Genomic DNA, 288358 nt, shown 5'->3' with positions numbered 1-288358 from the left:
AAAGAAGTGTTTTAAACCTAATCTTAAAGTAAAAGTAGAGAAGGTGTCTGTCTCCCAAATCCAAACTGGGAGCTGGTTCCACAGAAGAGGGGCCTGAAACCTCAAGGCTCTGCCTCCCATTCTACTTTCAAGTATCGTAGGAACCAAAGATTTTCCAGGATGAATAGTAAAACTGATTATTTCGCATAAACTGGCCCTAAAGTAACCAGTGCACAAGTGACTGAGTTAAGAGTCAGCACAAAACAAAGTGAAAAGAAAATAAATACAATATTTATTGTATTTGTATAGCGCTTTTATTAGAACCACTTCTCACAGCCGCAGTAACAGGAGTCTGGAGCCACGCAGCTGTGTGGGGCTATACTTAGGGCAGAGCGTTGCACTGCGAGAGACGCCAAAAAAAAAAGCACAAGCAGCCTGCTGATAATGACCAGTACTAACAAGGTTAAGTTTTACACAAAGTGAAGCCAATGCTGACGTGAGCACAGTTTGTAAGGTATTGCCCTGATGCCGATGTGTGGCCATGGATTTCCGTCATAAAATGATGAGCATGATGAAAGATGATTGCAAGCAGATGTTATTTCCCTACAAGCAGGTATCCCGACACGCAAACTTAACAACTGCATGTGTAAAAATAAGCAAACAAAGCAGCCACCATATGCTGTTAGGCCCTCTCAAGTGCTAGGGGAAGTACTACCTGCTCTTGCAAGCAGCTGCTTGTGAATTTAAAAGTCTACATGTGGGAATCAACCTGATTTTTGACAGGCTGGAGATGGAAACTAAGAGTTTACACCACGTGTGACAGAAATCTAAAGCCAGAGCTTTGGATTAGGTGTCACCATTTCTCAAAACCAAAACATGTATAATACTGCAAAAAAAGAACAGTGTTAGTCTCTGTTTCTTCTTAAGGATATATGGAACATGGAAAGTTGGAGCAGTGATGAAGGGAACCAAACCCCACTCTAATAATCTGAGGTTACAAGAAATGCTTCTCACACGCCGGCCATTTGTTTAAAATGGCCCCAGATGGGGAAAATCCCAGCTTCACGTGAGGCAAAATATGACTTGTTTTCATTTGAGGTACAAATCTTCAACATCCACAAACCCACTGCTCCAGAGAGAGATCGTGTTTTAAGTGTAAAGTTAGCTGCAAGCTGAAGCAGAAGCAGCTCAGAGACTCACCTCAAAGCCCAGACGGTCTTTCTCCTTCCAGAAGCAGAAGTGTGTCACCTTCTTATCCCAGAATTCATCTGGCTTCACCACGCAGACCAGCGACACTTCAGGTGGGATCACATTCTGAAACAGCATCAACGCCATCATTAGCCCGCTGCTTTTTAAAGAACACCCATAGCAGCCAATGCATTAATGCAGCTTAAGCCTGCGTTGTGCCTGCGGGGACTCCAAATGTGTTTCTACCTGCAACATGAGCACCACAGTCTTCACAGTGTTCCACTGAGACTTCCGTCCATCCACGATAACAGTGAAACCCCGAGCCTTACACTTCTCACTGGCACAGACAAAGAGAGGGAGTGTGTTACCAACACCGCACGCACACCCCATCATTTACATACACAGTTTCCTGTTTGAGCATCATTTGGGTAGCCAGCTCACCAAGCTGCTGCTACCGAGGCTACTTTATGTTTTCTTCACCAGTACAAATGGTAACAAAAATAAAGCCTGAGACTATTTTTTATTTGTTTTATATGCTTTTCACACATTCCCAGCATCGGGTATATTTCTGCTCCTCTTTCAAGTCCATCTATATACCAGTTTGTCAGCTATAAACAACCTACAGGAGCTTAAACAGCTCATCCAGCATGTGTTGGAAGAAACGAAGCGTGAGCTGAAGAGGCCAGATATGGAAAATGGGACTGAATCACCTGTGGAGCTGCCAAGAATTACAGCTGTCAGATCATGCTGGGGACGCTCAAAAAGGACGAGCTGAAAAATAGTAACACTTAATAAACTAGAATCATCCTTTAAGCTGGATTTCTACACTCGAGCCACAGGGTTCAGATCCAGCAGCTCCTCGCTGACAAGCCAAAACCCAAACATGTCTAAAAGCATTAAAAGTGAAATCCAACAGTCTCCGGGTGACACAACTGCTCTGGGACACACACCAGACTGTCCTCAGTCGTGTCTCTGTGTGTACCTTGGGATGCTAAGCAGGTAGTCCAGCGTGGCGCTAAGCTCCTCCATGCTGGTCTGATCTGAACTGAGAGGGATGTTCAGAATCAGACCACTGCGCCGGTCTTTGCCCCCTAAAGAGTGACAGGCAGACGGGTGGGAGAGAGGAGGAATCAGATTACAGCTCAAACTGGGATGACCACAGGATTGAGGAAACAGGTGTCGATATTTCATTTTCTTTTATTTTAAATCCAAGTGTTTTACCTGACAAGAAGGCCAGTTTCTTCTTGAGAATGGGGAGGATGGTGGTCGCTTCCATTGTGACAGCAGACATCTGTAAACACACATGCAGACAGTTTTTCCTCCTTAAGTCTAAGGTATCCTTTCTAAAGCTAAAAGCAGTGTGAGTCAGTGGAAAAGAGGCCCACTGTTACACGAGATAGTCAATAAACTCCAACACTAGACCACAGTTTTCAAACCTGCACGATCAGATGTTGGCCCACAGGCTCAAACTTTAACAGCTCTGAGGTGCTTGACCAGAATGTGAATGTGCATTAACTACACAGAAATCCCGCAGCTAACGAGTTTACAGCGTCCTTGCAAGTCAGTGCAGGAGCACAGCAGCCATAGGTGATAAAAAACAGCTCTGGGGGTCGCTGCTAAAAAGCTGCGTCCAGCTCCGAAGTGTCAGAGCAATATCAGCAAAGCAGCACTGTGATTTTCGTGTGCGGATTTTCTCTCAGCTGGCGCTTCTCCCGGCCGATTCAGATTCTTGGCTCCGGCCTCGGCCTGCGATTTACTGCCCGCCTCATCGGCATGTCAGCGCGGTTCAAGCAGTCAGCCAGTAAATCAGTCAGTTTGCATTTCTGTCAGCTTATCGGCCAACTTAACATCTGTGGTGATTTTTTTTTAACCCCCGCCCTTTCTACAGTTGTTGCATTGTTTCTCACACTCTCCTATTAAAGGCTGTGCTCCTTTAAAGAACAGTCTGGGCTTTTCAGTTAATTACAGCAGTGCTGGAGGACTTAATGTAGGCTCTACAGAAGAATGTCAAACTATTCCTTTTTTATTCCATCTCAGTGTTTTTGTAGATTTAGCTCCTTACCATCTAAGCTGCTTTCTGTTGCTTGTAATTTGAGACACAGCAATCACCCCCATGCAAGCCATAACACAGGATTGCAACTCCTTTAATTTTAGTGTAGTGTTCGGATTTATTCAGTTACAGGCATGCTGAGTGCAATCATGCAGTTCACATAGTGACCTTGACGTGATGTGGCACACAGACACTCAGCACTTTATCGAGCTTCTAACTTGGAGTTATATTAAAGCTTTGTGTTTGCAGTATTCTTGTTTTTGGCCTTACAGTGAGTCATGTCGATCTGGTGTCTGGAGAGCTGTGGGGTCCTTGCTTTATTACATCTGATGATCACACAGTTCTGACTAGTTGAAGATTTTGAAAAACAAAATTCTTTCAGTCATGACATATTTTATAATCTTTACCTCTTTTTTTAAAAGTATAAACTCATGCTCCACCATCTTCTGTTACTGTTTGTGTTCTACTCCTCTGCTAAACTTTGCGTCACATTTATGATTTGGCACAAAGGTGTTCATTGTGCTATTTGCAGCAGATGTAGTATTAGTTAGATTAAATGATTTGGTCCCTGCAGCACCAGTCTGTGTCTATCTCCTCCTGGTGCTGCTGCTGATGGGGCTTCACCTTCGTCCTCCTGCAGCTTATCCGGCCCAGCTCGGTGTGTCTCGGCTTGGTTCGGCTCGGCCCACAGACACAATGACCTACATTCACAGCTGCAGACTGCGGCTGCTGCAGCCGTAACCTCCCCTTCACCGCAAACCTCGACCCGCCCAGCCTCGGCAGCTCCGGGATCCACAACAGCAGATATCGATCCCGCACGTTTTCTTACCTTTTCAGTCAAATCTGCGGCATTTTTCCCTGTCCCGATTTTTTTCCTCCTCCTAGTGCCCCCTCCTCTTCTCCTCTGTCGCTTCTTCTCCTCTGCAGTTTTTCCCTTCTTCCTCTCTCTTCCCTACTCCTCCTCTTCTGTGTTCTCTCGGGCGGATTTATCAGCAGATAGTGAATCTGTTCTCCATGAAAAACACCAAGGAGCTCAGCGACCTCACAGTACGCTTTCAACACCGCTGCAGTCCTACTCCAAACACACACTCACAAGGCAGGCGTTGGAGCTGGCTGTTGTGCGCAGCCTCAGTGTAGCCAAATCGAAGAACGCGACTTCCGGTGAAAACGACTTTCCAAATAAATGCCTGGAGGAACAATTTCTCACCACATTTTATAAAGGAGCCAATGTTTACTTATGCATTACTTATCAGCATTTATTTACAACCACGATTTGCACACTTTTGCCCTCTTGTTTTTTTCGTTTGGTTTTTTCAGAAACATTGGAAATATGTTGTGTGTGTGTGTGTGTGTGTGTGTGTGTGTGTGTGTGTGTGTGTGTGTGTGTGTGTGTGTGTAAAGTTTTATTTTCCCCATTTCCTCAGTATTCATTTTACATCAGGGCACACACGTGGCCACTTTGCTAAATAAATAAATATAAATACAAATATAAATATCGTGGTACATGATAAATGTGTAAAAGTACAGAAAAAGTTCCGGTAGTTCAGTGCAAAGAATACCATGTCATGTAATTATAAAATATCAACTTTTTCTTAATTGACAGAAAAAATCCTTGAAAAACAAACAAACAAAACTATGGACCCACTGTAATAGTGGGAAAAAAGAAAGTTTAATTTAACTGTTTATCTGTGAATTATTACATTGGTGTAGTAGAAATTCTAGTCTGGCACCCATCCTCTATGGGAGGTTTCGTTTTGTATTTTATTATCATTATTATAATAATTATTATTTACTTCATTTTGATTTTTTTTTATTTACCTTTTATTGGTTTCAGTGTTAGTTTTAGTCTTTGTAATTATTATTGTATGGACGGCATAGAGAAAGAGAAAATACACACAACAAGTCACATTTTTTTCTTATTAGGATTATTAGGATTTTATTATTAATATTACTGTTCTTATCATCATCTCTATTATTATTATTGTTATTTCTATTATGTAACCAACAACAATCCAAAGCATCAGTAACCAATGCAAGCACCCCACCCTCACGTCTTATATGGTAACTCCTCAATCAAAGTCTTTTTATTTCATCAAAATGATATAAAAAAATTTGTAAGTTTTAAACACAAATTTTAAATCGTATAATCCAAGCATGGCAACTGCTCACACAACTTAAATTCAAGTTGATTTAAAAATTTAATTTTTTTCTTTTTTTTGTTTCACTTCCATATTCCTGCTCAGGCTGAATAAGTGTTTTTGTGGTGATTTCCGCTGCGGCCTCACAACAAGAAGGTTCCTGGTCTTCCTGGTCTCATGACTGGGGCCTTTCTACATGATGAGGTAGACACTGTATAGTTTATCGGGTTGGGGAAATGTATTAAAAAAAGTTTAGAGAATAAAAAGAACATACACATGGTTAAAAATGTGGCTAACAATTGCTAACACAAGACTAGAAAAGCAAATTCAATTCATTTGTTCATTTCTGCATCACGAGTCACAAGTCTCGCTGACAGCTGGCTCCTGGACCTCAGCTGAATTCCCATCATCCTTTTGGCAACAGAGCCCTTTAAATTTGAACCTGGAAGCCAAATGAGGAGAGCTGCATCAGTTAGGCAATATTAAACAATAGATATTTGATATATATTTGCATTATTTGTTTTGTTTTTTCATTTCAGGTTTTTTTTTCACATTGTACCCACCTTTATTTTTGATATTTCATAATGTACTGTATATTTCTTATTCTGGTCTCATGACACAGACCTACCCACATAACACTTTAAGACCGCAGTGCAGTAAACAATCAAACCAGATTTCCCTATTTATATATTTTTATTACAATCCATTCATAGGATATCTATTATATAGAGTGCAGACATGAACGCACCTGAATATACAACCTGCAAAAGCAGCGTTACTAGCATAATCAATAGACAAGCTTACTTCTTAATGACTTGCATCTGATCGATGGTATCAGGAAGCGGTTTTCCAAATGACTCCGGAAGGAAAAGGGAGACAAAGACACCGATGACTGACAGGAGACCCACAGTCAACCATGGCAGGAACTCGTAGAATACAGCTGCAGACAAAATCAGAGCCCATTATTCAGATTCTTTCTCTGCTACAGACTTCTGTCATCACTGAGCTGCAGGTCAGTTTGTTAGATTTAGAGATGAGAAGCTGAGCATTAAGGATGCTTTTGTCATTAAAGTGAACTAAAACTTCATCTCTACACAATGACACCTGTCTCATAAAAAACGCATAAAGTTTCTGTGTACACTACAAAGTGCTCTATCGCAGAATAATTATCCTAGTATGATGTTTACACAAAAGAAGGGATGCTTTGAAAACATGTAAATTAAAAACAGACTGCTATTAAGATCATTAGAAGCCTACAGGGCACTGAATAGAGCACAAGGACATCGTAACAAAAACATATTGAAACAGAATTAGTTGTTCAATTTTCCATCTGCTGTTTTTTGATGCGCTGCACAACTTTCTCAATCATTTCTCGCTCTTGCCTCAAAACGAAGTTTAGCAAAGTTTTTAAAATTTACTTAATTTCAACATTTACTGTCTTGGATTATTTGATTAAAGAGATTTTTTTTCATCATAGCCCACTCCATAGCTTTATTCTTTTCTCAGACTCAAGACCAGTAGAAAGTGTTGGAGAGTAAGCTTAGGACATTTTTAATACGAGTATCGTCAGTTGTAACAGTTGTCCCAAATTTAACGTTTTTCTTCTTCTTTTTTTTTTTCTTTTGTTGGGGGGGAAATGGGGTGATTGTGATGCCAAATATCTCACCCAGCTGCAATATGTATGGGGTGATAGAGGACCCCACTCTGGAGAATAAGCCAGCAGACGACAACATCGTATTCCTGATGACTGTGGGAGACAGCTCTCCAGTGAGCAGGTGCAGGATTCCTTCAGAAGCCAGGACTCCAAATTTACCTATCAGCACCAGGGTGAGGGTGATGTTGTGATACTCTGAAGGGAGGAGAAGGACTTTAAGCTTATGAGGAGTGAAACAAGTTATTTTCAAACATTTGGTGAGCAGGTTTACCTTCCTTCAAATAATCTTGTTTTGTCGATTTTGTCTATAAATCTCATTTAGGGCAGCACCTCTAACATAGTGGCTGTGTGTGAGGCCTTGTTGAAAAGGCTTATTGTGTTGATATTTTTCAACACAATGACAGTTATATTCACAAAGAGAGCAAGAAAAGGACAGTGGTCTCACTTACTGTGCAAAGTGATCTGGATGAGGAAGAGTGCCAGCGCCCCCAGCAGGGAGAAGACAATAAAGGACACGCGGCGAGGAAAATATTTTGCGCTAAACCAGCTGACCAAGTGTGCCGGGATATCCATTAGTGACAGCAAGGCGTAGTTCAGAAAGGGGTTGCCATAGAGAGTAGTCATATTGAATGATAATCCAAAGTAGCTCACATTCAAAGAAAACCTGCAAACAACAAGAGAACAAAAAATAAATAAATAAAATGAATCCTGTTAGGATCGCTCAGTCAATTATATCAATAGGCAGTTGTAAAACATGTCAGAGTCACTGATGCCCAAAACCAGCATTCTGAGTTTTCTTTATATTTCTATTCTCTAGTTTTAGTTTTACGTGTACTTCTGTGTGTGGTTTTAGTCTGGTTTATATTCAGTTCGTTGAGTTCATAGATTCATGGGGAAGGCTTTAACTCACCAGAGAAACCACACTACGAGTGTGATACTTCGAGTGGTTGTGTTCCTCAGCAGACCCAGGTAACCAGAAACCTCAGGTTGCTCAGGTTGTTCAGGTTGCTGAGATTGTTCAGATTGCTGAGATTGTTCAGGTTGTGCTGGTTGTTCAGATTGCTGAGGTTGTTCAGGCTGTTGAGGTTGTTCGGGTTGCTGCGACTGTTCAGACTGTTGAGACTGATCAATGTGCCACATAGAAAATTCATTACATTAGCCAATGTAGTTTAGTGTGGTACACGTTGGACAAGGATAAGGTCAGAGGCTCTTACTTTTGCTGAGCGAAAGAGGTCAGATGGAAATTCCACTCCGTTCTCCAGAGCAGCAAACCTTAGCAGGAGTTCTGCTTCTTTAAAACGGCCTTTGGACACTAGCCAGCGAGGAGATTCTGGAACCAGCCTGGTGGACAGACAGACACAAATGTGTAGTTCATTAGTCAAGTCAGCACAGGTGGAAAATGAAGAAAAATACAAGAGCCTCCTGCTCCATCTATCTGTGTTTGAGAGAGTATTATTTATTCATCAAGCTGATGCTGGAAAAGTTAGAAATTATCTGGATGTGATGAGTTAGAAATTATCTGGATGCCACGAACGTCTTCTTTTGGCTGTCCCTGTACGGGTAGCCACAGTGGATCATCTGAGCGCCATAATGATAACTGTAAAAATCTGTGAAAAATGTACTTTGCCAGAAGCCAAAGATTTTTTTATTTAACACTTTATGCTTAGCTGTGACTGAAAGAAATGAGACTGCAGATACAACCTTGGGACTTTGATCATCAAATCAAAACAGGTTTAGCAGAAATGAGCCTTTAACAACGTTCAGTTGGGAGGAGATCTATGGGGAGAACGGGAACTGGAATAAAAAATTATAAATCCCTTTCTTTTGTCTCAAGATCCCCCAAATGGAAGGAAAAGGGCATCTGAGGAAGTGGAACAAAGTGATGGATGGATGCATGGATGGAAGACTGGATGACTGGATGGATGGATGGCAGCACACATTTAGTTTACATTAGCTTAACACATTCCACAGTTCAACAAATTCCTCAACAACCTTTTATATACTGAACAAAAAAAATCTGCTGAAAAAATCAGCAAATACTCAAGAAACAAAAATCCTAGTAGTGTACTGAGGTCAATTTACCACCAAAGGGGGAAACAGGCCAGACCAGGCAAAGCCATTAACACTGATAGATATTTCCAGTTCCTGACTATGTAGGCAGTGCCAGGGAATGCCACCATACCAGCTGCATAGAAAAATCTCAAAGCAAGGCTGCTGAAGAGAACTCTTGGAACATCAACTAGGAGCTCAGAACCTGTGACGAAAAGGCAAAGTTTAAAAGAAATCAGGAAGTTGTACTTAATGTTATATTACAACTAATGTCCAATAAAATATTTTGTTTTCTGTTATCTGTTTACTGCACATGTGTAAATCAGAAAGGTCAGTCAAAGGTTGTGACTAGTTGACAATACAAGACAAGTGGTTTCCTTTTTGTTTCATTTTAGGTGTTGGCCGAAGGCTTATTACATTAAAAACAGCAGCAGTTGAGCAGACTATCCTAGAAATAAAGAAACACACTTACCAAGTACAAGAAGAACTATGTAAATGCTGAGCTGACCCATGCCCACCATGAAGAAAAGCACATTGAAGACGGCCCAGGACTGAGCAAAACTCAAAGCGATGTTGAAGACACTTAGTATGAAAATGGAACTGAACAGAACAGGTTTCCTGCCAAACCTACAGTAAAAATACAGCAAGACAGCAATCAGCCACAACATGGGCACATACAGTTTTCTATTTAGATGTTAATGCTTAAAAAATAGGCCCATTAGCCTCAACAGCCTCAAAATAGGCCCATTAGCCTCAACAGGGCATTAGCAGCTAGCATGACAGCTACCCTGAGGTACCCCTGAGCAAGGTACAGTCCCTACACACTGCTCCCCGGGCGCCTGCTTAGTGGCTGCCCACTGCTTCACTGAGTGAATGGGTCAAATGCAGAGAAAAAACAAGTAATTTCCCCACGGGGATCAATAAAGTATACATTATCATTATTATTATTATTATTATTATTATTATTAACCAAGAGCAAAAGAGTCATGTGCTCAGTGCACCTACATTAGGATTTATCAACAACAAAATGGAGTTCATTTAGCTCAAACTTAAAGGTAACTGAGATTTGGGAAGATAGATCCTTTATTTTATTTAGTCCTGCATGAGTTAGCTCACAGCTAACTAGCAGACATATTTTAGTGAAAAACATTGCAGGTTTGCTAACTTTAGAGACTGGTTGAGCTGAAACTGTGAATTTACCGGTCAGAGATCTGTCCAGAGAGGAAACAGCCACAAAGTGATCCCAGGAAGTAGATGAGAGACGACATTGGCTGTTTCCACTTGTTGTCGCACACCAGGTTAAACTAGAAGACAGGGTACACATACGGGTGGTCTAAAGCAGGCATAAGAACATAGAAGGAAATACTTGGGCACTAATCTCTGTCTTCCAGCAGTCCCTGTGCAGACTGTTTGCTTCATTAGCCTCCATGTTGCTTTGTTTTGATGGATGTGTAACATGAGTTTGTCTCTGTCCATATTTTACTCCTCAGGCTGTTTGACTTCTTATTCCTGTCACTGTTTGTATGACCACAAGTGGCATAAGGCTAAGGTAAACTTTAGAGGATATCCTTAAGCAATAGCTTCTCATAAATTACTGTGTGATGGAGGGATTCAATGTTGCCTTTACTGACTCATCATCTGTAATGAGGTATATATATATTATACACACACACACACACACACATATATATATATATATATACATACATATATATATTAGGGGTGCAACAATACTCATATCGATATTGAACCGTTCGATAAAGTGCTTTCGGTTCGGTACGCATATGTATCGAACAATACAAAATTATTTATTTATTTTATCAACTTTTCTTCTGACGATGCTGTCTGTGTTGAGCGCTCAGTGGATCTGCATTCGACTACACCGCCTAGGCTGCACTGTCGAGTGCAGATCCACTGAGCGCAGCGCAAGCTAGCAAGACAGAAGCTAAGCTCGTTGCAACATGGCAACTGCCTTAACGCTACCCAAAACTGAAACTCCCCCACCCTCTTTCAGATCTGGCATTTGGAACTATCTTGGTTTTCATGTGAAGCATGACCCTGATGGTAAGTGCGTCATGGACAAAAGTAAAACAGTATGTCGGATGTGCCACGCAATGCTCAATTGGTGGGAACTAGTGTGTTAGCGCAGTTAGCTTGTTAACGTGTTGACGCCGTCTAGCCCCACGCACGGGGCGATCCGTGGTAACTTGTTAACGGAGATTTGCCGCGGTATGGCGTTAACGTCATTTTAACGAGATTAACACTGACAGCACTAGTGGGAACACAACGAATATGACTGTACATTTACGCCGACACCATCCTAGTGCAAAGACAAGTGGAAGCAGACAAAAACAACAAGCACGCATGCTACAAACTTTACCCGAGTCATTTAGACAGCCGTTAGCACATGATTCTACTTATGGGGACCTGATACGTTTAATATGCTGCTGAGAATATAGCCCAGAAGAAGCATATAGTATAGCTTTTATTTTGGAAAGAGCCATTTCTCTGTAATAAACTCTCTTTTCCAAAGATGAGTGATTTCTCGATCAGATAGATGTTGTTTTTTTTTTATTATTTTGTTGTTTCAGCAACATTAAATTTAAAAACTGTACTTTTGAGTTAAAAATATATATTTATAATTTTAATAAATGACAAATTAAAAAGGCATGAACATTTTTTTGTATCGAAAAAGTATCGAACCGTGACACCAAAGTATCGAACCGAACCGAACCGAACCGTGATTTTTGTGTATTGTTGCACCCCTAATATATATTTTGTCCATGACAAAATATAGTCATGGACAAAATATGGAAATATAGTCATGTTAATCTCCATTAACGAGTTACCACGGATCGCCCCGTGCGTGGGGCTGGACAGCGTCAACACGTTAACAAGCTAACTGCGCTAACGCACTAGTTCCCACCAATTGAGCATTGCGTGGCACATCCGACATACTGTTTTACTTTTGTCCATGACGCGCTTACCATCAGGGTCATGCTTCACATTAGGGCTGCCACGATTAGTCGACTAGTCACGATTATGTCGACTATCAAAATCGTCGACGACTGATTTAATAGTCGACAAGTTGTTTGAAGCTTTGTAAGATCCCAAAAGACGCAGGAATAAGTAGTAGGATTTAAGAGTGTAATAACGGACTGAAACAGAAGATGGCAGCACTGCATGTACAAGGATGCCAGCTGCCGTTAAACCCCGAAGAAGTAGCTCTGTCCCAGAATTCATAGCGCAGCCCAGCTCAGTTTCCAACAATGGCGGCAACTAGATAGTTTTAATATTACTCTTATTATTCTTTCTGGGTCACAAAATAAACGTTTAATATATTTTCAGGCGAGAATGTAGCTGTGTAAACCTCAAATATCTGCTCAGTTTATCAAGACACCACATATTTTCAAAAGCGCTCCGACATTTTCGGAGACGTCTGTTACCCACTAGCTCGATAGTTAGCCGGGAGCAAGGCTCACTAGAGCCGTGAGAACACCGGACTCCCGGCAAATCGTTTTCAAACCCACCGCCGTCTTTCGCTACTCAGGTTAAACATATATGAGTCACTTAGATAACTTCAAAATGTTATTGTTTGGCTTTTTTTTAGTATTTTATTTGTTCCTGAGTAAATCGGTTTGGCTGAGATTAAAGTTATAGTTTTTACACAGCTGAATAAACGTCAAGCAGACAGCTGATTATCAGAAGTGTGAGATGCTGGAGAATTTACTCCGGTGTCCTGTTATATTTTAGATAGCAAGGAGTTTATTAAACTTCACCGAAACAATCTGCAGATTTCATTAAAATTTAATAAACTATCATCTTGCCTTTATTTTTAGTTAGCACAAACCTTAAACACTTACAGCTGTAAGCTAATGATAGTTATATAAGAGCAGATGCTGCTGGTGCAATAAGCTGTACGTTTTACGTACAATGGATGATGATCTGATTAGTCGACTAATCGCAAAAATAATCGGTGACTAGTCGACTATCAAAATAATCGTTTGTGGCAGCCCTACTTCACATGAAAACCAAGATAGTTCCAAAGGCCAGATCTGAAAGAGGGTGGGGGAGGTTCAATTTTGGGTAGCGTTGAGGCAGTTGCCATGTTGCAACAAGCTTAGCTTCTGTCTTGCTAGCTTGCGCTGCACTCAGTGGATCTGCACTCGACAGTGCAGCCTAGGCGGAGTAGTCGAAAGCAGATCCACAACAAAAAAAAACCCACTACACATGAGCTCCATTTTCCTCTAAACCAGGGGGCACCAGGTCGCCCGCAAGGACCACATGAGTCGCCCGGGGGCCTGTTCTAAAAATAGCTCACCGTAACAACTTACCAGTAAGCTGCATCTATTTTTATTTTTTCTTGCTATTTTTTTTTTATCACAATTGCATTGGTGTTAATTTGTTAGAGATAATATATTAAAAAAAAAGTTTATTATTAAATATTAGATCATGATCTAATATTTAGTGCTAGCTGGTCTCCACGGAAACAGTTGCAGTGAAGACCAGCAAAGGCAAAGGTGAGGAGATGAGGAAAACATGGCGAAAAAAACGAAGAAAACATATAATTTTCACAGTGAATGGGAGGAAGAGTTCTTTTTTACCACTGTGAAAGATTCATGTGTGTGTCTCATTTGCGGGGCAACTGTGGCAACGGCAAAGCGGCACAACGTGGAGAGACATTTCCGAACGTGTCACACAAGCTACCATGCTAACTACCCAAAGGGCAGCACACTGCGAGCTGAAAAGGCCCGCGAATTAAAGGCAGGTTTGAGCAAACAGCAGTCTTTTTTCACGAGACCGGTGAAAAACTCTCAAAAAGCAACCGAAGCCTCATTTAGAGCTACACATTTCATGATTAAGAAAAAGAAGGCATTTTTAGACGGGGAGGTTTTCAAAGAAGCAATGATGATAATTGCAAAAACTGTGCTTAAAGACGAGAAATATGGAAACGATGTAATCTCCACTCTCTCCGATGTCCAGCTGGGGGCAACTACAATTGTTAGAAGAGTGTCGGCTATGTCCGGGAACTTGGCCGATCAGTTGGATCAGGATCTGGCAAAGTGCAGTTGGTTTAGCATCCAGTGTGACGAGTCCGTGGACAGCAGCAGTACAGCACAACTGATGGTCTTTATCTGGATGGTATTTGATGGTTTCTCCACAAAAGAAGAACTTCTGACACTACTGCCGCTAAAGACAACTACGAAGGGAGTTGACATCTATAACGCGGTGAAGGAGTTTTTCGCGAAGAAAAAGGTACCGTTGGAAAAGCTGGTATCAGTGACTACCGACGGGGCTCCTGCTATGATCGGCCGACATACGGGATTCATCGCTCACTGTAAAGGTGACACAGAGTTCCCAAACTTCATGCATTACCACTGCATCATTCACCAGCAGGCGTTATGCGCAAAGGTGATCGGCTTTGCGCACGTCATGACTCCCGTCGTGAAGATCATAAACAGCATCCGCTCCAGAGCTAAACAGCACAGAACATTCAAGGTGCTATTGGAGGAGCTGTCAGCTGAATATGGTGACCTGCTACTACATACGGAAATCCGATGGCTCAGCAGGGGACGGATTTTGCTTCGTTTTTTGTCACTTTTGGGTGAAATCAAGGAGTTCATGCAATCCAAAGGGGAAGACACATCTCTGCTGGAGGACACTGAGTGGACACTTGACCTTGCGTTTTTAACAGACATTACTGGGAAACTGAACCATTTGAACTGTGAGCTGCAAGGCAAAGGTAAGACTGTCGCTGACATGATAAGTGCTTTAAATGGATTTAAAGAGAAAAAAGGTGCTGCACATTCCCTCTGTGCAGATGGTGCTGAAAGACAATGCTTCTGCATCTGAGACTTTTGACAAAGTTGCAGAAAAGTACACTCAAGTCATAAACCGACTTGGTCAAGAGTTTGAGAACAGGTTTTGTGACCTTGATCAGCCTGAGCCATGTGTCTCATTTGTTTCCAATCCTTTCATGAATGTGGACACAACATGCATTGCTGAGCAACTAAGTTCAATGTTCAGCTTGGATGCTGGACAGGTGGAAATTGAAATTGTAACATTGCAAAATGACGTCCACCTCAAAGCCTATCAGGGTGCACCAAACTTTTGGTGCCTTGTTGACACAGAAAAGTACAGTGGTGTATGCACAGCAGCTATGAAGGTTGCCAGCCTGTTTGGTTCAACCTATCTTTGTGAATCAGCCTTTTCTGACATGAACTTCATCAAGAACAAACACAGAACACGCCTCTCTGATGCACATCTGCAAGACTCACTCAGAGTTGCAGTGTCAAGTTATACCCCAGATTACAACACACTGGTGAACAGCATGCAATGCCAGGTTTCCCACTAACAGACAAAGAAAGCCATATTAGATGTTCTCAGTGGCAACATTACAGTGTCATGTCAAAGTTGAATTTAATTATTGAAAAACAAATGTGTTTGTTAAGTGTAACGTGACAATTTGCTTTAAAATGCTGCCAATTTGGTGAAAAGTTCTGTAAAATTTGGAAGTTGATTTTTTGTATGTTACATACATACAAAAATAATGTATGTAACAGTGCATGATTTGTTAAAATTTGTTAGTGGCAAGTGAAAATGTTGTAGAAGTGATCACTTCAAAATGTAAATACTTGCAGAGATTTATAGAAATAAAGCGTTGCATATTGATATTTATGTTTCCTACCTTGTTTCCTACTTGCATTCTTTATAATTATGGTGAAAAATAATTAACATAATTAGATGAATATCATTAATTATTAATGATAACACATAATTAAGTTAAATTGAGGAAATTTGTTATTTGAGAAGTGTGTGTCAAACTGGTAGCCCTTCACATTAATCAGTACCCAAGAAGTAGCTCTCACTTTCAAAAAGGTTGGTGACCCCTGCTCTAAACTGATGTCCCGGTTCTTGGAAGGCATACTTGATCTGTGCTGGTCAACCCACATTCATCAAGCTCAGGCACAACACTGTTTTTGTTCAGCGGGGAGTGGTTTTGCCTGTAGGCAAACAGAGTGCCAGGTGGAGACTTGAACTGGGTGTGCTTGTGAGGAATGTAGATTAAATAAATTAAATAAATAATTTTGTATTGTTCGATACTAGGGATGGGTATCGTTTAGGTTTTATCCGATACCGGTGCCAAACCGGTACTTTTGAAACGGTGCCGGTGCTTAAACGGTGCTCAAACCGGTGCTTAAAGAATGGAGAACACAAAATCTCATGTTCAGCTGTTTTTTTGTAAAAAGATAACAATGTTAGCCTTTTCTGCAGCTATGGGGCATATATGGTATTGCTCTTGGCTGGAAGCAGTGCTTAAACAATGGAAAAAACACAAACTTTGTCCAAAAACCTCTCATGTTTAACTGTTTTCCACTTTTTCTTTGGTCATTTTAGCCTTTTTGGCCAGGGTGAAGGGAGTATCTGCCATCAAACAAGAAGACAGCCGCATGTAGCTATGATGATGTTTGCTAGTTCACCTTACATGCATTAATGTAATAACGTGGTTAGCCTACTAAACGTAAATTACACACGAACAACATTAAGCTACTCACGCAGAGAAGAACGGCTGCTGCTGCCATCAAATACGGTGCATTTCTCGGCTTTTAAAAAAAACACTATGCGTCGCCAGGTGTTTCATCAGATTCGAGGTGTTTGCTCCTTTGCACAGTATCACCTTAAAGCACTTGTTGCAGGCTGCTGAGTTTGCATCTTTTGCTGTGAAGTACAGCCAGACTTTTGACCGCTTCGCCTTGGGCATTTTTAATCTGTTGCTCTGCTCTAAAAGAACGTACGTACCTGGACCCGCCTACTATCCTCGGAAACATAAAATGATTGGCTAGAATCTAAAGTGTATCACAGCTCAGGAAAAAAAAGCACCGAAATAAAGCACCGAAATGTGCGCTGCTTTTCGATCTGGTTACTACCATTTATGTCAGATACCGGTACCATCCCTATTCGATACAATAGCACTGTATCGAACGGTTCAATATCGATACGAGTATTGTTGCACCCCTAATATATATATATATATCTATATATATAGAGATAGATATAGATATATATATCTATATATAGATATATATATGTATGTGTATATATATATATATATATATATATATATATATAATTGAACCAGGAAGTCCTTTGTGATCCAGGGAGACTTGGATCTGAACAATATCATCAAGACAGTAACAGTACCTCAGTGACTACAGTCAACTCGTAGTGCTCTGTGCTGTAGATCCATCCATCTTTGCACTCCTCCTGCTTCAGGTTGGACAGCATGACCCCTGCACTTGCTCCGAATTCAGAATCGTTGTGGATCTGGGCAAGGTTGGGTTTTATTCCGAGTGCAGACAAGTTCTGCATCATGTGCATCTCGTAGCGGCTACAACTGCTTCTCTCCAGATTTGGACCCTGTACAGCAGCAGAGATATTATAAGAGACAGACAAGACAGTGAAAGAGTCCTGAATTGAAATTTATGCGAGAATTCTATAACGTCGAAGTCAACAGTAGACTTCGACTGCCAGAGGAAAAAAGCCTTTAAAATCTTATTTGTGAGCTGTATAATCAGCAAGCTTTTACCAGATGTGGGTCAATATTCTGTACAGACCATTTCCATGACAGCTGATTTAACATCCGCTTTTTAAATCTACAAAGAGCAGTAAAACTCATAGAAGCACACTTCAGGTAACCGCAGCTTGTCCACAAAGAAAATCGACTGGAGTTGGCGATACAAATTATTATGTGACTTATTCCTATGTGAATCGTCCCCCAAATCCAACCCACCACCCACTGTACACTCCACTGCACCCACCACACTGGAACTTCACAAGACGTTAATGACAAATAACTGTCGTGATGACATGAATCTCTGCGGCGCAAGAATGCTTTAGGGGAAAGTGACTTGCTGCCGATTTAGGTAAACTAAGCGTTTCAGTGTAAGGTTCTCTCACACTGGCTTTACAAACATATAATTTAACTACAGCTGCAAACACCCTAGGAACAGCCGAGTCGTTAAACCCTTGATTATACTCTGCGGCGCACACGCACACCTAGAGTCACCAAGGTCAAGCACGTCTGCATGGATCCTTACACCAACTTGCATCACTCAAACTCAATTGTATCCTAGCGGACTCACGGGAGTAGAAAGTCTAATGAAGGTTTAAACATAACCATCACCACCGAGAATATTTAGCAAAGACAGTTAAAAGACATTAAGAAGAAAATATATATTTTTTATATTAATGACAAGAAGACACTGTAGCTGACAGTGTTTGGAACCACCTCCCCATGGAAAATCAAGCTTAGTCCTTCATTATGTTTGCCAGCTAGCTGCTGAGTGGATCTTTCAAATGTTTGGTCCTGCACTGGATGTGTTTTTCTTTTCGAGGTGTTTTACTTGAAGCAGGCGTCTGCTGGAACAGAGAGGCAAGCTTTTATTAAATCTACTGCTAAAGTGATCAAAATGTATCACTGCTTTCTCATGTGTGTAATAGAAAGGCAGAAGAAATGATAGAAACTTAAGGTTGAGGAGTTAGTTAACAAAATAATGTTAAATAACAGAAAAATAAAATAATACTTACGGAATCTGAGTTTTCTTAGCCGCTGTCCGTCACTCAAACAATCATTCAAAATCATTTAGCTTGATCACGCCTGCCTCTGGTTCTCACCTGTATTGGGATACTAGCCTGGATCCAGTCCTGACTCAGGTTGCTGTGTGCTGGGATGTAGCACTGGTGTGGGGGAATGGCCAGCAGAAAGATGATAGACAGGATGTTGTACCCAGCAGGAAAGCTGAGGATACAGAGGAAGAAGATGACCTTCACCTGGTACCAGCCCCAGATCCCCAGGAACGCAATGGACCCCTCGTAGTCCCTCATTTTAGTATTCTACTGTATTCTTCTTTTCAGCTGTCACTGAAAAAAATGACAAGGTCAGCTCTCTCTTCAAACTGCAAAATCGTATCAAAAAGTAGAATACGGGTCGTGCCAGTCGCAGCTTCTCTCTCAACAAGTGCTCCGCAGCTTCAGATCTTTTATCCCAGACAAGACAGAAGGACTCCACCTCTCATCCTACTAATTCTAAAACCCTCGGTGCATATTAACTCCTCCATAATATTAACTCCTCCATACCATAATGTGCTTTCTCACGTGGCAAGGCGTTTCACCACATGTGTGAATGAGAGGGGAAGGGGGCAGGACACAAAAGGACAAACTACTCACTGCCCCTGAGCTCCAGGACATTTATATTCAGAAAAAAAGGGGAAAAAACTTACTACATTATGGACTGATACTGTATATGAAGTAAAGAAATGTCTAAAGATCTCAAGATCCAGTCTATATGTCAGTCTTCTGTAAAACAATATGTTGCTACTCTTCACAAGAGTTTGTGACCAGCAAAGGTTGTCAGAAGAATCGCTCCAGCTTGCTCAAATCTTGGTTCAAACGTCCACTACAAGACAAAAAAAATGAACTAAAGGGCAAAAGCACCCAAAAGAAACCAGTGGGGGATGTTTTGTTACCTCGGGACACTGGATGCCTTGTAGTCATAATGGTAATAATTTTACTGGAAGGTGTAAGGACATCACCTGAAGGTTAGAAGTCCGTGGGTGATTCAACAAGACAAATGAAGCAAAGCACACAAGTTAATCAACAGTTGGTAAATGAAAAAGGGGCATTTTTATAGAGTCTCAAACTTGAAAAACATCTCCTGATATTCCTTCTATCAGAGTCTGAAAAAGTAATGCCCCACAGCCCACGATTACAATCACTTATCACTTTCACTGCAGTAAAAGCAAGAACTATAGCACCAGAAAACTCTTGTTGGTTTAATTTCATCCAAAACAAACAAATTCAGTTTCTCTTCACTCCTTATTCCATCCACCCCACCTGAAGTGAGAACTGCTGCCATGAATCAAATGAGATGCTGCGGCTGACCTAATAAGAGCTGACTGGACAGACTGTTTTTCAGTTATTTGGAAGGAAAACTCGATAAACACTTTTTAAAATACTTTCCTGAATAGTCTTCCAGCTTTAGCTGAAGGGCTAAAACATCGGGTCTTTTCCAGTGTCAGAAGATTAATAAAGTAATAGAATAAGAATAAAAGTAAATCTCTTTAATAGTTATTATTACTATACGGGTTATTTTAAGAGGCCATTTCAGCTCTTTTTCTGATTTTCTTTGTTCATTCGGCTCAGATTCAAAGCTTTTCTCTTTCTTTAACTGCCTTTGACCTTCTGTAGTGGCACCAAGAACAAAAACCAACAGCACGATCTACACCTTGACACTGGTGTTTGGAAGTCGTCTGCAGATTTTGAATTACTAGGAGAGGGAGGAGGACGAGAGTGAGCGATTTGTCATCAGAGGTTATACAATGTTAGACAAAGAAGTTAGCCAAGTTGTTCAACGTGTGTTGAATATAACACTGGATTACTGGAAGAATGATTCTGTTTACTATGAACATTTCATTAAACAGCTTCGCTCATAATGTGACTCCCAAGCAAAGCTTTAAAGGCTGCCCTCATCGGTCTTTCAATGAATATTTTTAAGATTATACAAAATTTGAGCTCATACGATAATCTGTGAAAGAAAGAATAAGAGTCTTACAATCCTATCTTCCATAACGTAACTACTGATTTTATGCTATAATCAACTGTCACAGTCAAAATTACTAGAATCTCATCCAATCTATGTCACATATGGCTGAATGATATCATGAATCCATTATAATATACAGTTCGTACTAACCTGATTATATAGAGCGCAGAATAACTGCGCTCGATTTCTGTCACATCCAAATCTGTTAGTTGAGAATTTTTTAAAACTGTTTTAATATATTTGATCTGTTATAATAGCCAGTTATCTTCTTCTTCTTCTTATGTTCCCGCTACAGCATGTGAACGGGTAGATATTGTTGCTTGAAGCGTCCATGCATGCACGGTTATTTAGTGTGGCTACACAGATGTTAAACAGTTACTGTTGGAATTTGGGATGTTTGCCTTCGGGTGAAAATTAAAAAGAAAACACTCAGCCCTTCAAAGGAAAAATGCAAATTGGTTGATGGCCATACTGAGGCAAGGACTATGAAGCTTAGACCAGCGGTCCCCAACCTTTTTTGCGCCATGGACTGGTTAATGGTTGACAATATTTTCACAGACCTACGTTTAATGTGTCGTGGATAAATACAACAAAATAAAACCACAAAAAAAAAGAATTATTAATAACACATGGGAAAAGACCCAGGGAAACCAAGTTAATGGTTAATAAAAACGATTAAAAATAAATAAATAATGATAAAAACCAATAAAAACCCTGAAAACCATAAATTTCACACCCGAACCTCAACTCTCGCGGCCCAGTACCAAACATTCACAGACTGGTACCGGTCCATGGCCTGGGGGTTGGGGACCGCTGGCTTAGACCAAAGGTCTATCAGTGCATAAGATTATGCAGGCAATCCTCAGCCTTTTAATACTTTTTAATACTTTTAAAAATCAGTTTGTGAGTAGCCAGTGGAAAGTGTTTATAGACTTTGGGAGAGGCTTTATATTGCAGATCTCTTATAGTTTCTGATATGCTTTAACCCACCATGAAACCAAAAACAAGGGATATTTAAGACTGAATTACCCTTTTTTCCACATGAAGACCTCAAAACATTTGGGTCTGGCAGGCAGTCAGACCAATTTCACAGTGATTTAAAGTATTAAAACTGCTATAAATGACTTGTTACTTTCTTTTTGTAGTTAGTCTCAAGTTTAAAAAATTCTTTATAAAGAGACCTGACAAGAGTGGAGCAAGAGTGCAGCACAAATTGCAACAAATATAAGAGATCTATAAAGATATTTCCAGTGGCCCAAGATGACTGACAGATTATAATGCAGCAAACAGAGTAATAATGCAGAGGCTATAGGACGCTTGCAAAATAGGGCTTTTTGTAATGTTATCTATTACTACAACTTATTTAGCAATATAAGCCAAAACTACTGCACATAAAAACACACATAAAAATATTATTTTTTTGGCACGATGCTAGGATGCAAATACCAGTGAGAATTTCTTATGTCAAGTACTTCTGATGTATGATGAATAATACAATGCCAAAACTTAATCTATGTCTTTACTGCAATCACAATTACACTCCCCTAGCAGGCTACATATCATTAGGAGTGAGTGCACTACTTGAGTACAAGAGACAAATAACACAGGCCATCCCACAAAGCTATCATCAGGTAACCTTATCTGATATTTGATTACCTGTGCTGTGATATTTTGATGTTTCTTTTATGTCTGATACCTTTACTAATATTTGTAAATAGACTGTAGTGATCAGGACTTATGAATGGGTTATATATAAAATAAAGAAATGGCCAGTTTTGCAAGTTATGAATCTGGCCTATTGAATGTAGTTCTTTTCACTTAAAAGTGTGTTTACAGAATTGTGATGTTATATTTGTTACAATTTCCGTTGCCCTCTCTTGGCCAGATCTCTCTTGAAAAATACATTTTTGATGTCACTGACACTTTTTAAAAAGAACAAAAAAACAACAGTAACTTTGCAAAAAGTTACTGCAGATTCTACTTTGTGATAGGAATATTCTTTCTGGCTCAAAATGACCTGATATTATTCGTGAGAGACATGTTTCAGATATTTTTGACAGATTATAGGCCAACAAGTCATTTATAACACTTTAAATTCTAGCAGTCATTTTTTGGCAAGTACCGAAAATCGCTTTTTGACATAAGATGAGTTTTTGGCACAATACCTGTCCATAAATATTTCCATTAAAACTACAATAACAAAATCCAAGAACAACCAAACAGAAGCAACAACAACAGGAAAGTAGCTGCCAATATTAATAAAAGGTTAATAACAGACCCAGGCTTACTTTATTTGAAGAGTAAGTCCAAGCAGGTATCCTCCTTGATAAAGATGTTGATGGCGTTCAGTTATATCCCTCTCTCATTCTTGCTGATATCCCAGATAGAAATAAAAGCTCGTTTCTTGAACCCTCTGGCTGGTGCAAGTGCAGGGCTTCTTTTCCTGATGCTCCCATAGGTCAGTCGCTGGTCTCCCTTCACTTGAAAGCTGATGGCTTTCTTCAAAAGGAAGCCGTGAAAATTAATGTGGGTCCATCTGCCTGCTTCAGACATAGCTGCTTTATCGTCATGTAAAGTCTCCACAGAGGAGCAGAGCAGTAAAATACAGGCAGGCAGACTGCAGGACCTAGCTATAGGCTAACCTCTGATGACGATATTTACGTCACTGCCTAGGCTAGCACTACCAGACAGGCTATAGCACTGTTCACATATATAAGTACCTAAAAACTGCATAAACACACATCCCTGATATTTAATAGGGCAGGGCTGATATCTGTTCAGTGATGGCATTTGTCTACAGCAGCAGTCAGTATTTTGAAGTCTTAACAAGCATTTCTTTTAAATAATAATAATAGCTACACTCAAGAATTTGACTTGAAGTTACCAAAAAACACATGGGTTAGCAAAGTGGAGGCAAACACTGCAGAGAGGTCTGTTGAGCAAGTTAGCTCTCAGCAGCTCTATTTTATGCAGTCGTGCATTAAAACCCATGAACGATGACTGAAATGTTTTCACATCTATCAATTAAATCATTTCATAAGATGTTTGAGCAACAAAATAGTTTTTTTCAACTTCAAGAAGTGGCTAAATTATATTTAGCTAATGCTAAGAGCTAGCATAAGCTAGCTCAACTGATTTTGTTTTTATGATAATTTTTATTTGTTTTCTAGGTAAACAAGTAGTTTTATAGAAATATATTACAATATTAAGTTCATAACTTAATTTTGGCTGGCTAGTTTTGTTTTTGTTCTGTATCAAGGAATTTCTTTATCAAATAGAAAGTAAAATGGTGGATGTATGACATATATCAGTTTAAAAGAAATTAACAGAAATAAAATAAGAAAAATGTTGCATGATATTTGATTAACATACACAATCTTCGTTTTTTAATGATTAGTTAGTGGAATTTACTAACTCTGGACAGTTTATCTTCCAGCTTCAAAACCTGAATGCATTTTAAAAGATATTTGGCAAAATACGGCTTAAAATGTTTAAAGATAAAATCCACAAGTAACACTTAATTAGCCAACATTTATTCCAAACAAGCACACATGCTCATATATGAATATATTCATTGTTCAGATAGTGTCTCCAAAATTCACAAAAATTAAATGTATGAAATATGATACATGAGGCATTAAGGGGTTAAACATAGTGAACATGTGTGACAGTATATCTAAGGTTTTTGTGAATATAAAGTTCAGGGTGGCTGTAGCTCAGGAAGTCGAGCAGGTCATCTACTAATCACGAAGGTTGGTGGTTTGATCCCTGGCTGCTCCAGTCTGCTTGCCATGATGATTCTTGGGCGAGAAGAGTTGTTCCCAATGTGTTCATTCATATGTTAGACAGGAAGCACTCAGGCTTTAGAAAGGTGTGCCATATAATGAACCAGTCCATTTCCCATATTGTTGATGGATTTTGGGAAGCATTTTAATAATAAATGTAAAAAAAATAAACCTTTAGAGGCTGAGTTATCTGTTTTCAAACATCCAGACTTGAACTTTGACAACGGCATGGGCAATGCCGTTGTCGCAGTTCAAGTCTGGATGCTTAAAAATAGATAATCCAGTCTCTAAAGGTTTATTTTTTAAATTTAATTTTATTATTAAAACAACTCCCAAAATCCATCAACAACATGGAGAGAGTGGGAAATTTGGTAAATGGACAGGTTTATTATATGGCACTCTTTTCTAAAGCCTGAATGCTTTCTGTCTAACATTCACTCTCCAATGAACAATGAATATATTTATATATGAGCCTTGTTTGGAATAAACGCTAGCTAACTAAGTGTTGCTTGTGGATTTTATCTTCAAACATTTTAAGCTGTATTCTGCCAAATATCTTTTAAAAGACATTTTGTTTGTGCTGCTCAGTTCCTGGACAAACAAGGTGGACAAACAAATCCCCTTCAGCCTGACCTGAGCTGGGTCTGGCCTCTACACAAAATGCAGTTCAAAGACTCCAAAGAAAAGTTTTTTGTTTTGAGTTTGGGAACAGGATCGGTTGTGTTTAGATTCAGTTTCTTGTCACCTCAAGTAAATCAGAATCTCAACAGAATCTCAAAAACTCAACTTTCCTGGAGGTGGTCCCTCTTTTGTTGTGGATCTGATAATTGTTCCCCAAACAATGGCGGAAGGAGTGAGGTGTGTGTAAGGTGGGTGGAGAAGGATGGAGAGGAGGGATGGAGAGAGACTGAAGGGCTGGAGGAGAGGAAAGTGGAGCCAAGGAGGTGGAGCGAGATTAGGGTGAGAGGCAAGACTTTAGCCAGCTTCCTCTGTGGAAAGAAGGAAACAAGAAGAGCTCAGAGGAACAACACAAGAAAGACAACTCTGGAATGAATCAACATGTTAAAATTGACTAATAACAATGAAAAATAATTTATATACGATTAAATTAGTGGACAGTCTGTTACATTTTGAAAATGAGCACTTGGAATGGCTTAATACTGATTTATTAAATCATACAGCATATAAACAGCATATATTAAATATATACACAGCCCTCTGAATTCATTCAGCAAACATGAAACAATATGTTACAATGTAATTGGTGAGGGTTCTGTCCTGGTCTTAATGGACCTGGTGAAACCCATCTTTGCTATTTGGTATCAAAATAAAAAATACAAATCATAAATGAATAAAACAGCAAACAGTCTAAGTGTAGTTGTCTGTCTTCAGTGGGAAACAAAGGATTTAGAGCTGCAAGACAGAAAGACTAGCTTCTTTAGAGATGGAAAAATGTTGTTGGTTTCAGTGTTTTGATGCAATTTGTTGACAATAAGTGCAAAATGCTGTCTGTTCCATCCTTTAATTTCCCTTTCTGCAGAAATCCTGCATCTTTAAAGCATACAAGGGCTTGCGACTTCTGAGTGAAGGCATGCTGGCAGCTGCAATAATGTTAGGTCATGGCCAGTCATGCCTACTGAGTTTTCTGGCATCCTCGTTCTGATAGGTAACCTGCCAACATGAGTCATGAGTCATGAGCCAGCGTACTCCGAGTGCCAGTCCCACGCCCAACTGGGAAGGTTGTATTAAAAAAAAAAATCAAATTCTTTCCCTGATCAAATACGAGGATAATCAGGAAGAGTATAAGAGAAGGATAGTTGAAGTTGAACGGTTTTGAAAAGAGGCAAGGTTGCCGTGGTTTGGACATGGGGGAAGAGTGGATATATTGGACAAGATTCATGCAAGAGAAGTGAAGTGGATGGTGCGACAGAAGAGGATGATAGGAACAGGGGGAGGTACATGATCTGCTGTGGGGACTCCTAAAGCGAGCAGCTGAAAGAAGAAGAGCTTGAAGGTCCTTGAGCAGATGGGAGAATAGCTCCTCCAAACATTTTCAAACTCTGAGCACTCTGAACGGAGCTGAGTTCTTAGTTCTTCAGCAAAAACCCAACAACATCACTTTTCCTTTATTTTTAAGCTGCTTTGTTTGACTGCCAAAGCAAGTCATCCTAACTTCATCTAACCTCGACCTTTGTGTTGTCTCAAAACTATGCATTGATGTGTGCTTTAGGACTAAACATCTCCACTTTGGTCTCGTCAGTCCACAGAACATTATTCCAGAGGTCTAAGAAGTAGCTTTCTAATGGAAACCCTTCCAAACAAGTCATACTCTGTCATTTTCTACTTTGAATCTCATGACTTTAATATTTCAAATTCTTACTGAGGACTATAAAGTATTGCAACAATGTTTTGGCAGCAAACTGCCAAAACTTCTGTTGTTACAGGGGTTTTTACATTTGCTTATGATCAGTTAATCAAGTGTGTTTTGTTAGCTGCACTTGGCTTCTGCTTACACTCTTAACTCCTTTGGAACAGTTTTGCTTGGTTTTTCACAGAACTGCAAAGAGTCCTGTGAAAACAGTTGCAGCGTTAAGATGGATCAGCTCAGCCTGGCAATAGAAAACTTAAGATATGGGTACGATAATAGAGTGGCATCTGCTTTTGCTGACTTTTTTGCAGGGTGTTGTCACTTCCTCTGTGCTCATGTCAAAAATCTTGTGACATTATTTGGCTGGGGGTAAAAGGTAGGGCTTAACAGAGTTGAAAGCAAATTGGAGGTATGTAAATACTGGAATTTTATAGTGGAGTTAAACAATATGAATAATAATACAGTAGCACTAAAATTTCAGTGGTTATTAAATTTCGTATAGATCTGATGTTCAGTTAAATTAAATTTCTTTAATTTCTTTCCAAATTAAAGAAATTTATTGAATTTATTTTTATATTTATCTTACAGTGAGAAAGCGCTTGTTTTTACTGATTGATGGCTTTAAAATGCATTTTGAGGTTTCCTGTAACTGAGAATCTTTGAAGTATGTTTGGAGGATTTGAAGGGCACCGCATTCAGAGAATCATCCATGTATAGAGTGGTAGCCTTTGGAGGTGGAAAATGGAGCCACCATATACGAGCCCACAAGTGCGCTTCCTTGAAATTTGGGAAGGTTTTATCCAGTTTGAGGCTAGATTTCTTTTTTTAAAGTCAATGTTTTTTTTTGCCAGGTAGCCCAGAAATTCAGCTCTTACTGTGGTGATTGCAAAGGCAGGAGAGGACTCTTGTTACTCATTATAAAAAACATGTAAAGCATGTTAAAGGACAACATAAAAACAGCTGGCTTTATGATTTACATATTAAATGTCAAACTTATTTATCCAAAAACATTTTGGATAAATAAACATAAGATCATTTTGCTCTTATGTTTTGAAGGACATTAGTTAAAAAGTTTCAAATACACAGAAACCCGGATAAACTGATGTGGAACTCCTAAATTAATCATTATGTGAAACTGTATAAAACGGTCATTGATCTGAGTTGTCATGGAGTCTTTATTTGTTGGTTAAACATTATTTAAGAGGAACAAGTTTCCACACAAAGTTTGATAAAGAACCTTGAAACTGAATAAGTTAAAAAAAATAGAAAAACATGTAGAACAAGTTAAAACCAAAGAAAACAGGTGAATTTATGTTTCACATATTGAAAGAGGAAGGATAAAGTCCTGTTTTGTAGTCAAAACAATTTGAATCCTTAATTTTCTCTTTGTCCCTTATGTTTTAAAAGACAATACAAAGTTTCAAACACACAGAAACATGTGAGAACAATGAAGAACAAACTTCTGAATTAACCATTATGTGAAATTGTGTGAAAGTTCATTGATTTGAGTTGCTGCGGAGTCGTTAAATAAGAAGCTGAAGTGACTGCTGTTACTCATTAAAACTGAACAAAACACGTACAGCAGGTGCATTCACATTTCACTTATTACATATTAAAAGAGGAAGGGTAAAGTCTCGAGTCTCTGTGTAAATGTTTGTTGATTTGTGGTGTTGTGGAGTTGCTATGATACCAGGAACATGTTTCTATTAAAGAATACATGCCGGGTTATTTCAATTTGGTGGCTGTGGCTGCCACAGAGGACAGATGGAGCTGTGCTGTAGTACAGTTCATGTCATCAGTTACAGATATGTTATAGTTTAGAAGCTGATGCTGAACAGTTTGGCCTTACAGTTGACTTGAATGACAGTTCTGATCTATGCAGAGCCTAAAGTAATGTAATTAAACACCTGTGTTTAATATGAAGTGTCAAAACTGCTGTGCAAAAGCTCTATTCTTTGTACTTTGTTTTGCCAAAACATAAGAAAGAGGAGTGAAGATGATTCATTTAAATTACTGCACAAATGTTACAGTTTAAAATTCCCATTTGAACCCACTTATTTGAAATTACCAAGCCTGAACCATTCAGATAAGACAGGATGGGTCTTTGCTGTCACGCTGTTTACTCCAAATTCTAGCCCAATCTTCTAAATGTTTTGGAATTCAGAAGATACGTTTTCCAACCTTCTGATGTCCAATTTTAAATCCGTGCAAACTGTTGCCTCCGATTCCTGTTCAGCTCACAGGAATGGAACTTGTTCAGGTTTTCTGCTGCTGTAGTCCATCTGCTTCAAGGTTCAATGTGATTTTTGTGCACACCCCTGTTGTAACAAGTGATTTACTGTTGCCTTCCTATCAGCCCAAAGCAGCCTGGTTATTCTTCTCTGACTTCTGGCAGCAACACGGTATTTTAACCCTGAGAACTGCTGCTGACTGGATATTTTCTCTCTTTTGGACCATTTTCTAGAAGCCCAAGAGATGGTGGTGCAGGAAAATCCCAGTAAATCAGCAATTACTGTTCAATTCAGTTTAATTTAAATAGCAGCCAACTCAAAGGCCTTTATGTTGTAAGGCAGAGAACCTACAATAGAAATTTCTGAAATACTCAGACCAGCTAGTCAACACACCAGATTCAAAGTCACTTTAATCACCTTTCTTCCCCGTTCTGAAGCTCAGTCTGAATGTCAGAAGACCGTCTTGACCATGTATACATGCTTAAATGCACTGAGTTGGTGTCTTATCACTGGATGATTAGATATTTGCATTAACGCACAATTGAACAGGTGTACCTAACAAAGTGGCCGGTGACTGCATACCCAGTGGCTAATTGCTATTTGTGTCTGAGCAGTTTTAATGTCATTTTCTGATAATATGTCATGCTGGACTGAACCAAGGACTGAACCAAAAAATTGCAATCTAGCAACAAAAATCTTCATCTGAAATGTATATTTTCTGATCTTTATTTCTTAAACACATTCACATTCATATGACTGACAATAATGTTTATCTCAAAGGCACGGGTGTTTCAAACGATGGAGGGAAAAACGCTAAACTAGACCTTCATCGTGGTAAACTTTTCCCCCCTTTGCTTTTAAAAGGTAAAAAAAATTACACTCATTGTGTATTAGCTCCCCTTGTTCTGTAATGTGGAGAGAGAAGCTGCTATATTGCTGGAGATTCTACGGTTTCTCTCACAGTCTTTGAAGATGATGGAGACAGAAAACAGTACAACCATCCTGTCAGAGTGGACTAAGGTCTTTTGTTTCACATTCTGGTGTTGGTGGTAGCGTTGGTGAAGGCAGCTTCATTCATTTCTGTGTCCGAGTCTTAAAAGCGCGTTGAACAGATGATCTCAGGCAGAGACGTTTGGTCTTTAGCTGATTTCATGTCATCCTTCTGGGGTGGCTTGAAGGCACATGGCCACCTGAATCTGGAAGCCAGATGAAAAGAGCTGCGTCAGTACGGCTGATTCTTTGTGGCTTTTTTTTTTTTTTTTGCCTTTTTTTGTTTTATATGGAAAACACCAATATTTTCTACATATTGCTAGGTCCATATATATTTGGACACTGACAAGTTCTATTTTTTTACTGTTTTCTGAAACATGTTCCAAATATAGTTATATAATAGACATGGACATAATGTATAAACTCTCAGCTTTCATTTACGGGTATCCACATTCAAATTGGGTGAAGGGTTTAAGGGTTTCAGCTACTTAACATGTGCTACCCTCTTTTTAAAGGGACGAAAAGTAATTGGAGCCTTTGCTCAAAGGCTATTTCATTATGTCATTATCAATTAAGTAGATAAAACGCCCATCTGAGAAATTGCTAGAAAGACAGAAAGTGGTAAACAGTGGTGGATGATCGCAGGATTATGTTAAAATGCTTTCGTTCCTCACATTTGCAATGCTTTGTTCAGCCCATTGAATTAAAAATGAAAGTCTGCACTTCATCTGCATCTGAGTTGTTTCATTTACAAACCTATTGTGGTAATGTACAGAACATTAGCGCTTCAAATATGCCCCTGAAAACAGAACACAACCCTCAGTAAGAGCAGTCATAAGGTTGGACAGACTTACCTCTGAATTGCTTGCATCTGATCGATGGTGTCGGGAAGCGGCTCTCTAAAGGTCTCCGGAAGAAAAAAGCAGAGCACGACACTGACAAGTGAGAGAGAACCCACAAGCATCCACGGCAGGAACTCGTAGAACACAGCTGCAGACAAGACCAGAGCAGATTATACAAGATTAGTGAAGTCAGTCTTTGTCTGCTACAGACTGCATCACTAACCTGCAGGTCAGTTTACCAAATTTAGAGACAGGTAGCTAAGCATTAAGGTGTTTTTTTTAAACTTATTTTCAACACACCAAGACTTCCCTTAAAGATAATCTGAACCCAAATATCTCACCCAGCTGCAGTAGGTATGGGGAAACAGAGGATCCCACTCTGGAGAGCATGGCACAGGATGACATCACTGTATTTCTGATGACTGTGGGAGAGAGCTCTCCAGTGAACATGTACAAAATGCCTGTGCCAACCAGAATGCCAAATTTACCCAGCAGCACCAGGAACAGGGTGAGAGGTGGATGGCCTGGAGGGAGGGGAAAGAGCGTAAGCTTTTGAGGATGGAAACAAATTATTTAGAAACACTAACCAATAGTCAAAGAGCCTTCCCTCTCTTAAATGCCAGGCCAGAATTTCTATATATGTTATTTTCCAACAGCAGCATGCAGGTTGCAAACATTTAAGGCATATTTTACACATATTTTATAAATGCCCATGCTATACTATTGTTTGATCTGTGATTTTTGTCTGTTTTTTTGGGGTTTCTATATTGTTGCAATATATCATGCATAATAAAGGTTTTGAAGCTATAAACGACATGTTATTGTCGTGAAGTGAAAATCGTAGTACACACACTTTTAGAAGGAGTACTAGGAGTATAAATGCACTATAACTTGGTCATTTTAGCCAGGTAGTTGGTGGTTGCTAGGCAAAATGTTGATGTCATAATATCTGATATAGATAAGAACCTTTAAAGGCTTGCAGTGTACCTGTGTGTCAGTTTTGTGTATTATCTGATGAAGAGTGTTTTCGGCAGCACTACTGGCATATTGGCCCAGAGATGAACTTGTGACCTGTCCAGTCCTGCTTCTCACCAAAAAAGGCTCTTAAGAAAATCAAAGTTACTCTGGGGCTTGGCCAGACAAACAATTATGGGTTCAAAATATTTATTGTTTAGATCAGGGGTGCCCAATCCCAGCCCTCGAGAGCTACCGTCCTGCAGCTTTTAGATGCATCCCTACTCCAACACAGCTGAATCAAATAGTTTGATTACCTCTTCAGCATGCCATCAAGTTTGGCAAAGGCCTGATAACAGGCCATTCATTTGATTCAGGTTTGTTGGAACAAGGATGCATCTAAAAGCTGCAGGACGGTAGCTCTCGAGGACTGGGATTGGGCACCCCTGGTTTAGATGAATTAATGATTATGTTCACAAAGAGAGTGAGAAAAGTGCAGTGGGGGAGTACTAGATTATAGTGGTCTCACTCACTGTGCAGAGTGACCTGGATGAGGAAGAGTGCTAGTGCCCCCAGCAGGGAGAAGCTGATAAAAGACAGGCAGCGGGAAAGCCTGCATGCACTTAGCCAGCTGACAGTGTATGCTGGTAGCTCAACGGCTGACAGCAAGAAGTAATTCAGGAAGGGGTTGCCATAGAGTGTAGACATATTGAATGACAACCCAGAGTAGGTCACATGTGTAGAAAGCCTGCAAACAACAAGAGAACAAATTTTAAAAAAAGAGAGAAATCGTGTTAGCATCACTGAGACGCTGTAATGTCGAATATATCAATAAACCAAAACGTCAGTGACGTAGAAACTTGTCCAGCTCACAATCTATCGCAATTCACAGGTTATGATTATTAAAACAGCAAATGTGATGTGAACCTTGACAACAATTTGCAAGAAGACCCATTAGATCAGGGACGGCAACATACAGCCACATTGATCTGAACTGGGATGAACCAGGGAAGCACCTCTTTCGGTCAGTTCTGTACTAGTTCTGAAAAAACAGGAATTTTTCTATGTTTTGATTATTATTGTTTACCTATTACTTAATTACTTGGGTGTTGTATGAATGACAACAGGGGGTGTCTCTTATCAGTAGAGAAAAATTGTAAAACTTAAAATACAGTTAAAAGTCCAAAATGTCTGCCATCATTCACATTTTATAAAGTCATCCAATGGGCCACATTGTAGTCTTTGCAGTGCCAATTCTGGCTCCGAGGCCTTATGTTTGACACCCCAGAATTAGATGTTCATTATATGTAAGTTTAGTTAAATTCTGAACAATTCTGTAGGAGGAGGAGTGAGTCTTGTGAATTCTTGAGGGGCAACTGGATGGAGGATGGATGCTTCATTACAGGATGAGCAATAGCAGGGTCCGTCGGCTGGAATAGCTAAAACTGCAAAAAAGGTCACTGACTGTTCAAAGGGTTCAAAATACATTCTGATGATGTCAGCATGTCCAAAGAGATGTTGGCGGCCACAGAAGTCACTAGTAATGTCCTCCCTAGTAACCTTTAAAACATGGATTACTTCCTTTTAATGTTCTTGCTCCGGAATAATGAAACTATCAATTATGCTATACTGTAGTTAGCAAGAAATCAGTTCCTGAGAGCACCTGCAGAGGAGAAGGTTCAACTCACCAGAGAAACCAAAGTATGAGTGTGACACTTCGAATGCTTTTGGTCTTTAGGAGGTCCAGGAAATTGAGGGTCTCAGCCTTCTTGCTATCAGACTGTTGAACCTACAGTGACAGAGAAACGTCTTTGCAGTGGCCACAATAGTTTACAGTGTGGAACAAAGTTGATGTCAGAAGCCCTTACATTTGCAGAGAGGAAGATAACAGGAGGAGCTTCCACTCCGTTCTCCAGAGCCGCTGACCTTAACAAGCATTCTGCTTCTTGCAAACGGCCTTTAGACACTAGCCAGCGAGGAGACTCTGGAATCAGCCTGGTGGACAGATAGACACAAATCTAGATTGTCTGCAGTTCATCAGTCAAGTCATCACTTAGGTGGAAACACATCTACCTGAGTAGACGGAGACAGTGTTAATTATTCATTAAGTTGCTGTTGAAATATATAAGTTCAGAATTTATCTCAGAACAATAAGAACACCTGTAAAATTAGTGAAAATCTACTCCAAATAGGTGTAGATGGCATAGTCACACTAAAGAAAGGTATAAAGTTTCACTTCAAACACGCATTTAGTGTTTGCTTAGTTGATCCACAGTAGAAATACAACATCCATGCTGAAAATAAATGAGCAGGAATGTGTGCTAGATGTCAGCGGGTTTGTCTTGAGTCTACAGTCCTGTTTGCAGTATTCATGATCAGGATCTGAGCTGGGGCAATGAGGGTCCACTCCTTTGGTAGATAATGTGATCAGAAGGTCACAGTCATTATAATATTTGCAGCCGAGTGTGAAGTGGCTGGGATGACAATGAGCAACTTCGCCTGAGACCATGCTTCAGTTCCATTTTGGTGGTTGTTTGTCTTCAAAGTAACTATTGCTTTCTTTGGGTATTTCTCAATCTAGAATACAAGTGAATGCTATGAGATGGACAGGTGCATTTGTGTGGGCTCACTTGTAAAATGTGTGTTATGTCAGGTCTTTGTAGTGAACAGAGAGTGGAGCCAGAAGACTTTGGTTTACCAGTTTGTCTATGTTTGCACCTTCACCTATGGAAACAAGTGTGACTAAAAGAATGGGTAAGAATGCAAACACACCAAACCCATTTTCTGAACTTTAAAGGGTTTGCCCCCTTTAATGATCTCATACAGCAAAATCCAGTTTTGCAGAAATGAGCATCTAACATGGCCTTCTAGGCATGCCCAGCATGAAGGAGACCTAGAGAGATTACATATCTCTTTTGTCTCAGGTTCCCCCAACAAGGAAGCAAAAGGACATCTGGATAAGTGGAAGAAAGTGATGGATGGATGGATGGATGACGAACAGACACTAAGGTACACATTTAGCTTAATGTTGGTGTTAAGCATCAGTGTTGGACAATCGTACATGTTTTCGGTCAGAAAGAAAAATCTCATGATAGGCAATGAAAATGACCTAAAATACTTTTTACACTGAAGCGCATTTACACAAATTCCTCAACATTCTGTCTATCGCACACTCTCCATTAAGTCTAACTCTGAAATCTTGATAGTGTAGTGAGGTCATTTTACCACCAAAGGGGGAGGCTGGCCAGCCCAGGCACGGCCATTAACAGCGACAGGTGTCTCCAGTTTCTGAGCAAGTAGGCAGTAGCAGGAAGCAGCATCATACCAAATACATACATGAAAGGTAAACACATGCTGGCGTAGAGAACTCTAGATGAGCCAACGAGGATCTCTGAACCTGTGGAGAAATTTCACAAGAGAGCAGAAGTTGCTTTTTTTTTTTTGTTGTTGTTGTTTTTTTTGCCTGTCCTGTTTGGCTCTTTTGCCATCAGAATTATTGTCTAAAGGCAAAGAAAGATGTCCAATGGATTTACTTTACCAAATGAACCATCCCAGCCTTGCCGTAATGGTCTATTTGATTCACCTTTTATTGTTTATTTTATTTTATTTTCACTTGCTAAATATGGGACAGACTTGACTGGGGAAAAGAAAGGGGAGAAAGAAAGAGGGAAAGAAAAACAGCGGGGAAGACGGACGGGGATAAAGGGAAAAAAACAAAAACTAACAAAATAAGCAGACAAAAAATACATATGTCAATCACCTGGATCACCTGTTGAGAAAGAAAAAAGAGAAAACAAGCAGAAGAAAAAAAAAGAGCAACATAATAAACAACATCACGATGATCTATGTGAATATAAAAGTAAATGCTAAATATTAAACATTATTGTGCAGCACGTAAGATCGACAGCGCACAGTGTGCTTTGAGGTAGGAGCCAAAAAGGGTGTAGGCCCTCAGAACACAAGAGACCAAGGAAGACCAACAGAGGGGCAGCCGCGCCACTATCCAAGAAAGAACTGAGGACAGTCCCAGATGAGGGGTCACTCAGCAGCCGCGGAGCAGAAGCCAGGGGGGGTCGCAGTGACGTGCCCGTGAGCTCCGCCGGCAGCCAGCTGTGCCAGAGTGACCGAGCCCCAGGCCGAGAGGCTGAGGGCACCTCACCCCCGAAGGGGGCAGAAGTTGTTGATTAAAAGGTTTACTTTATTTTTCAATGAGATTTGATTAAGAAAGCAGCAGTACAGCATGCAGCCAGTGGAAAGTAGTATCCTGAAAACAAGAGAACACACTTACCCAATACAAAGAGAACTATGTAGCTGGTGAGCTGACCCATGCCAACCATGAAGAAAAGCACAGTGAAGACGGTCCAGGACTGAGCAAATTTCAAAGCAAGGCTGAAGATACTAAGTGTGGCAATCGCACCGAAGAGAACAGGCTTCCTGCCAAACCTTTAGCACAAATACAACAAAAGCACAATCAGCCACAACATGAGCACATATGTTCTTCTTTTTATATATTTATCTTTTTGGTTTTTTAAAAGGAATAAAGCATTAGCAGCTAGCATGACCACTATCCAAGAACGCAACATATTTTATTTGGTACAGTGTGAGCTAGCTCACAGCTAACTAGCAGACATGTTTTAATGAAAAACATTGCATTTATGCTAACTTTAGAGACTTTAGAGACTATAACTTTAGAGAATTGTTGAACTGTAAATTTACCGGTCAGATAGATGTCCAGAGAGGAAACAGCCACAAAGTCCTCCCAGAAAGTAGATGAGAGAGGTCAGTGGCTGTTTCCACTGGTTGCCACACACAAGGTTAAACTAGAAGACAAGGAAAACATATGGATATTCTGAAGCAGGCATAAAAACATAAAATATCGCACGCGTACACTGGAATATAAAGCAAACAGGCGAATGTAACCTGCAACTGGAAGGGGACTCAGCAAGCTCGCAGGCCACTGCTCTGTCTCGCAGTTATACAGAGCACTACTTTCTGTCTTCCAGCTGGCCCTGTGCAGACTGTTAGCTTCATTAGCGTCCATGTTGCTTTATTTAGATGGGTTTGTAACATCAGTTTTTCTCTGTCCTGATTTTACTCCTCCGGCCTTTTGATTTCTTATTCCTGTCACTGTTTGTATGACCACAAGTGGCATAAAGCTAAGATAAACTTTAGAGGGTTTCCTCAAGCAAAAGCTTCTCATAAATCACTGTGTGGTAAAGGATTCGATGTTGCCTTTACTGACTCATCATCTACATCGCCTAGTTGCCCTGATCTATGTCTCCTGCCTGTTTTCTTGGCTGACTGTTTGCCCGATGTTTTGCTTTCAGGTAACTCCTTTTATTGGCTGAAACTGTCTGTTTGAAGTCGTCTCTTTGGAACCATTATTTGTATCCTGGCTTTGTTCAAATCACTGTGTGGGCTTAACACACCACAAAAATAAAATTCAAATATTGTAATTGACACGTAAATTTACTAAGCCATCCTATTTATTTATGTATGTTTGCCTTTATTTATTTATTCTATGTTCCATCGATGGAGTTGCTCCTCCTATCTTAGTGCAGTCATTTGAGGCAAGCCACCAACTGGCAGCTATTGTAACAAGCTCCAGCTGGTTTTACAAACAGAAGCTGACCAAATCATTAAATCCAGTTATTATAGTTCTATATTTTCTAGTTCGTTTTCATGTTGATTTCATTTAGACTTTTCAAAATTGTTTTTATTGTTCGAGCATTTTTAGTTTTAGGTAGTTTTTTTTCTTGGTTTCTGTCTCAGTTTTAGTCTTTTTAGTTATTATTGTATAGAGGGCATATGTAAAGGGAAAGATTTAGAAAAAGTATTACAAATGTTTCAATGAAAACAGAGAACTGTTTGAAAACAGTCTTGAAGACATCCAGAGTCTCAATAAACATGTCCATGAGTACTGCATCAGGCAAGTTTTACATAACAAACTAAGATAAAACTAAGATTTTTTTTATTTTAGTTCATTTTCCAAATTCACAAAATCGTTTCAGTTTTAATCGTTTTGTTTAAATTGCTATTTTTATTTTTATTTTAGTTAACTAAAATGTTTGTTTTTTTTACCTTTCCAGTTTTAGTTTGTTGTTACATTTTAGTTAACTGTTATAACCTCGGCCAGATTGCATCCCAGCTAAATGTGCTCCAATCTAAACACTAATATAAAATAGTGAGAGGGACACTTGACTTTAACAGTGAAAATGGGGGGGGGGAAACGATTCTAAGTATGTGTTATATATATATATATATATATATATATATATATATATTATTTAACCAGGAAGTCCTTTGTGATCCAGGGAGATTTGGATCTGGACAATATCATTTAGATAGTAACAGTACCTCAGTGACTACAGTCGACTCGTAGTGCTCTGTGCTGTAGATCCATCCATCTTTGCACTCCTCCTGCTTCAGGCTGGACAGCATGACCCCTGCGCTTGCTCCGAGTGCAGAATAGTTGTAGATCTGGCCTAGGTTGGGTCTGATTCCCAGCTCAGACAAGTTTTGCACCAGGTCCAGCTCATACCGGCTACAACTGCTTCTTTCCAGCCGCCCGGCCACCTGTTGAGCAGGAAACAATATATTTGTTATTGCCAACTTGCACTGCAGCAGCAGGGAGGTGACATGTGCCAGAGCAGGCTACATCAGTTCAGGTTAGACCAGTTCTGACAAAAGTGAGGATCACAGCTGGATCCAGAGCACCGATATAAAGTAAAGTTTCACATTGCCTTCACATTGTATATGTATATGTGTATATATATATATATATATATATACATATATATATATATATGTTTAAACTTTTATTGTTAAATTGTTATTATTTTCTTTCCTCTACATTTATGCATCAGCACAATTGAAATTATTGTCTGGTGTGACATAACAGCAACAGCAGACGCACGCCTCGGCTGTAGTTTTTCATTGTTTTACTGTGAGAGATCTGAGCGCTCCGTCCGCCCTTGTCTCATTGCTGATAACAGTTTTCATTGAGAACAGCTGAGAACGAAATCTTGCACGTGTAGCTTCTTAAATATCAGTTTCACTGCTTTGCGAACAATAGTTACTTTACCTCCTCTGTGCTGATATGTGTGTGGGAGTAGAAGAAAAATGAACAAACGTGAGGACAACATGTTACTGACAAAGTAACTGTCATGAGCTTGTGCAGTGCAAGAGACCAGCAGGGGTAAATGACTTGGATATCTTGTTGCAGATTTAGGTGAGCTGACTGTTTTAGTGCGAGGCTCTCTCACGCTTATATTACAACAAAGTAATTCAACTACAGCTGCAAACAGCAGAGGAGCAGTGGGCGGAATAAAGGGCTTTTGTCATGTTTTTTAGCAGCAACCATCAGACCCACAACAACTGTGTAAACAGGTCAAATTCATCTGCACTGACAGAAATGACACAGATGACTATAAAGATTGTGCGTGAATGAGTGATTGTTTTTGACTACTCTGTGAATTACATCCAGAATCATTCAGTTCTTACCTGCAGTGGGATGCTGGCCTGCATCCAGTCCTGGCTCAGGTTCCTGTGTGCTGGGATGTAACACTGGTGTGGGGGGCTAGCCAGCAGAAAGATGACAGACAGGATGTTGTACCCGGCAGGAAGACAGGTGACACACAGCAAAAAGAAGACTTTCATCTGAAACCGGCCCCACGTCCCCAGAAATGAGATGGATGCCTCATAATCCTGCATTTTACTGGCCTCTGTTGTGTTCCAGTTCACTCTGCTTGTTACTTCTCAGCCTTTAGTGTGAAGAAATTCAGTCACAAATGAATAAAAAAACATTAATACTGTCACGATAATGTGCATACAAGTGGTAAAAAAAAATACCAATAAGGAGGCCAAATTAAAATATGTGCAAATCACTTGTGTTGCGTCAAAGAGAAAAAAACTTCAGCTACTGTTGCATTGAGTGCAATATATCGTGGCTGACTGGATAGAGTTATTGTCAGTGTAGTATCAGTGTCAGCTTCCCTCTGGAGGAGCTCGCTGCTGCTTCAAAACTTTTATCCCTGGCAAGAAAAAAGAACTCCACCTCTAACTCCTCTCATTCTCCTCCTTAAAAATCTGACTTCACATTGAAGCTACTCATGACAACTCATCATATCAGAGAGAGAGAGAGAGAGAGAGAGAGAAAGCAGGCAGCTGAGGAAGAGACAAAGTGCCTGTTTTACAGGGGAAAGGTCTAAGCAGAGCGAGTGCAGCATTTAGACAGTTGCAATTTATTCATTTATTATTTTTTTTTTTTATCAGGTTCTTTGGTTCAGGACATTCAATTTGAAATAATAAAAAAAACACACTACATTAACTCTCTGAGCACTAGGTTATTATCAGTGATGATCCTGACTCTAACCATGTTTTATCAAATTTGTAATTTGTTGTTGCTACTTTTTGTGTGTCCCCAAATACAGGGTTAGGGTTTCGCCTATTGTCATCAAACCAGATGACTTACAGTGCCAGATGGTCCCTTTAAGTACGTTGTTTTTAAGATTAACTGTAAATATTACGTTAAAAAAAAGAGAGAGGTTGAACGATTTAATGACTCTGGTGTTTGTCAGTCCACAGTAAAGCTGCTGATTGCTGTTCTTCATAGATGCCCTGCAATGTTACCAAACAGTAACATTAATGAACCTCAGAAACATGTGGCACAGTTTGAATTTGCAACAGAACATCTGTTCTCTTCAACATGTTTTCTTCAACACTTCTGGGATTCATTGTTCTAAAGCAAGATGCCCACACATCCCAACACAACAAAGGGACTATCAGGTCCTGAGGACCATCGCTGGAGCAATCAGAAAACACAAGTAGTCCAATCAGTGACAAATGACCATCTGCAGGCATCCTGACCTCAGCAAGAGCCTGGCAGGTATCGGTCAACCTCGAACAGCAGCTGAAGTTCCCTGATCACCCTGCAACCAGACGTTTTTGTCTGGTTTCATCTGTCTGAATCAGATGAGCAAACCGTGTTTCTGGAGCTTGTGCAAAGCTGCTGAAAGAAAGCTCTCCAAGGACACTGGACTGATCACCAGCTGTGAGTAGACAGGATGGTGAGCCAGGTGTCTGCTGGTGGAAGCTGGGTGCAGGGGTTTTATGGTCCATTCTCATGGCCTTCAGAAGTTTGGGCATTAAAGTAGAGAGGAAGGAGAGAGCCATCTGTAGCATCTGTAAAGAGAAAAAAAAGAGGGCCAAGGGCACAGAGTAGCTAGCTGCTCAGAAACACACTGAGGTGTGAATTCCTGATCAGCCCCAGTGGGATCACCTTGAGGTAAAGCTGGACCCCCAAAACACCCCATAATCCCAGGAACATCACTGAAGATGTCTCCAGACAGATGTTTGGACACAAACCCAAGTTTGGATGAAAGAAGTCACTGTGTCCCAACACCATATTATGGAACAAGTGCATTATATGAGGGTTGGGTGAACGACATAAAATCAGGTTGGGTGATTCAACAGGATACAGGAGAACCTCAAGAACCAAACATGTTAATCAACAAAATTGTTAAATTAAAAAAAAGAAGAGGAAGATAAGATGTTCAGCAAGCACTAGGACGCTTCATGCAGAATGTCTGTTTCACACACTAGCTCCACTACCAGGATCTGAATTGGCAGTTCTTCTAGGCTAAACACCTTGCTGTCATGTAGACAAACCAAGCTCAGAAAACAGACACTAAAGCCTCTTCATGATTTTATATTTATATTTTTTGTATATTTGTACATATCTGTACAAACATTTTTGTCAGTTTCCATATTCCTCCTTACATTTAGTTTTATTTGGTTTATTTTATTAGATTTATTTTTCCTTTCCACTGAGCAGGACATGCATCGTGTGCATTTAAACGCTTCGAGGCCACTTCACTTCTTTGTCTGATTTCCTTGTTAGGTGAGGTCAGATTCCACACTGTTCTTGCTCTCCAGCTGCTTTTGACCACTCAGGTTTTTAATGTTCTGCGCTGACACTGAGCACAAAACCAACAGCACAATTTACTCCTTGACATTTGTCTTTGGAAGCCGTCTGCAGAGTTTGAGTAACTAAAAGAGAGAGGAAAATAAGAGAGAGTGATTTTCCATCATCGTTGACGCTGTTATCCAACCGTGTTAAACATAACACTGGTTTAGTGAAAGAGTTACTCTGTTAATCTTTGTTAGAAAGTAACAGGTGTTTGTGCAACTCATCTACACATCTTGTCCTCTATTTGTCTGCTTTTGGGTGAGTAGAAACAGAGTAACACTTTAAAGCTTGATTTCATATCGATAAATGTGGCGCTCTTAACAATCTTTTATTAGCTACTGACTCAGGTGACTCAGCTGTGCTTTTGCTTTTGGATTTGACCGCTTTGACACATTTGTTTTAAAAGAATCTTTGCTGTTCATAATTTGTTGTATTTGTTCATAAATGTCTGTGACATGTATTTATCTACTTGGGGTTTTTTTTTTTTTGCCTCTCTTCATTAGCTCCCTGTTCGTTTTAGAATTAATTATAAAATTTTATTGGTGACATGCAAAGCACTGAATGAACAGGCCCCAGGGTATCTGTCAGACCTACTGCAGCCTTATATAAACCCGAGAGCTCTTAGATCTGGTGATTTTTGCACTTGGCCACACCAAAGTTGAGGCTGGTTAATAGAGGTGATCATGCGTTTCAGTCGCGGCACCTAAATTGTGGAATGATTTACCTCTCCACATCCCATATGGAAAAGAAATAGTAAAAACTTATATGATTTACTCATGAAAGTGGCCACTTTCTCATTACTTTCATATATTGTTTTAGTAAGTATCCAAAACATACAAGTTTCATTATATGATTTTTCAAGGGCTCTTATATCTGTTTTCACTCTTGTATGCTTTTCATACAAGTTTCACACAAGACAGATACAAACTTTATAAGATTTATATATATCTTTTCCATATGGGATTAGACAGGCTCCTACAGTCAATCTTTTTAAATCCTATTTGAAAACACATCTCTACTCATTGGCTTTTAAAACAGCATGAGAGTTTTGTTTTTTTGCTATCTGCTATTTGGCATTGATGTTATTTCACACTTGTTATTTGCCAGCAGTATTTTAAGTCATTTTACTGTGTAATTTGTATCTTTGTACAGCACTTTGGCCAACACTACTGTTGTAATTAAATGTGCTAAAATAAATAAAATAAACATAAACAGTGGACATCACTGGTGAATATCAGCACCTGTGTGAGAATCACCAAGGTATCAGACAGTAAGCCTTTAGATTTTGAGCTGTTTTATATTCAAGTTGTGGTCACTGGTACGACATTAGTATCATAAGATGAGATTTCACGAAAGCGCTTAAATTCAAAAATGATTTTCTTTGGTCTTTTATGACAATTTTTTAGGATTATATGAAACTCGATGTCACATTGTTATGGAACGGCTGTGTGCAGGCAGGAAAAGGATCCAAAGTGCAGACTCCAGAGACAAACGTGAACTTAAACAGCTTTAAAGCTGAACTCAAAAGGGTAACAAAACTGAGAATACAAAATACAGCTACACAGACAGACCACACAGCAAGATAAGGGTAGATCGCGACACGGACACAGAGAAACACAGGGCTTAAATACACAGACGGAGCAATCAGGGAATGAGTAACAGGAGGGAAACACAGCTGGGGCAAATCAGGCCTAACGAAACAGGGGAAGCAAAACCAGATACATTAACATCAGACATGGACCTTCAAAATAAAACAATGAAACAACACAGACTGAACTAAAGACACAGACTCACACGCAGGCACTGCAACAGAGGGAACCGAGACGTAAACCATAAGACAGAACACAGACAAAGAAACCAAAGACTAGAAATGATAAATAATATAACAAACTCAAACCTCTGGGTCAACGACCCAGGCATCCTAACACACATGAGAATCTGATGATTTCCTGTTCTCACTGAGGCAGGTGCCGTACCAGGGGGGTAAATGGTCTGCATTTGTATAGCGCTTTACTCAGTCCCTAAGGACCCCAAAGCGCTTTACACTACATTCAGTCATTCACCCATTGGCAATGGCAAGCTACATTGTAGCCACAGCCGCCCTGGGGCGCACTGACAGAGGCGAGGCTGCCGGACACTGGCGCCACCGGGCCCTCTGACCACCACCAGTAAGCAAACATGGGGTTAGTATCTTGCCCAAGGATATTTGGCATGCAGCCAGGAGCCTGGGATCAAACCACCAACCTTCTGATTAGTGGCTGACCTGCTCTGCCACCTGAGCTACAGCCACCCCAAAAGCAGCCTGTCAGAGCAAAGTCCCCAAGCGTGCAAAGCTTCTTGAAGGTTCGAAGATGTTGAACCTTGAGTTGCTCCCGATGTGTTCATCAGACAGTGAATGTTAGAAAGAAAGCACTCAGGTTTTGTCAATGGATTTTGGGAGGTGTTTTAATAATAAAATTTAAAAAATAAACCTTTAGAGGCTGAATTATCTGTTTTCAAACATCCAGACCTGAACTTTGACAACGGCATTGCCCAATGGATGAGTGTATGAAAATTCAAACGAACAGGTGCATTCGGATGGAAAAGTCTTTAACCCATCCCATTTAAGTCCATCCATTTGCATTTGAGCTAGTCTGCCTCCTACGTGCTGTACCCAGCAGCACCCTGACATAAACCAAACAGAGTGTACTCTCTGCTGTGTGAGAAAGGGCAACTTCAGGATGATGTCCTGACTTCATTCACCTGACGCTGAGTTTACGTGCCAAAACAACTTATGTTTGATCAGCGACGAGAGCAGGAAATTAAAGTGCCTACAAGCACATATTGCTGATCATTTGATCATGCCTATGTCAAAATGTTTTTTAAATAGCTTCATTCAAGTATCTGATTTGATGTTGCACAAATCAAAAGAAAACAGATGGACTCTACTGTTGGAAAAAACTGCAGGGAGAGTAAAACCACTCTGCTGACCCACGTGAGTTAGCTTTCAGCAGGACTGTTTTACACAGTGCTGCTTTAAACCATCATGACTAACATAGGTATATATAACAAAAACATTTGGTCATAATTCAGTGTTGTGTAGGGTCTGTGTGACAGCGTTTCTTCATCGAAGTCTTCTTTTACTTCAAAAAGAATAAACACAGCTGATGTAGGACATACAGCAGTTTTTAATGAAAACAATTTTTTTTACAGGAATAAAATAAGAGAAATGTTGCATAATATAATTTGCATATTCACATCATAATAAACAATTTTCGTTAAAAAAAGAAGCTGACAAGGGTTCTCTAAAGGAGGAAGACTGGAATATAAAGGGAGACATCTTTCACATTCATCTCTAAGCTGATTTTAACGCACTTCAAACATTTCCATTAAAGGTCAACCGTAAAGGATTTGAATGAAGATTGCTGGCTAAATGTATCGAAGCTGAACCGTGTGTGTCACCAGTTTTTCCTTCCCACTTTCAAACCTGAATGCGCTTTTAAAATATATTTGGCGAAAATTGACAAATAACACATATAACACTACACCAAACTATGTTTTGTAGTTATCTCAAATATATGAGATGCTTAAAAAGAAAAAGAAGAAGCCCTGTGTGTAGTAATTTGGGTGAACCGCTCCTTTAAACATTTAATTTACTTCACTGTTTGCATGACATTGATGTTCATGGAAATGAGCTCTTTTGTTGAAAGCAAATAGTCAACATTTATTCCAAGAGTGCACACACACTCAAACACAAACACACTCACCATTTAAACAGTGCATCCCTGTTTATTTAATACCAGTGTTGCAACTACAGGCCCCCGAATATAAAGTCTACCAAGCCTTAAGTGCTGAGAAAAGCAGCATCGGATCTGTACAATATTGCACCCTGATGACATCATGGGACAGGAAGTTGAGAACAGCTGATTCGATGTAGAAGAGTCAGACAGCCATCATTAACACAGATTTGACACACAAGAACTGAAGTAAGTTACTGAGCTGTGAGATCAGTTACTGCATAGAAAACACACACACACACACACACACACACACACACGCACACACAAACACACGCACACATAAACAGTTTGTTTGTTACTGGAAGACTGAGAGGCTTCAAGTTCTTCAGGAAGAGGCAGGAAGACATTTAAAATACTGACCACTTGAAAACACAGAAAATTCAATATTGACGATGACGTTTTCCAAATGTGAGGGTTACTGACTTTTTCTGCTCGTGTTTCTTTCTGATACAGTCTTTTAGCTGTGAGGCCTGGTGTGCTTTTTTCTTGCCATGGCAACAAAAGTATTTACATAAAAACAGCACATTTACACCAATGCTGTAAATGTGCTCGTGTTAGCTATTGATCATTTCTAAATGTGCTAAATTTCGAATTAAGTATATGAAACCAGAGATAACCTCCAAAAACCAAAGAGAAAGAAACCATCCTTTAATAATCACTAATATTTCAAGCAGTGAGGGAGGCAGAAGAATATTTGAAACACTAGAAAATCATTGGTCAGGTCTAACAAAGCCAAAGTCAAGAGGCAACTCATGCTGCTGAGAGTTTAAAAAGAAGACTAACACATAGAATCAGTAGGTGTTAACACCCAATGCAATATGAGGATAGGTTTGAAGCAGTAGAGCCATTGCGGTCCTGGAAGGAGCTCTGGGGCTGTGAGCAGGGCATGCTGGACTTCCTTATGTGTGCTGTGACTAACCTCTTTCCAATCCCAAGCAGCTTTATTGCCTGAGACAAGGAAGAGGATGCATCCTGCAAGCGGTGTCAGCCAGGCTCATGCAGCCTGAGCAACATCTTAACTGGATGTCAAAAAGCGCCGCAGGTGGTGGGATGATAAGATCCTCACAGACACCACAAAAAGACTTCTAGAGGGTCAAAGCTAGTTTTCCACTGTCCTCCACTTCTGACTTCAAGCTTCTGACTGACAGACAAGAATTCAGACCTCATAAAGAAGCTTAAAGAGGTAGTAGGGATCACACTCTAACCTATCTAGATGTACAAAAACTTCCCATGAACTGCAACAAGCCAGGTTCCAGTGTCTGGTTGTTGAGGCCATTTCCAAAGTATAGTGTACGTCCTCATTTCTAGACTAAAGTCAGCTGCTGTGGGCAACATCCATGTGGAATTTCCTACAAAAGACTAACTTGAAGGTCAAAGGACTAAAGAAAGCCAATGAGGAGCTACAGCAGCCAAGACTAGCTCAAGAAGATGAAGCTATGGAAGAGTTCCCAACAAAGCATAGAGGACACAGACAATGCTGCCACCAGGCTATCATGTGAATTCCACCACATGCTGTGCTTCTGATGTTTACATCACCCACTAACCCTGTAGAAGAAATTAATGTAAAGTTTTAAGAAAATGAGCACATTTATCCAGTAGTAGACCACTTTTACCATTAAAGGATAGGTTCACATTTCCTCAAGTCTACTGTAACACAGCACTCACATGTCTGTGAGTCATTGCTCAGTGTCGTTAATAATGTTGTCCGTACTGGCTGTAAATAAAATATGAACCCATCCTTTAACTCCAAAGTCATTAAGACTGACACCAGTGTTAATCTGACCAATCACATGCTGCCTTTTACCTGAGCGGGCACGTGTTCCTCAGGTAGAGCTGTCTACACAGTATCTGACTGCTTTCCTGTGACATCGCGTTACATCAGAGTATTTGTTATACAGTTTGATGAGGAGACACCATGACATCATTAGTAACATTAACATTTTCTCTGGTTTCCAGTGCAACTGTGAAAACAATAACCTGAAGGTTAAAAGTGCTAAAAGAAGCTATCTGCTAGCAGTACATCAGACTGACAGCCAAAAGTCCTGCTACTGCCCTCTAGAGGCTCCAGTGCTCAGTGTGTTGGACAGAAAAACAAACATATTAAAGCATTAAAAGTTCATCTGGGACCCTGTGAACAATTTGTTTGATAATGCTTGCTCAAAGGCCCTCTAAAATGTTTTTTTCCACATCCTTCAACTACATCTCCTTAAAGCTTCATCACATGACCCGAATGACCGAAACGGAAAATTGAATTAAATTAAACAAAAAAAAAAAATCGATTAATGCTTACATAAATCAGCAAATGCACCGTAGCACCCAGACATTACAACAACATAATGTAAATGTAGGAAACATACACAAGATGAAAAGTGTACTTTAAATTGATCATTCTTTCATCGAGCCTCAAAGCTTTGCACCAAAGCAAGATAAATAACCACCCCGTCAACAAAGAAAAAAGAAAACAAACGAACGTCATTCTGAATGTTGTTCTTCTTTGTTTACCAGGCAGCACAGAAATTCAGCAACGGTTCATTTAAAGACAGGATTTGACTATTATTACTCATTAAAACTGAATAAGTAACGAAGCACGTAGAACAAGTTAAAAGCCAAGAAAACAGGCCCCTCTGTGTATCACATATTAAGCGAGCCGGGGTAAAGTCGTGTTTTTACTCAAGGTTTTGTGGCCAAAAAATTTTGAGCTCTTCTGGATGGCATAATTTTCACTTTCCTGTTGTTCTTGGAAGACTGGATAAATATCCTGCGATGCTGGCGTGTATTCACACACTCAGCGGGTTTGACAACACAGATTTTTCTCTGCTCCTAGATCAAGTCTATTTTTATTATCCTGGGTAACAGAGCTGGACTATAAAGAACAAGTGAAAAACACACCTCAATTCACCCAAAGCTCTGAGATGTAGCTGAAGGTTCAGAAAACAGCCAAGAAGTGGACCTTTGAGTGATGATGAAAAAAGGTAATATGAAGGCCAAAGAAAGCTTTAAAAGCTAATGGGTTCATCGCGCACCTTGAGATAACCATCCCTGGACCAGAGTGCTAAATGGACCAAAAGTCTTAATTTAAGCAGTTATTGAAAAATCAAGAAAAAGCTTTAGGTAAATATATACAACACACAATGTAAAATAAATAATTAGAGCACAAAAATAACCAGAGAAGCATTAATTAAAGCTGTAGGTAAACGTTTGTTTTATCGATTGAGAGTCCGTGAGCTTAGTTGCAGGTTGTGGAAAGTTCTAGTAATGTTTTAAAACGTCCCTCCAACTCTTCAGCTTTCAGAAAAGTTCTGCTCAGATGCTTCAAACTCCAGAAAGTTCAGTGACAGCAGGAAGGTTCAATAAAACAAAAGAATCAGACAGAAGGCCCTTTTCTCCATCCAGAGTCCAAAATCATTTTTCAACAGGCAGCGGAGACAGGTGGACAGGACACGGGGACACTAGTCACACATTAGTCACACAGAAAGCAGAAAACACAGTCGGAGACAATGATGAGCAAACCTTTGGATAACCATTAACGGTTATGTGACAATGTTGATCCGAGAGGCTGTCTGGTTTAAACTGCTTTTCATGTTTCCACTAAAGAATATATCTGCTTTAGTGCAACTTGGTGAAGCTGTAGCCGCCACTGAGGACACAGAGCAGGATGTGCTGTAGTGCTGTGTCAGGTCATGTCACCAGTTGCAGATGTTTTACACTTTTTAAGGATTTTAAAGCTGATTTTAGTATTTACGTAGCTCACGTGTATCAAAATGTAATTGTTTTGGGGCAAAAAACAGAAACATTTTACAAATTGAATTGCATACTTGCCTGGCAGTTTGGATGCAGGGAGATATTAGAACTGAAAAACAGGCGAATAAAAAGCTATTTTATTTATTTCTGCTCTTTTTTTAAGGAGAAAAGTGAAATTTTTGGTCAAGTTTTTATACATCAGTAACCAAATAATAAGGTTTTAATGACATCACCAAACAGATCAGTAGGTCAAAAAAATCGCAGAGGCTGAAAACAGGCCGCCTGTTCAACCAAACAGTTCACACCACCGTGTCCCCACTAATAAATAAAACCATATAGGTTTTATTGTAAACTATGTAGGTTTCGGAGCTGCACGACAGGACGTCTAACTGTTTTTAGAGATGAACAAACATGGCTGGTTTTAGTATTTTCATGTGATTTGTTGACAATACGTACAAAATGCTGTGTACTCCATCCTTCAACTTTTTTTTTACTTTCTTCAGGAATTATGTATATGAGTAGCGTCTGAGTGAGGGCACGCTGACAGCTGCAGTAGTGTTAGGTCACGATAAACGACGTCTGCTGAGTTTCTGACGTTTTATTTGTGCTGCTAAGCCCCTCGAGCAGGTGATAGAACAGCTCCTCCAATCCTCTTCAACCTCTGAGGGAGAACCCGAGCTGGGATCTCGAGCAAAATGTTCCCATCAGCTTTAGTGTCTGGCCTCATCAAAACGTCCAAACTTCCTCAAAACCTACTCCCCAAAAAATCAGTAACAGCACTGTTACCTGTGTTGGTAAGAGTTTGGGAGCAGGTTCTGGGTTGTCTTTAGATTCAGTGTCTTGTCAGCTCTGACAAATCAAAATACATTAAAAGCCTATTTTCTTGGCCAATGCAGGCTGCTAAAAACGGATATTTGTTCTAGACTTGGCTTTCTCTAAGGTGGGCCCTCTGTTTTAGATTTTGCAAGTCTCTACGGTCACTTAGTGCTTTCTAAACAATGTTGAACAACTTCTGTGTTTTTTGGTTTCCAGGAACTTCACATGTCTCAATGAAAGAACTCTTTTGTTATTTTTTATTCTGTTTTTTCGTTCATCCAGGTTCAGGATTATTTAAATGTACATCTCCTCTTCTGGTCGGCAAGAGGCAGTTCACAACTTTCTTAGTGGGGAGGTTGCAGGTTTGAATCCCTGCAGTCTTAATGCGATGTCTCCCATGTCACCGTAGTGGCAACAAAAAGCATGTCAGAGGTCAAAGTTCGCTGGTATGACTTCCCGCTTCTGCTGGCATCAGTACGGCGTGAAGAGAATCGATCCTTGGCTCGCTCTGATTGGTCCAGGTGCTGGACGGAGGAAGGAGGCTGTGAAAAGGGGGGAAGAGGCCGGAGGGCGAGGGTGGATAGAGATCGCAGGTGTGAGGGGGGAGGACGTGGGTGTGAGGAGGGGGGAAGAGGACAGAGAGGATGGAGGGAGTGATAGAGAGGGGGTGAGCGGAGAAGATGGTGGAGCAAAAGGAGTGGAGAGGAATGAAGGTGAGAGCGCAGGCTTCACCAGCTCCTTCTGAGCAAACATCGAGAAGAGAGGAGGAGAGGAAACAAAGAGACATCGATGAAAAAAAACAGAATGAAGACAAAAGTAAATAATAATACTTAATTAGAGGAAGGGAGGTAAAGAGACACTCACAGTGAGTGAGCCGCGCTGCTGTTTGTTGTAAGGACTGTACTTGGGTTTGCTGGGTTTTCCTGCCACTCTGTCCTTGTGCCTCCTGCTGGAGATGTGCTGCAACAACAACAAACACTGTCACAGTGAAAGCAAATCTGAGGGCAGACAAGACCAACAGCAACCGAAACTATAAACTGCGCAAGAACAGAAGAACCTGAATGAAATTAAGGATCAAGATTTCACAATGATTCACAAACTAAAAGCAACCAAGTATGTAGTTCACTAGTGTAAGTTCATTTGTCATTTCAGGTAAAGAGTTGTTAAACACATTAGTCGGATAATGTACAGCAAAAGGCCTTTCCAGGGGTTAAAAACCTAAATAAAATGAATAAACATTAATTTTCGAGTTGTAACTGTGAGAAGACTGTTTTTACTTTAAACTTTAAACATAAACTGATACTACATTAAAGGTACAGTATGTGAAATCTCACCACTAGGGTGTGCAGCTTAGAGTCAGTTGAGTTCGATTTTCTTATCCCTCACAATTTAAGTGCATTATCCTAGCTACGGTGGCCACTGCATGACAAAACTCTGGCCACAGTTCATCTGTAGTGAGTGTAGGCTGTCAGTCCACTGTTTACCTCAGATGTCAATATGTGTCTATTTACTCTGCAGGACACTGTAAAACCTTGTGAAAGGAGTCCAATATGACGACGATCACTTCTGTTCAGTGACAGCAATACTGAGGTGAATTGCTGGTTTTACTTAACCTTAGTATTGTGAAGCAAATATTTGAGTGTATATGAACAGTCTGACAATCCTGTAGCTGCCTTCCTTTAGACATTTGTGAACCTGCTGCAAGTTTCTACCTGTTTAAGCTGGATCTCAGAGTTGACATGGACATCGCAGATCTGGCAGTGGAAGGTTTTGTTCTGCAGGCCGGAGCCCTTCAGTCCCGAGCTGCTGCCGTTCTTCAGCTTTGCTCCAGGTCGAGGGTAGGCTTTGATCGGCCCAGCGCCACTACGAGCCTCCAGCATTGTTTTATGTTTTGATCCTGAAAGCAAAGGAAAACAAACTCAGGAAACATGAAAGGTAGTTATAAAAATATCTTTAAATATGGGTCTGTTTTTTTAATTTCATCAAAATAAAACCTGTACACATCGTCTGCTTTTACACTGATCTTTATCTTCATGGTTACAAAAGCTTTCTATAAAAATCAACCAAAAAAGACTTGCTGAGGATAAATATTCATGTGTGATTATCATAATGTGGAAACAGAAGTGCAGAAACTGTGCTGAAAGCTCTCCCTGTTGATGTATTCCAGGATTTCCACAAATCCTTTTGGCCATATTGGATTAATAAGTTTAATGCTTGTGTGTGTTTCATGCATGAAGCACAGCATTTGTTTTTTGAATATCTTTTTATGTCACAGGAGTAAAAGTAGATACCAAAGATCTCCAAGCAGGGGCAGCACAGAGCTGCTGAGGGAGATTAAGGGACACCTTCCTTCCACCTTTCAGTGTCATTAATCCAAATTCTCCTCTTTCTAAATGTGTTTATAGCTACATAGCTAAATGTGAAACTGTGTATATACCCTGGTATGTTTCTGTGAGGAAGTAAAATAACTACCAGCAATTGAACTGTCCACCTAATTTATAGATTCAGAGATATGAAGAGTGAAAAAAACAGCATATGTTTGAGTGAGCTTCCCGCAGCTTTCAAAAGAAAACTTGGTTTTATGTGAATCTCTTTTAGGGTTTTTTGGGTCTGACTTAAAGTAAACACAGGACAAGGCCTCGTGGGAACTGCATTTGTAATCTCCATCCAGGAAAATTCTCCGGTTGACTTAATCACTTGATTGCTGGTATTTACAGATGGTAACATTAGTTGAAGCGCTATGCTGAGATGCACAACAGACATATTTTGTATTATTTTAGTTTAATCACCTGATGCTTACTCTATTTTAGCACTGTGAATAATAAGCAGAACCGCTCAGCCGATATTGTAGTTGGACCTGTCTCACTGATTTACAGCCATGGTAAAAAGACACTCTGTCAATTCAAGGGTTTCACATATCAGGAGATAATAAACATGAGCTGACACTTGGCAGGTCTTGAAATTAGGTAAATAAAACCACAGATGAGCTACAACATGTCACATGTTACACAATATCAACATTTATTTAACAAAAGCGAAGCCAAAATGCAAACAAAGTCAAAAATATGTGCATCTTTAATACTTTCACAGGAATTAAGACGATGAGTAACAAAATGCTCAGGAGGAAAGAGATTACCATCAGGGATTATCAGCCCATCAATCCGGGAAGAATTATAAGGATATTTACCAAACAATGTGAAATCCCCCATCGTACACTGAGAGATTTTATTTAGGATTGGGCATTCCAGCAAATCCAGCCCAAGGTCAGACTGTGCAATGCTCAAAGAAACCAAGAGCCAAGAGACTCTACAGGGCACTTTTGTACATATTTCCTGTACTGTGCTAAAGATGAATAATCCTTCTGTCCTTTAACTTCAATTTAAATTACAGCAACTTAACATTCTCCAGAACCGACAATTTTCATACATTCAATATTTTGTAAATGAAGGTGTAACAAAGCTCCCGCAGGCCCACCACCCGCAGGAGGCGCCATAGGGGTCGGGTGCATTGTGTGCCGGGTGGCGGCCAGGAGCAGAGGCCCTGGCGGACTGAACCCCGGCTGCCAAGACTGGCAATAGGGACATGGAATGTCACCTCTCTGGTGGGGAAGGAACCTGAGTTAGTGCGTGAGGTTGAGAGGTACCGGCTAGATATAGTCGGGCTCACCTCTACGCATGGCTTGGGCTCTGGAACCAGTCTCCTGGAGAGGGGCTGGACTCTGTCTCAGTCTGGAGTTGCCCCTGGTGAGAGGCGGCGGGCTCCTCCTCGGCTTTCTGCCGGTACGTTGGGGTTTTTCCCGGTGGATGAGAGGGTTTGTTCCCTGCGCCTTAGGGTCGGGGAACGGGTCCTGACTGTCATCTGCGCTTATGCGCTGAGTGGCAGTTCGGAGTACCCAGCCTTCTTAGAGTCCCTGGGGGGGGGGGGGGGGGGGGGGGTGCTGGAAGGTGCTCCACCTGGAGACTCTGTTGTCCTGCTGGGAGACTTCAATGCTCACGTGGGTAACGACAGCGAGACCTGGAGGGGCGTGATTGGGAGGAACGGCCTCCCTGATCTGAACCCGAGCGGTGCTTTGTTATTGGACTTCTGTGCTAATCACAGTTTGGCCATAACGAACACCTTGTTCAAACATAAGAGTGTCCATAAGTGCACGTGGCACCAGGATGCTCTAGGCCGTAGGTCGATGATTGATTTTGTAATCGTATCACCAGACCTGCGACCATATGTTCTGGACACTTGGGTAAAGAGAGGGGCTGAGCTGTCAACTGATCACCACCTGGTGGTGAGTTGGATCAGGTGGCGGGGGAGGACGCTGGACAGACCTGGTGCACCTAAACGCGTAGTGAGGGTGTGCTGGGAATGTCTAGCAGAGGCCCCAGTCCGCGAGATCTTCAACGCACACCTCCGGCAGAGCTTCAACAGCATTCCGAGGGAGACTGGGGACATTGAGTCCGAATGGACCATGTTCAACGTCTCCATTGCCGAAGCTGCTGCATTAGGCTGCGGCCGCAAGGTGGTTGGTGCCTGCCGTGGTGGTAATCCCTGAACCAAATGGTGGACACCAGAGGTGAAGGGAGCCACCAGGCTGAAGAAAGAGTCCTATCGGGCTTGGATAGCCTGTGGGACTCCGGAGGCAGCCGACAGGTATCGACAGGCCAAGCGGGCAGTGGCTGAAGCAAAAACTCGGGTGTGGGAGGAGTTCGGAGAGGCCACGGAAAAAGACTTTCGGACTGCCTCGAAGAGATTGTGGCAAACCGTCAGGCATCTCAGAAGGGGAAAGCGGTGCTCTACCTGCACTGTGTATAGTGCTGGCGGAGCGCTGCTGACGTCGACTGAGAAAATTGTCAGGCGGTGGAAGGAATACTTCGAGGACCTCCTTAATCCCACTGACACGTCTTCCGAGGAGGAAGCAGAGTCTGGGGATGAGGGGAATGACCCGCCAATTTCCGGGGGCGAGGTCACTGAGGCAGTTAAACAACTCCTTGGTGGCAGAGCCCCTGGTGTTGATGAGGTCCGCCCCGAGTTCCTGAAGGCTCTGGACGTTGTAGGGCTGTCCTGGTTGACACGCCTCTGCAATGTTGCGTGGAGATCAGGGGCAGTACCCGTGGACTGGCAGACCGGGGTGGTGGTCCCCATCTTTAAGAAGGGGGACCGGAGGGTGTGTTCCAACTACAGGGGGATCACACTCCTCAGCCTCCCTGGGAAAGTCTATGCCAGGGTGCTGGAAAGGAGAGTTCGTCCGCTAGTCGAACCTCGGATACAGGAGGAACAATGCGGTTTTTGTCCTGGTCGCGGAACACTGGACCAGCTCTTTATCCTCTCGAGAATACTTGAGGGTGCATGGGAGTTTTCCCAACCAGTCTACATGTGTTTTGTGGACTTGGAGAAGGCATTCGACCGTGTCCCTCGGGGTGTCCTGTGGGAGGTGTTGCGGGAGTATGGGGTGTCTGGCCCATTGCTACGGGCCATTCGATCCCTATACAGCCGTTGCAAGAGCTTGGTTCGCATTGCCGGCAATAAGTCGGACTCGTTCCCGGTGGGTGATGGGCTCCGCCAGGGCTGCCCTTTGTCTCCGGTTCTGTTCATAATTTTTATGGACAGGATTTCAAGGTGCAGCCAAGTGGCGGAGGGCTTTCGCTTTGGTGGCCACAGAATCTCATCTCTGATTTTTGCGGATGATGTGGTTCTGTTGGCTTCATCGGGTGAGGGCCTCCAGCTCGCACTGGAACGGTTCGCAGCCGAGTGTGAAGCAGCGGGAATGAGGATCAGCACCTCCAAATCTGAGGCCATGGTTCTCAGCCGGAAAAGGGTGGAGTGCCCACTCCGGGTCGGGGATGAGTTCCTGCCCCAAGTGGAGGAGTTCAAGTATCTCGGGGTCTTGTTCGGGAGTGATGGGAGAAGGGAGCCGGAGATCGACAGACGGATTGGGGCTGCAGCTGCAGTAATGCAGACGCTGCACCGGTCTGTCGTGGTGAAGAGGGAGCTGAGTGTAAAAGCGAAGCTCGCAATTTACCGGTCGATCTACGTCCCTACCCTCACCTATGGCCACGAGCTGTGAGTAGTGACCGAAAGAACGAGATCACGGATACAAGCGGCAGAAATGAGCTTCCTCCGAAGGGTGGCTGGCCTCTCCCTTAGAGATAGGGTGAGAAGTTCGGCCATCCGGGAGGGGCTCAGAGTAGAGCCGCTGCTGCTCCACATCGAAAGGAGCCAGCTGAGGTGGTTCGGGCATCTGACAAGGATGCCCCCTGGGCGCCTCCTGGGTGAGGTGTTCCAGGCATGTCCCACCGGAGAGATTATATCTCTCGGCTGGCCTGGGAACGCCTTGGTGTTCCCCCGGATAAGCTGGAGGAGATGGCTGGGGAGAGGGAGGTCTGGGCCTCTTTGCTTAGGCTGCTGCCCCCGCGACCCGGCCCCGGATAAGCGGAAGAAAATGGATGGATGGAGGTGTAACAAAGAACTAGATGCCACAGAAGCTTTTGTTTTTGCATGCTAATGCTAATGCAGATCATATAAAATCAAAGGTGCATATCTCTCCTCACCTGCATTATGCGCCTCCAGCTGAGAGAGCGAGTTGACCGCGACTTTACAAAGAGAACAATACAGCAGCTTTTTCGCCTTCTCCTCTTCTGACTCCACTGAAGGTGAAGCATCCTGGGAGGGTGCAGGTGGAAGGGGAGCAGGGCAAGACAAGGTGGTGACAGGAGCGGGAGCAGGAGTGGAAGACACTTTGGAAGAAGAGGATGACGAAGAGGAAGAGAGGCCTGGAGCTGGGAGTCCCGATGGGGGGCTGGATGGAGGAGGCTCACTGCCTGCTCTACTAGAAGAGGGGGAGGAGGAAGAGAGAGGGGAGGTAGAGGGGAGGAGGAAAGATTTGACAGGAGACGGAGTGTCTGCGGTTCTGGATAAGAAATCTGAAGGGAGAAGAGTAGAAGGAAAATGAACAAAAATGAAACAATATCTGAAAAAAACATCAGCAGTAACATAATTCACATCAGTGTTATTACTGGATAAAAATGAACCTGTGTGTTGATTAGTGCTGCTGTTAGCTGAGACAAGAGGGACGGGGACAGCTGAGACAAGAGGGGCGGGGCCAGCAGGATTACAGACGCTCCCATTGGTTTCTGCAGAATTTGACAGCTTAGCCTTGGCTTTGTTCTCCTGAGACTTGAGCTTCTTTGCGTGACGACTTCCTCTGTAATGAGCCTCAGCCTGAGACTGAGATGTAGAAATAGAAAAGTTTAAGTTTTGTATTTGAGCCATTCAGCATCCTCCAAAATAAAACCAATGTGAAAGGGCCAGAGACTGCAGTCAGTGACTGGAAAAGCCACTTCAGAGCAGCTATAACAATGAACCCTGTACATTGCGTTATAAGGTGCTCACCTTACAGAAGACATAAACATGTTTACAGCATACAAAAAGTTTGGTCTCTATGGCTAATCTCCCTTTAGTAATTCAGGGTAGTTGTTGAACCATAGAAGGCATAGAAAAGCATGCTAGCAAAGCAGCAGCAGCACAGCAGCTCTGGAGCTGCAGGCATTCATGCACGCTATAGGACACCTGTGTTTTGGAAAAGCTCAGAGCACAATTGCTGGAATTACACACATCAAAACAAGGACAATAGGCTTGAAGCATGAAAATACATTTATGTTTTATTTACAGACCTACATATAGCACACATTAAATCCAGGCCTCTGGGTCACCTGTGTACACAGCTGGACTGATTAAAACAGGACTTTACATATAATGTTAAATGCACAGGAGATGGACCTGAGGCCACTTTTGGGCTGGCGATGCGTGAAAAATGTGCAGCCCCCTCGTTCTCTGAATAAAGCCGGAGCATCTGTGCAGCAGGAAGGTTAACAAAAAATTGCCATAGCTATTTTTTTCATCATGCTCAGCTTTTCCCAACAGTGAAACATCATCCAGTAACGTGGCGTTTTGGCCAATCAGATGAATGCGAGTCCTCGTTTTCTGGGTATTCACACTGCAACAGGAAGGGTAATGTTTCCATAGTGTGGAAAACTTTAGTAAGTCATAACCAAAGTACGGAACATATTAAATTATGGCAAAAGGTGTAAAATATGAAGTAGAAAGCTTGCATGAGAGGAGCGTGAGAGTCCGTGTGTTGGGATGTGAGCGCTCTTGAACGAGTCCAGGTAAACAGATGATCTCTGCACTGTAAATATTGTTTATGTTGTGTGTCACCACACAGAGTAAGAGTGTGTGAGCACTCTGTAACAAACCCCTGGATGAACGGTGTTCCCATGTGACCGTCTAGATGACTCAATTTTTACACAGCCCATTAGACTGAGCTCACGCTCCTCTCTTACTTCTCTGAGCCGTGATTCCTGTTTTCATGTTCACTCATGAATAATTTCACCAGCTCATGAATAAGTGATGTTTGACTGGCATGTTCCTAATGAGGCAGCTCGTTACCGCACAGCAGTTGTCTGTGAATGGGCAGAGTGTCATTTACGCAGATCTGTGTCATTAGGGTGTGGAAGGGGAGGTGTTACACCTGAGCATACGCACCTGTTCTTTTCCAGGAGCACCTCACAAAATTATACAAAAAAAAAAAAAGAAAAGACTTCATCTCTCTAGTGGTAGGACCCTCCTTTTCAGCAAGACTAACTATAAACTGCTTGAGAATAAACTTCCATCCACAGTAACGCCAGTGAAAATTTAAAAGTCAGACAATAAACAGCAGTTTTTTGTTATTGTTCATTTTCAGGATCAGATCCCATAAAAACGCAGGACTGAAATGCGGTCGTTAACAGCAAGCTCAGATTAGCTTGCATGGCAAATGTTAATTTTAGATGTGCTGAATTATATTTATGATTGCAAAACTAATTCAGTTTCACAGGCTTTAGGTGCTAATGAGCAAAGATTTCTAAGATACAGTGCTAACTTTTTCTAGCAAACTTGTAAATGTATTAATAAGCAAACACTTCATTTATATTTATATCTTGTATATCGACCAGAAACAAAACACGCATACACACACACACACACACACACACACTTACATCAGAGTTGAACCTCAGCTGGCAGACAGTACAGGAGATGACCTGTTTCTTTTTAGGTACCATGGTAACGCCAAAGGTGTGGTTGATGACAGCCTTCTGCACCGGGTCCATCTGAGTGAGACACACAGAGGTCAGAGGTCACGAGCTTGTTTCAACCCAAGTACTGATGACACCATGAAAGATTTTTTTGTTCAATCTATTTGACCTGCAGCTATGACACACGCTCACCTGTCGCTAACACACACACCTACCGTGTTGAAGTTTGGGAAAAGTCCAACTGGTGACGTTGTCTCAACAGGAAACGGCAGAAAGGGTTTCATCATGACTGAGGGACCAGTGGCACCTATGAGACCTGGCAACGCTCCGCCCACTGCACCACTCCCACTTCCTGGGAACAGACACGGAGTTTAAATAATTGATTTCTAATACCCTTGTTTTCACACACTTCAAACAAACATAGCAAACATAGCAACAACACAAAGGTTTGCAGGGCAGAGTTTCTGCTTTAAGGATGAAGCTGAAACTTATATTGACCCAAATTTCACTTCACAGAGTTGCTACAGTCACACCACAATGCGAAAATAAGGATATACTTATATTTTTCCATACTGAAAACATCTAGAAATGAATCCAGAAAAAAACCCTGGTTGACTCGTATTCACGCTACATAAAACGGGTGAGCCATTTTATGATGTTATGGATTTAGTTTGGTCCCTTTTGGCTAAAAAATACTGGCCAATATTGAGTTTTAATAATGATTCCTCAGCTGTTTTGTCATTAGTCTGTTGACACTTTATGAAGGTGAAATTAAATTACATTTATTAATACATTTAAGAACTTTTATCCAAAAATTTGTTGAATAATGATTTCATAAATAGCCTTTTGTCAAATTAACCATCTGTAAGGATCAGGAAATATATCTAAAGCTGTGCCTGTTAAAGAGAAAGACACACTTCTTGGCATATTCTCTGAAGAGCAAACAAAGGGAGCCCATCTTTGATATCTCTGGAGTTACGACCTGGAAACCTGAGCAGCAGATCTGCTTAACAGTACCTAACATATGGATACAGAACATATGGAGCTGCAGCTGCTCGGGGCAGAGAGAGGCAATAATACAGAAAGACAAAGCGAAGAGAGGGTGAACGATTGGCTCACATAATGAGTCCACGTGTCCAGCTGCCAATCAGCCAGAAAGACATGTAAACTTTCAAAAGGCAGGAAGTACACTAACCGAGCTCACGCAGAATCCAAGCTGACCACATCACACTATACACAACTATTACAAAACATTTCTTCAACAAACAAAACTTGAGTACTCTAAATCTGCCATGAATTATTAGCAGTGGATTATTTGGAGGGTGGTTACATGTGAGCAATTTTAGGAAAACAGTTGAAGATGTTTGAATCCACCTGCTGCTGCTAGTTCATGCTAGTTACCTGATGCAGAGAAGCATATTATTCTGTGTATGTTTAAAGTTACAGCATGTCAAAGCACTGCAGTGAAATCTTTTGTAACAACAGTGTGTGGGTGGAAACGCTGATGCCATCTGAATCAGGCCTGATGAAGGAGGGGGAGGCGGTGGAAGAAGAGGAGTAGGAGGTGGTTTCTGGTCATGTTGGTTTAGTGCATATGTCCAGTGTAATGTAATGAAGGTAAACCTGATTATATCCCATTTTAAATAACAGTCTGGCCAACTCTTTATGACTTCTAATGCATCCATGTGAGCACTATAACCCATTTACATCCACTCTACATGAACTCTAATTGTACCATTATAAAAGATTAGAAATAAAATATAGAAATACAACTCTACTTTAAGACCTATTATAATCTATTCTGATGAGCTGTAACTGACTGTGATCCACAACACATTAAACCAGTCACAATGTATTAATCTTATTCAGAACAAACCAACAAAAAATTCACTATAGCTCCACCCAGACTTTAAATACTGTGTGTGTGTGTGTGTGTGTGTGTGTGTGTGTGTGTGTGTGTGTGTGTGTGTTTGTGTGTGTGTGTGTGTGTGTGTGTGTGTGTGTGTGTAACATTAGGCTAGCTGTAGAAGAGCTGTGTGCCAGGCTGCTGACTCTCTAAGTTTATCCTCATATAGCAGCACTGTGAGTCAGTGTCTGTATTTATAACTACAGCTGATTATTAAGTTCAGAACAACATGAGACGGTGTTGTAATCGAATGTGAAGGTGGGCAGATACGGCTCAGATCACGATCTGGATCCGGGGGGTTATTTATGATAGTAAATACACATTAGTGTCTATTTTTAAATGTGGCCTATTGTGTCAGCTTGGTGGATCGGTTACAAAAAAGAAGTCCTGCAGACCGTCATTACTACAACAACCAAAATATTTGTTAACTTACTGCGTCATACTGGAGCTCCTTCAGATGCGCCGCTATAATGCCTTCAGAGCTTGTTTAAGCACCACTGAGACCACCTTGATGATAAGTTCAGCCAATTTAAAAAGCCTATTAACATGTAATAAAGCCACGATGTTAAGGTTACCTAAAAAACACTCAGGAGAACCACTGGAGCCTCTTCAAACACCACCGATGCCACGTGAAAAAATGCTTGAGAAACTTTCTTTTTAAAAAAAACATTAAAAACAAGCTGAACCACAGAAACCACTTCAAGAAAGCCTAAGCATTCTTCCTCCTCAACCTCAACCAGCACCTTTCTTTTTTCAGTGATCGCATTAGCATTAAACTCTATTTTTACTTGATTTTTTGTTTTTTTGAGGTGTGACATCTCCTGAATTCTGGGACAATAGAGATCTTGCAGTCCTCTAGTCATATTAAAGAAATGGTGAAACTCCCTAAAGGACAACAGAAACCTCTTTATGACCTCCCTGAAACTACTCAAGGATGGCTTAACCTTCTTCAAGGACCCTTTTGACATCCTGGAGGACTTTTTGAGGACCCTTTAAGCCTTTACAAATCCTGTATCTTAAGCTGGCTGACTATTTTTCTAGCCTTAATGTTTCCTGATGCAAATATATGTTGGCTTTATGTTGTGACTGTACCTGCTGAATTCAGTTACTTGTTAGCCTCTGGTGTAGACCACTCATGATTGGTATGAATTGAAGATATTTTTCAGTATGTGTGAGTATGATGAACAGGGTGTTGAGAGAGTGGTCTTAATTCTGTCCTTCTGTCCTCTGAGATCTGGTTACAACACACACACAGTAACCCTTCTCCCTTACACTAAGTTGCTGTTCTAAGAAGCTGCTAAAAATACTGATCTAAACATCTGCTACTGCACTCCCATGGAAACACTTCATAAACCAGCATGAAAACTGGCCAACAGCAAACTAATGAGCCAGTCAGCTTTATTTCAGGCTGTTGGTGATTTGTCAAAAGATCCCCGAGATGCGGTACTAGCTGTAAACAAACACGCAAAAAGTTTTCTTACAAGATTCTTTAAATAAACTATTTCCATTCGCAGTGTGCAACTTTGCAAAGTGGGACAAGCAACAAAAAGCTGACAAGTTGAGACGCTTCAAACTGGAGCTGGCAGGTTTGCACCTGTCTCATAATAACACTGACCAATTTAGACTGGCGCCTAATATAAAAGTGACTGACGGAAAGTCACTTAGTCTGACACTGAAATTGTAACCAGAGAAATCATGAGATAAAGAGAAATAGAAATCTATGAGGGAATTTTGTAACATTTCTGCCCCGGTCACCAAAACGTCCAATCAACAGTTGAACTGGGGAACATTGGAGCCAATCGTGTTGCTACACTGATGCATGTGCACAGCAACGGTTCAGAACTGTTTAAACTCTGTGGTGGCAGGATAGATATGCTCCCTGTGGTGGTTAGATATGCTTGCCATTTGCAGCAAAGACATTGTTTTTCTTGGCTGACCATATTCAGAATTTAAATTAGCACGGCATTTGTTGAACGCTTCAGCCATAAAGATGGACCGCGTTGGCACTGAGAATTGAGCTTCAAATTAAGTCATAATGTCTTGTAGCTGTGTATATGATATCTTGCAATGTTTTCTAACCTGATTTGGCTGGCGTCTCAGTAGATGCAACTTTTATGTCCCAGTAAATACGAAAATTAAAGATATGATTCTCTGGCCTTTACCCAAATAACGCCCCAGAGGTGTGACCAAAATGGCTGTCAAATGGCAAATACTCTTAATTGCCAAGACTTACACCGAAGACTTACCACCTACCACTTTGGAATGACCTAAAACTGGAACCTAACTAACTAAGCAAATTAGAGTAGTCTAACACTAGAACTGGATCTGAGTGGATTAAACCAGTAAAAGTGGAACTGCCCAGTTTGGTTGGATACTTGAAGCTACCAGCTAAATCCACTCCAGAAAGCACCAAAGTCATCTGCGCTTCTTGGTGAAATAGACTGTGATTTCTTGTAGGTATAGATGGAGAGCTAATTAATAACACTCAAGTCAGCATTGAGAGTGGGTCTCAATCACAAACAGCGTATATGCATATGTGTGTGTTCATGTATATAAACTTTTGATGAAAACTACTTGGTCTTATAAAATGTAAACACACCTCTTCAAACTTCTACGACTACTACAAATAATAATAATGATGGGAGGAAGAAAAAGAAGAAAACGTGAGCAATCTGAGAAAAAAAGTATCCACTTGAGACACAATGAATGTCTCAGGTTAAACAATAATTGACAGTTATTTATTAATTTTATTCACAGTCTTGAGAAAACAGAAGGCGTGCAGCTCATTATCTGTTGCTACTGTTTCGTTTTCTTGAGCTGCTTTATCAGCTTTGAACTTCCCTCTTTTCTTCTCTACACCTTCAGCTACATGCCAGCTAGCTAGGTAGCAATTCTAGTGTCAAACTCTGCAAAGTGAGGGACAAAAGGAAGAAACAGCTCCAGTAAATCCATACTTACAGAGTATTATTGGCTTGAGGCCAAAGGACTCTGTGAATAATAAAATTGTAACTAAGCTAACAGGAAAGTCAGGAAGCTGAAACCACCCACACACTTCTGAAAGAAGCTGTTGTCATCAAAAATAAATCAAATATTCTGTGTGGGTACACTATGATTGGAGGGTGCTAGTGAGCTATGGTAGCTTCCTCTGTTCCACTCAAAGGTTAGAAATGTGCAGATCGCTCGTTATAGGTCAAAGGTGTACATTCAGGAATTCTCTTATCTTCTAATTAGAGCAATAGCACTGAAGTTACAAAATTCCTGTCTTAAATTTCTGTAGAAATCACACCATGTCAGAGCTCCAAACATTTTAAATGATCAAAGCGTCTCTCCTGGCGTGTCCTTTGCTGACATCAGCAGCTGCTGAGATTAAGCTGCCTATAAACTGATTCTGATCCTTTATTCATTTGTAGCATCCAGCTTCCTGCTGGTCAGCCGAGTTTCCCCGTACAGCAATGAGATTTATGGCTCTGGCTGCAGTCAAGGTCATCTCTGGCATTCACACCTCTCACACACACATCCAAACACATATTTACGCTCGCAGTTAGTTCTGCTTGGAGGCTCATATGATAAAGACATGAGAAACGAAAACCTTGCACGGTGCTCTGCTGCACAGAGAGCTGCAGACTGCGGCTCCTGTAAGTGATCTGACCCGGGCAGCTCTGTGCCCAGTGGGTGTGGTTACTGAAAAATGTGGCTGATATTTAATCAGTCACATGCCCCTGGTGTATAAATCCAAATGGAGCGGCTGAGCTGCACACAACCTTTTGCTTACAGTAGCAGCATAAATTGATACACAGAGCATTTCTGGTGTTTGTAGCAGGTTAAAGACTGATTTATAGTGAACGAGAGTCTGATGTATAGTGATTGAGAGTGTGGAAAGGAGCACTGCTGAGCCACTAATACGGAAGGATTTCTGTTTACAATTCTTTTCTTGTCAAAAAGATTTTTTTTCCCAATTACTAAACATATATTTCAAAAGGATCTGTGCTTTTTTGTAGGACAAGTCAATCCCATTGTCACGTCCATTCAATTCCTGATGAATACTGGAATGTAAATACCAATACCAAATACCAATCAGCCAGCCGAAGACATCTGTGCTCTAGTTTTGGCCAGTAAAGTTTTAGCAGTTTATTAGGATCTTAGCATTAAATAGCAGGTATCGGTGTCTGCGTGATGACAGCATACAGACAGTATACGGATGTAGTCTGCTAACCAAGATAGCGACAGTCAGACCAATCTGTGATATCACGGTGGCTATGTCTATCTTTTATATACAGTCTAAGATTTGTATGACGATCACTGGCATTTAGTTAGTTAGTCATTCTTAATGCAAACTTAGATGTCTTAGCTGTGACAACTTGACATTAGCGTGATAAAGACGTGATAAACCTATTATAAATGTGACAGAAGGATTACAGAGCAGCAGCATGAATGTTGGCTGTGTGATTACTTACCTGTTCCTTAGTTCCTTACTTGTTTTTATTATAATTATTATACTAATAATAATAATAATTATTATTGTTATTATATTAACTGATGTAACAAAAGAACTTATCAAATCTGAGCTAAATAAAGAACGTTTTCTCTTACCTTATTTTAAACTGTGGTTGGTCTTCACATTAGCATTATCAAGGTTTATCAAGGTCTCAAAACTGCATTAGAAATAGTATCTGACAATAGTGGTATTGTTGAGACTAGACTAAGTAAAGCTTGGCTAATTTGACTTCATTATAAAGACAGCTCAGTGTTATCTTTGCAGTAAAGATTCCCCTTGTGTCCATCATAGGTGTGTAATATCCATAGCCATAAACAGACGCAAAGCCACTGTTAAAAAGACAAAAAAAAAGTCCTAGATGCATTCGTCAGAGACAGAAGACAAACGGAAAAGGAATATAACATCGGAGAATGTTATTCTCCGATGTTATAAGCTCGTGCCATCTTCATCACTAATCTGGTGTTCCAGAAAATTCCTCGTCAACATCCATGAGGCTCTGTTCCTCGTGGATGTTGACGGGGAACAGTGATGTAATCTTCAGTATGTCTTTATCCACACTGTTAATGCAGCTTCACTCTACATATGATCATCCAGCTCAGAAGACTAAAGAGAAACATCTGGTGCTGTTAATCAGACCCTAAAGTTATTAGAATGGACGGAGCTAAAGTAACTCCACACTGCAGGATGTGATGAAGATGAAAGAGGAGGAGAGGATGTCGATGGAGATGGCAGTGAAGACCGAGATATTTATTTGAGATTTAAACCAACTGACGGGTCCTACCTGAGCCAGATGTCGTTTTTGGGGGTGGGTTTTTTTTAATCTCAGTCCTGATGTTTTAGTTCCCACTTTTCTTCCTCTTCCTTCTGCATTTATTCAGTTTGACTCTACTTATCCGTGTTACACTGCTGTAGTCTTTTAACAAACATGCAAACAGCCAAACACACCCACCATGTACTCTGTGTGTGTGTGTGTGTGTGTGTGTGTGTGTGTGTGTGTGTGTGTGTGTGTGTGTGTGTGTGTGTGTGTGTGTGTTAGGGAGAGAGAGAGCGAGAAAGACAGAGAGAGGGAACGTATCAGGTGACTGGAACAAGAGTGGCATGTGTCATCGCTATCTGGACCCCCGAGCCTCAACGTCAGGTGTGTGTTTCTCTATGTGTGTGTGTTACTTCCTAATCCCTTGCTGCTATTTCCTCTAGAGACAAGTAACTCTATCCCTGGGGATGAGAGCGAGAGAGCGAGAGCGAGGGAGAGAGAGAAAGAAAAGACGACCACACACACTACTTACAGATTATACCGGAGGATTAAAGATTACATTACCCCGCTGCAGTCACTGCTGTGTGTGCATGTGTGTGTGTGTGTGAGATAAGATCAGAGCAGTTGCCGGTTCACACGTCTACGGTTACCACGGGTATGTGTGTGTGTGTCTGCGTGAGTGTATATTACTCATGTTGTGTGGACATAAATCTTTTTACACAGTCACACTGAAATCACCCGCCTCCCCATCTGGTGACAAAAAGCAAGTCCCTTTGCTAACTTAAAATGGAATAAGGGCTTATGGCGTTTTTAGAAACTCAAATATTTTAGCTGCAGTAGCGCAAAAGAAACTGGGAATCTGCTGCCAGGCTATCGGCTACCTGTGCAGACGCAGCGAAAGCTCATGTGACGACATCAAAATAACGACAGTAGCAGAAGCAATGAGTAAAAGTAACCATGTGTTTGATATGTTGTTATTTAGATAAAAGAAATGCTGGCTCATTCAAGTTTGGAGTGGGAAAGTTTTAGCGACGTTCCCAACAGAAATGGAAAATTCTGGGGGGAAAAAGCATTGCAGTTAAAGGATACCCCACCAGTGCAAAAATGTGCTCTCAATTACAGCTCAGGAGGCACAGCAGGTCCTCTACTTAGCAGAAGGTCAGTGGTTCGATCCTCCAGTCTGCACGTCAAAGTGTCGTTGGACAAGACGCTGAACTCCAAATTGCTCCCAAAGCATCCATCAGAGTTTGAGTATGTTTGTGATAATTAGTAGGTGCTTAAAGGCATAGAATAAAGCAGCGCATTGATGCAGCTAGTAGGGCCTTAGGTGCTCAGTTACAGTAGAAAACCACTGAATACAGTTAGATCTGTAACTTCTTAGACAATAACACGACTTCTGCAATTTTGTTTCTGTGCACCAGTGAAGTGGCTTTATTTGTCTGATTACTTTTTTAGCCTTTGAAAACATGTCTACGTCTAAAAGTGGCTGTGATTCCTTAACAGTTACTGCAGTATTTTTGTTCAATTTACTAAATTAAAGCTGAAAGTAGCTGTCTGCTTTAAAATCCACTGTGGTGGTATACAGATGTAAAATTACAGAAATGTGTTTTTGTCTAAAAAGTTAGCAACGTAACTGTAAATACCAGCCCATTAATTCAAAACTCCATCATGGGCGTTGTGTCGCACCAGTCCCAACTGTTTATCATGTATATCTTATGTATATATGTTGGTGACAGCCTGCACTGGAACAAATGATGTCCTGTTGAACAAACAATTTATTGCGCTCATCTAACACAGGCATTCAACATAACAGACATTTTCATCTGAGGCAGTAGGCAAATACAGATTACTGATATTAAAGGATTTTATATTGTCTGTGTAATTAGAGCAGGGCGATATGACCAAAAATATTTATCACGATATACATTTGAAAATTTGCGATAACGATATAACTGACGATATAATTGACACTAGACAAAATATTTACAACTCCACAACTTTATTAGAGCAAAAAACAAACCATCAATGTATTTTCACTTAAACAAGCAGCTGTTTTTTATGTGCATTAAAGTTATATAAAAATGTAACAGTGCAAATACAAATTCCTTGCTGACAGTTTAACCAAAAGGCATTTCCAGTGGAAATTGGCCGACACATCCTCAGCATAACCATGTATAATATCCACAAAACTTAAAAAGAGGTTATACACACACAATACGGTAATATTATGTTGAAGCACAGTACGTATCACTCCGCGAGACTCCTCCCTACGATAGCCGTAATGCTCCGACAATCCATCAAGCGGTGCGGGTTCGTAGCTTAGCAAAGTCGTACTAAAGCATTTGACAGATTTTCGAGCGCCGTCTACCACATAAAATCGTTTCAGGTCAGTAAACACAACCAGAATTCATATATAAGGCACACAGGATTATAAGGGGCACTGTCGACTTTCAGAAAAATCAAAGGATTGATTTTAAGTGTGCCGTATTTTCCAAAAAACACGGTAATAACGACGGCCCGCTAGCATGCTCTACCAAAAATAGTGCTTTGTTGTATATCTGACGGACGAAAGCTAAATCAGTTCCACACCACTGAAGTTGCAGCATTTTTACAAACCAATTCTGGTTCATCCGTTTCATTCAACGATCCACTTTCGCCCTTCTCATTCTCCGCCATGCTTTTTCCGCCATGTGCGTATGAAAACAAAGGCACTGCACATGTGCGTTTTACCCATATTTCGTTTTCTTATTGTTGCCCAACATTATACCGGTATTACAGTGAACGGTATGATATGGCCCAGCCCTATGTGCAATCAGTATCTATTGGTTTGTTTGCAGCAGTTGTGACTTAATTTTGAAGCTGTTGGTAATTATGAAAACAATGAAGTCATAATGTTTTATGTTATGTTATGGTATGTATGTACCAACCATGACACACGACTTCTATATTTGCTTAGCAGCTATGAATGTCATCATTAGTAGCAGCCAGGGTTTCTGTCTCTGTGTTTGTTGGTTTTCTATCTTATTTTGATAGTCTCTCATCCCGTGTGTGTTACGTTCAGTTTTTCTTCCCTTGACTCATTAGTTGGATTCTGTTCAGCTGTGTTCCCCAGGCGTCTCCACTCTGCTCTTACCTCATGTGGATATTTAAGTCCTTAGTTTGCTTCTTTTGGTTGTTTTGGTTGTATTCTATGAAGGTATACATTTCCTATTTTCTGGGATGTTTTTTTCTCCCTGGTTCTGTTTCTTGTTGGATTACTTAGGAATTTTTTATTAAAGATCAGCCCGCAATAAAGGTTTTCTTTCAGTTCTACTCAGAAGTCCCGTATCCTGCATCCTTAGGTCCTAAACCTGCCTGCCCTGCTCCCCCACTTTCTACTCATGTGTCACTAAAGAGGTTCAGGTGAGCAGCCTACGAGTGGAGCCCCTATGTGCGGAGTTCCGCCTCAGGACATCCTTTACAGTACAGTATCCGTCACCTGCTTCCCACTGCAGAAAACCCTGCAGCTGAAACCACTGCAGCTGCACATGAAGCCTGAAAGTATCAGGATATTAATACACCACTGATCCTTTTGGGAGGAGAACTCGTCTCACTACCTTCATCTGCATCTTAGACATTCCTTATCCACAGAGAACGAGCTGTGGAGGGACATAGGCAGAGTGTGGATCTGCTGACGGCAGCATTAGACATCACACTGCATTATTATTATGCAGAGAAACACAAACATTAGCATAACAAGCTTGTGTGTGTGTGTGTGTGTGTGTGTGTGTCTGTGTGTCTGTGTGTGTGTGTAAGTAGGTCATGTTCAGAACCTTCTTCATCCAAAAAGAAGACAAACACACCCAGAGCAGACCAATCAAGAATATGAAAGCAGACAGGAGAGCTCCCGTCTGAGACTCGAGAGAAAACAGTAGAAACAGACAGAAACATAACAGCACAATCACCTGCAGGAGAAAATTCCTTAGACTCTATAGTGGGGGCTGAAAATGTAAAGCTTATCCTGAGGGCAGTGCTAGGGAAAGGTCACTTTTATTAAAATCTTAAAAGGTTAAGAATTATCATTTTCTGCAACCCTAAAAAGAAACACCACGAGACAAAAGACTTTTACTTTGAAATTAGCTGCGAGACGAGCCGCAACAGTATTTCTTTATATGATCTGTAGCCCTCTCAAAAATATTTTTCTAGTATATTTTTTACTGCTGGCGACAAGATTGTGAAACTTTAATATCTACATCATGAATGAAATCTAAAGCAACAAAAGCTACCCTATAACACAGCTTAAAAAACAGACTCCTCAGACTCTTCACTTTATCTCCATTTCATCACCCACCTGTTAGTGCAGCCACCAGAGATCAAGGGTGTCAGATATCAATGTGAAGTTAAGTCGATGATGTACTCTTGTATTACTTCCCAAATGACACCTTTTCACTTCAGCTAGAGGCTAGAAAGCAATAAAAACACTACAGTAGGACAGTCGATGCAGCTAACTAAATAAAACAAAAGCAGTAAACCTCAGAGTCCTCGCCAGAGCACATCTATATATACCATTACCTGCTAAATCTAGTTGCCATAGGGCAAGAGGTGGGGTTTACCATGGACAGGTCACCAGTCTACTGCATGCATGGAGATGGAGACAAAATGCAAAACGCAAAAACATTCACAACTGCAGTCAATTTAGAATCAGCAGTTAACCTAGCATGCATGTATTTGGACTGTGGGAGGATACCCACCAAGGGAGAACATCCACACGCCACAGAGAAAGGCCTCAGATAACTTAGAAACCATTATGGTGTCAGATTTAATATTTATTCAGGTGGAACTATCTCATTTGAATGAGAACAGACTTAAATCTATGAACCTAAGCCTTTAAGGACATCACTTTCAGATACTGTTCATTTGCTGTAGATAGTTTTTTAGGAATGCTGCATCTTCTTTCATCCTCCACTTTTCTAGCCTCCTCACATTTTTAAAGGACACACTGCATACCATGATGAGACATGCCAAGGTTTTGGCTATAGCTCTTTGGAAATCATCTTGTTGGTGCAAAAATGCTATTTCATGCTTGTCAAACTGGATAAATTCTAGTTTTTTTGCAACAGGCTGCTAGTAACAAAGTGCTTAAAGATATAATTTAAATTTGGTTCTTTGCTAAGATGAACCAGCACAAAAGTGGTTCGTCCCTTGATTTAGGCGTCTTTTCCATGCTTGAATGATTTGTAAGTCATTGTTTCTCTGAAAATGGTCAGGTTCAAAGACTGGACTGGAAATAAGAGGGGAAAGCAGCTAATGTCCAAAGAAAAACACAAAAAACTTGAAGAACTATTACTTGAGATCATTAAAAAAAATTTACAAGCAAGTCTGGCTTCTTGGAAGCAACATATAAAAGAATGAGGGGTGAGTCAAGACGTTTGCACAGTACTGCAGTCCACAGATTGTGGACACTGCCAAGAAAGGTTGATCTGCATAAATCAAACCAGACATGTTTGCAGTGGTAAAGGGAATCTACTGTGTGTGTTTTTGTCTCCTAAGCACACGATGCTCTATGGTGATGAGCAGCAGCGTGCATGTAATCACAGCAGTCACGCTATCTATTATAAGAGGAATGTCAGAACAGCCAGGAAGCAGTCACAGAGTCAGTGGGCTTTACTCTCTTCTTATGTGATACACAGTTATGTCTATGAACCTTCATGTACTATATGGAACCCAAATGTTCATCTATACACTGAAATTTCTGAAACATATCTGAGCGAGCAATGGTAGTCAGTACAAGTCAGGCGTACAGTCCACTTTCATATGTTTGTGTGCATTCCCTTTTTTTGCACGTAGTATAAATCCTGAGTGGAAATTCCGCCAATTAGAAATTAAAAAGTCAGTTTATCTGCCTGCTTTATGTAGGTACCAATTTTGAACACACTGTAGTGCTACCTGTAGTGAAGTTGTTGAAAACTGTGAGATGAAGCTATGCGAATTTCACACATTAATATCCCTCTTGTAGTTACCTGTAATAACTTTATTCGTGTCTTAAAATGATAAAAAAAAAAATCCAAATACAGTAAAACAATTGAATAAAAATGTGCACTTATGTGTACTGAAATAGCAATGCTAGAAACCAGCTCCAGACAATGACTTGTGTACATAACCCTTCTTAAATATGTATAATAATCCTCTGATGAACAGCTGAGTCTTTCTCTTGGACAGTAACAGTTTTCAACCTTTTTTAGACAAAACTCAGCCTCAGTTGAAAGTGTGAATCCAGGTCACAACCTCCAGGTTCCCCCATAAACACCTAAGTGCCCACATAAACAACATTTCAGACAGAACTTAAAAAAAAAAAATATATATAGCATCAAAGAACAAAGCGTCTGAATGTGGCGCTAAAACAGAAATAAACAGAATAAGAATTTCCTACCTCGACTCATGAAACTACTCCACATTACGGACAGGAAGACAGCTGTCTCACCTCCTCAGCCTCCTCCTCCTCTCCCTCTTTCCTATCATCTGCTCCCCTGATAACATAAAAAACTAACCAAGAGAAATCCCACACCAAACAGCGCAGACTCGCTGCCTGACTGTTTGTGTGAACGTGGAGAGACACGTGTGTGAGGGTAGAGGAGGGCGATCGACACACAGCGAGAAAGAGACGGAGTGCACAGTGTATGTGAATCACTGAGGTGATGATATTCATGGTGAACGGTGATGACAGCCCCTGTGTCTCAGTGGAAATCCCTCTTTCTCTCTCTCTGTCTGTCTCTCTCTGTGTCACCGGGGTGCTCGCTCGCTCGCAGTTTGTGGCATCATGACAAAAAAAGAAAAGGAAAGGAATAAACCAACAAATTATTTATCTACTGACCAACAGCAGGGTTTGTCCTCTACTGTTTTCAAAAATATCATGTCCACGCAAACAGTTTTCAAAAAAAAAAAGTGTCCGCATAAGCAATTGTCTCTGTCCACGTGCACGTACAAAACTACAACTGAACGCCATCATGACCAGTGTTGGGCAAGTTACTTTAAAAAAGTAATTAATTAAAGTTACTAGTTACTTCTTCAAAAAAGTAACTGAGTTAGTAACTGAGTTACAAGATTCTAAAAGTAATTAATTACTTGAAAAGTAACTATTGTGTTACTTTAAAAAAAAACAAAAAAAAAAACATTTAACCATGGGGCCAGGGTGTAATTGGCAATTTTTAACTACTTTGCTTTTACTTCTATATTTCACCTTTTAAAAACTATTTACTTTGCCTTGTTTGGTATCATCCTTTTCAGCACAACCTCACATGTCTGAATTTACAGGTATGTTTTCATTTTGACATACTGTATTAACACAATTTATCTAAAATCAGAGAAAAAACATAAAATCCGAGTAGAAAAAAGTTATATTTTTTACTGTAACAACCACAAACATGTTTATTGAATCATATTTCATAACTTTACATGCAAATATAAATTGTCAATTCTAAAATCATATGCACAAGTTTTGCAAACAACAAAGTTACTTGCACCCATTTACCTTTTACTCTTTTTTATAACCATTTCAAACTATTTACAGAACAATCAGCTGTTCTGCATTCAATAAGATGGCACACTAATTATTTGTGCCACTCCAAAAAATAATTTCTGTCCACTATAAAGGTGAACATCACAGCCTGATACCTGACGGCAGCAGGTGGATCACTCCTCCTGTTTTCATTCAGCAATCGCCTCATTGTTCTGACACACAACACAAAACGATCCACATCATTACACACTATTCTACCTTTCTACCACTGATAGAAAGCGCGACACAGGTTTGGTACATTGTAGATCGGGCGAAGCCAAAACTGACAGCAGTCAATAAACTAATCAGCTTTTAAGCTGTGTAGCCCAGCCATACTGCATGCATCCGCTTTATACTGGTCATACTAGTCTTTTACCAGTGTCTTAGCACCAACATGGGCATGAATTATTTTGGGTTAGTGGTCAAGGATATAGTCAGGGAGGCACAGATCATTGGTTCATAGCTGATCGTACCCGGTCGCTACCGCTGAGCCTGTTGTCATCACCATACAGCACTATGAGTGTGTGAATCCATCAGCAGGATCTATTCATACACTGCTGAATACATCAACACAAGACCACACATCAACAGTTGCTCTACCCCTTTGCTGTCTAACAGACATGTGCACACTGTTTCAATATGTGCCTATTAATAACTCTTTATTTCCCTGCTTATTATGAATGGGGTTTGAGCAACACAACACTGTGACCTTTATTAGCCCAGGAGAGCTAATTAGAGCTAGCTTATTCGTGTCCAAATTCATGGGCTGCATCCTCCTGAGGCCGCATTTGTAGACCGATTACGTCACAGCGACGCGCCGAAGGCTGTCCAAATTCGTAGACTCCTCCGAATGCAGCCGACAAATGCGTCCTCCTTTTCCCCGAATTTGAAGGATGGGTCGGGTGTGTCCTTTGTGGCCTACCATATCCCAGAATTCATAGTGCGGCCCAGCCAAACTCCAGTTTCCAACAATGGCGACCGCTACTAAGTTTTAAAATTACTCATACTAATCTTTCTGGGTCACAAAATAAACTTTTAACATATTTTCAGGCGAGAAAGTAGCTGTGTAAACATCAAATATCTGCTCGGTTTATCAAGATATCGCATATTTGCAAAAGTGCTTCGACGTTTTCGGAGACGTCTGCTACCCACCAGCTCGATAGCTAGCCGGGAGCTCGAGGGTTACTGATGCGGCCGAGAACGGCACAACTAGAGCCACATCATTTTCAGATCACCGCGGACTTTCGCTGCTCGGGTTAAACGTAATATATAAGTCACTTAGACAACCTAAAAATGTTATTGTTGGGCTTTTTTCAGTGTTTTGTTTGTTAGTGAGTAAATCGGTTTGGCTGAGATTAAAGTTATTAGATTAGATAAAATAAAACTTTATTAATCCCCCATGGGTTCCTCCTTGGTTTTTACACAGCTGACTAAACGTCAAACAGAAAACTGATTAAACAGAAGTATGAGACAGTCGAGAATTTACGCCAGTGTCCTGTTATATTTTACATAGCAAGGAGCAGACGGCTAAGTTTATTAAACTCCACCGAGACAGCGGTGACGCTAATCAGAAGGCTAGACCGTCCAATTTCACGGCCGTTTACTTCCGGCCTACCCAACCTTCTGAGGACACGGCCCACGTAGACCGCGAAGGCCGGGTCCTCAGGAGGATGCAGCCCATGAATTTGGACACGACCACCAGTCAGATGACAAAAGGAAAAACTACGGAGCCCCGCAGGAAGTCTCGCAAAACTAACTCGGGATCTCGCAAAACTTTAGCGAGATCTCGCAAAACAAACTCGGGATCTCGCAAAACTTTTGCGAGATCTCGCAAAAGTTTCATACATCTCCGAAAACGTCGGAGCACTTTTGCAAATATGTGATGTCTTGTAAATCGAGCAGATATCTGACGTTTATACAACTACATTCACGCCTCAAAATATCTTAAAAGTGTATTTTGTGACCCAGAAAGAGTAATATTACAACTAAGTAGCTGCCACCATTGTTGGAATTCAACTTTTGCGAGATCTCGCAAAAGTTTTGCGAGATCTCGTAAAAGTGCGTCTTACTTTTTTTTTCTCCCATGTCCCCTGCGGGGCTCCGTAAAAAACAAAGGGTTGATTTTGACATTTTCACTGTACGTAAGAAGCATTCAATCAGAAACTCAGTTTTTACAATTACCAGGACTCTTTCCCTTTCACCCTTTTCTATAAACTCCAAACACAAAACCCACTTTTCAAAGTACATTCACATGACTTCTGACTCCAAATAATCCCTATAAAATAGCTTTATCTTCTCTTAAAATCCAACATTCATTAAAAACAAACTGTACGGAGTATTCATAACCGCACCTCTTCGAGAAATGGAAAACGCAGTGCTTCCTTCACCCTTTCAGAACATCACCAAAATACATTTAGTTAAAGCAGTAAACACATTCGAAACTTTTAAAAAAAGCACACGCACAGTGCTGCAGTTGTTTTCAGCAGCAACACTGCAGACATAGAGAAGAAAGAGGGAAGAGAAGAAAAGAATACCTTCTACAGGAAGAGAAGAGAAAAGACGTAAAGAATATGGAGGAGGCAAAGAGATCTGAAGAAAACAAGAAAGAAAGAGAGTGGAAGTAAAGGAAAGAAATGAAGGAGAGGAGTAAGGAGGAAAGGAGAGGAGCTGTAATATTGTAAATGTAATTAGTCTCATGTGAGTTAATCTCTTCATTTGTACTGAGAAAGTGGATCATGGGAATTCACTCATTTAATTAGCGAATTTGTGGGTGTATAAATGTGTCTTTGTGCGGGTACAAGTGTGTATGCTGCCTCCTGGTGGTCACTAATTGCCACTGAGGCAAAAAAAAAATACTGTAAGTACACTGAGTACAGCACATCCACACTTCATGGTCTAAAAAGTCACGGCTCTCTTTCCCTTTAAGCTAAAAACACATTTTTCCCATTTGTGGTTTTGTTTTTCCTGAGCTTAACTGATGGGTTCAGTTTAAAATGTACACTTGCCACTTAATTAGGTACACCTTGCTTGTCCTGGGCGCTTGCGTGGGAAAATCCCAGCAGATCAGCAGTTTCTGAGAAACTCAGACCAGCCCATCTGGCACCAAGGACTGTGTCACATTCAAAGTCAGTTAAAGCGGCTTTATCGTCCATTTTGATGCTCCGGGTGAACTGCAGCAGGTCGTCTCAACCATGTATATATGCCTACATGACCTGAATGGCTGCCAAGTGATTGGCTGATTATATTTACGTTAAGGAGCAGAAGTGGCCATAGAGTGTATTTGTTTGCACACTGGTCACATACAGAGGGACTGACAATTTAAGTACTTTACACAGGAAAAGAGACAGACACTAGTGTATGTAGATGTAGATATACTAAAATCATTTTGTTGAGAAATAGGTGGATGAGGGTGTGACGTTTATCTTCTTTATCCAACAAGATCAAACTCTTCCTTAAGGAGGCAGGATAGACAACAATGCAGTTTTGGCAGTGGAGGACTCCCCACAGCTGGTTCAATAAACATTAATGTAAACCATACAGGAATATAAAGCTGAGTGTGTGTTTAAGTTTGTTATTGAACATGCTCCAAATTGGAATTAGTATTGCACTTTGTCACTGCCTTGAAAGTGCAGACTTGTTGATCCAGAAAATGATTTGCCACAGGAGAAGTTAAAACCTGAGGGCTATTTTTTAATATTCCCTCTCTTCTGCTGACATAATGAGCCACGTTGGCACAACAGCTCATAAACAGTCTCATTACTCTTTTTTTTAGTTTGAGATATTTGACTCTGTTTTCTGTAATTTTTATTAGAAATCTGCAATGTGGAAATGTTTTTAAATTAGTAGACTTAATTTCACCTGACGAAGCTGAAAAGCAGCAGGTGACACACCCATGACTTCCATTTGGCTTCCTAGCTAATTTTATTAATATCAGGATCATGAATTTCCAATTATCCATGCATTATTCATGGCTGATTCACCATCTTATGCAGTCCTCCTCCTCCTGTTATGTAATTCATATTTTGAATTTTTACCCACATAGATTCTGTGCACATATTTACTAGATTCTCTTCATTTTGTTGCAGTTTCTGTGGGTATTTCTTATTTTTTTGGCAGAAGTTATGATGTAAGCTTTTACTGTACTCATGTATTATTACATGTCTTTGACAGAAAATGTTAATTGTCCAAATGTCCTTACCAAGTTTTACCTGCATCATTACATACAGGCTTCTCTCCAGGCAGAACTGGAATCACTTAGCACTACAACATTTTACTATATTTATTCATTTAATTTCATTTCCATAACTTGATAGACATGAGTCAGTAATAGCAACCCAGTAAATAGACAGAACCGATAGAGTCCGTCAGACTCAGTACTTATTTCTTGAGTAAAGTGTCTGGGTAATTCTCAGATTGGTGAGTAATAACTTTGTCCTTCAGTTACTGACAGTTTGTAACTTTGGAGCACTTCTGAGGTCTACTCTTTGTGCAAGGAGAAGAAAAACAGAAAAGAAAATGACAAACTTGACTCTATGGACCTTCGGACAACCAGCCGAATGATGATCTAGAAACAAAATAATCTGCTCTTCTGATTTACAGCAGTTTTATATGGAAGCCATCCTCTCTGGAGCTCACTGATAGCAGCAAATGCCCTCCTGCAGCACAATGATTGTGATGTCATCCGACCTGACTGCTGATAGGCTGCTCAGCCAGGTCACTGTCACACACCACATACACACACAAATACACACTTAGCCTGGCCTGGAGAAGCACTGAGTTCAGGCCAAAGAGCTTTTCATCGTCGAGTGAGAATCACGTAATGGAGAGAGAGAAAGAGAGCACGACATGATCATTCAGGCTGAGTGTGTGTGTGTGTGTGTGTGTGTCCAATAGAGAGAGATTTAATCTTTAATCAGCGTTATTGTACCCAGCACACTGATATGGACACACAGTATATAATTACATCTGCTGCACTTGCACATACACAGGTGTCAGTGGGTGTATGTTTCTCGCTCCACTCGACACTACGGCACACTTTTACAAGTGTCCTGCGTCTTTGTGTTTTCAGCAACAAACTGGAACAGTCCGACAGGAAGAGTCACACAAAGATGCCGTGACAGCAGCTCTGCGTGGAGACTAATACATTTAGGGCCTAACACCAAACGTTCACAATGCATTTGAGAGATGTCGGGGTGGATTCGAAGCGGTGCCATGTCCCAGTTTAATGACCTGCTGCTGGCTGCTCCACTTTAACTCCTTTACATCTTACAACACGTTCTCACTCTGCTGACTAGCAGCTTGACTTTAAGGAAGCGGGGCTTAACCTCTGAGGAAGCTCCGAAGCTGTTCCAGTCTCCTCTGATCAAACAGCTAAATGGAGTCGAGGCATGTGAGCGGTAACTTCACCAGCAGAAGGCGCTGCGAGAAATGCTGCTGTTGCTCTGTTATAAAGAATTCAAATGCTTTAGGGCTGTTAAAACAGACTCGACATATAATAGCACATCTAAAATTAAAGACTTGACCTGATGATGCTGGTGTAGTTTATTAAGAGGGAAACAAACTTAATTTGATAGCACTTGTGGAGCAGTTGTGGAAGAGCATCATTTCAGACCCCAAACATCAGTCTCAGGAAAATAACCAAATTACTGAAGTCAGTAGGAAACTGTAAAGGTCTACACGGTTGGGTTTTAGGACACGGATAGAAATTATGAAATTATGTACCAAGTGTTATGCTTGATTTGATATATTTACTGGAATTAATATGTTAAGGATTTGATCTTTATATTCAGGCTAACAATTTAGGATCCTGTACATCAGGGGTAGGCAACCTTTCTGGTGATGAGTGCCATCTAAAATTTCCTTAGAAGTCAGTGTGCCATATGATTGCATTAGCAATAAATTTAATAACGCTCTATATTAACAGTTACACACTACATAGAAGAACTTTATAGAATTATATTTGTTTGCAGATGTTGGCAGCTATCAGCGAATAGTTATCAGCTATTTTGAAACAAAAAAAATACACTTTTTATCCATAACAAGAACTCCATAACAGCAAATGGACTGTACAACAGAAAATGCAAATGCTATTTATGGTCTCCTCACAACAATGATAAGAAAAATAAACTGGGCCAATATGGCATTTTTGTTAATACAGGGATACACATGTTAATGTGATCTCTGGTCTCCCACTCAGAGACACAGGTCTCCGAGTGTCCAGCATTCAGACGGTTACCTGAGGGCACTCATGTGAGAGAAAATCTGCTCACACAGATATGTAGAGCCAAATACTGTCAATAAGGCCTCTGCAATGTTCAGAAGACAGTTAAACTTGTCAGGTAGTGATGTCCAGCAGGTGAAAATGCAAGCTCCATGAACACGCACAGATATGGATTCCAGCTGCTTCGATGTTGCATTAACTGGCATTAACTCAGCCAGTTAATGCGAGACAAACCCAGCTGCTCATTAAAGATTTCTGGTTTGATCAGAAAAGAAAACATTGGTCCACACACCTGAAAGTCCCAAAAATGCATTGTGAATTCTGTCTCGAGTCTACAGATGTATCCGTGTATTTCCGTGGTGCTGATGCTGCGCTGAGCAGAAAGCTCCTGAAGCATTTGAAGTGTCGGAATGTGGAAAGCTAACAACGTCCCTCTCACCAGTAGGCTAAGTTATTTTTAGCCAATTACAAGTTGAATCTGGTAGTTGGGGTTGTTAGCTAAGATACCGTCATTAAGAAGCAGCACAACTAATACTGTGTCTGTGCGAGCTGATTTGCGATGTGCACCGCTGGCCCGGCCATTTATTTTTTGATGCACCTTCTCAGATTAACTCACTGCGTGTCGTGCCCAGGGCTGGACTGGGATAAAAAATCAGCCCGGGCATTTTGACTAGAGACCGGCCCACCAGGTATTAAAGCCATAAAGCCTTTGAATGAAAACAAACACTGTTGTGACAGTGATGTACAGTCTTGTTGGTATATGTATGATTTCTATACATTTTACATCAGATACAGATAAAAACTTTGGTTGTAAGAGTCAGATAATTACTTATTAAAGCGAGACATTTTAAATGAAAATAAGAAAGTATTTCTTTGTGCCCCCCTCTCCCTGTTAATGCCCTACCTGCCCCCCTGGCAAAACTTTGCTAGACCCGCCCCTCCACAGTTACCAGCTGTCAGCTACTTAGAAAAGGATCCTGGTGTTATTTGTCTCTCAGAAACAGTTCATAACTTCAACTCATTCATGTCACCAAAAAGGTAAACCTGTTTCTCCATCACCTGTTCAGCTCTGATGATTCAGTAAGGACATCTCCTGGTTTCATCTTCATGTTTCTCACCAGATAACCAAACCGACATCATGACCAGCAGCTTTTACAGCTGTGGCTCCAGCAAACATCAGCTGGTACTAGAAATTAATATTAAATAAATTCTAACAACAGCTGATCAAGCTTAAACATGCTGCTGTTGGTTAGCGCGACATCCGCTGGTTTCCTCTTTCTGGCGCAAAGTGGGCGATAAATAAACAAGAGAGAAAAGCCGATCAGCTGATCATTGATCAGTTTCATGACTGAAGTAGCAACAGGAGAGGGAGGGGGGAGAATGAGAGAAGAAGAGGCAGCTGACAGCGTAAATACAGAATAAATCCAGCTTTGTGTCTTTTTCCATTCTAGCTGAAGTATGGGACAAACTGTGTTCCTTTTCAGCTCAATACGAAACGCGTAATATTTTCTCTGAATGCGGGACGACTCCGTCCGTTTTACGGGACGGTTGGCAACTCTATTAACTTATGAATAAAATAACGTTCATGTTAGCTAGTACGCAGTACGAGTTATTGTAACTGACTGTAAAAAGTCAGCACAACAAAAATAAACTCCACCTAAACTTGGTTTATATCTGACCCAGATAGACTGCAGGTCATAACTTCTTACCTGAAGTTCAGTTCACCTGACACTCGGACCGGCGGCCACCTCGAGTCTCTCCTCTTGCCTCCCCTTTCTCTCATCCACCTGCTGGCCTCCACCACTTGCTAATGTTACTGAATCTGTGGAAGCTACGCCATAGCCACCACCAAACAACTGGGTTATTTTTATACACCGGCCAGCATCTGGCCAATCCACCACCTTTGATTGTTTATACCGTTATAAAAAAATAAATAAAAAATCATCTGCCCACAGAGCAAATGCCCGGTATGCCCGATGGCCAGTCCAGCTATGGTCGTGCCATTAGTTATCCCTTCGCGTGCCAGCTGTGGCACGCATGCCTAGGGTTGCCGACCCCTGCTGTACATTATCCACATTCTGTATCATATTCCATCAATACTTTACACAGAACACTTACACTGTATTGTATGACCTCATAATTTGTATTAATAGTTGACTTAGACATTCTTAAACCTCTTACAGATTTTTTAATGTTGTGGTTTTAATAAGGATTTTAAAATTCTGAATTTACATCTTTTCAGTCTAAAGACGATTAACAAACGCTTTAAATTTGGGACCCGGCAATACTAAAACTAAACCAAACCATTAAACCATTTTATTTTATTTAAAAATGTTGAGGTATTCATATATATTAATTTGTATTTTAACTATAAGACAAGTCGGGCGATTACAAAAGTCACTGAGAGCTACTGGGAACCGTCACGAACTGCATATAATCAATTTAACAGAGATATTTTAGAGTGAATGGACTCACAGCCTATACAACAGCAGCCACAGCATAGCTCACAATGCTGACATAACTAGCAGATGCTGAGGCGGAGCTAAACATACAGAGGCTGCGTAAAAAACTGCAGTGATGATGTCACTTGATGCGGGTTCAGTTTATCCTGTCAGACCTCAATCTCCAATCTAGCATTCACACACAAACACACACACACACACACACACACACACACACACACACACACACACACACACACACACACACACACACACACACACACGTGTAACCTCTCCCAGGGGGCAGCAGCTGTTGATGATGATGAGCCAAAGTCACGCTTGCTCAGCAGACAGCAGTCAGACTTTACAAATTAATGTCCTGTTTAGCTCTTAATGCCCCTCTGGGTATCCTGACAACTGGCATGATGGTGCAAAGTACAGACTAGTTATTTCCTCTCACGCAGGACACGAATCACCTGCCTGTCAGTTTATGACTGAAAATGTGAGGCAAAACAAGATGTAGCCCTGGTCCTACCTGCAGTCGTGCTGGAAGGAGCGCTGAGGCCTGAACTTAAGCCGGGAGTCGGAGTTAGTCCTGCAGGCTGAGAACTGAGCCCTGTGACCTGGGGAAGAGACCTGGACTGGGCCCCTACTCATATCAAAGACATCAAAGACCCATTAGAACATATAAAGAGCTGACAAGAAGAAGAAGAATCTCTGCTGCTGCTGCTACACTTGATTATTATTTAGTTTCCTTTCCATTCAAATCTTTGTTTGGATCTCGGGGAACACAATTATTTAACTAATCTTACGTTAGCAGATTTTTACATGCGCTCATGCAGACGCTGCTGTGATACAACAGTCACATTACAGAAGGGAATTACCTGCTGCCTGCTGCCTGTTGTCTCCAGCCTGCAGCTGTCTCACTCTCCGGAGGTGAGACCTGCCATTGTAGTGCAGCTGGGCCTGAGCAGCAGAGGTCAGCTGCAGGTTACACACCTCACACAGCGAGTATGTCCCACTCTGACCTGAAAAGAAAAGCAGGGACGAGAGGAGAAAACTACATCGTTTGCCTTGAGTTGCAGAGGTATACTGTGCTGCCGGTCACTTAACAAGTCAGTCACCTGAGGATGTAGCGTGTGGGACAGAGAGACTGATGGACGTAGGTGTGGGCGTGTCCATCAGCTCTTGACACATCCCGCCAAAGCCAAAGATGTGCCCACTGTCCAGGAACTGAGAGGGGCTGAGAGGAGTCTTCATCCCTGCAGAAGAGAAGAGAGAGAAACACAAATTATTTAATTATTAGGAGATAATTCTCCCAAAAGTTGGATTAAGGTTTAAAATAACTAAACACCAAAGACATCTACTTTTTCATTTTAACTTGAATGAGCTTTGACACTTTGAATTGAAGAGCTGACCATCAGAAAAACCCTTATGATACAGGTTTTGTTGACCTGAACATGAGCTAAGTATGTGCTATAAAATAATATATAAAACTATAAAACAGCGGTGCAAAAAGGTTAGGGTTATTTTAATTTGCCTACATCAGGAGTCAGTGTGCCAGCTCCAAAGGTTTACCAGCTCTGTAAGGAGTCACTCTCTCAACAATTAAATAAGTTGCAAATCCACTCAGATGACCTTCAAAGAAACTGAAACTTGAATTTCCTAATCACACCAGTTAATATGTGTTACTAGAAGAGATTATCTTAAAGACACTAGCGAAGAAATCCAGAGAAACGTCACAAAATAACACTGAAGTGATTCAACATAGCAGCTCTGCCTGCAGCGCCAGCGTGAAGGTGACACCAAACATCGGGATGTCTTAAACAGGAAGACTCACTGAGGGACGGACGGGTGGACGGACAGACACGAGTGAGGCCTGAATGACACTGGAAACAAAGCGCGAAGCATCAAACGCTCACAGGGAAAGTGATGAAGTAATGACTAAGAGGAGAGAGAGGAAGCATGACATATGTGTGTGTGTAGGTCAAACCATGACTGTGTCCATCTGCTGTCCTGGCAGCGCTGCCAAGTCACATGACATCCAATAAAACACACACACCCTCTCATTTAGTTTGGTTTACTGCCACAATGTACATTACTCATATAAATACAGGGACACGATCATTACGGCACTAACTCAAGGTCTACTTCCCTCTACTATCGATACTCGATTTCGCTCGTGTGCACAGCGGCACAAAATAACTCATTATGAGTGAAACTATAGTTTCTGCACATAAAAAACATAAAATTTTTACAAAAAAATGTGTAAAACAGTGCTGACAATCCTTCTTTCATGTGAGTTTGTGACAGGTTACATTACACTCATATAGTCTGAGCCATTGTGAAGTTTAAATTACTGAAATCTGACTTAAATAATGTTAGGAAAGGTATTTGGTGTTTGCAGCTCGAGGAATAAAAGTAAAGGCCCTGCTCATCCCATTCCATTTTATTTATGTAGCGTGAAATCACAACAGAAAGGGCCTCAAGTGGCTTTATATTTTAAGGTAAAAACCATACAATAACACAGAGAAAACTCTACCAATCAAACAACCTCCTTTGAGCAAGCACTTGGTGAAAGTGGCAGGGAAAAACTCCCTTTCAACAGGAAGAAACCTCTGTCAGAATCAAGCTGTTCTACTTCTTCTTCTTTTTTCTCTAGTTTCAGTCACCTGCTGCGTTGCTCATCTGCCTCTCCTGTGACTAGAAGGCTTGTTCTTGAACCCCCTCCTCAACTTTTCAACTGCCTGCTTGTTGACTGTTCTGCATCCCAAAGTGAGGAGCTGGGTATGCTGCTCTGCCTTGGCTGATAAGTCTGTCTATTTGAGCCTTTTGGGTTCTTTTGCTTTGCCCACTTCAGCCTGCCGTACTGCCGTTAGCTCCATGGGATTTCTGTGAGGTTGGCCACTAGAACAGGTGTGGCCTGAGACTAGCTGGAGTGATCTCTGGTGGAAGACAGTTTTAGATCTAGCTCAGTCTGCATCGGCCAGGAGCGTAGCTTGAAACATCTCCCTTAGTTTTACTTTCCAGATTTTTCTTTGTTAATTCGTCATGCACAGTTTCCCTGTGTCTTGTTAGACACAGATACTGAGGCTCACTGGTAATGCAGAATTTAGCGCTGTAAAGGTAAATAGAGACTAACACTCTAATGTGTAAGGCAGAGACACAAAACAACCCATGTCACGGTTCAGTTATCAGGAGACACTTCCTGTCTCGCTCCCTCTTCCAGCTGGTTGTTAGTGGTGGACTTTATGTTCTGCAGACAGCTGGTTAATCTGCCACTGTGATGAATTAGCTTCAAAAATGTACGTGCGCGCGCACACACACACATACACACACACAGAGCGAGAGAGCCAGCTCATGCTGACATCAGCTTCAGCAAGGGAAGGATTAAATATATCTGCTCTATTGAGCTGGGAATTACACACACACTCTCACACACAGGTAACTACATGCACACATCTTCACTCTCACACACACAAACGCACAAAGTAAGACGCAGACAGAGAAAGACTAAGTCAGTGAACTGAGAGTTCAAGATCCAAATGAAATGTGTGTTTAGCTTCTCTGTTGTAGTGTGTGTGTGTGTGTGTGTGTGTGTGTGTGTGTGTGTCTGTATGAGTCTAATCCAGGCTGACCAGGCAGTCAGTAATCAGAGAGGCCAGCTGTGAGTTATAATCTCATACATACATAAGCACACACACACACACACACAGACACACACACACACACTGACACCGGTCAAGCAACAATGTAATTGTGACTGATGAGGAAAAGTAGAAATATGTTCAGGTAGAGCTTCTCACCAACCTGGAAAAGACTTCAAAGAAACACCTGACTGAGTTTCAGCCTCATCTGCATGTCCTTAATGTTGCGGTGAAATGCAGTCCATCATCTCTGTCAGTGTGTGAATCTCAGACTGTGACTGCTAAATCCAGAAGTGCAAGACCATAATGAATGTCGAGAACTGAATACTAAACTCAAAGATGGCACCTACTCATTTGAATTAAAAGTGTTCAGCTGATGGCAACCCCCCGCCTGCCCCCCTCGCTTCCATACTGTGCAGCCCACTGAGCATCACTGACCTAACAGACATCATAACACTCAGCCTTTAACTTTACATTGGGATGAAGCAGACCAAATAAAGCTCCAGTTAGAGCTATAATACCGCTATGGATTAAAAAGATAGATACAAAAACATAATAATCAGCCTTCTTTGCAGTTGGAGGTGTCAACAGTTTTACACACCCTTTTTATAACAGTGCTCTATGGGAATAACGCCATTAGGGCCGCTGGGGCTTCTTCTATTTTACCAGTGGTCACACTTTTAACATGAGTGGTCACTGTTAGAAACATGAACAACTACCCCAAGTGACATTAATGAGAGCAAGTAGGTGTCTGTCTACACTAGTCATGCCAAGAAGCTAAATCCAGTCGGCCCTTCATAGCTTTTTAAAACACCCCTTTATGTTTAAATCTGGTTACAAGTAAAAGGTGACAAGTTACATTCTCAGGACGTGGAAAGATTCCTAGAAAAGTCTAAAACTGGTTTGAATTGGAACGCTTCACCTCATCGATGTTTAAAAAAATGCAAATAAATGGTGTTGGTGTTGGGTTTTTTGTTTCATTTGGTTGGGTATTTTTAATCAGTTTACTTCATGTAAACTGTCTTCTTTTTGTCCTGTGAAAAAATCAGTGCATCCCTCTCTAAAAAGAACATGACAGCACAGCTTAGGTTTGCAAAGTTGCATCTGAACAAACTAGAAACCTGAGGAACCAACTATCAAGTACGGTGGGGGAGGGGTGATGATTTGGTCTTGGACATCTTGCATACACTGAATCAGCTATGAACTCCTCTGGACACCAAAGTATTTGCAGTCAAATGTGACGCCATCTGTCCGACAACTAGAACTCAAACAGGACAATGAATTCAAGAACACCAGCAAACAAAAGAATGGCTGAAAAGGAAAATAATCGAGGTGCTGCAATGGCCTGGTTAAAGTCCTGAAATCCTGTGGAAGGCCCTTAACAGAGCTGTGCATAAATAAAAGGCAGCAAACCTCAATGAAGTGAAGCAACCTTATAAAGAAGAGTGGAATAAAAGTGCTCCACATAAATGTAAGAGACTAATAAAATAATACAGAAAACAATTACTTCAAGTTATTGCTGCTAATGTTGGTTCCACAAGCTACTAAATCAAGGACTTAGTTTTTCAGACAACTGCAACGAGTCTTCTGAAAACTTTTATTTTTGAATAACTGTATGTCTCGTTCTGTGATGCATGCTGACCTTATTTGTGCAAGCCTGACTGAGAAGACAAATTTCAAGCTATCATTTTTTTCAAAAAATCTCTTCTCTGTTTATAACTAATGTCTTCTATAACCTTCAGCATCCTCTCAACAATGTTTGGTGGGCTCACATAATAAGGTAAAGATTGTACAGAAAAAGACTCAACAAACTACTCAGAGCATGAACTTACTGGCGACAATGGGAAGGGAAAACATCCCTTTCTCAAAATGCTTTTTCCCCCATCAGGGCATTTGATAAATCCCCCATGACAGAATAACTAAGCTGGCCTAGACTGCTCCATCCATGGACGTGTGAAGCTTGGTAAAAAAAAGTCCTTGTTACTTTTTAGCTTAGCTAGCAAAGGTTTAGATGTCGATTCCTACTCTGCGTCAGCCATTCTTGCATCTTTCCCCTCATTCAAACTGTAACTCTTAAATTCTTCCCATCAATCCGATCCACAAACTAACGTGTAATATTAATGGATAATGGATTGGATTTATATAGCGCTTTTCAAGGCACCCAAAGCGCTTTACAATTCCATTATTCATTCACTCTCACATTCACACACTGGTGGAGGCAAGCTACAGTTGTAGCCACAGCTGCCCTGGGACAGACTGACAGAAGCGAGGCTGCCATATCGCGCCATCGGCCCCTCTGGCCAACACCAGTAATATTCAGTACAATGGTGCCAAATGTAACATTACATCTAGTACAAAACGGTAAAATATTCAATAACACCCACATTCCATGGCTGCTGCTACCTACCAACAAGTGCAATAACCTTTTTAGCAGATCTGTATGTGTTTTTATGAGTATTTATACTTTCATATTTGCTATTTTAATGTTATTATACTCACTATTTTGCTCACTATTTAAATTAGCTATCTTATTATGTTACGTGTTTATTGTATTATTTAATTCTGTGGAATTTAATTTAATTTCTGTGGAATTAAATAATACAGTAAGCAGTAAGAATGTATGGATGCTAATCTGCTGAGACATAAGCTCTGCTCCAATTTCACTGTACAATGCCCATGTACCTGTATCTGTATCTTTAACATGACGTCGCCTGCATGCAAGTACCTAAATAAACTTTGAAAAACAGCAGTCACCATTAAAATCATTTCCCACAAATTAAAAAAAAAAAAAAAAGTAATTCATTCCCTGATGGAGCTTATGAAGGAGTGTTTGGATGTTGAAATGGGAAAACCGCATGCTGTCTATTTTTCATTTCAATTTTCCTCATGTGGGCCAGTCAGGGGTAACCAAAGGACCGGATGTGGCCCGGAGGCCGTACAATGCCCAGGTCCTGCTCAAGCCACTGCCAGCTTCACTCAACATGTGCACTACTATTAATGTTAACTGACTATTGTTAGTTAAAAACCATTTATGTACAAAATGTATGTCAACCACCAGGCGTGTGTTATTGTTCAGTGGTGTATGAAATCTTTTATGAACCATTATTCTGGTCTGAAGAGTTTTTTTCAAACCAGAGATGCTTTTCAGCTTATGTGACAACATAATTGACGATACCAGTTCTCCCCATGTTAAATCTTATATAATCTGATCTTGTCTTGCTCCCACAGTGTTTTTATTTCTGCGAGTGGACAAATGAGGAGCTCGTCTGAGTAGTGGAAAGCTCTGAATCCTGCTGGGGTTAAAGATAAAGAGGCGAGGGGCACCAATGTATGTCACTGTTCCCTGAAAGAGACACCGCATAGACACACGTGCGTGCACGCACACAGCGTAACCTCAGGGGAGGACAGGGAAAAGAAACTAATGGAGATCTGAAAAGACAGAGAGACATCGGAGAGTGGCTGTCTCTCACCCCGAGGCTTGGAACTGGTAATAACAGTGGTCAAAGACACACACAGTATACGAAGCGGTAGCCAGCAGCAGAAATGTTGAAACAAAGTACTAGATATAGTGTGATGTTTGTCCCTGAATTAATCTGAGATCCAACATCAGAACAAACTCGTTACAAATTTTGCATTTGTGAATATATAAATTGTATATTCTCACTGCAAAACAGTGTCACATTGTTTAAAAGTAAAACACATTCTTAATCACACGAGTAATTGCGTGCAGGCCGTATCTTCTTCTGCTGTAAGGTCTTGAAAAATGTCACTGTGACAAACTGTTGCCTCACTGCAGTTTCTGAGGCGATGCACACTGATACGTTACACATATTTTCACAGCTGTCTTTTGAAAGAGGTCAAATCAGAAAAAAATCTTTCCATTGCTATTTTTCACATATATTCTTGTTTTGTTGTGTTGAGGGGAGGAGGGGTCAGAACTGGACGAATCAGTCTAACCAAACAGTTTCCATATAAATGTTTTAATATCTGCTTAGTCTTTCTTTCTTTCTTTCTTTCATTTGCACACAGAGAGCTTTCTTGAAGGCTGCGATTTCCCTCCAGCAGAATGTACAAGGTCAACTCTCAGCAAACTAATTCATGTCTAACCTCAAAACCAAAAGTGGAATAGCTCTGACCTGAAACTACAAGCTAAACACTGCCTTTATGGAGGTTATTGTGGGGAAGAGCTACCAGAAAGGCTCAATTCAGGCCTAATTTTTCTGTTCGAAGCAGTAACACAGCTAGGGACCAACTCACAAAACCACTGTAACAATGTTTAATGATTCCAGTTGTCAACACGTAAAATACAAAAGCCGGTTATACTGCAACTGGTTTGTGTTAAATCTATTTTTAAAGGTTTAAAAGTTCAGTTCATTCATGTGTAAAACCACGACAGTTCCAAACCTAATCAACCAAGCATAATAATAAAACACTGTAATGCACGAAAGATCAATCTGACTGAAAGCATCATCACAAGTCAGTTCTGTAACAGTATTACATTATAATTAAAAAAACATTATAATGTTACGTCATGTTAGCTTCTAAAGGGATTAAACAGGCAAAAGTTTCTATATCATCCAAAAAATAACTGAAATAAACAGATTTTCAGCCTCATCTTTCATGAGTAAGACAAGCGTTATCATGACACTAGAATTTTAGAAGGAGTGAAAACAACTACTAAATTAAATACCATGCAAATGAGAATCTAATCCACTAATAATGTCAGCATTTTGGCATACTGATGTTTTTTTACATGCTCTCACTGAGACTCACTGTGCTTTCATTGTATCTGCTTATTTTGTCGCATTTTTTAGAATCTTGCTGTTCTGAACATGCATTGTTTCTGTTTTTATTATACACTGTACAATCCTTTCATTCACAAAGATAGTGATCTGCTCCCAAAAATAAGCCTTAAAATTCATAAACATCAAGCGATAATTTTGAGTAAAATGCAGCAGAAATATAGAAAATCAAAGGTTTGCTTATTGAAATAATGAATCATCAAATAAAATACGCTTAGTACAAAGTGAATTTATACCAACCAAGTATATTTCATTTGACCAGATTCGGTTGCATTGTACTTATGTAATAAATTTATGTGCAAAACTTACATGTAATCAAATTACTTAAAGTCGGGATTTTGTCATTAATTTTTTTAGGGAGGGGATTTATTTTTCGATATGTCCAGCCAAATACTCCCCTAAAAGTCTTGTTTTAAGGTCGACACAAGAAGTGCAATAGTGCTACATGTTTGCTAAAATGCTACAAGTTATGCAGAAGTGACTTATGTCAGCCTCACACCTTCAGTTTCCAAACAATTCCAGTCTCACAGGCAGTTACTGAGAGTCACAGTAAACTCGTGGAACTGGCATGCTCTTTTCAATTTAATCATTTAGTGTACGGTGGCCAGAAAACTTCGAACTTACAAGAAAATCCAGAATGTTTAACTGCTTAAGACCAATCACATACAGGTAGTCATCAGTCAAATGTTGCACCAAGCCCCTGCTTCCACTTCAGTCTTCAATATTTGTTCTTGTAAATTTATATCTGGGACATGATGGAAAATAGTCTCAAAAGAAATCTAGTTCCTGTTTTGCAAATCAAAAGCCTCAAAGTTCTCCAGTATTTGAATAAAAGGTGGTGCACTGCCAGATTGGCTCTCTTTAAGTGTTTTCATTGTCTTCTAGTTTATGTTGAGCATCAGCCTTACCCCTTCTTCAGACTAGCTCCAAGATTTATGGCTTACTGTAGCAAGAAGAAAGCTTAAGCCTGGATGCTGGAGCTGGCATTCAGTGCAGGAATTAGCCAAATACCACATCCATATCTGTATATGAACAGCATTTCACATAAAGCCACACACAGCACTACCAGTGGGATGAGATCACATTCGTGTTCAGGCTAAAGTGAATCTGAAGAGCTGCAGGGGGCCGAAACCTGAACGCACCGTGAGGACACACGAGGTGATTCCCACTCTCGTGCTTTCTCCTGTCTCTGGAGATGTATAACAAGGAATCGGTTGAGGTTTACCATCACTTTGGATATTAATCTTGTGAGCATCTCCAAGGAGACGAAGAGTGAGATGTAAAAACATGAGGAAGCTTTTATATTATTGCTTGACTTGAAAATAACTCAAAAATTAAAGCTTCGAATCCATACACCCCGTAAAAAAGTGCATAGAAACTCCTGCTTATGGAGCTACATGTCTCACCAGTTGTTCTTAATCATCCACTGGAAAATGTTGTTATGAGTAATTCTTACCTGAGTTTAATCACAGACTGTTTTTGCACTGTAGCCTCTTACTTTAACATATTCTGCTGAGCTCGGCTTGTTATTTAAGGTCTGTGAAGGATTATTATAAAATAAAATCCCTCTGTGGACATTAGTGAAAATATAATAATTGTTATTTCTCAAAATCGTTTTTCATGAGGCCACAACAGACCTGTAATATAATAAGTGTTGGAAGAGCAGAAATCACATGAAATGCACTCTTATTTAAACAAAACGGCTGCTCTTTTTGTTTTTACACATCATTATAGGAAAGTTAAGTTGTTGCCCAAAGCGAAAGCCCATTGCTCATTAGGAAAATGAAGTTCTTCCATCCTTAGAGTTGTGAGGAAGAGACACAAACAAGGGAATTAAGGAGTCACGGCAGCCCAATGAAAAGCTCCAACAGGTGGAATGACACGTTTGCAGACAGTGCAGACTTCTGTGTGACTGTTTTGCGGTTGTCAGAGAAACGCTGTGCTGTAAAAACACTGCCGGTGATGTCACTGTGGTCAGTCCTCACACACACAGAGTTGTTTTTCCATCACATTAGAAGACATCATGCAGACTGACATTCATTTCCTGTAGACTTTCCCTAATCCTTAACTTAAGTCTTCCCCTATGAAATGTAATGATTTATGTAGACTTGTTTTCTGCCCACAGTGTGACTGTGCAAACAGATTTAGGTCCTCACTTCATGAGTGATACAAGCACTCACATGAATGACTGCCTGCAGGCACACTGTCCTCTGCCCAAATGCTCAATTTTCTGTCCGTGTTGTCTCTAAAACCTCTCTCTTTCTCCTACATTAAAAAAAAGAGATAAAATCTTCTTTATTCACTTCACTGTCAAAAGGGGAGCTACTGTTTGCCTCTCAGCAGGTTTAGATTAATAAACACACAGTTTTAAAACTATTTATGCCATTGCTATTTTCTGGCAATCTCCAAAGCACACTAAACGCCTCGCAATGTAAGTATTCAAACTTTTTTTTTACCACAAAAGTTCATTTTTTCCAGTGGATAAGCATTTGAATGAATACACAGCAACCTCCTGAAGCAAACCGCATTTGCAAACTGCTTGACTAATCTAAACATCATGAAGTACATATGGAGCACAAAGCTAGTGTCCGGTTTGCTTTTGAAGCTCGAGCACAGTCGGTGCGCACGGCGTCAGATTTTGCATGTGGGCATCTGCAGAGATCAAATAAACAACGTGCAGACATCTTCAGATGTGAAAATCATGGATTGGTGGAAAAAATCACAGACACATTTTTGAGTCATTATTTTTGATGGAGGTCCAGATAACCCAACCACATAGAAACCAACACACACAAAAATAATTTTAAAATTTTGATTTTAATATGAAACACCAGCAGTCGTGATGTGACAGAAACTAAGGCCTGAGTCACACAAGCCTGCAACAGGTGAGTGAGTGGTAGCAAAGACGTATGAAGTGCTGCACTGAAAACCTCCATGTAACTGCTTTGGTCACAAGCAGATTGCCACAGTTGCCAGTACTTTGCATGTAAGTTACTGACTAGTTTGCAAACACTCTGAAAGTACATGCCAAGAGCAAAAAAAAGGTCAACTGAGGGTTATTTTAATGGACAATCGTCCATTTAAGCATATTTATGTTGACAGCTGATATGTCATCAGATATCACCAGGTCTCTTTTGATAAGTTAAGAGACAGCCCCAATAGAAGTATTGTTTTATACTGGCAGCGTTGTGGCTGAGGCTGAGACCATTCTTTGGTAATGAATATTTTTTCTTAAGGTGAACAATCTCCGTTTTGGGTTTGTGGAGCTCTTTTTCTAGTAAATGGTGAGTATTTCCAGTCAGCATCTTCCATGCAAACTGCTGGTGATCAGAGCTGATTGCTCTGATCACCAGCTGGTCAGGGAATTCACATTTTTGCCTATTGAACGGAGATTTTCCAGGCCAGCCACTCTCCAGTGAAAAAAGACTAAAGCAGCTCACAGTAGCAGGCAAGAGTCTTGCACTGCAGGACCGCTGTCACTGATGTGAGAGTGTGTGTGAAAGGGTGAATGAGCAGAAAAGTGCTTGAGTAAAAACACAACCTGTGCATGTGTAGGTCACATCTGTTAATCTATTTTATCACATCCCCTTTTCAGATTAATAAGGGAGACCACATTAAAAGGTCATTATGATAACTGCCTTAATTAATCTGATTATTTCTTATAGTTATTATTGATTTATTAACTGTTTCTCTCATTGTGAACTCAGACTGTTTTCAGGGATTTTATTTGGCTCATGTTTAGATTCAGGGTGTGTTTGTATGAATTTTAATCCTCTCATGTTTATGCCTGAGATGATATTGTACAGATTAAACACATACGTATTTATAACAGGAGGCGCAGCGAGATTGTTTTATACGTCCAACCTTCACTTCAGGACAATGTGACTTCAGCTCTGTCTTTAAATAGCTGCTCTGCTCCATCAGGACCTGACACTAACTGCTCAAGGTGAACCTCCAGTTCCACACTAAAATCCAGGACTGCACTGCTAGCACTGACTGCTACTGCTAACAAAGGCACCCGAGACCCCAGGGGCCCCGACACTAATGAACCGCCTTCCTGTTCCCTTCAGCCACAGGCAGACTTAGAGGAAGAAATATACTGTGAAATCATTAGACCCATCAACACAGTTATGAACATTAATCAGTTGGAATTAAATGTTTTATGTTGTAAAGCTCACATTCTGAGGTGAAAAAAGAAAAACAGCACCACCGTAGACTAGTTTCTCTTAAAGGTGTTGTTCTTGTTTTTCTGTCTCAAAAACTCCCCACTAGGCTAATTTTAGGATATGATACTCATTTAGTTGAGGTCTTTTTAATGACATGTACATTAATTATTTACAGATAAAAGTATCTGTAAATGTTATTTTTTTCATATTCTGTTTTTCACCTCCCAAAAAAAGGAAACCTCAGGGTCAATGAGATAAACCAGATGTTCCTCTATTACAGACTGTTGGGGATTACCACCAACAATCACACACAAACACACACACAAACACCCACGCAGACACACACACACAGATAAACACACTATTGAATGTAGGTTACCCAGCAGGCTGTGCAGGATTTGGTGGGACATGATTGGTTGAGCCAGATGGAGATTGTGGGCCTGGGATTATAATCCAAAGATAAGTGTGTGTATGTGTGCGTGTGTGCATGTCTGCAGTTGTAGCTCATTTAGTATAATCTATAGTCTAATAATAGAGATTACCACTTGCACTCTTCTGAGCATCTACTGACAGTCGTCTCACTCGACTGGCTGTTCCTCACAAAAAAAACTCCTCTGACCTCTCTGTGAGTGTGTGTGAGCACTTCAGAATATCATTGCTGTCCACTGATGGTAGTATACACCAATTATATACCACTGATGGTAGATTACACCAATTATATACCACTGATGGTAGATTACACCAATTATATACCACTGTTGGTAGAATACACCAATTATATACTACTGATGGTAGAATACACCAATTATATACCACTGTTGGTAGAATACACCAATTATATACCACTGATGGTGGTGTACACCAATTATATACCACTGATGGTAGTACACACCAATTATATACCACTGTTGGTAATGTACACCAATTATCTACCACTGATGGTAGTGTACACCAATTATCTACCACTGATGGTAGTGTACACCAATTATATACCACTGATGGTAGAATACACCAATTATATACCACTGATGGTAGAATACACCAATTATATACCACTGTTGGTAATGTACACCAATTATCTACCACTGATGGTAGTACACACCAATTATATACCACTGTTGGTAATGTACACCAATTATATACTACTGTTGGTAGTGTACACCAATTATCTACCACTGATGGTAGAATACACCAATTATATACCACTGACGGTAGAATACACCAATTATATACCACTGATGGTAGAATACACCAATTATATACCACTGTTGGTAATGTACACCAATTATCTACCACTGATGGTAGTACACACCAATTATATACCACTGTTGGTAATGTACACCAATTATATACCACTGATGGTAGATTACACCAATTATATACCACTGATGGTAGAATACACCAATTATATACCACTGTTGGTAGAATACACCAATTATATACCACTGTTGGTAGAATACACCAATTATATACCACTGATGGTGGTGTACACCAATTATATACCACTGATGGTAGTACACACCAATTATATACCACTGTTGGTAATGTACACCAATTATCTACCACTGATGGTAGTGTACACCAATTATCTACCACTGATGGTAGTGTACACCAATTATATACCACTGATGGTAGTGTACACCAATTATATACCACTGATGGTAGTGTACACCAATTATATACCACTGATGGTAGAATACACCAATTATCTACCACTGATGGTAGAATACACCAATTATATACCACTGATGGTAGAATACACCAATTATATACCACTGTTGGTAATGTACACCAATTATCTACCACTGATGGTAGTACACACCAATTATATACCACTGTTGGTAGTGTACACCAATTATATACTACTGTTGGTAGTGTACACCAATTATCTACCACTGATGGTAGAATACACCAATTATATACCCCTGATGGTAGTACATACCAATTATTAGTCCTCCACAGTCTGGACTCTCTGCTCAGTTTAGCTACAGTTCCCCCGCTGTTCTGCACGGCCACCAACGCGCCCAGCTCTCCAAATCTCATGGCTCAATATTCTATCTGCATCCCCTTCAGTCTAGAGTAATCATCCCCTTTATTGAACCACAGTCCGCTAGTTAGTTAATGATAACAGGCTAATGTTATGTTAGCATTAACTAATATTAGTGTAATGTGGCTATTAGGTAATTGCTAATGATTAAACGGTTAATGGTAACATGTGCACTGGCCAGGTTCATGTTTATAACTGCTTAATACTTCAGTGTTGTTGAAACTGGATCAACTCTGATCTTTAATCAACTCTGAAATTCCTCCTAAAGTGTTGTTCAGCATTATGAACATTAACTACTTCAGCTGTTAGTGAGGGGAAGAGCCGTCTGTCTGACTGTTTGCGGTGGTGCTTTGTGAATTTGTGAGTCAGCTGGAGGAAGCATAGATGGCTTCCTCCTGTCAATACTGTCGGAAATGTCTGTCTTATGTAATGTGAAATGTGCATCTTAAATTAACATTAATTTCAGCATCAATTAATATCTGAGTATGAATTTTCTTTATAACCCATGTATCTACAGAACTTCAACAAAAATGGGGCACCCAATGTGGAGACAGCTGCAACTGTCCAAGCTTACACAGGTTGTAACTTCTGCTACTAGAAAAGAGAGAAGAGAGCTAGCAGAGAGAGACTGTATTAGCAGTCCTACAGCCTACTGTACCTCAGCTTATTGGATTTCAGAAAATAATTCTGATAGTTTTGATATCAAAGTTAAGGTTACACGTTCTTTATTTGTCGTTGTCAATCATCATGAAGAAACACGACAGAATGAAATAACGCAAAACGTGAAACAGCCTCTTCCCCTGGAATAACATGTGAACTGTGATGGCTCTTAAACCAGATGAGCTACTATGTCTGGTTGTCATTTTACTCTGTTAATCAGTGTTGTGCCTCCTTGCAAATTCAGCCTAGTAAATAATTAATTTGCAAAGCACACCAAAGTGGGGCCTCCCTCCACAGGTTACACCGCCAATCTTCAGTCACCGGACTCCCAGTGGAAATGTCTAAGATATCAACCGGCCAAAATGTGCATCAGTTTTATTCACAGTAACAGAAGCTAAGGACTCAAAGTTGAGGCCAGAAAAAAGCATCTACTTTGCCCAATAGATGAGAAGATGACTATGGCATCATTTCTTTCTCAACATGCTGACTCATCAAACATTCAACAGTTGTTCCACTTAACTAATGGAGGAAGAAACACGAGACAAAAGCAGAAACACACACCTTGGCAGACAGTTTAAGTTTCTCCTCTTCTAAAGGTATTTTAGACAGCGCGTTGAAGTTTAGAGCAGACTGAATGACATCACAGAGGAGAGGATGTTAAGTGTGAAAATGTGCCACCTTTTCTATAAACGGAACACCCGTCACCTTCATGTTGAGGACATTGTGACTTTGTGTTTTATGGTGTTAACTTTACTGATGTTTTCCTGTTGACATACACAGTCATCCTGACTGAGTGGCAGGTATTTCAACACAGGGCCAGTCAAGTCACTAAACAAATCTTTGCTCTTTTGTTTTTGGTGCATGTTACTTGCTAAACATGCAACTTTAATGGCCAAAAAGGAGCAATGAATCTCCTTTACCATAGTCAAAAATGAACTGATAACAGGCACTGTGTGCGTAAAGCTTGGTATAGCTCATGTCTTTGTGCCAAGGAGCTTAACACACGTCCAGAAACCTCTACTGCCATACTACTGCACTGGGTGACATGCTCTTTCATTAGACTGAACAAACACAGCTTCACTCAGTACACACCATCCCTCTGTCTTGGGGGTCAGAGGATTAAACAGTCTCTACAGTATAAAATGTGAATTATTCTATTGCTGAAGAGGGTTTCCAGCAAATGCAATAATTAGCTCTGTGTCATTACTGAGCCTCCTCAGAAAAATGTGTATTCTATAAAGGAAACATTGGACTTGAAGCAGAGGTCCAGGGGTTTTACTAGATTTTTTAAATTTATAGTAGTGAAATAACAGAGTAGGTTAAACCTGTTTAAAATATGTGATTAACAGCAGACTACCATTATTTCTACACACACACAAAAGCAGGGGCAGAATTCAAAAAGGAAAGAAGTTCGAATCTACTGTTTCCTCCCGGTCCGCTGATAAATGTATAAACAGAGTTTGAATGGTGGATCAGATTGGGGAAGTTGCAGAAACAGTGTAACACACTGTCTCTTGAGTGTCAGAAGCATTGCTTTTGGATTTTAAGAGTTGTTGACAGTAATAATAAAGCAGAATAACATATTTATCCTTCACCACGCCAGCTTCCTGAACACATTCTCCATAATTGCTTGTTTAAAATGTGAAGGTATCAAACCACAGACCATAGTTTTCATCAACATGTACAGTAGTGTGCAAAAGTCTTAGGCTAACCTTCTTTTCTTTATATTATTTGGTATGACCACGTTTTCTTCATTACAGTCTGAACTCTTTTAGCCAATCTTTCTTTTAATTTCTTCCTGAAGGACTTGTTGGATGTTGGCTGCCTTTTGTTCTGTTCTCTGTCAAGAAAATCCCACACTGCTTTAATAGTGTTGAGGTCCAGGCTCTGGGGAGGCCAGTCCATTACTGACAGTGGTCCATTGTGTGTTTTCCGATCCAGGTATGCTTTTACTACATTTTCAGTGTGTTTGGGATCATCGTCATGCTGAAAAATTAATCTAGATGTTCCCCAGATGGTCCTGTATGGTGAATCAAAATCAGTACTTACAGATTGATTGCTACCACTTTTGTCAAGATCCACAGCACTGACTGAAATGCAGCTCCAAACCAGAGATCTGTATTCTGCGTTTTTCTATCCAGGTATATTCTTACTGGATTTTCAGTGTGTTTATAATCATTGTCAAGCTGAAAAATGAAGTTGTTACCAATACGAATTTTTTCTGTATTCAAAATTTCATTAATTTTGACACAGCTCCCGCTCCCCTCTACATATTAATGACAATTTGAACAAACAATTTCAAATTTGGATTTATCACTGTATAATACTTTTTTCAGTCCAGTTCTTGTGTAATTTGGCCTATCTCAGCCGTTTCTCCCTGTTTCCCTTCCGTAAGAATGGCTTCCTTCCATTGAGACCATTTGTAATGAGGCTTCAGTGAACACCTGATGGATTAATTGCTAGTTTTTAGGCCCGCACATGTTCATTTGTCCTCCACTTGTCCAGTTTCCTCAAATCCTTTGAGAACACACTGCACAGCATATTGGGATACACCAAGGTTTCAGCTAATTGTGCTTTCAAAATCATCATACAATTTTATGCCAGTTACTTGTGTTATCTTTGGAATTACTCATAAATACTGCTATAGAAATGGGAACAAACTCTGAGTTTTAGTGACAGGCTGCTAGCAACAGAGTGCCTCATGATAAGATTTCTGATTGGTTCTTTGCTTAGTTGTCTGTGTAGTGTAGACACGACACTGGCTTATCTCTTGGGTTAGGTGCCCTTTTCACGCTTGAATGACTCATAGATCAATGTAAAGTTGCTTGTTAAAAATCATCTTAAAATATTGGAATAAAAACTTTGAAAGACCCTCAGAAAACCTGGAGAAGTATTGCTCAAGACTACTTTAAAAATCACAACAAAATCTGGCTGCTGGGAACCTAAATATAAAGACATCCAGGGTCACTCAATACTTTTGCACAATACTGTAGCTATACTGATTCTCTCACATGGCCTTATGATCAGCAAAACAGCAATTTCAAGTCTGAGTGCAGCAGAACAGAAGTTACTATCTGTACGTTAACAAGAAGAACTTGTGGGATCAATTCAATAGTTTCTGCTCTTTTAATTATATGGTGATAAAAAATATAAGAACATGTCAATGACAAGTATTAAATTGTGAGATCAGCTATATATTAAAAAATGATTTCTGAGATGAGCATGAGAGAAGGCAAGCTTTAAAGAGATGACATATGAGTATCCATCACTATCTTTTCACCACCTGCAATTTGCCATTTTACAAAACATTATATGCCCGACCGCCTCAAGGACAGTGACTTCCTGAAGTGTCCTCTGGTTGTCTCTGAGCTTATAAGCAGTTCAATGAATAATCCTTCCATAAAAGGATTGTCAGAATTGCACAGGAAACAATGATACAATATGTTACCCTATTTTAGAGGACTATACATTAGATTTTATGATTTTGTGTATGCGAAAGGCATTATTGCAGTCTTTTCCCCTGAATGCTAATCACATGATATTCAGCATACAAACAAGGTCTTCCGTCCTGCACATTGCCCCTGACCAACCCAGACCAAAAGATAATATGTTTTTCTTATTGTTTCAGCTGTTTCAGAGCACAAAAATCCCGAACATGGACGATAATTTCAGAACCAGCTGGATTAGTGCGGACGTGGTCCGAGTGTCTGTCTGACAGGTGGAACTCCTGACAACTTTCCACAGTCTCTCAACTGATGACACAGCGTGTGAGAATGTATTGTGCAGTGTGACCTTCAAAATCTCAGTGTGTTTGTGTGTGTTTGTGTGTGTGCGTTTGTGATACCTCAGAGACATGAGTCGCACGGAAACACTTCATCACTGCCATCCTATTTACATGCACACACTTTTTCCTTTCAAACACGCACCCACATATACAGCCAACTTTTCCTTCATACGCTTCCGTTCTTTTTACACAGTGACACATATACACAATTGTGTATGTGTCAATTGTGTTTCTGATAATAATCACCCAATCACATTTCATTACTGTCAACATTTACTTTTTGTCACATGACAGAAATTTAATTAAAACTTCCTGAAACAACCTGGAAGCAGCTGCAAACACACACATACACAGGTAACGCCATAAATCACAGCAGACAGAATGGGAGTAATGGGGTGGCTAGCTGTTAGTGCTATGCACTGTAGGAAGCATGTAGCTAACTACTCCACATACCCTCGTAGTCACTGCTAAAGTCACAGAACACCGCATGCGAGGGTGAACACAGTAGGACTGTTTCACACTCTTGTCAGGGCGAACAATGTGTATGTGCTTCAGCATTATCTGAAACATTCGCTTATCAAAACTACCAAGCAAACACTACTTACTCTGAGTCTTATTTCAGATGTATCAGCAGTAATGTCATGACTGCACTGATGCAGCTACATTTATTTAAAGGAATAATCTGACATTTTGGAAGTGCCTTTCTTGCTGTGAGTTGAGAGACTGCTACTCTGGTGTGTTTCTGTTACAAGATTAGCTACAAAATATAGCTTCTCTGTCTAAAAAAAAAAGGAAACTCAGCAAATCTGGAAGAATGGGCCAGCAGGGGACAACTAATGTGATTATGAAAAAACTTCCAGCTCTATCAAAGGGAAAACAGCCCTCAGCTCCCTTCTTCTGTGACCTCATTAAATATTTTCCTGATGACTTTATGGTCTCAATTACTAATTTCAGATCATTCTGAATTAAGGCTAAAATTAAATAATTCAATTTAATTTTATTATACAGTGTATTATTCAATTCACAACAGTTACATAAAGGTGCTTTATATTGTACGGTAAAGACTCAATAACTTAGAAAGAAACCCCCAAAAAATCAAGGAGCTAGCTCTTGGTAACAGCGGTGAGCAAAAACTAAATTTTAACAGGAAGATACCTGCAGCCGAACCAAGCTTAGGGAAGGACAGCCATCTGCCATAACCAAATGGGTGTGAGGGGAAAGATTAGAATGATCACGTCTGAACTGAGCACTAAATCAGAGAAAAAGTCTGTGAAATCATAAAGAGTTTCTAAGCAAGGGTCAGTTAGATGATAAATAACAACAGCTAAAACAGTTTTTTGACTTTTCCAATTAGGGTGGATACGGCTAAGAGAAAGGCTTTCAAATTAATTGGAACTCTGTTTGTGCCTATAGTTGATTATTAAGCTAAAAGGAAAGAATGCTGCCACTCCTCCTCCTCAGCCTATGCTTCTGACAGTAAATATGACCAAGTGGTGCTGATTCCTTTAAACTAATATCTTATATTTTTCTTTCTTCATGATTTTTTATACTTACATTTTTTTTTTTTTATTGCTGAACATGATGTATATAGGAATGAGGTTTGTGGGGGAAGAAGGCGGAAAATACAGAGAGACATGTGAGACTGCAATTCCCCATCCTGGTTCCAACTCTGGATACTGACATGTTGGGTTGTTTAATATACTTGGGCAAATATCTAGAAAGGAAACCTGTCATTTTTTGTAACAAAGCTCATTAGAGTCAGAAAGTAAGATTATCCAGGGTGTGCTCATCTCTCAGCCTCTGAGAGACATAACGTCCGTATATTAAAGACAAGGCTTTTAAGGCGGATGCGCATTAAACCTGTAATGTTTTTAATAATCACAGGGGCGATAACTGTGGTTGTAAAAAACTCTTATAGTTCTATAGAAGACAGCGGAGAAACAGCCCTCCAACTGATCTCTGTAAAACATTTTCTATTGGCTCAGTCACTCATTTTAGGTCATACTAAGAAAAAGATTAAAGTCCCCTAACAACTGAATCAAGAAGAACATCTGGCATTAAATTAAATCAAACACACAAAGCTATACGCTGTAGTGACCCCTTGTGACAAATGACCAGTTTTATTGTACTCAAAAATAATACAAAAGTCCATTGTGTAAGTTTCGGTCCCACCATATTTCAGAAGTTGGGTTATTTATGATGAATTGTGATTTCACACTCTTGTCCGTTCTTTTCTCATCAAATGTGGTTTCAAAACATCAAGATGGCAACGGTAAAAAAAACTCATCTCGAGACTTTGAAATGGGACGTTACAAACAAGTGGATGACTTCATGGTAGCTACTTCCACTTTGTATACCGCCTGTACAACACTAAACTAATTTTTAAGTTTTAAATATTTAGAGTTGAGGCTTAATATTTGATTTCACAAATCACTGGGTGGCCATTTATACTGTCTATGGTTGCAAAATGGTTAGCTTAGCTTGTCATAAACACTGCAATCTCCAGCTACTCTGACATGTGACATTATGTCATGTTGTTTTTGCTGCTGTATAGAATAAAGACAGAATTACATGTTCACAAGCTTTCAGATGTTGGTTAGTGGATTTAGGATGTTAGGCCAGCTGTTTTTATCTATTAAGGTAAGTTGGCTGGCTGCAGGCTTAGATTTAATATGATATAGAGGGGGATACTGACATTCTCAGCAACAGTTTCATCCCCACCTCATATTAAATAATTAATCCACACGTAATGTGATCTTAATTAAATATTGATGTCAAATCTCTGCTCTAACTGAAAAAAGAATACGTTGTTACAGTGAGGACATTACACCTGTCTGCTGCCAATCAACACACACACACACACATATACACACACATAGAATAAAACTACAATAGATTTTGTACAGAAAGAACAGTTTGTGCTTACATCACTATGTGCGTGCGTGTGTGTGCGCTCTCTGCAGGTTTCTAAACTAATCTGTCCTGACGTAACAACATGCTGCTTCTCAATCTGCCCACTGCTGGAGTCCTGGCAGACGGACACACAAACGCAGTGTTTAGTAATGTAGTCATGCTCTATAAATAGGTAAAATTGATTTGTGTGGAGGAGAAGTGTGTGTCTTACAGTAGGATAAATCTACATTTACTGTACAACTGGACAAAAGAAACCAACAATCCAGGCAGTCTAATGGTTAACAGCCCATCCTGATGACCCTTCAGCAGCTTAATACAGTCTACATTTTTTTAAAGATATATGCCTCTTCATCTGTTTGAGAGTATCTTGGGTTTAGTCCCAAGGATAAAGGTCAGACAGCCAACATGAACATTTTGCCAGTTTGTCTGTCCACCGCCACCTGAACATCGTACCTATTAACTCAATATTCTGCATGGTGTTGTCAGCCACAGAAACAGCTCTCATCATTGCCTATCAGACAGAACTGTCATCTCATTAACTTTGGAAATGGACTCTATACAATCCTGTAGAAGACTAAGCACACCTTATGACTCATATAACACCATTAGCAACAATAACTTGAACTTGATTCTTTTCTTTTTCAGCCATTTTGTTGTGGATTTGGGATGTGCCAGGGATCATTGTTGTGTTGCGTGACCCAGTTTTGGCCAAGCTTTAGCTGTCGGACACATGGCCACACATTTGACTCTTTGTTATGTAGTGGAGTTCATGGTCGATGAAATGGCTGCACGGTGCCCCATCTTCTGGCAGCCCTCTGGCAAAATGCTAACTCTTGGGCTTTTTGCAATTTCTCTGAACATTGTACAATCTTTACTTGGGCGGAATTTGCTGGGATGTCACTTCTGGTAGGACCAGAAACTCTCTGACTGCTACTTCCTCTCAAGGCGTATGGGATCAGTAAGGATGTACTTAGTTTTTCCCAGGACTGCCCAGAGTATTGAGAAAACGTTCTGTTTCACATGACTGTATTTTAAGATGTTTATAGCAGCTAGTCTTTTAGCTAATTAAACTTTAAACTTTTAAAATATACCAAACAACGTCTTGATGCATGCTCAATCATCCAGGTAAGTAAATCTCTAAAAGTTGATTCTGTTCATCTGGACGTAGCGTTTTGTGGGAGAAACATTTCGTCACTCATCCAAGTGACTTCTTCAGTCTCAGCTGACTGCAGGTTTCCCCAATCTTATTGTAAGATGGTGACAGATGTACCCTTAGGCCCCCTCCTCGATTCAGAGATGGTCTTTCCCTTTTCACGTAAATGGCCTCCTTGACTCCGCGCTCAAACCAGCGTTCCTCCCTGTCCAAGATGTGTACATCCTCATCATTGAAAGAGTGTCCACTGGCCTGTAGGTGTAAATAGACTGCAGAGTCCTGGCCAGACGAGGTGGCTCTTCTGTGTTGTGCCATCTGCTTCGCCAGAGGTTGTTTGGTTTCCCCGATGTATAAATCCTGGCAATCCTCCTGGCACTTAACAGCATACACTATGTTACTCTGTTTGTGTCGGGGGACCCGATCCTTGGGGTGGACCAATTTTTGGCGCAGCGTGTTTTGGGGTTTAAAAGCCACAGAGACTCAGTGTTTAGAAAAAATGCGTCTCAACTGCTCCAATACTCCTGACACGTACGGGATCACTACAGGTTTTCGCTTGAGCAGCGGTTGTCCTTCTCTCCTGGATCGGCTGGAGCTTTCTTTAGGTGCCTTTCCTGCTTTGACAAAAGTCCAGCTGGGATAACCACATTTACTCAGGGCCTTCTTGATGTGCTGTTCTTCTGCCTCCCTGGCCGCTGCGTCAGTGGGGATGGTGTTCGCTCTGTGTTGTAGCGTCCTGATGACACCCAGTTTGTGCTCCAGTGGATGATGAGAGTCAAACTTTAAATACTGATCCGTATGCGTAGGTTTACGGTACACGTCAGCTTTTAGATGTCCCCCATTACTGATGGAAACCTCACAGTCTAAGAAGGCTAACCTGCCACTTTGCATATCCTACCTGGTGAATTTGATGTGTCAGTCCACCGAGTTAATGTGATCCGTGAAATGTGGTACATCCCGACATTTGATTTTCACCCAGGTGTCATCCACATATCTGAACCAATGGCTTGGTGGTGTTCCAGAGTACGATAGCAAAGCCCTCTTTTCCACTTCTTCCATGTACAAATTGGCCACGATGGGTGAAACTGGGGAGCCCATGGCACACCCATGTTTCTGACTATAGAACTGACCCTTGTATGTGAAATAGGTGGAATGAAGACACAGTTCCAAAAGCAAACACACTTGGTCGATGCTGAGAGTGGTCCTGTTGCTGAAGTTGGGGTCATCCTGTAATCTCTCACGAACTACCTCCAACGCTTCCGTGACTGGGATGCATCTGTCACCATCTTACAATGCTGTGATTGCAGCCATTCCCCAACTCTCTGTGAATGGTACTCATGGCCATTGATCAGTGGTCTTTGATCAGTGGTTGTTGATTAATGGTCATGAGAATCTGCATAATTATGATGAAGGAACTGACCTCCCAGCCCAAGATGTCACCATCTTACAATAAGATTGGGGAAACCTGCAGTCAGCTAAGACTGAAGAAGTCACTTGGATGAGTGACGAAACGTTTCTCCCACTGAAAACGCTATGTCCAGATGAACAGAATCAACTTTTGGAGATATACCAAACAACTTGATTAAATCCAATCCAAGTTACTGGGGGTCAGCACAGAGACAAATATTCACACACTCCCACAACCACACTGAATCACCAATTAGCATAACACGACCCACAGTGGGACAAAGCTAGAGTACCTAAAGAAATCCACAGAGAAGCATCAACCAGGAGGTTTGAACCAACCCTCTCGTTGTCAAGTGATAGTGCTAACCACAAATGTGCACCAGCATCCACCAGCATGCTACCCTCAATTTTCACACAAATGTTATCTTAGCACATACTCTGCTGAAATGTCATGAAGTTTATATATCTAACAGACATTTGCTAAGTTAAAATGGTCCAGCACACACAACAACAGGGTAATAACCAGTGCTTCATTTTACCAACATTATTTATTATTCCCTTGATCAAACTGTTAGCATTCATATACTCTACTCACATATGTCCCGTTTTTCTGGTTCTCTTTTCCTTGGGGGTTTTTATGCTCACTGTGAATGTTTTCGTGCTCTCTCTTTGACTTTCAGCATCCCCTTAATGTCTTTAAAAGAAGGCTTCTGCTTTAGTTAAGTTGATTGGTGTTAATTAGACACAGAGAGGACGGAGAGACATTGAAGGTCAAACCAGAAAGCAAAGAGTAGCAGTCACAGAGCAGGGAATGAGGGAAGGAAGGAAAACAATATAAGGATGGATGCTCTGCTCACTTAACACTGCTGAACAATGGGGAAAAAAGGTTTCCAGGTCACAAAGAACATCCAAGAAAAACTGAGACACAAGGAAAGGAAAGGAAAGGAAAGGAAAGGAAAGGAAAGGAAAGGAAAGGAAAGGAAAGGAAAGGAAAGGAAAGGAAAGGAAAGGAAAGGATTAGGCATCTCAGGGCAAATTCAGTTTCCAAGTCTGTTTCTGTCAGAGCAGCAACAGTCCAGCTGATCAGGGAATCAATATTAGAGTAATTAACTCTATAACATTCCTGCAACCCCAAACACACACTGAGTCCTTAAAACTCCAGGGCTCACCGTGTTAATTATTTTACAGTGTAAACCCAGCACAGACACACACAGACACACACACACTTACATCACACTGTCATCTATGTGAAAATTAACATCTCCATGACAAAGCGAGAGTGAGACAGGACAACGCTGGACAATTTGGACTGTGTGTGTGTGTGTGTGTGTTCTGTTAGTAACAAGCATGAATATGCTCTATTCTCTCTCTCCTTTAGTCCTGACTTTAAAATTATACTGAACAGCATTTATATTTAACTACAGTTTTTAAAAATGCTTAAAATTCCATAAATGAATCGGGCTGATTTTCATCTTCTTGACTTGCTGTGGTGTAGTCCCTGGGCTTTCCTTGAGTTCTTATTCATTACTTGTGTTATTTTGTTAATGAGCCTTCCTTGTGCACTCTCCTATGATCCCCTATCATCATGTTTCACTGTCAGTTAACCGTCCTTTAGTTACTTCCTGTTTTACTTAGAGAGTTTGTTTTTTCATGTGTCTTGTTTCTTTTTCTTTTTTTTTGTCCGATGCTTGGGTCCTCTCCTCACCACCACTGCCCCAAACCAGTGTATGATATTCATTATTTCCTTTTTTCCATGTACAAACTCAATTTGAAAAGTCACTACTGCTTTGAAAGCATTTTCTATTTAACCTAGTTAATATACTGCTACTACTAAAGACTGTCAGGTACCTGCGGTAATACTGACAGGAAGGCAACAGTAACTCAAATAACCACTCGTTACAACCAAGGTGTGCAGAAGAGCATCTCTAAATGCACAACACAATGAGTTCTGAAACAGAAGGGCAGCAGCAGAAGACCACACCTCAGTGCCAGTCCTGTCCGCTAAGAACAGAAGACTGAGGCTACAATTCACACAGGCTCAAAACTGAAGATCTGAAAAATGTCGTGCTGCAACGTTTGGATGGTAGGCTCTTAATTTGCCATAAATAAATGAAAGCATGGATTCCCTCTGCCTTGTATCAGCGGTTCAGGCTGCTGGTGGAGTAATGGCACACTATGAGCCCCTGAAGCATAATGTGTATGTCACAAAGCTCAAATCATTTCAAACTGATTTTTATAACATGACAATCAATTCACTCAAAAAGCCTCCACAGTCACCAAATCTCAGTCTGGCACCTTTTTGGAACAATTTTTCATGATAGATGGGCAACTGTGTGATTCTGTCTCATCGATAGGAACATTTCCAGCACCTTGTTGAATCTGTGCTGTGAAGAATTAAGGCAGTTCTGAAAGTGTCTGGTGAGTAAGTGTACACTTCTGTATAATTCTGCACAATACCCGCCTATTTAAATTTTACTTTTACCTCATGAGAGTTAAAAACATTATCCTTTTGCTCACTGCTGTGGTCCCTTTATTGGACTTTTATTCTGTAGGTTGTGCAGTATTGGTGGGTATTTTACTCAAGTACATTGCACCGGAGGGCAAATGTGAGTTATTGTTATTTCTTTTAATAACTTCTGCAAAAATTCAAAAACAATTTGATTGATTGATTGATGTAATTAATCAAGACATAGGTGATTATCTTTGGTGACTCTGAAGAATTTTTCACCATATCACCAAGTTTTAAAATATGACTACTTGTGGCGTTTTCTCAGTTAAAGTGAATAATTTAAAGGTATGACTGTGAAATAAGGCAAGTGAAGGTGTCACCTGAGGACTCTGGGTGATTGAAAGAGATGCGTTTCTCTCCATCTTCCAGCATATTTATAATGCAACTCAAAAACAGAAACCTCAGCAACTATCAATGCGTCGGTGATATCAATTTGTGACATGTAACCGAACCATATTGAGTTTGCTTGCAATGAAATGTGCTATATAAATAAAATTGGCATTGCCACACACTCTTAGGGGTCATGTCTCTGCATATACAATTTCTTTAATATGAGACTTTCAGTGCCCTGGTGTAGAGTAAATGAATGTATGCTCAGTCTAATCATTTGGGGCAGTATAAGAGAAACTGGCCAAAAATGTAAATGAGATATATGTAAACGGGAAAACTATTATATTTAAACGCTCGTGCTGCTGCGTGGTTTTCATAAGCTTCATTTATCAAAGGAAAGAAGAGAAAAGCAAAGACACGTGAGCAGGTGAATGAATGGGAGGAGAGAAAGAAGCAGGTGGAAGGTGACTTACCGGAGGACGAGGATGGATGGATAAAGAAAGTAGAGTCCTGCTTGGTTTGAAGCGCACAACTCCGCTCGCGCTGTTAGCTCCGTACCATTCACTGATAATCAATACTGAACCGATCCGAGTCTCCGCCCTGTGAGTGCCCGCGTGCGGTTTAACTGATCGGTCATCGATCGTCCATCCCATTCATCCATCAGGTATCCGGACACTGATCAACTCTGTGGGAGCAGCGGAGTGCCGCGCGCTCTGCGCTGCACTGACCAGAGAGGTAGTGTTGCGCATGCGCCACCACACACACATAAACGCATAACCGCACACACAAACGGCAACAGAGAGCAAAAGAGAGAAGCTTAAATACACCCGATGAAAAACAAAACAAAAAAAAATACACGTGGATGGACTTTAAAGAAGACGGGCCTTTACCTGCCTGCGCGTGCGCCCGTTTGAGTGAGTGCGCGTGAAATGCAGCTTCTCCTTGATTTGTTTTCAGCTTTTGTTGAAAAAAAAAAAAAGCAGGTGAAATCCATTTAAAAACTGTAAATACTGGCTGCAGAGCGCGGACACACACACACACACTTTTGCCAACGGTGCTCAGTGTGTGTTGTCCTCTGTCAGTATTTACTGTCAACTCACCTGACCGTGACGTCAGGCGTCATGGGTGTTATTTTATGCTTTCATCCAGTCTGTGGCATTTCAAAGACTAATTAAGATTATCTGCATCAAATGCTGTATAACGTTCAATTAAAAAACAGAAACGATTTATCTTTTTTTAAATCAAAGTTTCATATCCAAAAATTCATGAGTGTGATAATGGTTGTGTCCTTGTACCTGACCATTTTTATATATCTATAGATAGATAGATAGATAGATAGATAGATAGATAGATATGTCCTTGGAAGCTTCCTAAAGAAGACCAGAGGTGCAGTGCTGTGTAAAGATGCCCCTGAGACAATTCAGCACATAACAGCAGGGTGCAAGGTGCTAGCAGGCAGGGCAAACATGGAATGCCAGCTGGGCGAGTGGCTCCAGCAGATCCCAGGAAGAAAATCGGAGATCTCTGTCCAGAAGTCCTAGGAACAGCTAAGATACTGTGCAGGACCATTAAGCTCCCAGGCCTCTGGTAGAGGACCCGAGCTTGAAGATTAAAGATTGCCCGCAGGGCCGAGAGGTGAATATATATATTTACACTTTTTTTTCTTGTTAAGCTACCTAACGCAGATCTATGAATCATTCAAGCATGAAAACCCTACTACCTCAACTGATGAGCCAGTGTTGTGTATACACAAAACAGACAACGTAACAAAGAAGCAATTTTAAATTCTATCATCAGGCACTTTGTTTCTAGCAGTCTGTCATAAAACTTTATAATTTGTTCCCATTTCTTTAGTTGAATCAAAGAAAATCCCGGGGATAATACAGTTTGACCAACAAGAAGATGATTCCCAAAAAGCATATCTCTGTATCATGTGCATTGTGTCCTTAAAAGAGTTGAGGAAACTGCACTGTTAGCCTTTGCAGTAATTTCCATAGCTTAGTACTGCAAAATCAACAGTAAAAAACTCTAAAGGATGTTTGTAGTTTAGTACTGTAATTTGCATGTAATTGTGGGAAAATTCCATGAGATTACATTATTTTTACGGTAACTCACCGTACTCATGGAAACAGCTGTAAAATACAGCAAATGTAACAATTGGTGATGTTACTGAGATTATACAATTACACCATCCGGATTTCTGTTGTTTTCTACTGTAGATCTAAGAGTAATTACTTAAATCCTCATTCAGAGTGTATTACTATAAAATGTGATTCACTGTGAAAGTAGTATAACATATAAACTACAATATACAGCATAATTTTTAACTTAAGGAGTAAGTTGCAGCCACACTAAAATTTAATTCCTTGAACTGAATGGAACCTCATATATTAATAAATGTATTTGTTTATTCAAACAATGTGAAACATTATTAATACTATTAATTAATAGTATACTTGTAAGGTTGCTATTGTGATAGAGTCGAGTATATTTTAATTATACTCTTGTAGACATTATGACATTATGCTAGTACAAATATGGTGAACAAAAAGTACATCTAAAAGTTAATTTCAAGAATACTGTTATGTACTAAAACGGGGGCCAATATAGTCCCAAGAAGCATTATTAGTATACATACTAGGTAAGGTATACTTGGGAAATATAATTGAAGTATACTTGTTTTTTGTATGGCCAGCAACAAAAACTAATGGCTACATTTAGAGTAATGTTTAAAAATGACTTCATTTAGCAGGGTGTTCCTTTTTTTCTCTTCTTATTCTTTCTTATACTGGACCTTCATTTGTTTTGTATAAGGTGGTACTTTTTAAGACACCTCTGCCTAACTACAGTGAACTAACCTAATAATATGCTCTGGTCGTCATTTTACACAAGTTAAGGTGTCACATCCATGAAACCTACACCACTAACCAGCATCAGTACTACAACTTCACTCTCAAAATTAATAAATTCTGGGACAAGCAGAAACTGTATTTTTAGCGGTGCATTTTGTTGCAGGCCAGATTGCTATTAAATGCACTCTCCTAAAGAAATAATTCCTTTGTAGCACCACTTCGTCTTGGTTCAGAAGAGATGTCCTGATATACGTGATAATGTAACACATTATCACAGTTTAGCGTGTTGGGTTGTGTTTTTAAAGCGATTGTTACGTTTTTAAAGCTTTTTAATGCGACAGGTGCGATAGCCGACACCACACCTTCACCTGACGTACAACGTGACGTATGACGCACACTTCGGGTATTCACTTTCTAAACAACAATGGGGATAGAAAATATTGCCCGAGTGGTTAATGCTCCTTTCGCTGGTTGCCAACCACCATTAAATAACAACAAGAAGAAAATATTGATCTGCTTCTCTTTGTTTTGCACGTTTAAGCCGCAATTCAGACTCAAACAAAGCTGCAAAGCAGGAGAACAACATGACCATCAACTATTCTGTGCCACAGATCCAGTTCGCTGCAGCACAGAGTGATGATGAGACCTTTAACATGTGCAACTTAGAAGTAGTCAGAGGTAACTGGATGTTCAATCGAATTAAATGCAAGGTTGATTGGATTATATCTGAAGATCATATGCTATTCGTGATAACTCTGCTAGACTCCAAATTGCTCGTCCATGCGGGAGTATCTCAAAATTAAATGAAACCACTTAACACTTTTTCCCTAAAACGGACTGACATGGGACACATTAAAGTTGGATCAGAACCAGCTAATCAGTCTGAAGGTAAGTGTTTTTTTCACTTATTCGAGAGAAGTCCGAAATGCGTTCTTATTACTGTTTGTTTTGACTTTTAAGCTACCCTACCAGAATATTTTCATTCAAATGCTAAGACAAAATGTCAATATCTATGAATGTGGAGACTCAAAAGACTAGTTAGGTAATAGTTGCCGATGGATTTATGAGACTTGATAGAAACTTGGACGTTTGCAACAGGTGAATCGGTGAACTACCGAGGTTGCGCCCAAATGCTTAAAGCTGTTAGCTGGTCAGTGTTTTCAGGTGTGCTTGTACTACCTGTATGGTGCGGAGTGCTGACTAAGTCATGTTAAACCCATTAAAGCGTCGAGCTCAAATATCTTTTCATTTTTGTGCACTGTTCTCTTGTCGGCACACATTTTCTGTTTACTGAAGCCTTTTGTGAATAATTTCGATCATGTAAAAACTGGGAATTGGTCCCTATTGACAATACTGTTATTTTTTGCATTGCATATGTCATTTAGGAAAGGTAATTGGTCACTGAACTTTTTGCAACTATGTGTATTTCTAAATTTTGTGGCTTCAGTGCACGCAAATTTATATTGTTCAGTTTGCATGTTAAAAGCCTGCCAAGCACCCCAAGGCTGATTATGCTTGGTAAGAAGTCATTTATGAAATAGAGCTGATTAGACCATATTAAAATTTCTGTTTGGCACAGGAGCTTTTCGTGGACACAGGTATCCAGTCTCTGTTTTGTTAGCTCAAATTTCTGTAATTTCCTTTATAAACCAAGGTTGTTGGACATGTGTCTCAGTGAATCCAGCAAAGTAACAATATCAAATTTCACATTACATATTACTGATCAACATAGTAGTCTAGCTACACCAACAGCAGAAATACTGAAGTCAATACTGTAAAGTTTAACAGCAGCACAAACTATAAACTCCAAAATAACCATACAGTTGATTCATCTCCGGTAATTAAATTGGGCTGACTCTTTGTTAGGTGTGTTTAATGTGCAGAATAATTCCCAATTATGTACAATTATAATATGTTAAAATGGACTTATGTACATAAGGCCATTAATAATTAACTGTACATAGCTATTTGCTTTATAACTATCTAGACAGTGTGAAGAAGTGAAGTACTGAAATTATTTTATGTTGCATAATGACAACATGTTGCCCCTATACATTTAAGGACAAAGTTCAATGACCGCCACCTGCTGGATGGTGAGTGCAGAGGGGCGTGTAATTGTTGAGCTGGACAAAGAGAACATCTTTGCTGATGCAATGTCAGTCTTCTTTGGTATTGAACCTGGAATACCAGGAGTCAGTGTGTGCAAGGTTTTTTGTAAGGATAAACCCTGAAGAGGGAACAAAATCTACCTCCAAGGTTGGGACAAGCAGAAGGACTGGGACCACTGTGAAGCGAAAGGTTGTTCACATTAACCCTCATGTCACAACTTTCCTCCAGCGGCTTACTGAATTTGAGTGGAGAACTTCAAATTAGGTAACTGTTTTTGCCATTTTTAGTGAATTTCTTGTATAATTTAAGTGACCAATGTGTTGTTACCCATGTCTCCACAGATGATCCATGGCTCATGCTTTCTGGACATTTACGCAAGACGAGCAACAATGAAGACAAGCTCTCTTGCCATCTTGCAAGACGCTGTCTCTGTCCAATAGGTTTTTTGAGTGCAACAGTTTTGATTTTTTTTCCTTCTTTTACCCGTTTGTTAAAAATTATTTCAGCTACTTACACTTTAATTGTCACATGTATTGGCTCACCCTACAAATCAATGAACAAGATCAGGGTTCAGTGCAGGTCAGTCAAGTTCCTTCACACCACACAAGCTCATCCATGTCGTTGTGGACCCTGTTTTGTGCATTGATTTGGTAGTGTGAGCCAGTATTTTGGACAAAGTGTATATAAAGGCAGACATGTGGGGCTTGATATTATATTCATTACAATTCAGTTTATTTGTATGGTGCCAACAAAATGAATGCCAAGGCACTTCACATTGTAAGGTTTAAGACCCTACAAAATATAACTAAGAAAACCCAACACTTGAGCATATGTTGTCTGCCATGATATGGATATGACATAATATCATTATTGTTTGTACAACCATCTGAGAAAATAATGGATTACATGGTTTAGTAGAAACAAGTGCTTCCTCAATGAAAATATGTTTTCAGTTCTTTTCAGTTTTTGATTTTGGAAATGTGTATTTCAGCAGGGAAAAATCAGAATTGAAATAAAGTGGTGTAAAGCACATGAATTATATTTTGTGTGTGTGTATCTATCTATCCATCCATCCATCCAATTTTTTTGGAACCCTCCAGTCTCTTACAGTATGTTACTGTTAACTGAAATTACGGTAAATTACGACCTGTTAAACAGTAAATGACCGCCTGTTGGGACACGGTATCCTCTAGCAGAGATGAATATTTTTGGTACTGATGATGCGTGATAACGGTAAGTTACTGGTTAATATATTGCAGTTTATTACCTTGCAGCGGGCTTACAGTGACATACCGTGAATAAACGGTAGTATACCAATTTCTTAATCACAGTATGATGTTACTTTGTTGACGTAATTTGCGACATAACGACATAACGGTATCTCACTGGCGTCACTGTCGCCAGTGAGATACCGTAAAAAAGGCTACGGTGCGTTACCATAATTTGTCCAAGAGTATTATACCAAAAAACGGTATCATCCTGCAGAACAGTAAGCTACCGTAACACGGCGTCACGGTATGACGCTGGCAACAGTGACGCCAGTATGTTACCGTAAAGTGGCGATGAAAAGTCTAACAGTGTGGACAAGTGAAGGACAAAATAAGATGTAATACCATGTGGAAAGCATCTGACTAGCTTCATTTTCAGTATGGCAATGTTTCCAAATGCACTGCCAATACAGCAAAAGCATACCTGGATAGAAAAATGCACAAAGGAACATGGATGATGGATTGGCCTCCCCAGTGTATGGACCTCAACATTATTGAAGCAGTGTGGGATCATCTTCCAGAAAACAGAAAAAAAGCAGACAATTTTTGAATATCCTTTAAGAAGCCCGGGGAACTATTGCTGAAGACTACTTAAAGAAATTAGAAGATTAGAAGAACGCTTCGCCAAAGCATTTTGTTTGCGTTGAAAATAAACGTGGTCATACCAAATATTAATCTTCTATCTACTAATATTTATTAATATTAATTATACACACACACACACACACACACACACACACATATATATATATATATATATATATAGAGAGAGAGAGAGAGAGAGAGAGAGAGAGAGAGAGAGAGAGAGAGTTTAGAAAAAAAAGGTATCTCATCTTTCTGGCTCATAAAAACTGAAAACTAACTAAGGTTGAGACCACCTGATAATACAAAAAAACATATGTAGAAAAAAGGCTAAATAGGAGCTGATGCATGAAATGTACTCTAGATTTTAAACATTAATATAAACATGTCCCTATCATTACCAAACACTGTTTACTTTTATTTGTGCATTTGGTTGTTTAAGTCATGTTTTGCTCTCCATACAAAGCAGTCCACTGAAAGGAGGCAATATTAAGCAGGAGTTTCATCTGTGCCACACTGAGTCAAAAAAACACACACACACACACACACACACACACACACACGCAAAATCAGCTGTTCAGTTCCTACATCATTTGCTTCTTGGACAGCCGGGTGCAGATTCTTCACTTCAAACAGTTCAAACAGGTAACGCACCGACAGAGAGCCGCGACATTTCACACTGCTGAGACAAATGCTCCTGGCCATCTCTGCCAAACCAAGGCATGATGGGAAACTCCTGGAGGTGACCTCGCGTATTCTCTGTAATAAGTCTGGCGTGTTGTTATAGTTCTCTTTCTGCAAACACACAAGCACACTGCTGCACTTGATGACACGATTCTCCACACACTGTAGTTCATTTGGATCCACATGCCATGTTGCTGCCCCAGATACTCACTGGGACACCAGCTGTGTATTAATCCACCACTGAAAATACTTTAAGTAACATGTGCTAAAAACTACAGTCTGCAGCCCTTTTAGGGCATTACTCAGCATTTTTTGTTTTTTAAATACAAGTACATATTTGTGAGCTATCTTCAGTAGGGGGGGGGAGGCTTAAATTTGCAAAAGGAAGGATGGGGGGTGGACAACAAATATTGGCTGATTTGGTTTTGTATTTTAATGGGATTTACTGATGGTTAGAGGAATATTGGCAGCTGGTTAATCCTTTAAGAGGGTCTCTTATGTTTATTTCAGGTTCTCTCTATTTTTTGGGATTGCAGTTAAGCAGCTTTGCATGATTCACAGTTTTTGTTTTTAAATTATTATCTGTCCTAAACTGGTCCTTCATACAGACCCTATGCTTTATCTTGTCTGAAGTCAGCTTCTTTTTAAGCCAATCCTCCCATTCCAAAGAAGCAGGTCCTCCTGATTGACCAACTTCTGGAAGGATGCAGAGAAGCAGCATGCAGTGTTTGCAAGCTGCAGAGTAGATGTCCATATAAGGAAATCCACAGTGAAAACTGGAAATCTAGTAATTGCAACATTAAACTTCCTTATCCTTACCCCCGAGCCACTAAACAACAGACCTAAGTGTAGAGATTGCTGTGGTGCAGGCTGTCGAGGCAAGACTGGAAACACCTAACCTTTACAGAAAGCAGGGTCCTACACTGTAATCTGTCATCTGGTCACTCAAGAAACAAATTGCTATAAATCAACTGGCCCATCAGTATTCTGCAGCCCAGAGAGAGAGAGAGCACATTACACCTATCCTTACATCTGTTCCTGTCAGTTTTCATATTGATTTTGGGAATCCTTTACTTGTTGTTAAAACACTGAATGGTCTTGCTCAGCTGTATGTCTCATATACTTAGAGTGCACGAACCAGTATGGTCCCTCGGGTCCTCGAGCACAAGTAGCTCCAAAGTGCAGGATAGAAATATTTGAGGAGGCAGCTTTTAGCTTTCATGCTCTGACCTGCAGTCTGCAGGAGGACTTGAGGTGAAACTGGAGATGTTTAAAATCTGCTCAGGGACATTAAAACTGAAACCCTCTTTAGCCTAGCTTTTGATTAGGTTTTAATTCAACTTTCAGTTCAGCTCAGTTGTATTTCTATAGCACCAAATCACAACAACAGTCGCCTCAAGGCACTTTTTTATTAGGTAAAGACCTTGAGGGTGACAGTGGGATGGAAAAACTCCCTTTTAACAGGAAAAAACCTTTACAAATATTGGTTACTTTTTTATGTAGTTACATTGTATCCAGATTGTAAAATTTGTATTTTTTTTAATGGTTTGTCTCCTTAAATCTTTTAATGGATTTCATCATAATGATTCCATTTTATTCACTTAGGTGCTCTACTGTATATGCTACGTATCCTGTTCTATTTATTTTATCATTAATATCTTTTCACATATAATATGTATTTTATATTATTTATTTAATATGTGAATATGTCAATCAATCAATCAATTTCCTGTTGACTCCTGGGGGAGCATAGGTCCGCATCAACACCACGCCAACGGACTCTGTTCTGGGCTGCTCTCTTTAGCTGGGTCCACGTCATTCCGGCGGCCTTCACTTCGCTCTCGACAGATCTTCTCCACGTCTGACAGGGTTCTGATGTTCCAGGTCCCTATCCTGGTCTTGGCCTTGGTTGTAAGAAGACTTGTCGGCGAGCTGACTTCCCGAAGGCTTTCATCGGCATGCGGCAGTTGTTGGGATGTATTTGGGGTGGCTGTAGCTCAGGAGGTAGAGCTGGTCACCTACTGATTGGAACGTTGGTGGTTCGATTCCTGGCTCTTCCAGTCTGCATGTCAAGTATCCTTAGGCAAGATACTAACCCCAACTTGCTCTCAGATGAAGTATGAATGTGTGTGAATGTACTTAGAAAGCACTACATATAGATAAAAGTGCTTGTGAGAATGGGTGTGATTGGGTGAATGAGGCATGTTGTATAGAGCGCTTTGAGTACTCTGGGAGAGTAGAAAAGCGCTATATAAGAATCATTCCATTTACCATGTATTTGTTGTTGTTGCAGTTTCTGTAGCATGGCTTATTTTTAAAAGGTGGGGTTGCTAGCCCCACGCCCGACCCTCCTCCTTTCTCATTCTGGACTTGGGACCAGGCAATGGTGGAGTTATGTGAATATGTATTTGGTTCATATTATCTGCTTAAATATTTGAACATATATATGCAAATTAATATTTTTTTTGTTTTTAATTCCATCCAAAGGTTCACTAAACACTCCATTTTCAAAAACATTTGAATTTTCTGACAGTTATGTCATGGTGTCATGGTTCAGGCTTTAAATGTTTAACCAGATGCTCTGACCACCTTAACTGGCTCCTTTGGACAGATATTAAGTTTAATTTTTTTTTTGCGTTGTTTTTTTTAATACGTAAAACAATCTAAATGCCTTACTATATGTGTGGCTACGTGTCCAATATGTGTTGCAGAGTGTGTTCAGGTTGTTGTTGCAATTCACCAGGAGACAAAAACTTGAATTGTAATCCTTGACTGCTAACTGCTGGATGAGTAAATAAGCAAATGCTAGCAAGCCAAACCTACCTTTACAAAGTGATAATATGTGCAAAAACTGCAGACTTTAAAGTCATTTCTTTCCACCAGATGCCTCACGAACAATTGTGTTGCCGTGTTGTAGCAAACTCAAATGCTCCTGCATATAAATAATTCAGCTTGATTTACTTTAAAGCCATGAAAAGTTTGGTATAAATAACCATATTGTAAAGATGGAGAGAAAAAAAGGAGTCCTCTCACAGGACCAGCAGGACACACCTTCCTCTTTCTCTCTCTCTTTTTCAGCACAGAGCCTCGCTGTGCTTTCCCAGAATTCCTTGCAGCTCTTCAGTCCCAGTGGATCTGTTCTCCTCTATTTGCTGTGGCAGCAAACCAATCCAGTGCCTTTACTCCTAAGAACATCCAGCCAATCACAACCGAGCATGGCAATGACCCACTTAGGCACACGCACTCACATCTCTCTACCTCTCACCTTGAACATCTCGTCAAGGTTGTGCAAGGGTACCAAACTCTGTGTGTGTCTGTGTGTGTTAGGTAGACAGCACCAACAACCAGGAGACACTCCTCTCAAACCAGCACTAAACACAAATAATCACACAGACACTTCAGAACAATTAGATTCCAGTTTGGCGTGAACTTTCTGATCTTCTCACAAAGTATCATGTCAGTCAGAAATGTTGCTTCTTTATGCATTATCATTTTTATCATCATATCTGCTCAATACAAGGAGAGAGTTGGCCTAACAGAAAAATAGGAGGAATAAGCGCGAGGGCTTGCCAGTCTGTGGCCAAAACATGCTTTTTACCTTTGCATCTCAAGCATGCTAATTAAGGCGTTATTTGTATTTCATTATTAAAAACAAACAGAGACTGTTTGTGAAGTGAGTTGGGCATTGTAGCTGTGACACAAGATAGAAACACCCTAAATTATATCTTGCTTTAAAGGAAAGAAGTAGAGTTTATTTATGCTTTTGTGCTTTTCAAGTTTGTGTTTTTTAATATAAAATAGGATACGAAATAAAGGCAAGTTTTCATTTAGCTTCATTTTAAAGGCATCAACAGTGTCCACAGATCTAAGGTCTAATGGAAGCGAGTGCCACAACATGTAGTTGTATGTAAAATAAATTTGGGCAAGACAGCCACCATGCTTATTAAAACTGAACGCCTGATCAAAACTATCACAGAGATTTCTCACAATTTAGAAAACTAAAGATGAATCAGATACAAGATTATCAGTTTATGTGGAAACGCAGTTGTCGGGGACAATATTTACAGATAATTATTTAGCATCCAGTTCTTTATACCACGAATGCCATCCTGAAGAACAGACAGTAACAGTTTCACGATGCGTCCAAGCAGAAGCTTATACAAGGCAAGCAAAATGGAGCCCGGGACTGAACCTTGAGGCACACCGTGATATAAAGCAGCAGAAGAAGTCACAAAAATTAGCAGAAGGAAGTAAAAAACTGAGTGAGGAGAATCAATCCTGAGCCGACCCAGAGATGTCCATTCAACGTCTAAGTCTCTGAATCAGGATCCTATAATCGAAGGCAGCAAAGATCCAATAGTACCAGCGCTGAATTGTCTTTTTTAGTTTTACTCTAAATTATTCTCATAATTTGCTAAATGAACCTCATGCAATATCAAATAAAGCTAGAAATCTAGTGATTATTAGCATAAACTCATTGGGAAGATGTTTACAGGTGAGAAGTAGGGTCATCGTTTCCTCATAGATTTGCCCTGCTGGCTGTTAGAAGACTGTAGCCTTAAGGCACTTTTACACATTACTTCACTTTTCACACATGGGAGATATGTGCATGTTTTATCTACAGCAGGTAACTGTGGCAACAGAAATATTACAATAATTTAAAAAATTGTAAAATGCAATTATATATTGCATTTATGTGTGTCTATCAGCACAGTACAGACTTCCTCAATGAAAAGTCCTACAGTGCTGTAGACAAATTCCACCACAAGACTCCACATAGCACCGAGGTCAAACTTTTAAAGAAAAAAACTTACAATTAGATCTTTTGCCCTTGCTCCACCTTTTTGTAATATCTTGCTGACAAGCAGCACACAGCAGTGCTGATGACATGTAGCATCCTGTGTCTCCCCAGAAGGGCGAGACCAAAAGTACCACCATGCAAGGTTTCAGCTGATACTGGATAAACATCCCAATGCTGGTGTCAACAACACTGTTGATATATTTTGTTAAACTCGATTTTGAATTAGCGCTAAAAACAAAGCAGAGTATGTTCTGACGTTATCACACCGTAGGGGCAAACTTAAGGGTTTATCAAAGTTAGACACAGAGATCATCATGATACTTTAACTGTGGAGCCACCAGGCCCTGAGTTGAGATCTATCAGAAAAGCACAATGTCTACAGCCTTGATGTCAAACTCTCAAATAGCTCTTGAGATATTTTACCCTGGAGACTGACGCTGCAAATTTTGCAAAATAACTATTTGATGTGACGCGTGCGCATTTTAGTTATCTGGAAAATGTGACCCACTCATCACAGACAGAATAAATAGAAAAGGATCTTTCCTGTTCATTTATTAAAACTATTTCTTTCTGAGCGTGTGCCTTCACAGGTGGATAATATGGATGAGTGCAGGGAGGAGAAAGCAGTCTGGTACGACAGGAAAGTTCAGAAACTGTTGCTGCTTGTGGAGAAGTGCAAACATCAGCATGTTGTGAGCTGACCATACGAGAGTTTATTGTAAACACAAATACTGCTCTCCCTCTTAAAAAACTTTTGGTTCTGTTGCCTTTTTCTTTTTATAACAGGTTACATGTCAGCAAAAAAAAAAATGAATGAAATAAAGTAAAATAAAAAAGCCCTCAGTGCTCTCGGTGTTACTGAGGTTTCGTTTGCTCCGAGGGCTAGAACGTGTGTAAATGCTTCATCAATCCTGTTGTGCTAATTATGAGATTAACCTGCAAACGTGCACGGCCGCAGAGAAAACATAGTTTGGTCTTTTGCGTTTTGAGAGTGAAAAAATGAGGACAGTAAAAGTGTTGTGCGACTGGTCACAAGTCAAAAGAGTTCAAACAGGTACAGGTTATAAAAAACATCGAATGCAACTTTAATGGGCTTTTTTTTCATTAAGTATTTCATTAAAAACAACAAAAATCAATAATAAACAGACAGAATGGAGAATGGGGTCAGATCCACAGCACCACAGTTTGGGCTGAGGTACAGAGGGGTCACAGAGGGGTCACAGAGGGAAAAGACTTAAAGTCATTAGTCCATCACTGCTGCTCCCGCGATGAAGACTTATCTCCTCCTCCTCTCATCTCTCTCTCTGTTCTCTTTATTCCTCTCTTTGTCCCTCTCCCTATCCCTCTCCCTTTCTCTCTCCCGCTGCTTCTCGCGCTCCCTCTCCCTCTCTCTCTCTGCCTCATTCTCTCTCTCCCTCGCTCGCTCCCTCTCTCTGTCCCTCCCTCTGTCTCTCTCCCTCTCCCGTCCGTCATCTCTTTGCCTGTCCGTTTTTCGTCTCCTCTCCTCCACCGCCGCCTCCTCCTCCTCTTCCGATCTGTCATCTCGTCTGCTCCGCCGGGCGCCGCCGCGTTCACGCCCCTCCGGGTCAGGTGCGCGCCCCCTGTCGTCTTTCTTCGCCCGCTTCTCGCTGTCGCTGTCCTCATCTTTGTCTGCTCCGCGTCCAGCTCGCTTCTTGTCTGAAGATTTCTTCTTCTTGTCCTTCTCTCTCGTTTTCTTCCTCCCCTCATCACTTTGTCCTTTCCTCTTCTTCTTCTTCCTGTGTTTAGAGTCCGAGTCTGGAGGACAAAAAGTAGAAAGAAAAAAACAAAAACAAATCACACGTTGTCTTTTCTGAAGCAGCAGCTCACATAAATGAAAAACTGTAAAAATTCAGACATTCAACTGAACACAAACATGGGTTTAATAAAACAGAAGGAGACACTCCTCACTACGTTGTTTTATAACAGGAATATTATATTAATGTTACAATATTAAACCTCCCAACTACTGCAGCACTGCTGTGAGCTAGAATAACAAACTGATAATAACACAATGTGCCTGCGTATAAAAGTGAAATAATGTGATTTTCTGAAAGTAAATCTTTAGGTTTCAGTCAGGCGTACCCGAGCTGCTCGAGGAGTCTGACGAGTCTGAATCTGACTCGCTGGATGAGTCGGAGTCGGAGGAATCTGACGAAGAAGAAGACGAGGACGATGTCGAGGAGGAGTCCGATGATTCCACTTCCTGGTTCTGAGTCATGATCATCTTTGGCGCGTTTTTCAAATGTTCCCTCAGCTCATCACTAGGAGAGAAAACGATGTGGGAGAAATGTGAGAGTTCAGTGTTTCTGTGTGAACGTAAACTGCTACATTCATCATCCAATGACATTTTAGATGCAGCGAGCGTCCCACACTTTGAGGCCAGCAGAATTTAACAGAATAAACAACCATTATTTATTGCATATATTAGGAAAGCACTTTACAGTGCAGTTTATTCCAAACATAACACAGTTAAGCTAAAAGTTTTCTGATTCTGTTTGTAAAAAAATGTGACAGCCATGTTTCTGTGTTTATGCTGTTTGTTGAAGTGTGGCCCTTACGTGAGTCCTCCCAGTCCAATAGAAGTGAAGAAGTTGATGGCGAAGCGAGTGTTTCTGGGATTATCACGAGGAAAGAGACCTTCAAAGAACGGCTGCAGGGTCCTGTAACACACGCAGAGGTCATGATTTATTGTTACGTCCTACTTCATTTATGGGCTCTTTAATTATCACTAGGAGCAACAGTAGCCAAATAAGAGCAAGAAGTCACATTTTTCTAATTACGTTTCCTTAAATTTGATTTACTACCTCACTCGACTATATCATTAACATTTAAATGTTTTCTGAGTAAAAACTTTGGCTGCCTCTGCAGCAGCTTTAGTAAAGTACAGTTTGAGTGCTGTGCGTGGCTGTGGTGGGAGTGTGGGTTTTCGTACTGGTCTTTCAGCCTCTGGTTAAGTTTTGGCAGACCCATGTAGGCACAGAGCTCTTGGAACAGGATCTTTACAAAGATCCTGCTGGACGACGTTGTGGTGTCCTCGCTCATCTTGATGCACTCCAACACCTGTGTGAGACACATTCAAAAGACAGAGAGACGGTCTAACCAGACTGGAATGAGTTTCATGGTCACGCTGGGGAGGATCTTTCTTTGTGTCCTTACACTCCACGGCACCGAATCTGTGTAGAGCAGGTGAGCGAACAGTCGGGCCACGTTCCTCAGTTTGTTGGTCTCCAGTCGGTGAATCGTGTCATACTGCTCCGAAAATATCGCCTCGAAACTCTCCATGTACTCCTTCTTCAAGAGACAGAACCTCTATATACACACACACACACACACACACACACACACACACAGTTAACAGATAGAAGCAGTGCTTCGCATCAAAATCAGGTTGAATGCTCTCTTTAGTTAAATTAATTACAGTGAAACTTAAGATAACAATAACAAAAAGATCTGAGGTAAACATGACACATGGCCAATAAACATAAAAAGCTTGAGCACTTCCTTTTAGTTGTTCTTTTCTTTTAAAAAGTGCACAACAAGATTTATATGCACCTCAGTGAAATGGTCACATTCATCGTGCAGAGAATAGAAATACCTAACAAATATCTATGAAGGGAAGATGGAAAACAACCGACTCTTTAAAGCAGGTTTCCCTAAAGCACCACTGTTCACACGATCGTGGAGATGAAGAGTGTGTGTGTGTGTCTGCGTGTGTGTCTCACCCCAGCCAGCAGGCCAAAAAACTTCTCGTAGGTCCTCTGCTGAGCGCAGCAGTCCAGGATCATGTTGCACAGCTCCTTCTGTTCATACAAGCACAACACTTTCATTAACTACAGTCAAACTACAGCAGTCACATCAACTTGCAGGCTGCGGCCAAGCTGTCAGTGGTCCTATTAGGAGTTAATTTAACATTTGTAGACTTTTGATAATGTAGTCAGAAGGTCTCTGTGCACTCTGATGTTTCTTATTATTTATGACCGCACTGTTTCAGAGACACAGAGGAGACACATCTAAAGATAACATCCGTCAATAACAACTCGTTACATTACTGTAAGTTTTTTATTGCTGGATGATTTTCGTTAGTGAAATTTTGTTTAGTTTCATCTGCCACCACTTTTCCAGCGTGCTCTTAGGCAGTGTAGATATTTTTTATGCCTTTTTCTCTCCTCTGTCTCACCAGAACAGCACCTCCTCTTTGTTCCAGACTTCCCGTCATACAAATTACACACAGCTTTCCTCTCCTGATTAACAAAACACACACTTTAGCAGTGTGAAATGGTGCAGTGTCTCTCTCCATGTAGCATCAGAGCTTGTGAGTGAGTGGGGTTAGGCTGTCATGCTGCATTTAAGCCATTGTAAGGGAACAAATGCTTATTTATAGAGTTTCAAAAATTACGTTTACCTCCTATAGTGGTTCTTACACCTGTATGGCCTGCTAGTAATGCAGTTCTAGAGACTGCCCTACTAATCCACCACAAATGGATGTAAACAACACAGACCAGCTGAGAATTATCATCTGGGTTTTTGTTCAGATCAATTTACAAATGATGCCTTTAGACTTCTAATTCTGCCATGAAAGCTGTGAAATTGAATGGAAATATGTTTTTTTTTCTTCAAAAGTGAACTGAGTCAGTGCTTAATATCTCGGTTAGTTTAGGTCCAGACTTATATTCCATCAGCAGCTCAGTCACGTTTCACCTTCACCTTACTCTGGATATGAGATCGAACATTTCAGCCTGCAAGCCAAAAATATACTTTTGGTGGAAAGGGGAGCAAACCACATTTGTCAAGTTTCAAAGTATTAACATTCTTAGGCTGGTAGGCTGACTGAAAATAACAATCTTTAACACTGGACCGAAGGCAGCCAAACAAAAGGTAATTTTTCAACCTTTGGACTGTATACCATCTACAGTATGTTAACTACCATCAAAAGCTCCTTGATACTATCAGGTTCAATCTCATGTCCAGCTTCTTACTATTAAAACAATAAAAGACAAGAATGCTGCCTAAGATACAAGTATATAAACTAATTCATAACACTACTACTGGCTCTGCAGCACAGTACATATAAATACACTGTCATCACTTTCATTACATGACTAACAGAACGAGACGCTGCTTTTTCAGTCTCTTACAGGTATCGACCACCAAAACACTGGTTGTGACAGTGATACAAACAACCACACACACAGCTGATTGTCCTCTGTAAGAGTTTCTCACCACATCCACACACACAGCTGACCTGCACCTGTCACCCTATGAAACCTACTACACGTAATTATCAGCTCAACCTCCATTACAGGAACACAAAAACAATTACAGTGGTCCCTCGAGTTGCGTTCCAAAATTAACCCGCGATAGGTGAAATCCACGAAGTAGCCAACTAAATTTTTTTTTACAATTATTATAGATGTTTTAAGGCTGTAAAACCCCTCACTACACACTTTAAACAGTTTTCTCAGACATGCATGAACATTTTCACACTTTTCTCTCTTATTTAAACACTCTCAAAGTTCAAACCCTCGTAGAAAAAAAAAAGTCCAGTATTATAGAAAGAAACCCGCGGCTGCCTTTGACGGTGCAAAACGTTTCGTCGACATCGTTGTGTTTGTTGGGGAGAGTCACACAGCTAGCAATCAAAGATTTATATAAATATGACAAGCTGAACACGGCACGAGATTGATTGACAATGGTCTACAGCCAATCAGGACGCAGAACACAATATGCTGTCACCCCCCCCCCCCCCAAAAAAAACAGCATGTAAAATTGCACACAAAAAAAAAATCTGCAAAACAGCGAGGCTGCGAAAGGTGAACCGTGCTATAGCGAGGGACCACTGTACCCCACGGTTTCAGATGAATTCTCATTTTTGATGGCTAGCTGAGTGTTCAACAGCTAGCCATCAAAGGATGCACGCCAAGTTTTCACCCAAACTTCAGTATCACGATAGTTTTAGATTAATCCTCTGTGGACAAACTCACAGCGATGAAACTTTACAATTGTGTGTTTTCAGTGTAAGTCTGTTTGTGGACTCACCGTTTGGCTTTCCGGGAAGTCCATCTTAATCAGTTTGTGAGCACACTCCTCAAAGTCCAAGCTGCAAAAACAAACAATCTATTAATCAATCAAACAATCGATCACAGGTGTACAATTGTGAGCTCATGCTAGTGTGTTTCTGTTTGTGTCGTTTAATCAATCGGTTTCACTTTTTCATCCTGTTGTCCAAGCTTGTGAACCGTTCTTCAGTGAAACCATGGTAACGAGGTTGCTCATACACAGGTTTGTATAGCTGTCTTTGTGAGCGCACTCTGTGGCCTAATACATTTTCTAGCACTAAACTCTTAACTCGAACAGGCTTTTTGAAGGGAGGATTAGTTAGAGTCCTCCCTCCTAAGGTTTCAAATTCAAACAGGTCCTCAGAAAGACACACGCACGCACACACACACACACACACACACACACACGCACGCACACACACACACACACACACGCACGCACGCACACACACACGCATGCACAGCCTTAATTATCAGTCCAACTCAATCAAATATAGTGGGAGCTGTAAATAACTGCCAACACCCGCAGAGAAAACCAAGTCACTCACTGTATGAATGTGTATTTTTAGGAGTGTGTTCCACCGTGTTTGAGTGTGTGTACCTGGACTGAATAGCGAGGTAGATGGTTCTTCTGAAAGCAACCAGGTTGACTTCTGTCTTATCAAAGATGGTGACTTTCTCGTCTTAGAGGGAGACAAACACAAAGGTCATCTTTAAAAGAGAGCTGATTGGATGTGTTAAATGTGTTAAAATCAGAACAGGAAAAATGTTTAAAAATCAAAATAGTTAAATGTAAACACAATCAGTTCTTAATGAAATATCACCTGAGTAATTATCTTTCATTAGTGCAATATAGGATTTACATGAACCAATGATGCAAGTAATCTAGTTTAATTGGGGTCACACAGCATGCACTTCACTTTTAATAATACTCAAACTTAGTAATTACTTGCTTATTACTTGTCTTGATGTAACGGTATTAGTTACATCAAAGGTGCCACCAAAAGTGAGTCAGTGACTCATGTTAAAATGCCCACATTCACACATGAAAACAACATATTTACAGTGTGGTACAATAACGGTTCATATATAGGTTACGTATTATTTTTGTAACTCATACATCTGGATAAAGTCCAGGCTAAAAATTTGTGGTCTGGTTCTTCAGTTTGATAGTCAGCTGCAGTTTGCTTTCCTTTAACAACTTTTGCTAATCGGAGCTGAAATTAATTTAACCAAATTAACTAGCAGGTATTTCTGTTTGTGTAACACCCATACAGTTTATGGATGAAGCTTGCTAAACAATCTGGCTACCATTAGCACACTCTTGTTTAGATATAGTCACTCCTGGGCAGGAAAAAAACAACAGCATAGCAGTGCCTAAAATGCTCATTGACTCATAACATTGACTCATGATGTTATGTTTTTAAATGCTTTACTGTCTGTTCTCCTGTAGCTGCTGTACTCAGAACTATATTTAGTTAGTGCTAATGCTTTTAGTGTAATGCAGTCACAGGAAAAAAATGTATTAAAAAAAATTACTCAGCTGCTTTTACTGGCAGCTAATTGTTTTAAATATTCCAAGAGGTAATGAGCCATTCGATGAAAGTCTGGAGGCAAAAACACTCCAAACAAATTTCTCAGCAAGCTGGCCAACTCCTTTTACAGAGCTCTGCTGTGTTTGGAGAAAAAAAGCCTTAAAAGTGAAAATAATCTGGGCTGAACATCAAGCAATATTGCCCTAGATATTTGTCTTTGCTTACAGCCCTGGAGTCAGAATCTCCCTCCATTTTCAAGCTTATAAATTATATTTCTGAAAATGTTAAAATAATTTATTACGGAACAGACTTGGGGGTTATTTCATGATACCATCTTTCAAAAAAGTCTTTAGTCTAACTATTTATTATTTGTGATGTTTAAAATAAATATCACTGTGTTATTTTGTCAGATATCAATACAACTGTTTTCACAGGCCAAGTGTTTAAAAAAAACAATCAAAAAAAGCAGACTGACTCTTTTAGGCAAGAAATCCTCAGCAGATTAACGTATTTGTCTCACCATCTCCTTCCTCCTCATTCTCATCTTCCTCATCATCGTCGTCATCATCACTGCCATCTCCCTCCTCCCCTGAATCGCTGCTACCCTCATCCAGGATATCTGAAATGATGCACCATCAAACTTTGGTTAAGCTGTAAACGAGCAGACAGGTGATTGGACAGTTCAGAGTGTGATGATTTCTTACCTCTTTTAAGAGTTTTATATTTGTCCTCATTCTCCAGGAAGTCTGGATCCATCTTAAATACATCTAAGTGAACAAACACACAAAGACTGTGTAAACATTTCTGAAAAGTCCCGTGACTCCTCCCTTCCTCCCACTCTCCCTCAGGTCTTACTGAGGATGTCCTCGGGGTTGTATTCGTCATCTAGCGGCAGCATGTGAGTGAACTGGTCATCCTCATCCACCAGATCCAGGCCTTCTGGGATTACTGGATGATCTTTGAAACCATCTTTCCTGATAGCAAACATCACCTCTATCATGTACTGGACCCTTTTGTCAATGGTCGACTCGTGGAGGACATTCCTAAGACGCTCAAATATGGCTGAAAAGAGAAACAGGGAGAATGTGCATAAACTTTCTGAATTCTGAAATTCAGAAAAATTCATTCTCACAAGTATTTCAAGAGAAAAGAGATGACAACGCGAGGAGAAATAAAGTCTCTTAGCAGTTAATACTGTTGTAATGAAGCAAGAAAACGCCATTTTTTTGTGTGAAATCACAAAGGCAAAAGTAAATTCTCCAGTTTCAGGAGCTCAGACCAAACAATGTTTGAAATGGCTGCAATTTAAAGTTTTAACTTGTTATCATTTGTTGTTCTAATTAAAGAGCTCAGCCTACACCATCACCTCCCACCGTGAAGAAAGAGACAGTTATAAAGCTGCTGCTTCAGCGTACCGTTGATTCCTCGAGGGGACACTTCGGTCAGCTTGAGACCACATTCCTTCAAGAAGGAAATGGCGACCTCCACACTGTCATCGGTTGGACGCTCGAGCAGCAGAGTGAGCATCTCCAGACACAAAACCTCGTGGGCCTGAAGGCGAGTGACATCAGAGCAGAAAGCGACAGAAAAAGCACGCACCCAATTAGAATCTGGACGTCAACCCTCGAGCCCTCGGTCAGTATTTAACTTTGAAATCGGGACCTACCACGTTCTGGTTGATGAGATGAGCCACGAACTTCGACGCGGTCAGGCACTGTTGCTAGAAAACAAAATGCAGATTTTAATGCATGACTACTGCTGATAATTACTCAAACACATTTAATATCAGTGTCATAAAAAAGACATTTCTGCCTGTATTTGTTACAGACAATTTAATTTTGTACAGATTGTTCAAGCCTTCAAGAGATCATACTAAAATTATCCACAGCAGGTAGAAACACACTCTGGACTGCGTTCACAAGCTTCCAGCACTGCCAGTTATTTCTCTTATTTAGATCCAGTTTCTTTTTTATCTCAGTAATTTGGACACATGCGGCATCAGTCTGCTCAAATTGGAACATTTCCACCTCTGTCACTTGAGAAAGGACTTTTAGATTCAGACTGATTCTCATTCAAAACCTATTCTCAAATTAATAAACAGAAAAGGAGGCCTATTTTTAGCCTCTTACTCCAGTAATACGCAAAAACAAGCATAAATAGTAGAATATGCAAAGTCCAACTGATGAAGGTCAAACAGACATTTGAACTGCCTCATGTCCCACCATAACACACATGCTCACAGCGCTTGCTGTTTGTTATAATACTGTAGACAGAAGTTTCCAAAGTAATCAATTTTAGTCATAAATATGCAAATGAATGCAGCAAGGTGCTCTAATATCTAATCAGATCATCTCCTCCACATGCAGCATCTGTGATTTATATATGATATGCTATTCATGAGTCACTGTGTTTAGCAGTGGCGAGATATAAAAAGTTATATTTTTAATAGCAGAATGACAGGTGCATCATTTGGAGGCATCTTATTCTTTGTCTTTATGAGAAGAATGACATGAAGATGACTGTTAGGTGTTATTAATGTTTTGTCTTCTGCTGTAATTTTCCTAAAGTCACCGTCCTTCAAAACACAAAAGTGAGCCTTTGGAAGTGAAACAGACTGCGCACAGGGTCATCCAACCTCAATAAGTTTCTAAAGTGCTGCAGTGTGTATTGGTCAGATGATCTTGTTTACTAGTCCTGGACTTCAATGTTCAGATGTTATAAGTATCTGGGCGTCTACGTGTGACAGTAACACTTCACTATCACTGTTTGTGGATCACTAATCAACAGCGACAGACAGATGGGTACCTTGAGGTTGCGGCGGTAGCTTCTCCTGAAAGTCAGGATGAGACGTTTAAGGATCAGCTCTCCGATCTGAGGGAACTTTGAGTTGATGATGGCAACGACAGCAGCGTAGACATGAGTGAAAATGGGAGAGGCCGTCTGAGCCTGCAGTATCGAGCGAGCCAGCAGTCCCCTGACAGGCAAAGAAGCAGTTACAGGGAGTGCGTCAGTCACGAAGGTCTTTTTTCACTCTCTTTAATCAATCACGCTAATCTGGAAACTTAAAGCTAATAAAGTGTTTGATGTCTGTGCAAAAATTACAGGCCTCTGCTGCACAAAGCCTTATCGTAAAATGTACACGAATGAATGCATTTTCACTCTCATCTGACAGATACAACAAACTCCATTTGACTTCAAAGGTCATTGAAAATCTAACACTCACGTCTCATTGGGGTGTGTGTGTGTGTGTGTGTGTGTGTGTGTGTGTGTGTGTGTGTGTGTGTGTGTGTGTGTGTGTGTGTGTTCACCTTCCCCTGACGATATTTTCCTGCAGCAGCTCCTGGATGATGTTGATAATGTTGGATACGTTGACTTTGTTGATAAGACCGTTGATGGACTTCTTTAGAGCTTCCCAGCTCATCCTCTGATAGGCCAGGCTGTATAACAGACAGGGTGTCATCAATTACATGCAGTTCTTTAAATAAACAGCTTTTTTTTAAACTGCAGTTTTACTGCAGGTACATTTGTAATGAATGCAACTAATCTGATTTGTTTTACTACTGTCTGTTATGCAGTTAGGTGCAGGAACAGTTTATAGTTTGGCATGGTGATGTGTCCAAGTATCACAACAGAATAAAAAGAAAAAAAGTGTTTGAACACTTCTAGTGTAAGAAATATAAACATTTCAAAACATTCACACCTGGACTTGGACTACAGCTTCCAGTGACACTTTCTAATCTTAGTGTATAGGATTAAAGTACTGAAATGCTCTCTTACCTGCTCTTGTCAGTGATTTGCTGCTGCATCAAGCGCAGCTTAGCGGGAGGAATGTAAGCGCCTCCAGTCCTCGTCAGGATTGGATCAAGCTCCTCCTTTTTCTTTTTGACTGGCGGCTCATTGGCCGCAGCTGGTTCCCTGTCAGCCAGAGGGGAAGCGGAGCGACCCCGCCTCCTGTGATCTGAATCAGCCTCTCGATTGGCTCGTCGGTCAAAACGGCCATCTCTGTCATCGCGCCGATCATCATAGCGATCCCTGCAGCAAAGAAGAAACAAAGGAGCAGGTTACTTATTTAAGTAACACTTTTCCTTAAAAGAAAAAACTCTCAGGTCTGAATATGACTTGATTAATCCAGAGAAACCAAATCATATCAACACTGTTATGCTGAATTGGATTTTTAAAGTTTTCGTTTTAGCAGGATTTATAAAAGTTGCCAAGCAGCTGGGAATCTAATGTCTAATAGGGCTGTGCGATATGACCAAAATCTCATATCCCGATATAAGACATCCATCGTCCGATAACGAATATAAACCACAAAAATTTAACATTTTCTGTAAATTCTGTGAATCTCGGGCAGCTCGACATGCGTGAAGTGTTTCCAGCTGGGCGTCGTGTACCTGGAGTCGAGTGTTTTAACTGATTCATGAAACTATACATTTTTAGACATAAATTGTAAAGGCCGCCGTTTTCTTTGTGAGCATTTATTACACGGCGTGTAATAAATGCTGATATAAAATATATATATGTGTGTGTGTGTGTGTGTGTGTGTGTGTGTGTGTGTGTGTGTGTGTGTGTGTGTGTGTGTGTGTATATATATATATGTACATACACATATATTTATTTATTAGAGTGAAATCTTTCAGAAACTTGCGAAACTGAAACTTGCTAACCCATATGGACTAAGGGCCACATCGGTGCTAAAATGAACACAAGCCAATCACAAAAGCTGCCTTTACCGTGCATAACGTCTTCTGTCATAACGGTCCCTGTCCCTCTCCCTGGATCGAGATCTGTCACGTCCTCTTGACCTCGACTTCTCTCTTCCTCTGGATCTCGACCTGTCCTGTCCTCTAGATCTTGATCTTGATCTCGCCCTCCCTCTAGATGTAGATCTGTCCTTTTCCCTGGATCTGGATCTGTTTCTGTCTCTTTCTCTGGATCTATTTTTCTCTCTGGATCTGGATCTGGATCTGTCCGTATCCCTGGATCTGGACCGATCTTCTTCCTTGGACCTGGATCTGTCTTGCTCTTTGGATCTTGATCTTGATCTCTGGAACAACAAATAAGCACAGTGACAGCATTATTTTTTTTAAGTTTTCATGTGTTAAAATGATTTGGAACAATCTGAATGCAAGAATGATTTGGACAACACGGAGAACACCAGAGCAACACAAAACCAAGCTGTCATTTTTAAAAGTTTGAGTTGAGCTGAAAAAGAGAGACAACCCAGCAATGTGAAGTCGGTCTGCCTCAGGTCCTGCATCAAGTAAAAGCCTGTATGCACCTGGGGAGCTCGTGTCTAAGTTGACAGTAATGGAAACAAAGTCCTCTTTGATTTGTGATTCTGTCAGTCAACAAGTTAAATCTTTATTCAGTGTCTTCTTCACTGGGTGCACTCATAAATCAGGCCAGCTGACACTAAACATGCTACTGTGTCTTGCATCGGTGCCTCAAGCTTAAACTGGGTCCTGTTCTCATGGTAACCATCTCTTCAGACCAAGCAGTTTTTCACACCAGCTGTCCAGAACTGCAGCCTGAATAATCTACTGTGCAACGTGCAGACTAATGCACAGCCACATTTTCAAATGCAACATAATCATGTCTTAAAAGCACAACATGAAAAAAAACTAAGTAAATAAGCCTCTTCTTCAGGTACTTCATTCAAAACTATTCTGACATTCAAGATCACTTTTAGGCAAGAATAGTAACAAAATGCTTCAGTTCCCATTTCCACACAAAAATACATCAACTGAATAAATACCGTCAGTTCCTGAACTCTTCTTTGGACAGTATCTAAAACATAACATGGATCACTAAACTCCATTTACCAAAGCATCTGACTGCATTAACTTTTTAAGATTTTGGTGTTTCTGAATTTCTTGTTTTGGCTGGATAATTTTTATTACTGCCGTGAATCTCAACTATTGTTCGGTATAGTTGGGGAAATCAACTTACTTACTCCACCTACTACTAATGGCGTTTCTCACTCCAAACTCAACATTTTTGATTGATGAGGAATTATAATATGCAATATATATATTTATAAATATAAAAAAAGGCTTTCAGCATATGTTTCACCCTCTGTAACTGTCTGAAAGCATCCGATTCTTCCATTTCTACCATAGTAGTCTGTACATTATGAAATGTGACAGACTAGTAAAAGCCACATTTCTTACTTTGATCTGAGCCACGCTGCTTCGAATCTTTCTCAGTGCTGATGAATGATGTTCATCCTCATCACTGCTGCTGGTGCTGTCTGAACTGCTTGAGGATGGGCTCCTGGAGGGCCTGCGGTCCACAGGACTTGGCTGAGGGGACCGTCGCTCATTGGGGCTTCTTTCAACTGAGCCAGCCTGCTGGGGTCTGCCCGATGCTGGACTAGACTCATTCTCTGAAGGTCCTGCAAAGAGAAAAACAGATCAAAAGCAGTATTAGTATATCCATTCAATATATCCTTCTTCTTCCACTTACCCAATTTAGGGATACTTTGGGGCAGAAGGCAGGGAGGACATCAAACAGGTCACCAGTCTCTCACAGGGCTAACCGGAGACCTATGCTTTGGACTATGACTATTCAATAGCTACGTCATAACCGCAAACTTTGCGAAACTTGTTAATCCATATGCCTGGTGGCCACATAGGTGAAGGACACTCAAACAACTAAACAAATAAAATGGACACCAGCTAACCACAGAAACACACATCTATCTGTTACCATTCATACCATGCACCCTACAGCCCAACCTAATTACATGTTGCACCAATAGATTCTTCTCATGCATTTCAGGCTACTTTTTCACTGCAGTTTTTGAATTTATCAGTGAGAGAATAACAATCATCATCTCAACATAACAGATAATAATTATAGCATCAATATAAGGACTCACAAATGTCAGCAAATTCCTGATGGGAAATTGCCAAAACTATTAAAATGGACATGTAGGAATGTACAAAGAAGATGAAAAACTTGAGACTAATATATTTGCCTTTAAAAAAAAAAAAAGACCACTACAAAACTGGAGGGAAAAGGTCCGTGTATTTTATTTGTTTCTATCAACTGGTACCGAATGAAAAACATGTACACACACCCACACATTAATTTAGACATAATGTACCAGCACAAACACAACACGTAAATTATGTCGTTAGCGCTACAAAGATTCACCGCAGAAATCTAAATCAGGTCTAACAGGTGGAAGTACACCAGAGTTCCCAGCAAGGGGTACAGAGAAAATATACAGAAAGACCCAGCTGCTGGATTCAAACCCAGGACCTTCTTGCTGTGAGGTGACAGCTAATGATTGCAGCACCGTATTGCTCAAGTATAACGGATGGAGATTAAAGCGACTCTTATTACAAGAACATTAAGTGTAGGGTTCACAGCAGCATTTACTCACCACTGTTTTCTCTCTGTGCAGGACTGGGACTTCGACTTCTGTCTGCAGAGTCCATACCTGGAAGGGAGGAAAAAAGACAACTAAGACATTCACTTTGATAGGAAAAATGCAGGTTTTAATTAAAGAAACATTTTTTTTCTACAAACCCCGTTACATTAGGAAAAAAACATGTTGATGAGTTAATAAGATTTAATGATACTTTCTGACATAGTTCTCTGACACGATTAACGTATTTCTACGAAAGACTCGGTTTACAGACTTGTTGATCTGACATTAGTCTGCTCCAGATAAACTTTACATGAAATCACCAATACTCAATGCAGAACAAAGGATACATTTACTGTTTATTAGCCGTTTTGTAAGTGATTAACGATAAAATAAGAGGGACGATGACTTCCTGGTAATGTTTAATCGCCGTACTGAGAGTCAAAAATTTTCATTACCAACGGACGGAAGAGGTAACAATATGATAACTGGGCATTTCCTGAGGTAAATATTACCAAATGATCAAGTTTGTACGTCTTAATAGCCGATTAAACACATTTTGGGAAGTTTTCTTGAAACAGCAACACCACGCGTTACTAAAACGTCTTTTCAAATCAACTCCTCAGTTTTATCGCCATGTGTGTTAAGCTGAGCTAAAGTTAGCTTGTGTGCTAATGCTGTCTCGGCTACTGCGATCTAAGCTTCTCGCTACTACTTGCTGTCACTAAAACCTAAGATTTTATTTCCTTAGCACTTTGACAGAAGGTCTGTCCAGCCAAATTGCTTTGTTTGGGTTTTAATGTCCTTACCATGCAATTTCCCGGCTTTCCTTAAATCACTGTCGTTCGTCTGGCGGAAAACTTCCTATAATAACCAACATTACTTCCGGGTGACAGATCGCTTCCGGATTTCACAATAAACGCAGCTTGTGAAGTTTGGTTTACTGTTTTTGTTGTTGTTATTTTTCTTTTCCAGTTTAACTTTGTTTCAGGATTTAACATTTATAAATAAAGTTGTAACACAAAAAATAAAGTGTATAAAATAAAATAAACACACATGGCCTTTTGTACACATGAAATTTGTTCATTTATTGTTTCATTTTGTTGTTGTTTTTTAATTTTCATGTCCTCAATTGTACACACACAAACTTCTTTTTTGTGTGTGTAGGTTTAAAGGTAGGAAAAGTACGGGCCAGTTGCTTGAAAACAAGACAACAACTGTAAACAGTTGACTTTTTTCTCAGAATTCTGGAAAAGAAGAAGAAGAAAAAGACGTGCGCACTTTTTTTCCCCCAGTGGCCCCAATCCTATTAAATAAATATTTTAAACCTTATGTTTAAAATATTTGAAGGAAGTTTATATTCTCCAGCACAGGCCTGCAGACATCAAAACGATTTGAGCCTAAACGGAGGGAATAATAACACATAAAATACAACCCTGTTGGTGTATCCATCACTCTATTGCATACAGAGATGAAAGAGGAAAAAACACATAGTTTCTGAGTTATTTATAGCAGTGTGCTCGGGTTTAAAAGGCCCCGGACGATGACGTAGTCTCCGCGGTACTTAAGCATCTAGCTAGCATTACTAAAGAGGAGCATAAAAGGAGTAACGTGTTTCAGTTCAAACACAAAATTTATAAAAGCTCAACACGCAAACACACACTTGCTAACGGTAAAACTGGGAGAGAAAATAATAAGAGTTAAGTTGACTCAGAGATGGAGAGCAATGTAAGGAAGAGAAGACAGGAAGAATGCCAAAAGGCAAGTACTGCTCAGCGGTATTTGATAAAGTGGAAATTTTAAAACCTGCATGTAATGCCCTCATTTTTTTTGAATGGCATATTAGCTTTGTATATGATATGAAGTTGTGAAACAGTCCAGGAAAACAAACTTAAGTATACTAACTTTGTGTTAGCAGTTGAGTGCAGGATAAACATGTTAGCTAGCAGTAATGGGATTTAAAGTAAAGAACAGTGTGTGTGACTGGGGCACAGAGGCTGTGGTGCTCATGGTCATAGTTACGTTACATAAAAGGTAGCAGAGATTCATCTAAATGTAAGTTTATGATTGATTCACAGAATTCCACTAACTTTATACTGTCTATAAAGACGGTATAATAGGGAATGGAAGTCAACTAGGATATCTCATGAAACATCTTACATTTTGTGGGATTCAGTTGTGTAAATTCACAAAGAGCAGTAGGTCAGCTGGTCGCAGCTTGTACAAGGAAAATCTATTGAAGCTCACATTAGAAATGATTGTGAGTAGTGATTGATAGACTACAGCTCTGCATTTAATACCATAATTCCCTCCACACTCACCACCAAGCTGGAGCATCTGGGACTCAGCTCATCTATGTGTCAGTGGATCTCCAACTTCCTAACTGGCAGACCACAGGCAGTAAGGATGGGCGGACATGTCTCAGCCTCCACCACTCTCAGCACTGGAGCCCCCCAGGGGTGTGTTCTGAGCCCCCTGCTGTACTCTCTGTACACATATGACTGTGTGGCCACTACCAGCTCCACCACCATCATCAAGTTTGCTGACGACACCATCGTGGTGGGCCTGATCTCTGATAACAACGAGACGGCCTACCTGAAGGAGATTAGGAATCTGGAGAACTGGTGCCAGAGGAACAACCTCCTTCTAAACGTCAGTAAGACAAAGGAGCTGATAGTGGACTTCAGCACTAAGCAGGAGAGGAACTACCAGACCCCTGTCATCAACGAGTGCCCAGTGGAGAGAGTGGACAGCTTCAAATACCTCGGAGTTCACATCACGCAGGACCTGTCATGGTCCTGTCACATCAACACCGTGGTGAAAAAGGCCCGTCAGCGTCTCTACCACCTCAGACGCTTGAGAGACTTCCAACTGCCCTCCAAGGTGCTCAGGAACTTTTACTCGTGCACCATAGAGAGCATCCTGACGGGAAACATCTTAACCTGGTTCGGGAACAGCACCATGCAGGACAGGCGAGCTCTACAGAGGGTTGTGCGGTCAGCTGAGCGCACCATCCGCTCCGAGCTCCCTGACCTGCACTCAATCTACAGCAGGCGGTGCTGGACCAAGGCCAGGAAGATCGTGAAGGACCTCAGCCATCCCAACAACAGACTGTTCTCTCTGTTGAGGTCAGGAAAGCGATTCTGCTCCCTGAAGACCAACACAGAGAGACTGAGGAGGAGCTTCTTCCCGCAGGCGATACGGTCTCTCAATCACACCACCACACAGTACTGACCCACACATATAGTTCTTACACACACACTGGACATTCTGGACATTGTTTTCACTTCATCACTTATATCACTTTAAGCATATTTGCACTGCACAAGACAATGTGGCTTGCACAACACTGGTCACTATATTCTTCATTTCCAGTTAATACTTGTACAGCTGCTGTTATTGTGTGTATATATATATTTATTTATTTATATTTCTTCATACATTCTTATATAGTTCTATACTGTGTATTGTATATTTTGTTGTACAGTTATTTTATTTTCAACTTTAATTTATATATTTTATCTTATTCTTTCCCAGTTAAATTTACCCTTCATTCTAATTTGTGTTGTACAGTTATTTCATTTTTAACCTTAATTTTTTTTTTTTTTTTTTTTTTTTTTATTCCTTCCTAGTTAAATTTACCCTTTTTAATTTTTCATATTTATTTCCTATCTTATTCATAGCCTTTTCCTTTTTTTCTTTAGGTCACGAGCAGTTGTCTAAGCATTTCACTGCATATCGTACTGTGTATGACTGTGTACGTGACAAATAAAATTTGAATTTGAATTTGATTCTTTTTCCCTCTGAGCTGAGCCACGTCACTACAACCACAGCATTAGAGTTCCTCCACTTACTGAATCCCACTTAGTCCCTCACATTCAGGTAAACAAAAAACAAAACAAAAAAAATGTGTTGAGTTGTGTTCACATTATTTTATTGTTATATATTAACATAGCATGAGATTTAGTTAGCTCTGCACAACAGTAGCCGGTAGAAATGTCCTTCAAAGAGCTAGTTTTTTCTTTCTTACACTGAGTACATTTCACAGCCTGATTTTACTGATTTTCTTTTATTTGAGTAAAACAATTGATCGGTACTTAACTTTAACACAAGTATCTGTATTTTTAACTAAAGAATGTCTTTGCTTTTGCCACATCTGTTTATTTCCCAACCAAGGCCTGTGCTTTGGTGAGGGAGCTCTTCAAGATTAGAAGATATACAATCTTGTGGTTTCTAACAAAACCAACTTCTGGTCATGTTTCTTTTCTTCTTGCTGTTTGTATACACCCATATAAACTGACGACTCAACAGAAGCTTGATTCCTGATGTGTTTACAGCGATGGTGGTATAGTGGTAAGCATAGCTGCCTTCCAAGCAGTTGACCTGGGTTCGATTCCCGGCCATCGCAGCTTCATTTTGTGACAGAGCAATTAGGGAGGAAAAGAAACCTGTTTAATCTCAGAAAGAAGACGATATATAGTATACAATAAATGGGTATTCAAAGTAAAATAACAATTTATTGTAAAAAGATTTTATTGATTTTCTTTTACTTGAGCAGAGAAGTTGAATCAGTACTTTTTAAACAAAACTATCTGTACTTGTGCTTAAGCAAATCCTCTCAATATCACCAGATGCTGCGTTTCCTCCTTTGAGAAGCTCTGCTCAGCCTTTACTGCAGTCTCCTCCAGTTGTTTTTTATTTTTGGGTCTTTCTGCATTTAGTTTTGTATTTAATAACTAAATAGCACAATCTGCTTAGCTGATATCAGGTGATTGAGTTGGCCATGGAAAGATTAAGGTGGAAAAAAGGTGTTTTACCAAGTGTGCAGAACCTGATGATCTGTGAGTAATACTTCTTACTGGCCAGTAATATTGAGAGCTTAAAAAGAAGGCAATTTGACTTCTTTAGATATTTTGAGGATGTTTCACTTATCATCCAAGAGGCTTTGTCATTTATAGATCAACTGTCTAGTTTTGTCTAGTTTTCTAGGGAGGGCTGTCCCTTTGGAGGTGTCATAACCCACAAAGATGGTCGATCATAGTGGACATACACGGCCTCATTTACTGTTCTCTTAAACCAATTGTCATTGTCCAAAATGTGAACACTGGGATCCTGGGAAGCGTGTCCTTTCTCAGGTGTTGCAGGTGTGTCACTGAGTCTTGTCCTCCTGTGTTGCATTTGTGGACACGTCTACGGCATCCACTGTTTAAGTCTATTCACATTTAAGTGACATCAGCAGCTCACATGATGGCGGGGTGGGGCAAGGTCTCACAGAGGTTTCAGTTGTCGGCCAGGTGATGGGAATGACTTATGTATTTTTCACAGCTTTGCTCATATGATGACTCACATTATCAATAGTAGGTTGATAATGGAAGTACATCAATTTTTATATACACAGCGCCCAGTTTCAGTCTCAAATTAAACAGACTAACATCATTTTAAATATAAGGATAAGAATCCTTTGCAGTCAATGACTACTTGAAGTCAAGAACCCATGGACATCAGAGGTGGGAAGCAACGAAATACAAATACTTAGTTACTGTACTTAAGTAGAATTTTCAGGTACCTACACGTTGAGTTTTTATTTTTCTGATAACTTCTAACTTTTACTCCTTAAATGTTAACATGGATATCTGTACTTTTTACTCCTTTCATTTTCACAGCAGGCCCATTACCTTATGTTTAACATATTTGAGGGAAGTTTAAATTCCCCAGCACTGCAGGCCTTCAGACATCAAAGTGATTTGAGCCTAAACGCCTGGTCGCAGCTTGTATGCAAAGAAAATCTCTTGAAGCTCACATTAGAAATGATTGAGTAGTGATTCTTTTTCCCTCTGAGCTGAGCCACTACAACCAACCTTTGAGTTCCTCCACCTGCTGAATCCCAATTATTTCCTCACATTCAGGCAAAAAAAAAAAAAAAACCCAAAACATTCCTGTACTTTGGTGAGGGAGCTCTGCAAGATTAGTAGGATTTAAGAGAAGATATACAATCTTGTGGTTTCTAACAAAACACATTTTTGGTCACGCTTCTTCTCTTCCTGCTGTTTTTATACACCCATATAAACTGACGACTCAACAGAAGCTTGATTCAAGATGTGTTTACAGCGATGGTGGTATAGTGGTAAGCATAGCTGCCTTCCAAGCAGTTGACCCGGGTTCGATTCCCGGCCATCGCAGTCTCATTTTGTGACGGAGGAAAGAAAGTAATTTTATATCAGAAAGAATACGATGGTATGCAATAAATGGGTATTCAAATTAAAAAAAGTTTGTGTTGCCTTGAAATAGTATTACTTTATAATTATCATATTAAAATAATATGACGTTCAGTTAGTTTGCACAGAAACAGCTGGTAGAAATGTCTGTCAAATACCTACTGTTTACTTTCCTACTCAGATTACATTTCACAGCCTGATTTTATTGATTTTGTTCTACTTGTACAGTGCTTTGCTACTGGAAACTGAATTTCCCGGAGGAACCCACCCGAGGGATTAATAAAGTTTCATCTAATCTAATCTCTCTAATCTACTTGATTAAAGAAGTTGAATCAATACTTTTAAACAAAACTATCTGTACTTCTAGTAAATCCTCTCGATATCACCAGACGCTGCGTTTCTTCCTTTGAGAAGCTCTGCTCAGCCTTTACTGCAGTCTCCTCCAGTTGTTTTTTATTTTTGGGGTCTTTCTGCATTTAGTTTTGTATTTAATAAATAAATAGCACAATCTGAGTTGAGATCAGGTGACTGACTTGGGCATTAAAGAATATCCCACTGCTTTCCACTGAGAAACTTGTTTTTTTCAGCATGCTTTGGGTCATCATCCATTTACACTGAAGTGCTGTCTATAGTTTGGCTGAATCTGAGCACAGGGTTTAGCCCTGTACACTTCAGAATTTATCCTGCTTCTTCTATCAGCAGTCACATTGTTAGTAAACACAAGTGGCCTGGTTCCAACTGGAATTCCCAAGCATAATTCCCAAACAATTTATGCAAATCTTAAAAAACAATCCCCAAAGTAAAGCCGATTTCCTACACTTCAAACACATCTTAATTGTTTGTTTTCAAATCCACTGTGCTGGTGGCAAAATTACAAAAATATTGTCTTTGTCTAGCAAATTTTCAGCTTGTCTGTCTAAATATCGAGCATTTATGGGATTCCTTCTGAGGTCCACACACAAACACACGGTACACCACTCCTCTGTACTGAAAATAAATACATCTTTATTTTCTCATCTCTATAGAGTGTCCCCTCTTTGCATCCCATTTAAGACATCAGTACAAAATACACATAATCATTATTAGACATTAACAGAAATGAGTAGACACCCATAGTCCGACATTAAAATGAATTAGAAGTGTGTGAAGGATTTCTCATCAGCGAGCACAGAGAGAACGTTTTCTGCAAACACAAATTCAGTAAAGTCTGAAGAGAATCAGAGGACAAATACCAGTTTAATTCATACCAGTTTGGACTGGACTAAATATTTATGCCACATGACAACATCTGAGTCAGGTGCTCGATGACTATGTTGATGCTAAATGTTGCTGAAAGCTTCACATGACTAGGGAGTGCACCTTGGACCTTAGATATATTGTTTCCAAAGACAAAGGACGTACGTCCATACACACAAAGATCAGCTTTCAGGACGTAAGTTCAGTCCTAATGCAAGTATGCGTGGAAGTTCAAAGTAATCACGACAAGATCATAAAACCAACGACATGACTTAAAAATAAAATAAAACCTAATGTTTAGGCCGTGGATGCCTTAAACACATTCAGCTCCCACATTTACATTTGTATTCATCAATAACTAATGGTACATGCAGAAAGCTGAGCGACCACATAAACAAAGGCTTTAATGCTAAAGAAAACAGGTTTGCCAACTGGTTATTAATGCTTCTGTGATCAAGCAGAAGATTCAAATTTCCCAGAATAAAAGCAGCAAGTTTCAGGTGTATCTGTATTAAGATATGCGGTTTGCATTGATCACAACAAGATATCCACAGATGAGCTCCGTATGATCAAAAAGTATGTTTACATTATTGCACAAGTGAAACTAACATGCCAACGCAGCTAAATCTCGCTAAGCTCTTCCCTCTGACTTGCCAATACATCATCATCCACATCATCATCACAGTCCCCATGACAACTTACAGAAATCTCTGTCATCTAGAACGTAAGCATCTCATGACTTTGCACGCTGACTCCATCACCTGCTCGAGCATGATCGACATAAAGAAATAAACCCAAACAAAAACACTTGAAGCAAAGACTAGCTGCTGGTGTCTCATCCAAAGAGAAACAAAACACCTTTTCTCGCAGCTCCATAGCTGTCAAATTCAAATGCTTTTTTTTGTATTTTGTTAAATAGCTGGAGGCCATGACAGCAAGGTTATCCATATAAACAAAACTTAGTGTACTCTAACATAAAATGGGTTATTATTAAAAGTACTGTGATTGGAGTTAGGTTGTTCAATATCTTTGATGATCTGATGAGCAGGAGGCAACACAACCAGAAAAAGAAGAGCAGCAGGAGGACTATGACGACGATGATGGAGGCGATGATGATGCATCAGAAACTCTTAAATGTCTACTTAAACCCTTTTTAAGCAATTAAGGTGACATGTGCATGGAATGAGTCATTTTAAGGTGGAAAGAATTCAGCACTATTGTAAAAGATTAAGGAATGCAGATCTTTACAGTCTCTAACAGTGTACAGCTTAATGGATGTTAGGGCATTTTCCTTGTTTTTAAGGCTCAATTCTGCCTAATTCAATAATAGAAAAAAAAGTCTCCTTGAGGATAAATATCCACTTTCTGGCTCCACCCCAACATTGTGTAGGACCAAAGAGTTTCACCTGTGGCGTTCATACCATAAAGAAGTGTTTCAAATGTTTGTTTAGGGGGGTTAGAAGCAGCTGCTTCATGTTTAAAGCGTCCAGCTGATTTAAAAAAAAGAAAGAAAAGAAGGCAGCTCCACGATGTGACAAAGTGAAACAGAGTTAAAGTCAGAAGCAACTGCTCTTCAGACATGAATTATTTTATATACTGCCGAACAGCCCGGGACTAAAATGCTTCAAGCGCCCCTGTTGTTCTTGTTTTTCCCCACCTTTCCTTTAGGTCTGTTGTATAGCTTATGTGTGAACTTGTAAGGTTTGGAAAGTTACTAAGATTAAAGTTCACATGTTTGTTGCTCATACGGTTCTTCTGTTACTGTCTAACACACTGGCCTCCCTGACAGCTGTCAGAGGACAAGTAGCTGGAAACAATTTAGACAGTGGAAAGAGAAGCTGCAGGAATGTGTAGAATGATTAAATACTATGTCATCTATAATATATAAAAATTTGTATGTGTTTTAAGTTAAAAAACAAACAAAAAAAAAAAAAAAAAAACACTATGTAAACATATTCTAGTAGATCCCCCAAAATAAAATTATGAGTCTATATTATGAGCATAACATGGGCTCTTTGAAATTGAAAACTTTAAAAATACTCAGATACATAATGCCCAGAAACAGTTTTCACTGCTTTTGTTTTTAAACAACTAAAAATATTCCCAATAAAAAGGTCCAGGGAGAATTCAGAGTAACCAAGGTGCCGTTTCACTTTCAGATTTATTAAATTTCATTTTTCACTGCTGTGATCCGCACAAAATTAAATTAAATTAATGCTCATCGTGGAACAGAAGCAAAAATTTCAGACGTTCTAGAAAATTCAAGAGCTTTAAAAAAAAAAAAAAAAAATAAAGCAGGAAGAGAGGAAATATACCCAACGGCCACTTCATTAAACCCATCTGCATAACACTGCTTTAGGTTCCCATCATTGTAATTAAAACAGCTCTGACCCACGGGGGCATGAACTCCGGGATGTTCTGTGGTATCTGGCACCAGGACACTGACACCAAATGCTTTTCTGCTGTTGTTTGGCTGTGGAGTGCAGCCTAGTTTATTCTGGCAGTGTTTGCAGTGCACTTGTCACAACATCCTCGCTGCACCGAGATGAGCGGTGGTTCTAATGTTGTGGCTGACTGGGCTGAACTAACGCTTTAACTGCTGAGGTTTTGAACACTGATGCCACAGTTGGTTACATTCAGTAATCTTACATTGTTCTTTGAAGGTGATCATGGACAAGATCATTGTGATTAGTATTATGTGCAGTTGCACAGTTCAGCTCTATGATTTCTTTAAATACAATTATCCAAACATGTCTTCTGCTAGTGTCATCTGATTTCCTGCTGGGATCAGAGGAGATTTGACAGAACTGGGATTAGTAGTGGTCATACTGGCAGGTGTGAGCAAACTAGTATACTAGTATAACTAGCATAACTAGCAAAAGTGGCAGTGGTTGTAGTTAGGTGCGTCTGCTGTTTGATCACAACAGTTTAGAAAGGGAAGAAGGGATGTCGTTGATGTCTCTGGGTGCCATAGCCAAGAAGCATTAGACCAGCACAGTAGATGCAACCAGGTGGGGGCGGGGCTATTCACATACAGGTGATGTTTCATCATCAGTGTTAGAGACATACAGTGTACCAGACACACATTGTGTTCCACAGTGTTACGCAGCTATACAGTGATACAGACAGACAGTGGTGTCTCTCAGGCTGTGATTGAAAGGGGCGGTGCTCTGCTGTTGCTGTGACTACACGGGGGGTTGCCTGGCGGGTAGCGGTGACGGCCGTGGTGAAATGGCAGCCAAGAGCTCGCTGTAGATCTCCCGTCGCACCTCTTGCGCCACACTCTCTCGAATCTGGAAAACAGGAAACAGGTGAAATTGTTTAAAAGTTGACCTGATCCCTCAGATTGTTGTGGAGAATCCTCCTTTAATTTAAGCTTTTAATGGAAAGACACCTTATATAATCAGAAAACTGAGTACAATTGTAACACAGATTTTTAAACATTTTATTGTTATCTAGCTTTTATATCTCTGGAAATGCTGAGCACAGGGGGATAAGATAAGGTGTGAAAAGAACTGACGATTTTAAAAGAATCTCCTAAAAATGAGAAGAAATATGAAATGAAAGATAAGACGAGCCAAACTTAGGGAATAACTCTTGGTGGAGCCAGTGTAAAGAAAGGGTTTATAGGACAACTCCACCCACTGCAATCAGCAACTAACTATTTTGATAATTCTGATTTATTGTTTTGCAGCACATGCCCGTGCTGCAGATTATCTGCCATGATAACACTGTTGGAAATCAAATGAAAATGACTCAGTGTTTTTATACGGTGTTTTATATGTACTGCAAAGATTTATGATTTTAGCATATTGATGGGCGGTAGGTAGGAACCTGATGGTGTCATAGTATCTGATCTAGACAGGAACCTACAAGGTGAGTGAAGGAGAAACGCTCAGTGTATCTAAGAGAAGTTTCACCCGATCCAGCTCTAACTATAAGCTTTATTAAAAATAGAAGTTTTAAGCCTAATATTCAAAATAGAGAGTATTTCTGTCTCCTGAATCCAAACTGGGAGCTGGTTCCACAGACGAGGGGCCTGAAAACTGAAGGCTCTGCCTCCCATTCTACTTTTAAATATACTAGGAACCACAAGTAAGCCTGCAGTGTGAGAGTGAAGTGCTCTTTTGGGGTGATACAGTGATATGGTCTTTAAGATAAGATAGAGCCTGAATACTCAAGACCTTGTATGTGAGGAGCAGGATTTTGAATTAGATTCTGGATTTAACAGGGAGCCAATGGTTGCTCAACTCTTGACTGTGTAGCCAGAAACAAAGGAAACAAACAAACAAACATCTTTTGTTCATGGTCTTTGGTTCCATGGACAAAAAATATTTTATGGATATTTGCTGCTTTTCTCTGTAAACTGAATAGTTGGAGACAGAAAAAGAAAGACTTTTGTTTAAATTTACATCTATTATTGTAGCCTGACTCCTGGATTCCTTGTTACAGGATGTGAAGATACGGGACATGTGTGTAGTCCAGATTGCCTGCTCAGTGTTAAAGGACTATTTAAACTGCCTTCTATGGATTTGTGGCTACTCCGCCTCCAAGCCACGCGCTGCTTTGTTTGTTTTGTCGTCGTCATTTGGTTTGGTTTTCCATGTACAACACACACACGTCACACTTGCTAATGCATTCATGCATCACTTCACACCCCTTGATACTGACTTATTATTGACTTTAATAAATATTTATTAATCATTGTTAAGCCGAGAGTGCAACTACAGTCTCTGGTGAGACCTACGAGCATCTGTAACTTTATTTGTAAATGTTTTTTCCTCTATAAACATAATAACAGAAGCAGCAACACTCTGAGTCAACAACATTGTTTGGGCAGCTGGTCCTCGCGCTTAACAAAGAGGAAAGCTACGATATGTCGGGCAGGAATTCCAGAGAGTGATCCCAAAAAGTTGAGCTGCAAATGAATTTCCTGACCTCAATCTTGGCTTTGAATAAATTGCTTTAAACCATTACCTCTTTGATGAGCTGCTGCAGGCTATCCACTCTGACTTCCCCTGCTGCTCCTTCCTCCACCTCTGGTGTGTCTCCTTTGCCACCTCCTCCTGCTGCTAATGCTGCTACATCACTGGCTCTCTCCTCCTCCTCAGTTTCCTCAGTGTGTACGTTGGGTCGAGGAGGGGGGGCAGGGGTTATATTAATTGATGCCCGATACATTCCTTGCTTCTGTTTGCCATTTCCTCCTCCTTGATCTTCTCTCACTGGACTGACTGACCTCGGGGAGGGGTTTGTGTAGGAGGAGTGGCGGTCAGAGTCGATCTCTGACTGCAGGAAGAGCTGCTCTCTGAGGAGGTCTGACACCTGGACAGATAGGAAAGACGGGCAGGAAAAGGTTAAGACATTAGTATTTTCAGCTTTATGTAACAAAAACATTGCGCGCGCGTGTGTGTGCGCGCGCGCGCGCTGACCGGCTCCATGGCTCTCAACGCAGAGGCGGTGGACAGACTCTCAACACTGAAGTCTCTGTGAAGACCCTGAGGAAAAGAACAATGGCAGTATTACAACAAACTAATATAACAGGCCTTCTGCCTTTTCTCTCAGAATCAGTTGACAGTTTTTGTACAAAATTATTTAACAAAAACATAAAATATTATGTTTATGCTTCAGTATCATGGAATATATCGTAGTTTCAGTAGCAAAACTGCACTGATTTAATGACTTTTAATGGGGTAAACTTTGAAGTGCTGTATCCTCATGTGGGTTAGGTGGCTGGTGAAAACAAGTCACAGCATATGAAAGGCCTCCTTTTTAACTATATATTTATACCAGCCTAGCTGATTCTGAGGGGGCCGGTGGGGACTTTTTAGCCCCACGTCCTTTGTTGTGTCGCTGTACTTTAGTACTCTTCCATTACACTTTTCTTTTACATATATTTGTGCCATTTTACAGATCTGATGTTTCAGGGTTTTTTTCCCCAGAATTTAACACAAAAAGCATGACAATAGCCGTTTTACACAAATCCTATGGTGTGCATTTACTCTGTGCTGCGTGCGGTGCATCAGCTCCAGTCTGTCTTCCAGCTGCTGTTCGAGCTCCTGCAGTTCCTCTCTGACCGCTGACCTCAGAGATTGAAGCTGCTCCAACTCCAGCCTGCAAACAAACACACACAAACACACTCTCCAGGTTTGCTTTGCATTGTGGTGTCACGGCACCGTCACATTTCTGTTTGCTTTTGTGAGTCACCTGTCAGCAGGGCTCAGGTGATTGTAGACCGGAGCCTGCTGTCGGATGATTGCCAGCTCCAGATCCATCATCTGACTGCGGAACAAGTTCAGGCTCCGCCTCTTCTGCTGAAACTCTGCCAAAGTCTAAAACCAGAGACGGGCGCACAGTGAATCACACATTTACTGATAGTGACAACGGTCTGCTCCAGCGCTTTCTGGTTGGAAGAACAAGCACTGAAAACTAAGAGTGTGTAGGTTTTCAGTCATGCAATGGAAAATATGTAAATATGGAACACAAGGTTCCTACATGTAAATAATGAGCCAATAAAAAAAAAAACAAAAAAAACACTTGCTGCTTTCAGTGGAATCGAAAAGCAACATTTAAATACTGAAGGCTATATCCGGGAACAAACACTGTTTTATTGATTTAACATACAAACGTCCTATGTGGCCAAAATAGAGAAAGCTACGCAGGCATCAGAGGAGATGACGGTACCTGGTGATTAAGCAGAGTTGCTCTGGGCTCACTGAACGTGTCTGGAGTATCGGCTCGGTTCTAGATGAGGAGAACAGCGATAACAACATAAGAAGGGAAACTCCAAATAAGAAGAAGAACTACAAACTCCAGACTAAACCTTAATTAACAGGGTGATAAGACAGTGTGACTGAGGAGGACTGACCAGACTCTGAACTGTTCCCCGGATCTCGTGCAGGACTCTCCTTAGCTGCATCTCTGTGCTAGATGGGCTCTGGCCGGGTCCTGGACCTGGAGCATTAGCATCACGAAGCCCTGGATGGAGGTTGTGACCTGGGCTAAGGGCCGAACCCATGCCTATGTGGAAGCCAGGAGGAGGAGGAGCCAGCCCTGGATGCAGACTGTGTTCTGGGGACACTGTCGGATGGAGATGGGTGTGGTGGGGAAATGACCGGTACGGGTTGTAACCTTGATGACTAAAGTAGGGCGAGCCAAACTGTGAGCCTTGAGGAGGGACCTGGTAGGGTTGCTGGTGACTGTATTGATGGTTATACACCGGGTGATACATTCCAGAAGGTCCAGGATGCAAGTGACCCGGAGGGATGTGGTGAGGAGATGTGGAAGTTGAAAGGGGATGCAAGTTGGACATGCTGTCATGCTGGGGGCCTGGGGAAGTTGAAGGCTGAAGGAGACTGGTTAGACTACAATGGTGGTTCACTGAAGGGCTGTGGTGATGGTGGAGGTTAGGAAGACTACCGTGTAGATGAGGAGGGGTGTACTGCAAAGCAGGGTTCGACATGAAGGGATGTGGGCTGGAGTTAAATCTTTGATTAAGGTTTGGGCTGGGACAGGGGTATTGAGCTGAACGGTGAGAATTAGGGAACAGATTCTCCTCTGGATTCAAACTTGGCTGGTTTCGGTAGGCATTCATGTTTTGCTGGAAGTGGCCAGGCTGCTGCGGATTGGACGACAAATCTGGAACACTCTGGGTGCTCCAAGATTCGGCATTTACTCCTGATGGCCAATCAGGAGGAGGGCTGGGGCTTTGTAGGGAATAGGATGGCCGCATCAGATACCGAGGTATGGGCTTAGGTGGAAAGACAGCTGGTGATTTTTTTTTGGAGCTAGATGAGGAGGCAGGATTTATGATCAGAGTTGACAGGCAGTTGGTTGGTTCTTCTTCCACTTCTTCCTCTTCCTTCTCCTCTCTTCCTTCTTCTTCTTCTTCCTTGTCCTCAGGCTCAGGGGTGTATTTAAAGGAGTACTTGGGCTGGGTGCAGGACGCCAGGCCTTGCCCAAACTGGATCCTGACAGATGATACAATCTTGGAGGGCGAAAGGAGTGAAGAGGGCAAGGAAGAGGACCTCTGCATGGAGATGCCACGTCTCTGGGAGGCTGTATGGTTCGACTGTTTGGCTCGGTGTAAAGCACTAAGGACCGGAGAAGCTGGAGCCACAGGACAAAGTGATTCAGAATCATCCAAGAACACAGGCTCTACTTTGACTTTGTTCTCACCACTCGTTTTCTCTGTGGATGCATCTGTGTCTCCTTCAGTTTCTGTCGGGTTCTGAGTGTGCTCTGGTCCTTGCTCTGAATCATGTTGGGATTCCTTTGACTCTGGCTGTGCTTGTTGTTCTGCAGCAGGCGTACTCTGAGCAGACTCCGGCTCAGGCTCTGGATCAGGATCAGTCCGGTCACGTCTCTCAACATTCTCCTTACCCAAAGTTTCATCTTGCTGTACTTCTACTGGCCTGCTCCTGGGCAGATGGTGAGCTGTGTACTGTGGAATCTGCTCTGAAGTCTCTGTATCCATGTGCTCTTCCCTGGAGCTGTTACTTCGATCCGACTCTGCAGCTTCACCTGGCCTCGCCTCTTCCTCTCTACCATCTGGCAGGTCAAATGCTGGCTTGTCCATTGCAAGGGGAGTAGCCACGTCTTGTGAAGGGTGCGACGTCACAGTGGTCTCGCTGTCACAGCTGTCACTACTCACCTGCACCTGATTACAATTAATTCAAATTTTACTTAAATCCCAAATAATCATAAATATTGAAAAATATATAACTAATAGTGAAAGGGTATAGTATTTCCCCACAATGAAGAGGAGTAGAAACATAAAATACAGCATTACAAAATCAAATTCTCAGGTTACAGTGACTAAAGTTTTGTGGTTGCAATTTTCTGGTGGTTGGACTTTTGAAATGTGCTCTTAATCTTTGTAATCCAAAATTCCCATGTGTGACCAAAAGACGTATTTGTGGCGGAGGTATGGTCCCGGGTGCGGCTGCAGGGGAGGAGTGGTGCAGTGAGCTCAACGGGGCGGTGCTGGAGACGCAGGTGAGAACAGCTGATGGCGTTTGGACTGATGATGGTTTCCTTCCCCTTTTATAGTGAGACGGGAGAGGAGCAGAGGGGAGGCTGGAAATCAGCTGAGACCGGAGCTGTCAGACTGTGGACTATCATAATAAATGAAAACTAGAAATAAACGTGGCATCTGGCGACAAACAACTGTGTGTGTGTGAAGTGCATTTCACAGTATTACTTGCACACGTTTTAGTCTCCAATTAGAGTCAAAGTCAAGTCACTAGAGCTGCTATTTTATTCAATCAGGACACCTTGATTTATATTGGTGCTTTCTTACCACTGAATGCTCAGTTCCTACTTGCTAAATCTGATTTATGTTAGATTACATAGGAGTACTTTTTTTTTTTTTTTTTTTAAATAAGAGAATAAAATAAGCGTTCTAGGCCAGATTTGATTACGCTGTTTGTGATTCTTCTCCTGCTTTGATGAAGTTTTGTCTGTTTTTTCATGATTCATTTCAAATAAGTCTGAAGGTGACAGTCATGAAAAAGGAAAAAAAAAAGGAGGGATGCACAGAAGAGACGTAAAAAAAAAGAATGAGAAACAAACAAACAGACCTTAAGGTGGCTGTTGAGATCAGCAGAAGGCTCCTCAGCAAAACCGCTGCTGTCAGACTGTTGGCTGCCTGTCCTCGAGAGGTCTACTAGAAAGAGAGAAAGGGGAAATAAACAGCTTTATTTCTTCCTGCATTACCCGATCTGTCCTGCAGGTGGCAGAGCAGAATCATTCATAGAAAACATGTTAGCATGCAACAAGAAGCTGTGTAGAAATTCTATGTCTAAAGGAAACGAGATTCTTAGTTCATACCGAATAAAAACACATTAAGATGGAAAGAAAGACAAGGCTTTTAAGTGGATCAAAGCAGATAAAGAAGGGCTGCAGGAAGCTGCTGAACTCTGAATTTTAACTGGGGGAAAAAACGACACTCCACTGGTTTGTTGCATGATTTACTACCAAGCAGTTAAAGAATTTAAAACAAGACTTTCTGACGTTCTGTTAGAAATTCTATAAATAAAAAAGCCCCACCAATTTTTTCCCCCCCATTTATAATGAAAGAGTTCTTTTAAGATTTCAACAATGTTTTTCTATGAGATCTTATCATGTTGCATATTTTAAGCATCATCAGATTCAAGCATCAATAGGAGTGTTTGATTTGGAACTCCAGTGAACTATATATAGTTTTATGTACTCGATCTGGCTAGTTAAGGATTAAAAGATGGGCTCGCGCTTCTTACAAACAATGCTGTGACTATATGGACAATGAAGATGAACAACAATGTTCATAACGGGCTCTAACAGAATCCACCTTAACAGGGAGTCTGTGTTAATGACAGAAAAGTCCACAGATATTTAGACAATAAAATGTTAAGAAGTGAAATTTCAGCCGTGGATTTCTTCAAAACGTCATTTTCAAGTAAAACGATCTAAACCAGGGGTCTCGAACTCCAGGCCTCAAGGGCCGGTGTCCTGCAGATTTTAGATCTCACCCTGGGTCAACACACCTGATTCAAATGATTAGTTCATTACCAGGCCTCTGGAGAACTTCAAGACATGTTGAGGAGGTAATTTAGCCATTTAAATCAGCTGTGTTGGATCAAGGACACATCTAAGACCTGCAGGACACCGGCCCTCGAGGCCTGGAGTTCGAGACCCCTGATCTAAACAATGAAATTTTTGTATTATTCAAACATATCTTGGTGAGTGTTTCACAAGGAATGAAATGCATTCAGTCAGTCAGCCCTCAAAGACACAGTACACATTTGCATTTTGCTGAAAAGCACTGAATACAAACACGACCATCTGGAAAAATGCAAGTGAAACGATAAGGTCATTCAGAAACTCAAGTCAGCGCTCACCTCCCGATCTAGACGTCCTGTGTGGGTTAGCCTCGTCTTCGTTAATCTACACGACAAAAACAGGCTGAGTTTTAGGAGAAAGAAAGTGAACAGAATCCTTCCCCTAAATAAAAGCTCAGGCTTTTTACCAACTACTCCGCTTCACTGAGCAGATTCAGGCAACGTGTGTCAACAAGCTCGTTTTTCTAAAGCTGCAAAGACCAGTGGACACGGGTTCTCATCTACCTGACATCCATTTGTCCCTTTTCTGTCTTCAAGAGTTTTTTTTGTTTTTTTAACCCCCCCCCCATGACGTCAGCTGTTGTGAACAGCTGGTTCTGAGGTCTAAATTATAGCCTAAATATGCATAAAATTTCACTTCTGCCAGTGTATTACAGTAAGTAGAGGATTTTTGTCTTTATTTGCATGAATTTGAATCCTAGAGTATCTTTCCAAGCCATGCCCACTGGCTAAAAGGCTACAAGGGAACCAGTCTGTGAGAACCGACAGCATACATGTAAATGTGAGATGGCTTTGGTAACCTGGGACACCATCACAAACACAGGAACAGCTAAATAGTAGTTGGTGACAACATTGTAACATGCCCATGGAAAGCGGTCACCCACTAATTTGACCAAGGAGTATGAAGCCCCCAGAGAAACCCGTACCTCCTCTATTTCAAAAGAGTCTGCGTTTTCTGTGCGAAGATGTGCCAGCCGTGACGGAGCCAGGGTGTGAGGACCTTTCTCTGGGGTGGAGTTTCTTTTCTCCACCTCTTTAACCACCTGAGTGCCTTTCCCTGTTCCCTGGTTGGTTGACTGAAGGTCTGGGTCGGTGGTGTGCTGTTCAGGTCTGATGGGAAGTAGAAGTTAGTCAACTGAGAAGTAACTGGTAGAATATTTTGTTATTCCAGGGCTCTAGAGTGCGACCAATTTGGTCGCAAATACGACCAAATTTTTCAGTGGTGCGACTAAAAAAAAAAAAATTTGGTTGCACCTGTGCGACCAACTGTTCGGGTAGCAAAAAAAAAAAAAAATCTGCAACCTTCCCTGTGGTCAACAACAGACACACATTTTGCCCCTATCGTGGACTAAACCAATCAGAGATAGTAAGGGGCGGGACCTCTCTGATTGGCCGTGGTCCAGTTGAAAGTGCAGGTGGAAGTGGGAGGTGAGTAGCTTGAATAAAGCGATATCAATTCATTAAATCCTGAATCGACTTTTAAATATAACTGTGTTTTGCCAGAAACGCCAGATTCTCAGATCAAAGCTCACAAAACCATTTCAACAACAACCAAACAGCAGATGAGAGCAGGTACACGGATTCCACACAAAGACGTAAACACGGAGCGGACCCGACGCATCAGAATTAACTTTGTCTTTCTCGGCTTTCTCACCCGACGGCCCGTAGACGGACACGCTGTCGGAGCTTAGCGATTCTGATGCGTCCGGTCCGCGCTGTGTTTACGTCTTTTTGCGCTGATTCTGAGCTGCAGGTTTTGTCTCTCTCCAACCAAAATTCACCGAGCCAGCAGCAAAAGAAGCAGCAAACTGCGCTTCACATTTGATCAATGTCGTCATGAATTTTGCTGTTTTGCTTCCACGACTATTAAAATCACACTCCATGCACAGCTAGCTCTCTCTCTATCTCTCTCTGTACTTCAAGAACAGTTTCCCGTCTCCAATCTCTGTTTTCTGTATTATTCATTCGCTTATTACCCACCAGTCTACCGTTGTTTACAGCGCTGTCGGCTGCTGTCTTTTTCTTTTCTTTTTCTTTTTTTCACTTAAATGACCTCGGACAAGAAAGCCTATTTTTTCTGTTGTTCAATACTGAAGACATTTAAACTTTATATGCAGAACATTGTAGAATATTTTTAAGGTTATCTGCTATAAAAAGCCAGACCAGGAAAATCTCCTTCATGTTTTTCTGTGTTTTATTCTCAGTTACTTTCACACAAAGGCATCTGCTGTGATGTTCACAATTCTGATGGAAGTCAGTTCTGATAAATGATCAGAATTATAATATTTCTGACTGTCTGAGGCTAAGCTGAATCGAATCGGGATGGTGAAAACCGGAATCGAACGGATTATAGAAATCAGTGATGATACCCAGCCCTAGTGAGCAGCTTAGGCACGACAGAAGTGGATGTAGCTGTAATAGGAAAAGAAGTATTGCTAACTTTTCTGTTAAGTTAAGGCCTGATCCTTCTCAAAATTCATAGCCAGAGCTCTGACACGGTGTCATCAATCTTTGAATGCTGAAAAAGCACAGTGTATCCAGAAAAACACATTATATTATATAAATTATTATAAAATTTGTGTGCGCCTAACTTTTGTGCCGGTACGCCTAACTTTTTAAAGTTAGGCGTACCGGTACGCCCATGGCAAAAAGTTAGTCTAGAGCCCTGTTTATTTATATAACCTTAGCTTGACATCTGAGCAAACTGGGACAGTGGGAGCTTATGTATGAGTACTGCAGCTTTGGATGCATGGATTCAAGAATAATACATTTTAAGTAATTCGGAGGAATAGTTTTAAATGGAAACTTTCTTGTTAGTCATTCTAGTCACTTCTATTTCTAAACCCAATTACAAAAAGGGTTCATACTCTGTATGTAAATAAAAATAGAATACGTTGACTCACAAATCTCAAACTCATATTTTATTCACTGTAGAAGATAGCTAATGTTTGCACTGAGAAATTGTGGCATTTTAGAAAAAACACTAGCTCTTTTTTTTTTAAAAATCTGATTCTCAGAAGTAAAAAATAAGCACAGGCTAATTCTGATAATCTGCAGGAGTCTCTGTGGGCAAGGGATAAGGCCAAGAGTCAATACTGAATCATGAATACCAGAAACACCAGATGTGAAATGATGCCTGCATCATCATCCAGCGCGATTATGATGGTTAATGATGGTCTTCGGAAGCCTATTCTTGGAGAGTGGTACAGATCTTTACATGCTAGCTAGGAGTACTCTGACTGCTGTTATGTGCAGGGATGCAATCCTCACATCTATTACCTGAGATGATTCAGTGACACCTGGGTTACTCCTTGTACAGGACAATGCCCAGCCTCATGTCTGCAGTTCCTGAATGACAGTAACTGATGGCACTGACTAGCCGTCACATTCCTCAGACCTGAATCCAATTGAGAACATCTGAGATGTTATGGTGCATCTGAAACCAGAGACAGACCGTCTAGGAGCTCACTAATGCTCTGATCCAGATCTGGAAAGAGATCCCCAGGACACCATCTAATATCTTATTTGCTACAGGATTAACGGTAGCAAAAAGCAAAACTAGAAATGGTCTGTGGGCACCACTTGCTAAATATTTCCCTTTTGTCTCATTTGTTGCCTCTCCATCACACCTGCTGTCACTGTTCTTTGTACTAAAGCAGGTGAAATGGATTCACAATGTAATATGATTCCTAACTGGACAGACCGATATTACTGAGGTCTGACAAAGTTTGAGAACCACTGGCTTCAATATCGATCTATATGTGTCATCCACAACTTCAAACTGGTTTATATGCATTAAGTAATGATACCTGTTGTCTGTTAGGGAACCTGTCTCTCCATCCCCACTGGTTTCCTCTGTAACTGTCGCGAGGGGACAGTTGTCTTTCTTGCGGATGTGTTTTGGGCTAACCACCTCTGCCTGGTGGTGAGAGTTGGTACTGGATCCGTCCTGTTCTGCTGACGCTGGTGCGTCAGCAGGAGCTTCATGTCCGTTGGTTAGCGTTTGCTGGTTAGGCGTTTGGGCTTCCGTCGACTCTGAGGTGGACGAGAACAAGTTGCGTCTGCTAATGTTTCTCTTGAGGATTTTGGCAGCGTTTATTACTGGGTTCCTCTTCTTCAGAGGAGAAGACTGCTCGTCTCCTCCTCCCTTTCGTCCTCCTTTTTCTCCTCCCTCTACTTCTGAGAGGCAATTATAAAAAGTTAGAAAAAAGCCAAATCACTAACACTTTGGAGTAACACAAATATTGGTCAAACAACTACTAAAATAACTATTAAACTATTAAAAACTATTAAAAATAAAAGCACCTGTCAGGAGGCAAGGGTGCTGATCATGTCTTATTTAAAAATGTCTGTTCATCGTCTATTATGTAAAGTGATCCTTGTTAAAGCATCAAGTTGAACAGATATGACTAAAAACCATATGGACTTTGCTTTCAGTATCAAGTATATGGCTACCCAACTATTCAGCTAGTGATTTTTATCAGTGTTTTTCTAGTCTGATGACTTCAGTTAAATAAGCCCACTGTAATATATTAAGCACATTTTATTGTAAACATCCTCCACAGCAGTAAAAGTCAGATTAGTGTTTGTGCACGACTCTCTGCGCCGCTCAGCCGGTCCAGACTAAAACCGTCCTTCAGTGGACTTTGTGTTGTTGTTGTCGTCATTACCTTGATCCGTAGTGCTGATCTGCTGGACCGGCTGTCCAATAACTTGACTGTAGAGCTGGATGAACTCGTTCGCTACTGTTGTCAAGACCTCGATCTGACGGAAACGACCTGAGAAAGAAGGCAGACAAAACTGTTATAACACACCGCTCCAGAGAGAGAGAACAGCAGGAAAACAAAGAAAGAAAAGGATATGTGCAAGACTTCCAGCCTGGACTGCTGGCACAGGACAGACTGTAGCCATGAATTTATGCTGACCCTGCTGTCTTCAACATGTTCAACAGAACAAACCACATTTTTTTTAAAGGGCGTAAAGCATCAACCAACTACAAAGCAATGACCAATTTGCTTTTTTAAGTGAAAAAGATCTTAAAGTATAGATTTCTGTATCCTGCATAGTGCTGAGTAAAAAAAAAAAAAAAAAATCATCTCAGGAGATTCACAGTTTCAGAAAACCAGACAGCAGAGCTGTGACACTGCAGGAGACCAGAGACACGAACAGCAACTGTCAGAAACTATGGTTTCCCCTGCTTTTGTATTGGTACAAGCTAAATGTGTGCTCTAGGCTCTAAAAATGAAACGGACATGTTTTCATCAGATTCTCAGTAAAGCTCCATAAATGTAATTTCAGCCTGTTACAGATGAAAGTTGACAGTCATGAGTTTGGCCTTTGCTCTAAAATAGAGCTCACTATACAAGTGTTTATTAGATGAGCAGAAATAAAGGAGTGAATGATGGAGTGATTCCACAGCAGGACTTCATTCTTCAGAGAAATTGCTATTGTTAAAAATCTGGTTTTAAACAAAATGAATGTTTGGAATTGAAGAACTATTCTGAGAAAAGAAAAACATCAAAAGCTGAACACGGACGTCAGCTCCGCCACTCCTTCCTCCTTCTCCCTCCTCTTGGGGTTGTGTAAGTCGAGCTGTCAGTCTTATTTCTAACAGGATGATGACTTGCATACTTTCCTGCCTTCCCTGCTCCCCCTGCCTGTCTCTCACTGTCTAAATACTCATCAGTCTGTTATAAAAACACCGACTTCTGTCTCCTGTCTTTATGTGAACATGTTGTTTCTCGCTTTTATGTAACCACCTGAAACACAGATCTGCTAACTTATATTTCCCTCACCTCTGACTTGCAAATCCAAAACAACAACAACATTTATTTATACTGCATCAGAGGTAAAAGTAAACACATCACAACTGGATGTGTACATTTGATGGTGCTCTCACATAAACAAAAAGTTAAAAGCAAAAGCCAAGTTGTAGCTTAGAGTTTACTCAGCATCTCTGATGTTTTAGCTTGCTTTAGCTCCTGGGTTCTGTTTCAGTGCTTTCACACCTACAGTTTATTTAATCTGGTTTGAATCAGTGCATGTTCTGGACGAGTGGATAACGATAATAATGATAATGATAATGATAATTTTACTCCAAACATCCAGCCAATATTTCAGGCAAAACCATACATAGCAGGCTAGTTGCTACAGTTTCTGTACTCTGTAGTCAGCCACAAAGTATACAAGGCTACTGGAAGACGTTTAGCTTGAGTCAGTCAAGGTTAGCATAAACTAACTAAGCAAAAAGACCCTATGCAATGATGCAGATGTGGACGTTGGCCTTTCCTAAAATTTGTTTTTACCCCAAAGTGGCCCAAAAAACCCAAAACCAAAAGGGCACCTTTAACCTCCTAAGACCCGAACTCTTTCACGACATGCATTTTTAATTTCTATTTGATATTTGGGCATATTGCGGCCCGATGAATGAAAAAACAAAGAATTACCAGATTTTTTTTTAACCTTATTTTTGTTTTTAAGAAAAATAAGAGCCACATATGAGGATATTTGTTTAAAATTTTGATAGAACAGTAGCAGTATAATGTCCTCGTAAGTGGATATCAGGCCCATGTAGAGCAAAATTGAGTATTTTAGTCTAAATAACCCAAAATGTGATGTCCACATATGTGGACACAGGGTCCGAGGAGGTTAAAATAAGCTGCAGATCAGGCTGTCACTCACAACTCATGACTATAGAACATCCTATTACACATACAGCTGTGTGTGATGATAGTAATACTGTGCGAGTGAGTTTCCTGCTCACTGCTGACTCTGCGTTAATGCTCATTCTGAGGATCCTAATACAGGAAGTGAGGATTAAGTGAAAACGGCACACACTCTTTTTCTGTATCCATCCCTGGAGATTTCTTTCTGATGGTGAGAACGGAGCTTACATAACAAACAACAACACACGCATGTATGTCTGGGATCTAGGGAACCAGTGGACGAGTATGAGAATGTTCTGGAAAAGAAGAAAGCCTCCAGAAACCTGAGACGGGCCAGAAACTGTTAAAGGAGCAGTTCATCTTAGACACCCATCTGTAACTTTTATACATTTAGCTTTGAAATAAACATCTACTTAATCTTTTAGCTTTGGAGACCTGGACTGTCTTTTACTGTTACCATGTGCAAGTGTCCAGGTATGTGGAGGTAAAAAAAAAACAAAAAAAAGAAAAGCTCCTCTGAAGTTTCATCTGTGCCTGTCATTTACAACCCTGGTCCACAAAAGTTGACATGTTGTATACAATGAGTACATCAGCAAGGCAAAATATCAAATGTTGAGACAATACAATACACTTCCTTTAAATTTAATGCAAGGATGTTTCAAAAAACGTTGAGGGCAGAGGGACGTTTACCATTGTGTTGCATGACCTCCTTTTGCTTGATATGGGGTTTCAACAGTTCAGGGCGTTCTTTGTTGCATTTTTCCACTTCGCAATGCTCCAAATGTTTTCAGTTCATCCGTTGTGACCTTCAGAATGTGGTTTGTATCATCTTACAAAATTAAGCAAGGAAATACTTGAAAAACACCGCCAGATGTGTAGCACATATCATAACATTTCCCCCATTTTCACAGGCTTAAAAGTAATTGATACACAGTTTGAGGGCCATGTGAGGCCTGTCCCCTTCTTATTTAATGTCAGAATGAAGCAGACATAATATCTGAATTTGATTCAAAGGTTTTCAATCTAATTTCAAATGGGGCCCAAAGAGCTGTCAGTGCAAGTGAAGGCAGGTTATCGTTAAGCTGAAAAACCAACCTATCACAGACAGCAAAAAAATTTAGGAGTGGCCAAAACAACAATCGTGAAATAAAGGAACTGATCAGCTCAGCAACACTAAAAAGCCCTGAAAGATCTCAGGAGAAAAACCTCATAAAATACATCTGCCAAACACAGTGGAGGAAATGTTATAGCATGGACGTGTATGGCTGTGAGTGGAACCAGATCACTAGTATTTATCGCTCATAGAGCAACTATTCTCTCCTCAAATTCAGATTCAATGCTGGAAAACTTCATTTCCAAAATGAATGAATGAGCTAAAGCATGCCATCACTGATCACAAAAGATTTTCATCCAAATATTTAAAATAATTATGAAATTTGAAATTTAGTTTGTCCAATCACTTCGGAGTCTCTAGAAATGGGGGACCATGTAAAAAAAATGCTCGCAATTTCCAAACAGTTCAAGCAAAATTTGTGTTAAACCCTTCATTTGGTCTAAAATCCACTAAAAACTATAGACTTTCTATATTCATCCAATAAACTACAGCTCTAACTGTACCGTCATGGATGCTGACTTTTGAAGGACTGATAACAGGCTCAATAGTCCATCTTTTCTTTATTTTAAAAAGGGAACAGAACTGCATGACTGGATTATGTCGAAAAAATATCATTAAACTGTTTGCCTATGCAGGATTTCATGGTCTGATAAATAATAAGCTTCAGCTGCTCTCAAATACTCTAATGATTTCTTCATATTCTAATCTCTAATAATCATGTTGCTGATCCACTGACAGTTAATGCAGCTAATTGTGGGATGTTAATTCAGGTCTTTCCAAGTATTATATGACTTTTTTCATTTGTTTTGTGGCAACATTTAAATTGAGAATGCACATCACAAACAAGACAAAGTCTCAATTTCTAAATTCGATCGTTTCTTTGCACCAGTTCAAGGCAAATACAAGCTTTTCTTTCCGTTTGTATGTTGTTTTTGTATGGTACTAAAATTGTCAACGTTTCTCATTACATCGGTTTGATCTGCAGAATATCATCAGTCAGTAATAACAGTCAAAAGCTGTGACTTCTTTGTGAACTCTTTTAACACCTGAGCGCGTAAGCCTGGAAGAGTTGTGTGATTTGTAGAGAGTCAACAGGTCTTCTGTTGACTCTCAGTCAGGGTGATGTCATGTTCACTTCTTCGCATTCATCTGAAGCGTTCAACACGTCTGATTGTGACGATTAAACTGAAATCATACTGAACTTGAGAGACTGCTGTCAGTACATTTGTGCTCTCCATTTCCACAATGAAGGCAGTGCAAGTGTCCAGCCAAGGTTCGCTGGGCTCTGATGTGTGTAATAAACAAACATTGATAAGAGAGCCACTGCAGACCTTTGGATAGTGTGTGAGAGCATTGCTAGAGTTTGTAGCAATGGACTCAATATAAAAAGCATTAGAACAATGTAGACCGTGCTTGTGGCTGAAGAGGCACAGCTGCTCAGTCAAGACGGCTGGAGATTTCAGCGAAACAGGAAGAAGCCACTTGAAGTTGTTTGTCATATGGAAATCAATGGAAGCCAGCGGGGCCGAAATTAAATATGAGAAATAGGACTGCGCCTTTCCAAACAATACAAGTCAAGAGACAAGGTCAAAGGATTTTTATCATTAATAAATACAATGAGGTTTTCTTTCCTGTGATATTCCCGGGACAAGTTAAGGTGCAATTATTTCTTTGCACACATAAAAGCTCACAACAATCAGCAACAACATTAAAACAAGAGCGAGTTGAATAACAATCAATCACGCCTTTATAAATATCCTGCTTGGAAACAGCGGTGTCTGGCATTTATGCAGATGCTCCTTTGATTCGGATCAACTAAACAGTGTCGCAGAGCAAGCATACCCTCTTTCGTGGAAATGGTACTCCCCCAGAAAGCTAACACACCAAACCACACCATAACCCTGCTGAGGGTTGACCCGAGGACCACAGCAAAGAGCCAAAGGTGATGACTTTTATCTGCCCACCACAACTTTGGCTTTGACTCGGTTGAGTCACTGAGCTTCAGTTTGCGTGCCATCAAACATCTTGTGACTCATATAGTTATTACTGGGAGCTAACAAGAAAATGAGGTCGTGACCCTGAGATATGCAGACAGAAATAATATATGTGTACACGAGCAGCCACACCCGCTCTTGGTGTCCATAATGACCTGCATTAGTGTTTTAGAAACTAAACATCCAGGCCTGGGACCTTTGGTAAACTAAATGTCAGGATTTCTATTTGTTGGTGATAGAGATTACTTAATTGGCTACTGTCTGCAGCTCACACTCACAATATTAACCTTTCACACCACAACGCTCTATGTAGAAAAATCCAACAGCTGTTGAGATTAACTTTTGTTAAATTTAGTTAATTCTGCAACACACACACACACACACACACACACACACACACACACAAAGAACAACCTTGAATGACAAGAAGAACATTGAGTCCTGCAACAGATGGCATGGCTCCCACAGAGCCCTGATCAACATCACAGAGTCAGACTGAGATCACATGATGAGACACCAGGCGCCGACATGGACTAAATTCAAAGTGTGGCATTATTCTGCAAAATGCCAAAGCCTGCATTGGCATACTGATGAGTCGGCATCAATTTAAACCAGTAATCTAAATTCCAAAGAAGTTAGGGCACTGTATAAAATGTAAAAAAAAAAAAAAACCCAGAATGCAATGATTTGCAAACCAGATTTTACTCACAGAAGAACATAAAAAACATTCAAATATTTAAAATGAGATGCACCATTTTAAGAGGAAAAAATTTGGCTCAGTTTGTATTTTGTGGCAGCAACAAGTTAAAAAAAAAAAGGCCATGTTTACCACTGTGTAGCATCTCTTCTTCTTTTAACAGCAGTCTACAAACTACAAACTGAAGGGAACAGCTGCTGGACTTTTAGAGAAAGAGTGTTGTCCCATTTTTGTCTGATATCTAGCTGCTTAACAGTCCTGGGTCTTCTTTGTCATATTTTTTAATTTAGTGATGTTCCAAATGTTAATGCTAAACTGCCCTGCCTGCAATGCAGACCTTTTCACCAAAGAGTTAAGGTCAGTGATCCTAACACTGGTTTTCAGTTTTGTCCCTTACACACAGGGATTTCTCCAATTTCTCCAAATGTGTAGATGATATCATGCTCTGTAGATGATGAGTCTCTGCAATTTGACTTTTGGGACAATTATTCTGAAATTGCAGCACAGTTTGTAGATGCAGTTTTTTTTTTGCAGACTGGTGAACCTCTGCACATCTTTGCTTCTGAGAAACTGCCTCTAAGATGCTCTTACAGTCCCAGTTACTTTTCCAGCCTTTCGTTGCCTTCTCCCAACTTTTGAGACGTATTGCTGCCATCAAATTCAAACTAAGCCAATATTTTTAATTAAATACTGAAATGTGTCAGTTTAAACATCTTATATATTTTCTATGTACTACTGTGAATAAAATAGGGGCTTTGGAAATGCAAATCAGTGCATTCTGTTTATATTTACATTTACACAACATCCAAACAGTTTTGGACCTGGGTTTATATTTGGCTTTTATGCAGTTGAGACAGTTGTTCATTTATCATAGTTGACACCACAAATCCGCATCTTATGTTAGCCGTTGACAAGTGTATGGCTGGTTGTGTGAAGTGATTGTGACAACAACTTACTTGCAGATAAAAAAAACAAACAAAACTAAAACTAAAAAGACAAGACCAAAAAAGAAAACACGGCAGAGCTCGATCGGCTGTAAAATATAAATCTGTTGCCTTCAACGAGCACAACAGCAACAAAGAAGAGCAAACAAGAAGAAGTGAGACTTTATCATCAATAAACTGGAACAACTAAAAAGTAGAAAAGTGACCAAAGACTCAGTTAAAGTATTCTAGAGCTGAACTAATTTCACCTCTGAAGTGATTCATCTTCACACACACACACGCACGAGCGCACACGCAGCTGACTGTCTTCTTCTTGACAGTTTAACAGTGTAAGTGCAGTAAAAAAAAAAAAGAAATGCTTTGCCAGATCCTGTGTGTGTGCGTGTGTCTGTTCGGTAGTGAGCCAGTACCTTCATGAAAAAACGCATTCGAAAACAAAAAGAGGCCAGGATGTTAGCGGAGCAGGTCTGTGTGCGCGTGTGTGTGCGAGTGTGTGTGAGTTTGGGACAAACAGACCTTTGTCTTTGCTGGCAGTGTTGTCCAGGCAGTTGGCAGAACAGCTAAAAAAGCTGAAGGACCCCACAAAACACCACAATAATACTGGGAACAGGACACACACAGTCACCGAGCTTCACTTCCTCTGCCTACAGTTTCAGGACGTGAACCTCTGAGCTTCTCATCACTATCATGGTTAACCCTCCACCTGCAGCACTGAGGCTGTAGAAAGTAAACCCAAACACCAGAAGAGATGCAGCGGCGTTAAAAGCATGGAGGTACATACTTGTCAGGGCGTAGTTGGGGTTCTCCAGCTCCATCCGCTGCAGCTGAGCTGCCAGGTAGACCTGTATATGTAACACAGGAAATAATGCCATTACAAACATTATCTGTGACTGATGGTAATACGGCAGCAGGTTTTCCCCCGCTGATAATGTTTACTTAATATAGAGGTAACTAAGAGTCACTGTGGGAAATTTTTTTCCCTTTATGTTTGCATTCTGTCTGATCAATAGAGAAAGGCAGAGCTTCACTGTAACAACAGTATGAGTCACTGCACCTCGAGCTGTGGGCGCAGGTCTATACCAATACAGCTGGAAAAGTAACTAGAGGAGCTGGTTCACCAGCCCTCTCCCCGAGCACCACCAGGGCTGATCAAGACAGGCCACAACTCTGCTTAGCTATGGCTGTGCTTTGGTTGTAAAGTCTATGGCTGTGATACATTAGCTTGTAATTTGGGTAAGACAAATTGCTTTGATTTGTTGCAAGTGTGCGGTAAATTTAATTTAAGCTACTCCTTAGTAAGCATCTCTGTCACTGTATCGAAGCAACACAAGTGAAATAGAGTAGAGCTTAGTTACGTGCATAACTTAAACCTCAAAAGCAGCTGAAGTTTTAGCAGTAAGCAAGTCTGTAGCCACTACTTTGCCGCTCTCATTGACCACATACTGCCTTAGATTATGCTTGAAAAGAAGGACCGAGCATTGTGAGGTCTCACATTTGCCAACACAACTTTGTGGACCACAGGAAATCCAATAATGATTTCTTGGGAATGTAAGACTTTCAGCGAGGGAATGCCAAAGGGTTTAAAAAAATTATTTTACACTCAACATCTATACAAGCCACAATTCTGCACAGTGTGAAGATCCTTGGTTCCTTGGTTCAGCGTTCCTCATTAGCACGCACATGGTAACACTGTAGACCAAGTTTTGCACACTAGTATCATGGCTGAACATCTTGTTCTGGTTTTTAGAAACCCCAATAAGAAAAAGCTTACTGCTATTTGGAGAGCTCCAATAAAAACTGGCCTACTGCTAAAAGCCAGAAATAGTATTATGCTCATGCCTACAGGGGTATTAATGATAAAATAAAAAGATAAAACATACCAAAGATTAAAAAAATATGAATAGGAATCTTTTTTAAAAAAGCCAACGATAACAGTTTGACAGGGATTAAATTGTATTTTTGCACCAAGAAGGTGATTCAAGGAGATATTAGACAAAAACTTGGAATATCTCAAAATGGTCATCTTAAAAAAGACATAACGGGGCAAGAAGAAGTGGCAGAGCTAAAAACTATGTACAGCAGATGAACTGTAGCTGAAAGTCACGTCTTTAAGAAATAAAAAAACTCCAGCAGAGAGAGCGATGCATGATGATTTCCAATTTCAATAAAACACTGCACCGATTTCCCATTTTCCTGGCAAAATGTAAAGAAACGAAGGGTGGCTCAAAACATTCGCACAATACTATGTGTCAAAAAACTTTACGTCCCTGAATATGGCTAGTGTATGACTTAAAAAATATATAAAAACAAAAAAAAACCTGAAAAATGTATGTGAATGCTTAACGTGTTCTAATAAACCGCAAATATAAAGTAATCATGCAAATAAAGAAGAGTTCATTGTTTTTGGAAGTATCTGGTCACGAGAGTATTAAAAGAAATTTAAATTTGGATCAAAATAAATTAAATTCACATTAAAGTTATTAAAAATCGTCCTGCATGAGTGAGTGTCAGCAGAAGAATTTGCACCAGACCATCAAGTAGACTGTGAAACATTTCACTGAGTAAGTTGAAAGTTGGATCTGCTTGTGCCATTAAATGCAAAGTCAAGGATCACTGAAGTGACTTGGACGTATCCTCTGTGCTCCTGGTTCTGTGAAAGTGTTTGCAATGTACGGCCAGCGACCTTCTGATCATTCACAAGTGTGCATTATAAAAGTGCTAAACAAACTACAACGATGAACTTAAAAAATCAAAACAAAAACAATTCCATTTCTTTTGCTCTGTCTGTACCTTGATGTCGATGCCTCGCGCCGAGGAGCTGCTGTTGAAGAACCTGGAGGGAATCTTTGAGGACAGGTCGGGTTCTTCTCGACCAAAGCCAAGGTTTAACAGGATTTCCTCAGGATCCTCCTCGTATAGGTCCAGCAGTTCTGACACACTGCGGAGAGACACACGGGCAATTAGAGAGAAAGTTCAGAATTAGTCTGAACTTTCTCTTTAACTGCAGAGTGACGACTGCAAATCTGAACCGCTATGAAAACACACAGCCAGCAAGCAGAGTCCTGCTCTTCAACTATTTTACTGAGACCTGAATCCTGACCAGCAGCAGAAGACTAATCCATCCCGGATTTTCACCTCAGGTTTTGCCAACACAACAAGTTGCTATTTGTGTAGAGCAGACAGTGTAAAGTAGTTATGCAAAATAGTGTATTTTATATTGTATTTGGGTGATTCTAACACAGTGATACCTGCATTTAGATGAGGCTGCTGTGGTTTCTTTTTCTACCCGCTGATAACTCAGCGAGATAATCGTCTGCACTGTAAGGTGATGATGCTACTCATCTTCATAATACAGTTTCTATTTTTATGTACTTGTGAAATCGTGAGAAGCCACTATACATCATTTACCACATTTAACACCAGCTAATAACGTCAGCCGCCAGACACGCCTGCTGCTCCGACCTCATCGCCTTATCCTGTCCACTCACCACAATCATCCTGATAATTTACCCACCACATGTGTTTATAGGTAAAGGATGTGGACAGCAGATATTTCTGATAGAGCAGTGACACTGCAAGCCATTATTACTCCAACCAAAAACAATTAACCTACATTTATTTCAACACTAGAGGTTCCTGATTCTTTACTTTGGCTCACAACTTTTAAAAAGAATTAAATTTAAGTGTCTGCTCATGGCTAGTGCCCAATCAGAATTACCCTGATGGGTCTGGGAGGAGGAGTTGGCCGTCCGATTGGGGTCTGGAATGTGGGGCCTCCTTGCTGCTGCCGAGCCGGGGCAGTCTGCTTCTCTCCACCCCAGGGAAAAGGGTAACACTACCTGGGTCTGGGTGCAGTTTCCCCCTCCAGGGGCAAGGGTACCTAGACCCGGGGCTTAGAGTACGCTTGGGGAGTGTGATTGTGTGTACAGTGTCTCTTTGGGTCTGTCTCCACGTTGGGTGAGTGTTGAGTAATTGCATATGAGAGCATGAGGGTGGGAATGGATGTCTGTATCTGTGTGTGTGTCTGTGTCTATATGTCAGGTTGGGTATCAGACGCCACCTCTCTAGGGACATCTCAGGCCCTCCAAGGTATGGAGGCCTATCTCCCCCCACCACTTCCCCTGCCAGTGGCAGACGCCCTCAGACATCGGTGCGTTGGTGGTTCTTTGTGTCCGGGGGTGGGCGTCCAGGTACACACCGGCTCACTCCTTGGTGGCTGCTTATCGGGGCCTGGAGCCTGGGGCTCGCTCGGGCCACTTCGGGGGGTGGGGTGCCCTTGGCCTCTCAGCCTGGGGCTCGGTCACTCTGGCACAGCTGGCTGCCGGTGGAGCTCACGGGCACGTCACTGAAACCCCCCCTGGCTTCTGCTCCACGGCTGCTGAGTGACCCCTCATCTGGGGCTCTCCTCAGCTCTTTTTTGGATAGTGGCGCAGCTGCCCCTCTGTTGGTCTTCCTTGGTCTCTTGTGTTCTGGGGGCCTCTGGATGTCTGGAGCCTTGATCTCCTCCATACCTGCTTCATGCCCTGGAGGACGGGGCTGTGGCTCCCCACACCCTCTAGCAGATCATTACATGAAGGAACCTTTTAAAAACAAGCGCGCTCATGCTCACAGGTGTACACACGGGTGCTCACACACACAAACTACACCCTTTTTGGCTCCGACCTCAAAGCACACTGTGCGCTGTCGATCTTACGTGCTGCACAATAATGTTTAATATTTAGTATTTACTGTCATATTCCCATATATCATCATGATGTTGTTTATTATGTTGCTCTTTTTTTTCTTCTGCTTGTTTTCTCTTTTTTCTTTCTCAACAGGTGATCCAGGTGATTGATATATGTATTTTTTTGTCTGCTTATTTTGTTGGTTTTTGTTTTTTGCCCTTTATCCCCGTCCCTCTTCCCCGCTGGTTTTCTTTCCCTCTTTCTTTCTCCCCTTTCTTTTCCCCAGTCAAATCTTAGCAAGTGAAAATAAAATAAAATAAACAATAAAAAAAAAAAAAAAAAAAAAAAGGTGAATCAAATAGACCATTACGGCAAGGCTGGGATGGTCCATTTGGTAAAGTAAATCCGTTGGGCATCTTTCTTGGCCTTTAGACAATAATTCTGATGGCAAAAGAGCCAAACGGGACAGGCAAAAAGAAAAAAAAAAAAAGAATTACCCTGATGCTAATGTTGATTTATTTAGGTGGGGGTTTTTGCTTTTAAAATTTTTAAATATGAGTACATAAACAGAATATGAGAGCATACATTTTTATACAATTTTTTTTAAAAGAGCTGTGTCATAGATTCACAATGAGCAGGCCATTTATAGCATAAATATTGAAGTAGTCTTGGCTAAGGGAGCTCTGATATGACAGGGAAAGGGAAGAAAGGTGGACAGCAATCACTCTGACTGACATCAGTGTGATTAAATTAGAAGCAGCAACAGTGCAGTTTCCTGTAGATCTCAACTTTTTGTAAAAACTTTCATAAAGAGACAAAAAAAAAATAGCAAAATTTAAAACACTGGATAATTCTGAGATCCACAGATTTTCTCAGTAGGGAATCTCCTAACTACTGCTCGACATCCAAGGAATTTAAAATAAGATGGTTTTTGGACAAAAACTCTTGCACTCCTCTTGAATAGATAACACTTCCTCTTAGAAATACACCCTGACTTTGACCATTATGGACAGTAATTTTGTTTGGCTACAAATGAAAACCCTGAAGCACCAGACTGTTTCTTAAAGTTCACCATCGGGACACTTCTTCTGAGAAACTAGTTTGAGAAATGCTGTCACTTCATTACTTGGCAGACGATTGGATGAACCATCTGTTTATCACCATCTACCATGGGCAAACTTCAACTAATCAGGTCATCAATTCACAGGATGCCGAGCGTGCAAAAGAGGACATGCTACCATATAGTTACAGCAGTGCAGCTGCCTATGTACTTAGAATATTACAAGATTTATTTACATTTAATTTATTTATTACTGCACTTAGGTGGTAATAAATAAATAAAATCATTGGCATGTGATTGGATGAAGCATCTGGCTAAAATAAATGCATAACTGCAGTCGCACTGGCTAGGTGCTTATTGGTCAGACTTACGTTTAGCTAACAGCACAACTTAAAACCTTGCAATGCAGATACTCTGCTGATTAAAGTCTTCAACTCCCTTGCAAGGTAAACTAAAGAGTTCTCTGGTTTGAGATTTAATATCAGCATCTCTGAGAGTTACTTTCTGCAGATCCCTGCACAAATCTGAGCGAGAAGTGAGCAAATGAACTGACCTGGACACGGTGCTGCTTTTCCCAGATCCTGTGGAGTTCATACTCTTTCCTTTCTCTTTATATTGGCTCCTTTTCTGATCCGCCGCAAGATCAAAACTGCATACGAAGCATTAACATACAGAGAGGCATTAAATCACGCACGTGCATGTGAGAGAAGGGAGAATCTAAAGCTGTTTTTAAACATGAACTCTGGAAAACATCAGGAGAATCAAATCAAATCAAATGATTCACCACATCTGCTGCTTTACATGTTTCACATGTGTTCTCAACACTTGAAATAAACTGGTTTATGCAAGCTGCATGAGTCAAGCATGCAGGAGGCAGGGCACAGGACAACTGCTGCTTACTGTGAATTCATAGTAAGCATTCAATTACTTACTCTTTTCCTCACGTGGGTGAAATTATGCATTTCATGGACTCTGACAGAGCTGGATGAGATATTAAATGGCCTTTCTCGTGCCCAATCTTTAGTACAGAGTCCATCTACGTCAGGTAATGTCTAGAAAAGCTTCAGGCTTAATGCACCAACCAGCTGCCACTTTATTTACTGAATGTAGTGTGTAAAACAAATGAACTCACCAGGCTTTGGTTTGAGGATAGTTGGCTGCAAAAGAAGAACATGAAAATATTAAGTACACATCCAAATACAGAATGCTGAGCAGCATTACTGTGTCACTGCTCTGTGCCTTTAATCAATAATCTATCAGAAACTTTCCCCCTGACCAAATCAACATAACGAAAAACACAGAACAGGACAAAAAGGGAACCATAAAGTCCCAATAAATCAGCTATATAAACAAGTTTTGACTTGACCAGAATCCCAGGGGACTAGAGGTTGGACAAAACTAGCCTTAAAAATGAAGAAAAGAAAAGAAAAGAAAAAAAAAGGAGTCAGGATGTGAAAGTCATAAATAAAATGAAAACACTGCATTAAAAATGGCAACAACCAAACAACAGCACATTAAAATACACCATCAGAACATTTAAGAAACAACAAAACAAAAAAAAAAGCATGACATGAGTGCACTTAAACCAAACAGCTAACCAGGGGAATATATGTGGATCTTTCAAAAAGATGAAGTATTGTCAACAACAGGGCGGTACTTAATGTGGGTGGCTGATTTTTTTTTTCCTGGAGTCTGGCAGCAGCAAGTGCAAAATATTTTGGTTTTAAAAGCGAGAGTAGGCGACTACGAGGAGTTAACAGGAGGATGATGCAAGTCACCTTGAGGCGGATTATGGCATTAGAAGCCTCTTTAGAGCTGCTCTGCAAAGAACAAACAGCTGCACTGGTTACCAAAGAAATACATGACTGATGTAATATGATCTGGAATTTTACTAAGCCAATACAGGAGTGATGTCTTGTCTTTTCTTTGTAGCAGCTGCATCTTGGACAAACACTAGTCAAGAAGGGGTGTAATGAGACAACTATGTACAGGGAGCTGTCGAGTAGTCTAGTCAAGAGGTGATAAAACAAATACTGGATGAGTCATTGTGGGATAAAACTGGTTTTAATTAAGCTAAAATTCCTAAGCTGATAAAAGCTATCATTCACAGAGACCGCTAATTTGAAGAAGACATTAAAAAAAGAAAAAGATTTTTGTGTTCGTCGTGAGTAGAAGAGGAACCTTTTAAAAGGTTAGTAACTAAGCTGATTTCACTTTTGCCCGAGTTTAGCTGAAATATGTCTTTGAATATGACAACATTTGGACGGTCAAAGAGGTTCTTCAGTGAACAAACTGTTTCCACAGACAGACTTCAGGGGAAGTAAAATTACACTTGGGGGTTGCCATATAAATTGGGGGGGATCACGTAAAAAATGGTTTCCTATTGTAACAGAAGATTCCCTCTCTCTGTCCCTCAGACAGAAAGACGACAACTTTAAATTTTAGGCTCTGCAAGAAGACTTTACTCTTTAATGTGACACAAAAACCTGAATAGAAAGAAAGCAGGCACTGTACATCCTGAATACAGCAATCACTACAGACAAAAGAAAAAAAAACTTTTAGATAGGAGAACAAGTTTTTCTAAGACCTTTTCAAATAGGCCGTTACAACAACGTACAACAGTTATTAAGAAGGTTCAAGATGACATTTTTTTAATGAGATGCACAGCTGAATGCTTGAAACTAAATAATCAAGCAACTATTAATTATAGTTTAAAAAGGATAGGAACAGTGAGTGGAACTTCAGTACAGGATACTAGTTCAGTTGGTTGAACTTGCTCGCCATTAGCCTCTCCTTTACAATTCTGTCAACCATTTGCTATAAATCTCCCAGAAAATGTAAAGGCTAAGGTCTTCCTCAAGGTCTTTTTAAAATCACTGAGAAGGACAAAAAATAAAAATAAAAATCTGTGACCATGTCTTAAGAAACTAACACTAGCCTTAATCTATACCTAGCTACAGCAGAGAATATCTGCCAAGTTTTTATTTCGTAACACTTCAAAATAAAAAACTGCTTTTGCCCAACTTGGTCGGAATCAAACCAGCTGTCCTAAAAACGTTGAAGTTTAATTAATGTGCCGTTTACCACGGTTTGCTTGTACTGAGCGCTGATGTAGGTAAACTTTCATTTTGTCAAGCAACTTTAAAAAAACGTCATCACTTGCTGCAGGTCTGACTGCTTTTTTTTTTCCATTTAACAAGAACTTGCTGAGACATGTTGCCGTCCGTGTGAGAGCGTCTTTCTATTCCAGCTCATTTCAGATGAATTTCTTGGAATCAACAATGTTTTTCTTCTCTAACAGACAGCTGGATTAAAGCAGCCAAACGTGACAACAGTGACATCCACACGCTAATTCACTGATTCAGTTCCACACCATTCACCCCGAACTATTTAATTCACTAATTCACTTCTATCCCATTCACCCCTTAGCACTTTAATCCCTTCCTATCCTGTCCTCCTAATGTTAAACAGCATAAGAGCCAATTAGGATCTGTCCATACCTGACATCTGGAAAATCCTCCACAGAGGACATCAGCTACTCCTGTCAAATATCACTCTCAACATAATTAAGGCACATACTGTCAGGATATAACATGAAGCAGACAGAGACACTCAGACTAAAGAATCCTAATGTCACCTCTGTATAAACACAGACAGCTTATACAAAATCAAATGGTGAACACAGGCAGGCTGAGTCCTTGATGCTCAGGAAATGTTTAGTGACGCTAAACTAAATATCCTTAGACATGAAATATTTGATACAGGTATTTTTAGTCAAATATGCATTTCCCATTTCCCAAATGTTTTATGAATTTGGTAATTTAATCAACCAAATCCTTCAAACTTATGCTAGCGTAACATTTTGAAAGTTTCACATTTGTGAAAGTGAATAGCTGCACAAACAACTGAGATTTTACTTTTAAAGACATGAGCCAATCGGTGGGAGGAGCTTATCAGGTTGGAATGTGTCACAAAAATTATCTTTAAAGAGTTCAGACTCGACCAATCCAAAGTCAGAAAGGCTGTGTGCAAACAAAAGAAAGTGTCATTAGCCTCCACAGAAGTGGTTGACTGATAAAACTCTCTTCCTGTGCAACACAGGGCAACTTCTGAGGCTTTTCAGATTCCAGCATCAGGAGTGTAATGAAAAAAATGCCAGGCATGGCTGGCCTGAGAAAACTAAGCTGCTGCTCTACAAAAACATTGCTGCTTGATGCCTTTGACTAAAGATCACATTAGAAAGCCAGAAGGCTGCAAAAACAATGCTTTGATGAGTGAGAAGAATGAATAGAATGTTTTGGTTTAACTGAGAAGCATTTATGGAGAATGTAAAGGATACATGAACTGTTATTTATATAGTGCTTTTTTATTGTGACTGAGCATGCATATTTTTACCCATTAACACACTCATACCAGCACCTTTTATCGATCACACTTGGGAGCGCTGCACAAAGCAGGGATCAAGCCACATCAGTCCTACACAGGAAAGGACAACACTAGATTGCAGCTACTCATTTATGAAACATGGAGGTGGTAGCATCATCGTTTCGGTCCATTTTGGTACATCTGGGCCAGAACAGTTTGTGATCTTTGAACAACAAATTCTGACTTACTCCAGTAATTGCTAAAGAAACTTTTCGAGCTTGGTCCATGACTAGAATCTCAAGACAGGATGGGTCAAGCAGCTTAATAACAATGTAAAAACAAAAGTCATCAAGGGTCCAAAAAGAATAAATATCACATTTCAAAATGACCAGGTCCTAATCCTAAGCTGACAGAAGGGTTGTTGAATAGCCTGAAGTTCAACCCCCACCCTTGATACGCTATATTAGGTCATTTTCCTCAATAAATAAAACAACCAGATTTCACTGAGTGGTACAAATTGTCCTTGTTGGACATCAGTGCTCAGAAAACTAAATTGATGGTTGTGGATTTTACGATTACCTGCCTTCAATGGAAAAAAGATGAGGCTACTGAGTTTGTGCAGCACTATAAGTGATAACAAGCTGACCTTTGAGTTTCAGGTGGAAGCCATGTGTAGAAAAGCCTACCAGCACAAGTGTACTTTTATCACAAGCTTTGAGGTTTCCATGTCAGCAGCACGTTTATGAGAAGGTTTTATTGAATCTGTTCTTACATTCTCATTTATTAGCTGGCACGGGCCACTGAACCTCAACAGCAAAAGCAGGCTGCAAAGTACTGTCTAATATGGAGAGACAGTCTAATGTGTAGGAAAGTAGGACATGTGCGCCTTTATGACCTTCCTCATCTGTACAAAGTTAGGACTCTGAAGAAGACCCAGTCAGTTCTGGTTGATCCTAGCCACCACTTGTCTAAGATGTTCAAGTAGCTTCCATCTGGCCGGATACAGTATATCAACATGCAGGACAGACTATGCAAACTCGGTTGTTGTCTTTGTGTATTTGTTGTGCGCTTTCTGCTGATACAAGGTAAAAACTTGTAGAATTAACCAATTAACACCTATTCAGCGCCAGATTCCCCCAACTGATCTCCGACACACACACACCATACATGACATTTCAACAGAAAGTCATTACAGGCTATTGTTCAGTTGGTAACATATACACTCTGCCGTCCTTACAAGATCACAAATATGATGAACACGCACACTCAGTCGTGCGTGCAGCGTGTTCCCACACCTCTGCCACTGTTGACTTTTCCTTCAAGAAGAAACAAGACTGGAATGAAGATGATGAGGTATCACAAGATATTCTGTTGATTTAAGCACTGTTTTGTCAGACCTTCATCCTTCATTTAAAACACATGATCAAAAGACACGTGGGTCAAAATAAATAGTTTTATCTATATTCGTTATTCTGACATAAAAGAAATGTCAAAAAGTCAACTGCCTTTCTCTTCTATGGGACTCCTTAGGAAGCTCTATGGGATATGCAGTCCTGTGAAAATCAAAGTTTTCCCAGGACTATACAGTCCTGTAAAAACACCAAATTACACTCAATGATTAAATAAATTGCTGTGGAAATTTTTTTGGCTGACTCTTCTTCACTGCATTGCTTCGATTCATTGATGTTTGTTGGCATTTCATTTGATTTTGACTGGGCCACTGCAAGACTAGATTTTCTGCTGTGCTTTAGCTTTTCACGCTTTAGCCGTCTCACATTTGACTCTTTAATCCTTTGGTATACAAAGGAGTACAGTTGACTCAATGACTGCAACATGCCCAGATTCTTTGGTTGAAAGTCCAAATCATCACATTTCCACCACCATGCTTGACAGTTAGTGTCACGCTGACCTAGTAGGTGTGGCTGTTACTCCTCTCTTCCTCCTCCTGCCCACTACCTGCTCTGTGCTGCTGCTTGCGCATGGCTGCTGATTAGACCTTGTGTGCAATCTATAACTAAGCGTGGCCTGGTGCGCGCCGCTCCGCCAGGTGAGCTGAATTAGAGCAATCAAGGGCTGGCATGCCTAGTAGACCTTAAAATGCATGCAGCAGTCATTTGACCCGGGTGCGACATACTGAGAGGACAGCAAACAAAGCACAATCCACGTTCCACTGTGAGGAAGACTTTGAGCTAGACGGGCTATCGGTAAGCTCTTGGACTCATATTTGCTGTTTATATGTTCGGGAACTATGGAAGCTCAATTGTGGAAATGTATTTATGCTTTGGGAAATAGTTACTGCATTTAAGTTTAAAAAATTATATTGATATTAAAATGAATGTTTAAGTTTGAATAAATTGTTTATGTAGATAGTGTTTCCCACATATTTATGTTAATTAATACTAAAAATAGTTACCCCAAATCCTTGGTAAATCTTAAAACTAGTGTAAATATGTTTGGTTTAATTTAAAGAAAATAATTCTTTGTAAAAGAAAATCCTTGGTTAAAGTCTCTAAACTTTAAAATGTATACTTTAAAAATGTAATTGTTTATAAAAAGTGAAAAATGCAAGGTAGACACATTTTGTGTATTTAAGAACCAGTTTATTTCATCTTCGTGTTTGAAATTACTCAGCTCTGTGATTAAAAACCAATGAATGTAAAACTGACTTAAACTGGGTTAAATGATAGTTTAGACAAAAGTATTTAGCTTTAGCTATGTTAAATGGCTTTACTGAAGTGTATATATTTTTGTTATTTCATTTCTATTCTGTATAATGCATTTAATTTATCTGAATGATTAATGAAATGTTCTTTATTTTTTGTGTTGAAAGGTTTTTCACCTATCTATATCTATCCATCTACTTAGCAGCTATCAAACTAGCTGGTCAAAATAAAGTGAGTGAAATTCAAAGTCTGGTCTTTTTCAAGTGTGGGCACCTCACAGACAGAGAACACTTAGTATGATATCTTGTGTTTGGTTTACATTAAACATTATAGCCATACATTTCCACTTTGGTCTCATCTGTCCAAAGGACATTGTTCCAGAAGTCTTGTAGTTTGTTAAGATGCAGCTTTCCAAACCTAAACTGTGCTGCCATGTTCTTTTTAAAGAGAAGAGGCCAAGCCAACTTGTTCCTTCTTAGAAATTTCAGAGTCATGATGTCAATTAAGATTTAACATGCCAATAGGTTGAAACACTGCTAACACAACCTCTGAATAACTTCTGTTTTTACAGAGGTTCTCACATTTGCTGATGATCAACTAATCAAATTTATCTGAGTAGCAGCACCTGGCTGCTACTTACCTCTTATTTCCTATAGAAGCATAATGGTGCACTTAGTTTTTCCAGAAAGTGTTTTTTTTTTTTTTTTTCTTTTTTTCTTCTTTCTCAGTTCTCTACAATGCGCTTTATAATAGTTTGCTGGTCGTTATAGGTCATTGTTTATCCTTCTAAAAGTTGGTTTTGGACTACTGAAGTTTGTATCCAAATTTCTCTCATGACCAAGCACAAAATAACTCATACTATGTTGATGACACTACACTTTACCTCCATTTAGTTTCCTTACACAGACTTTCCACTGACAGATCGGTAATGGGAAAAAAAACAAACCTCCCACACACTCTAGATAAAACCCTCAATGGACATAGACCGTGTCTATGCATTTGTGGCTTGTACACTACACAATGCAACACATTACATGATGACTGCATGACCCAAAAATTGATTCCATTGAACTAACTGAAAGTGTTGAGATAACAAGAGGGTGTTCAAAATATCAACTATTCACTTCTCAGCTCAGTAGTGATTTAGGAGCGAGATGCAACAAATCTGTTCCTGACTACAACTCATCCAAATCTAAATAACCTGGTGTCTGCTGCCTCTGTGTATGGAGTCAAAGTAAAACTGAGAACTAAATCCAGTTCATAAAGCCTCTAAAGACAACTATGTCATACAGTGAAGTACTACAATTCAGAAGCTTTGTTTTTAGGCTTTGGTATCATAGATTTTAGAGGTTTTTGCCTGTCCAAATAATAGTAAACATTAATTTTAATCTTCAGACCAGAGCAACCCTTAGTGGTAATATGAGTAATTCAAGTCAGGATTACGCAATTTCCTAATCAGCAGTAATCCAAGCCAGGGAATCTGGAAGCATATATCGATTTTTTTCCTGAAGTGACAACCTGATAACTTCACGTAACATTTTATAAAAGCTTTTGTAATGTGTGGTTTGTTTGTTTTTTTTCACAGAAGTCAAAAATCAACTACAGATGTGGTTAGAACAGAATCCAGTTTCCATCAGGTCAGAGTCAAGAACTACAGGGAGATAACAGGAAAAAAAAACAACTTTATTTAAACACTCCAGGAAACCAGAAGGATTTTTTCCTGGACCCTTGGCAGGCTAGCCAATGTAGGACTTCATATTATTGAACAGTAACTATGACCATTAGGATTCTGTTTGCATTAGAATTATACAAGATAAATATATTCCTGGCAACAGAAGTTTGACATTAGTCCTGATTAGTTTTCTTAACTTATGGACCATTAAGGTTTTGCGTTGGGGGCAGCTCTGCTATTATCAGCTTTCAAACTCGGGCGGAGAACACGTTACCAAAATGTCAGTGTTTCTATTTTTAATATGCCATTTAAATCAGGATTCAATTACACAATTAGCAGAAAATGGAGGGAAACCGTTAACAATGAGAAGAAATTGTAAATCTTGCGAACTGACCTTCAGCCCCCAGTGAAAGGTCATCTTCAAAGCTGCAGCCGTTCTTCAGAGGCCCTGTTCTCGCACACACACACACACACGCACACACACACACACACACACACACGAGTATGGTGTGAAATGCCGTCAGTGACAACAGTGCTAAACTAAAACAAATTCAGATTTGATAGTTGTAATGACGTGGCAAATATATTCTGATGCACTAAAGTCTAGAGAGTAGAAGAGCTGTCGCCATCACAAGTTTGACGTTCTCACTGTGCTGTACATAAACAACAAAAATATGGATTACCTCTGCTTGGAGAAGCACTCTGGTCATCTAGAGAGGCTCCAAGGGGAGTTCTGGAAAACAGAGAGATGAGTGAAATAAACTGAACATGCACACAAAATCCAACATCAGCCACCAGTTAGGTGTGCTGCGATTAACATGCACTAAAAAGGAAATAAGAAAGTAGTATGATGTATCGATCCACATGCTATCTCTCTTTTGGTAGTCTGTGTGTAGATTTCTACTGTGTGGCTGAAGCCACCTACCCTTAGACTATGTCGTAGTAAATTCAAGACAAATCCAAGGTTAAGTACCCATCTCACAAATATCCTAGATAACTGATAATAATGCTGTATGGCTTTGTATAGCAAGATATTTCCTAACTTGAGCGAGCGAACTGGCTGCTTGTCTGAGGCTGAGTGCCAACTTTAATATCTCTCAAGTCAGTAGCAGTCAGTAGTCTGGGTAACCCAGACTAACTGGCAGTCAAATAAAGGCCAATATTTCCAGTCTAAGTCAGGTCAAGATACTTATTCTGGTCAATCACATCCTATACCAATTATTCTAGGTTAAATTCTGGTTTTAGAAGCTTTCGCGGTTGTACTGACCAGACTAGTTGCTCCAGGCTAACTTGCTGACAGATTAGGCTAGTTGACAGTAGTACTGAGGTAGCGGGTCTGAGCTGCTGTCTGCAGCAGGATGCTGGAGAGACTGTGCTGTTACACAACCTGCAGCTTTTATCAATGGCACAAGTTCATGGCACCAAATAAAACACACACACACACGGACAGTTGTGTAATAGTGCGCAGTCGCAGTGTTTACTATTCCTCCCACTTGCCAAAATCAGCCATGTTGGCCCCAAGTCCCTACCCTGCGACTGTAGCTATAGTAACCTGCTTGCCATGTTACCACGGTGCCGTGTCATGCTGTAGACGTTTCTGAGTGACAGCGGTTAAAACTGTGCTTGTGTGATAACAATGTTGACTCAGCAGGAGGAACCCCTCCTCTGTTTGCTCTTTCTTTTTCTGCTTTTCTTTCCGTCTTCTGTCAGCTTCTTCCTGCATCTTTCTCTCCTTACTCCACTTCAGCCGCTCTGTGCACCCTATCTCTGGGCGTGGGTCTGCTGTCTTTGTCTGTGTTTGTTCCCTGTGGTTCTGTGTGTTCTATGTCTAGGCGTTGGCTGCGCTTCGGCACTACGTCAGCAGCTGATAAAAACACCTTTAAACACACACCTCTAGACATCAGGAAACCATATCAATAACCCACCAAGCGACAAAACCAGTTAGCAAGCGTTTAACTCAGGCTCTAAAAGACCATAGCTCCAGCTGTTCATATTTACATTAATGACTATGTTAATCTTTCTGTACCCTCACACTGATTTTCTTATCTTTTTGATTGTAGTTAATTATTTCAGCAAAGCTTTTATCTCAAGCATCTTAGATGAATGTTCCAACTTTATTACAGTGCTCAAATGCCCATTTCCCAATCTTTGATTCTAAAATAATATTAAGACATATTTGTGTTCTTTAATATAGTGACAACAACTAGGGTGATTACCATTCCCATTTAAATAATCCCATAATTAATCAAACCTCGGCACTCATTAACTTAATTTTACTGTAATGCATGGCCTAATTAAATTCAGTAATTATCAGTCATATTTTGACTTGCATTCAAATTCATAATTCATGTATTTTTACTGTAAGTACAGGCATGAAAAAGCTTTGTGAACAATCCAGAACTTGCAAAAGTTAACAGCATGTCATGTCCGAGCCGTCAGCATCCCATATGTGGGTCTTTTTACCTGGCTAAATCACCATGGGAACTTGGTGAGCACACAATCTGTTTGGGGATTGTTTTAGTTACAATATCCTTTAAGTGCAATACAAATGCTGTGCTGAAGGAAAACATTTTATATGTGGTCAAATGTAGCCCAGCTGTATATTTAGAGCAGCACAAACTGCATTGTCACTGGAATTTGCTTGCATTCAGATTGTTATGTTTGGTGCTAATCAGCTGCCAAGTATCTTATACAGATTGTGATAAGAACATACAGAAAAATATCTATTCAGTCAGTAAATAAATCTCACTTTCATTGGGCAACAAACCAAAAGCGATTTCCACGTCTCTGTTACTGTTTAAACATCCTTTAATTCTGAATAACCTTTAATGTGCCTGCAGTTTAAAGTTTCAGCGCTCAGATACGCAGAATCAATCCCCCTTTCAAGTAAGTGTGCAAACACACTCAAGCAGATAGCCTGGGTTAACAAAGAAAGTTGATAACCACCATCTTACTCGTAATCGCCAACTGAGGTTTTAGGTTTTGTCAAGCCAGCTAACGCAAAGAAAGCCCGGCTAATGTTGAACTTTCTTCATAGCATGCCCCTCAAAACTAGATTAGCACAGATGCACAGTTACTTTTAAACAGTCGAAGTGTCTGTACAGGTGAAGTTGTTTGTAGGAAAAATTAACAATGATAACGGCAATAAAACACAATCCAGTTTATATATAATGGAAAAATTTCCAATAATTTTTCCTGCAATGCCCCACTTCAGAAGCAGAAGAAAAAGCCCATAATGCCATAATTTTAATAAATTATTAACAATAAAAAAAATACAAGTGCAATTTTAGTCAAACAAAGCTTGGAACAAAAATATCCACAAACTCTTGTTTATTTTCCCTAAAAATAAGAAAGAAAATCCTGTTTTTCTAAGCCTTTCAGCTTCAGGAAGTTACAGCACACAGTTCGGTTAGCTGACCACAGCATGGGCCAAAATGACCAAAAACTGCAAAGCACTCTGTTCTCCAATGTTTGCCTTTTCTCTTGTTTTGTATATATTCCTTTTGATTGCATCCATTTCTCTTATTTGTTATTTATTCCTGCTCTTGCCATTTATATTTTATTCCTGCACAGTTGAAGGAATTAAATTTCTTTGTAAATGTGCAATGACAATAAGGGGCTTTTCTATTCTATTCTATTCTATAGTGTATGTCCAAGGGACTCAAAGTGTTTTTCTAAAAAGAACTCACTACAACAAAAACAGAGAAGAGCACGTTTTGGTCATTATGAACAAAAATGTGAATAACATAATAAAGGACCTGTGGGATATGATACAAAGAAAACCTATTTTTTAAACTTCTTACATGCTTAAAAACATTCATTTTAAACTGGCATCATTAAATTATTGGACTGAATCATCTAGCATGTGTGCACTGCTTTAGCACGTGAGACATTTACTGAAAACAGGATATTTAATCAGGTGGTGAATGAATACTGTACCTGCAGTCATTCAGCCAGCTGGCGATCTTGTTGTTAGGAACTTGTCCTAGTAGAAAGAAATGAGTATGTTAAAGCAATAAACCAGCGCGTGCTGTATTGTGCAGGGATTACAACATGCTATAAAACTATTATAGTGGTGCCAGACATCAGGATATGTCAACATTACAGTAATTTGGTCTGCAGTTTGTGTTTCCACTGTTTTAGATGTAAGTGGTCCACATCCAACTTTTCTTCACAATGCTCTGACCACAAATAATGATTCATTTTATGGTTTCCCTAACTTTACATTTTACATGTATAATGATTAAATGTCACATTATTTTAAATGTGGGCAAAAGTGCATAAAAAGTAATCCCTGTGGCCCAAAACTTTGGTGCTTTACACTCTAAATAATATGTTTTGCTGTGTTTGTTTTTTTGCAATAAGAAGGCAATCAGGCTTTTTTATATGCCTGTAAAGTGATTTGATGGTTACACTTATTAGGGCTACAAACCAAAACCTGTGAAACACAACACACACCCGACAATACTTACTGAATGAGAATTCATTTCACTTTGATCTTCTGACAAATTAAAGTGATCTCCACGTCTCCTTTAGACTGTAGGACAGTAACGTGTTTAAATGTATCCAGTTAAAAGCTGCAAAAAGACCTTGAATCCAACAGAAATCTATGGATAGAAGTCTTTGGGAAAAGTCTTTGGCTTTCTATCCTGACCTCTGCAGACGTTATTCCTGCTTTTTTCCGGCTCAGTCACATTTTGTGTCATCTCGAATAAGAATTTGGGTTTAATCTGTAACTCTTAGTCACACCATGTTTTAGAACAGAGGGTTATCTATAACCTTTTCTATTTCAAAGGTTCATAAACAAATAAAAGCATATCATTAAGTCAGCAAATGTAAAACCTTGGATACACGGGTATTTTAGGTAAAGTATTTAGCAACAGAGGCTAAACAGTTAAGTTCAACTAACCCTGTTCTGTGGGTCCCTGTGTGTTCCCATTACTCTGGCTCTGCTGGGGCTCCTGGGGACCAAAGAGGTGTTCTGAGTTCGAATCTTGCCAGACGGATTCTCTGGTTTTGGCCCAGGCCTGACGCCTTGATGTGGAATCTACGGATCAATCAAGCATACCGTCTGTCAACATGATGGCTATTAAAAGGTTGTTAAACCAGAATTACTCACAAATGTGCGTGAACGGTTCTATAACTATATTTCAAATTGTCAGCAGTACCACATTTGTAAGAGTGTAACGGAGTCTCTGAATGCAAAGTAAGACTTGCAAATGTGTCCAGTAATCTGAAAATCTGCTTTCAAAATCAGTGTGTGTTATCAGATGACATATTTGTAAATATGTCTAGATTTTCAGCACACTTTTTATCCATTTATTTTAGCATTTTGTTCAACTACTAAGTGATCCCCTTAACTAATTAGTTCAAATGTTTATTTATTTTGGAGGTAAGATATTAAATTTCAAGCATTTAATTGATAGTCCAGTATTTCAGCTGCTTTCCCCATTATTACAGTATATTCATTCTGAATCTAAAGAAAGGTGACGCACCTAGACCAGTACTGACTTCCATTGCCAGAGCTCCACTCTCCATTTCTCTGGTTGGTTTGATGCGGTCAGTCAAAGAAGACTGACGACTCTACAGCAACATCAGCAAAAGACAACATACACCTGCAAACGCAGAAGAACGCTTTTATATTTAATAATTCATTTAATATGCACTTAAAACATGAATACGAATCGTTGAAAACAAAGCAACTATATAAAGAAAAGATGAATGATGTTAGCAAATATATTAATGTATATTAATGTATTTAACTGTTAGTTACTAATGATCACTTGCAAAACAGAAGCAATACAAAATATAATACATGGAAAGTAATACAATAGAGAATATTAGTTATAGCAGATGCTGTGCTGTATTAGTAGGCTCTAGCTGAAACATGCAACCGAAAAACATACAGTACACAAGAGAGTAGATAAAGGATCTGAATCACTAGTACAACTATCACTTTTGGACAGTATAAAGAACGTGTACACACAGATACTAATCCTGATTTAGTGTCAATAGGAAACAAGGGACAAGTCTCAGCAAACATCTACAACTATAAAACTAAATGGCATCATTACATCACAAAATTTGTTGTAAACTCCTAGCACGTAGCAAACAACGGTGTAGTTTACCAACAATTCTTACCTTTACTGGTTACATTTGGTCTTTGTGACTCAAATGTTAAAACTCTTACGCATCTTTACTTTAATGTGCTTCCTGATAATTACCATTTGTGCAGTAAAGACCAGTTCTGGAGGAGGAAAGTAGAGGGAAGCTGCTTTGTAGTTAGGTGAGAAGAAGAGAAGTGGCCTTTATTATTGATGAACAAGTTATCCACACTGACACCAGCTGAGCTGACACACACACACACACACACACACACACACACACACACACACACACACACACACACAAGCAGCAGAAATGCAGTGCTGACGCAGTGCAACAGTGCACTTTTTTTTTTTTTTTTTTTTTTAATTCCAAGAGAGAAAATATAATATTCACAGTTAGCTTAATTGGTTGAAACTGAGTTTTCAGGGTATTAACTTTTGGTTAAGAAAGAAAAAATGAGAGGTTAAAGCTGTCATCGTGATATTTAGGGCCCATGCAAAAATCTACTGTCAGGGTTCACCAAAGAAGTGTAGTGTCAGTTCTGCTGACACAGGGCAAACTAATGTGATGATTCATCTGCAAAAATGTACCCAGAGGTGTAAAAAGTTCTTTGGGTGATCTACTGACTCCCTTTCAAAAATGATGAGGGACTGAGTTATTTCCTAACAAAAATGACACAGTATGAAGAGAAATGAGAGGACACTGAAAAAGAATCAATATGATTTTCTATAAGGGAAATTGCAGGGACAGGGATTGCAGGAAATGGTGAGGACTGAGACTCCATCAGAGCACAGAATTTACCCAGAGCAGCTCCTCTGCACTTAACAGCCAACGCATACAAAGTGTAGAAGAACACCAGACGTTATTTGCCATGGGAGCCCAAGTCGTTTGTCTGTTAATCAAGGTAAGTTACTGCGCCAGGATGTGTAAATGGGTGCATCCGTCTGTTTTTTTCCTGCAAGCAGCGTGAGGCTGCTTGTATTTATTAAAGTCTGACACACTTAACACAATCAAATTAACAGCTGCATTTTGACAGACATTTGAATATGGTATATATGGCTCTGATATAGAGTACACACACAAGCACACACAAAAAAACCTAAGCTAAAAATCTACATGAAAATCACTCTGTGTGCACACTGCTGAGAAAAATAAATAAATAAAACCAAAACAGATTAATTATGTACCAACCTCCCTGCTAAAAGGTGACTAAAAACTTAACATTCTACTTCTAAGTAAGTAAGTAAAGTTTATTTATATAGCACCTTTCACAGACATGTGTCACAAAGTACTTTACAAGGTAAAAACACAATACAGTCATAAATACATCATAAAAACTCTGGTCTAATTAAAAGCTTTTTGAAATAAAAATGTCTTTAGCTGCTTTTTGAAGGTCTCCACTCAGTCTACTAACCCCTACTTCTGCTCAGTTTCACAAGTACTAGTGTTACTGAAGAGCAGAAAGGGGCTTAGGGAAGAGATATAAGACGAAAGGTCACAGCTTTGAGCCATCCACCTGTTACAGTTTCCCACTCGGTTGCAAATAAATGAAGAGTTCAACTGGCACAAATCCCTCAACCAACTACTTTTCAGTAGTAAAACAGACATTGCACCTCGTTGTTGAATCAAAAAAAAAAAAAAAAAAAAACCAAAAGAGGGTTTTCCTATTAAGTATTAGTAAATCTGTCCTGTTATTTAAGCATTTGACCTCATTACATGTGTATTTGTAGGATTTTCCTTTTCAGAGCTCATAAACACCCTGAAAGACAATCAAAACCTTTTTAAAGTGAGTCAATGGATTTGCAAGTTTAAGAGTTTTAGTTTAGCACAAGTGAAGATATGCAGCTGTGCAACAACACAAATGATTTTCATTGAGTTTATAGATCTGAGAAGAAAACAATTAAAAAAATAAAATCTGTTAAAATGCTGCAGTTACTGGGACCCAACAATCAAAAGCATCTTAGATTAATATATGAATTTCTTAATGTATAATACTGACTTTGATAAACACCTAGCATTACATGGCATACAAAAAAAGAAAAAACAACAATGTGCACATGACACAGTTACTGTTTGACCTCAATACACGGCAGATTGGTATCTGATGGCAAATAATGTTTTGTGTTTTGTGCATACCGTACAGGTCAACTGTAACACAGATTTCATTCAGGTTTGCAATAAAGACAGCTGCGGGAATCCTGCCGCCACACCAGCTGTCACATGACTTTAACTCTGTGAAAAGTTGCAGAATTCAAAATTCACCAGAGAATATGTAAGGAAGACAAAAAGCATCAACATTATGAGCGAGCAGGCAACTATCCTGCAGGAAAGCATTAAAAAGAGGGAGGCAAGACACATCCCGAGAGAAGAGAGCTGTAAGCAGTTAGTAAGAACTGATGAAGATGATCGGACTGGTGACTATAAAAGTTTTTAAGCTCAGTTAAATAAATTCAACTTGCCAATGTGGTGAAATAGCCTTAGAAACAATTACAAATCCAAAAGTACATGTGACTGCGCACACTCAAACACTTCTTAAACAAACAGGAGTCAAACCCAAACAGCGAGTCAAAACGGATGTTGTAAAATTCTCTTTTAGTTGATTAGATCACTATCAAGCAAAATGAACACACACCGATTGTTTCTGTACTCTATGGTGCCACTTAAAAGTCACACAATAATTTGATTAAGAAGTAGACTGAATGTAGGAGTCGCTCTGGAGTTGATGTTTTGTGTACTAAAAATATATGGATGTGTGTATAGGTGGACCCGGGCCTTTCATTTTCCATTCCACGTTAGAGCAGAATCCAAAGCAAGTATGAAAATAAAACTATGCAAATTTTCCTTTTCTGTGTGACACTTTGTTTTCACTTTTTGCAGCTACATAACTATTAATATTAAAATGACCCTATAACATTTCAGCTTTTAGCCATTTCTACATGAAGGAATGGGTGAAAAACGTGACTTGCACAGCAGAATATTACATTTCTTAAAACGCTGTTTTAAAAGCTTCCAGACAATAAAGAACTAAACACATTAAAACTCTGGGTGCCAATATAGTTGTGTTGTAAATCTTAAGGTCTTCACTAAGTGCTTTATTTGTTAGCTAGCCTACTTAGCAAAACAGCTATAACACCAAGAATGCTAACAGGCAGGTGCGCAGTTTGCTAGCAATGTGGCTAATCATCAACATAGGCAAGTTAATGAACAGCTACCTTTACATTTCACAGTAAATAATACAGCTTCAAAAGGAATTTACTGACTTTCAGAATGTAACTGCATGGTATATGTATCCTGCTGCGCAGCTATTCATTTTTTATTCCAAATACTGACCTGACTTTACTTACAAGAGCCGAGTATTCACAATTTTAACACCTAGGACTAAATTTCTAACAGTTCTTGTGCTGAGTCACTTTTACTGATAAAGTCCACTGTGTAAAAAGTTACCCACTAAAAACTAAAGTTCTGAGCTAAAAGTCAAATAGTGCTCATGGAGTTATTGAAGGGAGGAGGAGAGTGATGGAGAGGAAGAGGCAGAAGCCTGGAGGAGCATGAAGCCAAATCTAAAAGAGAACGTGTGAAACAGGAAACGAGTGTTTAGAATGAAGAACAGAACAACTTCCTGTCCGAGAGAAAGAGAGAGAGACAGACGGAGAGAGAAAGAAAGATGAGGGGTGAGCGAGGGACAACTATTTTTAGAATTCTCTTGTAAATGCAAAACAAAGTGGACAATCTGAAAACAGCTGCAAGAACACAGACAGCACGGACAGAATGAATCAGCTGCTTTAAAACACATCAGTAACACAGCAAGAGTGACACAGGAGCAGTGGCTAGCAGGTCAACCACTCTTCATCCTCCAAGTCATCTTTAACTCAGAGTGCCCTCAGTTCCTCATAATTTAAAGAAGGTCATGAAGAAATTTTAGCGTTGCCCTTTAGAGATAACAGCAGTCATTACAGAATTCAGCTTTGACATTCGCAACACTTCCAGCGACAGGCTCTTTTGAATTAAGATTTTTCTGCAAATATAAAACAATTCCATTTAAAACTCAAGACAAACTGATGCTGTGGTCACAGAGCTTCCATTAAAGCAAGTCATACATCAGACTGAACCAGCAGAGCAGGAGTTACTGTTGGCCTAAGCCTGCAGCAGCATTTATGAAGCTCCGTCAAGTCAACAATGCAGTGATCATGACAAAAAAAAAAAACTAGTAAATGCTGATGCAGGAGTGTGAAGTCTACATTTTCATACACCGCATGTTGCCACTTAAGATGCAGAGAAAAGGACTCTGCATCCAATTTGGAATATTAATCATTAAACACAATTTTCTACCTAGAAATGCCAACGTTTTAAAGATTCCAATATCTGACATGGTTAATTAATAAAAACTGAAATGTTTAAAAACGCTTACTTTTCCTCATGTGAGAGGTTATTTAGTTGGTCCACAGTCTTAAACAAGCCATTGTCGCTCTAAGAGTCAGAGCATTTTCCTCATATGACCATATTTGAGATATCGGCTCTCTGTGACATCATACAGATCCAAGAGCAGAAAAAAAACAAAACAAAACAACTATAACTGAGTTTTTGGCATCATTATTTTAACTTTGGTTATTTCTAATATGACATAAATATGCATTAAAGGCAAAGGAGGTCAACCAGCGCACACCTCACGCTTATAGAGAAAAGACGATCGAGAGTTTGCAGTTAGGGCTCCTCGGCTCTGGAATGTCCGCCTTTTGACGGTCTTCTTTTAAATCGCTGCTGATGACTGATTGTGAAACGTTTTTGTAAGTTTTAGCATAGATTTTATATATAAACATCTTTGGCTTAACTCCATCTTTTCTTTTACCTTACAGATTGTTATTGTTGTCTTTAAGACATTCATTATACTGGAATCACACTGTATCTTATTTACATTTTGATGTCTTGACTGTCCCATCTGAATTTAGATGCAAATCCTTTTTATAATTTCCTCCCACCTTGTTTTTTTTTTTTTTATTCCGTGTTTCTGTGAAGCCCTTTGTAACACTGGTTTCGAGAAGTGCCGTACAAAGAGATGTTATTACTACTTATTAACATTTACACTTCATTTCTCCCTTTGTCCAAACTAAAGATTTTTTTGGTCAACACATAAAACAAAGAAAAGCAGAGGACAACCATAAGTGAGAATCATCTGGTCATTCTGCTTAAAAAACAGCATTATCAATTAATAACGAAATCATTCAAATGGCTTTATTTCAGCTCTATGTCGAGTTTAAATACGACACTTCTTTTGCATCTGCTTCACTGTTGAGAAGTGACTGCAGCGCAGATATTAATATCTAGTCTTCAAGATCTAGTTTTGAACTGGAATATTATGTTTTAAAAAATGACTCAAGCACAGGAAAACTGAATGAGGAACTAATGAAATACTTAAAACACTTAAAAATACTTTAAAAATATAATTAAGTTATTCTGGTATTTATTATCTCTATAATAAAAGTCATTTCAGTTAATATTATTTTAGGGTACTACAAGATCTGAGCTGGCCCTGGAAAAGGACGTTCTGGAAATCAAAACAATGCAGGCGACTGAATAATATACGTAAATTTATTATTGGAGAAAGGAAAAAAGACACATTTAGCTTTAAGAAATGACTCCTCTTTGAGTTGTATTACATTTCAGCAAGGGTAAATTCTTGGTTGTCCAATAATCTGTTTAAATTGTCAACTTTTTCTGGCTTTTCTCTGTTTTATCTGAAAGTAAACTAGTCATCTCTGAGAGAAGAGGATGACCCACTGACTGCAGGAATATCGAGCCTCAGTGTTAAGTTAACCTGTCGACTCTGACAGAAGCCAGACTCAGAGGTCGAACTGCAAAACGCAACACAAGCCTCCACTTTTTCCAGGATCGGTGTGGTCACCGTACACGGCGATAACAGAAGCATTACTCTGTGGAACGCTCGTGAAGCATGTGAGGCGACAAATAAAGTTGGCGTGTTCAACTTGACATACCTGTACAGGGGACAGTTGAGCACTTGGATTTCATAGACATGTTCTGTAATTACTGCACTATATTTAACACTAGTTTTAATGTAAATTCAAATACTGAATAAAAACTTCACAATAGTTTTAATATATACTTTTAAAAAATGATGACTGTGGTCATTTTCATGCAAAAATATCAAACATTTTATAAATGTGGGGATTTACTGCTTGCCCTGAAATAGATTTACTGAATAATTTCAAGGTTTAATGCGTTGCAGGTGAGGAACTGCCATTTCTTACATGTTACCAAGCAATCGGTGAATGCATTTGGAAATTAACCAGCAGACTGACATTCAACAATGCAGAAACAGAACAGAAACCAGCTCCAACTTAACCACCTGAGTTGGAGCATAATGTGTTTAAACATGAATGCATCACTGCTAATAATAGCACGTCATACCGCCACAGGTACTTTGCCTGCTTTAGGCATCTCTAGTTTTGGCACTTAAAAATCCTTTACTCAGGAAGCTTCCACCACTTGTGGCTTTGGTACTTTTACATAACTACGCCACAGAATGCACTGCAGGTGAAAGCATTTCCATTTTCTAAACTAAATCACATATTTCAGCCTGAAGAGCATGATGGTGAGGTTTGGTCTTTTCAACATTATTACTACTATTTGTTAATAAGTTACTATATTAGCCTGACCAACAGCATTTACAATAATGTGGACATTTAAAAACGTAAGATACATTTTTACAAACAAACCCTGAAGTTATTAACATTAAAATGATTATTAGTAGAAAAAGATAAGCTTAGATTTTTTATATATTGCAAAAAAGTAAGTCGGTAAACCAAAGATCATTTTGGTTTAACTAAACAAAAAGGAACTTTTCATAGATAAGACTTCAAGGCTGATGATCAGTTGGTAAACTTTTCTGCTGTGTCGTGTCATAGTGAATTCTGTTATTTTGATTTTAGACTGATTGCATTTCCCAAGGTTCAAACACACACCCGAAACTAAAACTTATTGATCAGCTCCCTGCAGGCTGACTAATAAAATCATCTGATGCTAAAGTTTCCTTCAGAAATGTAACCCTGCATTCAGCTATGTGGATTAGGTACACCTTTAAGTGATCACAAACAGCAGCAGCATTTCAGAGCCCGCAATTCACTGCACAGCCCGACAGCTTGTTAGTCAATAAGCTTTTTTTAACACGCCACAGTTTGCAACACACTCACTCACGCACAGATGAAGACCTATCTTACACCCACTGAAGAGTCACTTTTCTTCAGATATGTGCGGTTTGAACACCATCCAACCGACTTTAAACTCACTTTTCAAGCCTGCGCAGCCTCTCTTCTAAATCCTCAGCAAACTTTCTTCTCCTGCTGTAAAATCAAGCCCACTTTTTGATCCCGTTCACTCGTTCCTGCTCTGTTATGACACGAAGGACAGGGCTGACAGCAGCCTCACCAAAACTCTCAAACAGTCGCAGAGCAGTGGGCAGCGGCGCCGTGAGCGCCCCGGTCACTCACCGTCATGTTCCTCCGCAGTTTGCGCCTCAAATCCCAAAGTGTCAAAGTTGACCAAACTTTTCTAATAAACACTCCAACATTCCCGCTTCCGCTTCCTGAAACCTGCTGAAGCAGTGACAAGTAGCGTGCGAGGAGGAGGAGGACGGCGACGGGGAGGGCAGGAGGTGTGTCCTCAGAAGGGTACGGCGGAGGAACAGCGACCCCTGCCGGACCCCCTTTTTCTTCACATATCCTAGCTTGTTGTCGTCTTTAATGGCTACTGTTGTCTTTAATATTTACTGACTGCACACATAATGTAATATCAGCTAGAATCCAGTGAGATTAAAAGAATCAAATGCCTTGTTTTTGAAGTACAAACACACATATATATGTAAAAACAACCTCACAGTACTGCTTTAACTCATTTTAACTAGTTACAGAAGATCTTGTAAGGCTCCCTGTAACCAACATTTTCTGCAGGATTGGGTATTAAAATTATTTTGTGAAATAATTTCACAGAACTTTATTAATCCCAAAGAAAACAACAATCATTGAATTAAAAAGATAGAATAGAATACATTGATCAGTTAGTGAAAACAAAATATATTAATTATTAATCATTTAAAATGTAAAAAAGTACACACACACACACATATATATATACATATATATATACACATATAGCTGCTAGTTAACGAGAGACACCCGGAATGGCTAACCGAAGGTCGAACGGTCCTGATCCCCAAGGACCCCAAGAAGGGACCGGTCCCATCCAACTACCGACCAATAACCTGCCTCAGTACTACATGGAAGCTCCTGTCAGGCATCATATCGGCTAAGATGAACAGGCACATGGGTCAATACATGAGTGGGGCACAGAAAGGGATTGGCAAGAATACCAGAGGTGCAAAACACCAGCTACTGGTAGACAGAACAGTCAGCCGAGACTGCAAGACCAGACTGACCAACCTGTGCACTGCCTGGATTGATTACAAGAAGGCCTATGACTCAATGCCCCACAGCTGGATCCTGGAATGCTTAGAATTGTACAAGATCAACAGGACCCTAAGAGCCTTCATCAGGAACTCAATGGGGATGTGGCGTACAACACTAGAGGCCAACTCCAAGCCCATAGCACAAGTCACCATCAAGTGCGGGATCTACCAAGGAGATGCTCTGTCCCCACTGCTGTTCTGCATAGGCCTGAACCCCCTCAGTGAGATCATTAAGAAGACTGGCTACGGATACCGACTATGGAACGGAGCAGTTGTCAGCCACCTCCTGTACATGGATGACATCAAGCTGTATGCCAAGAGTGAACGAGACATCGATTCACTGATCCACACTACCAGGCTATACAGCAATGACATTGGAATGTCGTTCGGACTGGAGAAGTGTAGTCGAATGGTAACGAAGAGAGGGAAGGTAGTCAGAACTGAGGGGATTGAACTACCAGAAGGCAACATTGCAGACATAGAGGACAGTTACAAGTACCTGGGGATCCCGCAGGCGAATGGGAACCATGAAGAGGCCGCTAGAAAGGCTGCAACCACCAAGTACCTGCAGAGGGTCAGGCAAGTCCTGAGGAGTCAGCTGAACGGTAAGAACAAGATCCGGGCCATCAACACCTACGCCCTGCCCATGATCAGGTACCCTGCTGGGGTAATAGGCTGGCCAAAGGAGGAGATAGAAGCCACTGACATAAAGACAAGAAAGCTCCTTACCATGCATGGAGGGTTTCACCCCAAGTCCAGCACCCTGAGGCTGTACGCTAAGCGGAAGGAAGGGGGCCGGGGACTGGTGAGTGTCAGCACCACAGTCCAGGATGAGACAACGAACATCCAAGAATACATTGGGAAGATGGCCCCAACTGACCGAGTGCTCAGTGAATACCTCAGGCAGCAGAAACCCAAGAAAGAGGAGGGAGACGAGGAACCATCATGGAAGGACAGGGCCCTGCACGGTATGTACCACCGGCAGATAGAGGAGGTGGCTGACATCCAGAAATCCTACCAGTGGCTGGACAAAGCTGGACTGAAAGACAGCACAGAGGCACTAATCATGGCAGCACAAGAACAAGCTCTGAGTACAAGATCCATAGAGGCTGGGGTCTATCACACCAGGCTGTGTAAAGATGCTCCAGAGACAATCCAGCACATAACAGCAGGGTGCAAGATGTTAGCAGGCAAGGCATACATGGAACGCCATAACCAAGTGGCCGGCATAGTGTACAGGAACATCTGTGCCGAGTATAACCTGGAAGTCCCGAGGTCAAAATGGGAGATGCCCCCAAGGGTGGTGGAGAATGACCGAGCTAAGATCCTGTGGGACTTCCAGATACAGACGGACAAAATGGTGGTGGCTAACCAACCGGACATAGTGGTGGTAGACAAACAGAAGAAGACGGCCGTAGTGATCGATGTAGCGGTTCCGAATGACAGCAATATCAGGAAGAAGGAACACGAGAAGCTGGAGAAATACCAAGGGCTCAGAGAAGAGCTCGAGAGGATGTGGAGGGTGAAGGTGATGGTGGTCCCCGTGGTAATCGGAGCACTAGGTGCGGTGACTCCCAAGCTAGGCGAGTGGCTCCAGCAGATCCCGGGAACAACATCGGAGATCTCTGTCCAGAAGAGCGCAGTCCTAGGAACAGCTAAGATACTGCGCAGGACCCTCAAGCTCCCAGGCCTCTGGTAGAGGACCCGAGCTTGAAGGATAAACCGCCCGCAGGGGCGAGATGGGTGTTTTTTTTTGTTTTTTTTTATATACACACACACACACACACACACACACACACACACACACACACACACACACACATATATATATATATATATATATATATATATATATATATATATATAAATTATTTTTTAATTAAAAATATCCCCATTGCGTTCTCATATTTCTTGCTTTGCCCTCCAAAGTGTTATGCAGTCTAATTGCTATTGATTCCCGCCCCCCAGGTTTAGTTTGTAATGTAGTTTTAGTTCACTGTAAATGTGTAGCAGCAATTGAAAGGTTGCTGGTTCGATTCCATCTCAAGACAGCACTCACCTTTGAGGGTGCATTAATAAGTGCACCTGGTGTATAACCCTGCCAAATCAAACATGGAGAGCTACCTGCTGTCGTGACCCTTCGGGGAAGGGAACAGCTGATTTATTTCAGTTCACTTTAATAACGTTGCCAACTGACAAACACTCCAACAGAGAGAAAACCTGTTGGTGATACCAGTAAAATCTGTATTATTTTAGCTTAATAACTGTGAACATTTAAATCAAAACAAAGTGCTTTTATTTTAATTAATCAGCTGACCACTTCATCTCAATTTTTAAAAAGGCTAATAGCAAAAACACCTGCATAATTCTTTCTAACTTGCTAAGATTTTGGTTTATGTATCCAGAAGAAAAATACAACTTTTCCTAACTGTGACTTTGGGCTGCTCCTTCTGACATGAACACCTTGCATCCACTGAGTAAACGCGCGAAATATCAGGATAATATCAAGGTGGCAGTTTTATGACATGAGATTTGGGTCATGCAACAAGACAAGGACCCAAAGCATGTACGCAACCAGCAACAGAATGACTGAAAGAAGGAGAAAAAGCAGATTTTCCAGACTTTATTGGAAGGATTTTGCTTTAACTATTTCTGTGACATGACCTGAATATAAGCATTTGTTTATATTACCCAGCTGGTGCTGTGACTGATCACTCAGTGTGGTGAAAAAGAGCTATGAGAAGTACACTTTAATCAGACAGCATTTGTCAATAATTAGACTTGGCTCAAGATCATATTGATGAGAAATCAATTCAGATACTTCTCAAGTGTTTAGATTTTTTTTTGTATGAAAGTCAGTGTAGAGGCTAAATGTTCACTTCTTGTTTTTATTATTCATAGATATTCTGAAGAATTCAAAGAAACATTTGAACTTTTTAATCTGCAGTACCAACATATGAGCACCAGATGGAAACCAAACACTATTGCACTGAGAGGCTTTGTTGCTGCCTGTTTTCAAGTTCTAACACGTCCCCTCACATGTGATAAGGATCCTAGATTATTTGCATTAAACTATACAGATCAGATGGAGCACACCTACACCCATTTTAGTAACCATTAGGGTCCGACCACGTGGGGCATTGTCACCTGTTCTCATCAATTTGTATATTGATGACCTTTCTAACAAACATGAAACAAGCATGATGCTGGATGGATGGTTATTAATGATCCTTAGAGCACGACAACCAAAGAGGACAAGAAGCTAGTTTTTTTTCTCTCATGGAGACTCAAGTCAGATATTTGGGTCACATAATCAGGAATGAGCTTTGTAATAATGATGATGATGATGATGTGCAATGCATGAGCACTTTAAAACACCTGTTTTTAGAGCTTGCTGTACTTCATTTATGTTAAAAGCAAATGCTTCAGGTGGCATGTGATGACACTTTGAGGATCTTGCTCAAGCTTCCAAGATGAATAAATGGAGTCTGAGTATTTATGACTATACTGTTCCCAACTGTAATACCATGCTGAGTAATTGTTTGTATAAACATACATGTCGATTAAGTGATTCTAAAAATGCAGCCTATGCTTTAACTGGCACAAGATATTCCTCCTGCCCCTGGAAACACTGTAAACATTGCCCGTTTGTGCAGTGATCGCTTGTGATTGCATTTTTGCATTGCTGTATTCATACTGTTACTTTTTGTGTATTGAGATGCGTCAGAAGTAAAGTTTCCCTATTTAAAGTTTTTAAAAATGTCAAGAATTTTTCAGCTACGCCTCCAGAAGGAATCTGCTGTTACTTTGAATGTCATGTGGGAACACGTTGAGTTATGACAGTTTGAGTCACACCTACCAAAAGAATGAGAAAGAAAAAAACTTTTAAAAAAATAGTGTAGGGGACTGACTGTGATTGGATGTTTGTTCTGCAGCTACTTCCTGTGGTGCTTCTGCTTTATGTCGCAACATGTTTCTAAAAACCAGTCTTCTTCCTCTTGGTGTCACGTGTAAATATGGAGCGGCCTTCAGTTTGCTTATTTATGACCATCATATTATTTTCAAATGCATTTTAACTACATTAAAGCTGAATGCAGTTCTGCTCTTGCAGAGCTGTTTGTCTTGTTTCTAGAGTTGTGCGATAATTTTATTCTCTATAATTTCTTCATTTCTTTTTTTTAAGGGGTGAACTTCTTCTTTGTTGTTATGTGTTCTAATGAATCTTTGTTGTCTGTTTACTTCTCTGTTTATTAATTCAGGTGTGGCCTGGATACTAGATACTATTGTGTGCGTTTTTTGCATGAATAAGGCAATCTGACCTTCTACATACACGCACAGACGCCCACACACACCTGGCAGTATGGAATATTGATGATTATTCAACAGTGAGTTTCTGTGCTGTTTGTGAGCTTTGCTCCAAAGAGAAGATTCATTCATTTCGGTCGCTTCTGCGTCCTGTGAACATGTCAGGTAAACATAGTACACCTTCTGCATTTAAAATGCAATAAAACTCTAAGCGCGGACCTCACTAAAAGACATTTAAAGCAATAAAAATCCATCAAGCAGAAAAAGAGAAAACTTTGATTCTTTTTTTCATTATTATCACTGCTATAAATCTGATCGGATAAAGTTTCATATTTATTTAAAGCTGAACTAAGCAGCAGACAGACTGAAGCATTGATTGTGTGTTAACCATTAGATGTCAGATGGTTCAAACCGGTGGACAGACACAGGTCCTCCACAGTTACTGGGTAACCACCTAGCAACCATTCTATCATCACCATAGCAGCATCTTTACCGCAGAGCAGCCTGGTCCAAAGTCCTCTGCTTTTTTCTTATTGGCCTACTGGTTTCCTCCAGCTCTTCTTCTGTTCTCTATTGACTTTGTCAAACATGTAGTGGAAACATTCCCTATGATTATGTTTGACCAAGACTGACCTAATGCTAGAAAATACTTTTATGGGCCACCTTTGAAGAAAAAGGTGGCCCATAAAAGTTTGTCTTAAGAACATTGTTCTTAAGACAAAGAGGGGAGACGCAGTAACTGTTTAAAACAGGGATAAAGGCAGAAATTTTTAAAGACATTTCTAATGTTGCTCCAGATTGTTCAAGTGACAAGACAATTCCTCCAACCTCAATACCCGACATCTGGGGGGGGGCGATTGTGGCTCAAGAGTTGGGAGTTCGCCTTGTAATCGGAAGGTTGCCGGTTCGAGCCCCGGCTTGGACAGTCTCAGTCGTTGTGTCCTTGGGCCGTTGTCTACTGGTGGTGGCCAGGGGGCCCGGTGGCGCCAGTGTCCGACAGCCTCGCCTCTGTCAGTGTGCCCCAGGGTGGCTGTGGCTGCAATGTAGCTTGCCATCACCAATGTGTGTGTGTGAATGGGTGGATGACTGGATGTGTAAAGCGCCTTGGGGTCCTTAGGGACTAGTAAAGCGCTATACAAATACAGGCCATTTACCATCTCAGCCTCCTCATGTCCTTCTAAGCTCTCATTAAGACTGTTGCATTCAAAAGCACTATCACTAGCCATGAGTCATAATAAACCTCTGACATCGTAGATGAACATGGCAATATTATTATATTATATTATATTTCTATAGAGAGTCACGGTCATGTACGTCTGATCAAGCCTCATCATTAAGGCCCTGAAGAACTAGTATAATATGTTGTCCTGATTGAACTGATTGGATCACGTTCATGTGCCACAGTTGCAGGTCTGTACACACGCCTTTTAAAAAACAATTTTAAAAAATTTCCATTTATACTGAGTTTTATTGCATTCACTTAGCTCTACAAACTAACTGGCTTTATAGAGTAAGACGTTGACTATGTTACTGAACAGTAATGTGGGTCTGTTGTGGAGAAGAAAGAATGTAAAGTGAACTTGTTGAATGACTCGTTGTGTGACCAAAGGAATGAGTTTACCGATACAAGTGGCAAAGAGGCCCTTTGTTACTTCAGAGCTGCTACTTTTCCACACTGAGCATCTTACCAGGATGCTTCCTGGATGCTTCCTAGGTGTTTCAGGGATCTCCAGCTGCGTGGAGACCCTGGGGCAAATCCAAGGCATGCTGTAGGGAAGGTCTGAGCTGGCCTGGAAGTGCCGCGATGCCCCTCAGTGCAAAGAGCTGAAGGAGATAACTGGGGGGAGGAAATCCCAGATCTGGATAAGTGGCACAAAATGGATGAATGGATGGAAAAGGTCAGATAATTTAAACTCAACAGTAATCTGAATACAAGTAATCCAGGTACAGACAAAATATTTACAGGCACACAAGTTTTGTTTGTTCTTACAGCTATTGAGTCTTTCCTCTACATGTTTATTATATACATAAAGAATCAAACAGCACTAGGACCCATCTATGAGTATCTCCTCAGCCGGAGATTGGAGGTATTTTTGTTAATTATTCATGAGAAAGAGACGGGGTCAGTCACATTTCAACAGCTCAAGATGTTGTTACCTGTCAGACAAGTAAGCTGTGATTCAGAGCCACAGGTGAGAAGCTGTCGCCTAATCATTTACAAATCATTTACGTTTAAAAACAGACAGCAATGATAAGTCTTTGAGGCCTATAGTGACCTCAATCATCACATGCAACACTTGCCTTCCAGCAGTAAGTTTAAATCTACGCATGCGTAGATGTTGTGGCGACAGATGGTCAACTCACCTCACAAAAGACAGAGAGAGGGAGAAAGAGAGAAAGAGAGAGACTGGATGGCACAAATGGAAGATTTGTCACGTGATCCCCGAGGCCGTTTTAATGACGCAAGCACCATATGGCGCGTGCCAGGAGGGCGGGGCCTCAATATGCTAATTACCCCCACCAAACCCCGCTGCGTGTGTGTACTGAGTATAAAACCAGCAGCATCCCACACACACCTCAGAAACCTCATAGCAGATCACGCACAATCACGCACGGACACGCAGACAGAGCGCGCGGGATGCGTGCGATCTGACATACAGCGGCTCATTACAGCAGGTAGGTTCATAACTGAATAATAATCAATATGCGAATTCCTCTGGTTGCTGGGTCTCGGCGTTGTCTGACCTTGGGAATGATGAATACGGTTTCTTATTTGTGATTCATTTTTTTAAAATTATTTTTTAATTAATTATTAGAACGTTAATGATCACTTTACTTACCAATGTATAAAATAGCCTATTTCGTCTCATCTAATGTATAGACAATTAGAAAGGACAGTTTAAAAAAACAAAAGCAAAAGCCTGTAATTTTTGTTTTGTAATAATTAAAAACAGTTTCCTTCTTTCTTTTTTTTTGGTTTATATATTATATATTTGAGTTTTTATCCTGTTTGTTGACCAATCTGTTACACACTTTTTCCTAAAATAAAAAACGTAATTTAATTATTAATCCGTTGAGTTTCGATTGTATTTTATATTCGTGTTAGTACCGAATGTCTGCTCACCTGCAGCCGTCTGTCGGTCTGTTAAACTAACGGAACCAGTCAGCAGAAAGAAAGTCTTAGTATTATTATTATTTTATTACTATTATTATTGTAACTTCGCCTTATAAAAAACTACACTTTTTATCAATAAGCTGTAACACAATGCCTTTCGCATTTCGCACACTTTGTTAAATACTTTAAATGTTTTTTTAATATATATATTTATTTAGAGTTTCGATATATTTTAAACGCTTTCTGTTAAATCATTAAAAAAAAATTCTGAACAGAGACGTGATTGCGTCTCTCTGGAGGCAGTTTGCAATCCTTTGCGCGGGTGTTACCGACAGATTCTAATATCTAAATATGAAAACACGCCTTGTAGCTAATTGTGCAGCCATTCTTAACACCGCAGTTTTCTTTTATTACATTCTTTTTTCTTCTGTAGAGATGGTACCTTTGTCTGCACATTTTATGTTTATATTTGGCATTTATATTTAATATTGGATTCGGTTCAACAGAGGATCTTTCTTTCTGTCTTTCAGCGGGTAAATTAAAATGTCCAATTGCTCCTTTAATTTCATCGTCTTTGTTCTGTTTTATTTAAATAAAGACCATCTAAATAAAATTCTACCCAAATGTTCTAAAGTCAGGGACTAAATCTTAAAATCCCAAACTGTTAATTGTTCTCTGTTCTGTTAAGCTTAAGTGTGACAGCAAACTTTCAGGAGTGTTTTATTATTCTTTAATATCAGCTAAAATTGTTTTCCATCAGAAATCAGCATCATGACGAGGTCTGTGCTGGAGGAGCAGATGTCAGTGGAGTCGGATGAGCAGCAGGAGCTCTGCAGCCCTGCAGAAAGAGAGAGGAGTGCAGAAGTAGTTACAGGTGGAGGAGGGGAGGAGGAGGAGGACCGCCTCCATCATCTAGAGGAGGATGAGGAGGATGATGAAGAGGAGGAAGAGGAGGAAGAAGAAGAAGACGGGGAGAGCAAACCCAAAAGGCGAGGGCCCAAGAAGAAGAAGATGACAAAGGCTCGTCTGCAGAGGTAGATTCTCTTTTCCTCTGCTTGCTCTCAGTGTGATGTGAAAGCAACACTTTCAAGTTAAAAATTAAAAATCCAAAGTTGCACTAGCGGAAGTCTCACAAGGTTCAACCTCTGTAAAGCAGGACCCATTCAGTAGAAATCACTTGCATTGGATTAAACTATTAAAAAGACACAAAACCGCTTAACAGGAATAAAAATATTCAAAGGATGGTTGAAATTCTAGTTTTAATTTTGTAGTTTTCTGCATTTTTTTATGATCACACTTGTAGAGATCGATAGATAGATTTATGCTTTATAATGAAGGTCAGTGTTTTGGCTCACATACATGTAATTTTTTTTTTTTTTAAAGCTCTAACTTACTCTTAGCTCTAAATGCAGAAAATTATAGACATGAACAGGATTCATCTTTAACCAAAGAATTGTTTTTTTAAATCACATAGTATTAACATTTATTTTGCAGACACAAACACGGCACCGGGAAACTAAGAACATTGGCGTCCTAAAAGTGTGTCTGTGTACAGTGACATCTAATAGAAAATACTTCAAATTTTTCAAACTATAAGGAAAGAAAATGAAATAAGACTCACAAATTTAGTCACTAAACTGTGCTCATTTAAAATGTCCTTTGTAAGGCAACTTTCTAAATGAATGCCGATTCTGCGTTTTCAATCAAGAGACGTTTCTGTCGTTTTGTGCAGTGCTGTTTAGGAGTAAGATAGATGTGGGCATTTGTTAAAACTTACAGGGCCTGTCAATCATCAACATTCATTCTGTATGCACAATAATTGCTTTAGCATGTACTTAGTCTCATCCTCAGCACACACAGCTGATGTCAAAAGGCTCTGTGTGTGTGTGCTGAATCATTGAAGAAATAGCAACTTATAGCTTACAAATTAAATAGAAACATAACTGGATACATAAATAAATAGGGGGAGCAAAGAAATGCGCTGAGGGTCATTTTCACAGGTTCCTCCCACAGTTTAATGAAGTCCCTCACTGAACCTGTCACTACAGGCGGCTCTGTGTTGGAGCTCATATTGAATCAAGCCATCTGCCACAATTTTCTCTGGATATCATGTTTTTGTTCAGATTTTGATTAGCAGAAAATTGTTACGTACATTTGATCAGTAAGTGCTTGCAAAATACCAGAACACAGAGTAAAATCAATGTGAGACAACATGCAACATTTTACATCTACATACAATTGTTTGCAAACTTATGCAAAAGGTTACTGAATAAAAATGAACACTACTAAGATGTTTCAGAGGAAATGAGAGATAACCCAGCTAACAATGAATCTGCTTCATGTATTTTGGAGGTTTAAGGTCCGTCGGATGAAGGCTAACGCCCGGGAAAGAAACCGCATGCACGGCCTGAACGATGCCCTGGAGAGTCTGCGAAAAGTCGTCCCCTGTTACTCCAAAACGCAGAAACTATCAAAAATTGAGACACTGCGCCTCGCCAAGAACTACATCTGGGCCCTGAGCGAGATACTGCGCTCTGGAAAGGCACCTGACCTCATGAGCTTCGTCCAGGCGCTCTGCAAAGGTAAATCCCACCTAACAATAACAGACTACAATGGACTGGACCGAAGGCTGACCCAGTCTGGTCTCTGATTATGAAACATAAAGGGACAACAAGGATTTTTACCCAGGAAGCGTTTTCCCATTGGGCACAATGAGCATGTGTACTCCTTACACTCTTTAGTGTGACAGTTTAGCTGATAGATGAGACTGTAATACAGCTTTTTTACAACAAATATTTATAAGTGTCACAGTAGGAGCAGCACAGGTAAAATTAATGATGTCTCATGAGTAGGTAGTTTTTATAATGAATGAGTGTGGTTCAACGAGGTGAAGTCGTCAATACGTGTAATGCAAAATAACAAAATTCCTGAAAAGTTTTCATAAAGAAATTAGTTCGATAAATGTCTCGGGTGAATGTGTTTCGTGAGGTTTGAGGTTTTTTTACAAGCCACATTTAGCTCATTGGTTCATCTACTTATTCATAGTTTACTGGTGGATGCATGCAGATTTTTCTGGGATGAGGTCATCTGATTTCATGTATAAGATTATGTCTATTAAACTAGCCCTGTATGTGTTTAAAAAAAGAGAAATTACTTGACTGCAAACAGCAGTACTAATTAGATTTTTTTTCAATAACCTTGTAGGTGTCATTATGGAACTAAATTTTGGCATAACATCTCTGCGTTTTGTTTGCTTGTGTTTTTTTTTTTACATAAAATAATAAAATTAGTTAATTAGTCACAATTTTAAGATTCTCAAAAAATAGCATTAATTAATATGTACTGGCATTTATTAACAGCTATTACAGCATACAGTTATAATATTTAAATTCAACTTAATAAAAAACAATATTATAGTACATGGATGATTAGTTAACTAGTGCTTCTATTACATTTAATAGCAGGTATTCATATTTATTAACATGTATAAATGATCCTCGTGACAATAGACTGATACCAATAAACTGTGTTTATAGTCATTAACAAGTATTGACAAGCACTAATTATTAACTATTTAATGCTATAAAGAAATAATGACCAGCATGTATTGATCAGTATTGACTAATCATTGTCCTTCTATTGTCAGGTCTGTCTCAGCCGACCACTAATCTGGTGGCGGGCTGCCTGCAGCTTAACCCTCGGACGTTCCTGCCAGAGCAGACTCCAGACCTGCCGGCTCACCTTCCCCCTGTCGGTGCCAGTTCCTACCCCGGACATTTTCCCTACCAGAGCCCCGGGCTTACGGCCGGCCTGCCCAGCCCTCCCTACGGCACCATGGACCCCTCTCACATCTTCCACCAGGTTAAAGGTCAACCCTACGGCCCACTGGAGCCCTTCTTTGATGGCGTCCTCGTGTCAGACGGCCCAGCGTTTGACCCGCCGCTCAGCCCACCGCTCAGCATCAACGGGAACTTCTCCTCGTCCTTCAAGCACGAGGCCGTTGCAGCCACCGATTACGACAAGAGCTTCTCCTTCAGTGTGCACTATGGAGGCGGGGGAGCTGGAGGACACCCTGCCATCTATGGCAGCGGGGGTTCCAACCCACGCTGTGGTGACCTACAAGTGGACGGGCTGATGGGCTTTGACGGACACTCACACCACGAGCGGCTGATGAACGCCCAGCTGAACGCCATCTTCCATGACTCCTGAGGAAGAAGAGGACGAAGGACTGAGAGACTGATGAAGACAGAGAGACCTTTGTATGGAAAGACAGTCTTGTGTACTTCTATCGTTTTAAAGCTGTCTTTCTGTCTGTCCTTGCTTTTTTTCTTTCTGTCTGCGTCAGGCTCTGCGACTCATCCTGACAACGGCGACGTCGCAAAGATGTCACCTCGATGTAACCTTCTTTGTAGCACTTCATCCTGCGGGAGACGCTCTCTGAATGTCTCGTTATTATCCATATTATCACTTAAAAATAATCAATAATCAATGAGCAATAATCTGGAGTAAACTATGCAATTTTGTTAAAAATCTGAGTGACCCTCAGTATAATAATTCCAAATGTTGAAAGAATAAAGATTTCTCTATTTTTGGGTCAGTGTGTGAGGCAGCGTTGGGCCGGTGATGAGCCGAAGTGTTTATGTGATTTTTTACTTTTTGCTTTTTATAACATTCCTGTAGTGTTCTGTTAACATTTCATGTGACTCTTGTTCATATTTTATAAGATAGATGTTTATAAATACCTTTTATTAAAAGGGATTCAATGTGATCCGTCTCAGAGACTCTCATTATGTGCAGAAAGACAACAAAACAAATAAACACAATGTCATTAGATACAAATAACATGCCAGTTTTGGTCCTGCTGTTGTTTTAGAGCAGTATATAATACTTAGTGGTTACTTTATAAGGTATATACTGTTAAACTGCTCGTTAATGGAAATATCAGCCATATTAGCAGCAACTCCATGCATCTAGCAATTTAGACATTTTCAAGGTGACCTGCTAAAGTTCAAACCAAGCATCAATGGCCACCACAGTCACCAGATCTCAATCCAACAGAGCACCTTTGGGATGTGCTGGATCGGGAGATTAATGTCATAAAGGTGGATCTGACAAATCTGCAGCAAATGTATGATGCCGTCCTGCCAACATGGACTAATATCTCTGAGGAGTTTTTACACATTTGTGCCAGTCCTGAAGATAAAAGGGGGGTCCAACACACTACTAGCAATACATACCTAATAAAAGTGGCTAGTGGGTAGATACCTCAAATGAAATACATCATTATATATATATATTGATGTATTTTTAAGAATTTATTCAGCCTAATTAATGTGAATAATCTTTTGTTTTCTTAGTCTTTTCTATTGGAAACACCCTTCAGTTTCAGAAAGTCTAGACCAGGGGTGCCAAACATAAGATCAGGCAAAAGACTACAACCCAGGCCACTGGACAGGTTTATAAAATGTGTAGAAGTGCATAGATTTGGGACTTTTAACAGTATTTTCACAAGTTATACACATTTTCCTATTGACAAATACTTCCATCCCCCATTGTATCTATACTACATCAAAGTACAAGGCTTCTGTAAATTACTGAAAACTTTATATTTAAAAATTTGGAATTACAGGACTATCTGAGCAATGACTAACCAGAACCTTCTCTGTAAGGTTACACGTTTACTGTAGTTTCACTGGTTCAACCAACTTTGATGTGAAGTGGCCCACATTTTTAAAGAGTTTGACATCCTTGGTCTAGACAAAAATACTGAAGGTTAAATTTTGGAAACCAAATCAACATCCCGAAATCTGAGTTCTTATAAGGTTGCTGTTTAAGGGGTTTAAACTGAGGTTAGGTGTTTTTTTAATGCAATGTAATGAGTGCTTAGCCTGAAGAGGAAGAAATTGGCTGCTCGCAGCTATGCGAGTATTCTTGAAAAATTCCCACAAGATCTGATGTCATAATAACGTCACAAATTTTGCATGTGACGGCTGTGTTTAGGCTCCTTGCACAACACTAAACACACAAGGGAGAAATTCATATCTCCTTCCAGAGGAAATCATGCTAATGACATTATCACGCCAAATAAAGGACAAAACTCAGATTACAGTCTCTCTTTCTCTCTCTCTCTCTGTGTGTGTTTGTGTGTGTGTGTGTGCGTGTGTGTGTGTGAAGGGCACAGATGTTCGTTCTGCAAGCAAGATTTTAATTTATGAAAATGATCTTGTTTATGCATGAGAGCCCCTCCCCACACACTGCTGTCCTGCTGAGTATTGGTGTGTGTGTGTGTGTGTGTGTGTGTGTGTGTGTGTGTGTAAGTCAACAGGGACAATATGGTGGCCATATCCCACCATTTAGCCTTCCTGTTGGTGGAATAAATGGAATAATAATGAGAGAAACTTCAACTAAAGCATAAATAAATCCTGGTCAGAACTCCAGAATTGAAACCACAAAGAAAAGATTATATAAGTAAAAAATATGTTTGTTTGTTTTTTTACTTTCATTAGACAGGACGATGTAAAAGCAGGTAGAAAATCAGAGAAAGGGTAAAAACAAGTGTCAAAGGCTCTTTTCAACAGTCAAACAGTGGAAGCTGTAATTATTGGTACGGATCCTAAATATCTGGAAGCTCTGAAAACCTCACTTCAAAATAATCATGCTTCCAGTAAAGGGACACTGTGAAGGCAAATGTGGAGCTCTGGAAAAAATCTCAATGACGGCTGCTTGTGTAAGTTGCTCACAGTGAAACTGCAAATGCGTTATTACACTCAGAAGGTAGCTTTCGCTTTAGCAGCAGCAGCAGCTGTATTATCAGTATTATTAATTAACAGTATTAGCACAAGTCTTTGTGATAGTGGTTTTGCGTCTCAGTCTGTTGGCTGATCATAACACTGATTAATGCAGCTTTAACTCAGCCATCTGTCAGCAACACACACACACGTTTGTGTTGTGGCTCATAATATGGTGTTTATACCAGAGTCACTTTCCTCTTTGATTGGCCGTCTATTATAGCATATAAGGGGACTCATGCCTTGACTATAATTAATTGGATGGATGGATCAAAATGCAGGCAGTCATATCAAAAGTATTGATGCTTTATGTTCTGTTTGCTGTTAACTGGCTTTTGCTAAATATACTATTTGTCTCTTAGTATGAGGGAGGATCTAAACGCAGCTTTTATTTGTGTCTTTAGTTACTGGAGAAGATGACAGAGTGAAAGCGTCTATTAAGAGACGAATCACTTCCACTGGTTCCATTATACATGAAAGTTATATTATCATAGCATATTGTGGTCAGAAATTAGCTGCAAATCTATGTTTGTGTATAGATTAAATTAGCAAGATATGCTAATATACCTACTAATTAGTACGTTTTAGAGGTGCTAGAATGTCTGTGTTTTCTCCAAGTGAACTCCAAGTCTGTAACTACAAACACATGAGAATGTTTAGTTGGCTTATTGGCCAGATGTATCACCTGTTTTGGAACAGATTAAACACCTATAGATGTGAAAACACAATTAGATTAAAATGCTAACTTTACATAAAATAAAAGTTTAAATCCTCCTTAACTGTCATGTAGTACATTACAATTGCACCTTGTTAATCAGTCTAGCTAGCCTGCGACAGTGCTAGCTTACTGATTCCCAGTTTTAAAAACAGTGAAAAATAAAAATTGAAAAATAAAACAACATGGAAACATAAAATACCAAACTCTTGAAATATCTTAACGCTATTTAAGGTGTCAAAGGTAAGGTCTACCTTTTTAAAATAATTGTTCTGCTGTTTAGCCTGCAATGTTAATTATATTTTGGTCTCCAGTGACTCCTATAAATATAATTAAAAAATTTGGATTGCTAATCACATTCACACTAAAATGCAGCAATAAACAAACTTGAGTTTTGAAGCTCACAGAGGTGCGCGCGCGCGCTTGTTGATTACACACCAGTGAATCTGCCGCGTGCTCGAACTGTGCCAGTCCGCTAAACTAAAGCCGCTGCCTGTTGCCATAGCGACAAGACCCGGAAATACACCGTGATCAGCTTACTACGTGTTTATCAGAGGGTATCAAACTCATAACGGTAGAGTTTTTGTTGTTGTTGTTTGTTTGTTTTTTGTTTATTTGCTTGTGCGTAAATAAACAGTAGATATGTCGGAGCCCGAGGAGCTGCCGCAGAGAGAACAGCGAGAGAGCACGAAGAAGAAGAAGAAAACGAAGCGGAGTGGGAAAAAAAAGAAGGAGCAGCGGGAAGGAGAGGAGCAGGTGGAGTTTGAGCAGGAGGTGCAGAGGTGAGTGGTTCTTGTGGGTTTCCTCCAGGGTCGCATTATACACAGACCCACGTTTTGGACCCACACATGTCTCGGTTCATGCAATAAAGTGACATGGCAGAGGAGAGAAAGAGCCGACTACTCGTAGTCAAAACCCGTCTCTTCAGAAAGCTTTTCAAAGTAAAAGCACAGCAGTTAAATCCTTACAAAGTCAATAAATAAATAAACGATTGTGCCAACGTGCAACTGTTACTCTTCCGGTTTAGACATGTTATTGAGGTACTATTTCCCACAACCCAAATAATACATATTAAACATAAAAAACAATTTAAAATTGACTAATTGACCTTGCAAAGCACATGGCTGTGCACTGTGGTTATGAACAGACTCTAAACTGTTTATGCTCAATAAAATAAATGAAATTAAAATGTCTATGAAGAAAAGCGAAATTGCATGCAAGTGACACATTTTAATCCTGCTAGCAAGCTATGACTGATGGACAGCAATTGGTACACTCCCACTATGTTTCATAAAGGGAGATGAAGTATGTCAACATAAATAATAATTGTTTGGCTCACAACTTCATACCAAACTAATTCTTGTTTTCAAAACGTCTTGGTACTTGGTGCATATCTTTGGTTTTCACCACAGATTTGTTTTTTCGTAGTTTTTATTCATTATTGAATCAATTTAGCTTAAGGATTCAAAGAGGAGCTAGAGAGGAAGTTTGATATTAGAGCACTTTTCAGAGAAAGTCTGATAATCAGTCCCCTTGTTAGCATATTTAATCAGGTTACTTCCTCAAACAGATAACACAGAATTAGCAAACACAAAGAAAGACTAAAGAGTAGCTCCTGTCTGTATATACACTCAGCGGGTTATTAAATTAGAAAAGCTATTTTAAAGCAGTGCAGAATGCCTGAGAGTCACACTGCATTATCTTCCATTATATGCTGAACCTTGCCTGATGTTTGTGTTGTCATTTGCAGAAATAAAGACTAAATAATGATGAAAAGGTACAAATAAGGTTGATGAAAAGGTTGATGAGCATTCATCAGAATTTACAAAAATGATGTACAATTCACAATTTCCTGGGGAAGGATCTAGAACGCATTAACAATAAAGTTACAGAATTAATATTGCATTGAAATAGACTTTTTTCTGTCTTTCTTTCTTTTATTTAACAGGGACAAAAATCTAAACATGCCAGATTATAGTAAAACTGCTAATTCACATCTGTATTCCTGGGGCAGATCACATAAAACTTTATTATAAACAAAAAAAATACAGATATGTGACAAACACTTATAGAGTAAAATGATATGAAGTGTGCTGTTATGTTTACTAAACATAAACATGTTTTATATTAGAGGTGACACATCTAAAAAAAAAAAGAAAGTGCAGTGACACTAGTAGCTCTTCACACTCTGTTCATACATCGTGCAGTTTATTCCCTGGAAGTTGTGTCGTCAGGTAAAAGTCCATCAAATGTATGGTTTATACTTCATACTTTGCGACTGGTTCTACGTGACAAATGTAATACATACAAGTAAACTCTATCCAAGATTATTGAAAAAGGTGTATCATAGGGAGGATTGCTTGGCTATCATGCAGTTCAAATGAACAGAATTTGGGATGGCAGATGTTTAGTTCCTGTAAGGACAGCAAGACATCTGAGCAGAAACATGCTCAGAGATCTGTAGCAGTAGTAATTCTTTTTGGAACCCCACCCCCAAAAAACATTTTTCTGTGTCAAATATGAGAATTTTAGGTCTGTGTCTGTATACTTAATATCTCTGTTCATACTAAAGTTGTCCCAATACTTGAATTTCAAGACAAAAAGACAAAACATTTAGATGCATTTTTAAAAATAAAGGTTAGAAAAATACAAACAATAATATCGGTGACAACAGTACTTGTAGTGCAAAAAATATAAACACCACTGTACTGTTATGTATATATATTTTTAGGTAGTGCTGGGATTTTAGTGATTTGGCTCCATGTTTTGGTTGTTGAAGAAATTGTTAGTAAGATAGGTTGCCACTGTTTCTAACTCAATGTATACTTTTCTCAGCTTCAAACTTTATGACTAACATAACAGTTTTTAGACACAAATAATATCCTGTTAGAATAAGACCATCTTTTATAAAGTTATAAATGGTCAAGACTGATCATTTCTGCTCCTACATTAATGTTACCATTTTGCGATTAGCCACAGCGGCTAGCTGCTACCTTAATGATAATAGTGGTAGCAGCTAGCTAATAATGGATAATGTGGCTATCGGATAAAAGTACCTTCGGCTGCGCTCTCATTTTACAGAGGTTGCCACAGCAGATAGGTCCGCATGTTTGATTTGGTCCTGACACAGCTCTCCCGACTATCCAGGCTTGGGACCGATGTCATGCCAAAAAGTGATCATCTGCTAGCAAGCAGTTGCCAGTTTTTGCCAAAAAATGATTTTCTGTAACTGCTGTAAAAGACTTGTTGAAGACTTGTTATAATTTATCAAATATTTCTATCTTGAATGATATAAAATCATGTCCAGAAAGAACATTTCTGTTTCAAGCAAAAGCTGCAGCCAGTTTTTGGCAAAGTGCAAAACAGGTATTTAAAAAAAAAAAATTTAACTAGTAAACCCCCGTGCTACATGCAGGAGACAGGAAGCATACAAGCATACTTACATATGTTACGATCATTATAGTATGATATATTATATTGTGACACACCATTCTACTCTGACATTACATTCAGTGCTCAGTTGAACAGTGAAATGTACAAATATCTAAAATTGTGGGATTTATATAAAACATTTGTAAACGCTAGACAGATGTTGTCACTCATGGTGCCTGAGGCAATGTGTATGCAAAGTTTCATCAAGTTTTGTTACTTGTCTAAGAGGAGAAAGGGAACGTACGATCAGACATACAGAGATACATCTGCAATAATCATTATAGTGTTATATATCAGTGGTCCCCAACGCCCGGGCCTCGGACCGGTACCGGTCCGTGAGTCGTTTGGTACCGGGCCGCGAGAGTTGAGGCTCAGGTGTGAAATGTATAGTTTTCAGGGTTTTATCGGTTTTCAGCGTTATTTTGTTATTGTTTTTATCATTAACTCGGTTTTCCTTGGTCTTTTCTCGTGTGTTATGAATAAATTTTCTTTTTTTCGGTACCGGTACTAGTTTTATTTTGTTGTATTTATCCGCGACACCTTAAAGGCCGGTCCATGAAAATATTGTCGGGCATAAACCGGTCCGTGGCGCAAAAAAGGTTGGGGACCGCTGTTATATATAACCTCTTCATAAATCCTGTTTACACAGCCTATTTACCGATATATAAAGAAGGTTATTAGACATAGAAAACATATACAAATTGTCAGACGTTGGTAATCATCTTTTGGCATGACATCGTGTTTGAAGTGCACTTGCTTGAGACCCCCTGAGGTTGGGTTTGTGGCTATCAGGTAACTGCTGATGAAACTAGCTAACAGTGATGTGTGTGTGTGTGTGCCAGGTTAACGTTTACGATAACTGTTCGGTACCTAAATTTTGTTGAAACGGGAGCCTTACTGACCTTTAAAGTCCCCAAAGTGTTGTTCAGTGTTGTGAACTTCAGCTAGGGGACAGGCTGTGTGACGGATGGATGGACAGTTGGATGAAGTTGTGTGTCAGCTGGAGGAGCCAAAGATGACAATGTTGGTATCAATAGTGTTGCAAAAGTGTCTAATCCAATAGTAATTTTTGGTATCAATTATAGTCTGGGAATCGACTTTTTTTTTTTTTTTTTTTTTTGGACAACCTCATTTTGAGTTGTTGGCCATAGAAACCTTTACCTGGGCTATCGTAAACTCTTGTATTCACCATTTTCACTAATTTCCATTCATTTTCTGACATTTTAAAGCCTAACAGACTAAGCAGTAAAATGATGAATCAACTTTTTCTTCACTTTGCCAATTATAAACATTTGTTATATATATTTATTGACATGATTGATATCTATGACTTCCTATTGGACAAAGTAAACTGTGTGTGTTTATTGTGTGTCAGTGTCAGTGAGTGCGTTGTGCTGCACGGGATCTTCAAACTGGGCAAGAAGAGTCACGACGTCCTGCTCACCCGAACCAAACTGACCTGGACGCCTATCATCCCGGAGAACCCCACAGGTCAGTGTCCATGGTGATGGGTTGTCATGGTGTTGAGTAGACGTGCTGGTGTCAGACAGACAGACTGTGGGTGTTTTTCTCTCTGTATCTAGAAGCAGCTGGTGTTGTAATGGAGAAGTTATCTTGTGTTGAGACCACCTGAAACTTGACATCACATGTGTGTGCGCGCACACAGACGCACGCACACACAGTTCCATTGTGACACAATTAAATCCCCCTTCCCCCCCGAGTACTCTCCCTAATGCTGCAGTGTGCGTTTTTTTTTTAATTTGGAGGAAAAAGTAACATGTCATGCTAACAGACTAAAGCTTCATCTTTTCAGAATTTCCAGGGTTTTTTTCAGTGTGAAATTGGCTCTTGTAGTTGACTGTGGAGTATGACTACAGAAAACAAACAAAAAAAGAAAAAAGACCAAAAAACATTTTTTAAAATGTTTACATTTTATTCTGTTTAATTCTGTTTCCTGTGATCCTTTTTCGGCCCAATAGTTGTAGTAGGCTCTTTGTTCTGATTCTGAACTGGGTTAAAAATCTTCTGATCCATACAATAAATGGAAGGACACTGCATTTCCCAATGAGAAACTGGAGACGTTATCTAATATATGGTATAATGAAGATAAAAGATCATAATTATACATCATGTCCTGTAACAGGAGACATTTTTAGCTTGTATTTATTTACATTTAAGTAAATTAACTATAGCACTTTAGCTATTAGGAATTGACAGCCATAATTAGAAGATTATGATTGATTATGAGATGAAGTGTATCAGACTAATAGGGCAAGAATTGATATTCACACCTATATGAGGTAGCGTCATCGTCCTGTCTGCTTAATTGTAGAGATGATTAACCATCTTTATCTCACCTTTAATGATGAAATGGGGTTTTATTTATTTATTTATTGTGAATGCAGTTCGTCTTTAAGAGTTCTGTGTCTTCAAATGACTTTCACTGGGCTTTACACATCACTTGTTAATTCACATTTGACTCTGGCTAGAGTGATTGGATTTGTTGTCCTTCTTGTTCATTAATTCTTGAGGTTTTGAGTGCATTTTACCTTTTTTAGACAGTAGCAGTAGCAGAAAAGAGGAAATCTAGGAAAGGGAGTAGAGGAATGAAATGCAGCAAGCTCACAGGCTCAGAGTCGAATGAAGGACTCATTTACTGAGGACATTTTTGACTCTGGGGTATGCACGCTACCCACTCTAGTAATCATGCTGTCTTTAACCTTCAGCTTGCATAGCTAAATAAATTAAATGCACCTCAACGCTTGACTTAGTAGAAGATCTCTTCCCTCTTTACCCTTTTCCCCTCCATCTTCACCTGTCCTTATATCTACCATATATACATCCAGGCATCAGCGCTCCATATCTCAGCTACATCTCCAGTATGCAAAACCAAAAGCCAGCCCTGTGATGGCTTTAAAGCTTAAACGACTCTGCTTTATTCTTGTGTAATATGGTGGTATCATTTTGCTGTGAGATTTTTGGTTGAAAACCGTTCAAACAGAACTGGTTAGTGAAGCAGGATGAAGGTGTAATTTAAATGTGTGTGTGTTGTTGAAGCCAATCTGTTTTGCTGTATTTCATCCAAGCTAATGTCATTAAGCCAGCACTGTGTGTGTGTGTGTGTGTGTGTGTGTGTGTGTGTGTGTGTGTGTGTGTGTGTGTGTGTGTGTGTGTGTGTGTGTGTTGGCAGTAGTAGAGAGCAGTTGGTTCGGCCCGTGGGGGGTTATTAGAGTCTCTCAGTGTGAGGAGATTAACACACACACACACATAGTCAGCCTGTCAGCATGCTGTGTGTGTGTTGATTAGATATTTCTATATAAATGGATCAGCTGTTATTGTTTGTTTCTACACATAAATCCATCCTGTCTGTCTCTCCGTGTGATCTGAGCGATCAGACAGTTGTGTTGTGTCAAAGCAGGAACTTGCAGCTGTGCTGAAGAATTTAAAGCCCAAAATGCAGTTAGCGCACAAGAAATCAATGCACTGTTGGGAATCATTATACTGCCAAACACCCATTTTTTGTAATATTAGAAACATGTTTACCTCAAGTTGTGTTTCATGTCGTAAGCAGTGAAGTGTTCGCTGGAGTGAATCCTGTGCTGCTAAAGCAAGAAAAACAAAAAAATATTCACATGAAGAAACTGAAACTATAGTGTCCAAATGATGGATGTGGTTTTTATTTTAAACAGAGGGATGATCGCTATTGTTTTGTTTTGTCTTTACAGTGATAAGCGTAGTACGTTCAGTCAATATTACTTATACTTTATTATTACTGATTTAACTCTTATTTGAACTTTTTCTGTCTTTGTATTGGAAAACTGTAAATAATAGCCTTTTATAACATCATAATTATTAATATTACCAATTATTATATTATCTAGGTCTCCATTTGTTTGCAGGAAAAGAACAGTATCTGGTTTTAAATAAATCTGCACAGTGATATGATGATACACACAGTTTAAGCACAGATTTATGTGTTCCCACTGTTTGTGAATGTGGCCCAATAATGGGATGACCTGTGTTTGACCTGATGTCAGATGTAATGTGTGCATTGGTAGAATTTAGAGTCTGTCCAGCAAATAACAAAAATAATGAAAAACTAAAAACTAATAATTTGAATATTATCCAGATAATATTAGGGATGGACCGATCCGATATCATCTCAGAGAAAGTTATCCCAGAGAGAAGTAAAGCAAGTGTGTAAGTTCATCTTTGAATGTTTGTAAAGCATTCCCACGTTAAGCTTAACAACCGATATATGGAGCGACTGCCTCTTCTCTCCCCCTCCCTGTCCTGTTGCTACTTCAATCATGAAACTGATCAATGATCAGCTGATCGGCTTTTCTGTCGCAAGTCCCGTCTCTCTTGTTTGTTTTTGGCCCACTTTGCACCAGAAAGAGGAAACCAGCGGCTGAACAACAGCAGCACGGTTAAGCTTGATAGGCTGTTGGTAGAATTAGAAAAGTTGAATCAAAACATGACAGTGAAAACAAACTTTTTGAATTTATGAAGCACAATTTACCACAGGGGAGACAAAAATGTTAGAAGAAGTTAACACGAGACATGTGTAGAGTATTGCAATCTAATTTTGTAGACACTTCCAGAAACAAATGCAATCTTTTAATCACGTTGCCTCATTGTACTCACTTTTTTTTTGCAAAGGTCAAATTACTCCTGACTGAGCAATCAAAGAAACTCCCTGCTTATCCCAGTACACCCAACTGTAGTAAAAATGTGGCAAAAACAGTGGTAAAAATGCACATTAATTTCCACTTCTTAAAATTGGTGGAAAACTTGAAATTTGTTGTAATTTGACTGGGAAAACACTTTAACTCTTCCCATGATACTGAAATGTCAGTTGACCAGAAGAAAGAAGATTGTATCTGTTTAGGATTATCATATTCGATGGCGGAGTAATGTATAGTGTAGGACTCCAGGAAATGAATGTAAGTCAGTGTAATGTTCTCTGAAGTGATGGAAGCATGACTCCGATCCATAACTCCCCACAGTTACCACATGGCCTGGTCACCATGAGACTGAACTGCCACTGAGAGTGTTTGTATGTGTGTGTTTGGGCCACGCACAGGTGCTAACAATTCATTTTTCCCCATTTAAAATTATTTTAAGAATCAAATGATAGAATCCTCTGGGAAGTGAGTGGATAAATGGTTATTAAAATTAAAAGTAAAAGGAATAATTTACATGACTAATGGCACATAATTTTTATATAAATATATCTGCGTCTGTGTGTGTATGCGAGTGCGTGCGTGCGTGTGTGTGTGTGTGTGTGTGTTAGCACAGCAGGATGTGAGGACCTGATGGGAATCTCATCTCCATCTGGGAAGATGGAGATGGTGTTCACAGTGACTCTGTAGGTCCTGTCAGCTCAGATCAGAGTCATCTTTATCGGGTTAGATGGAAAATCATCTTCCTACCCCTGACAGTGTTCTGCTGTATGTTTTTCTATCCAGGTATGCTTTTACTGCGTCAGCAGTATGTTTAGGATCATTGTCATGCTGAAAAATTAAACCGTTTCCAATCACATGCCTTGCAGGTCATAATGCATGGTGGAACAAAATCTGATGGTACTTTTCTGTGTTGATAATTAATCAATTGAGACACAATCTCCAACACTATTGACTGACACAAATCATGACAGAGCCTCCACTGTGTTTTACAGATGGTTGTAGACAAGAACTCGACTGAAAATGAGTGAAAAAGCAGCCAATGTCCAAAGAAAAACTTTGAAAGACCTTCAGAAAGCCTGTTGCTCAAGACCACTTTAAAAATTACTGACTCTGTGGAAGTAAAATCTAAAGAAATGAGGGGTTACTTCTGTATGTATTTTAAAGTTATATGTTAGACTATGTTTTTAAAAATTTATTAGATGTCTGTCTTTCTTAGATGTGGAGGAAACCGAGGATAGAGGGTGCTTGCTAATATGTTAAAGCCACTTTGAAATAATTTACGATAATAAAGTAATTTGCTTTGAGTTACTTTTCTGCTTTCAAAATCCACTTGTGTTTTTTCTCAAATTTAAAATGTATAAATTTGCACAAATGATAAAAATGGTTTTGATTCCTCACCTTTAACCTCTCGTTTGACTCAGAAGACAAATACTTTAAACGCAAATAATATTAATTGGACACAATGAATGAAGACTGAGCAACAACAACCAGATAGACTCTTGTTACACACGGTGACCCTGACATATGGATGCTGGTCTCTCTGGGGAACAGGGGAGGGTGGCGTGGGCATATTTGGTGTTTAATAACAGCAGGAGGTATTTCATAGAGAAGGGGGGTTAATCAGCTATCATTTATAAGCTTTATGAGCTGTTTACACTGTACTGTACAGGTGCTTTGCATCAGGTTAATATCTCTTTTTGTCTCTTTGAGCACAGAATTGATTTTCCTACTCTGGGTTTGTTATAGGGCTGCACATTTTCCATCATGTTCCTTAACCTGTTTTAGTTCAAATTAAATGAGATGCCAAGAGGCCCCTGTTTTGCGATTGTTAGATTATAACAGTATTAAATGAATACTGGCCAAACTGTTATTCATCATAAAGTAATCCACAGTTTAAGTGCACCATTATAGGTTTTAAAATATTCTTTTTTTGAAAATATCTCTGTAGATCTGAATGTTTCTGGTGATTAAAGTGGAGTTTGTTTTTGTTTATGCACATCTACCAGCTGTGCCATGCGTTAGTCTCTAAAGCTACACATCTAATATGGCCATTTTCATTATTCTCCCCCCAAAGGGAGGGAGTATGTAATTGGTTGTGTCTGTCTGTCTGTCTGTTTGTAAGCAATCTAGATACCATTAACAGCTTGAGCTGATTTTATTTTAGTGAAATTCTGGTGAAGGTCAACATCGCGCCCTCTGTCTAACAGACTCTCTCTGTGAATTATTACAAAGGTCTTCAAGTAAATTTTTATAATTCAGGCTAATAATTCATATAAAATGTCTATAAATCTTCTCTGATGTGACGACTTTTGAAAATTTAAATGATGCTTAATTTTAAGAAAACTAGCCTTAGTAACTGACAAAATTGGTACTGTAAATATTGGATTTTGTTTTGGACATGTCGATTGTTCTTATTTCATTTAAAAAGTTTGTTATTTTGAATTAAATATCAGTATAGACAATAAATTCTCATCAACAAGTGTGCAGTTGTTGAGAGGTTATTAAATTCCTGCTATAAGTTCCAAAAAAAAAAAAACAACTTCTGGATGTGCTTGAGTTCTACTTTTGTGGAAGAAGAAAGATGTTTTAGTGAGGTGTTGCCAGAGCAGCTTTACTGCACTGTGACACTGTATCTCATCTCTGGACGTCTGCTGAAGTGAGGGAACACGATCCTTTAAAAGATAATTCCCCATTTGCTGTTTTGATGATGGTGGTGGTGTTTAACGAAGGTGTATACATGATCAGTCCTAATATTATGACCACTGACAGGTGAAGTGAATGACACTGATTATCTCTTCATTGTGGATGGAATATATTGGGTAGCAAGTGAGGATTTTGTTCACACAAAAGGAAGGAACAGTGGTGAACCAGCGACAGGGTCATTGCCGGCCAAGGCTCACTGATGCATGTAAGGAGCGAATGCTGGCTCGTGTTGTCTGATCCAACAGACTTTTCTGATAGAGAGGTACTAGAACACACAATGTGTCACAGTTTGCATGTTTGTTGTTTGAGTATGCGGCTGCATAGACGTAGGCTAGTAGTCCTGGAAGTGACCACTTACATCAGGATAGAAATATTTTACCATAGGATGAAGGTGATCACATCTTCTTTTAACACTAAGTATAAAAGGAGGGCTGAATCGATCATGAAAAAGGTGTTCCTTATCTCCTCATCTCTTATCTGATAAATCAGAATCCAGGCAAATTGGCAAATTCTCACATTTTTTAAACTGAAACCAACCAGTTTAATTTGGTGTGAAAGCAAAAGTTTCCATAAGTTTGTTTATAAGTTTACATACTGTAAAGGGGATTTACATTTAAGTCAAAAGCTCCTTGCAAAAAAACCACAAAAAAACCCCACTCCAAAGTACTTGCACTACTGTCATCTGCAAATGAGCCATGCACAAGCTCACTCAGACACAAAGTATTTTCTTTGTGTCTGAGTACATATGTTATGTAACTCTGAATGGACTGTCTGAGCTATGCTAATATTATCCTCGGAGGATTAGAAGATTAATATGATGCTGGCCAATCAGGTTTCAGAATTCTTTCACGATTGAACTTGTTGATGCTGTACTTTACATTCTGCTGACAGCAGCAATGTGCAGCGTTCATATTTGATTGACTATTCAAAACAATTTAAACATACAGTAAAACATCAATCAGACAAACTAATCACAGTGGTAGATAATGGTAGTATCCTTTTATACACTTACTTTTTCGCAGTGGATTTAAATGTTTTATTTAATAAGACTTTAGTCTTAATGTTTATAAAAAGAAAAAATGGCATTTTGACATTTTGGGTAAATCTCAGCATTTCATCTGTTCACACTGGTCAAGGATGTTTTTAGCTTAGCACAGAGACTGGAAGCAGAGGGAAACTATTAGCCTGGTCCCTTTCAAAAACGTACCCAAACCTCTCAGATATCCATCATGTACCTTGTTCATTAAACGGTGTGCTGTGTTCAAGTGCTGTTTGTTAACTACCTTTTTCTCTGCAGGTGAGACTGGTGTCCCACAGTCAGGTGAGGTGCTGCTGCAAGACATATTTGCAGTGAAGGTGAAGCGGAAGCGAGCTGCGGGCCAGGAGTCAGGGGGACCCGTGCTTGGTGTGGCTCTCTTCTGGTGTAGGAGGAAAGGGAGAAGGCTGGAGGAGGACACGCTGCACCTCCACAATGCCTCCTCAGAACACACACACACCTGGTACAACACCCTGAAGGAGCTGCTCACAGGTAACACAGACATTCAGACTGTCATGCAGTTCAAGCAGCAAGCACACAAAAGCAAACTAGGAGTTTAAAGTATTTTTGTCAGTATTCAGCATCTTTGTCTTACATGGTGGAGCTGGTCAGCCATTAACCATTTGGGGTTCATGGTTTCTGTTGTTATCCTGTCAAAATGTTGAAAGTAACACCCAGATGCTGTGAAATTGCTATGGACAAAACAGTGGAACGTAAATGTGACCAAGCTAATGGATGAGACCCAGTTTGGAGGTTCCTTGGGCCCACATTGAACATCCAACTGTGATGGACTCACTGAAAATGAGACTGGCAGTTTGTGTTACATAAGAGCTGAAACAGGAGAAACGTGAGTCAGTGCTTCAGTGAGTGTCATACTCTAAGATGATTATACTGTACACACACACTGCTGAGTAATACTGTTATAACTAGCACGCTTAGCATCTGCCCATTAGATGGTTTGATGAATGGAGACTTATTTAGATGGAGTTTGTCATTAAATTCACACATTACAAATTTAAACTCATATTTTTATTTACATCATAGCTAATACAACTGTTAAATGAACGAATAAATACATGGATTCTTACTAGACATACAACATCTGTATTTCTACATGTTTTTGTACAAATGTTGTCAGTAAGGTATCCTAAAAATTGCCACACTCACAACTGTAAATAAAAGGCAACACTCTTTGTAGCATAACAAAATTCTGATGCTGGACTGTAGTCTGGGCTCTGATTATTTGGTATTTTTGCTGATGAGATGCTACCATAGCAAATAGTTGATTTTGGAGTCATAAAGTCTTGTTTTTGATGTTCACTTTCATTAACAAGAATGTTCTGTTTGGAAAAGCTGAAAAAGAAAAATCAAGTAGTAAAGTGTTGGAAATGTTTGCATTGTTGGAAGATTGAATTATAATACATTTTTCATTAGGCCAGAATTTTAATTTGTTATAATATCTGAAAAACTGTCATCCCCATCAGCCTTAGCTGTTCTTTGTGTTGAGTGCTCATTCAGTGAAGTCCCATTGTAACGCTTCAAGCTTAGCTTCAAGCTAAGATCGTGTTCATGATCTTAGCTTTTTAAAACCAGACGTTGCCTTTGTGGGGTGTCTGACTTTGAAACCAAACAGTGGAGGATTCTTGTCATGTTAATCACAAGTCATTACCAAGTGAGATAACCGTGCTTCATGCTCCTTTCTGATAATAATGGGGATCATAATTTACAAAATCAATGTTTTATTGAATAAGACTTTAAACTAGCTCGTAAAATCATCAGTGTTCACAGAGGTTGCAGATCATGGAAACAGAGCTTTTTTGCCCCCCAGAAACTTCTGTATAACTTAAAGTGTTTTTGCAACCACAGGATTTGTCCCTTGCTTGGGGGGATCCAGGGTTAAAACACTTGTGCGTTGCCTACAATTGTCAAGTCCAAAAGCTACAAAAGCTGTTATATACAATCTGTTTTGCTAATTAGCAAATGTTAGCATGCTAACACACTTAACTAAAATACTAAACATAGTAATTAAACATGTGGTTTACTGCAAGTGATTGCAATAAATCTTTGGCTTGCAAGTTAGTCTGGACCATAAACTGTTTAGATTGATAAAGCAGTTTTTTCTACAGTCTGTGGAAAGGTTGCAGTTTTTTTTACTGGTTGTTCTGCTTAGATGTGCTGACACCCTGCCATTATTACAGTTCAGGGGCTTTAATGTATAACATTTCAAAACCTTACGTTATTTGGAACAAAACTGAGCTGAAATCTATGCTGATATTTTTCTAAGCCAACATGGTCAGTCAGCACTGCAGCTGCCCAAGATGTACCAGGATTTAAAACGCACACCTTTGTGTTTTGTACCTCTGCAGATGATTTGCATGATGATGCAGTGCTAGCCGCTCAGATTAAAATTTCATTGTTTTCTATCTGTTCATCACTCAGTTTAATGAGGTGAGTCACAGTTACATCAGACCAGAGAACTAATCTGCTAATCCACAGGAACAAAGACAAAGGATTACACACACACACACACACACACACACACACACATTTAGCAGTACTCAGTAAAGTGCTGTCAGCAGTTAAATCATGTTGTCTGCAGGAGAGATTAGTTACTGTCTGCATGAACACGTGTGTATACAACCACTTCATATTTAGTGCATAAGAAATATCTCTGAGGCTTGGAACTTTAGACAACATACACTGCAAGGCTGAAAGCATGGAGACATGACTTTTTTCTAGTTTCAGGTTTTCAGCAATATTTCTGAATCTGCAGCTGCAATAGCTTTAGCGTGGTCTTATTTAGGGGCTGGCCTGTTGTTGGTGTTCAAGTTCAACCAATGGTGTGCAATGTGTTTGACGTCCGAGCCTTGAGTTCAGTTCTTCTTCACCATGCTAGGAAAACCCCCCAAAAAACAATCTTATGTCTCTGACTCAGTCTCAAGTATCAAATAAATTTCTATAGAACATAAAGTTTTCAGAAGAATAACCTCTTCATTGCCCAACCACCTGCTGCTAAAGCTCTGGATGTTGCTGCAGTTGGACGTTCCCAGACGCTGATTTCCCAGGTGCACTGTAGTGGGCGGTGCGTGGCTGACAGTTAACACACAATAGAAATGTTGAAGTGCTTGTTGTGTGGATTTAACTCACATGGACACATTTTACATTTCAGTTCTTCTCTATTTGTCCAACCACGCCAACTGCAACAGAGACATTACAAGCTATCCATAAATGAAGAGGTCAGAGGTCACACACACATTACTGTCCTTTTATCACCATGGCATCAGTCTGACATGTTATCGCTGGTCACCTGTCTGTCTGTCCATCTGTTTGTCTATCAAACCAGATTATCCATGAGGCCCTGCAGCAAAGTCACAACTTCTTCAAGTCTTTGTCTTATGGGCTCGCACTCACACTCACAGACATGAATGGCCCGCAGGTCGTGTGTCAGCTCAAGTGGTCACACTGCACATCAAGCTGTGACGGCTTTTGTGACTTTACACACCGCAGCAGAGGAGTCTGTGTGCCTGTGTGTGTGTGTGAAAGGTAAACACAGTCAGTAGCTCTGCCGCTGTGCGGACATTAAGCCTATTTTCCAGCCAGAGGTCAGTGTGAAAAGCGTATTGTTGTGCGAATCATGGCGTCACCGAGCGGGCAGTCCCGCCGCAGCCGACGCCGGCACCACTTCTTAACCTTCGGGTCTGAACAGTCATCTGCACAATGGTGAGCACAGCGCAGACACTTCCTGTTTCTGGAACCTCATTTTTTGTTGTTTGCTGTGTGAAGCAGCTGCAGAATGCTGTTCAGAAAGTGAATGGTAGTCAGTGACAAAAGGCGAGAACTGCTGCTGTATAGACTCCAATTCCATACTCACAGTCAGTCTGCAAGATCGACTGACCGCAGTTGTTTAACACCACAACAGACTGACAGGCCGGTGGAAATCGCAGGACAACTGAAGTGAGCGTTCATAGGTCACCAGGTGCCACAGCGATCCCTCCCAGATCTTTTGTCTTGCGGTTGCTGCTTGCTTACAGAAACCTCGGGGTCACAGTATCAGAGTAAAATGGGTGTTGTTAGTCCAGTGGTACTGTAAGTTGTCATATGGTCAAAAGGACAACATCAAAATGCAAGGTTTTACCTCTAGAAATAGAGTATAGTTGTGTTTTATTAAATTCAGGAACCTGCTACCCATGCACTGTATTTTCCATCGCCTTTTATTTTTATATAAGAGCTCCCAGGACTCCCAGGAGGATGAGTGTTTACCATCTGAGGTGGCTTTCCTTACACTCTTTTAGAAAGGTGTTGTCTAGATTGTTCCTCCTCAAATCCAAAATCTTGAACTAGTGAAGCATGTCATCGTGGTGGACAACCAGATATGTGAGCGTTTGAGCTGCATACTCCACGGGTGCAAATGCTCTGAGCACCATGTCACTAATAGTTTGATATTGATACCCTTTTCCTATAACCTCTGTCAGCCCGCACTGTCCACTGTGACTCTCATTTATAATTAAAACCCCCTTAATTGCAATGTTGTAAACCTGCTCAACATTTGGCAATAAAACCCTTTCTGATTCTGAAAAAAAAAAAAAGTTTCAACTTGCAGTGATTTAAAAAAAAAAGTGTAAAGTAGCACATTTTCACACTAGAGAAACTGATACAGACTGAGACTGATCTAATGACTGCATGTTAAATGCTTCACAGAAAACTTGTGTAGGTAATGAAGCTGTGAACTAATTAAAAATGATCTAAGGATGGAAAGATTTGGATTTCCTTAGGTTTGCGATGACCTGGATGACTGAGAACATACACAGACAGGAAAAATGATGTTTGAAAGCTATAATAAGATGGAGCCTGTTTGTAAACAACATGCAGCAGTCCAGTCTTAAGTGCTCAGTCAGAAACTCAACACTACTCCTTGATGACACGGGGATTGTTTACCATGGTAACATTTCAGCAGCGCCATAGCAACCTGTCACTGGTCAAGGCTCAGAGATGATCTGCTGGATACTTGACCTCTTTATATCTGTGAGTCTGTCGTCTTCTTACATTTGTTGTGAAGATGGTTCCTTTATGACAGAAAGCATCTGTTTATGCATCAACAGTGTGAGAGTGATTTCTGTCATTTTTAACACATTATTAGCTTTTATAAGCAAGTTGCCAGTATACACTCTCTAAAAGAAGTGTAACTGGTCTAAATGTTAAGTCTTTATTTTTCAACATTCTGGAAAACCCACTCATTTTCAAATGTACAGTTCCCTATTCCTGGATTGCATAAGAAATTGAAAGCACAATGTCTAGTAAGAAAGATAAAAGCCCTCTGTCAAATCACAAGGTCTATCCAAGATTATGTGCTGCATGTCTGCATGTTCTGGAGATTTGCTGTAGACTGAAGAGTCACTTGAACCAGAACCTGCAGCAGGTAGAGAACAAGACAAAGACAACCACTGCTAGTGCCAAAATCTACCACTACTGTACTGTGCACTGTTACTACAAGAAAAGATCTCACAATAAGAAAAGTCATCAGTTGTCACTAAAGCTAGGCAATCAGTGGGCAATCATGCCATTATTTTATTTAATCTACATGTATTTTATTCTTTAATATGGGATGCAATGAAATCTTTTTTTAAATTATCATTATTATTATTATTATTATTATTATTATTATTATTGGTTAAAAGTGTGCAGTTATTTCAAGATGTTGGGAGTGTACATGCAGAAAGCCCAGTCTGACCTGCTGAAGTTACTCTCTTTCTAAAATTCATCCAAGGTGGCTTTAAAAAATCCACAATAGAATCAGCTGCCATTCGCCTTTGCGTGGTCAAAACAGCTGCTCCTGTGTTTTAAATGCTCAGTTTAAGAAACACTGATGGATGGTGGTGATACCAGTAAAACAACTCTGGTGGGCAAAAGAGATTTCACAAGTGTGGGACAGAGGATACTGCAACAATCCCAATTTAGGGTTTCCTGGTATTGAACTTACTGAACTAAATACTGACCTGATAGGCAGTTTCATAAGCCACTTTAAAAGTACTGCCAATCCCACCAAAGAATACTTCCAGATTTCAAAATAAAGGTTTGTTTTGTTTCCATTTCTCTTGTTATTAGCAGTTAAAGAGCAGAATAATCCATGCTCGTTAAACTGAAGGAGAATCAATTACAGCACACATGAATAAATATTGAAAACTAAGCAACCCAACTTTGCTCCTGATGATAGTAATGAGACCCTCTGTTATCATCACAAGGTCATCTCTTATAATTATAAGATCAGTAAGAGATAAGGTGTCTTTTGAGGCCTTTTTTAATTGATTGCATTTCCACATAAAACCAGAACGAAATGTAGGTTTATTCAGGCTTGTTTGTTTAGCGCTGCAGCACAGATGTGTTGCTTAGAATGGAAATAGGCCTGAGATTTGTGGGACAACGACAGGGTGGAGATTCTGGTATTTGATGGGGGACCACTAGAGAGATGTGGAGGTGTCGGGTAGCTCCTCACAGGAGCTCCGGAGAACCTGGTCAGAGCCGTGGGGTGGAGTGATGGCAGGAGGTGCACATTGTGTATATGTGTGTGGGGGTCATTAACAGGGCGAGGTCACGGCCTTTTGGGAGCAGATTATAGTAATGAGAGGGATAATGGAGCTGGTGTGTGTGTATTGATCTGAGATGGTCCAGAGGGATTCATAATGCGGTCTCTAAATCTGCCTAATGATGCGTCATACAGGGGGTCTGTGTATGTGTGTAGTGTGTCGATATTATGAAACAACACACACACACCCATCAACCAGTGTTGTAGATGTAAACAATATTCTGATGTATCAAACAGGCTACCTCCACATATACTGAAGTAGCTGTACAGACACGTGTTATCTGTTTATTTATATATATCTCTGGGTTAATACTTTAAATTTAGGGCATGCGGAACTCAGTTTCTGATCCATGCAGAATTTTAAGTGAAGATGTTCTTCAGTTTGTTCAGATACTTAATGTCAGCCACGATAACAAAGTGTGTTGTGATCAGCGTTCAAGTAAGGACAGTCAGCTGTTGGGCTGATTGATTATGTTTGTCATCACTTGGTAAGTTGATTGTTGTTTTAATTAACGCATTAAGAGCTCATATTAAAATTTTAGTATTTTTAGAAAAATATTTGCAGTCTTCCAAATCTTATTGTCCAAAATGAAAAGTTATTTAACTTCTTGAGTGCACATAAATAAACATATAAAACTGCTTCACCTATCAGAACACAACTGCAGAGGAACGTGAAGTGGAACCCTCAGCTGGCTATGATGAAAAATAGTTCATAGACATTTTATAATCCAGAACTTTATGTAATCAGCAGCAGTAATTTTTCTATTTTATCTTTTTTGTTCACTAAAAGTAGCACATGAACACATTTTTTTTCTTTCATTTTTGACTTTTAAGGGCACTATATTGTGGACCAAAACACACAGTGGCATGTGGTGTAGTTGGAAATATTACCTACAGCCAAGGAGCTATGCTAGTAGCAGTGTAAAGCCGCCAGTGTATCCCACTGCAATGGTTGCTTCACGTGCTGCCGGTAACGTCATCACACAGCCACTCCTGAAAAGCAGGTGTCACTACTCAGATATTTGTTAAATGCTAATAAACATGAAGTGCAACTGAGTCTCAATAAAGGAGACTCAAAGGATCAAAAACTCATGACTGTGAACCAGTTTGCCACCAAGTGGTTTGCACATCTGGGCAAAATCTCTTAGTAATGCATGGAGTCGTTTTTGATCCTCTGAAAATGGGGGGACTCTGCATGAAAATCACTGTAATTACTGAAGTGTTAAGGGAGAGCTTTTGAATTAAAGCTGTGTCTACTTCACATCTACATTGTTTTGTTTAAAATTCACTGTTGTGGTATTACTGTGCTAAGATGTATGGACCTAACTATCTTTTAGTCTGCTGAACAATAACTGGCTCATAGCCCATCACTAGTGTAGCTAACCAACCATTGCAGGGTTTCATTTTCTTTCAAAATCCAACCTATGATGCACCTGCTAAATGTGTGTGTGCATGTGTGCGTGTTTTCAGGGTTCAGCAGCCGTCCTACAAATCTGAAAGTCTTCATCAACCCTAGCAGCCACAAGAAGGAGGCCGTTCACATCTACAGAGACCACGTGGCTCCTCTATTCAAGATGGCTGACATCCGAACCGACATCACAGGTTAGTCCATCCAAGTGTTTATTTTTCTGCTCAGTAGAAACACTGAAAAATTAGATTAATAAATATAAATAAATGTATGTATTTTTGTGTGTTTATTTTTAAATATAAAACTATGTGAGGCAGGGTTTTAACAACTAGATCTTTACTGACACCAGACATGATACTGAAATCTGTGTGCGCGCGTGTGTGTGGAGGGAGTCCAAAGGTCAGAGTTAATGGCAGCTTCTGGTCGCTAGGTAACCTGATATAGGGGGCGGAGCTTAGCCCATCTGTTGTGACAGAGGGAGACAGCCTCCTCTGCACTCCTCCCCTCATCTTCTCCATCTTTTTTCCTCTCCTTTCCTGTCTCCTCCTGTTTCCAATCATTTGCTCTTGTCTCATTTCCAGTGCTTCTCCTCTCTGCTGTTTTCTTGTTTTCTTTCCACCTGTCCTCTTTTCACCTTTCTGTTTTCCTCTCCTGCCTCATATCCTTGTGTCCTCTTTCCTTCTCATTTCCTATCTTCTTGTCGCATCACTTTTCCCATGTTTCCTTTTTCTCCTCCTTTTTTCTTGATTCCTCCTGGTTGCTTCTGCTCTCCCCCTCTCAGCAGATGGTGTGATATCCGCTGTCCCACTTTTTTTTTTGGCAGTCATCAAACACACACTTCATCTGACCACACATATGCACGAACACTTTATCTCTGTCCATCTCAATGTCTCTCCATCTGCTTACTTATTTTTTCCCCCTCTCTCTGTCTTTACCTGTCTTTCTCTCTCCAGTAACAGAGAGGAAGGGTCATGCTCTCTCAGTGATAAAGGAATGCAAACTGGATGAATATGATGGGTTAGTCATCTATATCTTTTTTGCTTTCAAAATCATTGCTTGGTTGGGATTCATCAGGATTTTTCCATTTAAAAAATCCAGAGTAAGAAATTATTGTAAAAATAATTTACAGTTTAAATGTAGTTTTGTTATTATTCATCCATAGATGTTCAGTATCATAATATGTTGCTTTCTGAACCAATGTGTGACTGATTACAGACAGGTGGAGCCACCTTTAATTGTGCTGAAAGTAGTCAACGCACTTGAAGATGATCAGATGATCTGCTGTATCGTGTGTGTCAAATATCAAGTAGACGTTTCTGTATGTTAAGCTTAAAGCAATCCGCTGTCAGCACTGTGAGATCGATGAAACTGTCTGTAGCTTTTAAACTGGATGAGTCTAAAATATGCACTTGAAGGCGAGATAAATGATCTCAGGTCCAAGTTAAAAGAAAGCTAGCTGACGATCAGCTGGTCCCTATTCCTCAAGAGGACAGGTGATAGTGGAATCTTACAGTTGGAAATAGTTGACTGTTTAAAGGTAAGTGCGTTGACATGAAACTTACCATGTTTAAATTGTGACATCATCCTGCTGCTGAACTGAGGTGAACTGGATAATCAAACAGCAGTTTACCGTCAAAGGCGGACACTGAAACACACTGACCCTGACTGATCTCACACACCTCATGCACACACACACACACAGGTAAGATGATCAAATACCAAACATTAACTGTTCACTTTGTTGTTAAAGTTAAAATAACTTTTCATTCCAGTGACAGAACAGCAGCTACAAGTACAAAAGCAGCTATCAAATTCTCATCAGTCTTTTTCTGATTGTTTGTGTGTGTGTGTGTGTGTGTGTGTGTGTGTGTGTGTGTGTGTGTGTGTGTGTGTGTGTGTGTGTATGTAAGCAGCTTTTGTGCTCAGCCCTCATAAAGCTTAATGTGCTTAGAGAAGATTAGCTCCGCGTTGCTAAGCTAGCTGCTGAGTGTGGGTAGGTGTTTGGGGGTGTGTGTGTGTGTGTGTGTCTGTGTGATTTGGTTGAAACCTACATTTGCCAATTAGGTTGGCTGTCACCGTGGCGACTACAGCTCCAGGTAATCCCATACTCAGGAAGAGGGGGAGGGGACGGAGACTGTTCACCTCCCATTTACTGAAAATAAAGACTCGGAAGATGAACCTTCTCACTTTCTCACTTTTGTTTACTTTTTTTCATTAATACTAACAAACAATAACTGCCTCCCACCCTACCCTAAAATAAAATACAACTTTTTTTTTTCAAAAGCGGTCAAAATATGAGTTTTATCTTTCGTGTGACTCTGTATGGGTCATTAGTAGAAATGTGACTGTAAATGATTCCCTCTCTGTCTCTTTGAGCGTACCATATGATAGACTGTCCAGAGTGTATCCTTTTTTTCACCCTGTGATTGTGAGTTCTTATTTTTCTCTCTCTCCATCTGTTATGGTTAAAATATTGCTCGAAAGCATTTCACACCATGAGTTAAATATATATTTGTTTTAGTTTTATAGTCAACTTTATTCTAAACTTACGATTTTAACACTTAACTTAAGATTCTAAAACAAGACATGGATTATACTACTGCCTGTTAGTGTGTAGACCTTTAAAGCCCCCCAGCAATCATAAATATTAAAGAGTTTGGTGACTGTAGGAGAGCAATTCACTGGAGCCTTTCAAAATAAAACCCATCACAGTCATTCTAAAATCCAGTTTCTGTGTGTCTACTAGTTTAGTTGTAGTCTAATTCGAGTATCAAAACTTTGGTACTGATGTTTTTCTATTGAACAAGAAATGTTGAGAAATATTTGTGCTTAATTAAAATACAAACCTTTCCAGTGAAAATACAACCTAGAGTATTTATAAATATCCATTCACCATCTGTCGATATTCATCAATAGTTAAAAGAAATAAGTACTCAGCATCACACATTCAGGACCACCCTGCACAAACATTTTAGTTAGTGCCCAAAAACATTCAGGTTACTTACCCTGTTGTATTATAAAACAAATTGTCAATTTTACTAGAAAAGCCACATCCTCTGCTGGATGGTTTTCCTTTAAATCATCAGGAGTTTGAGATCTGTGAAATGTCTTCTAGGTGTATTATACTTTTTGTGGCTGTGAGTTTGTTAAGTCTGCTTGGGTCCAAATAATGTAAATGTTGTCATTAGGTGCCAAGATTGAGTCCCTGACAATTTTTTGTGACCATGCGTTTATGGAGACTTCACATTTCAATGAGCCAACAATGGATCAACACTTCAAGCAGCCCTCAAAAGTGCTATAAGAGGACTATAATGTCAGTGAAGTCTGTGTCCTTGACTTAGTATAACCACCTCAATGAGCTTCACAATAAACCCTTATTTAGATTTGGATGATTGAGACTGACTTGTGTAAATGTCTACCTGTCCTCACACTAGTTTTTTTCCACCTGTCCGTCAGGGTGGTGTGCGTCGGTGGAGATGGTTCAGTTGCAGAGTTGTGTCATGCTCTGGTCCTCAGAGCCCAGCTGGATGCAGATTCCCCAGAAAAACCAGTGAGAGCTGCACTGCCACTGGGAATCATCCCAGCTGGTAAGCGAGGGCATTCTCATACAGAACCACTGCTTTAAGGTCTCATAAGGTTTGGTATGCTGGTATGCAAAAACACGACATGAAGTACTTTTATTAACGGTCTGTCTTCACATGTTTGCAGGTTCCACAGATGTGGTTTCCTGTTCTGTTCATGGAGTCAGAGATCCAGTCACTGCAGCCCTCCACATCGTCTTGGGTAAAGCTTACATGTTGTAGATCTGTTACATAGATTGGGGTTGGTTGGAATTGTCTTTAGTAAATCTATATTTGGATCACCTAGCGTCGTCTATGCCTTTTTATAAATCTGTCCAAGATTTTAAATTTTCAAGGACAAAAATCTGTTCTGTTTTAATATTAAATCTGTGGCAATCGTAGCCAGGTTCTTCGTGTAACAGACATCATTTCCTTAAAGCATATCACACCAAAGCTCAGCTCTTGCTAAGCTTTGGTGTGATTGGCTGAATGTCAGTCCGGCAGCAGGGACAGTGTTTAAGAACAAACAAACATGCAGACAGACGGTGGGACTGGAGGGAGTGAACAGACAGATGTCTAACAACAGGGTCTGTTTCACTTGAAATCACTAAATCACAGGTTTACACTGCTTGCAGCAGCCCCGCCCCCTTTGTCTCTGACCACCACACTGTCAGGTAAACACGGTAACCAATCACCTAGCAGCAGGGCGGGCAGCTGTGTTTGAATGACAGCTTATGGTGTGATGATGTTTCATTGTCACTAATTAATACTGCGAGCTGAGTTTGTATGTGTGTGAGACAGATGGGAAAATTCAATAGCCCTAATGAGACTACTTCCTGAACAATAGAAAACTGTTAAAATTCCCAGGTAGGAAGCTGTTCCCACAGACACCAGGTGACTGCAGGTGAATTTTCCTGTCTTCATAACACTGATGAGGTGTGCTCATCCACAATCACATGATCTCCTTGCTGGACGTTAAACTACTAACAGGGGCGGAAGCATCAGTGCTGCTGCTATGGTTACCAGAGCCTGAGCATCCCTTGAAAATAGCGGCTTAACTGTTGACCTTTTATCAACTTATGTTTGGGAGTTGCAGCTGACACTTAAAATTTTCTGTATGTGAAATGGCCTTAGCTTGTTTATAGGTGTGTGTCAGACCTTTTGTATTTCTGGCTGTTTTTTTGTATATAAAAAAGCATTTCAGCTGTAGAGAGAGCTACAGGCGAAAACTACAACAAATGGCTGCAGGCTGCTATCCAACAAAATAAGCATCCAAAATTAAACTAATGTTTGGAAAAGCTGTGTTCAAAATTCATTGCTCTGTTTAACAGAGGCTGGAAAATCCTTCATAAGGGGGCCAATTCTGTCCTGATCTCAAAACATAAATATATAAAAGCATGACATGAAAGTCACCACCTTGACCACTTTACAATAATCTCATCAATGATCACCTTACCTGTTTAAAGCAGTTTGCCTCGTTCATTGTTGTATGAAAAACTACTTGCTCACAGAGTTTAAAATTTTTTCCAGAAGTTCAAAACCTGCTGAGTCTTTTCTAGCCTGGCTTGTTAGAAACCTTCACTGCAACAATGAGTGGGACAAAAATAGAGACAATTTTAGCAATATGTGAATTTCTCTTTTCTGATATAGCAAAACCCAAAGCAATGCAATAGCCTGTACACTGAAACTTCAGCATACTGTATCTCTAGACTCACAAACAGATTCAATATGATATTGATATATATTAAATTAATACTCAACGGTTGGCCCTCCTGGTGTTTGGAGGGGTATCTTTGTTGGCACCGTCATCATAGCAGTAACGAACAACCAGAAGGCAAGCTGGTCGAGGTTCAAATAGCAATTAGGATTAGCCAAGCTAGCTGTCTGGGAGTAACAACGGCCTGATGTAACTCATATACAACAGTCTGAATAATTCGATTTTTGACATTTTGATGCCAGAAGTACAAGCAATATGGCGCATTTACAAGTGCATAAATGAAGCATGAAACTGGTACATGTGAACCCTGCTTTACAAAAGTGTGAGTCTGCATTTTTACCTGCATTTATCCACAAACCAGTAATTTTTGTGCAGGTCATCTACTAATTAGTACTGGGCAGTGTAGAAATGTTGTAGAAAGTGTAGAAAGTTTTGTTGCTGCTTTGTCTGCTGTTTTTTGTTTTTGTTTTTTCATTATGAACACTCTGTTCACTTCCGGCACATTACAGTGATTTCTGCCTTGGCACAGAATGACTATAAATCTACCTTCATTAATGATTTACTCAAGAACTTGAACATTGGAAGTTATAAGAACTTCCACAAGTCCTGAAAAAGTCTCCAAGCTTTCTCCTTGAGGATGTTTCACAGCGTCAACAAACTCAGCTCACAAAGCAGATGCACTAACCAGCTCCTCAGACACTGAGTCGACTCCCTGCTCGCTGTTTGCTCACATGAACCCAATAAAATAAACAAATCATTCAATTCTTCTAGAGTTTTTAAATGTTAATAGAATGAATGTTTCAAATTCTGATGATAATAGTAATTAGAGTCATTTCACTGTGACATATTACAGAGTAATAATTTGATTTCTATGCTATCAATCCAAAAAGCCCAGCAGCCTTCTCATACAGTGACATAACAACATCTCCACAGAGTGTTGGGGTATTTTCAAAGTATGTTTTAGAAAAGCTTGTTTCAAGAGGGGGAAAATTATGGTTTAATTCAATAAAAAACAAAGTTTAAAGTTACAGCCTTGGAGCTGAGCAGCAGCCCTAAATCATCCTACTGGTGGTTTCATGTGTCCATTTTTAGCGCTGCCCTTAAAAACGAGATACTGTATCTCAAGGGGCCTTTAAATAAATTAAAATTCATTTATGTTGCAGTTGTGCAGCAGTCTGTTACAGGTGCCATTTTAGATATACGACTTCTGACGGATGTCTTTTGTCTCCTCCCTAAATGCTTGTGTGGGATAATTATTGGTTGATATTCATTTATTTCAGCATTTTTTAAAAATGACTTGTGTGAGCATTTTACTGCTAACAGAAACAGTCATCCAGCTCATGTGATGCTAACACAACTTTCTAATAATCAGTTAGTTTACTGTTGAATTAACTCAGTCATTTTGGTGTTTTTACTTTCACTGATTATTATATTTGTACTTAATATATATAGGATATATTAGGTACAAATATTTTTTTACATTCAACCACTTGATCCACTATATTTTTGAATAAGAGCTACCAATATGGTATGGAAATAAATCCTAAAGGTGGATTAGGAGCCAAACAGAAAGATAATGATTTTGTGATGTAAATGAATATTGGTTGGACCTTTTAAGAATCGCCGCAGGTTTGATCTCGGTGACACACTGACCGTCTCAGCTTTAATCCTGCGCAACACACACTGACACACAAACACACTGACAACACGCCATATGGTGAGGAAATCAGATTCTGTCCAGAGAGACAGACAGGCAGTCAGACAGACAGGTGCGGAGACAGCAGTTCAGTTCAGTAGGTTACAGCAGGTATGTGGCCAGATGGCCCGCTTAGTGCGTGTGCCTTTGTGTGTATCCATCTAAAAGCTGGTGGAGCATCTCAGTAAAGGAGCTTGATGGAAAAATCTGGTTATTTTTAAAATTATTTTAGTTATTTCTATGGTTTGTGCTGCGTTCAAAGGCTGTAGAAAAATAAAACCGTAAGCAGTGTTTGGCGTGGAAGCCATTTTTTACCACACACATAAAAGAATCTGAGGAAACGTTGATAATGTTTCCTCAGATTCAGAGTTATTAATCGGCTTCACACATTCTGTTAATTAGCCGTATTTTAGACTGTGTGTATTTGTATGTCTCATTTTGTATGGATAAAAACCACAAAATGTACAAACGCATAGTAAGGTTACAAAATGATTCATTTTCAGTGTGAAGGCTTGGAGTAAGAGTTGTGTGATGTCCTCTGAAGTGATGGAAACACAGCTGTGTGTGTTGCTGCATCCTAACTGTTTCTAATGAATCGTTTAAAGGGTCTTCTCTCAGTGTGCTGGTGTCTCTCTGCCTGCAGGTCACCTGCAGCAGGTGGACATGTGCAGCTTCTCGTCTCATGGCCAGTTGGTGTGCTTCGGTTTCTCTGCCATGTTTGGCTTTGGCGGGCGGAGTTTAGCGAGGGCAGAAAAGAAGAGATGGATGCCATCGTCACGGCGGCGAGAGTATGCTCTGGTTAAGACGCTGGCTAGGCTGAGGTGACACACACACACATATATAATTTTTACTTTTAAATGTAAATGTGCGTTCCTAAGGCCTCAGTCACACAGACCTGACTGACTGACCTCAGTGACCCCATAGCAACCACTGGTCACTAAGGAAAACTGTATTCCATGACTGTTTGGTTGCTAGAGGTTGTTAGCTGTTGCTGAGTGAAACTGGTCACAAAGAGGTATACAGTGCTCCACGGTGCTTGTGATGCTTTTGATTGCTGGAAGGTTGCTGAGGTCACTCGTAGTATGTATGGATGACACTGATTTGTCTGCAAAAAAATTGTCTGTTTCCTGTTAGCATCCCATTTTTATCATTTCGCTAAAGCTAGAGTCAGTGTCTTCCATGTGGCAATCTGATAGCAACACAAGTAATCACAAGGTGATTTTTGGTGCATCACTTTCTTTGCCACCATTTTAGACATGCTGAAAGCAAGCATCCTCCAGCAACCACTCATAAAATACATATTTTTCCTTAGCGACCGGAGGTTGCCAAGGGGTTGCCAACTGGTCTCTAAGTGTGACTGAGGTCTAGCTAGGTCTAGGACTAGCTGGTTTCTTATTTCTTTTTTTCTTTGTCTCCCTCAGACCGGAGGACTGTCAGCTCTCCTTTTTATCAGCAAGGAAGTCAAACAGCAATTTGTTTGTACAGCGGTGAGAAACACGCGCGCACACAAACACGCACATATGCTCTGTGATGTTGGATGGTACATCTAAAGTGTCTTCAGACCACCATAAAAAACAATATGCATTTGTTTAAACAGGTTACAAGCACTCAGAGGAGACTGTAATTGTTCCACACCAACAGTGTTTGTTAGTTTGCTGCGCTGTTACATTTACTCAGCAGCTGAACCAGAAAGGCAAACACACCGCGTAACAGCTTGTCTACTACAGAGACTTGCAGCACAAATCTACCAGAAACAAAATCAACGTAAATTTATTAAGAGCAGTGAGAGCCTGTTTGAGTCAAAGCTGTTGTTTTACCATGATTAGTTTAATAACTGGCTCTGTGTTTGATGATATTGGTCCGTTATATAAATTTTCTTCACTGTGAATGCAACTCTTCTGTCATGTTTGAAAAATTAACTTGATTTCTTGCTTCTCAGAGATAAGGACCAGGACCAAGACCAGGACCCAAAGTCCGGTAAAACCACTACTTCTCTATTAAAATGGACAAATCAGATTTTAATCGCTACCAGCTACTCTCTGTCTTACTTTTTCTTTCTTTGATTTGTGTGTACAGAGGGGGAGGAGTCCTGGGTGACCAATCAGGGCCTGTATCTGAGCATCAGCATCATGTCTATCCCTTGCCTGAGTCCACACGCACCTCAAGGACTAGCTCCAAACACCAGGTACACAGTGTACGAAGATTAGCTCGATCTTCTGCTCTTTGGCCTTGAATGCATCACAGTGCACGTTAATGCATGATGATGTTTCTAATAATGCTAACAGTCTCCACCACTTCCTGTTTTTGACAGTTTGGCAAATGGCAGTGCAGCGCTGATTGCGGTCGGAAACACCTCCAGGTCTGAGTTTATTAAACACCTAAAGAGATACAGCAGCTCTACTGGACAGGTGAGAACACCTGCCAGAGGTGAAAATAACATGAATCAATTTATTCCATTCAAATCCTCACTAAAACCTTTAGCAGATCTTTTAAGGCTCAGGAACTGAACATTTGCAATCTAAAATCTAAAATATTCACAACTAAGGAATGTCGGAGTATGATAGCTACCTTTTTTTCTTTACAAACTCCCAGTTTACTCAAAAAAATATGCATTTTTTTCTGTCTGGTGCAGTTGAAGTTCAAGTGTTTGCAAGTTCTCATTGTGAAATTGCAAATGAGTTATGGATTTCATCATCTACAGTACATATTACTATTAAAATAATTTTTAAAAATGGGGCAAATCTTTGTACACAAGAAAATAAACTAAAAAAAACCCCTAACAGCATAAACACACAAAAACCTGCAGAAATCAACATTTCCAAGACTGTTCTGAGTGGACATTGTGCGTCAGTTAAACTCTACTGTGCAAAAAAAGCAAAGACAACATGTTGTAGTTTAATTGCACAGAGCTGGTGCAGTGTGTAGATTATGCTGATGACAGCCTCAGCTGTTATATATGTTTCCACCCGGATGTTTTCCACCGAAGAGAGCAATTTATTGTCGTGGGAACTCACTCTTGACTTCAGGGTCACACAAGCACTTTGACTCGGGACAATTTTGTGATTGTGTTACAGTCGATTAATGGCTGCTGATTATACCACAATCCCTCAACGTTCACAACACCTAAAGACTCTAGAAGATGGGAAAGTAGGTTCCAGTTTTAAAAATACCGCAGTTTTCCTTGAAGTTAGTGAGTAGATTAGCCTGGTTCAGCATGACCTGGTCTGGGCAGAGAGACTGCACACTAACCCACTTACTAAATATACTGGCAGTGTGGTGTTCAGACTTGGAGTAAACAGGCTGTTTACTGACTGGCCTACATCCTGCTAGCGTCCGTCCTGACATCTCAGCAGAAAGCACGGCAAAAGTGGGTGTTCAAGTGGAGCTGCCCACATGTGACCCTTACAGTTTATGTCCTACTGTGGACTTTAAACCTCTCCTGTCACTTGTGTGATGTAGAGTGTGTGAAAAACTGAATACACCTTTACTAATCTGATGATTTTATCAAAATAATTTTAAAGTTTCAGTGCTTTTTGGTGCAAATCCTCCTGTGTGTTGGTATTGAAGCAGCATTAAATTGAAGTGGAGCTGCAGTTATACATTAACCTGCTGGATATTTCCATGATCAATTAATCATATCCTTTGTTTGCTTTGATCTATTAAAAAAAGCTGAAAATGTAGGTCTCTCTCTTTAATGAGATGCAATAAATTCAAATTCATATTATCAAATAGACAAAATATTAGAAACTGCTAGAGAAAATTTTTAAGCCATCAATTAGGCGTAGTGGAGTAGTAAAATATTTCTCTCTACAATTCACAGTCTTGTGAAGTTAAATCAAGTGTGTATTTAAGGACAGTACTGGAATCCTCTGGGCTCTTGTTTTAAGATAGATGTTAATCTGTCCTATAAGAACGGCTTTAATTTAAGAAAGCGCAAACCTGCAGGAGAGGACAGCAGACAGACAGACAGACAGTGGGACAGTCAGCTGGTCTTTGCTGCCCCCTGTTGGAGCCTCACAGCAGAGGACAGTGGACCGGAAGAACCACAGACAGATCCTGCTTCTCTCTAACAAGCTGCTTAACGGAGATCTTAATGGCTCTTTCTGACCTCATCAGCTCAGCTTTAACACACACACACACACACACACACACACACACAGAAACACACACACAGACAAAGCTCTGACTGATTATCTGTGTGCAGTTCAACTTCTCCTTCGTGGAGACGCATGCTGTGTCAGCAGTGAAGATTCGCCCCTCCTCACTGATTGGCTGTTCTGAGGATGAGAGTGAAGAGGAGGGTGACTTGAAAACCACACCCTTCATCCACGCAGAAGGAACAACCTTCCCCTGGAACATCGACGGAGAGCTGGTGGAAATTGCTAATGAAGTGCTCATCAGGTGGGACGCTCACGCCTTCGTTATTAAAAATATATCCAGATAATACAATCATTACAAACATAGGAATTACTCTGAATTGATTAATTCAAGCATTGATTATTGATGATCAAGGCACTATTTTTCCTTTTAGTTCCGATCAATAAAATACAGCAAGAAGAGGTGAATATAGAGGATAATAATAATAATGATAATTATTATTATTTTGGACAATGGCTGCTCTTTCATTTATTTTCAGTCCAGTCCTTGTACCTCATCCTTTTCAGAGGTATCTTGTTTTGTTTATTAAAACATTAACAGTGATTTATGATTCTTTCAAACATAAAAAGGGACCTAACACAAGGGCTGAACCCATGTTGTGTCTACACATAACAGACAACTTAGCACGAAATAATATTTTTGCACCAATATGATGATTGTCAAAGAGATATTAGCCACAAACTTGGTATATCTCTATGGAAGAGGATTAGAGAAACTGGAAAAAAAGTGCCTCTTTTTTTCCAGTTTCCCCCAGAATTCTGAAATTAAAGTCGGAATTCAGACCTTTTTCTCAGAATTCTGACTTTTTTCTCAAAATTCTGACTTTTTTTTTCTCCAGAATTCTGACTTTTTTTTTCAGAATTCTGACTTTTTTCTCAGAATTCTGACTTTTTTCTCAGAATTAAGAATTCTGAGATTAAAGTCAGAATTCTGAAAAAGAAAAAAAAAAGACGTGCCTACTTTTTTTTTCTTTTCCAGTGGCCCTAATCCTCATCCGTAATATCTCAGTATGATGTTCAGTGAGTTCTTAAAAGATTTGAGGAAACTGGACAAACGGAAGACAAAAGAAGAAGTGACCGGCCTAAAAAACAGATAACATGATTTGAAAGTCATGTTGAAATTCATCGAAAGAAATTGAAAAATTTAGCAAAGACCTGAAAATGCATCTGATCCATCTGCTGCTCACTGAAGCCTCATTTGAAATGGTCTCAGTTTAAGTGTGGTTGTTAAGAAGCCATTCTTCATGAATGGAAACGTGGCTGAGTTGTGCCAAATTACACAAGAACTGGATTGAATATCAGTGACAATAGATGTTATAGGGGGATGAATTCATATTTGAATATTTGAATCAAATTTTTTTTTGTGTGTGTGTGGAGCAGGTCAGGAGAGAGGTACAACAGTGAGTGTCAACAGCCATCACTAAAGCAGGTGGAGGCTCTGTCATGTTTTGGTGCTGCTTTTCATCCAGTAGTGCAAAAATTGATGAAATAATGAAGAAAAGTACCAGCAGATTTTGATCCACGATGCGATTGGTTTCATTTTTCACAGTACCAAGCGACTGACTGGTCTCCTTGTCCTGGAGCTCACACTGTGTTTGTTTCTTTACATTCTGTGACATTTACATCAATACCAATCAGGCCATGCTCCTGCAACCATAGCAACATGTCTGCAGGTCCTTAATATCCACCTGACTGTGTGTCTGCGTTTCTGTATGTCTTTGTGGTGCATTCAGAGTCCACCCAAGACTCATCACTCTGTACGGCGAGGAGGTGGAAGAGGCAGAGTCTTCTGTCTCCTGCAGCTGCATCTGAGAACAACAAGGGGGCGCTGCTCTGTGTGACACTCACCACGGTAACCAAAATGACTCAACAGTGGTCTTTGTACAGACTCTGAACTCACAATTTGAAACTTTGGTCGTCCGCCCATGATTTTAACGATATATTCTTAGAGGAAAAATAAATAAAATAAAAAAAGCTCCTTTACTTTAAAGCTGTATTAATTTTATATTCTTTTTATCAAAGTATAATGTGAATGTTTTGTAAGTTTTATTCATGTATCAGCTGCAGAACTGACCAATGCACATAAAAATGGTTTAATGTTTACAATTTACTACAGTTTCATTACCCATTTCTCACAGATCATGTGACTTTAATTTCATATGTTGCTTTTTTTCATCCAGTTTTTGTTTCTGTGGCAGAGAACAAACTTGTTTAATTTGTGTTCAAAATCCAGTTTATTTCACTTCCCAAAGGGTTCATGTTTGAATAAAGGTATTAATAGGTGACTTTTCTATCTGTGCAGATGATGGTGAAGCAAAAGCAGACCTGATGTATGCATGTAGATTCTCATTTTGACTCAAATCATACTGCGACTGGAATAAAGTATAAAAATCAAGCTGTTTAAATAGAAAATCCTTTATTTTAATAGAAAAGTGTTGCTAAAAGCAGTGAGACTCTCCAGTGCAGAACAACTTCACATAAGAACATCAAAGTCACTTATTAAAATATTAAAACACTCGGTGTGAATCTGTGAGGTGCATTTGTATTAAACACACACCGGAGTGGAGGGCAGCAGCTAAGTAAACAGTCTAAATGGAGACCGTTAACACAATGCTTTTTAAAAAAAAAAAAAAAGTATTACTTGAACCAACAAGTTATCAGTTTAAAAAGCCCAGGTCAATTTTAGGAAGTATGACTGAGAAAACTGACCACATCAAACATGTTTACTTAGTGTTTGTGACGTGTCTGTTCAGAAGATGGAGCTTTACTTTGAGAGCTATAAACATTCTTTTGAAAATGGTGATTTCAAGTAGTTGTCGATCATTAGGCCTCCCACCTACCTCACACTGGTAGGAGTGGTTAACCTTAAATGTGCTTTATTTAAAATGCATCACATTTATGTTTTTTTTCCTCTCTTGTTTTATTTGTATTAATTTTAATTTAAAGAACTCCCACAGGACAAACTTTTTCATGGGCATCACATTGTGATTGTTACCACATTAAAAGAGCCTTCATGCCTCATTATGTTTGATTCTGTGTGTTTGACCCTCCTGGGCCCAAAAGGAGGAGGAGTGGAGGAGAAATGCTCATTTCTAGCCGCCCTGCGTGGTGCACTTGTGCTCATCTGGCTGTACATTGTTCTCATTGTTTTTCCCTCCACATACCAGCATGGCTTCCTGTTTTCTTCTTCCCTGAATGGCTTCCAAAGCGTCAGAGAAACTGTAAACAAGTGTGAAATCAGGCTCATGGGGAGGTTAAGGAACCATAGCACCAGGAGGCAGCACAGTGGAGGATTCACTGTAGAAAGATCCTGCATTCTGCTGATTTTTCAATCCTCTGCCCTGAAATTTCTATTAATCCTACATCAAAACTGCCCTCAGTTTCCTCTATTGTGAAGCAGTTTGCAAAAGCAAGAGGGTAGGTAAAAACAGATAGCGCTAATAAGCTGATCATGTCCTCCACGTTGGAGTATCCAGCCAGTGGTCAACATTGCTGGCTCAGTGAACTAACTTTGTGCAAAACAAAAATGTGTGGATTTGCATCAGATGAGCTGATTGTGCCATAAAAATTTGCTGGTTTAAGCAGAGGAGACACATCCCAAAACAAATAGTGGGAGGCAAAAAATGGAGTGATCACCTCTGTTACCAGCAAATCCCAGCAGCCATCACCTTCTTCCTCCAGCTGGACGACATCCAGTGTGTGCCACAGGCGTCAAATGATGCAGCACAGCCAGTGAGTCTGCTCTTTGTGTGTGTTTGTGTGTGTGTGTTGGTCAGCAGGTGAACAAAATTCAGAAAATAAGTTACACAGACAAAAGGAAGGTTTCCCAGAGCTACGAGCCAATCAGAGGCAAAGTTTAAATCACCTGAGATCATAGAAAGTGATGTTCTTTGTTTTGTTTTCTCCTAAAAAGAAGAGTCAAAATGAAGGTCATTAATCCCAGGAAGCTCCAAGGCTTTCCGATTGGTTCAGATTTGATGACTTCCGGTTCACTTCCCTTTTAATTAATCCTCTATCCATCAAACGCTGCAGTCTTTTTTCTTTCAGGTCTTTGGATTTCTCTGGTTCCTTTTTGTGAAAGCATGTTGGCAAAATAGTTTAAAAGGTCACAGTCAGATTCAGGAGGCGTTCACTGTCACGTGTTAGACTCAAACCCTCGGAGCGTAGACGGATTTCACTGACCAATGACGTTCACAGTGCTGCAGTAAGACCGAGGCATGATGAACACTCTTTCATAGGTACAATGTGAACTCCACCTCAGATCACGGGCAGAGAGAAGAATCTGGGTTAGGTAGTGCTTTCTCTTTTGCTGTGCTTGGGAACGAAGTCCCAGCTGTCTCTGTTGAACTCATCCTCCTTATGATGTAATTCTCTCTTGAAGAATCCAGCCTGACGGACAAAGAGAAGAAGAAAACGTGAAGCCTGTGTATCAACTGCAAACATTAAACTGTAACATAATGTGGTTGGTCAGTACCGCAGAACTGAGCCATGATATTTTACAAGATGGCAGATTGTTAAAATGCACCAGTTATTGGTGGGAGAATTGTCACAAAAATGAGTTCATGTTGAAAAACAAAAATTGAGTACCTTCCACAGACACCAGATGAGAGCTGCCAGGATTGTTAACCCCACAGCTAAACTGACAACGACAATGAAGATTTTCACCATCGCTGAGGGTTTCTGGGTAAAAACTGCTTCCACCAATACCTGGAAATGTGCAACAAACATCTTTAACATTGCTGCACCACAGCAACTGTGAAGCCCAGACTCTCGGATCACACAGCAGTGTGTTCTGATTGGCTGCAGGGTTTTTTTACCTGTGCTACAGGATGATCCTGGATCAGGATGGTGTTATTATCTTGTTTAGGTGATGACATCACTGCCATGCTTTCCAGGATCATGATCCCATGGCGACCCTGAGACACAGAGAAAGGCATCAGGGACCAGAAACTCTGGCAAAATGCAGTGAAATCAGTCGCCTGCGTGCGAGTGTGTTACCGGAGCTTGCCGTAGTACGGCAGGATTCAGGTTGGCTTCCAGTTGAATGGTGACCTCTCTCCCCGCCTCCAAATTACCAAGGCGACACACTAACCACTCACAAGCCTTATCGGTGCGGCCACAAAACTGAACATAGAGAACAAAATTAAAGTTTGCACCCTTGCATAAGCTATATCTGAGAAACTACATTTTTATGTGTGTGTGTGTGTGTGTGTGTGTGTGTGTGTGTGTTTGCGTACCATTCTACGGGTGGAGGTGGGCGAAAAGAAGAAAATGAGTTGTTTGATGAAGGAAGCTTGAGGGGCGTCGCAGTCGTCGATGACTGAAACAGTTGTGTCACTGATGTAACACACGCCTTGAGACGACTGCAGAGAGAATTCATGTGTTAGTACGGTCCGTTCTGTCGCCATTTACGAATAACTTTTCTCACGCTCTTGGCTTGTTTCACCTCAATTCCAGCCATGACACATGAGAAACCACACAGAACCTAAGTGTCAAACCCACTGCCGATGTTTGTGTTGATGTACCTGCCAATCGACCACTTGCAACAGCCTGTGACGGTAAGGTGTGAGGATCTTCGGCAGCGCAATTTCAACCACAGTGTCGACTGACCTGCTGGGACCGGAGTTTAACACCTGCAGGGAGATGGAACAAGATGCTGAGACTCTCTAAGGCAAGGACGTGTTCATATCAAGAGCCCTGTTTATTTACCTTGTGTTTTTTCACCTTTTGATGTGTGGGCACCAGTGAAAGTAAACCAAATGAGCACAAACATAGCAACAACTTCCTGTTTGGTTCTGAACACTTCCCTTTAAAGAGTTGCTAAAAAATTGTTGATGGGCTCCAGTTTTCATGATGTGCTACTACTACTAAGACCAAAGGTTCCCAATTGAAACCAGACATGACCAACTTACAGATGACCACTTTCCTAAACTCTCCAACCAGTGTTGATGAAATTGGACTTGCTGTGAAGTTTTAGCTTCACATATGAAATTGTACTTTTGGACAGCTGCATATATTTTTTATTTTGGCCAAACTAGTCATTCTTCTATTCCATTTTCTTTGACTATATGCTGTTGAAAGTGCCGTGACACACAGAACTCGCACCGTGATCTCTGTGTTTCCTCATTTGCTGACCTACATTCTTAAATAAATAAGTTTGGTCATGCAACTAATGTCGTGACACTTCTGTGTGTCACAACATCCCACCTTGACACATCTAACTCTTCATAAACTCAGTACATAAGTCCATCCATCCTTTTCCGCTTATCAGGGTTGTGTGTGTGTGTGGGTGGAGATGGTGGAGTCAAACTCAGGACCTTCTTGCTCTTCTTCTTGGCATCAGTGCTAACCATTATGCCACCGTGCTGCCAGTACACATATAATATGTCATATTTATATAGGTTTTTTTAATATATTTATATATATAATATTTACAATATTTCTGCTAAGTTCTGCTATGTTATTGTATTTCTGCCAATATTATGTTTTCTTTACGTTATTGCAGTTCTGCTAAGTAATTACATTTTTGCTAAGTTCTTATGCTTCTGCAAAGTTATTACAATTTTTTGCTACTTTTCAGCTTTTTCAGCTATTTTTAGCAGACAGCTTCAGCGTTACAGCATCCACACAGCATTTTCGCAGGAAATGCAAATTTTTCTAGTTCTCTTTAAACTTTGCGTTTGTGATCAGCAGTAAAGCTTGTCATGGTGTAGTGGTTTAAATTTGCTTAAAAAAGATCATTGTTTGCTCTCACGAGAAGACACAAACCCCGTTTGGGGTTGTGTCAGGAAGGAGATCCGGCATTAAAAATCTGCCTAAATCAAATACACAGAGCTGCACTGTGTGACGATCCCTTGTGAATATGGGAGCAGCCGAAAGTAGCTTTTTATTGTCCTGGTCACAAAATCTAATTTTGACATAAACAGTATCATTTATGTGCTCTCTGTTGTTTAATCAGGATAAAATGGAAAAAATTGGAAAATATCGTATTATAATGTTATACTGCCTCAGCTCAGTGACACGTTTTAACAGAACAGACTCAATGTTTTTTAGTATTACTATAGCATACATACGGGCAGACATACACATAAATCAAACTGTCTGCAAATGCGTACAAGTCTACCAAAGTTAAATGTTAAATTTAACCTCAATGAGCTCCATCTGTTACTGTTTTGCTTGTTTGGCATTTAAAGCATCCAGAAGTGTGTTTGCATCCTGTCTGATCACATATGAAAAAGAAAAACCTCTGAATCAGGCTGACCTACCTTGTATGTGTAATTGAAGCTTTCTGAATAGCAGTTAGTGGAAATCAAGTCTTCATCTCCAACTTCAAAAGAGGAGGGAGTCACAAAACTGTAAACAGGCAGACAGAAAGCATTGGGATTAGTTCTCTGGAGTTAAATATGTCCTTTATTTCTGCACTCTGAGGAAAAAATGTTGTTCACATGAATTTCACTGACATGGTTAAAAAAAAAGCCTTTGACAAAGCAAATGATAGTAACGCGCAACAAGGTGAGCTCACCCGTGGATGTTCACATTGACTCCATATTTGAGAGGAAGGGTGAGGCTGATGGAGTTGTCATGGAGATATTCCCTCCTCTCATAGTTATCACTGAAGAGAAAATAAATTTCACATATTTTTACTCCCTGATGGTTTGATTCAAGGTTTAAAAGTCTATAAAGCTATTTCATATTCATTATTGTTTTTTCTTCTTCTTAAATGTTCACATTAATCTGCATTCTGCATACTACTTTATAAATAACACTTTATCTTCATACATTTGTTTGCTTTACTGTCATAGGTGAGGTGTCCGCTCACCTCAGAAAAATGATGAGGCAAGCGGAGGAGATTTACCTGCTGGTGTTGACATGAATGAGGTTTTGTCCAGGTGTGCTGTTCTGGTTGACATCCAACAGAAAGCTGATATTCAGCTACAAGAAAAAAACATTACTTAAAATCTTCCTTCTTTATGATTTTTGCTGCTAGATCTTTTTTACACAATACAGGAATCTCTACTCTAAACCAGCTGCGGTCCGTTTCACCAGATAGTTTTGCAATATTTTAAACAGATACGTCGAAGAAAAATAGAGAACTGAAAGTACAAGAACCCGCTTTGACCTTTGATATGTGGACCACAGGAAGTTGAGGACCCGTAATAGCTGGCTGGAGCACGACATTCAGGTTCCTCGTAATTTTAGTATGTGATCAGTGTGTGATTACCTCCAATTAGCTCGGGCTTACCTGGGTGTGCGCTGGAAGGAGGAAGCTGGTCACGCTGCAGTCAACACCCACTGTTGTAGCGTTGACTTCCTGTGTGACATCACATCTGACCACATTGTCCTCCTGGTTGAAGAGAAGCAGGCTTGTTTTGGTTTCGTTATGTATTATAATGTTGACAATAATCATTTAACTGTTAATGCTGTGTGACTGTCTGTTTACACAGCAGTTTTAACTGTAAGACCAGCCATGAAACATACTGCTGTCCATTGTATCTGCCTATGGTTGCTGATGACACTGTCTAAGAGAGCAGCAGTCTGCTGTTCATCTTCATCTAGGTTCTCAAATAGAGTTCTGTTTTTCTAAGAATGATGGCACTTTTTTCTCCTTTTACCCAATCAGCATCCACCTCTGGCAGCTTACTAAGCCAGGACTATTTAGGAGTACATACATGATGGTAGGTATGTTTTTCTGCCCTAAAAACAGCCCTGAAAATGACCCTGAAACACGCAAGCTACACACCATTTTATCTATTGATTCAGTTCAGTTTTATTTATATAGCTTCAAATCACAACAATGGTTGCCTCAAGGCTCTTTGTGAGGTAAAGACCCTACAGTAATAGAGAGAAAACCGAACAATCAGAACAAGAAATCAGACTTGGCGACAGTGGGAGGGAAAAACTCCCCTTTAACAGGAAGAAACCAGGCATGAGAGATTAAAATTAGTAACTGATGCAAAATTGTGTATAAACACATAGAGAGTGAGAGAGGTGAGGTGTGTAAAGAAAAACACTTGGTGCATTATGGGAACCCCTCCCTAAACCTATTGCAATTTAACTAAGGGAGGATTTAGGGTCACCTGATCCAGCCCTTACTATAAGCTTTGTTAAAAAGGAAACATTTAAGCCAAATCTTAAAAGTAGAGAGGGTATCTGAAAGTTTGACTCACATTTTGCAGTACTTTAATGTAGTGGATGTTGCTGGGCAACCGTAGCGTCAGTCGTGGCAGGAAGGCGTCATCTCCAGAGTTCAGCAGTGAGGCTTTCAACATGATAGTCTGCCCGGATCCCAGCGCAAAGTACTCCTGCTGACTGAAGACAAACACGACAAACAACGAGCATCGCTGGAGTTACAATCAGAATCAAACTTTCTCTACTGTTGAAATACTTTTGATTTCTTTTTTGGTTTTAACTTGCAGATTTTCACAGTTTGATCTCAGGAGCCCAAAGTGTGAAGCTGAATATAACCAGCAACTCTGGCACTTACTAATTACAACAGAATACAGCACACATTTATTCTCTACACAAAAATATGCAAACACAACAGCTTGATATGCTTTTTTCTTTTTTTTTTTTCACGTATATTCCGGTTGTTTCCCTGTTGTTGTTTTTTTTGTCATTCACACACAGCTCCCTGCAGTGTGTGTGTGTGATAGATCTTACTGTGGGAGCACTAGATGAGCTGACAGCTGCATGTTTGTCGAACAGTTCACCAGGGAGCAGGAACGAGCAAAACGAGTCTGAGAGAAAGAAAAGAAGCAGCAGGTTAGCGGCAGCCGTGAGAATAAATAAACATTTCGATCGTGTTACTTCAGTGATAACATCAAACAACTTGAGAGGTTCAATAAAACCCCCCTGATGACTAACTCCACCTGTGAATTCCTACTTGTAAACTGTTCCTGCACTGCTTTATGAGTGTGAGCAATATGTGGGGGATGCACACAGCAGGAGGGTGTTAATGTGCTGAGATGCAGCTGAAAGCACATCTGGACAGGCGAGATGGTTTGTTGATACACAAAGGTCGAACAAAGATAAAAAATAATAATTCGCAGATGGCTTAATGTGTTAGTTTAGCAGTATGCTAAACTTATGCGTCTATGCTTTTATAGCTGATTAAGCTAATTCATTGTGTTGTAACTGCAAGTAGAAATTTTTCATTTTTATTTAGAGCAGATTTATAAATATAGATATTGATTACTGTGTGCATGATGGGCTGTTCTAGCTGTTATTTGCTGGGTCTTTGTACGCTAGCTTGGTACCTGGCTGGTGATGGTGTTGCGGTGTCCTGCGCTCCGCTGCAGAATGGGTTTTAACGGAGGGAAGGATGTGGAAGAGGCTCTGCGGCTGTTTGTCTCCCTGAGACTGTAAGAAACCACAAACTGAACCGGAGTAAAAATGTCCCTCACATCTTTCTGTTGGAGGAAAGAAAAAGGGTTCAGAGGAGGAAAGACAAACATTTTAGCATGACTGCTGTTAATCCAATCAGTGCATCATATGTTAATATGCCCAAAATAGACAGTGGGTGAGTATATTACCCTTTGGTAAGCCACATGGGCCACACAAGTGAGATGCCCCTGTCGTGCTCGTACACGCTCATTTGTGATATTGGACGATCCGTTACCGTGGAAATAGAACCGAGGTGGGAAGGACGGTTTATGGAGGAGGTCAGAGGTCAGATTATACTGAAGATCTGAAAAAGAGAAGAGAGAGACAACCTTCAAAAATCAGGCTGTACACTTAATGCAAAACAAATGCTGCCATTTGGAGAAGCTATCATCCAATCCCAGCACTGAAACTGCAATTAGGCACATTGCTGTTGTACAAGAGGATAGAGGGAGAAAGAGAAAATGGCTGGAAGGTTGCATTTATGTATTTTACGATAAGGACAGTAGGAGTGTGACTCTGCAGCTTTGGCTGACCGATTACATAAAACTGACCACTACATTCGTTTATGAGATGTTCAGATGAGCGGAAAAGCAAAGCTGTCAATTTACCAGTCAATCTATGTCCCCACCCTCACCAATGGTCACAAGGGATGCACAGTGAAGGAGACGTGACGAAAATGAGACTGGCCTCTCCCTTAAAGATAAGGTGAGGAATTCAGGCATTCGAGAGTGGCTCAGAGTAGAGCTGCTACTCCTCCACACTGAAAGGAGGCAGTTGAGGTGGATTGAACATTTGACTAAGAGGCCTCCTCAGCGCCTCCCGGGAGAGGTGTTCCGGGCATGTTCTTCCAGGAGGAGGCCCAGGGGTAGCCCTAGGGCATGCTGCACAATTATTAATTTAAAAACTGTAAGGTAAAGACTCTACAATAATAAAGAGAAAACCCCAGCTATCAGATCCACTTGGCGACAGTGGGAAGGAAAAAATCCTTTTTAACAGGAAGAAACCTCCAGTAGAACCAGGCTCAGGGTGTGGTAAGCATTTGCTGTGACCAGTTGGGGGTGTGGGGAGGGAGACAGGTCAGAGAGCCAGAGATTAATGTACAGTTTATATCTCTTAGCTGGGCTGGGAAACCCTCGACGTTTCCCTGGATGAGCTGGAGGAGGTGGCTGGGGAGAGGGGACATTTGGATTTCTCTGCTTAGGCTTTGGGTGCCACTGGAGACGGTTGCTGCTGTGGAGTGTTTCGGTGAGTAACATCCACAAGAATGACTGGTTCCCCAACAAAATACTGCATTATAGCAAGGTGTTCCAGTCACCTGCTGTCACTGACTCTAATGATGTGTTTGATTGGTGTTTACTTTTAAACATAGGTAGCTTTTAAATTTTTTAAATTAACAGATAATACACTAAAGAGGTGCAATTAGGGCAGTACCTATGTGCCCTCTGAAATGTCTGGACTGGACACTGAAGCAGATGGTAACGTTAAAGCAGGGAGCTGGATGCTTGAGCTCTCGGCACAGCGCCATCCGATCGTCGATCTGCTCCGGCAGGATCAAAGACGCGTTCACTTGAATCACTGGACGGGTCCTGCAGCACAAGCACACAGTCAGAGAAATTATCACAGCATGCAGACTGGGGTTTATGAATCACTGAAAACAACTGAAAACAAATAAAGCAGGTGGATTTTGTTATTTTCACCATATTTTCCACAGATGTCGGGACACTTTTGGTTCTCCTGCAGTCTACATACATTAAAAAACATTTCTGTTCACTACTATGAGAAGAGGGTAACTACAGACGGAGTCTTTTTGGGTAATGTTTCAACAGGAAGCTTCAGTGACGACTTACCTGAGAACCACGGCTGAGTCAGAAAGGAACGCACCAACTGCCACATCTGCAGAGACAGAGCGGGTTTAGCCTGCTTAAAACGATCTAATGAAACAAATATGGCAGAAGTTTTGGCACAGGATTGTTTACCCTTGTAACCGTTATCGTCAATGTCAATGCCAGAGCTCAGCGACTGGCCGAACATCCTGAGGTCATGGCCAAGGGTGGATCCGGTAATCCTCTGAAAGCACAATGGTAGGTATATCATGAAAGCTAGTGGTGTAATGATATTACTTAAAAGCACAGGAGGATATAAGTACTAATGTGCAAGCAAGCATGCCAAAAGGCCAAATATAGCAGCCTAGTTCCACTCTGACCAGTGGCCCTTTGCTGCATTTCTTCCCCTAATCCATTTCTGTGTCTGTTTTCCTGTCTTTTCTCCTCTGTGCTATTAAAAAGGCCAAAAAATGTCTCATAATATTCTTATACTTATTCTTATACTAACTTTATCATTAGTATAACTCCCACACTGGTTATTATTCTGTTAATATCTTTTCTGATTTTTGACTGATCTCAGTCTTAAAGAAAGAATAGATCATTTGTCTTGGTTTGATTTGTCCAGTTACTACAAATTCATAGCTTTAACTCTTGGATCTGTGCTACTTTTCTCATCTACTTTTTTATCTATTATATTTAATTATTTATGAATCTCTCTTTGAGCTATGACTGCAAGGCGATCAGGTCAGATTTTGCATTTTTGTTAGACATGTTATTGCACTGGTAAGTAAAAAGTAAGTGAGTGACATTTTTACCTGCACGTCATCCTCATTTACAGCCCTCGCCTGTCACTTAAAGACAGGTAAGTCCCCCACATACACGTTATTCTCTAAATTAAACAGGCGAGTTATATAACAATTTGCCCAGATACATCTTGGAGGAATTACATTTAGAGAACAAAACCTTGTTTTGTACCAGGCTGAAAACATGTTTACTTCTGTTGTAAAATTGGGACATTCATATCTTGTTTCATTTGAGAACCTGCAGTTTTTCATTTTTTCAGCCCTGGAGGTTTTTGCTCAGTTTGTACCTGGGATGGAGTTGATGAGATGCCCTCTTTTCTGCCGTTGTAGATGTACACGGCTCCTTTAAGGTCGTCTTCATGTGGAGCACCAATCGCCACATCTACACACACACACACACACACACACACACACACACAATTTTGTATTTATATACTTGAAAGGATTCTTGTTTTCACTTGTCACCAACCTACAGTGCCATGAAAAAGTGTTCATCCCCTTCCTGATTTCTCTTTTTTATTTTTACACTTTTGTACTTACATTTTTCAGATCATCAAAGAGATGATCAAACATTAGTCAGAGAAAACCTGAATAAACACAAATTATAGTTTGTTTTTAACATAAATTATGATTTAATTTAATAAAGGAAAAAAATTATCCAAACTTACTTTATGCGAACAAGTAATTGCTCCCTAACCCTCATAACTGGGTGTGCCACCCTTGGCAGCAAGAACTGCAGTCAAGCAATGGGCAATGAGTCTTTCACAGCACTGTGGAGGAATTTCGATCCACTCTTCCTTGCAGAGCCTCAAAGTGTCAGATTTATTCAGAATACACTGGAGGGTTTTGAAGCACGAACAGCCAAAGCATCTCAATCAGATTTGAGTCCAGATTTTGGCTTGGCCACTCCAAAAAGCAACATTTTGTACTTTTTGGCTTTGGTTTAACCAGAGCTGGACTTCCTGCATGTAACCGATTGTTGTCAGGCTGTGAAATGAACCATATTTTAAAATCTGCATTTGTATTTACTCTGGTTATCTTTAGGATGGGACAAATAGTTTTTCACAGCACTGATTTCTTTTCTTCAAAGTAGTCGTTGGGTCTTGTGACTTTTTACATAAAATTTTCACACTTTTTAACATACTAATTTTTAAATTCACAGGGTAATTTTTGTCCTTTCTTGTTTTTTCAGATGGATAAAAGTATGCAAGAGTATATAAACATGAGTAAACACTAGTAAGGTCTTTTAATATTTAACTAAAGTATCCTTAAAATATTGAGGTCATGGACACACTAATGCAGTCAGAGATACTTCCATTGTTTCAGACATCAGCACACTGATTTACATTTATTTCTTGCCTTACCATATTTCCTAGTTTACTGTAACGTTAACCTTAAAATCAGTCTTCATAGTAAAATTTCATGACTATAACTTTTCCTTTTTTCTCCAAAAGTTAGGTGGGTCCACCCTGTGTGTGTGTGTGTGTGTGTGTGTGTGTGTGTGTGTGTGTGTGTGTGTGTGTGTGTGTGTGTGTGTGTGCGTGTTAGTGAACAGATACAGTGTGTCCCCAGACCATGGGTACACACACACCCTTTTATCTAGCTGTGGCAGATTAGAGGGCATGTTCAGTTACAGAGCAACAACAGTATGTCATTAACGTTTAATGAACATAATAACACCCTCCACCCCTCTCACAAACACACACACGTACAAACACACACACAGACACACACAAACACACAGAAGGTAGGGGTCTTGATGTATGTGTTAGGGCGTTGTGTTGAAGTCTGTGTGATGTTCTTTACTTATCAGGAAGTCTCAAGTACAGTTGGTCGGCTTGTAAGGCACCTAAAATACATCATCACTGCATGCATGTTTTTTGTTATGTAGCTCAACAGCCAGTTAAGTAATGTAGTAGCATTTCTAATGTTTGTGCTAATGCAGTAGATCTGTGCAGAAAGTAAAGAGAGCAGCTCTCTAATTACCACTCTCAAGGTGCCCTGGAGCACACAAGTGAACCCACAGCTGCTCACTGTGGGTTTTTGTGCTACTGTGACAGCTACTGAAGCAACAGCAGATCATGTGTTGTTAGCAGTAGCAAGAGCAGAAACAGTAAAAGCAGGAGTCGTTTCTAAAGTATAGTACTTATTTGCAGTACAAAATCTTCTGTTATTTGTAGTACTTGGAAGAGAATGAAAAACAATGTTGCAATACTCTTAGTACTAGGAATAGTTATAGTATTTGCAGGCAGGTTCGCCAGCAGTAATATTAGCAGTGGGACTAGTAGTATCTGAAGCAACAGTTACTTAAACTTCATGTTTTTTGCACTAAGACAGTTAAGGGGATATTTACATTTTGCAATAGTACTGCCATCAGGATTTATCTTTATTTTTACTGGTATATATATTTCCTTTAATGTATTTTTAATACTAAAAGTATTTATAGGAGAAGTAGTCTTCAGAAGCATAAGAAGGTTTTATAAACTTCTAGTACTAGCATTAACTGTCACATATTCAGTACTTCTGGTTGTAGTAGTATCAGCGGTGTTGTGTATACCAAAGCTTGCTCCAATAAAAAAAAAAAACAACTTCTAGATCAGTCGGCGTGTGATCCCTACCAGGGTAACCATCGTCATCCAGGTCTCCCAGGTCTGCGATGCTCTCTCCAAATCGGGCAGCGTAGGCGTTGCTGCCAGTCAACTGAAACTGCTCCTCCTCTAGCTTTGCCTGAGAAAGGACACAGGACACGTTAACAGGTCATCTCAGAAAGTGTAAAGAAAGAAAGAAAATAAAGTCTGTGTTCACGATCAGGTTCCTTTATTTTTAATTCACAAAGACTCGTCCTCATAGCGTCACATAAATCAGATGTTTTCATCTCTTCAGGGAAAGTTTTACTCGTTATACATGGATGTATGGAACTGTGAAACAGGGATTGACAGCAGAAACAATCAACACATCACAGCATCACAGTAAAATAATACCATGCTCAGTGTTCCTGCCTACCTGCCCCTGGTTGATGTACACATGGACTCTCCCTTCTTCTCTCACGTTGCCCGTTGCCATCGGAGCACCGACCAACAGGTCTGACAATCCATCGGCGTTTAGGTCCACCGCACAAACACTGGAGCCGAAGTAGGATCCCAGCTACACAAAGACATGAGCTAAGTGCTAAGCAGGCGGTTGCTTTGAATGGGGAGCATTAATGCTAAGGAGCTTCATACCTCTTTTCCAGAGACTTGGGCGACAATCTGTAGCACACTGTTGTCTGCTGTAAAGATGAAGACCTGCACAGTGTATACACACAGTCACTGAATTTAACATCACATCTGCTGTACATAACACAAATAAGAAATCTTTACATCACTGCACCAAAGATGCAACAAAGATGAGGCTGGCGGTGCAGCCCTTGCAAGTCAGGTAGGTCTTACCTTTCCCTTCTGATTGTATTGTGGAGCTCCACCCACCACCTCCACACTTGCGGGACTCAGGAAGTGACCAGCTCCAACAGAATAGCCTGAACAACAGCGTGGCACATGATTAATTTAGGTAAACTTTAATTTGGGTAAAGTTTCCATTCATTCTCATCTGCTTATCCTTATCAGAGTCACGGTGGGGCTAGAGCCTATCCCAGCTACAGGTCACCAGTCTGACACAGGGCTAACACAGAGAGAGAGTGCCTGGGTGAAGTTTACTTTAATATTAATACTCCACTAAGTTTAAAAAATGTTGATATTCTTATGTTTGTCATACTCTGCCTGATAATAACAATTCTGTCCTTTTACTTAAACTGCTATTTGCACAGTGTGGCGCTTTTTCACATGACTGAGGCGTAGCCGTCGGCACAAGGATCCACACAAGTAGGCAGGCATGTCACATAATTCACAAGTACACTTGTACAAGTACACATTCACTTGGTAGGTGATTCTAGAGCAACCGATTCAGGAAATGTCTTGTGAAGCAGGAAAGGAACCATCAGAGCTCTGCTCATTCATTTGGCACAAGCCTGTGTTCACAGCTAACCTGCAAAGTTATGTTGTTACGTATTTCCACCGCACAGGTGGCTGCTGGACTTCCCAGTTGAAAACTTTTACCAGATACTGTCCTTCCTGACTAAAATGTTTTCAGTATGGATCTTTAGAGAAAACTGGATATTTCTTTTACTTGTGAATAGACCTCAGCTAGCTCCTACCCCATTTACAGACTTAAATGCTAAGCTAATCTTCTGCTTCTCAGTGTAAATAAATAAATCCTTATGTCATTCATATTATTAACACTGTATAAAAACTGTTTACAAATTGTACATCAACCTGAAACAGCAAAATAAGGTAGAAACCAGTCTGTTGGTTGACACAATTTTACCAGCAGTGGTGAAAATTTGATTTATTGGTTAAGGTTTCAGATCAGGTTTGGCATGTGGTCGATCTAAACTGAGGTAAACCATTTGTGTGTGGCAATGCACAGACACGAAAAAGTCAAAAACAACCACAGGCTTAAAAAAAAACAACTTCCTGAAACTGTTTCCTGTGTACACACACACACACACACACACACACACATGGCCTGAAGACAAAACTCAGTGAAGTTTCTACCCCCATCATAAGTGAGAAGAAACCATTTTGCAGTCTGAGCTTGTATAATTGTCATTTCAGCAGCTCCTCAGCTCCTCACCACTGGTATTTGTGGTTTTTACATCCCGTGAGAACCTTGAAGATGTTTTCACCTACAGTTTTCAGAACATAGCACCTCTCTGCTTGGCTTCCTGTTTCTCATGAACACTGAGAGGTGATGCATATGCTAAAATGCGTTCATATAGCCTCTATTTCTGACATTATCTTGTGGGAGTTTTTTCTCTTGGTTTCTTAAATGAAAACACAAATAAATATGACTTATGCCATGTCTATATGTACCCTTTATCCTCCTTAACACATGGGCCAACATCATTACAGATTAAGATCTATATGTTATTAGAAAAATATATAGATCTCAGTTCCTTTGATTTTTGTATTTACTATGTTCATCTAATCATCCCCCTGCAAATGCGATGTTATGGTCTCCGTTTTCAGTTGTTTCACCTGTCAGTTTCAACATGCGTAACTTATATTGTATATTTGTATATAATATTGTGTGCGAGTGTGTGTGTGTTTACGTTTTCGTCATCAGACTATATACACACCTAAATTGCTCAAGGATTAATAAAGTATAGTGATTCGGCGGTATAAGGCACATATTCAGAATAACAAGATAAACTAACCATACATGTCTGTGCCATACAGGAGTGATGCTAGAAAGTGCAAAACAATGCATCAACACAGGATGTAAATGTGTACATGCAGGTGTCATGACACGTATTCCTGCCGATGTTTTTAGATAAGTCTGCTGATCTAAGAGGCACAAACAAAAGGAGGAGTCTACCAGCAAAGGCAGTCAAGTTATTAAACCAACATCAATGTAATAATTAGACTTTAAATTTGCTTTGCAAATATTTTACAATAAAGAAAAATCAATAAATGAAATAACGTTTGGGCTATGCACACTTTTTTTAATACAAGAAAACTTGTAAGAAAAAGTTCTCAGTTTGTCCAAAAACATGTTCACTGTGAAGCCGTGAGCTTTTTTTAGTTCCTGCAGCTATCAGCGGTGACAGTGTTTGCTTTAAGTCAGATAACGTGGCGTGCCGATAATTTAGCACCAAAATGCAAAATTAAGACTTTAAAACGAGACTCTGCAAACCAATGGGTGGCATCAGCGTGGTTATCTCTGTCACATGCAGTTTATGATTATGAGGATGAGAGCACACTGTATATATGTATGTATATATATATATATATATATATATATATATATATATATATATATATATATATATATGTATAGGGCTCAAAACGCATATAACCAGTTGACGTTGAAACCAAAGCTACGTGTTTGTCCCCAAATACTTAACAAAGCTTAAACTTGGTTCTCCCGGGAAGCAAAATACTGAACGCATAAAGTCTGTTTATATCAACTTACTTACATTTCCAAATTTAACTTCCACCTGGAATACTTTTATTGACTTTAGCAAAGCTAGTTCGACATTTTAATAAATGTGCAGGTTAAGTGAACTCACACTAAACTACGGTTTGTGTTTTAATCAGCTTTTGCTGTTTGGCCACTTCCTTTGCTAAAGCTGTTTACACCAACTTCAGATCTTACAAGAGAAAGAGAAAAGGCAGTGTTCCTCTCTCTTAAAGCCAAAAATGCTTTAATTCTTAGTTTAATTTAATGGTCTTTTCTTATTGGTAGTAAGGAGGAATCATTTTAACAGGTACAGTAAAATAATGACCAGATAGAGTCTTTTCAATGTTTTTGTTTCGATTATTCACGTCTCTGTGAAAGCTCCATAAATGATGGAAGGAAACCTACGACAGTAGCTGTAACTAAAATTAAGTTGGACACTGAAGTGAAACTAAGGTAAGTATCATATTCACAGACAGAAAACGTGCTACCTCTGTGTGACCTGTTATGATGTCTCCACAGCACACAGCATAGCCATGAGCAGCTGTACCAGTGACAGCATATACTGGAAGCTGCTTCTTCTTGCTTTTTTTTAATTTAAAACTTATCCTAAGATCTGGATAGGTTTGTCTCTTATAGACCAGATCAGACTATACTTAACAAAGCACAGAACATTTCCTTTGTTTGAGTCTCACAGCAAGGAATGAATCCCGGTGCTCAGCGGCGTTGCTGTGAAGTGGCAGGAAATGTTTGCATGAACAGTAATTAAGGTAGTCTTTTGACCAACATCAGCTTTATGTGAATACCTGTCAGTGAATCTCCTTTTGGGCGTGAGACTTTCTACCTCCACATGGTGGCTACAGCGTGTGAGTGAACAGCAATCAAAGAGCTTCACCTTCACATTTTGTCAATCCAAGCCGCAGAATGAGAATTGTGTTTAAAGGAAGGGACAGAAGCACAGACCGACTCTCTCTGATGAGGCTTGTGGTGAAAGCACAACACCGGTAGGTAACAGCTGTATTCTGGAAGCGGGCTAACATCAGCAGTGCTGGTAGAGGGGCGCGTGGACTACGTACCCAGGTAGCTTCCAAATTTGACGGCTTCAGTGTTGTCATTATCGAGGTAGGCTGAAATCTTCCCGCTGGTGGTGTTATAGACCAGAACTGAACCAGTCCAGTAAGATGTCCCTGGTGCCCCCATGATGACCAGATCCTGAGAAAGAGAGAGCCTCTATATTATAATGTGACGACTTTATTTAAGCTGCATTATATGTATAGCTGAATATCTTAGATTAACTCTTACATATGTTGCTTTAAAATTGTACTTCTGATTTGATCATGTCACAGTTTTGCTCTTTTTTTTAAAAAAAACTTGAATTTATACATTTCATAGCCTGAGGAGCAGCAAGAGGAGAGCAGATGGCTTTTTAAAACATGGATGGACCGCGATCAGTCTGCAAGAGGAAACGGGGATGACACGATTTTAACAAAGCGTGTTGCTTATGTTACTGACCTCTGTCAGGAAGTTGGAAATACCCGCCTGACATGATCCATAATCCTCCCCAAACTTCCTTTGGTGGTCTGTAGGAGACACACAGGCATGTCAAAAGGTGAAGGTGAACAAACGAATAAATCCCTCTGCAGCTGAACAGCTGCTGGTTTCACATGCACACACATTCATATCGCTACAGTCACGGTCATGGTTTTACGTATCAGGACATTATTTAAAGATAACAAGCAAAATAAAAAATAGTCCTTACCAGATGTTAAAATTGGGTACATATAACCTGAGATGTACAATAACACAACATACTGGACTGTCACATTACTTATTAAACAAAAATGAAGACAAAATGCAGAAGCAGTGTGTGAAAAACTAAGTAAAAAAGACTTCATGAGTCTTTTTGTCTCACTCTGCTTTATAAGATGTTTCCCTTCACTGAGGGGGCGGTTGTTCATGCACAGCTCTCTTAAAGTCCTGCTACAGCGTTTCAGTCGGCTTGAGGTTTGAACATTTGGATATTGTAACACTATGATTCTTCTCTTCCGTCAGCAATGAAGCTGCAGATTTCTGTTGCGTTTGGGACACTGCATGATCCAGTTTGGTACAGGCTTTAAATATAGGACAGAGGTCCACACGTTTGACTCTAGAATACTCCTACGACGTGTTTGGGCTGAAATGCTGTTTGTTTTTGCCAAACTCGGCACTGTCCCGTTTTCTCTCCCTCCAAATAAGCCATCCTTGTTCAGTCTTTTTTTAATTGCACTGTTGTGAACTTTGAACATACTAACTGAGGCCTGCGTAGTCTGACATGTAGCTCTTGGTGTTTTTTGTAATTTCTTTGAGCATTGCACAGTCTGACCTTGGAGTGCATTTGCTGGAACGTCCACTCCTGGGAAGTCTGACAGCTATCATGAATGTTTTCCACTTGTGATTAAACTCTCTCAGTGTAATAATAAATGAACCCTTCCCTGACTGATGGGCAGCTTCTCTAAAATCATTGCTGATGTCTTTTCTCCTGAGCATTGTGTTAACACACACCTCAAAGCTCCAGACCAGCAAACTGCCAACGTCTGATGCATCTGGCTCGTAATTAGCTTCTTAATTCCTATAAAATCAGGACTGTGTCTGTTTTGACTTAATAGCTGTTAAATAATTAATATCACTGTGTAATTTTCAGACCTGCCACTTTATTTGTATTATGTCCTGATATGTAAAACCACAGAAATGTCAACAGGTGAGTTTCGTTTTACTATGACAACTGTATGTTTGTGACCTTTATTGACATCATGTAATTTGTAGTTCTTTACCCTGTTCTACAAAAGGTTGCTAGGTCAAAAAGTTGTTCTCTCTAGTAGGAAGAGTGTAACCATTAGAGCAGCGTGTGTGTGTGTGTGTGTGTGTGTGTGTGTGTGTGTGTGTGTGTGTGTGTGTGTGTGAGTGTGTACCTCTGTAACAGGGGGTCATAGCCTTGTAAGTTTTCATGTCGCTGCCAAAACGATAACACACCCCATTCGGAAGCTTGTTGTTCTGACCATCTTTCTTTGAGTAGAAGACGTTCTTCCAGCGGTGACCACAGGCCTGAAAACACACAAACACACACACACACAAACAACATGTGACATGCACTCATTACTAAGTCACACGTTGGCAGCAGAGTGTTGCTGTTCCCATGACCTAAGTCACTGTAACAAAAACTGTGTGTGTGTGTGTTGAACATTATCATTTTCCTGTATGTTTCTTTGCTTCTTTCCCCCCCTGTGCTACACAGACGATCACAGTGAGGAGACATTTGGTGCTGTAAATACTTTCTCAATCACATCACTGCCTCCATTGTGTGTAACAGAAATGCCTTCAGGCTTTTCAAATGTTGCTGTCTGTTGTGCAAATGTTTCAGGCTTTCTAAGTGACTGACCTGCTGTTTAATGACTGCTGACTCTTTGTCATAAAGCTGGATGTAAAATGGATTTTTGTTTAAAAAAAATAAGAGTCCATAACCTCTGAGTTTGTTTATGATACTGTGCTAATGTGCGTTTACTGTTTCTCTACAGTGACCCTGCACATTGGATTAGTTTCTCTGAGTTCTCTAACTCCCTCTTTTTGCTTCATGTTGTGAATCATAATAGAGTAAAACAGGGAGTGCAAAGGATATTTATTTGTCACTATAATAAAAAAGAGACACATCCCTAAGTGTGCAGGATCTGCTAATAGCTCAGTGAGCGCTGAATTGTGGACATCATTGCTAATGTTACTAATCTAGTCTGACTACCTACCACTTTCCCAGCATCAAACAAACCTAACAGCACAATGGCTCCTCTGAAATGCTGAATGATACAGAGAAGTTATTTTACATAACCAGCACTAAAAGGGATTTCCATAAAAATTGTTAAAAAATACCTTTTTTATATAATTATATGATGTGCACCATGTCTTCAAAGCACACCACCAACCATCGCTAGCCCTGAAATGTTAAGCACTGCAAACTCTTATCCACTGGCATTTGCAGTCTTTCAGATGGTGTCTTTTTTATGACATGCTGCCCTACCTCACTGGAAATACCAAAAGTTTACAGCCTTTCTGAACAGCCACACTGTAAAAACCACTCTTCACCCAGAATGGTGAACAGCATTTTGTTAAAACTCGAGGTTTGTCTGACAGAACTGCCACAGGCCACGTGTTTTATGTCCAAATGGTGTTTCAGAAAGTCCACCAAGAACACCAAAGTCACAACAACGATCATGTTGAGGAAACTGCTGAACCAACGAAGATGATAAAACTAAGAAAAACGTGTTTAGTGTCGCTCATTGAGCATCAATAACATGGGGGGAAAACCTAAGTAGCACAGAGAGAGTGTGTGTGCATTACCAGGATGTGTCCCCCTTCCTTTTCAGGTTGTCTGGATAAACTGACTCCCATCCACTGGTGATCTTGCTCGGCTTCACACGTCTTTCCACACCAAGACACATCTGCATACACATGGATACGTGATTGACTGTCAGCATATCACCTTCACTCACCTTATATAGCATCTACAGTACATCCAGACTTATTAAATATATGTGTTTATAACACTAGCACAATAATGGATGTTTTGGCTGAACTTGCATCTCTCATCTGAGTTTCATCTCCATCAACAGCTGGAGTAACGCAGGGGGAAAAGACTAAACACAAAGGCTGACAAAAACACACACCAGCAGTCATGTGGTGGCATTTCCGGGGTCCAGCAGCAGCGATGCTGCAGCGGAGAACAGCTCCTGGAGACACTGAATGATTGGAGGATGTGTTTGCGACTGGCGCTCCAACTACTAACCTAAAAGAGGGAAAGAGAGGCATTTAGCACTGGTTTTGTCTTTGTCTCAAGTATCTAAATCGCATCTGTGTGTGAAGCATCAAAGAGCTGCTCTCATTGGCAAGAACTGGCTAACTGGTGTGGGCACACACACACAAAGTGATACTGTGTGAAGATGGCAGCTTACGGAGCGTTACTATGGTAATTAAATCAATTAGAATAAGACTGTAAAAACAGCTGTGAGTTATTTTACAATTTAAAGTGCATGAGTGAGGTTATTACTAGCATGTAGCATTCTTTGAAATGTAGTTTACGATGATCAACGGCACATCAGTGGACAATCAGTAGTAGATAAACAGATCAAAAGTCAGGGTTGGAGGGGGCTGGTGAGTTGTTAGTAGACCAATAACGTGAATACTAGTAGTGATCCAGACCAGCTCTCTGTGTTGTGGCGATACAGCAGGACTGAGTATCCAAACATGGAGGAAGGCGGGCCTTTAAACTCCAGACTGTGGTCCTGATCCAGACTGTATGCTGCAGCAGGAGGAACCAGGGCCTGAACTAAGACCATGACCAGTGCAGACACGCTGGCCGCGGAGACCTTCATGATGGAGGGCAAACTGCGAGAAGAAAACAGAGGTTATGCTGAATGAGTACGGGAATTTACATTTTATCGCTACACAGTTGGTCATTGAAGAAAATCTTTAGTTTCCTTTAGATTTTTCTTTTCACAGTTTAGTTGTGTCTGAGTGGGATTTATGTGACGATTGCCCAAAATGTGGCATTCCACAAGTGTGAGGTTATTACCAGCGTTTCCACTGTAGGACATCAGTAATTAATTTAACTGGACTTTATTGAAAAAGGGGGAAATTGCACAGGTTCATCCTGCGACTCACTTCAAATGACTTGTTTGTTGTTGTAATTTCCCAACAAATAACAGAAAATCTATTTTAAAAAAAGAATAAAATCAGCTTTAATTTACTTAATTTCTGAGCAGTTAATGAATCGATACCTGTGATGAGAACAAAGTATGTTTAATTCGAGCATGCATCACTTTACTTAACACCACAGTGCACAGACTATTAGCACGCTAAGTATGTCAGCCTGAGTTTTGGCATACGTAAATAACAAAATGCAATCTAATTAAAGGATGAGTTTTTGATGTTTAAATGTTTCACTGAGTCTAGACATGAGATAACCGGATGATTAAACAAAAAAAAAAACCCATACTGATATATATCAACTGTCAGACAGTCTCAGAGTTACTTAGGAGACACACCCCTGTGAAGTACTCTGGTGTCTGGTTTTATAAGAAACCACAGCCAGTGGCTGCTTATATCCAACCACAGACTGAAAGCAGAGGAAATCACTTAATTTGTTCAGGTTAAATTAAAGAAAAGTTACATCTACTTTTCCATCAGTGCAAAAATCAAAGTGTTTCTGCTGTCTGCTCTGGCTATCAGTTTCCCCCTGCTTCCAGCCCATATGCAAAGCTCAGCTAACTGTCATCTGGCTGTTTCCTAATCTATACAGCAGGAGAAAGAGTGAGTGAGAGTGCTGCCAATCTTTCTTCCTGTCTAAAAGTGAACAAAAAAATTCAATCAAGTCGATTTTCCAAAATTGGAAAACTGCAAAATCTATTTTTCATTGTGCTTTTGTTTCTCTGGATTTGTTTATTCATCTTAATTTGCTTATTTTAGCCTGTTTGAATCATGCTGGGCTGTGGTTGCTCTTACAGAGTAAAGTACAAAGTTACGCTTTTCTAAATAAACATGAGCTTAATAACAGCTAGTTAAAAACTATAAGTAATGGTCCAGACATTCAAACACACTGTTGTCAAGTTTCCAATGTCGAGGACCCCCAAACCTTTGGGTCATATGAAGAGTTATGACTTTACCGACTGCTGCCATTATTACCAGTTTATTTACAGACTCATTGAACAGTTAACACAGAAATATTTTTTTCAGCCTGACTCCTTAACCACAGCATTGTTTGATTCTTCATCAGCTCTATCAGTCATTCACTGTATAAACGGTCCACATTTCGCTTACTGTACCGCTCAGACAGCAGAAAGCCTACCCCGGGTCAGACAGCTGTTATCCCGGGTCAGACAGGTCCAGGGGCTGCCGGTGACAGACTCAGGAGAACCGCAGCGCGTGAAAGACGTCTCCGTTAAATCCACTTTATTATTCCCCACGGGTCTAGCTCGTGCGTAAATCCTCCTGTTGCTCCCCAAGTCTCCTAAAGAGTCTCGTGCGTGGACCGGCTTCGCACGAGACTTGTGTGTTCTTATTCGGGCAAACACGTGCAGTACGAAAGAAGAACTAAGACGAGAGAGTTTGAATGTTAAAAACAGAAAAAACAGAGTGAAAACTTGAGCTGAGCAGAGTTTCATATGGAGTCAATGAAACTGAGAGATGAGCGCGCGGAGACCCTCCCCTCTCTATTTGCGCGCGTGCGTGTGTAACGGTGTTTCCTCTAAGCCCCGCCTGAGCGCGCGCGGTGTGTGTGTGTTAGAGTCGTTTCCTCTTCAGTTGTCACTAAAGTGTGAATGAAGTTAGCGTTGATCTAATGTGACTGTCTGAACCGTGCAATGCGCGCAGGAAATATTCAGAAACAACAAATATGAGAAGTCCTTCTCTTAAAGTGTGAAGACAAAAAACACAGCAGTCGTGGCCCTAAAGTTTAAAACACTCCTTTATTCTAAAAAATCCATCCTCACAACGGATGTTTCTATTGTTTCTACTGTTTTCATTTGTGAAACACGTGAAGCTTTAAGAATAAAGCACTATTCGGCCTGCAAATTCATATTCATAAGAGGTTGAATTTGAAACTTTTTTTAAATTCAAAATTCTGAAAATATAAATGAACAGATTAGATACTAGAAATGGTTTAATTGAGTATAAAAAAAAAAAAATATCCACAATATGCATTGTTTTAAGTGCTATTAAAACCCGACTGAATCCAATGTGATGTTCGTAAGACTCACAATAATAAGGCCAAAAAAAAAAAAATCAGTATTTTGGAATTTGGATCATTTTTGCAGTACAGGTTGTTTTCCTGCCAGAAAATATAACTAAATTATTTTTTAAAAATAACATTTTCACACTTTAAAATGCAGTAATATACAATTGTGAAACAATTTCTACAATACTAATTTTACTTTATAGATCTGAGTATTTCTTACTCTGCTACTGAATTATAACCTCGTATTAGTTTCCTCCAGGCCTCTAACTTAATCTTGAGAATTATAATGAAGCAACATAGCGAGTGCAGTGGATGCAAAACTCCTTGTTGTTGTGACATTTTTCACCAGACACAGAAAAAAAGACCTGATCTGCTGATCACTCAGTGAGTACAGCAAGAAAACATCTAGTGGACATCATTGCTAATATTAACAAGCTTATCTGAATATGTTTCACTTTCCCAGAAGTTTACAAACGCATGGAAAGAGGATGTTACATTTTCCTAATGTACTTTTTGCTTCTATTTAAAGTAGTTTATGTCTGCAGTGTGAGCACAGTGGAATGTCTCAGCCATCATGTGGTCTCTAATTCTGGTCAGCTGACCATCTAAACTATTGTTAATGCTGTGTTCAGAGAAGCAGCACTTCAGGCAGTGTCCAATTTAAACAACAACAAACAAACAAACAAACAAACAAACAGGTAAATAGCTGAGGTTGATGGCTGTTTTAGTTTTGTAGGATCTTGGTTACAACTAAAATATGGATCCAATGTAGGATAACCAGGATTCACCCTCGGGGAACTCTGTAACAACTCTTATCTGGATTAGCTGTTGGAAATCTGTTATGCTTGACCAAAATGGTGTTTGGAGCCAGCAAAAGCAAAAAATGTGTGCAAAAGAACGCACAAAGTCCATCTGTATTCAGGTAACTTAGAACAGTACAGATTCTGGTGGTCAGATTTGGATACATAACGAGGGATTCCTTTAAATAGCGGCCGGTTATAGCCTGCTGTTTATAGCATGTGTATATTAAAATGATAAGTGGATGATAGAAAAGGTCTCTTGACAAGAACCTTGTGAAATCATTAGCACAGTTCCTTCTTCAGTAAAGGTCACTATTCTTGCACTGGGAGAGCATTAACATGCGGATAATAGTGTGTAGCACTTCTGTAATTCCCCTTTTCAGATTTTTAGCACATCTGTAGACTTTCGGCTTTGTAGTGTTGCCTGTTGGTCACCAAGGGGACAAAAAAGCTTGCCTAAAAAGCAGCCTTTCATCTGATCCATCCGGCTACTCGCTAAAAATAAATAACTACATCAGAAGTACTTTGTGTGACTCCAACTGTTTAATTCACTGTTACTGGACTCAGTAAACAATGACTGCATAAGTAGTGTGAAGTAGTTTGTAGTGATGAACAGCTGGTGTTAGCCATGTTTAGCTGGAGATTGGGTAGTGGTGGGGGTTAGATTTCCCAGCAAAGTCACTGAAGATCTCCAGCCAGTCTGTGATTCAATCCAGACTTTCAGCCAGTCATGATTAAATAAACCAAAGAAAAGATGAGAGGATATGTTTGCAGAAAGTCATAAACATGAGCAAAAGGCAGCACAAACGTTTTAAGGGAGTACATTAAAACTCATCCTTTAAGTTTCTTTAAGTAACAAGCTTCTCCCGTTCAGCAGAAAAGAGGACTCGGAAAAACTCGCATAAAATCAGCCTGATTTTGGCCATTCAGATAAAAATAGCTACAGCATGAAAGACAGTTATGGAGCAGACAAGCTGCTTTGGTGGATGTCAGACAGGAACTCGGCTTCATGCACACATACGCATTCACATACACATTCACTCAGTGTGTTTGTTGGCATTTCCTGTTAATGACCCTGCAGTTATTATGTAGCTTCTGTTCCCACCCTTCTGCACACTCTGAGAGTCCATATGTTTAAGAAGTAAGAAAGAAAGAAAGTCATGCAAGCTTAACACAGAATAATAAGGTTAGCTAACCTCTACCGGTGGCGGAGTCGGTTTTATATACATTTAACACTAGTTTGATCTCAAATGCTTATATACTGGTGCATGCTATTTTATGTGCAAATGTGCATTTAAAGTAGGTTGTGTTAGTGCTTTGGCAGACTGGCAAACTGTCTCAATTGAACATCACAAAAACTGGATGGATGGATGGATGGATGGATGGATGTGGATTCATACTGACAAGAGTATGGCTACATGTAGTACACTATGAGTGTGCAGATGGTGTAACCATAACAGCTAAAAGAAAAGGAACTTTGTGCACTCCTCACCAATCTTCACCCTGTGAACACTGTAGCAACCAATTTTCTGGCAGCGGATATGTCTAGCACCAGAGAGGACGTTGGCTGCTAACAACAGAAGATTGTTATCAGTCACTGAAAGCATGCGGTTTGGGGTTTATCTTCTTCGCTAGAGAAGCTTGTGGCTTTATTGTAAAAATCAAAATCACAATCAAATGCTGAACCTGCTTGAGCGGACACAAAACCACTCTGGGAATTAACACTGAATAGCTTAATATCCAGCACACAGAGTAAATTGTGGAGCTAAGTGAAAGTAGCGACAGTCAATAACTTTAACCACATAACTCCAAGGATGTATCATGTTCTCACTTCCTTGAAACTTATCAGGGGAAATACTTTGTGCCCGTAGGTGTGTTTTCAAATGTGTGCACTTATTCTTTTCTTATTTGTATTGTTGTCTCAGCCCGATTTCCTTGAGAAGCCTTCATATTTTCTAGGCTGCCTTTGTAAATAAAAACATGTTAATGTCATCGATGCCATTGAATCGTTACCGTCTTGGGCTACAAATTGATGCTACAGAAAAGTGCGGCCCTGCTACATTTTAACTTGAGTAAATATCTCGTCAGCTCAGTGTTTTTTTGACAGTGGTTTTGTTGTATTGGTTGTCTCTTTAACCTCTGTTGATAGCTTACGTTAATTTTGCTCAGTTTGAGACAGTAGCTAAACAAAAATTTACAATATGTACCTGTAAGTCCAACCTGAAGACAAAGCCACTGATTAGCATAAAGTATCACGTTCCTTAAGGACAAACTGAACTATTGCTCTTTTTTTTCCCGCAGAGTGTCCATGTGAGGGAAAAAAATATTTTAGGAATGTTTTGCTTTCTGGCTGTTGTAGATTAAGACTCATTAGGCACTTTCACCCGTACTGTTTTCATTTTAAACAACAACTTATAAATGGGCAGTAGAGTCCTCTGTAGGGCTGTTTAGTAATCCGTACATGGTTGGGGTCACATTAGGGTCCATGTTACACAATATTTCTGTCAGATAAAGCTGGGAAATCTCACATAGATTTTTCAAATATCTCAGTAAAACCACAGAAATCTTTATTGTAAGCCAGACTGTCTGATAAATGGAGTGGAGTAGTTAACTAGTTGCTTTATTTTGAACCGATTCATGTTCTTTTGAGCTCGGGAAGTCATGAAATTAATGACACTGGTTACATTTAAATCATATTTATGCCCAAAATGATTACTATCAAAAGTAATTTGATAACATGTAAATTGTCCATATAATTTTGTTACATGGAATATAAAATGTTACATTTAATGGAATCTGTAAATGGTATTTACCAAGCAGTGATTCATGAATCATTAACGTAATCATTACATTAATTTAAATAAATGAACTTTTGAAGAATACATTTTTGAGTTTTAGTTTATATAAAAGATACTTAAGGTTTGGGTTTGTTTCGGTTTTTTTATTATTATTACATCAGCAGTGCAGGTGTCACTCTTGTGACTTTTGTCAGCTTCAGCTAAAATCTCGCAATCACTGTCATTGTTTTCTGCACAACACCAACTTCCCGAAAAGTTGGGGTCTTGTGCAAAAAAATAAAAGAAGAATCCGCTCTAACATTTTATTCTCAATAGTACATATCAAGTGTTTAAACTGAGACAATGTACAATTAGAGAGGCAGAGTTTCTCAGAAGTAAACGAAGATAGAGTTTCATCAATCTGCAAAAATCATCAACAAATTGTAGAACAATTTTACAATAATGTTTGATAAATTGAAGAAGAACAAACTGCAGTTTTGGGGTGGGGGTCTGAATAACCAGTGTTTGTGAGTTGTACTGTGCAAATATGAGAAATTCAGGGCTCAACATACCTGCTGTACCAGGGGTGGATCTACAGGGGGGCAGGGTTGGGCAACTGCCCACCTGTTGTAGAGCCGTGGATATTTTGTTGACTCTGTTTACATGTAGGAGATTTCCACATACTTCACTTGAAGAGGGATGTGCCACCCTGCCTAGATCCCTCGCCCCTCCTTTGCTCCCACATCTGAATTTTTTAGATCTGCCACTGTGCTGTACCTAGTTTGATTGTTGCAACGTATATCTCTAAAAAACATTTTTATACTGCTGGCTCTCACGTGACTGATGCAATAGACACAAGTAACAGCTTTCTGTGAGAAGTTTAAAGTTGTTATTCCAACAGTATCTGAGGAGGTGGATTGTTCTGATACTTCTCAGAAGATGAGGACGAAGAGCAAAATCAGATGTGAATGAAGCAATAATGTGTTATCAATTTGACAAAAATGCACTGCAAACACACGCAACACATCCAAATACGGAAACTCACAACACAACAGGAAGGCACTTCATTCAGCCCAGAGGACAACACAACGTCCTTCCAGGGGTCACAACAAAGTGATGAACCTGGCTGGAGTTCAGTGCTTTGTGACTATAACACAGCCACTGGTGAGCAGTGTGTTTAACTTAACGTTTTTTTGTGTTGCCTGAAAATGTTTCCATTGTCATTTGTGCAACTTGTTTTTGGTTGTGTTTATTTGAACCACATGTGTTCACAGAAGAGGTTTTCCTGATTCACTTTGTGTTTGGTTGTGTTGCAGTGCAATGAGCTCTCTGGCTCTCTGTGTTTCAGTACTCTTTACTGAAACGGGGTCTGACATAATTGCTCTACCAGGGGCCTGAATGGCCTTTTAATCATTTCTAACTCACTTTTAGCATATTGTAGCATACCACAGCACTGCTTTTGATACCATAGATCAGTGGTGTCCAAACCCAGGCCTCGAGGGCCGGTGGTCCTGCAGGTTTTAGATGTGTCCTTGATCCATCACAGCTGATTTAAATGGCTAAATGACCTCCTAAACATGTCTTGAAGTTCTCCAGAGGCCTGGTAATGAACTAATCATTTGATTCAGGTGTGTAGACCCAGGGTGAGATCTAAAACCTCGAGGCCTGCAGTTGTCCAAGGCTGCCATAGATCATGGTGCCCTCACCTCAGTTAGACCACTTGGTCAGAAACAAAGGAATTTCTTTCCCGTGGTTTAAATCTTATTTAACCAACAGAGGCTTTACAGTTAAGATTGGAGAACCATCGTCCTTTAAAAAAAATCCACTCACATGCGGGGTCATTCGGGGATCCACTGTTGGCTCTTGATACTTGCTATGCTCCCGATGGTTTTACTTTTTTTATATAAAAAGCCATGCTTCATAACGCTGATGATTCACAGATTTAGCTGACTGTCTAGAAGATTTTAAGATACGGATGACTTTGAATTCTCCTAAACTGACTAATGATAAGAATACATGACTCATATTGTTTGGAATCACTGACCTGCATGACCTCAGCTCTGTATGCAAAACAAAACAACCAGGAAGAGATATTTTTTGGGAAAAAACAACAACAACAACAACAACAACATCATTTTGGTGTCATTTTTACCTGTATTTGTAAGGACAGTGAAGACTTTTCACACAGGAGACTAAAGATAAAGATTGGCACGGACATTCAGCAGGGGACGATTTAATACTAACAGCAATTAAGATCCTCTTAGTGATTTGTGAGTACAAAGAGGGCTGAAGAAGGAAACTGGACTTCTTTAGATTTCTGAAGATGTTTAATTTTTGTGGTTGCACAAACATTTCCTAAGAAGTACTTAGCAGAAAAACTACAGCTAGCATGCTGTAAGCCTCTTTTAGCATCTTGACGATGGTGACAGATAAACTGCTGCAGAGAAAAATCCAGTTTGAAAACAAAACAGGGCAAAGACAGAGAGCCCATACACACACAGCCAGTAAGCATATAGGTTCTCTTTGTCATATAGAGTAGGGCTGCCACAAACGATTATTTTGATAGTCGACTAGTCACCGATTAATTTTGCGATTAGTCGACTAATCAGATCATGCATCCATTGGACGTAAAACATACAGCTTATTCCACCAGCATGCATCTGCTCTTATATAACTATCATTAGCTTACAGCTTTAAGTGTTTATGGTATGTGCTAACTAAAAATAAAGACAAGATGATAGTTTATTAAATTTTAATGAAATTTGCAGATTGTTTCAGTGAAGTTCAATAAACTCAGCCGTCTGCTCCTTGCTATCTAAAATATAACGGGACACCGGAGTATATTCTCGAGCATCTCACACTTCTGATAATCAGTTGTCTGCTTGACGTTTATTCAGCTGTGTAAAACACTGTAACTTTATTCTCAGCCAAACCGATTTACTCAGGAACAAATAAAATACTAAAAAAAAGCCAAACAATAACATTTTGAACTTATCTAATTGACTTATATATATTTAACCTGAGTAGTGAAAGACGGCGGTGGGTTTGAAAACGATTTGCGGGAGTCCGGTGTTCTCACGGGCTCTAGTGAGCCTTGCCCCCGGTTAGCTATCGAGCTAGTGGGTAACAGACGTCTCCGAAAACGTCGGAGGGCTTCTGAAAATATGTGGTGTCTTGATAAACTGAGCAAATATTTGAGGTTTATACAGCTACATTCTCGCCTGAAAATATTTTAATCGTTTATTTTGTGACCCAGAAAGAATAATAAGAGTAATATTAAAACTAACTAGCTGCCGCCATTGTTGTAAACTGAGCTGCGCTGCGCTATGAATTCTGGGATACAGCTTCTTCTTCTTTGGGGTTTAACGGCAGCTGGCATCCTTGTACATACAGTGCTGCCATCTTCTGTTTCAGTCCGTTATTACACTCTTAAATCCTACTACTTATTCCTGCGTCTTTTGTGATGCTTCAAACGAGGCGTCGACTATTAAATCAGTCGTCGACGATTTTGATAGTCGACATAATCGTGACTAGTCGACTAATCGTGGCAGCCCTAATAGAGAGCAACAATACTGGTTGTCATGCAGATACAGTATGATGGTGGTTTTGTGCTACATGTGAATGTGCTGACAGCCCACTGCTCCGACACTTCCTCTGTTCTCTTTCGTTTCCTCTTTCTTTTCACTCACTGTCACAGTTCTCACAGTTTCTGGGGTATGTGAGACCCTTTACCTCCTGATTTTTGTCCCCCTTACCCTACGTAAAGCAAAAAGGAGGAACAAGAAGAGGCTTGGTTGTTGTTGTGATTTTTTTATGGTCGTCAGGTGTTTCACTGAGTGATACAATGACCTGAATGGCACAGAGAGGCGAGCTTGTAACAATGCAGGAGTAATCAGACTGTTAAAACTTAAAACTCAGCTCAACATTTGCCAGAATTACAAAAGACAAGTCTTCACTAACTAATGAAGTGTCAGCACACTTAATTCTCATTTAATTCTCACTAATTTCCTTTCAGAGCAGTGTGCTGCAGGCGGGTGCCCCTACTTTGCAGAGAAGCCCAGAAACAAACCAAAGAATTAAAGATAGTTAATCACTTTATTGCTTTTAGAGCATTCTTCAAAAACAGTTCACAAAGTCAAAAAGCCAACATGCACATTCATCATAACTGCCTCTCTGGCATTAAAATGTGCCACACTGACGGAGATGTGAACATGAATGTTAACTTGTAGTTTTGAGGATTTGGCAGCACTTCCTTAAATTGCACTGGCGTGAAGTGGAAACAGTGTGTGCAGCAGTGCAGGCTATGCTGCTGTGCAACTCTGAGCCAAACTCCATCAAGTAAAGTCTTCATCCAGTGAATCTGATAAGTGAGTGGCCTTTCAACGCTGCTTTCTCTCTTCTGCTTCCTGAAGCTGTGACATGTCTCAGTGTTTACAGATACAGAAAAGTGATTTGGTATAATAGCAACAAAGAAGAAGAAAAAAGACCTACCGGTAGTTTCTTCATGCAGCTGCAGCAGCAGCAGTGCAGAAGTTATCTGCAGTTAGCATTCAGCATTTTTAAGCAACCATCAGATCAATTTGTTGTAGTGCCGAGGGAGTCATGGCAACAGGAAAGCAAACATCAGCAAGAAAATCTGTGTAACATTATACTGAAGCATGAATTCAGAGGCCTTACCTCAGTAACAATCGAAAGCAAATGTGTGAGTTCATCAAATGCTGCTCAAGTAAATGTTTTCTGAAGGATTTTGATCGTTCCTATTCATGATTCATCACGAGGCAGCTCCAGTTTACTTTGAGTTATATTAAGCTCAGCTGTTTAGCTGTTTAATTGGTGTACATGCTCATTTTATTTAGTTTTAATCAGCATTTTTTTATTTATCCTAATTTAGTTTTGATGTCTGTTTCTTTATTTTCAGTTGAATATTTAGTTCCAATTTTACACATCTCTTTAGTCTTTTAGTTGATTTTTCATGTTCTGCCAAATAAAGACCAAAACCTGCAGGTCTATAAAAGATTTTTTTTTTTTGTTCGCCGGCTCTCTCCACACAAAGACAAAAACAGTCACAGATTAAAGTTCTGCATGTGTGTGTGTGTGTGTGTGTGTGTGTGTGTGTGTTATCTGTGGTATGCTAATGACGGCAAATTCCTGCTGTGTTCACATGAATTGATCACAGATCAGTCGAATAAGAGCCAGATACAGAGCTTTCATCTCAACGACTCTGTGTGTGTGTGTGTGTGTGTGTGTGTGTGTGTGTGTGTGTGTGTGTGTGTGTGTGTGTGTGTGTGTGTGTGTGCGTGCAGACTGCATACAGTCAGGGTGGAGGTGGGTGCAGCTGCTGACATTACTGAAAATAGAAGGAAATGACTGTTTATTCCTCCTGTACATACTGAACTACTGTCTGCATCCACATTTCCCTCAACACTGACACAGTTTAGAGAAAAAGACACAGAGAGCTATAGTCATGGCTTAAACTGTTTATTTAATCTAAAGAAGTTCTGCTTTGCTGCTTCGTTGTTGCTGTAGTTAATAAAGAATGATTACATAGCAGCTGAAGTCAGTCAAAATCATATACAGCAGAATTTGCTGTATGTGAAGTTGCATGGTGTGTTTTTATTTGTATTTTACCCATAATTAGACACTCACAGAATATTTAAGCCTGGTCTGACCCTCTCTTATAGAAAGGTAATGTGGGAGTTAGAGCAAACCTTAATCAGAGGAGTTAACAGAATCAAAAAGCAGACAGAGCTGAATTATTTCCAGCAGGTTGCTGACATGACACCAAATCCATGAAGCTGCTCATGAGCAACGACGAATAAATGATAATCAAATAGGCACTTACAGCTTTCATTACACAGACTGTTGTGTATGGAAATGCTGTGGGTCACCTTAGTGTCTCAGGTTTTTAGAATTTGAATCTTGAATCCATGCTTTTGTTCCCCACGTCTTTAAAGTTGAATGGGGCGCTTATTACATTTTCCATTTTCAGAGGGGGTTCCACGGTAATTCAGACCATGCATGTTAGTCATATGTACTGATGACTGAACCGGAAAGGATGTGCTCCGACAGTGAGTCATGGAGCATTTTGGTGGAAAAAAGTGACATTTCGAGTCTGTGTGATTTTTAATGCCCACGTAGCCTCAACTCTCACTGAGCAACTCATGGATGCAGTGAGATGTAGATTTGGTGTGGATGGAGGGCTTAAATGTGGGAGACAAATGTAGCTGAGAGTGAGGAACCTCTCAGACAGAAAACTGCCTGATGTTAAACATGAGGACACACAGAGTATTGTGAAGTGTGTTTCCAGCCATATATGGTGATGTTCCTGTGACTGAGGTCATTGACAGATAGCCGTGACATCAGACACGCACACACACACAGATTAATGTAGGTCAGTAATATAAACCGTAACACACAGAGGACTGTAAATATTTTAGGAGTGATGTATGTGCTGTGACACACCCGTGCACACACACACACACACAGAGACCCCCCGGCAGGAGGAGGGGAGGATGGGGGTGTGTGAACAGCTTGTGACGTCTCCAGGCCATGATAACGTCTGCTAATTGGTTCCATCAGGCCTCAGTATGTGTGTGTGTGTGTGTGTGTGTGTGTGTGTGTGTGAGAGAGAGAGAGAGAGAGAGAGAGTTTTCCAGTCACATACATCATGCCAGTTTGTTTCAGTTTTAAGCTACTTTTTTCACGCCTTTCAAAAGAACTATGATAAAAAAATCCAACATCTTTACACTCAATACAGTCTGAAAACACATCAAATCAGATTTTCAAGTAAACCTGGAAATAATCAAATGGTTTAAGGATGTGGAAACTAGAAGAGGTGAAATGTAAAATAAATATTTGAGAGCAACAAATCTGAAGCCTTCACCTTGCTAACATTCCTAAAATGTTCCTAAAATCTTCTGTTGATCCAGATGTCACTCGGGTGGATCGAGTGGACAAACCAGAAGTGAGTTCAATTAATAAATGACCTTGTAGTTTACATTATGTCATACGTAGGATGTGATGGTGGAAAACATGGGAACCTGAAGTTAGTTTGTTAATTACAGCAAAGAGATCGTTCTTCAGCATGAAATCATGATCCGACTGAAGGTTTCTAAGGGAGCAGTGCACACAAAAGTGAACACACACTCTGCTCATTGAGAGATTAAAAAAACCCAACATTTACTTAATAAGCACAAGAGTCAAAATGTAACTCAAGACTGAAAATGCTTTGTCAAAAGAAGTCTGTCTGATAGTAACCTCAGTGTTTGGGTTGGGCTAAGGAATAAAGGGTTTTTGAAGTGGAAGTGAAACACGGTGGTGAAATATTCAAGTCTGGGTTGGGGTTTTTTGATACCTTGGAGATGGACAACTCCACCAAATGGACCCCACCCTGATCAAGATGAAGTGCTTCTCCATTCTTCAGAGATATGCTCCACCCTCGTCTTTGTATCTTCATGGGGATTCATATTGTACGAGGTTTGTGAGCTCAAGAACAGCTTTTCAAGACCTACTCAAGGAAGGTCTGACGGTCATGGACGCAGCCTGTCATGGACCATCTGTTACGCTGACATTATAATACAAAGTTGGAAACAAATGCAAAAGAAGTAGAAGTAGAGGGCATAGAAGTAGAAGTATAATAAATTGGTCTTCCGGACGCTGATGGACGAAAGTCTGTGAAGAGCAACATTTGCTGTCAGCTTGTAGATGACAGCAGAGAGGATTGCGCCTCACCACACATGAGGAAGGACAACACTCTGACACCACATCCTGAAATCACTTCAGGATGCATGGCACATGCATGTGACCTCACACGTCCTTCAAAATGTGAAGGACACAAAAGCCCCTTTTCCATTAGTACCTATTTGGATCAACTCAACACAGCTCGACTCGGATTGGCTGGTTGTCCTTTACAATCAAGTACCTCCTAGTGTGCGTGGTTGTCAATATAGCCACACGGCTCATTATCCCGTGACGTAATTAGTATGCGAAACAAATGCTACAACAAAGGTGGACGTTGAGGAGAGAATATACCTGCTCCTCGATCTGTGGCTTTTCATCAGACCCGGGAATACAAAAACTTGGTTTTTGTAGCCATTTCCCTCATTAATGGGTTTCAAAAAAGGCTGATTTTTGATATTCGTAAACGAGACCCTCTGATGACCAGTGTTGGTCAAGTTACTTGAAAAAAGTAATCAGTAACTAATTACCGATTACTTCCCCCAAAAAGTAATCCTGTTACTTTACTGATTACTTATTTTCAAAAGTAATTAATTACTTAGTTACTTAGTTACTTTTTAAAAACACGATTTACAACCTGAATAGGTGATAGGTAACTGATCTCTCAGCCCAATTCTACTTTTTCTGCATAATCCATCATACAAAATGTAATCAAATGGAAAAGTCTCTTTTTAAAACTTTTTTTATTAGTTTTAATCTTTTAAAAAATGTAATTATATGCAACATTCTCTGACTGGAAGAAATTTGTTTAACATTTAAACTTATTTTCTGCACATTCCAGCACATAAAATATATATTTTTTTGTGTTTACACTCACTCTTTCAAATAGATGCAAGTAAAACACAGCAGAAAATAAATAACATCAAAGACTAGCCGTCCTGTTGCTCTATTTTCACCTGTAAAGCAGGAGTGGTGTAGGCGGAGGTTTACCCTGGCGCAGGTGTGCCGCAGCGGTCAGTTGAAGAATCCGCGAGTTTCTCTGTGAGTTTCCCATTACGTCGTAGCGCACTCGGTGCTTGCTTGGAAGTTTAGGGGGTTTTTTTGCTGTAAAAAGAAGTTTTCTTCCCACGCACAGCGGACACTAATGTTTTTGTCACTTTTTATGGAATCAAACTCAAAGTAAGGTCAGTACTTCCACACTTTAAACGCTGCACGCTCATACTCTCTCCTGCACTCGATATATGATCCACTGTTGATCTGCACACAGCTCGCTTACGTCACTGTCATGAGACATTCTCGCAAAAAAATCACGGTTTTAGTAACGCAGCGTTCCTACGGGAAGGTAACGGTAATCTAATTACCGTTTTTGCAACAGTAATCCCTTACTTTACTCGTTACCTGAAAAAAGTAATCAGATTACAGTAATGCGTTACAAGTCCATTGATGCTCCCAGCATTGGTTGTTACAAGTAACGCGTTACTGCCCATCTCTGCTGATGACTCATCGCTACTGACCAGCCAATCAGTGGCATGCATTCTGATTATATTTCATTGCCTTGTATCAGGTACTATGACCTAATGGAAAACCCTGAAAACTGTGATGACCCGTGGTGAGTTGATCTGAGTAGATGCTAATGAAAAAGGGGCTAAACACGATCATCGAGGTTCATGGAAGGGTCCATTGATGCTCCCAGCATTGGTCGATTTGCATTCAAACAGTGCAGTCCTGCACGTTTTATCGACCTTTCATGTACTGAAGGAGTGAGTACTTGTTGCAGTGTTCTCCTGGATGAAACCAAATAAAATAAACAAATAAAACCCAAATAAAACCTCTTTCCAAACAGTTTAAGCATCCTTTCCGTATAGTCTGTCCAAGCTTCTTTTCTGATATAACATAAAAATAGCAGTAAAAACCACCACGATCTCTTATCTAAAACCCAGCTGTGGGGACAGGGGGATTCACACAAAGTTAGGCCAGTCTGTGCCAGCAGATGTGACCTCACTTGTAGTACAGTACTCCTTTTCCCCCAGATGTCAAACTGTTTGATCTAGGAGTGATGCAACAGCATACTGGCTGTTTCTTGTTATTTTAAGGGGTTTTTGTTTTGTTTTGGTTCTCAGATTCACAGACAATACCTGGTCTCTGTATGGCCTATTTAACAAGTCACAAATACACAGTAGTGGTGGCAAAGGTTTGCTGCACTGGCTCTTCCATGTCTTACCAACTTAGAAGTCTGACTCGAGGAAGCGTTCCAGCTGAAATATCACACCGGAAAGTTTTCAAATGGAAGACAGCCTGTGACTACATGCAGTGCACCAATGGGGTAAAGGAGAATTACTACTGTGCAGAAATATGAGTCCAAGTAAGGCATTAAACATTTTGCAAAGCATCTTGACACCCTCCAAGGATCAGTTGGTCATAATAACCGATTCATCAGTGTGGAAAGATCATTTTGCTGTTGCAGACATGAATTCAAGGACGAATGTTAATTGTCTTGTGACCAGAGCATATTTCAGGGTCTGTCCTGAATCATCTCAGTGCATGTCAGGGTCTTAACCTGGGCGAGGACTGCAGCGAGAGAGGACTGGATGTTACAGACTGGGCGGAAACATGGAAAAAAGGCCAAAAATAGTTGGACAAGAATAGTTGGGCTATAATTGAACTGAAGAAGAGAAACATCTTCAGGAATAAACCAAAGAGGATCCAGCTGTCTTTGACTCAATGCTGTGAGCGGAACGACACAGGAGTCCCAACTGTGAAACACAACGTAAATAAACTCGGTCCAGCAAAAGTGGGTCAGAGTTCATACCATCTGTCCGTCTGTCTCATTTTAATACAATGATACAGTAATTAATAACAATATCACAAGAGTTCAAGTGTTTACTGTGTGTGTTTGTGTATGCATGGCCATGTGTTGAATTTTTAATGAGCTACAGGCCTGAAGCAGAGAGTGTGTGTGTGTGTGTGTGTGTGTGTGTGTGTGTGTGTGTGTGTGTGTGTGTGTGTGTGTGTGTGTGTGTGTGTGTGTGTGGGTGAGTGCGGATGGGTGAGTGCGGATGGGTGAGTGTTGTCCCACAGGCAACACAAGCTGTTACTGAAGAAGATGCCTTCGGACACACACACACACACACACACACACACACACACACACACGTATGACTTTGTCAGTTTCAACTGAAACAATTTCAGTGTTTCAAACTATTCCAGGGTCTTTAGTTCACCATTTATGAGGTTTCAAGAAGAAAAAAACAGAAAGATCCAAATGTTTGAAAATGTTTTGGAAAAATTCTGTAAAGATTAGATGAAAATATTCAAAGGATCAATTAAGGTTGGTTTATTATTTTGTTAGATAAGTTGAAAAAAAAGTTAAACAAAGAAACAAGGTTAAATGAGGTAAAAAAAAAAAAAAAAAAAGAGAGAGAGAGCGAAACCCCAAACCATTTCCTCTGAGCAAGCACTTGGCAACAGTGGGGAAGAAAAACTGATGTTAAATGGGCAGAAACCTCTGACAGAACCAGGCTCAGGAGGGGGGACTCAACTGCCAGGACTGGTTGGGGGGTGAACAGAGGTGGAGGAAGACGAGGCTACATCAGGTGAGGAAGCAGCAGTGTCCCTCCTACGGAGCAAACAGAAGCACCTTTTCTTCTTTTTCACGCACTTTTCCATGAGCGCTTTTTTCTCCAGGATGAGGATTTTCAACTCATCGATTGTTTCTGCGTTTTGGTTCTCAAGTTTCTTGCATCTTTGTTCCACTTCTTCTAATGTTGCTGGTTTTTCTTCAAGCTTTCCTCTCAGTTCGTTGGATGTTGCCTCCTGTGTTTGCACTTCTCTGTTGTATTTCTTTGCGCATGTCTTCTAACTGCTGATTTCTTCTCTGGATGTCGTAGAGCGTACACTGCAGGTCTTTATGTATTTTGTCTTGTTGTTGTTTTTGCGCCTGCATTTCAGTATTTTCGTGCTTCAAGATGTTGAAGGACAACAATATCCCCTTAATGAGCTCTGAGTTGTTTCTTGCCATTTGATTGATCCTTTTTTTTCCATCTGTGAGCATCGTTTTTCCAGTTTTTCCTTTTCTCCTTCCAGTTCAGTAGTTTTGTCCTTCATTTCATTACAAAATTCTTGCACTTTTAGATTTCCTGGAAAGTCCAAGAGAATAACTTTTTCTTCTTTTAGTCTTTCTTCCTGTTGCTCTTTCTCTTGAAGAAGGTCTTTATTTTTGCGCACTGTTTGATCCAACCTTATTTTCAGCATTGTATATTTTCCTCCATGCCTTTGAGTTTGCGCTGTATGTCCTTTTCTTCCTTCTGTTGGAGGATTTCTTTATTTTTTTCCACAGCTTCATCGAGCTTTCTTTGGAGCAGCTGATTCTTTTGGTCCATGTAGTGGGGATCCCATTGGATCTTCTCAATAGTAGCTTTCCTGTCTTGAAGCTGGTCGGACATTTCTTTTAGTTCAGCGCCCTTTTGCTTGTTTTCTTTAATCAGGAACAGAATCTGCTCTCGGGCTTGACCAAACTTTATCCCCCAGCCCTCATTAATATTTTTTATGTCAGGCTGGCATTGCTGTCTTTCTTCCAGGTGTTTATTTTGTGCTTACATTTGTCTGCACTTCTCCTCCAGTTGAAGTTTCTCTTCTTCAGTGTGTTTAATTTTGTTCTGGAGATGGTAGTTTTCCTTCCTACTTTCCTTCCTACTTTCCTGGCGTCTTGTTCCTTTGGAGGAATAAGACGCCATTTGGGGAAATTGGCCGGCCATGCCAGGAAGGAGAGGCGGTGTAATCTTTTTGTCTTTGTTGGTGTTTTCTCGGATACATGTTGGAGTTTGTATATGATGACTCTGAAAAGGTTTCCAAATGTTTCCCTGTTGAACGTTTGAAGGCTGCAAACACAACTGCTGCGCAGAAACGAACTAAAGGTTGCTGCTTCTCACTCCTCTTTATGCAAAAACTTCTAGGATTCTAGGATTTAAGATTCTAACGCTGTCCTTATGATGTCATCACTGCGTAAGCCAATGAGATTGTCACATAACATTTTGTAATGGGGATATTTTTTTAAACCATTTTCAAATTTAACTTAATATTTCTGAAATAGCAGGATGGGTGATGGTGTCCCTGTTTTGTTTGTCAAAGCAGGCGAAGAACTGGTTTAGGGTGTCAGGTAAGGTGATGTCTTTTGTACCCAGTGAGTGTCTTGATCCCCTGTCACATGTTTCAGGAGTTGTTTGTGTTAAAGTGTCCCTCGATGCACTGTTTGTATTTGCACTTAGCTTGTTTTATGCCCTTCAGCAGAGATTGGCGTGCCTCTTTGTAGACTTGTTGGTCTCCTGATTTGAAGGGTTTCTCACATAGAGCATGTGACAATGTGTTCATGTGTTCAGTATGTGGGTCGGAGTGACTGTGGATAGACAAAACATACTATGACTTGTGAAGGCAAAACGGGTTAAATGTTTGTGGTACATTTAAATTAAGTACCAAAGACAAATGGTCAGGCATGAAATCCTCACAATAAATCAGGTAAAATACTGCAAACAATTATTTCTGCATTTGTGCGATTGAAATGAATTAAAAATGTGTATGCAGTGACATCGTTTGAAAGATTTGGCTGAAATAAATTTGGAGTGAATGAGCCTAAACATGATGACCTGACTAGTGACACCGTGTCACCTGTGACACACACACGCACACATGGAGGACAGAAGAGTGTACACAGTGAAATCTCTCCTGGCGTGAAATGATATTCATAATTAACTTTATCAAAAAAAATGTATAAAAATATTCAAGGACATATTTCAGTCCCATAACTCCAACTAGACAAAGCACAAATGTAAGCAATCAGTGTCAGACTGAATGACATCAGTCTCAGGGAAAGACCATCACTTTATAGGATCTTTATTTCATGATCACAGTGGTTGGAAAAAAAAAATCACAATGACGTCATTGGAAAAAAAAAATACTATCAGCCAAATTAATCTGATTTCATTGCACATGAATCGTTTTTGGCACATTCAACAAACTAAAGACACATACGTGCATGGAGACTGAAAGAGTTTCCAACCACAAGTGTACCAAAACCAATCTAAACTAGTAACACACACACTAATACCCATGGAAAAAATTAAGTACACTGAAATACATAAATAAAATACAGATACAGATTTAAAACATAATCCACATATCCTCCTGATGAACCGAGGGGGAAAAAGTCAGTTGACCTTTTATGTGATTGGACAGAAGCGAATGGGAGTTTCAGGAGGATAAGCACTGTAAGGATGCGTGCATCACATCCAACACAGACATAAAGGTCGAAGGACTTGATTCTAAACTAAAAACCCAGTGTTACTTTCAGTTTTCTCCCAAGTTTTGCAAAAGAGAGACGTCAAACTGTTTATTAAATTTCTGGTAATTTTCAAGCACCACAAAAAGAGTCCAAAGAAAACTAATCAGCCAGCGTGACCTGTCTGCAGTTACTCTTCGAACCTCCTGCAAATAAACAAGGTTTTGGCCACAGCGGTGAAAGTAAATAAATAACAATCATCATTCATTGAATTTTTGACGGTTTTGTTTTAGGACACTTCCTCCTGAACACTCAGAGAGAGAAAAATATAAACTTTCAATAACATAGTCTGATATCAGACTGCAGCGGACCCACAACAATGAACAAACGCCACTCTGAGACCTCTGCTGTAACAACAGTGCACATCAGGACACAGATGGGCAGATACGCTGCCTCCATGTTACAGGAGACGCAGAGTTTCAACCACATCCTCTGGCAAAGTCCTTGGTTATGATGTCACATCCTGTCTGAAACAACTGCCATTGTGATCTCCGGGAAGTAAGCTTCCCGCACGGAGCTTGTTCTTCCCATTTTGGGGAATCAGTTCAGTCTCACACTCATGATGCTGCTGGACAGGAAGAGCATGCAAGGCAGTGTTTATGCAGTTTTAGGTCAGTCAGACCTTTTTCCCATTCAGAAGCTGGACAAGTTCATGGCCTACATTTCACATCAATAACAAAAAACAAGCTTTTCAACTGATATTTACTTATTTGACTAAAAATCAGAAGTCATTCACCTTAGAACCGCTGACTGAAGAAAGAACAGTTATCTCATGGTCTGATGTGCACATGGATGCTACCTAAGATTAAATCTGTGCTTTTCAAACATTCTGGTTTACAAGTTAAAAAAAACAAACGTGTGGGAGATTTACAAGTCATTAACAGTTCTACTAAACACTGATTTCCCCTCTAAACCTCCCTTTCCTTCCACTTAAACAACTGTAATTACAGTGAGGGAAATAATTATTTGAGCCGCTGTTGAATTTGTATTTTGCTTACTTAAAAAGAAACAAACTCAAGGCATTAGCTCCCTCCACTGATTTTTAATAGGACCGAGGTCTGCTATAGAGGACACTTTATAACCTTAATGGGCTTCTTCTTTAACCACTCCTATTATCGGTATCTTTTGGGTCATTGTCTTCAGTGTCTTCAGTGTTCTTGCTAAAGGAAGGAGGTTCCTGATTTTACAGTACATTGCCCCATCAATGCAGTGATGTCATCCTGCACCCTTAGCAGAAAAACAGCCCCACATCATAATGTTTCCACCACTGTGCTTGACTGTGCGTACGGTGTTCTCTGGGTCATACAGCAGTGATGGAGAAACTGGCATCCAGGTGCTGAGAAAGTTTGCCGCTGCATTTATCTGATTATTCTGTTGCAAGACGTTTATGTTAAGTGTTGTGAAACTGTGATTTAATTATGGTTTCATTTATATAAAGGATATGAGTACTTTTTCTAGCTGAAAGTAACAGCTGCACACTGGTGTTCTGAAAGCAAATGGAAAAGCAAAGCATTCTTGTAGCTGGGTAACATGCAGAGCTCACAGGGGTGACGCGGTGATGATGGATATGATCAGCAGACTGCCTGCAGCACCAGAGCCTCGGGGTCCATTCCTATTTCTCATTTTCCCATCCTCCCTCTACATTTCCTGTCTGTGTCTACTGTTAACAGCAAATTAAAGCCATAAATGTCTTTAAATATAAGGACACGAAATTTTAAAAATAAAAATCCTGTTAATCTTTTGTTTCCATTCTCTTCAGTGGTAATGTCAGTGAAATCAAATCTAATAGAGAAAAAATGCTTATGTCTGCCCTTGTAACTACACATTTTCTCACACACGATTACCCGAAATTAAGATGAAATTTAGTTCATGTTTTTTGCTGTTGGTGGGGAATCTCAGCGGTTTTCTTATTCAGCAGTTTATCACTGTAGTCGAATTTGGGATTTTTTTTTAGCCACAGAGTAAAAAAAGATCCTTTTCTGTGAAAGTCACTCAGAATTTGAACATCAGTGTTTAACCCTCATTAAATAATGAGGGAGTTGTTTGTTTTACAGTCACACACCAATGTGTGACTGAATTAGCGTTGCTGATTTTCAGAAGCATTTTCCCCGACAACTGACCATGTCCTGTTGAGTCCATTTGGACAGGATGAAATAAACTAGATACCAGTTACTAAGTGTTTACATTGGAAACAATGGAGGGAGCAGCAGCCACCTTAATAGACAAAACATTCCCCTTTCTTGTTATTACACTGCACATGAAATGATTCTGCATATGGGAAACTTTCATCTTATACAGGGGTTTTTCCCAAGTGTTAACCTGCTCTGGAGCCGGTTATATTCAAGATAAGACAAAAGAGACTGTGTACAGAATCAGCGCTCACTGACCAACCGG

The 288358-nt window shown here is 40.1% G+C and overlaps 9 protein-coding genes and 2 non-coding genes across 20 annotated transcripts in view; 4 read left to right on the top strand and 7 right to left on the bottom strand.

Annotated features, from left to right (window-relative positions):
* Nucleotides 1–4350, bottom strand: part of sestd1 (SEC14 and spectrin domains 1) — a 23025-nt gene extending 18675 nt beyond the window's left edge. Inside the window, exons 1-5 of the mRNA XM_084907571.1 lie at nt 4047–4350; nt 2389–2458; nt 2150–2258; nt 1414–1504; nt 1180–1293 (exon numbers count right to left, since the gene is read on the bottom strand). Of these exons, the coding sequence (XP_084763697.1) occupies nt 1180–1293; nt 1414–1504; nt 2150–2258; nt 2389–2458 (384 nt within the window). The 5' untranslated portion in view covers nt 4047–4350. The remainder of the gene's footprint in view (nt 1–1179; nt 1294–1413; nt 1505–2149; nt 2259–2388; nt 2459–4046) is intronic.
* Nucleotides 4351–5257: 907 nt separating this feature from the next.
* Nucleotides 5258–18943, bottom strand: LOC146370946 (organic cation/carnitine transporter 2-like). Its single transcript, XM_084908725.1, has 11 exons — nt 18734–18943; nt 17261–17476; nt 10259–10362; nt 9531–9685; nt 9092–9263; nt 8224–8350; nt 7920–8131; nt 7459–7673; nt 7022–7204; nt 6160–6295; nt 5258–5797 (listed from the first exon to the last, which is right to left on the bottom strand). Exons 1-11 carry the CDS (start codon nt 18941–18943, stop codon nt 5707–5709), a joined length of 1821 nt encoding a protein of 606 aa, XP_084764851.1. The 3' UTR covers nt 5258–5706.
* A 9027-nt stretch (nt 18944–27970) lies between these two features.
* On the bottom strand, nt 27971–44851 carry LOC146370945 (solute carrier family 22 member 4-like). Of its 2 annotated transcripts, XM_084908799.1 has the most exons (12): nt 39682–44851; nt 39334–39593; nt 38188–38406; nt 36547–36650; nt 36119–36273; nt 35056–35227; nt 33699–33825; nt 33519–33619; nt 32364–32578; nt 31218–31400; nt 30889–31024; nt 27971–30240 (listed from the first exon to the last, which is right to left on the bottom strand). In XM_084908799.1, exons 2-12 carry the CDS (start codon nt 39541–39543, stop codon nt 30138–30140), a joined length of 1725 nt encoding a protein of 574 aa, XP_084764925.1. In that variant the 5' UTR covers nt 39544–39593; nt 39682–44851; the 3' UTR covers nt 27971–30137. The 2 variants fall into 2 exon arrangements, with proteins under 2 accessions (XP_084764925.1, XP_084764924.1); XM_084908798.1 differs by having other exon boundaries at nt 39334–44851.
* Nucleotides 44852–44949: 98 nt separating this feature from the next.
* znf385b (zinc finger protein 385B) lies at nt 44950–110712 on the bottom strand. Of its 3 annotated transcripts, none has more exons than XM_084908797.1 (11): nt 110437–110712; nt 83673–83810; nt 83433–83576; nt 83084–83200; nt 59414–59550; nt 59163–59273; nt 57156–57351; nt 56676–57047; nt 51849–52033; nt 51001–51096; nt 44950–50874 (listed from the first exon to the last, which is right to left on the bottom strand). In XM_084908797.1, the coding sequence occupies exons 2-11, from the start codon at nt 83806–83808 to the stop codon at nt 50608–50610; spliced, it is 1761 nt and encodes a 586-aa protein (XP_084764923.1). In that variant the 5' UTR covers nt 83809–83810; nt 110437–110712; the 3' UTR covers nt 44950–50607. The 3 variants fall into 3 exon arrangements, with proteins under 3 accessions (XP_084764923.1, XP_084764921.1, XP_084764922.1); XM_084908795.1 differs by having other exon boundaries at nt 44950–50877; nt 110437–110711; XM_084908796.1 differs by having other exon boundaries at nt 44950–50877; nt 83084–83197; nt 110437–110711.
* A 12608-nt stretch (nt 110713–123320) lies between these two features.
* cwc22 (CWC22 spliceosome associated protein) lies at nt 123321–138157 on the bottom strand. Its single transcript, XM_084908357.1, has 20 exons — nt 138059–138157; nt 137265–137321; nt 136045–136268; nt 134605–134918; nt 133649–133903; nt 133180–133308; nt 132677–132845; nt 131538–131591; nt 131287–131422; nt 130727–130933; nt 130576–130638; nt 130392–130490; nt 128938–129019; nt 128317–128377; nt 126003–126080; nt 125437–125589; nt 125213–125340; nt 124839–124940; nt 124363–124541; nt 123321–124035 (listed from the first exon to the last, which is right to left on the bottom strand). Exons 2-20 carry the CDS (start codon nt 137317–137319, stop codon nt 123536–123538), a joined length of 2988 nt encoding a protein of 995 aa, XP_084764483.1. The 5' UTR covers nt 137320–137321; nt 138059–138157; the 3' UTR covers nt 123321–123535.
* A 3428-nt stretch (nt 138158–141585) lies between these two features.
* trnag-ucc (transfer RNA glycine (anticodon UCC)) lies at nt 141586–141657 on the top strand. The gene has a single exon. It is a non-coding gene; the product is annotated as a tRNA-Gly (tRNA).
* Nucleotides 141658–143356: 1699 nt separating this feature from the next.
* Nucleotides 143357–143428, top strand: trnag-ucc (transfer RNA glycine (anticodon UCC)). Its single transcript has one exon. It is a non-coding gene; the product is annotated as a tRNA-Gly (tRNA).
* A 1019-nt stretch (nt 143429–144447) lies between these two features.
* Nucleotides 144448–194864, bottom strand: itprid2 (ITPR interacting domain containing 2). Of its 7 annotated transcripts, none has more exons than XM_084954830.1 (22): nt 194546–194864; nt 186632–186751; nt 186046–186183; nt 185076–185121; nt 181820–181869; nt 181531–181584; nt 173569–173593; nt 172990–173085; nt 169503–169650; nt 167494–167554; nt 159969–160076; nt 159108–159477; nt 156225–156408; nt 155578–155623; nt 154279–154364; nt 151566–153356; nt 151382–151441; nt 150905–151029; nt 150700–150811; nt 150130–150195; nt 149678–150022; nt 144448–147993 (listed from the first exon to the last, which is right to left on the bottom strand). In XM_084954830.1, exons 2-22 carry the CDS (start codon nt 186672–186674, stop codon nt 147886–147888), a joined length of 4062 nt encoding a protein of 1353 aa, XP_084810956.1. In that variant the 5' UTR covers nt 186675–186751; nt 194546–194864; the 3' UTR covers nt 144448–147885. The 7 variants fall into 7 exon arrangements, with proteins under 7 accessions (XP_084810956.1, XP_084810955.1, XP_084810958.1 ...); XM_084954829.1 differs by having other exon boundaries at nt 194747–194864; XM_084954832.1 differs by having other exon boundaries at nt 154279–154361; nt 194747–194864.
* Nucleotides 194865–202591: 7727 nt separating this feature from the next.
* neurod1 (neuronal differentiation 1) lies at nt 202592–207908 on the top strand. The gene is made up of 4 exons (XM_084908428.1): nt 202592–202701; nt 203901–204174; nt 205493–205722; nt 206787–207908. The coding sequence occupies exons 2-4, from the start codon at nt 203912–203914 to the stop codon at nt 207347–207349; spliced, it is 1056 nt and encodes a 351-aa protein (XP_084764554.1). The 5' UTR covers nt 202592–202701; nt 203901–203911; the 3' UTR covers nt 207350–207908.
* A 3214-nt stretch (nt 207909–211122) lies between these two features.
* On the top strand, nt 211123–244015 carry cerkl (CERK like autophagy regulator). Its single transcript, XM_084907552.1, has 14 exons — nt 211123–211425; nt 215451–215566; nt 222764–222994; nt 230553–230684; nt 231444–231507; nt 233947–234077; nt 234199–234273; nt 238107–238284; nt 238885–238950; nt 239403–239440; nt 239540–239648; nt 239775–239871; nt 241668–241864; nt 243354–244015. Exons 1-14 carry the CDS (start codon nt 211286–211288, stop codon nt 243430–243432), a joined length of 1653 nt encoding a protein of 550 aa, XP_084763678.1. The 5' UTR covers nt 211123–211285; the 3' UTR covers nt 243433–244015.
* A 4-nt stretch (nt 244016–244019) lies between these two features.
* On the bottom strand, nt 244020–267843 carry itga4 (integrin alpha 4). The gene is made up of 29 exons (XM_084907551.1): nt 267492–267843; nt 265847–266032; nt 265315–265433; nt 264989–265089; nt 263572–263704; nt 262136–262203; nt 261700–261835; nt 258058–258143; nt 257851–257913; nt 257633–257773; nt 257248–257356; nt 254917–255011; nt 253980–254070; nt 253851–253896; nt 253435–253589; nt 252153–252307; nt 251877–252029; nt 251281–251357; nt 250788–250929; nt 249863–249964; nt 249476–249552; nt 249143–249232; nt 248886–248973; nt 247146–247253; nt 246858–246983; nt 246619–246744; nt 246438–246536; nt 246208–246327; nt 244020–246009 (listed from the first exon to the last, which is right to left on the bottom strand). Exons 2-29 carry the CDS (start codon nt 266017–266019, stop codon nt 245908–245910), a joined length of 3081 nt encoding a protein of 1026 aa, XP_084763677.1. The 5' UTR covers nt 266020–266032; nt 267492–267843; the 3' UTR covers nt 244020–245907.
* Between the last annotated feature and the right edge of the window lie 20515 nt (nt 267844–288358).

This window comes from Perissodus microlepis, chromosome 16, assembly GCF_051167445.1.
Source record: "Perissodus microlepis isolate ML-2025 ecotype Zambia chromosome 16, ASM5116744v1, whole genome shotgun sequence".
In the NCBI taxonomy this organism is placed as follows: domain Eukaryota; kingdom Metazoa; phylum Chordata; class Actinopteri; order Cichliformes; family Cichlidae; genus Perissodus; species Perissodus microlepis.
Note: the sequence above shows the minus strand (reverse complement) of the source record. Positions and strands in the feature narration are given on the sequence as shown.

Excerpts from the sequence above, each read along its gene's own strand:
- cwc22 (XM_084908357.1), bottom strand. The coding sequence starts at position 137,319 with ATGGACTCTGCAGACAGAAGTCGAAGTCCCAGTCCTGCACAGAGAGAA. Across the intron at positions 130,639-130,726 it reads CAACCCCGAGGACATCCTCA|ATGTATTTAAGATGGATCCA; the intron begins GTAAGACCTGAG and ends TTGTTCACTTAG. Across the intron at positions 125,341-125,436 it reads CAGATTCGGTGCCGTGGAGT|GTGTTGGAGTGCATCAAGAT; the intron begins GTAAGGACACAA and ends TGTCTCACACAG.
- LOC146370946 (XM_084908725.1), bottom strand. The coding sequence starts at position 18,943 with ATGAGGGACTACGAGGGGTCCATTGCGTTCCTGGGGATCTGGGGCTGG. Across the intron at positions 8,132-8,223 it reads ACCTCTTTCGCTCAGCAAAA|TCTCAACAGTCTGAACAGTC; the intron begins GTAAGAGCCTCT and ends CACATTGATCAG. Across the intron at positions 7,205-7,458 it reads CATCCAGATCACTTTGCACA|AGTATCACAACATCACCCTC; the intron begins GTAAGTGAGACC and ends TCCTCCCTTCAG.
- itga4 (XM_084907551.1), bottom strand. The coding sequence starts at position 266,019 with ATGAAGGTCTCCGCGGCCAGCGTGTCTGCACTGGTCATGGTCTTAGTT. Across the intron at positions 261,836-262,135 it reads TTTCCAACTTCCTGACAGAG|GATCTGGTCATCATGGGGGC; the intron begins GTCAGTAACATA and ends TCTCTTTCTCAG. Across the intron at positions 246,010-246,207 it reads TCATCTGGTGTCTGTGGAAG|GCTGGATTCTTCAAGAGAGA; the intron begins GTACTCAATTTT and ends TTTGTCCGTCAG.
- LOC146370945 (XM_084908798.1), bottom strand. The coding sequence starts at position 39,543 with ATGCAGGATTATGAGGCATCCATCTCATTTCTGGGGACGTGGGGCCGG. Across the intron at positions 35,228-36,118 it reads CATAGTTCTCTTTGTATTGG|GTTCAGAGATCCTCGTTGGC; the intron begins GTAAGTGTGTTC and ends ATTTCTCCACAG. Across the intron at positions 31,401-32,363 it reads CATCCAGGTCACTCTGCACA|GCCATCCACCTCTCACCCTG; the intron begins GTGAGTGAGACC and ends CCCTCCCTCCAG.
- cerkl (XM_084907552.1), top strand. The coding sequence starts at position 211,286 with ATGTCGGAGCCCGAGGAGCTGCCGCAGAGAGAACAGCGAGAGAGCACG. Across the intron at positions 211,426-215,450 it reads TTTGAGCAGGAGGTGCAGAG|TGTCAGTGAGTGCGTTGTGC; the intron begins GTGAGTGGTTCT and ends ATTGTGTGTCAG. Across the intron at positions 215,567-222,763 it reads CATCCCGGAGAACCCCACAG|GTGAGACTGGTGTCCCACAG; the intron begins GTCAGTGTCCAT and ends TTTTCTCTGCAG.
- neurod1 (XM_084908428.1), top strand. The coding sequence starts at position 203,912 with ATGACGAGGTCTGTGCTGGAGGAGCAGATGTCAGTGGAGTCGGATGAG. Across the intron at positions 204,175-205,492 it reads ACAAAGGCTCGTCTGCAGAG|GTTTAAGGTCCGTCGGATGA; the intron begins GTAGATTCTCTT and ends TGTATTTTGGAG. Across the intron at positions 205,723-206,786 it reads CGTCCAGGCGCTCTGCAAAG|GTCTGTCTCAGCCGACCACT; the intron begins GTAAATCCCACC and ends TTCTATTGTCAG.
- itprid2 (XM_084954830.1), bottom strand. The coding sequence starts at position 186,674 with ATGGAGAGTGGAGCTCTGGCAATGGAAGTCAGTACTGGTCTAG. Across the intron at positions 160,077-167,493 it reads CCCCAACTACGCCCTGACAA|GTCGTTTCCGTCAGATCGAG; the intron begins GTATGTACCTCC and ends CTTCTTTCTCAG. Across the intron at positions 147,994-149,677 it reads TGCAGCAGCTCATCAAAGAG|ATTCGAGAGAGTGTGGCGCA; the intron begins GTAATGGTTTAA and ends CCTGTTTTCCAG.
- znf385b (XM_084908795.1), bottom strand. The coding sequence starts at position 83,808 with ATGAAGACTCCTCTCAGCCCCTCTCAGTTCCTGGACAGTGGGCACATC. Across the intron at positions 83,201-83,432 it reads CAACAGGCAGCAGGCAGCAG|TAGGGGCCCAGTCCAGGTCT; the intron begins GTAATTCCCTTC and ends CTTTGATATGAG. Across the intron at positions 51,097-51,848 it reads CTGAGATCCAGCTTAAACAG|CACATCTCCAGCAGGAGGCA; the intron begins GTAGAAACTTGC and ends TTGTTGTTGCAG.